The 285,190-nt window shown below is 48.5% G+C and overlaps 6 protein-coding genes and 1 pseudogene across 10 annotated transcripts; 4 read left to right on the plus strand and 3 right to left on the minus strand.

Moving 5' to 3' along the window:
• Window positions 1-25,659: 25,659 nt before the first annotated feature.
• Window positions 25,660-46,740, minus strand: Ptgs1 (prostaglandin-endoperoxide synthase 1). Its single transcript, XM_051166349.1, has 11 exons — window positions 46,473-46,740; window positions 46,283-46,378; window positions 39,361-39,477; window positions 38,870-39,010; window positions 38,526-38,669; window positions 35,700-35,881; window positions 35,529-35,612; window positions 33,515-33,761; window positions 31,112-31,398; window positions 27,258-27,405; window positions 25,660-26,256 (listed from the first exon to the last, which is right to left on the minus strand). Exons 1-11 carry the CDS (start codon window positions 46,477-46,479, stop codon window positions 25,901-25,903), a joined length of 1,809 nt encoding a protein of 602 aa, XP_051022306.1. The 5' UTR covers window positions 46,480-46,740; the 3' UTR covers window positions 25,660-25,900.
• Window positions 46,741-89,712: 42,972 nt separating this feature from the next.
• On the minus strand, window positions 89,713-139,391 carry Mrrf (mitochondrial ribosome recycling factor). 2 transcript variants are annotated; one of them, XM_051167089.1, is made up of 6 exons: window positions 139,166-139,391; window positions 132,795-132,950; window positions 127,657-127,775; window positions 121,231-121,322; window positions 101,105-101,264; window positions 89,713-89,860 (listed from the first exon to the last, which is right to left on the minus strand). In XM_051167089.1, exons 1-6 carry the CDS (start codon window positions 139,341-139,343, stop codon window positions 89,783-89,785), a joined length of 783 nt encoding a protein of 260 aa, XP_051023046.1. In that variant the 5' UTR covers window positions 139,344-139,391; the 3' UTR covers window positions 89,713-89,782. The 2 variants fall into 2 exon arrangements, with proteins under 2 accessions (XP_051023046.1, XP_051023047.1); XM_051167090.1 differs by lacking the exon at window positions 89,713-89,860 and adding an exon at window positions 107,055-107,137 and having other exon boundaries at window positions 101,119-101,264.
• Window positions 105,085-105,189, plus strand: LOC127207779 (uncharacterized; annotated as a pseudogene).
• A 4,001-nt stretch (window positions 139,392-143,392) lies between the features above and the next one.
• Rbm18 (RNA binding motif protein 18) lies at window positions 143,393-164,114 on the plus strand. Of its 2 annotated transcripts, none has more exons than XM_051167091.1 (6): window positions 143,393-143,557; window positions 146,374-146,502; window positions 154,567-154,693; window positions 158,096-158,182; window positions 159,971-160,056; window positions 162,674-164,114. In XM_051167091.1, exons 2-6 carry the CDS (start codon window positions 146,390-146,392, stop codon window positions 162,831-162,833), a joined length of 573 nt encoding a protein of 190 aa, XP_051023048.1. In that variant the 5' UTR covers window positions 143,393-143,557; window positions 146,374-146,389; the 3' UTR covers window positions 162,834-164,114. The 2 variants fall into 2 exon arrangements, with proteins under 2 accessions (XP_051023048.1, XP_051023049.1); XM_051167092.1 differs by having other exon boundaries at window positions 143,406-143,557; window positions 146,384-146,502.
• A 10,728-nt stretch (window positions 164,115-174,842) lies between these two features.
• Lhx6 (LIM homeobox 6) lies at window positions 174,843-198,126 on the plus strand. Of its 3 annotated transcripts, XM_051166480.1 has the most exons (10): window positions 174,843-175,173; window positions 176,331-176,402; window positions 176,783-176,965; window positions 177,336-177,457; window positions 185,526-185,746; window positions 188,328-188,428; window positions 188,639-188,734; window positions 188,890-189,064; window positions 192,475-192,578; window positions 196,194-198,126. In XM_051166480.1, the coding sequence occupies exons 1-10, from the start codon at window positions 175,090-175,092 to the stop codon at window positions 196,212-196,214; spliced, it is 1,179 nt and encodes a 392-aa protein (XP_051022437.1). In that variant the 5' UTR covers window positions 174,843-175,089; the 3' UTR covers window positions 196,215-198,126. The 3 variants fall into 3 exon arrangements, with proteins under 3 accessions (XP_051022437.1, XP_051022438.1, XP_051022439.1); XM_051166481.1 differs by lacking the exon at window positions 192,475-192,578 and having other exon boundaries at window positions 174,844-175,173; XM_051166482.1 differs by lacking the exons at window positions 174,843-175,173; window positions 192,475-192,578 and adding an exon at window positions 175,356-175,527.
• Window positions 198,127-200,682: 2,556 nt separating this feature from the next.
• Window positions 200,683-230,576, minus strand: Morn5 (MORN repeat containing 5). The gene is made up of 5 exons (XM_051166286.1): window positions 230,510-230,576; window positions 226,592-226,739; window positions 224,394-224,505; window positions 222,899-223,030; window positions 200,683-200,765 (listed from the first exon to the last, which is right to left on the minus strand). The coding sequence occupies exons 1-5, from the start codon at window positions 230,554-230,556 to the stop codon at window positions 200,683-200,685; spliced, it is 522 nt and encodes a 173-aa protein (XP_051022243.1). The 5' UTR covers window positions 230,557-230,576.
• A 152-nt stretch (window positions 230,577-230,728) lies between these two features.
• On the plus strand, window positions 230,729-243,533 carry Ndufa8 (NADH:ubiquinone oxidoreductase subunit A8). Its single transcript, XM_051166575.1, has 4 exons — window positions 230,729-230,896; window positions 234,374-234,537; window positions 240,096-240,261; window positions 243,365-243,533. The coding sequence occupies exons 1-4, from the start codon at window positions 230,846-230,848 to the stop codon at window positions 243,500-243,502; spliced, it is 519 nt and encodes a 172-aa protein (XP_051022532.1). The 5' UTR covers window positions 230,729-230,845; the 3' UTR covers window positions 243,503-243,533.
• The last annotated feature ends 41,657 nt before the right edge of the window (window positions 243,534-285,190 follow it).

Raw genomic sequence — 285,190 nt, forward strand, 5'->3', positions numbered from 1 at the left:
TAAATAGGAATGTCCCCCCCCCCCACCGTGGACTCGTGTGTTTGAATGTTTGCCCCTAAGGAGTGACACTAATCAGAGGTGTGGCCTTGTTGGAGGAAGTGTGACCCTGTCAGGGAGGGGCTTTGAGGTTGTCTGTGCTCATGCTACACCCAGTCTGCTGCACACAGTCATTTCCTGCTGCCTTTGGATCAAGATGTAGAACTCTCAGCTCCTTCTCCAGCACCTTGTCTGCCTGCGTGCCGCCATGCTTCCCACCATGATAATGATGGACTAAACCTCTGAAACTGCAAGTCAGTACCAATTAAATATATTCCTTTATAAGAGTTGACATGGTCATCGTTTCTTTCCCTAAGACAAGTGCTTTTGCTTCTTTTGTCCTAGAGCTTTCAGGTGTGCTATTAAACTACTACTAAGGAACAATTACACAAATTTTCAGATGGCGTTTACTGGACAGTGTAAACATTCCTAGACACTGCCCTTGCCAGTGAAGACACCCCTGTCACATCTCCAGCAGAACTGAAGAAGTTGACTAAGAAGAACGACCCAAAGGAAGTCTTCAATCGTGGTGAAATACAATGGACAGATGTTGGATCATAGGTCACCACAACCAAGGAGTTCTCCTTTATCCAAGTTTTCACTGACTACGATTTTGGTAACCACAGTCATCTCTAGACTGAAATTATTAGGTGAAAAAAAATCCAGAAATGAACAGCTCATACGATATAAACGATGTATCTTAGCAAGTAATGTGATGAAATCTCCTGTTGTCCCGCGCCATCCTGTCCAAACCATGACTCATCCCTCCATCCAGCAGATCCACTCTTGTATACATTTCCCACCCATTAGTCACTCGGCAATGCTCTTGCACTGGTGTGGTATCGCAATGCTTGTACTCAAATAACCCTTATCTTACATAACAGGGGCCCAACACTCAAGAGTCATGTTTGGGATATGCCAAAGAAAAGTTGTAAAGTGCACTCAACCATTACATAGCAGGTCCAAACGTTAGTGCAGATATTATGAGGAAAAAAACATTGAATGCATGAATGGATATATAGCTTTTGAATCCAGGTGTGTCGTTTTTGTTTTGTTCTGTTTTGTTTTGTTTTGTTTTGTTCATTATTTATGGAGCTGAGGACCAAGCCCAGGACCTTGGGATTGTTTGACAAGAGCTCTACCACTGAGCTAAATTCCCAACCCTGTATGTAGCTTTTTTATGCTATTCAGTTTTAGTCCTCCACTGGGGATATTAGAACGTAGTTCAAACAGATAAGAGTGGAGACTATTTAAGATTAAGACCACTATACCACACCAAGGTTTGAGAGACAATTGGGCACCAAAAATAGAGCAGGTTGGCACAGGGTTGACTATATTCATTGGGTCTGGTTCACTCCTTCAACTGCAGCAACGGAAAAGCAATACAGGTCAAGATTCATGGAATATCATGCCCAAGAAGGAAATGTTGGCATAATGTAATGGTAATATATCAATAAAAATCCCTTCCCCCAAAACCTCTAAAAGAATTGGGGTACTTGAACTGGATGGCACTGGGACTTAGGTAGCAGTCTCCTGGGAGCAAAGTTCAGTTTGGATCACAAAGTTTGCTCCAATTAGACTGGTACCATGGTGTGTTTGGCAGCAACACTCACAATAACATATTCCAGGCCGGTCCATTGTGATAAATATTAACTTGGGAGGTTGGGAATCTGATTTTGTGTGTTGCGCCAAGCACACAACTTTATTGAAGAGTTGCCGTTGTACTATAATTAGCCACTAGAGGGCGGCCTTTCACAAGAAGCTGGCTGACCTTGGCACTTGGCCCAGAAATACAATGAAAGGGTATTTGGATGGATGGCAAGCTTTACAAGACTGACTAACTCAGCATCTTACTGGTCAATAACTCGGAGTGAGAAAACATGTGCCCCTTAGGAAAGAACGACCACCATGTTGCTAGCCTTAGCATCTGCCACTTAAACAACAATAGCCAGATGTGTTGTGGGCTCACGCCCGAGGTGGCCCTTGTGAGGACACTGCATCATAGGACAGGATGATGGATAGTTATGGACTTCTAGCTACTTCTTCAACCACAGGGTCTTAGGAGGGAGTTTTGGCTGCCTGCAGTGCCCTATGTTTGTGATAATTACAGGTCCATACTGGACTACCCCATTGAAGCCAGGTGGGCTGGGCATCCCCGTAATACCTGAGTTAGTAGAAAGCATACATGCCCTAGAGCACGAAGGACAGCCATGGCCCCTGGATTTCACGGAAGCTAGGATTTGCTAAGCAATGGCTCCTACTGACCACTAGTTCTGGAAAATGCATCGGGGATGAGAAAGCAGCATTTTTTTTTAATGGTAAGGTTAGGAAATTGCCATGATTTTAATAACTAATGTGTCCCCTCCCCTCTACCCAGGATGTGATGGAAGACAGAGCTTGCAGGCTGTTTCATCTGTTTTCTGTTCTTCTGCCAGATTAGCACAGACTGGGCAATTACAGGAGAACAGAATCTGTGTGTCACAGCTGTAGAGGTTGTGAAGGTCAAAATCAGAACACCAGTGCTCGGTGAAGACTTTGTGCGCTGACAAGAAAAAAGACATCCCACACTCAACTCAATTTTCCTTCTCCTTATGAAGCCACGGATCCCATAACAAGGGCCCCACCCTCATTAACTCGTCTAATCCTAATGTCTCCAAAACGCCCCACCTCCAAATGCCATCAACCTACTGAGCATTAAGTTTTCAATATATGAAATTTTATGGAATCCGTTCAACTCATAACATAAGCTGACTCAGAGCGTCAATTAAAATAAGGCAAAGGTTTGAAATGTCAGCCTGGGTGAAAGGTTGAGACAAATTGTAATCTCTAACTGATGTAACTTTCACAGGTGTGTGTGAGTCAAAGGAAAAAGTAAGCTTAACTTTATGAAAGAGACTTGAAGCTCAATGCCACTCTCAATGATTATTTTTAAAATCGAGTGACAGTGGAGGAAAAGGGAAAGCAGAGAAATCTTATAAGGGAAAAAAGTCACATTTCCATGGATTTGAAAGAATCCAACTCCCGGTTAGATGGGACACTCCTGTGATCACATGGGTTTTCTTTGTCATTGTTTTGTTTACTTTTTTGATATTGTAATTTAATTTAAAATGTCTGTTTCTATGAAGCAAATATTATAGAAATTATCTAGTTGAGAATTATTGTTGGAGATATGGTGGTTCATGTGTGTAATTCCTGCATTAGGAGGCTGGGGAAGGCTTGTCATGCGTTTGAGCCTCAGTGTCAGACTGTGTGGAAGGAAAAACTAGTCCAAAGTGTTGTGGTTTGAGTGTGAAAGGTCCTCCACAGGCTGCTGTGTTTGACTATATGGTGCCCAGCAAGCACTATTTTGGACATCTTGGCCCCCCGTAGGGTCATATAGTCAAATGTTAGTCACCAAGGAGTGGCATCGCTTGTACAAGAGTCGGAGACAAGTGTGACTGAGATGCTGTAGTGTAGTTCCCCATAATCCATGGCTTCTGGTGAAGGTGTGGGAGGGGCAGGGCTCAGTTCTATTTTCGGGGCAGGTCACCCAGCGTTTCACCACGCTCCAGTGCGTGTTCAGACGGCACAAAGTGGGCTTGTTTTGAGTTTTTTGTTGTTGTTGTTATTATTATTTTTGTTTTCATGGTTTTTTTGTTTTACTTTTTACTTCTTTTGGGGAGGGAGGTGACATGCAGGGGCAGACATGGAGGGACTGGGAGGGGATTGTGATCAGGGTGCGTGACTTGAAACTCCCAGAGAATCAGTGGAAATGTGTAGGAAAAGAAAAGAAGAAAAACAGGGTAGGAGGGTTAGGCTTGTTAGGAGGTGTGTCACTGGGGGTGGGCTTTGAAGTTTCAAAAGCCCAAGCCAGTCAGTCTCTCTCTCTCTCTCCCCCTCTCTCTTCTCTCTTTCTCTCTCTCTCTCTCTCTCCCCCTTTTTCTCTCTCTCTCTCCCCTCTCCCCCCTCTCTCTCTCCTCCCCACCTCACCCCCACCCCACCTCTCTCTCCTCTCTCCTCTCCCCTCTCTCTTCTCTCCTCTCCTCTCCCCTTCCCCTGTCTCCACCCTCCCCCTCTCCCCTCTCTCTCTTTCCCCCCTCCCCTCTCCCCTCTCCCTCTCTCCTCCCCACCTCACCCCCACCCCACCACTCTCTCTCCTTCCATGCTGTCATGCCTACCACCACGCTCCCCACCATGATGACGATGATGATGGTGACAATGATGTTCTAAGCCTCTAAAACTGTAAGCCAGCAACCCCTAATCAAATGCTTCCTTTAAAGAGTTGCTGTGCCATGGTGTCTCTTCACGGTGGTAGAGCCCTGACTAAGATATGGTGCTTTTAGGAGGTGGAGTCTTACAGGAGGAGAGCCACTGAGAGGCAGGTTTGGTAGCCTGGCTCCTTCCCAGAAGTAAAGCTCGTGTGATCCAAATGCCTTTCAGGTGCCCACCAGCTCTCAGGACTGTCACACTAGGGACCCGACTTCAGCTTGAATTTCACAAGGGAAAACCCCCATCCAAACCATAGCAGCCGTGTTGCCTGGCATCCATGGTGCTAAGTAAAGCTGGAGCTGGCTGAGCCTGTCCTCTGTCCCTGTCTTAGCAGCTTCCCTGCTAGTCCCTACCTGTCACGCCGCCTCCCTGCTGCTTCTCTGTTCTGTGCGCTGGCTTCGCACACACCAGAATCGTTCTACTTTCCCCCCTTTGCCTCTTATATCTCAGCTAGTATTTATTTATTATTGGCCTCTTTATTGCATTGCTAGGGACCAAACCGAGGACCTCATACGTGCTAAATACATGGTACAACACTAAGCTACACCCTCCAGCCCCTGTTTTTAATTTATTTTTAATCTTATCTGTTGCATCTTTCTTTTAAAATCCCCACGTTTCAATTATCATTAAATGATTTTTATCGAAAAACCAAAGCAAAGAACATCACCATCACCATCACCATCATCATTTTATTTATTCAACACTTTCATAAGTGTGTATAACGTATTTTGATCATATTCAGGCCCCACTCCCCTACCCAGCACCCTCCCTTCTTTGTCTCAGCATGTCCCATAAATATAAATCTTTGTATTTATATCTGAGTGCAGAGCTGCTGGCGTGTGGGTGAGTGGGTGTTGGGTTATTGACTGGGGGGGCATGGGCAACCTATGAGTAGCTACATTTCCCCCAGAAAGATGGCTTCCCTTTCCAGCAGCAATTGGCTGCCAATAGCTCTTCAGCTAGGCTTAGAGCCTCGTGAGCCCCTCCTCCATCTGCGCTAGAACACTGAGGAGCCCTGCCTTGTGCAGGTAAACCGTAGATGCTGTGATCATGCGTGTTATGGTCATGTCATATCCAAGGACAGTGCTTGCACAACTCCCCACCCCCACCCTCTGCCTCTACCGTTCTTTCTGCCACCTCCTCCACCCTGTTCCCTGAGCCTTTGAGAAGGAAGGCATAGTCATTACTTTTCCATTGTTATCACAAATACCATGGCCAAAAGCAGTTCCAGACAGGGAAGGGTCCACCATGGCAGTGTGGAGGCATGTTTGAAAGTGGCAGGTATAGCAAGCTGGGAGCTCGTGCCCTCGACGACCGACAAGCATAACGCAGGAAGAGTCAACTGGAAATAGCATAGGTTTGAATCCTTCAAGCCCACCCCGCAGTGATGCACTTCCTCCAGCAAAGCGGCACCTCCTAAACTTCCCCAAACAGCGCCACCAAGTGGAAACACAGTGTTCAAACAGCCAAACCAATGAGGGAGGGACGTTCCTCATTCAAACTACCACAGTCCCATTTAGAGATGTGTACTCAATGGTGCTACGTTATAAGCCTCCGCATTAACCTTTGCCAAGGTTTTGACACAATGCTGCATGCTGACGGTCTGGCCGGAGGCGTTCTGCTTTTGAAACTCACTCCTTGGCTTGTAGACAGTTGGAACCATGTAACAAAAGTCCTGAAAGACTTCTGGGAACCATCAGAAAAGGAACTCACCTCCCAGGAAGATACTTCACACGGTTCTGACTCACACAGCCAAGTCTGCATATTTTGCTTTATTATAGCAACACTGGCAGGTGATCATGTAGGTACAGTTGGGAGCTGCTAGTCTGCCTACAAATGTAAAATATCCGGGTTCCCTGAGGTTTTTAGGTTATAGATGCACCTTGTCCTTGCCCCTGCTGTTCCTCCATGTAAACCTACAGTTTGTGTCAGTACCCTAAAGAGGGACTTGGGGGTCACCGGGCCTTTTTATCAGTTCCTCTTCTCTGTGAGCCACGTTGGGTAAATCTCAGGGTTCTGCTTTTTTTTTTTTTCCCCCATTGCGTGTCTCTGTGAATGGTGTGTGTTGGGCAGGGTGGCTGCGCCCAGTGCGCCAGTACAGGATCTAGGCTTCTTGTGGAACTCTGAGGACACTGTCTCTAAGCACCATCTTCATCTGTGTCTGAGAGTCTCTGTCTCCAGCTTTCTTCCCGTTAGGTACCACTGCCCTGTAGGCTTAGGAGCTTCTCTAATGTCGGGTTTTAACCTGATTGCATCTGCAAAATCTCTAGATAAGATTACGTTCTGCGGTACTCAGAGTGGGGACTACCACTTGTCTGTCTCTGGAAATACAATCAAAAGCTATCATGGCTGCTTTTGTAGAGTGTGAAGCCTCCCTGTCACCCGCAGACTAGAACCCTGAGCTCACTGAGACTGGACGATATGGCTCCTGCTGAAGTCGGCAACCTCAGCTCTCATCTCCTGTCCTGCCACTCGCATTCCAGGCTCTCATTGTAAGCTCTGGCTTGCTTCCTCACGCCCTAGGGACTTCTCAGTCAGCCTCCCTGAGCACGTCCATTTACCCAGTCTGCTCTTCACCTCGGGCTCAGATGAGCTATCACATCCTCTCAGAGGTCTGCCCCGGCAGTCTTCCATCCCTTCCAGATCCTCCTGCCACCTTCTCGTGCAAAAGCTTCGGTAAAGAGCTGGATCTAAGCACTTACAATACTGTCCTCCTCCGCAGAGTGTGAGCTGCCCAAGTGCGAAGCCTGGATCTGGTTGCTTATTACGCCACCCACCATGGCAGGGCGCCTGGAACACGACGGTCCCTTGGTAAATATTTTCAAAGTGAAAGAATGCTGGGATGGCCATTGAAGATTCAGAACAGATGCGTTGAAGACGTGCAGCAGATCTCAGGCCGCCACCTAAAAACCACCTTTTCGTTTCATTCTCGGCTAGGGATGGCAGGAGCCCGCCACGAAGCTGCCTCTTGGTTTCTCGCCAGCGACACTTGGAAACAGACTCCTTGGGGCTCTGAGCTGGAGACACTCTCAGAGATCATGAAGCAACAAACTTCTGTTGTTTAAGCCATCCATTTTCTCACACTTCTCCTATGGCAACTCTCGGGGACTAATGTGCTAACTTATTCGTGTTTGCATTTTAGGGGAAAAAGAAAGGAGAAATCAAGGCACGGTAGGAAAAGGGACTTAATTATCCCTTTTACTGTTAGAGCCCAGATTGGTTCACACCCCACACTCCCCACCCACCCACCTACCACCACCACCACCACTCATTCCTCCCACCCACTCTCCACCCTTCCACCCACCCACCCACCTGCCACCACCACCCCACCCCCCATGTCCTGTCTTTTGGCTTCTCTCTGAAAAGAGAAAGTGCTTTGTGCAGAATCTGTAAGAATGCTGCATGGAACCCAAGAGTGTGACTATACAGCCTGCCCCTTGTCAAGCAAGAGGTCCCAAGCAAGCTACCTCGCTTTCCCTGACACGCTTTCTCCACCTGTGAAGTGGATGCCAGAAACACCCCACCTTGTAGAGTATCTGAAGGACTCTGTGCACAAAGCATTTAGGAAGCCCAGTGCCTGGCAGGTGGTTGGCATCCCCACCGCAAACATCTGCTACTGAGTGAACCAGATATTTTAGCACAGAGTGGTCACTTGTACTTCAGCTTTTGGAAGCTCGCCTTGTGTGCACTTACAATATCCAAACATGCGAAAGCCAGAAGCTTAGTCACAGAGGCCACCCACTCCTTTTTGTACACATGGATAGCTCTTGATTTCATTTGGTTCATTTGAACAATAACACAGATAACCCTTTCCTGATTCACCGCTATCTTATCAAAACATTCTAAATTATTCTGGGTGATGTTAGATTCGTGGACTTTGGGGCCCTCTGTTCTTCCACAGCTAGCAGCAGGGAAAGCATACCTGCTAGTGTGTGTTGTAAACAAGGCTGTTTAGTTCAAGTGGGTTTCCTCCCTGCTGCACTCTCCGAGAGGAAAGTCTTTTCAGTGTCATCTGTCTCCTGACACTAACCCTTTCTCCTCTTCCGTGCTGCTTCTCATCCCTAGCTCTATCTATAGCGCCAGCGGCACTCCTTACCCAGAGTGTAGAGCTGGAGATCTGCCGAGAGGACCATGCTACTGGGATCTCTCCGACCACACTGTCCTTCAGTCCTTCACCAGGCTTTGATGGAGCAGCGCATGGCCTGTCCCTGCTTATCCCTCGGGGGACTTTTCCCAAATTCTTCTTCAAGCTTAGGAAAGCAACGCACAGCCACAGGAGGATGGAGAGTGCCGACTCCTCTTCCCTGATACTGAGAGAATTCCCAGAACCTCCTTGGTCCAGTCTCAGAGATATGACTCAGTTTCCCCATTGGTAGGTGACCATGTCTGCAGAATAGAGGTGGAAATTTTGGAAAGTGGGGGTGTCTGGTGTGTGTGTGTGTGTGTGTGTGTGTGTGTGTGTCTGCATATGTGTGAATGTGTCTGTATGTGTGTCTGTGTGTCTGCATGTGTGTCTGTGTGTCTGCCTGTGTATCTGTGTGTCTGCATGTGTGTCTGTGTGTCTGCCTGTGTATCTGTGTGTCTGCATGTGTGTCTGTGTGTCTGCATGTGTATCTGTATGTCTGCATGTGTGTCTGTGTGTCTGCATGTGTGTCTGTGTGTCTGCATGTGTGTCTGTGTGTCTGCCTGTGTGTCTGCATGTGTGTCTGTGTGTCTGCATGTATGTCTGTGTGTCTGCATGTATGTCTGTGTGTCTGCATGTGTGTCTGTGTGTCTGCATGTATGTCTGTGTGTCTGCCTGTGTGTCTGTGTGTCTGCCTGTGTGTCTGTGTGTCTGCGTGTCTGCATGTGTGTCTGTGTGTCTGCATGTGTATCTGTGTGTCTGCATGTGTGTCTGTGTGTCTGCCTGTGTTTGCAGTCATCTACAGATCAGCAATGGAAGCATTCATAGACGTCAGTGTTGATTTATAACAAGTTATCAGATTCCCTAGTTCAGGAGACTCTGATGTCAGGGGAGCCTTGCTGTTTGATTTTTCAGTATGGAGTCAGAGTAGCTCTCCATGGTTTATCCACTGGGAAAGCCAGGGCTGGGAGGGGGTGTCTGGGTTTAGTTCCAATAATGGCACCCGGCAGCCCTTTCTAGTAACTGGCTTTTGTTAAATGCTGTCGAGTCCTTTGTCCTCCAAGACACACACACACTTGGTGCTTGGGCCAAGGAGGGAAAATGAAGTCCCAGCTCTCTGGATCCTGGAAATAGCCTCGGGTATTTACATAAACTTTAAAAGCTTGCCGTGCCTTCTGCAGCAGGGATTTACCATCAAGTTTTGGCAGACAAGCAACAGCAGTATAATGTTGGGGATGGGGAGGTCTGGGGCCTCTCTGGCCAACAAATAAGTCCCCTGGGACCGGTGTTTCCATAGAACAACTTCATGGCTCCTGTAGACTGTCCTTTCCCAGTCACAAAGGGGACTTGGACTACTTTTTTACCCTTCTTCTTCTTGCTTTTCAAAATCTGTAAGATATTTAATGCTCAGTTTTCAAAAGCTGAAATATTTTTCACAAAAGATGAGCAGAGACTCTGAAGACTCACCACTCACTGTCCACTCCAGTCAAGAGACAATTGGTCTTGGACAGATACCAAATTTTAAAAAAAGAAAAAGAAAAAGAAAGAAAGGAAAGGAAAGAAACATTAACAGGATCCAATACATCACAAAATGAGTGCATCTCTGGTACTTGTTTGTTCTGTAGCTGTGAAGAGACACCATGACCAAGGCAGCTCCTATAACGAAGAGCATCTAATTGGGGCTTGTTCACAAGTCTGTTCTCATCATGGTGGGCACATGGCCACATGCAGGCAGACATGGTGCCAGAGAACTAGCTGAGCTCTGCATCCTGATCTGCGGGCAGCAAGGCAGTCCCTGGGCCTGGCATGAGTTTTTGAAACTTCAAAGCCCACTCCCACAGTGACACACTCCCTCCAACAAGAAAGGCCACGCCTACTCCGATAAGGCCACACCTCCTAATCTTTTCAAATGGTGTCACTCCCTGGTAACCAAGAACCCACATCTATGAGCCTATGGGGGTCATTTTTATTCAAATCACCACATTCTTTCCATTGCCTACATCAAATCGTAACGCAAAAATGTCAACTTGACACAAGCTAGAATTGTCAAAGAGGAAGGAGCCTCAATTGAGGAAAACTCCTCAATAAAATCAAGGTGTGGGGCATTTTCTTAATTAACAACGAATGGGGACAGCTCAGCCCACTGTGGGTGCTACCATCCCTAAGCTGCTGGTTCTAGGTTCTATAAGAAAGCAGGCTGAAGCTGAGCATGGTGGCACATGCCTTTAATCCCAGCATTCAGAAAGGCAGAGGTAGGTGTACGGCTATGAGTTCGAGGCCAGCCTGGTATACAAAGCAAGTTCAGACAGCCAGTGCTACTCAGAGAAACGCTGTCTTGAGAGAGAGAGAGAGAGAGAGAGAGAGAGAGAGAGAGAGAGAGAGAGAGAGAGAGAATTGTTTGGGGCTGGACATGGCTCAGCAATGGAGAGTTCTTGTTGTTTTTGCGGAACACCAGTGTTGAATTCTCAGTACCCACATGATGGCTCACAGCATCTGTAACTCTAGTCCTAGGGGATCAAACATGCTCTTCTGACCTCTACAGGCCATCAGACACACATGTGGTACACACACAAGCTTACAGACAAAATACTCATACATATAAAATAAGTCTAATTTGAAAGAAAGAAAGAAAGAAAGAAAGAAAGAAAGAAAGAAAGAAAGAGCAATGCCTTTGTGTGTGGCAGCATGGGTGGGAAACACTAGTCTCTTGATCCTTGTATGATCCATAATTTTTCATGAACTATTGATCTCTTCACTCTGGGGTGCTGCTGTTGCCATGAGGCTGCTGCACATCTCTCCATCCCAGAGGTCTCGGTGGGGGCCAGATTTCACCTTTTGGCCTGGGCCCAAGACCATTGGGGACCACTGACAGACCCAAGGCCAGCCTCTCCTGTCAGCCACACTTCACAGCTAAAAGTGCCACAGGCCACACAAACATCCCTCATTCCCAGTACACTCGCGCCCCAGAAGTAGAAACAACTTGCCCACCGTGTGTAATATTCGTAAGGAGTTCTTGCTGTGAGGTTGCAGATTTTTGAGAACTTTTGTCTCTAGGCTTATGAAGGAAATTGATCCATAGTTTAGGCTCGTTTTTTATTTGGGTTGGGTTTTGCTGTTGTTGTTTGTTTTCTTATTGCATCCTTAGTAACTTTGGTGTCAGGCCACCATGCTGTCAGTGCAGGAAGAGTTGCGTAGTTTCCAAAGAGTTTACCTTCCCCTTATATTTGGTAGAACCGTTCAGGGCACAGGTCTTCTGTAATGGCTAAACATAGAGAGCAACCAACAGCCTTGGCACTAGCCTATTTGGCCAAGTGATTTAACAATTGACATATTCCTGGCGCTGGAGGATTTAATGGTGGCATAGGGTGTCTAGTTGGGGCATTGTCTCCCCCCATTATACGATGGCCCCATTTAAATTTCTTTTATATATGTACATATTTTAGGAAGCGTCTATGGTAACAGGTTTGCACATGGCTTTTCAGAGGCTTTTAGCTGTCCCTCCCTATATTCCTCCTTCTTCCTGTCCCCGCATTCCTTCCCCACTTAGTCCTCTTATTCTGGTCCCCCCTTTTCTCTTCGCAGCACTGTACTTTATTTTCCCCTTTCTTGGACGATCCCCCCCTCCCTCTGGTTCCTTACTAGCTACCTAACCTCTGTGGGTACTCCAGGTGAAATAAAACAAGGCCAAAGCTTAAAAGGTAGCACAGTCACACACACAAGAGAACATGAAATATTTGTCTTTTGACGTCTAGGTTAGCTCACTCAGGGTGACCGCTTCTATCACCATCTACTTACTGGCAAATTTCTTGGTTTCAGTTTTCTTAACAGCTGAATAATATTCCATCGGTAAATGTACCACATCGGATCACATCTTAATTATCCGTTGGTCAGCTAACGGCCACCTAGGTTGTTTGCAGTTTCTGGCTGTTGTGAGTAGAACAGCAATGAACACGGATGAGGGAGAGTCTCTGTAGTAAAACAAAGTCCTTTGGGTATATGCCCAAGAATGGTACAGCTGGATCTTGTGGTAAATCAATTTTCAGATTTTTGAGGAACCTCCACACTGACTGCCATAGTGGCCAGACCAGGTCCTCTTCCCCCACATCCTTGACAAAATGTGCTGTCATTTGTTTTATTGATCTTGGCCATTCTGACTCGGGTAAGATGAGATCTCAAAGTAGTTTTAACTTGCATTTCATCCAAATGTCATTGTCACTGCTATTGGTTTCTCCCCTAAACCTGATGGTAAATCCCTGTTGCTGAAGACACAATTTGTTTATGACATCAAATACATATAAATTGAGATGGTGCCCAACTGAAATCCTCACCCCTACTAACTAGTGTTCACTGTACTGGAAGATATTTTTGAGGTTACTGGAGGGGAAAATAAACAATATTACTTAGCTACAAACTCTGTAACCTACAACAGCAACCCGCCTGCAAGACGTGCTGGTGCGGTAACGAAATGAATATTGCAGGAGTAACCAACTATGTTTTGGTTGGACTTAAGCCCTGCTCCATGAGACATAACCCGTACGTGACACTGGAAAAGTGACCAGGAGAAATGATACTAGAAATGCCATAGGCCCTAGGGCAAAACCTACTGTTATTACTCTGCTTAAGGAACACAGCAATAAAATGATTCCTGATGACATATTGGTACACCCATACATGGTAGTTTGGAAGAGAACACCCCCCAAATCAGGGAGAGGCACTATTTAAGAAGGATTAGACAAGCTGGGCAGTGGTGGCGCATGCCTTTAATCCCAGCACTCGGGAGACAGAGGCAGGCGGATCGCTGTGAGTTCGAGGCCAGCCTGGTCTACAAAGTTAGTCCAGGACAGTCAAGGCTACACAGAGAAACCCTGTCCTGAAAAAAAGAAAAAGAAAAAAAAAAAAAAAAAAGAAAGATTAGACAGTGTGGCCTTGTTGCGTGACCTTGTGCAGGAAGTGGCTTTGAGGTTTCAAAAGCCCATGCCAGACCCAATCGCCTCCCTCCTCTCTGTGGCGCTCTCTCTCTCTCTCTCTCTCTCTCTCTCTCTCTCTCTCTCTCTCTCTCTCTCTCTCTCTGTGTGTGTGTGTGTGTGTGTGTTGTCTGTCTGTCTCTGCTGTCGTGTGCGTGTGTCTCTGTCTCTCTCTGTCTCTGTCTGTCTGTCTGTCTGTCTGTCTCTCTCCCTCTCTCCCTCTCTCTCTCTCTCTCTCTCTCTCTCTCTCTCTCTCTCTCTCTCTCTCTCTCTCTCTCCTTGCAGAGCAGGATATAACTCTCAGCTCCTTCTCCAGCACCGTGCCGCCATGCTCCCCACCATGATGACAATGGAATAAGCCTCTGAAACTGTAATCAAGCCCCTAGTTAAATGTGTTCCTCTCCAAGAGTTGCCTTGACCTGTGGTGTCTCTTTCCAGCAATAGAACAGTGACTAAGATAGCACATTTCAAAAAAGCTGCTTCTTGCAGTGGATGGTAATTAACACAGAGACCCACAACTGGACTGTGCACAGAGAGTGGGAGACTTTGGAGCCTTCTGCCCTAAATGGGCGGTCTTTATCAAGCCCCTCCCAGCAAGGTTTAGGGATCTGTGTGAAGAGGAAGAGTGCAAGAGCCAGAGGTGGGGCTGACACAAAGCAAAGCAAAACACCAGTGTCTTCCAAACACAACAGCAGTGATACACATGAGCTCACAGAGGCTGTGACAGCACACACAAGCTCAAATCAGCCAAAGCTCCAGCACATAGAAGGGGCATGGACACAAAGCCCCGCCCCTGTCCTAAGTTTACATGTGATCCCAGCAGGAAAAGAGAGAAGCAGCTTCCTGCAGAGGCATGTTACTGGGTACATCAAAACCACTCCGGGGGAGGAGTGCGCAGGAGCAGTGGGATAACACAAAAGGGACTCCATGCTTACGTGCACATTTTTGCTTTATTTTGTTTTCATATTTGTCTTGGTTACTGTTTTCTCTCTTGGGGGCTGGGAGAGAACATGAAGTCGGGTAAGGAAGAGGGGAGAGAAGAGGGGAGGGCCAGGAAAGGGACAGTTGGACCGTATTAAAATGTCTTATGATTTTGTTCTTTAAAGTTATATTGAGAAAATCAAATGCCAGGCAGGGTGGCACATGGCTGCAACCTCAGCACATGAGAAACAGAACCTGAAGGATCATGAGTTTTAGGCCAATCTCGGCTGCAGAGCAAGAGTGTCAAGAACAATTAGATGACTCAGGTGGGAAAGGTACTTGTCACCAACTCTGACGACCTAAGTTCGATTCCAGACCTGGCAAGATGGAAGAAAAGGAAAGACCTAACTCCTTCAAGTTGTCCTCTGACTTCCACACTCTGTGATATGTGTGCACGCATGTGCACACGCACACACACACACACACACGCACACACACACACGCACACACACACACACACACACTTAAATATCATCTTAGAAATTTTAAAAACAAATCAAACAGCAAGCCACTAACTGTTTAAAACATTTGCAAACCTATACCTTACACCAACAATAAGGACACAATAAGAACTGACCAGAAGCTTCAGAAGGATACAGTATTTAAAAAAGACATAACCTGGCATGGTCACTCCAGCCTCCAGGGGATCCAATACCCTCCTCTGACCCCCTGAGGCACTGAACTCCTACACACATATTTATGCAGATGCACACACATACACAAAATCAAAAATAATAAAGTCAAGGCTGGAGAGATGGCTCAGGGTTAAGAGCACTGTCTGCTTTCAGTTCCCAGCATGCACATGGTGGCTAACAACAATCCAAGGGATATCACGCCTTCTTCTGGCTTCTACAGGCACTGCATGCATGTGGCACACAAACATACATGCAGGCAAAATACCTATATACATTCAAAATACATTTTTAAATCTCAAAGAATAGTGTATAGTTTTAAGATGATAATAAAACAAATTTTCCTTTTTAAAGAGTACACTAACCACGTATTGCCATGATGAAAAGTGTCTAGAATTCTCCACACTGTTGAGGAATGCACCATAGCACAGCCATCTGGGAAAACTATTTAGCAGTCTCCTACAGAATCACACACACACACACACACACACACACACACACACACACACACACACACCTACCACATAATCCAGCAGCTCTCCTCCAAATATTTATTCAGCAGAAACTAAGATATATACCCACAAAGGCCTCGTATCAAATGTTCATAGTTGATGTGTATAAGGTAGCCCAAACAAGAAAAAACCTAACCGTCCATCAACAAGTACAGGAATAAACAAATTACTGTATGTTTACACAATGGAACACTGCCCAGGGTTTTAAAAGAACACACTGCTGATAAACAGAGCATGGGTAATTTCATAAGACGTGATGTTGGGTAAGAGAAATAAGAAACAAAAGCATGTTCAGCATGCAGTGTCACCCATACGAAGGTTAAGAAGAAGCTGATTGGTCCATGTGTCTAGTAACCAGTAGGAACAGCCCCTGTGGGTCAAACACGGTTTATGCGGAGCAGGAGAGATTTGTGTAATTTACTGTGTGTAAGATAGACGGCAACTATTCAAATGGTTTGTTGAATTGTCTACTTGGCAAGATCCTTGTGCTACAAGCCTGTGAAACTCACCTGTTTTCTGTGATTCTGCAGGCAAGGTCATGCTCACCACTGGCCAGGACCTTGTCAGCTTTTGCTCTGCTCCAAGCCCATTCCATGGTGAGATTTTTCTGCTCCCTCCCTTGTCTGCTAGAAATTTGGTGTTTGGATGGGCAGCCATTTTGAATGGCTGCTACAAGCATACAAGAGTATGTAAAAAAAAAAAAAAAAAAAAAAAACTATTCCTTAAAACAATTACTTAAGCTGGGCACCATGGCGCATGCCTGTAATCCCAGCACTCTGGGAGGCAGAGGCAGGTGGATCGCTGTGAGGTCAAGACCAGCTGGGTCTACAAACAAAGTCCGGGACATCCAAGGCAACGCAGAGAAACCCCTGTCTCAAAAATCCAAAACATTACTTGAAGAACATATTTTTCCAAATCTTCAGGGCCCTCACCTCTGGACTTCGGTCTGGCTGTGTGACAAGAATGGTTAGATTCCAAAGAATAAGCAAAATGCTACTCGTGAAGGATGCTCACCCAAAGAGACCCACAGGGCCAGGTTATCTCAGACGCCCATGGGCTCAGTGTTTCTGGTCCACCGAGATATGCTCAAGAACAGAGGGGAGAGAGAAAGATAAAGATCCTTGAACCTAATTTCTTTCTTGCTTCTTTGTTGCATATAGCTGGTGCTTGCTACTTTATGGGTTCTTCCTTTCCCCCACAGTTTCTACCCCGACCCTGGTTTCACCCTCTAATACTGGATACAAGAGAAAGAAGGATAAAAGACAGAGACAGAGACAAGGAGATCTGATCTAATTTCTTTGTTTCTTCTTTGAGCACGATTACTAACAAACTGCAACCAAGCCCCCACGAATGACCAACAACCACCAACCCTGCCTATCAGGGCACTAGCACGTATGTGCCCTTTGGAAAGTTCTCAGAATTCCAAATGCCACACAATCGCAGAAACTATCTGTAGCTGGCAAAACCAGGCCTCTGCTACAGCAGGAGGCAAATCATCGTCAGCTGCTGCAGACAGTCTGAAGCAGCTACAGATCCCCACACCTGGGATTAAAACACAAACACATTCTTATAATATTTCTGTGTTTTTAAAGAAGCCAAAAGTCCAAAATTGTTACTACAACATATTTTCCAAAATACTAAAATAAAATGAAACAACAAAATTATAAATACCTACAAAATGGAATGCTAATCCACTAAAACAGCCTTACAAAAGTAAATTATATATATGTGTATGTATGTATGTATATATAGTATACAAGCATAAATTATACATAGATAAATAATAATAAATTGGTACAATGTAACATTATAATGTGCTTGGTGATGGATGAAGGAAGATGCATCAAAAGAGATTTGCCTTAGTTGCATGAAACCAGGAAAAAACTGCCTTGATTACATCACAGCCACACTTCCATCACATGAGTACGTCCCTGTATTCGCCTTTTCTCTGTCTTTCTTTTTATTATTTAATTTTTATCTATTTTAGTGGCCACTGCACTGACTCTTTCATTTCTATAATCATGATGAAAGTCAGTCTTTGTGACTGTGGCACCCGGAAGCCCAAATTCTTTTTTTTTTTTAATTTTTTATTAATTTATTCATATTACATCTCAATGGTTATCCCCTCCCTTGTATCCTCCCATTCCTCCCTCCCTCCCATTTTCTCCTTACTCCCCTCCCCTATGACTGTGACTGAGGGGGACTTCCTCTCCCTGTATATGCTCATAGGGTATCAAGTCTCTTCTTAAACAGAGAATTTTCAATGCACAGCAGGCCTCTACCACTAGCCAGGGCCTCTCTCAGGCCCCTGATGGGAGGGGGCAGCACACAAGGATTCCCTCTGTTTCTTATTCCACTGCCCTGAGCATCACCCCGCAGTTTACACATGCACCTGACAGCATCTTCCGTCTCATTATCTGGGACTGTGACGGCAAAATACTTCCCTCTCAACCCAGCATCCCAGATCCTGGAAAATTCCTAGGGCATACGTCATTTGAGTCTGTGCTCCATTTTTTTTTTTTTTTTAATCCTACTTGACCTTTCGTGTGGATTGGAAGGAATATTCTTTCATAATGGAGTAATGTGGGCTTAGAAGTCAGCCAGGCCTGCGTCATCTATGTTTATCCTGGGGAAGGTCTCAGAGAGTGGTCATCCTTTAACAGAGGGTGGAAACAACAGTTGGCATGGAGGTCTGGGCCAGACCCTGCCAGTTACAAGCTTTGTGGCCTCACATGTGCCTTTTCTCTCTGGGTCCCATTTATTTCACCTAGGAGTGGAAGAACCCCATAGAACCACTTGCCCAAAGCTCAAGGTGTGTGCCCAGCAAGGCTACCACAATTGTCTTGGCATGCAGGGAGTGCTCAGAACACAGTCAAGCAGAACGGTTAATAGTCACCAGGGGCTGGAAGGACAGAAAACGGGGAGTGACTGCTTAGTGGATACCGGCTTCCTTATGGGATAATAAAAACGTCCTGGGGCTGGAAATCGATGATGGTTGCACAGTATACTAAATTAACACACCACTTCACACTGTAAAGTGATCAAAATGGGGGAGTGGGGATATGATTCGGGGGATAGAACATTTGCTGGCACGCATAAGGCCCCTGGGTTTGGTCCCTACAACTCAGAAACAAGATTAAAGCAGTCAGTTTATATTACATGGATTTTACCACAATAAAAGATGCGCAACTGCCTTATCTGCATTTTATACCCCACGGGGTGAGGAGTAGGAGAAAGTATGTAGGACCAGTCAGGAATTCTTCCTATGAGAGCAGGAACTGAGAAGCAAGGCAAAAGTGTACTGTGGAATTGGGGCAGGGGGGGTCGGGGCACAGAGCCTGGGTCAGTGGGTATCACTGGGGGTGGGGGGACAGAGCCTGGGTCAGTGGGTGTCACTCGTGGTGTGCTGGAAAGGGAGCAAGAGCTGAGCAGAAGGATAAGAAAACAAAAGGCATCACTCTCCCGACTCCAGGGAGCCAGCTGTGAACCTTGTCATGGCCATCATGGTGTGCAGAGTGCAAGTCACAGATCAGGAAGGAGATAGCAGGCCTGGAAAAAATGAGTCACGGGAAAGGAAAGAAACAAACGTCACTCACCCACCGAGGGAAGCACAAAACCGCAAGGCGGCATGATATGGAGCCCAGAGCTCCAGCTGAGGCCTGCGGCAGAACTCTCTGGAAGTGAGCTAACATTTCCAGCACCGGTCACATCTCAGCTCTGTCTGTCCTCCCATTCCCCACTGTAGTTCTCTGCTCCTGGATGGCCTGGGTAAGACTCACATGGGACCAGCCCACACTTGGGAATATAAGTGCTGCCCATCAAACAGCCATGACCCCTTGCCACTTCAGAGATGTCTGACTTTTGAACAGTCTGTGTGTGTGTGTGTGTGTGTGTGTGTGTGTGTGTGTGTGTGTGTGTGTGTGTACATTCATCTGTGCCTCATGATGCTCACATGGAGTCAGAGGACAACCCTAAGGGTGGTCCTCACCGTCCACCTTGTTTGAGATGAGGTTTTTGTTGGTGAGCACTGTGCCCCTCAAGCTCATCCACCTGAGAGTATCTACAGGTCCTTCTGTTTCCATCTCCACCTCCCATCTCACCACAGACTCGTGAAAGTACACCGCCCGTACCTGGCTTCACATGGGATCTGAGGATCCGAACTTAGGTCCTAACCCTTGCATTTTGGAACCATCTCCCCAGCCCCAAGTTGCTTGACTTTTCCAAAACTCCTTATGAAACAGAAAAGCCCTGCTTAGCATGCTGTCAGGAAGGGTCTGTGTGGCAGGCAGCGAAGCACAGCCACAGAGCAGGCTCCTGATAAACACAGTCTCTTTCCCCGCCGAAGAATCCATTTTCTCTTTCCGTCAGCCCACAAAGCAAGAGAAGATGTGGAGGTGAACATTGAATAAAGGAAGGATTCATCTTGTAGGATAGGTGAGTGTTTTTTTAAAAATGTCATTTAAAATTAATGGCTTTATTCATAACAGTCCTGGGATGGAAACAGCATAACAGCCTTCAGCAGGTGATTACATACATGCACCATTACATATGTACACAGAAAACAGAGACCCATGAGAAAAAGAAGCCAGGCACATGCAAGAAGAACATACCATGTGGCAGCATTCGAATGAAATCAATAAGTGGTCAAAACTAACCACAAAGACAGAAGTCAGAAGAGCAGTTAGCTGTGACGTAGGAGCACAGAAGAAAGCTGGAAAGCTGAAAACTCACTACGTCTTGATGTCCTTGGTGCTTACATGTGTAAAAATGTATGTATGCATGTAGGCATGTATGTAGGCTCAGTGTGTTATATGTTATACTACAATGGCCAGGGGTGGGAAGCGGAGACCTGCCATGGAAATCCGCAAGGCTATCCTACCAGGTTGCCCCAAAACCCAAAATACCAAGCCTGTAGTTGTGCAAATGACTCACATGCGCATTTAACAAAAGGCATAAAGATGGAGAGGCAAAGAAATATTCAACCAAGCCTGGGGATGGAATCAACTTCAAATAAAACCAGAAGAATGGGTAGTTGAGAGGGTAGAGAGAAAATATCCCTTTGCATTCCCAAAACTAAACACGCTTGACTTTAGTTTTTCTTTTTCTTTCTTTCTTTCTTTCTTTCTTTCTTTCTTTCTTTTTTAATGTTGCTTATGCCTGGGGAGATGGTTCAATAAGGAAGAGGGTTTACTGAGAAAGCAGGGTGACCTGTGTCCCATCTCCAAATCGCATGAAGGAGAAAACAGGCTCCTCAAAGTTGTGCTCTGACCTCCACATGAATACTTTCAGCATGTACACACACACACACACACACACACACAGATACACACACACACCACCAGTAGCAAGGTTTAATATATAGATTTATTTTGTGTATGTATTTATATTTGTGAGAGTGTGTGAGAGCATTCACAGACCACAGTATGGGTGTGGAGGTTAGATGACAACCTCGGGTGTTGGCCCTCATTTCCACCTTGTTTTTGAGGCAGGGTACCTCTTGTTAGCCACTGCTACACATTGGCTGGCCCTTGAAGTTCCAGGGAAGTGGGGTGGTCTCATGTCTCCACATCCAGGAGTGCTGGGACTACAGATATGTACCAGGCTGTGTAGGCATGCTTTTTAATCTACTTTGCTGGGGTTTCTTATAGCTCTACCTCCATTTCAACCCCCCAACACTAGGTAGGAGAGAAAGAAGATTACAAGGGGAGAGGAGCATAGACCTATTTAGACTTAGTTCCTTGGGGCAATTCCAATCTTCATAGTCAGGATACCCAGCAGTCAAGCAATCCAGAAAACAGCAAACAGTAAACACAGTAAATGCATAAGCAGCAGCAGCAGCATTAGACAGTAGCAGGAAGAGCAGCATCAGCCTTCTTCCTTTGAGGGCTACTGCCCCTCTCCGGGCTCTGACATTTATACCCTCTCAGAGTCCTCAGAATTAAGCCATCTGCATCTGGAAAAGATCATGCCCCTCTCAGAGCACAATATAATCATAGTCAGCAGCTGTGGGCAAACTAAAGCAGCCCTGAATCCTACACCTGGGATCAAAACAAAAACAAGTTCACGTAACATAACTGAGTTTTTAAAGAAACCAAAACTTCCACTACAAGTCTGTCTGGATTTTACATGGATCCTGAACACCTGAACTCTGACCATCAGGCTTGCATAGCAGGCATTTTACCCACTAAGCCATTTCCCTGTCCCAAGTTCTAATTGTTCTTACTGGTCCTCACTTCCAACTGTTTTACTGAATCTATTTTTATAGGAAGAGTGTAGTTAAGTAGGAAAGTGAGCATATCTAATATGTTGATATTTTCCATAAGCATGATTAGTAGATGGGCTACGAGAACTTCACAGTCCTCTGGGCTGTGCTCACAGCTCCACTGAGCTGTCACTGGTCACCTGCAGTACCCTCTAATGGCCTCTGTAGTGTTCTAGAACTGGAAACAGTATCCAGACCTTTGGATACTTTTTTCATCGTGGGCAACTTCCTACATCATGACTCCCTCCTCTCCAAGACCCAACCAGTCAGAAAGTTCACTTCCTCGCTGTCTCTTAGAGCTGTAGTACAAACATACAAACCAGTGGCCAGAAGTCAAACATGAAATAAACGTAACCGTAATAGAGGAAGTGAGATGCAGACACCACACAGCACCCATTTTCTGGTGAGGATAAATGGTGGTAACCGCCAGCTCTCGGGGGGGGGGGGATGGGAGGATGAGAGGGTGGGGGGAACAAGGGATTGCGGATGGAGGGATGAAGGGGTAGGGGGAATGAAGGGATGGAGTTGGGGAATGAGGGGGTGTGGGCAGTAGCAAAGTTTTGGCAACACGGATGTGATCTGAGATGCCTGCGTCCTATGGCATCTCTGAGGCACCTTCTCCAGGTCAGCAGCGGATAATGCTCCCAGGGTGGTTCTGGTCCTGCCAATGTCTCTGTGAGCTATATGGGCCCTATAATAAATCCTTTCCTTGTCTGTCCTGAGAGCCCTGAATGAATTGACCACTATAACAGGACTCCCCCAAAGGAAGCAAACCCATCGAGGTACAATTGGTATATAATACATACACAGGGAGGAGACTCTGCATGTGGGGACGTTAGCTCACACACTGCTGGCATTAGCCAGCTTGAAATCTAGATGCAGGAGAGAGACTCACGAAGAAGGTGCTTTGCAGGCCATGAAACACTTTCTTTCTTTCTTTCTTTCTTTCTTTCTTTTTTTTTTTTTTTTCTTCAGAATAAGTCAGGTTTTTTGTTTTTTTTTCCTGAAAGCCTCACAACTGACTAGAACAGGTCCGCTTACATCACCAAGAGTAACAATGTTTGTTAAACATGGCTGATACTAGATATGGAATGCACATACAGATTATCTCCATAGACCCAAGTAACCTAAAGGTCCCTGCAGGCCCCATCATGTCCACCAACCCAAAGTCCCAGGGGTGAATGCTCAGAGTCTGACCTTTTGCTTTGATTGAGACTTCTTGTTTAAACAAGAAAAAAAGTTTTATCCAGGCCAGAGAAATGAGTCAGTCTCCAAGCTTGAGTACTTGAGTTCAGTGCCTGGTGAACTGACACAATGAAAGGAGGCAACTGACGCTCACAAGTTGTGGGTCCACACGCATGCACACAGTAAGTAAGTGTGAATTGCTTTGTGTATGCATACTTGAATACTAAGCAAGTCAAGGAGGTCACACTCAAGAGAGCAGCCCCCTCGTAACCCACCCCACCATGGCCTAACCTAGCTGGCACTATCACTTTGTTGGACTGTAATCACAAAATCCTTCTAGTCCACTCTTCTGCCCAACCCACCAGAGACTACTCTTTCCAAAGCAGTAATCTGATTGTGCCTCCCTATCAAAGTCTCCCCATTACAGACCCAAGTGAGCCATCTACAGCCATCTCAAGCCTACAGCCATCTCAAGCCTACAGCCATCTCAAGACTACAGCCATCTCAAGACTGCAGCCATCTCAAGACTACAGCCATCTCAAGACTACAGCCATCTCAAGACTACAGCCATCTCAAGACTAGACTACAGCCATTGCAGTTGGGTTGCAGGCAACAGAAACCAACTTTTTTTTTTAAGATTTATTTTTTACTTATACAGTTTTCTGCCCACAAGTGTGTCTCCATGCCAGAAGAAGACGCTAGATCTCACTGTAGATGATTGTGAGCCACCATGTGGTTGCTGGGAATTGAACTCAGGACCTTTGGAAGAACAGACAGTGCTCTTAACCTCTGAGCCATCTCTCCATCCCCGGACACCAACTTTGATAAAAAGCGAAGAGAGAAAAAAATAGTATACAAGGAAAAGCTGAGGATTTTTGTTTGGTTGGTTGGGTTTGTTCATTGGTTGGTTGGTTTTTCGAGACAGGGTTTCTTTGTGTAGCCCTGGGTGTCCTGGAACTCGCTCTGTAGGCTGGTCTTGAACTCACAGAGATCCACCAGCCTATGACTCCCAGGTGACAGCGTTAAAGGAGTGCACTACTACACTGGCTTAAAAGTCAATATCTTGAGATCAGGAAATGGGACTGCCAAGGATCACCAAAGCAGGAGCCAAGAGATAACTAACTGAGAACCCAGCTTCAGGGGTGAGCCAGTCAGCATGTTTATCTACATGGAACACAGTCCCCTGGCCAACTTTAAAAGTCAGGGTTTCCAACTGCCTGGCTTAGATTCACACACTACCCTTGGCCAGAATACACTCTTTATATAATTATCAAACCTGATCTCAGGCCAGGCACGTAGCACACTCGGGAGGCAGAAGCAGGCAGATTTCTATGAATTCCAGGCCAGTCTGATCTACAGAGCAAGTTCTAGGCCATCCAGGACTATACAATCAGGTCCTGGAGAGAGAGTGTATGTGAGAGAGAGAAAGAAATAGAGAGAGAAGCTGATAATAAGAAAAGAGTCAGAAATGACATGCCAGTGTGGATAGGGGAAATCTCACAGGGCCAAGATAAAGAAATACAGGCAATTAATGATGGCAGTATATCCACTCACTGCCATGTCTCCATCATAATACCCAGTGAACTAACAGCCCTTAGAGAAATAAGCACCAGTCATGAGCAAGTGAGAGTGCATAAAACAGAAGCTACCCCAAGCTTCTGATGCTGACCTTGGGGCAGAGCCAAACCAGAAAGAAGCTGGCTTCTAAGCCTGGTTCTGGGTCATGTGGGACTGGCATGTCATTCGGCCATTCTGGAGTTCTATTGAGGACTATGCCACCCACATCACACTGTCACAATGACAATAAAGTGAGAATTTAGGTGTGCAGAGTTAGCACCGAGTGGTGTGCTGTCCTTGGCTCTCCTGTCTCCTCCAGAAGAAGGTATCAGTGTAATCAGCTAGCAGGAACTGGGTGCTACATCTCTATGGTTTGGGAGTTAGATACAGGCGTGCACACAAAGGTAAGCGCCTGGGATGCCCCTGGCAAGTCTCATGCCAAGCCTCTGGCACACCTGGCCTGTGGGCGGTAGGAAACCCTCATCATTGTTTATTTGCCAATGAGACCTAAAGAGATACGTAAGAGGCAACTTTAGAAAGAGAATTTTATTAGCTTCATGAGAAACAGCTGCCAACGGCCAAGACTTATATGGGTACAGAGCTGTGGTGGCTTCCAACCAAGACTGTGGAAGAGTCCACATGTTGCTGCCACGTCTTTGGAAAGGGTCTAAGTGTGGCTCCCAGGAACACCACCTTGCTTCCTTGCCCTTTGGTGTAGACACAGGCTTGGCCAAGGCAGTCCTTGTTGGACATTGGGTTCTTTTGTTCTGTGTCCGTTTCACTGAACAGGAAAATGAACCAATTCCACATTCTAGACATTCAGGTGAGGACTGTTTTGGCCCGTGTTATGGATCATTGACCAAGAACAGGACTTTCTGAGTCACCAACCAGATAGTCAACATTCTAGGGAGGCCCCCAGATTATAGAAGGAAAATTAATAACCCCTTTAACTTTCAAGGGATTTTTTTAAGGAGCTCTACATTCTAAAGTTGGTTGATTGGTTGGTTGGTTGAGACAGGGTTTTACTATGTGCCATGGCTGGCCTAGAACTCACTATGTAAACCAGGCTGGCCTCACACTTAGAGATCCAACTACCTTGACCTCCAAAGTCTTGAGAGTAAGGTGTGTGCAACCACACCCTGCCCTATTATATAAAGTTGACCTTCTGTGTTGCCAATGAGGAGCCAAGCCAAATAAAATCACTCCTAACTTTCTGAGTTAAAAGAGAATTCAGCGTCCTTGAATGGCAAACCCACAAGATTCTAGACAAAGATGAGGTCCAAAGTTATAAATGTCAGTGGCAACTCCCACAATGCCAAGCCAGGAAGCCAGCATCGAAGACCATCTTGTCTACCTCAGGAGCAAAGCTCCTCCCTCCAGAAGGCTGCTTCCCTGCACCCTCAGAGCTCAGAGGATGGTCTCTCTAAAACAGACCCATCATCTCCAGGGTAATGTGGCACACGGAAGGAAACATAGGGGCAGGTCTTGGTGTTGAGGCAGATCAGCTTCTTCAGTGAGGCAGTATTGACAAGGTTGAAGCCCATGTCACCACCGAATGTGCTGGGCTTCCAGTACTCTGGGGAACAGATGGGGTTCCCTAGAAGGCCCTTGAGGGAAAAGGGAGCCCCAATCTCTATCATGCTTTCCCCAAAGATGGAATTGGGCTGGCACTTTTCTAGGAGCAGCCCAGGGTAGAACTCCACAGCATCGATGTCACCATACAGCTCCTCCAACTCAGCAGCCATCTCGTTCTCTCCTGCAGAGCGAAAAGCTACGGTCAGAGTCATTGTTTTGTTAATGTCCACCCGGAGGACGGAACCTTCTAGATTCAGTTTTTCTCTGGGGATGACAGGGACTTCAGAAGAACAATTTGGACAACCTGTGTCCTAAAATTTGGCCTCTCTGGCTTCGGGGAATAGTCAGGAAAAAAAGAACAAAATAGACCCTTCACCTTGGACTATATGGTGACAAAAGACGCTAGAGATCTAGATCTGTCCCCACGCAGCTTGTGACCTCAACCCACGCACCCTATTCTCTGGACTTAATTCTTGCACCATCACAACATGGAGAAAACGCCATGTCTTGATCCCCTCAAGTAAGATCCCAAGGCCATACCTATGCCCAGGTCCTCTTGAGTCAAGGGTGTGTGTGTGTGAGAGAGAGAGTGTGTGTGTGAGTGTGTGTGTGTGTGTGTGTGTGTGTGTGTGTGTGTGTGTGTGTGATATTTTTTGTTTTGTTTTGTCAAGAGTGGTTAAGCCATGGGCCTCGTGTATGCTGGGCAAGCTCTCAAACACTGAACCACACTGCGCCAACCAGATACTTTTATCATCTTTCTAAGTTAAGTACTTAGGAATCACTAGACAGGATACAACCTAAGCCTTCAGCATCTGAGATCCTAATTCATTACTAACCTTCCTTTACCACCTAGCACACGCCCCTCACACCAGCACATGTCTATGTCCTCCCAGACAGGCGCTTCCTTTTCCACCCCTGTGCCTTTCTGCTATTCCCCCTTGCTATCCCTGAAGTACTCCTCCCTCTATTTTCCATGTGGAAAATTCCTGTTTATCCTTCAAACCCACCTGGATGGTCATCTCTGGATGAGTGAGCTACTGTCACATTCACTGTTTTCCATTTCAATGCTGTCTTAGAATACAGCGCTGGCCACCTGCATTGTCCCCCTTTCTCCTTGTCATCTCCCTCACTTTTTGGACATGCCTCGAGGGCAGAGACTGTGCGGAGGAAGCAGCTGCCTACCTGTGAGCTCCTGGAAAGAGCTGTAAGGCTTCATGCCAAATCGTTTTCGGTATTCATTAAAGGGCTGCAGGCGCATCTCTCGGGACTCTTTGATGATATCCACGGCCACGTGCAGAACGTGGTGGTCAAAGTTCCTACCCCCGCCAATCTGCAAGAGATCCGCACACCGTCAGTCTGAGAGCCAGGCCAGACTCTTCTACCATCCTGTGTAAGGGCCTAAGAGAAGAACGCCAAGGCTCCAGTTCAGAGGACAGAGAGTGTGGTGCAACCCAGTGATGGTGATGCTGCCACCTGGCTCCAGCCCCTGCCCTGTCATTGTCACCCTGAGGCCCACAGTGTCCCTGCTTCCTCAACACTGAAGTATGCAACGCTCCACTCTGTAGTAAGTCAAACTCCTTGAAGTCACACCAACAAGTAGTGCTCATCTTTATTGAAGGGGGGGGGGGGCAGTCGAGGTGAAAAAGAAGATGCCAGAGCCCAGGGGCTTGTTGGCCAGCATCCTCAGCTACGAGGCAAGCTCCAGGCCAAGCAAGAGAGCCTGTCTGAAGAATGAGGTGGACAGCTACTGAGGAGTGACCCAGAGCTGACCCCCACTTCACTCTCTCTCTCACACACATACACAGTACCCCACAAAAAGTCATAATAATTAAGGGGCATCAGTTTAAAGGAAGCTCTCCACTTCTCCTGAAATAACCATGTTAATGCTTAAGAAGGAGATCTGTTTTAATAGAGCAAGTATAATTAAGCAGGAAAGAAAAACATAGCTGAATTGAAATCATACGGCTCAGAGCAAAGCAAATTTGGAACAGCATGCAGAGAGGTTCCAACGTCAGCTCTACCCATTCCCAGCTGTGTGGCTGGAACTGTGCCCCCTACCCCACCCAAGGATGCACTGGAGTCTAACCTGCAGCACCAGCAAATGTAAAGGCACTTGAAAATATAACAACCTCACCCTGTTGGTGCCTTTGCTTTACCTGCTTGCCATCACCTACAGCAATTACAATCTGATATCGTTTAATGGAAAATTCCAGAAACAAACAATTCCTGGGGTTTAAATTGCACGCTATTCTGAGTAGTGTGATGAAATCTAATGAGGACTCTCTCAATCCTGCCCAGGATGTGAATCATCCTTCTGTCCAGCATATCCACACCGCACAAGCTCCCTGGCTTGTCAATCACATGGCATCTGTTAGTTATCAGGTCAACTGTCATGATATCTGAGTCGTGTGCCCAGGTAACCCTTATGCAGTAAACTATGGCATATACCTGTGTCATCCATCTTACCCATGTCCTTACACAGACACAACCCACATCATCCCAACAAGGATGAGTATAGCACACCACTGAGAGAGAAAGATCACAGAATATATCTTATTACAGAAAATTGTTGTGAATATTCAATTTTACTGTTATTACTGTCTCTTTCTGTACCTAATTTATGTTAAATTTCACCACAGTTTGCATGTATAGGGGAGTATATGGTTGAGTACTCTACCATTTCAAACATACATTTGGGGGGCCTTAGAATATATTCCCTATGGATAAGAGAACTATATAAGTCTTCATGGGTATACATAATAAATAAATAATAAATAAAGTCATGCTTGATGAGGGAAGATCCTAATCCCAAAAGTGATGCCTTGTTTATTACTGTTTGGAGTTTTGAGACAGGGTCTCATATAACCCAGGCTGCCTGGACCTCACCATGGAGCTAGAATGACATTGAACTCCTGATCCTCCTACTGCCACCTCCAGAGTGCTGGGATTACAGGACGGTGCCTCCGTGCCCAGCCCAGCAGTCCCTTTTAAATGATACTAGAGACTCAGATAAGATTCCATGTGACAAGGTGATCGAAGTAGACAGTTGAGTGACACTTCTATAAGCCAAGAAATACCACACTGGGAGCTCAGTGTGGAAGGCACGGGACAGATTTCTCCCTAGAGCCCTCAGAGAGAGTGTGGCGGTGCTGCCACCTAACACTGGAGGACTAAGCCACCACTCCAAGCTCTTTGTTGGAAACCTCAACTAAGTTCGTATTTCCTCACATGCAAAAATGAGGAGGGTGGGAGCATCCAGCTGATATGGTTGTGGAAAAATAACGGAGCTGAAGGATGCAAATCAGTTGTCATAGTGCCAGTCGCATGGCAACAACCCCAGACGTTGGCCACGCAGGCTGATCACTAGAGAAAGGCCTGCTTTGTCCGGTCCCTGTTCCTTTTTAACTTCCTGAGACCAACACCTGGATCTTCTGACCATCTCAAAACCCAGACTTTTCACGCACTTTACAGTCGCCTAGCCTCCTCCCTCACACAAAGCCGACTACCTCCTCCCACACCTGTGTCTCCACAGAGAGCAGAGGGACAACAGAAATCTGTCAACATACAAGGCTGGCAGCAAATGCTACCTGCCGTCAAACAAGGTTGAGGGGCAAGGACGGCAGGGAAGCAGAAGGTGGGAATGAAGGGTCCTGGGGTCCTGGTGAACAAAGGGGAGCTTTCAGCTGCAGGGAAGCGGGGATTTCAGAGGGAGTTGACTAGGGATCCCAAGAAAATGTATTCATTTGCCAGGGCCATGACAGAGATGCCTTAACAAGGAGAAGTGGATCCCTTCACAGTCTGAAGGGCAGAGTGCCTGACGCTTGGTTCCTTCCAAAGCGAGTCACTTTGGCCTGTGGGTGGCCACCTTCTCCCTGTGTCTGCAGGAGGTTCAGTTCCCGGGAGAGTCTGTCTTAATCTCCTTGTCTTACAAGCACACTAATCAAGTTGGATCAGGGCCCACCTCAATTTCCTATTTAGTCTTAACTGTCTCTTTGAAGATACCACCAAATGTTATTCTGAGCTCTTGAGGGTTAGGACCATAGCATATTAATTTGGGGGAAAGACGATTCAGCTGATAGGAAACATAGGATTCAAAAAGCATTTCATACTTTCATGTATGCATATCCTAATAGGGTCCTCCTGTCCTTCAGATGCCGTGTCCTCTGGCCCTTTGTGCATGCTGTCTTCTCTGCCTAGAACACGGTCACCTCCTATCACCAGACCCACCCTCTCCATGGGAAGTGTCCACCCATCTTTACTCTCTCTGCTTTGCTATCACCCTACCACCCAACTCTGGGCCACAGAGTTGGCAGAGCGTTGTGGCTTTCTGTACTATGGTCCTGTACTAACTTAGAATTCTGAGGACATTAGAAAGCACCTTTCGTGGTCCCTTACATGCAACAAGCACCCGAATGCTGCTGGCTGTCATAGGACTGTTTCCCTTCTGTGGTGTAGGTGCCAAAGGCACATGGTCCAAGAACTGCGTCCACCTTGTTCATCACCGTATCCCAGACACCTGGAGTAATGCCTGTGCTATGAGTTGAGCCCAAAAAGTATCCCATAGGTTCTGTATTTTAGGTACTTGTTTCCCCCCTAATTGTAGCACTCCTCAAAAGGTGAGGCAAAGCTGAAGCAAATAGGTTACTGGAAGCCAGCCTTTTGAGAGTTACAGCTCAGCCCCCTGGTTCCCATCACGTTGTCTCCTGCTCTGCTGTGATGTGACTAGCCTCTGCCTTGAGCCCCTGCTGCCACAGACAGGGTCACGTTGTCACGGCCTCCTCGCTGTGACAGACTGTAATCCCCCTGAAACTGTGAGCCAAACCCTTCCTCCTTTAAGTGGTTTCTATCAGGTATCTGAGACATAGTAACAGGAAATTAACTAACATACCCTGGTATTGTCACCCGTAGGAAAGAATCCATATGGGGATATTTACAACCACCTGCAGAAGTGACACAGATAAGGAAAGTGGGGTTTGGACCAAATCTGCTGGATCCCAGAGCCCCATCCCTGATGACTCCGTCCCTCCGAAGCTTACCCGGCCAGCCCTCTGACGAGAGAAGGCGTCCACCAGTGCCTCAACACCATAGTCCACCAGCATGGAGGTGTTAAACAAAAACTGCTCATAGCTATACTCCTGTGAGCCCACTTTGAAGGAGTCGGGCATGAGTGGGTGCCAGTGATACAGATGGTTGAACTCAATGGCGATGCGATTGCGGTACTGGAACTGGGCTCGGAAGAGCAGCTCCGGGTCAAACTTGAGCTGCAGGAAATAGCCACTCAAGTGCTGCACATATTCCTCAATGACTATTTTGATGGTTTCTCCTATGGGAGGAAGATAGGAGACGGGGTCAGCTGAGGTCAGTGCATGGGAAATGGCCCAGCTCGTGAAGAGTGCATGCTCTCCTGCCCTTGCTGTTGCCCATGTTCACTTCTGCTTTGCATCTTTGTAAGAGGATGTGAAAACAGAACTGTCCCAGCCTTGACTGAGACACCCCAGACAAGGGCACTGCTGATCCAAAGAACAGCCTTGGATACAATCAAGGAGTTACACAAGAACTGGGTTCCAGGGCATAGAGAGAGATGGCTAAGAGGTTAAGAGCACTGGTTGCTCTTCCTGGGGACCCAGGTTCAACTCCCAGCACCCACATAGTGGCTCCTTATCATCTATAACTCCAATTCAAATGGATCCAATGCCTTCTTCTGGCTTTCATCGGCACCAGGCAAGCACATGAAACCGCCGAAATATATAAAATAATTTTTTTTTAAAGAATTATTTTTTCCAACCCTGGTGATGCAGCCTCCTTCCTACGGATCATGACAAGGGTCTGGTAGCACAAGCCTGTAAATCCAGAACTTGGCGGGAGAGAGGGCATTGGGGCAGGAGGGTTGCAAAGTTGATGCCGGGATGGCTTCAACGAAAAGACTTTGTCTCAAAAAAAATTTTTTAAGCCAAGAAACTCTGAAAATATAAAAGCAAGGTGCTGCATTAATGAGGAATGTCATTTCACTGAAACCCTCAGTGAGGGAGGATGGCATCAGAGAGGCCCTGACAGCTGGGAGCCCGGCCCTGGGCATTTGTTTAAATGTACTATATTTCTCATGTGTTGCTACAAACATCAGAATTTCATGAGCAGAGGTCTTCCTTTAATCCCTTAGGAGCCAGCTATACACAAAGCAAACAGCCAAGAAAGAAATATGTTGAGCATTCCAGGACAATATGAAAACTAGCCAGCTGGGCAGGTTTTTAAAAACTGGTATCAGGACCAATCAGCCAACAGACACACTGGATTTTTAGTAAGCTAACCGGGAGCCACGGGATTTGGGCTTAGCCGACTTGGGCTTAAATCCTAGATTCTCGGTATGTAAGCATCGGAGCTTGCGTCGAGCCACTAGTCTCACCTGTAAACTGCAGGCTCTATGAATGTCCATGCAGTTTCCATATGCCTGTGTATCAGGTCACGTGAGCAGTACACAACAGAGGCATTTATGCTGCTGGCATAGGACTGGCAACCTCAGCCATGTTGACACCAGTTGGCCAGTGTGACCTTTGCTTATAGTGTCTTCCCCAGCCAGGGTGCTGGGCAACCTCCAGCCACCCACCTGGCCTCTCTGGTGAAGGTCTGTGAGGTACACTACACTTCAGAAAAATAGGACTGACCACCTTTGGGCTATTCTTATCTTCAGTGCCTGACTCTCTATAATTGGGACCATCCATGCCCAGTTGTGCCCAGAGGTGGTGACTCAGACAGAGCGTGGTCAGGACAGAGGTGTCAGGGTCCAAGCTTCCAGGCAGGAAACCGTCTGACATTTTTGGCTAAGGATCCACCCCCTTAGGGAGACACAAAAATATCTTGTCCCTGAGTCACCTAGAATCTCCCAAACTCTACAAAAGCTATAGAGAGGGAGAAATGGGGGGAAAGGATTCTGAGGATGAGTTAGGCTGGGGTTTGATGCTGGTATGCTGGGGATCTTAATGCCAAACTGGGTATAGCACAACGGGGAAACTGGGTACAGCACAACGGAGAAACAAATTGGGATCTGAGGTGGCAAATCAAACATACTCAGAGCCTTCCCCTTAGGACTCATAGCAAACCCTTCTATCAATACATACAGGATCTGAGGCCCGGGTCCTAAGGTCTCAGGCACCAGCGACTGTTTCTCTCATCCCCCTCCAGCCGAGCCCCTCCCCTTCTCTTCTCTTCTCTTCTCTTCTCTTCTCTTCTCTTCTCTTCTCTTCTCTTCTCTTCTCTTCTCTCTCTCTCTCTCTCTCTCTCTCTCTCTCTCTCTCTCTCTCTCTCTCCACTCTTAATTTGCTTTTATTTTAATTTGTTTACTGAGTATGAGTGGCCAAACGTGGCTTGGGGCTCAGTCTGTGACTCCCCAGGTTCCAGGGTCTTACCCTGCCCACCTGCCTCCCTGCTTCTCAGGGTGTGCTCACCTATAAGGATGAGGCGAGTGGTCTGGAAGAGCTGCTCATCATCCCAAGTGGGGTGCTCCTCCTTCAACAGGTCGCACACTCGGTTGTGCTCCCGCAGCCAGATCGTGGAGATAAGCATCAGTCCCGGGAGCAACCCGAACACCTCCTGGCCCACGACCATTTGCTTTGTGGGCGGGACACCCGGTGGGTAGCGCATCAACACGGGCGCCTGCTCCACGGAAGGTGGGTACACTTCTCCATCCAGCACCTGCGGGATGAGGCCGCCTGGCAACCTGGGGCCAGGCGGAGCAGCCCCAGCTGACTCCAGCCCTCCTCCAAGATCCCTCTCCCTAGCTCTCCACATCCGGTTCCCGCGCTCCAGCTTTCCTACCTAAAGCCTGGTCCACCTACCTACTGCTCCCTAAGTGCCTGCCCGAAGCCAACTCTTGCCCTTAGACATCCTTTTAGGTACATGGCAGTCAGCGCTTTCCCAGCCGCCCTCTATTCTCAGCAGAAATCAGAAGCCTACATACAACACGCCCCCAGTAGCGGTGCCAGGCTCTTGTCTGGAATCACCCATACAGTATCTCCCCTCCTCTCACGCGGATATTCTTTATAAATCGCTGGGTCCTCCTGCCTCTGAGCCTTCTCACTGATAAACCCTCAGAAGGGCCAGTGACCTTGACCCCTTCTTGGCTTTCTCAGTTCCTTGGGAACTCTAACTTCCTGGGGGGCGGTCCCAGCCTCCAGGCCCTCTAATGATACCAAGTGACTGGTGGCAGTTATCACAAGAGTAGCCAGGTAGGTTGCATGTGTCATTCTTGGCTCTGAAGATGCCCCAACAAATTTTTGCTCCATAATCCAGTATGGTAGCTGCTGACCCCTGATGGACTTGTGGCCTCTGAACACTCCAAATTTGACTAGACTGAAGACCTCTATTTCATTTAGTTTAGATTGTGCTTTATTTAACTTTAAATTTTCCTTTATAAGATTTATTTTTGTATGTATGTATGTATGCCTTCTGTATGAGCATGCCCACAGAAGCCAGAAGAGGGCATCAGACCCCTTAGAGCTCTTAAAATAGTTGAGAGCCTCTATGTGGGTGCTAGAATTAAGCCCAGGTCCCCGGGGGGGGGGGGGGGCATCAAGTACTCTTAACTGCTCAACCATTTCTCCAACCCTTTAATTTTAAACTTTAAAGCTGATGTTTCAGCCATTGGGCATATGAGTCTACTTATTTAATTATAAATTTTGTGAAACCTAGAGAGAGAGAGAGCAGCTACCTCCAATGAAAACCTTTTAAACTCTTGTTACATTTGTTTATTTATGTGTGTGGAGGCAAGAGGCCCCTGGTGCCAAAGCAAACCTGTGGAGGTCAGGAGACAACTTGTGGGAATCAGTTCTCTCCTTTCCCTCGGGCTTGGTTGGGAAGTGCCATGACCAGCTGAGCCATCTTACAGGCCCAAGGAACACGTGCTATTAAAATCCATCTTCTCTGTTTTTCACTTTTGTTAATGAGGCCATTAGGAAAATTGAATTACACATGAGGCTCACATCACTGTTGGACAGCTCTGGTTTACACAAGAAACCTTGCTACAGCCTGAATCCTGGCAGTGACCCCTGATGGGCCATGCCTAAGATGACCACTGCTCTGTCACCTGTACAAGGTCCATTATGGTCACACACACACACATACACACACACACACATACACACAGTGGGACGCTAAGTAAATGAAAGCATCTCAGGAGGCCATGGGAGGCCAGGCCCAATCTTAGTCTGCTTTTGCCATCTTAGCTCCTCCCAGCCTTTCCTCTCTGTCCTCCTGGGCACCTTTTCTCTCTGTCCTCCTGGGCACCCCTTTCCTCTCTGTCCTCCTGGGCACCCCTTTCCTCTCTGTCCTCCTGGGCACCCCTTTCCTCTCTGTCCTCCTTCACTCTGGTTGTTCTCCAATTCCCCTACCCAGCCATCTTTGTAAGAAGAAAGTGGGGGGGGGGGGAGGCTTCCCACTGTCCCATCCCCAAGCTAGCACTACCTGGTACTTGAGTTTCCCGTCCTTGAAGAGCCGCAGGTGATACTGACGTTCCAGATTATCTCCATAAATGTGGCCAAGGTCTACCTGAGGGACAAAGAAAGGTCCCCTCGGATCACCCGGATTCTGATGGCAGCCTGCACGCGGTACGCGAGGTTGCCCCTGAGCACTCACCCCATGGCCCAAGGCCTTGGTGAAGCCAGGACCCATCTTCCCAGAGGTCTTGAAGAACTGGTGGGTGAAGTGTTGTGCGAAGAAGGCAAACATCATGTTGGTCCCCTGGGGGGCAGGAATGAACTTCCTTCTCAGCAGCAGTCGCTGGGCCAGAAGCTGAACATCTGGCAACTGTTTCTTCCCTGGTTGAGGACGTAGGAAAGAGCAGTAGATACCCGGGTCTTCCTCCTCCTGTCTTCCTGCCCTGGGGATCGCTGGGGCTCCCAGAAGATCCCCAGGCAAACTAGCCCAAGCAGGAAGAGCCAGAGCATCCTCCCCAAGGCCAACCCTCCCTCCCCACAGGTAGTCTGTAACCTGCTCTACCAAAAGGAAGACCTTGAAGTATCTGGCAAGGAAATGGCCTCTGGGGTTTGGAATTTCTTCTTAAATCCCCTGCAGGTGGACAGCTGTAATCGCAGCACTGGGGAGGCTGAGGCAAGAGCACCTCCAGTTACAGGCTTGCCTGGCTTACACAGAGACGCTGACTCTTGAAATCATTAACAGTGAGATAGATGGCTCAGCAGGTAAAACTCCTGGCACAGAAACCTGATCACCTGAGCTCAAGCCCCCAAACCCACCTAAAGGTGACAGGAAGAAAATCAACTCCACAAGGGTGTCTTTTGAACTACACACACACACACACACACACACACACACACACACACACACACGCACTGTGACACATGCACACCCACACACATTAATAATTCCTTAATTTTAAATTAAAGAAAAACTCCATTAGAAAGTGAAAAGTGGAACTATGTAGTGTGTAGTGGCACACGGACTTAATCCCAGCACTCAGGAAAAGAGGCAGATAGAGCTCTGTGAGTTGAATGCCAGCCTGGTCTACATGAAGTTCCAGGCCACCCAGGGCTTCATAATGAGATCCTTTCTCAAAAAGTGCGGGCGGGGCTAAGTGAAGTAGGCCTAAATAAACTGTGGACAGTGTTAAAACTACAGCGTGGTTCGCCATCTCTTCCTCTAAACTCTTGTGTATACCGTCATCTTTCCTGTGATAAAAACAACAAAAGTTGGCGTCTAGGGAGATGGCTCAGTGGTTAAAAGTTAAAAGCACCGGCTGCTTTCCCAGAGGAGCTGGTTTGACCCCCATCCCCTGCATGGCAGCTCACAACTACCTATAACTCCAGTTCCAGGGAGTCTAATGCCCTTTTCTCACATGCACATAGTGCAAGAAATGCAGGCAAAACATTAACACAAATAAAATACAAATAAATCTATTTTAGGAATTAAATATCAGAGACCTCATTGCCCTGGAGCAAAATAACCTGTATTTACAACTGGCAGTGCCATTTGGCACAATGTGAACAGAGATAAGCTATGTCCTCTATGAGCCTTCATCTATAAAACAAGACTATGGTATTTGGCACAGTGGACCCGAGGGCCAGCGTGAGAGGATGTAAACACACCGGGGAACAAGTGTCTGCAAACTAGCAAGCTACACAGTAAATACTTTTGGTGTGAGGCTGTGTGGCCTTTCTCAGATCCGTGCTGTTTTGCTCTCCTAGCATGCACAAATGTGGCTGTGTCCCCAGTAAAACTTCAGCTACAAAATCAAAGGCTGCGATACACCTGTTTTAAACAATGTCACCCTTCCTACAGTGAGATAAAGACAAGTCATCATGAAGCAAGAGTCTGCCATGACATTACAAAGGAGAAGGTGTTCCTTAATTATGTCCACATCAGAGGAGCTGTTGCCTACTGCCCTCACAGAAAAAAAAAAAACAGGACTTCCTGTGGCCTAGTAAAGGTTTCCCTTCACCATACCATATGTTAAGTCCTGCGTTGAAGACTTGGAGTCAATACATGTGGGTTGACATGGTCAACTGGACCCCTTAGGCAGGAATCACCCCAGAAGAAAACAGAGGGAGCAATGTCTACCTTATACTTTAGAATCATCATTGGGGAGGACTGATTCCTAAAGTGTTGGAAGGAGTCAGCTATCATCTCTGTGGCATTGGCCATACTTTGGGAATAGAAGCTAAACACGTGAATGAAAACCATCAGTGTAGCATCCTGGTGACAAAAGCAGGGACGTCAGTACACACTCAAGCTACAGAGGCTACAAAAAAAAAAACCACCACAAGGCTGTACAGGACTTGTGTCCAACAGCGACACCTTGTGGCAGCAACTGAAGCAACACCAGCCCCAGCCTGTCCTTGTCTATGGTGAATATGGTTGGTTCTGAACTGGGTAACCGTAAAGGTTAGTTTGGGGGTAGAGTGAGAAGTAGGCCCAGAAAGGGGCTAAATGGGTCCTGGGCAACTGAAGGGGGCAAAAAGCGATACTCTTTGCTCTCAATCTTCGTGGAGCCTGGGAAACTGCAGTGGTAAAGCATAAAGCTGTTAGGACTCAGACCATTGCACCCTGTTTCTTCTGTCTTCCATTTCAGCCTCAAGTGACCACTCAACAGAAACCTCATCGTCAGCAGACAAGGACAAAGTAGCCAGGTATCCTGGGGTACCATGGAAACTGCAGTCAGCCTCTGCCTCTGCCCCTCAAATAGCCCAGGTGTGCCTCAAACCTGAGATCCTCCTGCCTCAGTCCTGGGATTAACGGACGGCCACATTAACGCATGCAGGCAGCTCTGCTCTGACTTTGTCACCTCAGGCAAGACCCTCAGCTGCCTTTTCTGTCCTCTTCCCTGTCCTAGACATGTCAACTGTCTTGCCTTGCTCTACCGTCTTTGAAATGGGTCAGCAATGAGTTTTCTGCCTGCCTTTGCCTAAAGAAGAGAAGAGAGGCCAATTCCTTTTGTCAGCCCTTTACCTTTGGTCCCCATGGGTGTGGGGCAGTCTTTGGGTACGGAGGGCAGAACACGAGTATAGTAGCTGACATTGGAGAAGGACTCCCAGCTGATGTAGTCATGTGCGAGGTTGTAGGTTGGAGGGCTGGGGATAAGGTTGGACCGTACTGCAGAGCAAAAATAATGCTGACAGGCTGTTCCCATCCCAGGCACACCCCACATCCCTGCCTCCTCCTGTGGGGGGGGAGGGGCCTTGTTTTGTCTGGCAATCATAATTTCTCCACCCACTGGTTTTTTGTTTTGTTTTGTTTTGTTTTTTATCGAATGCTAAGTTCCCCGGGGTTAGAGGGGGCCAGGCCACACCCACCTGTGAGCACCAGGCGCATGAGTACTTCTCGGATGAAGGTGGAATTCACAAACTTCCAGAACCACTGGCCGTGTGTCAGCAGGAAATGGGTGAACGAGGGGCTGGGCCGCAGGGAACTGCGCAGCCACGTCCAGATCTCAGCTGCAGGGATGGTGGGAGCCGCTGAGTCCCTCCCTTCCGACAAGACCATAGCTACCCATGGTGCAAGGATTAGGGACCAAGCAGGAAATCTAAAGGAAGCACCCTTAGGAGTGATGACACATGAAAGAACCAGGACCCAAAAATAGGACAGAGAACGGGGAGCATGGAGAAAAACTGCCACAGAGCGGGAGTGGACCAAGGAGCGAGCTCACAAGGAAGCCAGGTTTGTGCAGGACCAAAGCCGGACAGAGAGGGAAAAGTTGCCATGGCCAGAGAAGAAGGCAGGTGCGTTCAGGGTGTAGAGAAGAGGCAGGGGAGCAGGAGAGAAGGGGGCTGGAGGCCTAGCTCACGGATGGTACAGTTGGGGCCCGAGTAGCCCGTGCGAGTACAGTCACACTGGTAGTGGTCGAGGCCGAAGCGGACACAGACACCTTGGTTCTGACACGGGTAGTAACAACAGGGGTTGACTGTGGGTGAGAAACAGGCATTAGAGACACCCTCAGGTAGCCTCCAGACCCCGCCCCCCAACCCCTGGAGAAAGGGCTTGGAGGCAGCTCTCTTCTAAATGACCTCTGGGTTCCTTCCCCCCAACCCCTCCCCTGCCTCGCCCATGCAGGGAGGTCAGGAGAACACTCTTGCTCCCTCCCTGCTGTCACTAAAGGGGTCAGGGGCTGAGCCAAGCTGATGGCGCTGTCTCGCCAGGCCACACCTGATAAGATAATGTGCTGAGGGGCTCTGAAAGCTTCACTTCCTGCCTGGTCAGAGTCTGCAGGCAAGGGAGTGTGTGTGAGTTTCAGAAAGGAGATTGAGTCGGGGTGCAGGATGAGCCCCCATGTGGTGAGCACCTAGATACTAGGAAAACAGGCTCTGCCACTAGCCTTCCATTTCTGCAGAAGGGAGCGGACACCAGGTTCCATCGTGGCCGTTTTGCAGATGGGGAAACAGAGGCCAGAGAAGGTCACTAGGAAATGGTTATATCAGGCCAACTGTCTCTTCACTTCCTTTCCACCCCTCCACCAAAGACTCAGCAATCAATTCCAGGAAAAAGGTTCTTCAGAATCAGGAATAATGTACAAGTGGCAGAGGAGGGGAGGACCCCAAGATCTCAGCTGCCCTGAAAAACCCAGACCTGACCGAAGTGAAGATGGGGTCTATAATCTAAGAGGAAGTCGATAATTATCTTGAGGAAGTCAAGTGCAGAGAAAACACAAGAAGCCTGCCTGGGAAGAAATCTCCTGAGACAGTGATGGTTCATGAACTCTGCATCCACCTTCCTTCCTCTCTGCTCTCGCCTCACCTCATAAAACCCCAACAAGAAAGCCCCTCTCTGTGTCCAAGCCCCAACTTTCTGACTGCCACCTCCTTCTCTATCCCTGTGGCAGCAATAACTCTTCAGCAATCATTAAACAGTCACTCAATTCATCCAGGCCCGGCCCCTCCCTCACACACTGCTCAGCTGGGGAAACTGAGGCTCAAGGAGAGAGAGAGAGAGAGGCTTAGCCAAAAACAGAGCCTGGCAGACCCAGGACTCCTGGCAGGAGGGGCCTTCCTATGGCTTTCCCAGAAATGCCAAGATTCTTTCTGCGAACACTGCTCTCTCTGCGCACAGAGCCAAAAGCACGGGGAGGGGAGGGGAGGGGGGGCAGACACTTTGACACTGCGTGTGAGTGATAATTAGAGGCCGGGAGAGTGGTAGAAAGTCACAGTACCCCGGGAACTGACCAGTCATCAAAGAAGCCAGCCTCCGAAGGCCCAGCCTGCAGCAGAGCCTGGCCCTGCAGCCTGTGTCCTCACCTCCCAGCAGAGGCCCACTTTAGCTATGCAGCACCCTCCCACCTCCAGAGGCCCCAAGAACCACCATCACCACAAGCATACCAGCAGAAGTCATATGGGGGGGGGCGTGCAAATAGTTTTGCTTGAGCCCTGGTGACTTTGAACAACCCCCACAATGACATGTTTGTGATCGCTAGCAGAAGTTTAGAATAGAGAGGCCAAGAGGAAGAAGGCTGGACAGAAGAAAAGCCTTATCAAGCTGCCCCAGGCAGACCTGGAAAGCAAGACCCATGCATGAGAGCTGGCAGGACCCCAGCCCTCCATATCCCCGAATGCCTCCCAGCTTCTCACAGTCTCAGAAAGGTCAAAGGGGCCTGGATCCACTTTCAGCCTGCCAGGGCTGGCACTCATCTGATCACCTATTATTGCTCAAGTGCAGTTCAGGTGCCATGAACCTAGCCCCCAACTCTAGCCTGCAGCTCTCTCATACCAGTGAAATACTCTTCCTAGTCCATTTTCCTACTTCTTCCTCTGCAAGGCTCTTCCGAGGTCCTGAAGTTCAAAGCAGCTGCAGCAGCCCTCCCTCATCCCCGACCCTTACTCTGTTTTTCCTTCACACATCTTCCAGCCCTGCCAGGAATCCTGCTGAGCCCCCTGCCCAAGGCTCCCCAAGTCCCTCCTCTTCACTCCTTTCTCTCCTGCTGTCTCAGCTCCACCAGGACGGAAGGCCACACCTTCCCAGACAGCCACCTTCACCTTGGGCTGGGCTCGCAGGGGCTTGGCCCAAGGGCTTTCAGGGAACCACTGGTGGCTGAAGCTTAACAACTGTCTGTGTGTGTGTGAGTGTGTGTGTGTGTGTGTGTGTGTGTGTGTGTGTGTGTGTGTGTGTATGTGTAACTAATAAAGCAGCAGTGATGACACTAGCCGTTCCTGGCTGGCCAGAGAGATGCTTTGATCTTCCCAGCAGCCCCCTGAGGCTAGCTGCCAGAACCTCCTGATGTCACCAGGCCAGAGACTTGCTGCCCCACTGTGCCCCCGCCCCAAGCCAAAAGAGGGCCCTCCCTCCCAACCAGAGCAGCTCTCCCTCCTTCCTCCCCACTCTCTTTCCATAAACACCAGCTGCTCCAGGACAGGAAAAAAGGCCAGTCTCTTGGGCAGGAACCACAGCCACTGGAGCTCCAGGGTATGAAAGTGAGAGGACAGGAGACCACCGGGTGGCCATGCTGACTGTGGCCGCAGGGATGAGGAAACCATGACTGTCACTGACCTCACATCCCCAGGGTGTATTTGTCTTCCAGCACCCAGCAGGAAGGCAGACAGACAAGCCTCCCACTACACAATGAGGAACTCCAGCAAGGCCCGAATTTGAGCCTCCTTCTCTCTCCCTGTCTGACTCCTTCTGTGATGTCTGGGACTGCATTTAGGGGGAGGATGCCGAGCATTCAGCAGTCACACTGATCCAAAGGCTAAGGATGTTGCTGTTTCTTTTTTTTTTTTTTTTTTTTTTTTTTTTTTGGTTTTGGTTTTTTTTTTGTTTTTCGAGACAGGGTTTCTCTGTAGCCTTGGCCATCCTGGACTCACTTTGTAGACCAGGCTGGCCTCGAACTTACAGCAATCCGCCTACCTCTGCCTCCCGAGTGCTGGGATTAAAGGCGTGTGCCACCACGCCCGGCCTGTTGCTGTTTCTTTAAGGTGAACTTTGCAAATCCCAAGTGACTGTGAGAGCCTGCTGTCAACCACCTCCTGCCATAACCAGACCTCCAGCTATTCAACAGGAAGCTTGTCCTTTCAGTCTGACTTCACCCCTGCATGAACCCCATGCCAACTCACTCCTCTGCCCAGCAGAGGGGCCCTCCCCACAGAGACCACCCATCTTTCTTGATGGAATTGAGCCATCAGGGGCTGAAGAAATGGCTCAGAGGTCTCCCAAAGGTCCTGAGTTCAATTCCTAGCAACCACATGGTGGGTGGCTGACAACCATCTGTAATGAGATCTGGTGCCCTCTTCTGGCACGCAGGCATACATGCAGGCAAAACACTGTATACATAATAAATAAATAAATTTTAAAATATAAAAAAAAAATTTTTTTAAAGGAACTATCAGAGGAGAGGATTGGGAGGTGCAGGCACCCAGTCAAATTTACTTCAGTGACCCACACTCAAGCACCAGTCAACCACCGGGGAAAAATAGAGGAAAGACTCAGCAACAATGAGGCCCCTGGCTGTATCCATGCACAAGTGCCTTCCATCTTTAGGGCATTGGTTTCCTGTCTCCCTCATAAGCTGGTAGAGCGAGTATCTCAAAGGTACTCCTGGCCTGTCTGTACTGTAAAGAGGGCCAAGCTGTCCCTCCAGGCTTTCCCCATAATTCCCTTGCCCTCAGTACAGAACTTTGCAACTGTTCTCACCCACAAAACACTATAGACAGCCACTGTGCCTGTAAAACACATGGACCTGAGGGCCAAAGCAGCCAAGCTGCACTCACACAGATAACCCCCAACCTGGATTTCCCGGCTCTAAAATCCACACGTGGATTTGAATAAGATGTCCTCCAGCCCAAACGTTGGGGATCTGGACTCACAGCCAAGCAGGGCAGGGAACAGGTACAGCCAAGGACACCAAGTTCTCCAGGATGTGGCCACAGCATCAGGCAGAAGCGGCAGCAGCCAAACCCCCTAAGAATAATATTTACAGAAGCACCAAGGGGCTTGGCATCAAAGAGGAAAGCAAGCCCGAGTAGCCAGCCCTGGGTCCTCCCCAACACCATGCCTGTAGGCAGATCCAGGCCAGACACCTCCATGGCAGGCCCAAGCAGCAGCATGTAGCTGGAAAGGAAGGTCCCTCTAGGTGTACAAACCTAGCTGGGGCTGGAGATAGGAGCAGTCAAGGAAGACAGAGAGGGGCTTTGGTGTGTACTCAAGTCTCACAACATGTGCAGGAGTCAGCCTGGCCTCCGGCTTCTAAGCCTGGCTCACAGCTGTACTTGCCAGGTCATGCCCTCTCCATAGCTAGGCATGGGGCACACAAATGGGTCAGGCATGATGGCAAATGCCCTTAATCCCAGTACTAGGAAGAAAGAGGCAAGTGGATCTCTGTGAGTTCAAGGCCAGCTGAACTCTATAGTGAGTTCCAGGACAGGCAGAGCTACACAAAGAAACTCTGTTACATACAGAGAGAGAGAGAGAGAGAGAGAGAGAGAGAGAGAGAGAGAGAGAGAGAGAGAGAGAGAGAGAGAGAAAGAAGAAGAAGAAGAAGAAGAAGAAGAAGAAGAAGAAGAAGAAGAAGAAGAAGAAGAAAAGAAAAGACAAGCGTCTGAACACTGTGGGTCCCCAGCACAGTCTTGAGCTCGATAGGGTGCCATGTCACCCCCCATCAGGAGGCAGAAGCCATCTTCCTTCAAAGCAGCCTTTAGTTTTGGGTTCCAAGCAGACACCCAAGCAGTTTGGGCCCCAGTTTACTACAGACCCGGAAGCAGGCACCCACCTGCCTGCCCTGTCCTTAACCCTTGCAGGAGCATCCCAACAGGCCTTTTAGCCTCCAGGATCACCCCTCATCTGCCCCTTCTCATTCTCACATTCCAGGTGACCCTGTAGTCACAAGCCCTGCTTGCTATCCAACACCTGCCTGTTGTGCCACTCCCTATGGCACCTCAGCCCGGGACACTGCGTCCTACAAGAAAAGCCCCCACGGGACTCCAGCAGAAAGTCAGACTCTCTCCCACCACCTTCAAGATCTAGTTGACATAAATACCACCTACTCCAAGAAGTCCACACGCCTCACCCCACCCCCGCCCCCAGATTCCTCACACAGGGCCAGACATCCTTAAGCCATGGCCCTCACTACCCTATGTAGCAATCTGCTGGCGTCTGTCTGTCCCCACCTTCAGACTGTGAACTCCAGTGTCACCTTGCTCCACCAAAGGCTGGCATGGAAGCCCTTGGAAAGCAGAAGAGAAAAAGTCCACTACAGCACATGCAATATGAATATAAGCAGAAGAGGCACCATGGTTCCCACCATGTGCAGCTCAACCACCAGGGCATACCCATTCCTTGGATAAAACGGGGGACACCATGCCAAACCCAGGGCCCAGAAAGGATGAACTTGAACACAGTGGATTTCCTAGCAGAGCCTTGCCCTCCAAGATGAACTCTACCCCTCCCCCATAAGAGTCACAGCAAGGAAGGCAGGTGAGTGAACACCAGGTCCTCGAGGGCCCAGATGGGGTTGGTTGGGTCACATGACAGCTGGACTCATCCTAAAACTGGAAGCACAGGTCAATGGCCAGCCTTAGCTCTACTACCAGCTCACTGTCTCCAATAAGTGGCCCCACTTCCTCAGCCTCTCAAAGTTCTGTTCTATTAAATGGATCTAACACATCCTTCCCTCAAGGCTGCTGTGAGTGACAAAGGTGGGGGGGGGGGGGCAAGCAGCCCACAGTGGATCTTGGTAAGTTGTCAGTGCTGGATCAGAAATGCTTCTCTTCCAAAATCCAGACTTTTTGCTCAACAGTCTCCATGCTAGCACAGGTCTCCCCAATTCTTCTCACTCAAACTCCCTCCTCCAGGAAGCCTGCTGTGATTCTCAGTCATTCCCATGTAGCTCTTCTGTCCCCTGAGCCCCAAGTCCCTGCAGCATCCAGGAACAAGCCAGGATGACTCCCACTCCCTCACCACCCGCCGCCAACCTTTCTTGGTCCCATTTTACAGATGGGCATCCAGACTGCAAAGAAAGGAAAGAACAGTGCGGGGGGGGGGGGGTTGAGGAAGAGGGGATGGGTGGCTACAATCCTTTTCTTTCCTGGAACCTGGCTTTCCCCCATCACACTCCTGATGAAACCAGAAGGGTCTCGGGAACCATTGCAGATATTGGGAGTGTCTGGATTAAGCTAGTCCTGAGTTCAAATCCTGAGCCCACCGCGCATTATGTGACTTGGGGGTGTTATCTCACCCTGCTGAGCCTCAGTTTCCTCCTCAGTGTGTGTCCACCCCGCTATTCCCAGATTAGCTTGTGTCCCACAGTCTCTACCTTTGCGGTGGGGCGGAGGGGGTGGGGGAGAGGACAGAGGAGAGGTTGAGCCGCAGGATCTGGCTCCACAAAGGTTAGAGGCTAAAGAAAAAGAACTCGCTTTCCAGCCTGCCTTGCCCTTGGCGCCTGCTGCTTCCTCCCCCAAGAAGCCCCCACAGGAAACCGCTGGGTTCTGGGGGGCAGGGGTATAGAGGCTGCTTGGAAAGTCGGAGCCAAGAGCAGGTGAGAAGTTAAAGAACCCGACCCTGCTCTCGTTGCTGGCTCTGGAGCTGGTCGCCTGTGTGTCAGAGAGACCGCAGGTAGGCCCTAACCAAGCCACACCCCTGGAGTTCCCCAGGGAGCTCTTATCTCATCAACTCAACACCCTACTCCCGGCACTACAGCACTTCAGCACTACGAACAGAAAGAGGAAGCAGAGCCCTCTGGAAGACGGAGATGGACCAAGCTCACGGAGCAGGACCAGCGAGCCACCTACCCTGTGAGGGCACCCCAGGATCGGCGAGCAGAACCGGGGGCTGCGGTGGCAGCAGCAAGAGCAGCAGCAGCGGGAACTGGAGCGAGAGACTCCTTCCTGCAGAGAAAGACAAGTTGAGCCTGGCGGTCAAGGCTCCGCCTGCAGGCCACCGGGTTCCGGGTCGCGTCGGGGCACTGGGGTCTGGACTCACGGCTCATGGCTCTGAGGGATGATGGACGTGAACAGCCAACAGCCGGCTCCTGGCCTCCTCGGGTGCAACTCCAGCACTGCCCCAGCAAGGACGGGTCCCCTCCCACGGCTCCACCCCCACTCCTCCCTCTAGTTGTCACCTCGACACCCGACCGCCTGCAGACTTCTTCCGCTCCAGCCTTGGCCAAGCGTTTTATTAATTACTGCATGGGGGCCGTTAAGCCTCCACTCAAGATCCTTGAAGCGAACGAGCTTTTTAAAGTCTCAGAAATGCATCCATTTGGCACACAGTAAACTGAGGCTCGCTGAGGATGGGCTTAGGGACAGACCAAATGCTGGAAGAGGTTGAGGAGGAGGAGGAGGAAGAGGAGGAGGAGGAGGAGGAGGAGGAGGAGGAGGAGGAGGAGGAGGAGGAAGGATGTCAGAAGCCTTACAGTCTGGCCCAGCCTGCACACTGGGTCCCGCATAGAAAACACACTTGTCACTCTGCAAGCCAATACGAGGGCTTACTTCCCACAGCCTGGGCTCTGCATGTTGAGCAGTTTCTCCTCTGTCAGACAAGAAGAGCTGTAGTCTACATTCTGATAACACAGCCTGCAAGCTGGGTCACCTCAGATGAAGCACACACTTATCCTTGCTGGTCCTCAGATACGTATCTATAAAGTGAGCACGTAAAACCACCCTAGGTAAATACACGGATCTCCTGTGGCTCTGTGAGCAGAGGACCAGGGGTGGCCATGTGCCATCCTCCCAGCCGTCCTAAGCATTTGGCTCTTTTTTTTTTTTTAAACATCTGGGGACACAAAGCCTAGAAGAAGCAGAGAAGAGGTGCAAAACCACGGGGTCTCTTTCCCTTGGCAAACGCTCTCCCTCCGTTTTCCCAGCACACCCAAGCCATCCTCTCCACACCCAGTGACAAGGCTTGGCGGAAGGGCTTCATTCACTCTGGCGTTGGCTCTCAGGCATCTCTGGGCACAGGAAAGGAACCACACCGGGTAAGAAAGGTGGGGCTCACCAGGGTGCCCCTCCTGCTTCCGAGGCAGAGCTGTTCCCATGCTCCACTGGGACAAGAGCCAGCTGCTCTAGGGAGACCGAACAAGCCAGGACAGACCAGGGGAGGAACTGGAGCCCCAGGATACTGAGGCCAGCTTCAGCCTCCTGGCATCTCCAGTTGCAGGGCCCCTCTTGTAGCCACCCAGTCCGGCAAAGAGACATGAGTCAAGTGGCTGTCAGCAAAATGATGCGGTCCAGGAGGAAAGTTGAGATTCCTTCCTTTGCCCACACAAAAGAGGACCTTCTGGTGATGGAGAAATGAAAGAAGAGCTACTCCCAGGTCCACCCTCAGCTTGGCGCTTGACCCAGGGAGCCACACCTGTACCTCCCACCCAGACCTCCGTCCTATACTGGAAACAACCAATGCTAACTAGCTCAGCCATGGCACTGCGGGGGAGGAGACCTAGCCTGGGAATCAAGAAAACTGAGCTGAAGTGCCCCTTCTTGGCTACGATCACAGACAAGCCTCTAGGGCCTGCTTCCCGCTTGAACACCAGGATAATCAGACCAGGCAGCTAGTGAGGGTGGGTCCTATGCCAGTAGGAAGCAAATGAGCCCCTGCTGTAGCCACACTCGGCTGCTGCTGATCGTGCCATCAGGAGATGGATGCTGTCAAGGAGGGATGCACTGGGAGGATGGAGTTGAGGAAGGGTGGATGCAGCAGAGATCAAGAGACGCATTCAGGATGCGGATACGGGCCTCCAGGGTCCAAGCCTGACCAAGAGGGCGGAGTAGAGGAGAAAGTAGTCAAGAGAACTGTGGTTGAGGTGCCTGCTCCTACCGGTTGACCCTGGAGTGTGGGATAGAGAAGCAGAGAACATTTAGATGACAGTTGCTCTCCCTGCCCCCCACCATGCAGGTGAATACTGAGGTTGGGGGCTGGAGGGACAACAAGGTTAGCAGTCACCCTTGTTCTGCTAGAAGGCTTGCAACCCAGAGTCACTTTTCTCCGTTTTCCTGCTCCCAAGTATGGACCTTGTAGAGGGCGGCTGATCCTCGCCGTGGAGATTTCCTCTTCTGCTCCAGGTCAGGTGCCATGCTACCTTTTGTCCTCTACAGCAGGAAGCTCTGTGCCCTCCCTGCTCACAGTGGTGCTCTGAGCTCCTTAAACCCAAGCACGGGGTCTAGTTGACTGAAAACGTCTCAAGAGGCTGGTTGTTTGTGCAGGATGAGCACTAATGTAAATAATCCAGGAAAGGGGCTGCAAGGATGGCTGGGCAGCCCTCTTGCACAGGGCTTGAGCTAGGTTCCCAGAACCCACATGGTGGCCCACAACTGCCTCTAACTCCAATCCCAGAGGAGTTGCCACCCTCTTCTGTCTTCTATGGGCACCAGCCACACCGATGGTGTCTATGTGGGGTGTGTGTGTGTGTGTGTGTGTGTGTGCATGTGTGTATATGTATGTGTATTTGTGTGTGTAATCAAAACACTTATACAACATAAAGTAAAAATAATCTAAGATAAAAATGTTTACTAATAATAAAGGAAAAAACTCATGTGGCTGAGGAGACCAAAGCCAGGCTCATCAAGGTGCCTGCTAGGCCGTCCATCTGCTGAGGAAACCTCAAAAGGGTCAGCACCTGCTTCAGCTTCCCACTGAGCCCACTGGTAGCCATGGTAGCAAGAACCCGCTTCCCTACCCCACCCCTAGCCAGCGAGTGAGGAGGTGTTCCTCTCTCTGAGCGCCCCAAGCCCTGCCTCATACCAGTCCCATGGCCTCCTGCCTACTTAGCTCACATCTAGATGTTACTGGGGAGGTCCCAGCCAGCACTTAGAAATCCGAAGCTGACTCTCACCTGAGTCACTCACGAGCTCAGCCCCACCTGCCCCATCTCGCAGGTAATTTACAGAACAGGAAAGTTCTGCAATCAGTCTCAGATCTCTTCAAATCTCAGTCCTACATCCTGGCTGGTCTCCACTCTCACCACAGCCTTCCACCTTCAGCTGCCCTTTGTGGGCCTCAGTTTCCCCATCCTAAAGATGGGGTTACTAATTCCATTTCTCCAAGATCTATCTATGTCTTGGAGAACAGCAAGAGTTGGTCCATGTGGGCATCTAGCCTTCACCAGGAGCTCAGCATCGGCTCTTCGCTGCCCTTTCTTTTCCTTCCCTATCTGAGCAGGATTGGCATCATGGAAAATTCTGTTCCCCCCTCCCTACCCTGTACCTGCTCAGTGCCAGGTTTTCATTAAGTATTGGAGATAATGAAAATAACATTTCTTATGTATCTACTATATGTGTGTATGTATGTGTATCTGTGTATGTGTGTGTATGCATGCATGTATGTGTGTGTATACATGTATGTGTGTGTGTGTGTGTGTGTGTGTGTGTGTATGTCTCTTCCCCAATAGCCCTGTGGATCCAACATTATCATCTCCATTTATAGAAAAAGAGAGCTGCGGTCCAGAATTGTAGTGGTTTGCTCAAGTTTACACTAAGAGGCAACAAATCCTGCAGGGCGGTGGGTAGCTGTAGCTGAAAGGGGGAAGGGAGAGGGGCGCATCTTATAAGGGCACACAACCCAGTGCACCTGAGAAGCCAAGGACTGGAAACCACAAAATCCACTTGGCTTTCTCGCTTAATCCTCAAAACAGCTCGGAGAGGAAGGTTCAGCGATACAGAAGGAGAGGCAGAGGCCCAAGGAGCCCTCTAAGCCTTGCACCGGGGAAGGAGGGAGAGGAGGGATTACAGACGCTGCTGGAGTGCTTTGTCAGCCACAGGCAGGATGCTGAGAGCTTTCAAGCATCGTCTCTTTTGTAATTCACAACAGCCCTGTGATATAGAATTGGTTCTTCTTCCTATAAGCAGGAAAGCGAGCTGACCTGCTAGAAGCTACGGGCTATAGGAGACGATAGAGCTGGGACTGGAGGCCTAGTCTGTTGGGTTTCAATTTACTGGTTTAATGCCCTGCCTCACCCTATCACAGCTTCTCCCGAACTCCCAGCCCTGAGTCTTCAAGACAAACACCCCAGTCCTGCCAGGGATGGGCACCAGGCTGGTGCATGGAGAGTTCCCTGCTCCTCTGGGGAGTTTCCATGGCAAAGTCCTCTGCCAGACAGATCTTACAAACTGACTAGCACAGGATAGCCCAGTGGTCCTCTACCAGTGTCCTCCTCAGCCTACTCCTACAACCCGAGTAATCAGATATCACTTCCTGGGATCATGGGGGCTCAGTCTTCTGTGACAGAAGAGGTGGCTGTGACTGTAAAATGTCACCCTGCCCCACCCCATCACATTTGAAAAGAGGAGACATTGTCACAGCCTTTTTCTGATCTTGAGTCACCCTTGTAACTCTGCTGAGACCCTTCCATAGCTCCCATGGCCCTCAGACCTCCAGCCCTATCACTGCCTAAAGAGACATGGAATGGAGACCCAGAAGATCTGGTTTCTTCTAACTAGAGCCCTTGACATCCCTGTGCAACATTGTGTAAGTCACTTTCCCTCTTGGGTTTTGTCTCCCTACTTGGTAAAGAGGTCTTTTGCAATAGAGCTGCTGAGCATGACGAACAGGAGTCCCCGGAGTCAGACCCGCCTGGGTCCAGAGCTTGGCTTCCACAGTCTAGCTGTGTGATACTGAGTGGCTCACCTGAGGTCTCCGAGCCTAGTTTCCTCATTGGCCAATGAAGACAATAATAACCATTGTGAGGGACCCAGGATCACTTGGACCAATGCATAGCCCCCAGGAGGCATTTGGGAAATGACCGGTGCTAGTGTCATAATTATAAGTAATATTTATGAATCCAATCAGTCAGTGTGGTCCTAGATCGTGGATATGTCCTGAGAACTTTAGAGTGAATGATGGCAGGCATGTGCTAGCAGCTTCCTGTGTCAGGATTACATTTAGATGCATATGGCAAAACAAAACAAACCCACACGTGGGAGGATTAGTCAAAAGAGAGGATGGAAGATTTTCTTTCTCAAATGCCAGGAAGTACCAAGGTAGAGATTCCAATCCTGTGCAGTCATGTCATGAGTGGGCTCTTCCGTCAGTCCTTCTGTTGGCTCTCTCTCTCTCTCTCTCTCTCTCTCTCTCTCTCTCTCTCTCTCTCTCTCTCTCTCTCTCTCTCTCCCTCTCTCTCTCTCTCTCTCTCTCTCTCTCTCTCTCTCTCTCTCTCATACACACACACACACACACACACACACACACACACACACACCAGGTCCTGAGATACTCGCACTGACTCCCATGTATTTCTCTTCTGCCAACTGTGTCCCATGACCTCCCTTGACTGCAAAGGAGCTTGGGAAATGGAGTTTTGTAATAGGCAAGCAAAGGGCAGTAAGTGTGGAGTGGGAATGGGCTGGCTGGCTTCTGTGTTTCTGGTGTGGGCTGACTCCTGGAGAGTGTGGGCACAATTAGATGTTACAATTCTGAGGTGAGCAACCTTTCCCAGCCAAGAGAAGAGGTCCAGAAATAGCAGGACTACAGTGAGGCACAGCCAGGAGCCAGGAGCCAGGAGCTTCCATAGAAAGTCCAATTCAGCTGCCTACAGGTAGCAGACAGATTCCAATGTCTCCACTGTGCCTTGTGCCCTGTGCCCTGTGCCCTGTGCCCTGTGCCCTGTGCCCTGTGGCCTCTTATAAAATGGACCGATCTCGTAAGAAGCAGCCATGCCCCAAGGCAAGAACACCTCATCTTTGGCAAACTTGCACACAGTGGCTTAGAAACTTAGAGGGCAGGAATTCATACTTCAAACAACTCCTCAGTTCTCAGGCCAGAGCTGCGCAAGTCCACAGTCTGGAGCCTTTCAGATACAAGTGGCCTGACTCACCCCAGGCAGGGAAACGCGCCCCAGCTTTAATGCTTTGTTAATCGCTCGGTGCCACTTAGCCATATACAGCGTGGAAACTTTCTCGTTTACGTCAGCAGCAACCCTTCAACACAGTGGTGGGGCTTCACCTACAACCAGGAGGCCCCTGGAGAAGCTGAGATTGCTTCCAGTGTAAGAGACAGACATTTAAGATCACTTTGGCAAAGAAGTTGAAAATCGGGGTACCTGTATGGCTACATCCAAATTTATATTCCTCTCCTATCTCTCTCCCAGGCCTTGAGTAGCTCCAGGCTCACACTGTCCCCACATCCCAACCCTATATAATAGGGTAACGCCATCCTCCTAACAGCCCCCAAGGAAGGGTCCTGAGACTCTTGATTGCTCTGCCTCAGCTCCAGTGGCCACTTTTGAGCCAACTGCTGTCACCAGGAAGATGGAATGTTCTGATTGTTCTGGCTGACGAGTCTTAAAGACTGTGCCCCTGCATGACAGAATGGGAGCAGGGTGTTTCCACAGGAAACCAGAGTGCAGCATTCAAAGGAGTGAAGCCAGGTTTGCTGGGGCAGCAGTGGCTTGGACAGTAAAGAAATTGTCCAGCCAGCATGAGGAGCTGGGTTCAGGTCCCGCAGGACCCATGTAGAGAGCCTGGGGCTACAGTCTTTGCCTATAATTGAAGCATTTGGCAGACAGAGATAGGAGAATCCCTGGTGCTAGCTAGCCAGCCAGGCTAACTTAATCCACGAGCTCCAGACTCAGGGAGAGACTCTGACTCAAAAAAAAAAGGGGGGGGGGGCGGGTAGAAAGCAATTGAGGATGATACCCAGTGTCAAACTCAAACCCAGGCTTCACTCACACAGGCACACGCGTATACACACACACACACACACACACACACACACACGTACATGCGCAATCTTGTAATTAATTAAGCTAGATTAAAAGAGAAAGGAAGAGGGGCAGGTAGGAGCAACTGAGGTTCCTCTCTCCCTCTAAGTAACAAGGAAGAAGGCTTTGCCTGCAGCCCTGGAGCTGGAAGGTGAACAGCCTTCACTCTTGGGCCTGGATGGAAAGGCAGGCCATGTCGGAGAGAGCCCAGCCTACTACACATCCAGAGCCTTTTCTGCTCTGCCCTCTAGAGACTGAGGAGGGTTTGGGGGGGGGGGGGCAGCCAGGCTGTGCTCTCTTGTACCTGCTGCTATGGCTGGAGTGGAAAAGGCTGCTCACATCTGCAGAGTAGCCAAGGCCCACAGGGACCACTAGACACTGCCCAGACACAGTGAGAACTGGGGTTCCTTTTTTTTTTTTTTTTTTTTTTGGCTTCTTAGTCTCCTTAATGAAAAACAGACACACAAAGGAAGGCTCAAGTTTTATTAGAGCGGAAGAGAGAAACAACACGGCAGGTAAGCTGTAGATCTGGGTAGCTGCCAGGAGAAAGGAAATGGAGGAGAGGGGCCCGGGGAGGGAGGGGAGGGGGGATGCCTTTTACCACGCTTCGAAAAACCAATGAAAAAGCCCCCTGTCTGGGAAAGCATGCTTAGCTTTTGGTCAGTACCTAAGAAATAAGGAAAAAGTTACACATTGAGTTAGGGCTCAGATGAGTGGGCAGGCTGTGGCAGGGCTCAGCTGTGGCGCCTGGTGGAAGCTCTGCAAGGAGCTGCCTTGAAGGCAGGGCTTCTGGGAAAGGAAAGTATATTATCTCATTAAGATAATTCATCAAATTCTCTCCTTAGCATGTCTCCTCCAGATGACTCAGATTCCCAGAGATCGGACTCTTAGCCAAGTGATTGACAAGCCCAGCTGAATTAACTCTTAAAAGAAAGAGAAAATCCTGTGGTATCCTTTGAGTCTCCAAACTTGGCCAGAAGTGGAACTTAGATTCTATTTTTGCCCCCCAGGAGGAAGTAGCTTCCCATTATGGGCATCAACCTCTACCTTTTCATATGGTAATTTAAATCCTAAGGACAATGTTGATATCACCAGGGAAACAGAGGTGGAGTCCAAAGCTTCAATAGCATCCTGGGTTGTTAGAACTCCCTCTGAAGAGTAAACCTAAAGCCATTTAAGAACCAGACCAGTGGGCCGGGCAGTGGTGGCACACGCCTTTAAGCCCAGCACTTGGGAGGCAGAGGCAGGTGGATCTCTGTGAGTTCAAGGCCAGCCTGGGATATAGAGGGAGTTCCAGGACAGCCAGAGCTTTTATACAGAGAAACCCTGCCTCAAACCCCCCCCCCCCCCCCGCAAAAAAAGAACTAGACCAGAGGCCAAAGCCCTCAACACTAGTAGCATTTCTTGCCTCCAGCCAGCACAGGATCGAAAACATTTCAGGCTTCTAGTTGGGACATGAACCCCTCTCTCTAACTGCATGCCCTGTTTAAACCTCCTGTCCACATCAACACCATGAAACACCTTGACCAAAACAAGCTGGGGGGGACAGGAACTCAAAGAGGGTGGGAACCTGGAGGCAGGGGCTGGTGCAGAAGCCGTGGAGGGATGCTGCTCACTGGCTTGCTCCCCAAGGCTTGCTCGGTCTGCTTTCTTATAGAGGGCAGGACCACCAGCCTAGGGATGGCCACACCCACAATGGGCTGGGCCCTCCCCCCATATCACTAAATAAGAAAATGTCTTATAGGTGTGACTACGGTCTGATCTTATGGAGACATTTTCTCAGCTGAGGCTCCTTCCTCTCTGATGATTCTAGGGTGTGTCAAGTTGACATAAAACTGGCCAGCACAGTCTCTAACCTTAATTTTTAGAGGTGGCAGCTGAGCCTTATAGAGACAAAGTCACTTGTGCAAGTCACGCCGTCATAGAATGGCAAGTCCGGGGCTCAACCCAAGCCTGGAATGACTCCCAGATTCATAGTCCCTTTTGAATAGTTTATTCACAGGTGCTACTGATGTTTTTGAGGAACTGGCCTGCACAGGGCAGAAAGCTAATGATGATCTCAGTTGTGGCACCAGCTCAAACTCACCCCCTGAAGGCCCAACTTCAACCCCAACTTCCTCTCCCACCACCCTGAGCATGTTGGGGTCCTTCCCGTGGACCCAATGCCTGCGGCACAGAAAGCTTTTAATAGGCACGTGTTGAGTCACTGAACTACTCCAGTCTTAATGTACTCTGACACAAATCCCAACAGGATCATTTACTAGCTGGATGTCATTGAGTAACTTACTTGGCCTCTCTGGGCCTCGGTTTCCACATCTATAAAATGGAGGCGATGCCAGTACCATCCTCTTAAGGCTGTTACGATGTTTAAGGGCGTTTTTTAAAGCGTTTAAGATGCTGTCCTGGTATTCAATAAGCATTAGGTAAATTAGCAAGAGTGAATGAAAGTTGTGTGTGTGTGTGTGTGTGTGTGTGTGTGTGTCTGTGTGTGGTGTTCTCACTACACCCTTTACCCACACTCTTGTATTTGATCTTTCGAGAGCCTCTCCCATGGCCCTGAAAGCAACTCTATACATCATGAGCCTAGCAGGGCTCTGCAGGTTGTTCCAGCCTCTCAGCATTTCCCACCCCCTGCAAATGGATGGACACTCTTTAAGCCAGAAATGAACAAGCGTGTGAAGGCACTGCAGAGCCCCAACCTTTCCAAGCATTCTGACCCACAGTTGTGGGGAGCCATGATCCCCTCCATCCAACCAGACTCTCTCTCCGGCCATGCAGTGTGTGTGTGGGGAGGGGGGGGGTATGTGTGTGTGTGTATGTGTGTGTGTGCTTGTGTCTGTTTCTGTGCATGTGTGTGCATGTGTGTATGTGTACATGTGTGTGTGTGTTTCTGGGCATTCAATGTGTGTGTGTGTGTCTGTATGCCTGTGTGTCCGTATCTATTTCTGTGCATGTGTGTGTGTGTGTGTGTGTGTGTGTTTCTGGGCATTCATATGTTTGTGTGTGTGTGTGAGTGTGTCTGTATGCCTGTGCCTGTGTGTGTGTCTGTGTCTATTTCTGTGCATGTGTGTGTACGGTGTGTGAGTGTGTCTGTGTGTGTGCGCATGTGTGTGTCTATGTGTGTGTGCAGAAGTGAGTCACTGAGGTTTGACCACAGGAAAAAAAGTAGGTGGGAAATGAATGCTGAACATGGTCAACCACACGCCCATACCACCAACTCTCAAAGAATGAGACAGGCTGGATATGTGAGCACCCCAAGACCTGAAAACCTTGGAGCCCTCCCCCAACTTCACAACTCTGCTCCATTCCACACATCCCATAAATGCTCAGTTGGCATCCTGAGCCAGCTGCCAGAGAGGCCTTTGAGACCACCAGCAGTCCTCTCAAGGAGCCGGCAGGACAATGGGTGTGCATCCAGAACCGAAGGCAAAGCAAGAAGTATCCGGCAGGAAGGTCCTGGAAGGATCTCAACTCCCAGTGCTCAAGGTCATAAATCAGCACACGCCGCACTGGGCGGGGTGGTTCCCACCTCTCATCCTCTCCTCTCTCCTGCTGTCCTTGCGTCCACATGGTGTCCAGTCCAATCCCCTCTGATGCTCACCTTCTATCTCCGTCCAAATTTACCCCTTTTTCCTCTGCCTCTTCACCCCCCTGCCCATCCAAGGCTTTACGGTCTCTTTTCACTCTGTTGCCACTGAAGGCCAGGCCTACCTGGGCTTCCATCACACAGTGTGGCCTTGGCACTGACGTTAAAATTCCTTGGGTCACAGTTCCTCTACAAGACAGTGAAAGTGTCTGGGAGGGATTTAATGTAATAGTGGGTGAGAAAATGCTAAGCACACAGTAGGTGCTCAATTAGTACTACATTTTGCCCAAGGGCTAAGTGGTTGAGAGGAGGCCTTCTGACCTCTGACCTCTGCTTTTCCCCTTCAGGCTTTAAAAAGTCTTCCAAGGCCTGGTGTGGTGCTGCAGAGGCAGAGGTAGGCGGGTCTCGGAGTTCCAGGACAGCCAAGGCTACACAGAGAAACCCTGTCTCAAAACTTCAAACAAACAAAAACAAACAAAAAAGTCTTCATACTGGTAATTCAATGTGTGTGCAAGTGTGTATATGTGTGTGTGTGTGTGCGTGCGTGCACTCATGAGTACAAGCATGTATATGTTACATGTGTGAGGGTGTGAAAGTTTGTGCATGCATATGTTCCTGGAAGTGTGTGCAAGCATGTGCACATGTATCTGTGTGTGAATAGGTATGTGTCTGAATGTGCATGTGCATCTCTGGTGTATGCACACATGTCTCTGTGTATATACATACTTGTTGTATGTGTGCCTATAGGTCCACAGTATGTATACATGCATATGTGTGTGCACCTATGCGGGTGAGGATGGGTATGTATATTGTAGTGTGTTTGGGTCTGCTTGGTTTTGGCTGTGTGTATACGTATATATAAGTGGGTGGGTGTGAATGTCTATATATGCTCTTGTGTTTGCTCATGTGATTGTTTCTGTGCACACATGCATGTGTGAGTGTGCACTTTTATGTGTATGAGGTATATGCACAAGCTTTTGAGGGTACATGTGTACAAAAGCATACCCACTCACATGTGTGTATCAGCATTTTCTAATGTGTACATGTTTGACTGTGTGGGGTTTTGTGTGCATATATGTATGCAAATGATTATGTATACGTGTGTGTGTCTGTGAATGTATGTATGTGTGCAAATGTATATGTATGCTTGTCTATATGTAATTCCTGTGTGAATTTGTGTGTTTGTGTGCATCTATCCAAGTATGTGTGCATGTGTTTGTTTTGTTTGCCTATGTGAGGGTAAGTGTATGCACATGTACACACATATATATTCATATTTATGTATGTGATCTGTGTGTGCATATGTGTGTACGTTTGAATATGTACAAGATGTTACATATATGTTTTATGCTTGTGTGTGAACATGCATGTGCAGACCTATGCATGTTTATGGACACATCTGATCACATGTATGTATTCATATATGCGTTTTGTGCCTCTGTGTGTATTGTATTGGAAGAGAATGTGTTCATGTCTACACATGCATTCACATTTAGTGTGTCTTCATGTGTGTGTAAGCACGTATTTGTGATTGTGTGCATATGCTCATGTGTGTGAACCTATATTTTTGTGTGTTTGTGCATTTGTACATAAATGTTTACCTGTGTACTCATGTGCTTATGTGCTTGTGTGTGTTTTTATGTACTTATGTGTGTCCATACCTGTGTGTACATGGGATATTTCATCTCTGTGCATGTGCACATATGTGCAAACATTTGTCTATCCATGTGTACACATGGATGGGTGTGTACACAACTTTTCATGGGTGTGCTGAGTGCATGTGTGTGTCTGCATGTGTGATCTGAACAAATACTAGAAGGCAATTTCTCTTTACTTTCCAATACCATGGCATTCTCCACCTGAGACTGCCTGCCTGGCATCTTCACTGCTCCACAGATGAGTTTACTGGGGCAAATGGCTGCCAAGAAGGGTTTGTTTTTTCAGGAGAATGAAGGGAGAGTGATAGCAAACAGTGAAATGAGGGGAGCATTCCTCCCCAAAGAGGCTTCTGGAGGACAGAGGGAAACTATTCGGTACTGGCACCTTGCAAGGTGAAGTCTGCCTCCAACTGCAGGAGCCACGTGTCTGACACAGACAGACAGACAGACACACACACACACACACACATACACACACACACTTGTTTCACTGCCCCCCTCCTCTCGCTCCTCCCTCCCCTTCCTCCTCCTCTTCCTCTCCTCCTCCTCCTTCTTCATCTTTTGGTTTTTCCTGACAGGCTTTCTCTGTGTAGCCTTGGCTGTCCTGGACTTGCTTTTGTAGACCAGGCTACCCTTGAATTCACAGTGAGCAATGCCCCTGCCTCTGCCTCTGCTGGGATTAAAGGCACGCGCCACCACACCCCCCTCCTTCCCTCTTTTCTTGTCATTATCTCTCCCACTGTGCTCTCTCCCCCTTATCGTGTCTGTGGCTAGCCTTTCCTCTTCGTCTCTGCCTTGAACTCCACCTCTCTGGCTGTCTCTATGTTGCCCTGTGTGTCTCTCTCACTCACGGTCTAACTCTATCTCCTTGCCGGTGTTTCTGGCAGGACCTGTTTCATGTTCCACACCTCCCTGGGGAGTATTCTCATCAAAGACGCCTCCTTCCTTCCACCACCAACCTCCACCCATCCTCACTCCTTCCCTCCTCCTGCCCACCCTCGACACAGGAAGAAGTCTATTTGCCGCTTTGGTGGGTGGTTGTCATCCAGCACTATTTTAGCCCCTCCCCCAGTTCTAGTTTAGCCCCTCCCCCAGTCCCAGGGGGAGCTCAGACACTAGAAGGCATACCCCTGGCCCAAGGCAGAGGAGGAAGCCAAGCTGGGGGGCTAACCGGCTAAAGCAGAATCTATCACACTGAATTCAGAATCCAGCCACGGAGCCCTGGCTCACAGCTCCCTGCCCAGCCAGGTACAGCCCCCAAGGCCGCCCCAGGCAGAGTAGAAGGCCCTGGGCCAAGGCTGCATTCCTTCGGTCCCACCCACCACCAGCCTCCTGGGCAGTCCAGTTCCAACAGAAATCTGTGTTCCCTAGAAGAGCAAGAGCAGGGCCAGGGCAGAGGCAGGACCGACCCTTCATACTCCTCCTTCCCAAAAGTGAGGCGGCCTTCCCAAAAGTGAGGCGCCATGCCACCCACGCGCTGCCACCACACCAATGCTCTCAAGACGCCCCCTTGACAATTGAGTTCCTGGCTTCTGCCGGCGCGCCTAGGCCTTCCTCGGAACTCTAGGATATCTGAAAATAGAAAAGGAGAAGAGCAGGCTGTGGTCTATGGGATGGACAGAAGAGACGCGGGGTGGCAGAGCGGGGTTTGGGGAAGTGGGGGTGCTGAGCAAGGCCGAAGCCTGTGGACAGAACTCCAGGCTCCTCCCACCAGCTCTGCATCCACCTCTACCTCTACTCAGCATATTAGGAGACTGAGCCCACGCCCAACCCCCCCCCCCGCCCCCAAAAGCAGCTAAACAGGCACAAGCTGCAAAGCTGAGCCCAGCACCCCTGGCCCCCAGAACTTTCCTGGTAGAGTCTGTTTGAGGCCTTGATTTCTGCTCACCTGTCAGGGTGGAGGAGTTGGGAGAGCGTGGAGGTCCAATTCAGGTGGTCCATTCTCAACCCTGGAGTGCCTATTCTCTCAGAGCCCGAGTTCAGCCTATGCCTGGAAACCCTGAATCCCAGCTTCCTCCCTCTGCCCAGGGCCGACTTCCTACCCCCTTTTCAGGCCCTGTCTCCCCACCCACGCCTGGCTTTAACAGAGATGGGGAGACATGTGAAGGGAGATGTGCCCTGGCCTCCCAAATGGCAGTGTGCAGACCCCCAAAACAGCTTTTAGCAGATAGATGGGGCTACCCTGTGTGCTGCTTCCCCCCTTCTGCTCCCTGTGGCAAATGGGAAGGCTATCCCATCTGCTGGCTACCCTCCCCGCCTCCACTCCTATGGCAGATGGGAGGTGGGGAGGGGGCTACCCTGTGTGCTGGCTCCTCCCCCTCCAGTGGCAGATGGGGGGCTACTCTGTGTGTTCCTGGTCCCTCCCCAGCACACAGCCTAGGAAGGTCCTAGGGCGTATGAAACCGGAATAGAATTTTCTAAGCTCCAGAAGCAGAGGTAGATCACTTCCTGTGCCGAGCCCCCTTTCAAGAGCCCATTCGGGAGCCAGAGTCCTGCCTGGCTCTTCCAGCATGCCCATGGGAGAGTCACCTGTGTGCTTTTCTGACCTGGAGGCAATCAGGCACACGAGGATGTAAGTGAGAAGGAAGATGGTGGGCAGCTTTGGCCCTGATGCTGGGTCAGAGCTCAGAGCTAAGGCAGTGCAATACTTGCTTTCCACTAGCCTCCTGCCTTAAAATCCTTTCTCTGGATCTAACCTGGTTTTTAAGCTTCACTCGGCAGTGGGGAATTAAAAATTAACTTACTAACTGGCTGCCTAATGCTTGCTTCCTCTGAGCTGAGCACCCAGGATAGGAGACACCGAGTTCCACCCTAACGTTCTTCCCAGAGAGAGCAGAATGTGAGAAGACCCAAAGGGCTGGGGAAGGGGGCATGAGGGCTGGGAGTGGGGAGGGCATGAGGGCTGAGCGTGGGGCATGTGGAAAGCAGATGGTAACTGTGATAATTGCTAAGGCTGAGAGTGCATACACGCCACACCACATTCTAGATACATAGTTATGGACTTGGCCTCATCCTAGGCTTCTGGGAAGTTCTCTGGACTAGAAACTCTCACAGACGTGACTTAGGGTGGGATAGCCACACTTGCATTGTCTTGGGGTGGCAGGGCTGGTCGTGGGAGAGGCCAAGTATACGGCCTAAGGCGTGGAGTTTGGGATCAGGCTACATTCAACAGCCTGCAGACAGAGATTAAGTGAGGGGACACTAACTGGCCCATCGGCAGTGCCACACTACATCAGCGCTGAACATGGAGGGGCAGGTGAACTTGACCTCCTGGCTACACTCCATGCATAAAGCCAAATGCAAGCTCAGGGTACAGCACAGCCAGGGAGAGAGAGAGAGAGAGAGAGAGAGAGAGAGAGAGAGAGAGAGAGAGAGAGAGAGACAGACAGACAGACAGACAGAAACAGAGGGAGAGGGAGAGAGAGAGAGAGAGACAGACAGACAGACAGACAGACAGACAGACAGAAACAGAGGGAGAGGGAGAGAGAGAGACAGACAGACAGACAGACAGAGGGGGAGACAGAGACAGAGACAGTAATGAAAGTGGAAGTGATGCCGTTGGACAACTCCCCTCCCCCGGGGCTCTGTCTTTTTCACAAGCACTCACCCCGGAACCAATCACAACCCCAATACACTAGGTCCTGGAGGAGTTCCGTGAGTCACTCTAGAAAATTCTCAAACCTGAGAACAATTCAAGGAACCTCTGGACTTACAAGGTGAGGTGTCACAAGTGAGGGTGCCCCCCCAGCAGGCTGCCTCTAACCTTGAGAGGACCCCAACTCAGCACAACTTGTTAGAATTTCTTCTCGCCCTAAAAATAACCCCCTGAAGGAGGCACCGCCATTAGCTCGACTTTCCAGAGTAGGACCCTAAGCTGAGCAACCCGACCGAGGCCACTGGGCCATCTAATGACCAATGAGCTCTGAAAGTGGGAGCCAGGCACTGAAACACAGGCCTGAACCATTGTGGGGCACAACCAGGGCTGGCTGTGGGGAGAGCAGGGAAGGTGGGGCCAGAGCTGAGAGCTGAGCGGCCTTGGAGGCAGATAGCAGGAGATGCATTCCCCCTCTGACTAATGAGTGTGGGGTTCCAAGAAAATAGCCACACCATCCCCCAGTGTTTCCACAAGGCGGTACATTTGATTTGCGCTGAGGGAGCACAGCCATACCAAATCAAATAGAGAATGCGGAGACCACATCCAGTGTGGGTGCTGCAGGGTTTTCACTCCCCAGTGCAAAGGGATCCTGTGCGGCAGAGTTCCTCCCTCACATCCTTACGTGGCAGGGGCTCATTTAAAATGTCACAGTTGATCATCACAGTGTGATTCTGAGCACCTACCACACATATTTTGACTTTAAGAAGTGCTGACCAGAGAGACCGCCTCCAGAACCCACAGGATGAGGCTCACAACCAGTCGAAGCTCCTGTCTTAAGGGATCTGACGCCCTCTTTTGGCTTCCCTGGGCATTGAGAATACGGACAGGTATACAGGCAAAAGACTCACACCCATAACAAACAAAAATTCAAATTAAGGAAAGAAGGACTCTGAAGTTTCTGAGTTTCTGCCAAATAGTTCTTTACATTTGTTTTTAAATGAAGTTGGTCTTGGATTAAAAAAAGAAGAAGAAGACCAACGCCTGGATTTAAAAAAAAGATAGTTTCTTTTACATTTCCCACAGGGACAGGCTGAATTTGAAATGCAGAGAGAGCAAGAAACCGATTAACGACGTCCAAGATTCTGCACAGACAACCAGGGTGCTGGGTCCCCAGGCCTAGGAAATACAGGATCGCAAAGGCCTCTAGAGTCGCTAAGGGCAGGATTACGCAGCGCCCCCCTGCACAGGACAGCTCTCTAGAGTGACCACCAGGTGGCAGCATAGGCCACTTTTTTTACCTCGACTAGGACAAGGCAGGCTGGAGAAAAAGAGGTTGGCTTCCTGCGGGTCATTCTGGATGGTCTGTCTGACCCACTACGGCGGAACTGGGATGGGACCAGAACGCACAGGGCCCAAAGGGCCCCATGGAGAAGGCACGAGACGTGGGCTCCCATGCTACCTAGCCAGGGCAGGTCTCCTACTTTGTGAGGCTTGTTAGAGAATTTACATTTGGTTTTTTCGTTTGTTTGTTTGTCTTTCTTTTTTTAATTTATTATAATTTATTCGCATTACATCTCGATTGTTATCCAGTCTCTCTTATCTTCCCGTTCCCACTCTCCGTCCCTCTTCTGCCCTATTCCCCTCCCCTAGATGGGGAGTGGGGGAGGGAGTCCTAGCTCACTGTCTGGCCACAGCCTATTAGGTCTCATCAGGATAGCCTGCATCCCCTTCCTCTGTGTGCTGAAAGGCCATTTTGCCAAGGGGCAGTAACCAAATCATGGGCACCAGAGTGTATGCCAGAGAGTCAGCTGAAGTCCCCCACCCCCTCCGCCCCCCCCCCCCCCACCCCCCACCCCCACGTGAGAATTTACATTTTTATCCCCAAGAACTGTGGCCTCGAAAGAGACTTTGAGGCAACATGTTTGTTTTAAACCAAGTCCTGAGTCACCACCACCCACGCCAACCCCCCAACTCTTGCCGTGGTGTAAAACTGAGACCAGACTTCTACTACCCCTCTATGGTTGGAGTGGAGTCGGGGAGCCCTCGTGAGCAGCCTGTGAAAGCCCCTCCCTTGCTATCCTTTGCCTTTCTCACTCCAGTGCTTTCCCCATTCACTCTACCACCACCCATCCTCAGTGTTACCATAGAAACTCCCCTTGGTTGAAACTGCTTGGAAGCTTCCTCACAAAGGCATTCCTGTCCCCTCCCAGGCACTGTCCTGTCATGCCCTGGCCCTGCAGCAGACACTAAGCCCCTGGAACGAGAGGATCCTGAATGTCCAGGGCAGGGGACCATGTGTGGTTGCCTGACAGCAGCATGCCCAGCCTCCCCCCAGGCGGAAGCTGGCAGAAAGCTCACAGAGGCCAATGTGACCTGCAATGTGCAGCTTCTGAGCTGAGACCACAGCTGATGCATAGGACTGACCGGTAAACTCATCACAGGCCACATGCAGGAAACCTCCCCTGGCTGTCCGTGTATTCACTGAGCATTTATTAGCTACAGGGCACAGTTCCAGGCCCTGTGATCAGCAGTGAGGAAGACACAGGGTGGGGACTGAATTCCAGACAAATGTCCAGGGATAAGCCAGGAAGGCTGTCCCTTCTTTACTCAAGGACACTTTCTGCTCAGGGAGCTGCAGACCCCAGGAGGGCTGTGTCCTCTTACAGTGGGACTCCCTCACACTCACACAAGGTGCTTGCTCTACCTGCAGGCACTCCCCCTGTGCCCCTGCAGGGTAAATGTGCCAGGCTGCTTAGAGATGAGGAGAGGAAAAGCTGGAGGCAAGGGATTAGCACAATGGAACTCCCTCACACTCACACAAGGTGCTTGCTCTACCTGCAGACACTCCCCCTGTGCCCCTGCAGGGTAAATGTGCCAGGCTGCTTAGAGATGAGGAGAGGAGAAGCTGGAGGCAAGGGATTAGCACAATGGAACTCCCTCACAGTCACACAAGGTGCTTGCTCTACCTGCAGGCATTCCCCCCTGTGCCCCTGCAGGGTAAATGTGCCAGGCTGCTTAGAGATGAGGAGAGGAGAAGCTGGAGGCAAGGGATTAGCACAATGGAACTCCCTCACACTCACACAAGGTGCTTGCTCTACCTGCAGACACTCCCCCTGTGCCCCTGCAGGGTAAATGTGCCAGGCTGCTTAGAGATGAGGAGAGGAGAAGCTGGAGGCAAGGGATTAGCACAATGGAACTCCCTCACAGTCACACAAGGTGCTTGCTCTACCTGCAGGCATTCCCCCCTGTGCCCCTGTAGGGCAAATGTGCCAGGCTGCTTACAGATGAGGAGAGAAGCTGGAGGCAAGGGATTAGCACCAAGGCCAGCTCACATAGACAATGGTGCATGGACAAACTGCAGCCAGACACTCAGAAAAGGTACCACAGAGGCCCTTTAGTAATACACTCCAAAAAGACAATAGGAGCCAGGGAGATGGATCAGGCAAAGGCACTTGTCACCAAGCCTGACCACCTGAGTTCAATCCCCCAAATCCACATAGTGGAAGGAGAAAGGCAACGTCTGCAAATTGCCTTCTGCTTGAACACACGGTGGGGGATAAAAATATTTTGGGGAAAAAAATCAAAGAAATACATTTTCAAACTATGTTCTTCAAAGCTAGGGCTCTGCAAGGGTGTCTGGGGGTGGCACACAGCACCACTGGTGAACAGGGAAAGGCATCGGCCCCTTTCCACCTTCCACCCTTTGCTGGTCACATATCCTGGGCTTCTCTTGTTTGAAGAAGAATCCTTCAAGCTAAGGAAAGGCCAGAGGCTTGCCCAAGGCCACACAGCAAAACATAGCAAAGCCCCCCCCCAATCAGACACATGAGGTCAGAGGTCAGAGGTCAGCCTGGAGCGCCCATGCGAGGCCAGAGACAGTAGAACACAGGTAGGATAGGAAGCCACAGAAACTGAAGCTTGGAGCTGTGCGCAGTGGCACATGCCTGTAATCCCAGCACTAGGGAGGCAGAGGCAGGTGGATCGCTCTGAGTTCGAGGCCAGCTGGGTCTACAGAGTCTACAACTGCCAAGGCTACACAGGGAAACCCTGTCTCAAAACAAAAAACAAAAAACAAAAACAAAAACAAACTAAAAAAGAAAGAAAGAGAAAAGAAAAGAAGGAAACTGAAGCATGAGACCGAAAAAGGGTAAAGTTGTCCTGACTTGGGGTCTGGAGGTCAGGGGTGAAGATTCAAGGTCACATTTACTGTCAGAGGTCAAAGAGGCACTCCAGTAGAGACGCCATCTTCCAGTTGGCTTTTGCTGAGCGGCTTCTATATGTGGGCCCTCAGCTGCTTGGGGCGCAAGATAAACATTGATAGAAGAAATAGCCGCTAGCCATCCCAGCTGAAGAAAGGACTGCCTGTAGGTGGGCTGGTTCCTATGGGGGTGGTCAGGGAGGGCCTCCCTGAGGAGGTGACATTTGAGCCCCAGTCTGACTGAACCTGGGCCAGCTGCTCAGCTCCTATCCTGAGAGCCTGCAGATCCACTCTGAAAGGAGAAGCTGCCAGAGGGGCAGGAAGTCTGGCCCGCTGTAACCGTATCCCCAGGAAGGAGGAAGCCTGGACCATGCTTTCAGCAGCCCTATTCATCAAGGCCCAGCTCTAACCCCAGGCAGTACCCTAGGCTCCCAGCCTGGGGAGGAGGCAGCAAGGGTGGGAGGGAGGGAGGGGGGCAGGGAGAGAGCCCTGGATTCCCTTGCAGACAATAAATGCTTCCAGGTTCCCGGGAGCATTCCTTGGGTCACTGGCGCATCTGATCTCAATTACCCCCGGTGTAGGGTTCCGGATGGGGGCAGGGTTAGAGAGGAGGCAGCTCCTCCAGGATCTGAGTCTCTAGGCCCAGGCAGCCAAGGCACTTCAGGACAGGTCCCCAACATTTCAACAGGCAGCAGGAAGGACGCACCCAGAAAGAGAGGTCGAGGTCCAACTGTGGGTGGGTGGAGGTCAGGGCTTTACTTCACAGCCATTTTGCTGTGTGACCTTCGGCCATTCACTCGACCTCTCTGGGCCCCTGACTCTTCCTGCCTAACCGCAAAAAGTATGGGAATTCAGGGAGTTACGAGGTGCAGCTGGCTAACCTTCATAGGACTCATGCTAATTCGATCCACTACAACCCACAAGCAAAGAGGTGGCTGTCCCAGGCACACACAGAGAGATGGCCTCTGGGACTGTCAAACGTCCGAGCTAACAAAACTTTTGTGACTGGCAACCTTAAGGCAGCAGACTCTTCTCCTGGGCCTCAGTTTCTCCATCCATCACAGTGCTCGCAGGCAAAACTCTGCCCAGAGGAGGCTCCTTTACGCTCCAATATGGGAAGCAAATTTTCTTCTCAGCTGGTTAAAACTCTACTCCGAGGGTGGGCCGAGGAGCGAGTGGACTTGAGGGCGTTAAGGGCATCTCAGGTCTGACCCTGAGTTCAGGGGAAATTCAGGAAGACAGCAGATAGGGATTCGAACCCAGATTCCCCCGGCTTCAGGGCAGAACGGATGCCGGGGTCAGCAGAGCGCGAGCTACAGGCACCTTGGCCTCCGCCAGGGAACAATGTGCCGCTTCCTGCCCGCCCCGCGGCCGCCGGGAAACGCGCAAGGCTCGGGTCCCCCGCGGCACACGAGGTCGTGCCCCGGGAGATCGCAGGGGGCAGCCTCCGCCGCCTGCCAGGCAGTGCGCAGGGGTGACCCGGGGAGGCCTGGTGGCTGCTGGCGCACACTCGTGTGTGCACAGCACCGTGGCCTGCTGCTTCAGCAGCGAGCCAGGCCCCTGAGGCTCTTGCTCTAGGGAGCTAGTGAGGAAGAAAACAAGCATGAGGACCTTAGTTCGAACTCCCAGCGGTTGCATAAAAAGTCTGATCCAGGTGCCTGCGCCTCAGTAACCTGTGTTGGAGAACAGAGACAGGCGGATCACAGTTCACTGAAGTGTTCCCTGGCCTCGCAGGACTGCATGGGCACCCAGCATTGCACCACAAAACCACACAGAACACACTCAAAATGAATGATGCCTTACATTAAAGTTACATTACATTTTATAGGGGGCAAAAAGGAGGGGATTTCGAGATGGGGCTGGGGGTTTGGTTGGTTGGTTGGTTGGTTGGTTGGTTGGTTGGTTGGTTTTGCCTTTTCGGGTTTCTCTGTGTAGCCTTGGCTGTCCTAGACTTCCTTTTAGACCAGGCTGGCCTCGAACTCACAGCGATCTGCCTGCCTCTGCCTCCCGAGTGCTGGGATTAAAGGTGGGCAGCACCACACCTGGCTGACAAGGTGGTTATTAGTAATTTAACTTTACGGTGGGCAATATCTAGCAGTGATGTACAGAGCAAGCATCACTAATAAACCGGCGGATTTCAAAAGCAGATACAACATGGACGCTATGCCGTTGTTTATGTGCATGCTCCCATACAGCCACGTACTTCTAAGCACTACACACGTAGAATGTGTGTGTGTTTGTACCATACCACAGCCAGGGCCACGCCTGCTCCTTGAGTGACTGTCATCACCCTGTGTAGGTTTATCTACGTCAGAGATCTTAAGTGTGTGTTCCCTAATTTTAGAAGTTACATGTCCATTTCAGGCATCTCAAGACACCATCGTACATGAATTCACATGTCTTGTGTTGTGATCTTCATGTGAAATGTATGGGTCATAAGCCCTTTGAGGACGTAATTGACACACACACACACACACACACACACACACACACACACACACGCAAACTCACTCCTTGTGCCTTGCATAGATGAGCTTCCTGCCTATTTTTCACACACTCCCAAAGCTTTGATACACCCCATGTGCACATTTCATGGGGGTTCTGACTGTGTGCTGGACCCGACCGAGCTCAGTGGATTCTGACAGTCAGTCCTCAGGACATGCCTGTGCCATAAGAACTCCCAGTCATCAGGGCAGAGCAAGGTCACACTACAGTCAGGATGCCAGCTTGGATGTGAATCTAGCCTTGCCATTACCTAACCTCTGAGGCTGTCTGTTTCCCCATCCGTCATAAGCACACACTACAGCACAAGGCATCTGCATGTCTGGCAAGTGACTGCTGCAAGAGGGGCTGGGTGGTGGTGGTAAAAAGGTTGACTGTCACCAGGGAGACAAATCTCTGGGCGTGTTTGTGAGGGGGCTTATGGGTTAACGGCGTCAACTGAGGCAGGTGAAATGTGGACAGCGCCACCCCATGGCTGGGGAAGGACTGTGTAAAGAGGGGACCTTGAAAGGCACGGCGTGGCTCTCTGCAACCTGACTGTGGACCATGTGAGCAGCTGTCCTTGTGGCTTGCTGCCATGCCTTCCTGCTGTGGCTGACTGTAGCTCCAGACTGTGAGATAAAATAATAAGACAGTAACATGGACATCATAAAAGAAAAGGGTATCCTTTACGTGTATTTATCTGTGTGAGAGTGTATGTGACGGGGCATGCTACATGCATGTGGAGATCAGAGGCCAGCCCCTGGGGGTCAGTTCTATCTATCTATCTATCCACCATGCTGGTTCCAGGGATCACACCCAGGTTGTACGTCTTGGCAGCCTGCACTCTAACCCACTGAGCCACCTCGCAGGCCCCGACCCTTCTTATGTAGAGTTTTTACTTACTTCTATAGAGTGTTTTAGTCAGAAACAACGCACGTGACAAATACATCCATGTCCACGCAACTGTCAGTGGGACAGGCAAGCCTTGATCCCAAATCTGCATCACCATAGCTCAGGGTTCTGAAGTACTCCACACTCCTAGACTAAGCTTATGACCCCAGATGACACAGGTGAGCACACACACCACACACACACACTCTCATATACTCACACGCACATTCACACACACTCTCATATACACACATACCACACGCATACTTTCTCTCACATAAACCCACTTACACACACACCCACACACCAAAGACTCTCACGTACACACACTCACACACTTTTACACTCTTTCACACACACTCACACTTTCACACATGCACACTCATACCCACGCCCACACACACACCAGATACACACTCTCTCTCTTTCTCTCTCTCTCTCTCTCTCTCTCTCTCACACACACACACACACACACTCCAGGCAGTCTACACTCACACTTTGAACATGCACCCCATGGCACTCCGGTGCCTATCATGGAGATATGACTCATCCAACAACTATATAACCAATACTTTGCACCTCCAGGCGCCCCACTGGAGCTGAGGGACTTGATCCATGACACTTAAAAGCCAGCACACACCACTGCAAACACACACCATTCGGCCTACAGAGGCACCCATATCTCAGATGTAAAGAGCACGGAATATTCAGCACAAGTTTGTGACCCTCCCACGTGCAAAGAGATCAACTAGCTGCACACTGTCCACACACCCCACTTCTGGGTCGTTTACACCTGTCTTCACACCTGCGCCCCGCGTACAGTGTGCACAGGGCCCATGCTGTCTCACCTTCTGCATCATGCCACCTGTACCCTGCTAGTGTATACTCTCCTTAATACAACCCGAGGGCCAACACCACACATAGGCAGCGAGGGTGATCTGGGGTGCCCGTTTCCATGTCTCTATTGATACCCAAAACAGTTCTTCTGGATGGGTCTAGCATGGAAACGGGGGTCCATAAAGCAGAGGGTAGGCCCCACCCCCTCCCATCCCCCCCTCCCACCCCCTCCCATCCCCCCACCCCCTCCCACCCCCCCAGCCCCCACCCCGGCGGCCCATCGCAGAAGAGGGAAGGTGGCCGCTGGCTTCACGGTTGATGACCAGGAAATTATAGTCGACACAAAACCAAAGCAGCCTTTTCGCAGGCCAGGTAATCAGGCCTCTCGCAGATTTGGCCTGACAGTTTAAATGTTCTAATTCCGCTGCCAGGATGGGTTTCGCCCCCCCCCCCCCCCCCCCCTTTTACCCCCACCCCCACCTCACCCCCGCTCCAGTCTCAGTCCAGCCCCAGCCTGCTGCTGTAATTAGATCCACGGTTTCATTCCCCTGAGATTAGACAGGTCCCCTCCGGCTGGCTGGAGGACGTCCACAGCTGCGAGGGAGCCATCCCCTGCATGCTCGCATTTACCTGATTACGGGAGTTTACTTTATAGCAATTGCTCCAGAGCCCCGGGCCTCCTCCCTTGCCCCACTTCTGCCCCCTAGGTCCCAGAGGCCTCAACCAAACCCGGACAAGTAGATACTGCCTGACAAACTGACTCCATGTTACCGAGGCCTACAATCCTGGAGGCTCCACACAGACCCGGTCCCTTTACAAAAATGCCCTTAAATTTGGGAAAGGGAAGAAAACTATTTCAAGAGTCTTCTCTTGGGGTACATAGGAGATCCCGAAGGAGAATCTTCCTTCCAAAGTTGTGTTTCATTTATTCATTCAACAAACACACACTCGGTTCCTGAGTTGAAACATTTTGCTGGATGAGGGAATCCATTCATTGCACATGAGTTGTGCGCCAGAAAAGACTGCACACAGGGCCACTGCCCTCTGGGAGATCCATCTGGAGGGGAACCCTGTGGATTTTCACAGTCCTTGCCGTGTGTTAGGGGAAAGCCATCCAACCTACAGGGTCAAGGGGAGAAACGGGATGGGGAGGCCCACTCCCAATGGCAGACGCAGACAACATGGCAGCCTGCAGAAAGAAGGCCGGTGTATGGAAGGAACTGAGATGAAGAAGCTTAGTAAGGGGACTAAAGATAGAGCTTGGGGTGCAGAGGACAAAGTGAGACCTGAGGCAGGAAGCCAGGCCCTGGCAGCCAGGCTATGTCACCTGCATCTATCCTGAGGACACAGAAGCCGTGAGAGAATTTTGAACAAGGAAAGGTCTCACTCGCTGTGTGCCAGGCAGGTGTCAGTTTCCCTCACACCAGCCCCATGAGGTCGGCACCCCAGGGCCACGATCCCATCTTCTCTACAGTGTTGAAATTCAGACATTTCAGTGAGCACCAGGCATCTGATGTTAAAACTGCCCCGAAGTAAGAAAGGCTATTTGGGCATCTTTTCTCACGATGTGATGTCCATACTCATGTTTGGTTGAGATATGAGTTTACTCATGACTGGTGCCCAGGCCCAGAGGGCAAACAAATAGGCTCTCTCTCTGTCTGTCTCTCTTCCCCCCTTCTCTCGCTCTCTGTCTGTCTGTCTGTCTGTCTGTCTGTCTGTCTGTCTGTCTCTCTCTCTCTCTCTCTCTCTCTCTTTTCTTTTTTGTTTTTTTCTGTTTTTTGAGACAGGGTTTCTCTGTGTAGCCCTGGCTGTCCTGAACTCACTTTGTAGACCAGGATACTCCATCTCCCAGATGCTGGGAATTGCAGACATGAGCCACTGTGCCCACTTTTATTAGAGCTTGGAATTGAACTCAGGGCCTCATATATGCTACGCAAGCACTTTACCAACTGAGCCACATCTCAGTCCTCTACTGGCCATTACAAGTTGAAGGGCTCAAATCTAGCAAACTTCTCTGGCTATGGGACGGGCCCTGTAGATGGGAAATCCTTGGTATAAGGCTGAGGAGTCTGTCACAGGGTAAGTTCACTGCCTCCTCCAGGACACACACTGGAGCAGAGTCTGCCGCTGGAGCCACAGCCTGAGCACAGTGCACACTGTCTTCTGGCTTTTGATACCATGAAACAGGCTCTGGGCCAAGGGTACAGATCCCACACCAGCGCCAGCTCTGCACCCAGTCTTACCTCACAGCTGGAGGGCACAGGTGTCTGCACCCAGTTCCACCTCACAGCTGGAGGGCACAGGTGTCTGCACCCAGCCTCACCTCACAGCTGGAGGGCACAGGTGTGTACACCCAGCCCCACTTCACAGCTGGAGGGCACAGCTGGAGGGCACAGCTGGAGGGCACAGGTGTCTGCACCCAGCCCCACCTCACAACTGGAGGGCACAGGTGTCAGAAGGAGGTGCAATCTACATGGCTGATGTCCTACAGCAAGAGGACAGGACAGCGGAGGATGTCACCAGGACTTTGGGGTCGGGGAGCAGCAAGATGGAGCACCAGTTGGGGTAGAAAAATAGACCTCCTTAAAAGCACATCAGGGTCAGAGTGGAGTGCAGGTCACCAGGCAGCATAGCCACTATCCTCAGGCCCTAGTGACAGCCCAGTCCATCTCTCTCCCTCCCTGGCTCCTCAGGAAAGCCATCCTGGATTCCTTTGAGTCAGGCTCAACTTTCTATGCATCCAGACCCCTGCCCCCCAGCCCGTGACACCCTCTTTACTCCCCTCACTCCAAGGTGTTTCTGAGGCACAGCTTCTTTCCCCCAGAGATGTCAGATCCTGTCTTTGGACAACAGTGTCACGAGGGGGACTGAGCACCCAGTTCTCAAACTAGCTAAGGGAAGCTTTGAATCCCAGATAGGACACTTTCTAGCTGTGTGACCCACAACAAGTTTTCCCTTTCTCTGAGCCTCAGCTTGCCCTTCTGAAGGTAAAGCTGGTCTGAGGAACAGACAAGGCCCCTACCTGGCGTGGCTGGTGCTGCTGCAAGCACCCTCAGCTGCCTGGAGCTCTGCTGGCCCCTAGTGAGGTCCTTGGGCATTGGCTCCTTTCCCTGAAGCAGACAGAACTCAACTGAAATCAAGCAAGCGAAGGCATCTAGCCTGCTGTCCAGCCTGCACAGTGGGGCCCTGTGCCATCTCCTACCTGACAGCTCCTCTTGGGATTCCCAGATGCAGCTGGACTGGGCATCCGTGCCCCTGCTCCAGGGACTCCTTCATCCACACACACTCTCTCTCATGCCAGTCTCTCTCCATGCCCGTGTCTGCATGCTTAAATTCTGCAGCTCACTACTGACTCCATCGCTTATTCCTAGCAAGTGCTTTATTGAATGTTTACTTTGTGCTCCGACCTGAAGGTGGTAGAGACACCATCGCCCTAGTCTGCTTGCTGAATGGTGCGGATCTTGAGCTCTCCCGGGCCCGTCCTCAAGGCTGAGGAGGGCAAGTCTGCCATGGCTCTGTCCACTTCACGTGTTCCACCTGGTTCTGTCGTGACCAGAATGATGACCAATCTGATCGTATCTCTGATGATGTCTCGTGTGTCCACATGCCTTTTTTCTGGGCCTCAGACTCTTGACTCTCTGCATCATATCTCTAATGAATGAGCGATGGTTGCCCCCCCTCACTCCCCCACCCCCATCCCGCTGTCCTTGCCTGGGAGGTGGAGGTCACTATAGGAATGTTCTGGAGAAGTCAGAAAACAGCCTATTTTGCTCCTCTCTCTGGGAGTCAGAGCTCTATCCAGGTCAGGCCCAGGGGCTCAGACCACCCTGTTTCACTCAGAGGCTAGCTCCAGCAATGGCAACTGACACTGCCGAGAGCAAAGGAACAGGCGCATCCTGGCAAAGGGGCCTCGCTAGATAGAGCTAGGAAGAAACCGAGGGAGAAATGTGCACGGATGCATGCCAGAGGCCAGAAGGCCCAGGAAAAGCAGAAGGCAAGGGATCTAGGTGTGGAGCTGGAGTCGGCAGTGGTCCCCAGGGGCAGCCAGAACAGCAAAGAGTCCCCAGACCACAGCAGAAGGCTCTGGCTTCAATACTGTATGACCTTTTGCTAGCCTTTCCCCTCTCTGGACCTCGATAGTTCTGCTGGTTTAAATATAGACTCCTAGGTGTCCACATGCCCAGTCTAGGGACAGAAAGGACCCGATGTGATCCATTCATGCTCTATGGCTTGGTGGTCACTCCATCTACTTCAGGGCTCCATTGTGACCAGGATGAGGACAATAGGTGAGGTGACATCCCCGTAAGGTCCCTGATGGTGTGTGCATTTGCACTTCTATCTCTAGGTTCCAGAACCCTGTTTTCAGTGCCGTGTCTACATTGATAGTAGGAGCTTTTCAGAGGTTGCCAGAAGGAAGTGAGGTGGGACACATGCAGACCTGAGTCCTGGGCACCCTCAGCTTTGGGGCTGTCGGTGGGTGGGCGAGTGTAAAGTGGGCAGCTGGGTCCCCTCTCTTCTCCTCCTCCTGCAGCCTCCATCCCTGTGTTGACTTCAGCCAGGATCCATGACAGCCACTGGGAGCACCTGCAGACAGACACTGGTGAGGGGGCGCAAGTCCACTTAGATACTCTGTTCAGTTCTGGGGATGGTGACTCTAGCTCCCATGGCTGGCTTGCTACCTACTGACCTCAGGCCCACCATGGGCTGAGCAAGCAGAGGTGGGCTGAGGGGCCCAGGGCCCAGGGCCAAGGTACAGACAGAGCTTCAGAAGGTGCGGAAAACCCCTACTCATGAAGGGGTCCTGTGAGCCAATCCTAGGGAAACAAGCAGAGTCTCCAAACATCCATTGAGGATGGATTTGGAGCCTCCTGAAGCCCAATTCTTAGGATATTCTCTTCCTCCATCACAAAGGAGCGGTGGGGTGGCGGGGGGGGGGGGGGGGGGGGAAGCAGAAAGAAACCCTGAGAACAGTTATGAGACAGGTTTCAACTCTGCCAACTGCCTTAGGCTGGCTGCCTTCACCAGTTGCTGATTGCTCTCAGACCCACAGCATAAGCTCCCACACGAAATAATGATGCTGTAATGATAATAACACCAGCACCACGGGCTCTCATCTGGTCAGAGCCACCACGTAACAGGAATGCTCGGGGCGACCCACCAGCTAGCGGTTAAAACAGTAAAACCCACATTGTTAAGGAACCTCCACCGAATCATCTCTAGCACCCCCGACATGAGCCCGGATGCAGGTACTGAGGCGCCACTGTCCATTTTGGGCCCGGGCAGAGAGAGTCTCCACTCTGAGCATGTCCGTGACTCAGGTAACCTGGAGAACTTCGTGCAGAATGGGAGCCCTGTGCCCGCGTAAGGCTAGACCCAAGCCCCCTCCACTACCACCCACTGCTCCTCGAAACCCCTCTCTCAAAGCCTGAGCAATCAGGGCTGCAGCCTCCAAGGGCTGGAGCTTGTGCCCGCCTCCTCTCAGCCCCTCCCTCTCGCTGCAAACCCAGCTCATTTGCATGTGGATCGCGCCTGCCACCATGGGTGCTGGGGTCAATTGAAACTCAAGAAAAGAGAAGAAATTTATGCAAAACTGTTGATTGCATTTGTATGTAATGAAATCATCCAATATTCATCTGACTATAGAATCTAATCTGAGAAGAGAACTGAAGGACATGAGTGTCACTGCAAAAGCGTAATGAGCCACTGTAGTGATTAAAAAAGCTCTTGAGCCTTCTGAAAAATCCAGGCAGAAATAGCGTCTAATCAACTCTGAATATAGGAGGCGAGATTGGGCTGGCGCGCTGCGCACGGCCCGCCCGGGCGCTGGGGGTGCGCGGTAAACCCTGGCGGTCGCGGTCTGTGGGTGCCAAGCGCTTGGCCACAATCAGCTGAGGCCTCAGCGCACAAAGCAATCCGCCTCCCGTCACGCAGAAAGAACCCAGTCACAGCTGTTGCGAAGAGGTGTTCTCTGACAAAACCCCTCTCTTCTCTAAGCGCCGGGCTTTGTCTTCCTGAACTTGGGCACTATCTTATGGCTTTACCTGGGGAATGTCGGTCTCGTCCATCAGCCTTGTGAGGTCAGCAACCGTGTGGTGACTGGTTTACCTCTGGAACTTGCGGAGGCAGCCTCCGAGGAGATTCAAGCATGGATCAACCCCACCTCATCGAGCGGCCAAATGCGTTAAAGCCGTTTGTTCATTCAGCAGATTCTTGCCAAATGGATAGGATAGTGTGTGAGAGGCTTCGTTCCTGGCACTGAACAGGCTGTGGGGACTGAGAGAGTTCCTGCCCATCGGTCGTTGTGGTGGGGGACAGTCCAGGAGCACAGGACAGCTGTCAGTGGGCACTGGTGTAACAAACTGGAATCTGAGTCTGGAGCAGAGACACAGAAGAGGCTGCTGAGGCACTTTACCTCCTCTGGGGTCTAGCTCCAAGGTGGCAAGAAAGGAGCGAAGTACGGCAGCTTCTCAGCTCCGAGTGATTTATATAGTACCCGCCTCTCCCAAATTCGACGGCTTTCCGGAGCCTGCTCTCCTGGCTCACGTAAACTAAGGGCTCCCAGACTCCCCACCGCGCCTTTTGCGCGCTAATCCCTGGAGTTTTCTCCTCTCTTATTCTCTATCTTTCTGTCTCCCTAGCTCATCTGGGGAAGGCCACACAAGGCTATCCCATGCAGCTGTGGTCACTTGGGTCTGGAGCATTCTGGGTAAAAGGAGTAGATTATGTAATGTCTCTGGAGGGAGGGGGCGGGCCTGCGCAAGGAAACCCAGCTGGAGCGGGGAGTGGCCTGGACACCTGTCCCAGCCAGGGTTTCTGTTAAAACCTTGACAGCAGGGAGGGTCATGGTTTGCATTTTGGAGAGTTGGTCAAACAGAAAAAGATGAGTTAAGGGGGCTCTTAGCTCTGCAGGGACGGAGATGGGCCAAGAGGGGCTGGTCACTGGAGGCTTTGAGGAGGGCCAAGACTGTCCTAAGAGGGTTGGTCAGATGGTTAGGGATGGAGCAGAGGGAAGCAAGCTGGTCGGTAGGAGCCAGCTGCAGGCGCCCACAGTTCAGCTATGATCAAGACACCATGTTGCCTATTATTAAGGTGGTTCCAAGTTGGAATCAATTGGTTCTGAGAACCCAGGAGAAGCTGATGAAACTACTATATACTTTTTTTTTTTTTAACCCCAAGCAGGGCATCTGACATCAAAGGGCCTTTGTGAGTCACTTGTGTACTTTAAGCCTTAAATTCACTAAAAATCTAAGTGGACGAGCTTTGGGTCCTTTTCTTGTTTCCCAAAGCCTGTGGTTTTGATGCCCTATGATGACACAGAGACATTTCTGGACCCAGTGCCTTAAAAATCCCAGCGTGGAAGCAGGGCGTGGTGATGCATGCCTTTAATCCCAATACTTGAGAGGCAGAGGCAGGCAGATCTCTGTGAGTTCGAGGCCAGCCTGGTCTACAAAGTGAGTCCAGGATAGCCAAGGCTACACAGAGAAATCCTGGCTAAAAGAAGAAGAAGAAGAAGAAGGAGGAGGAGGAGGAGGAGGAGGAGGAGGAGGAGGAGGAGGAGGAGGAGGAGGAGAAGAAACCATAAAAACAAAACAAAACAAAAAAACCAAACCAAAACAAACAAACAAAAAGCCCAGTGTGGAGTCAGGCAAACTGAGTAGAGACAGGGCGCAATCACAAATGTGGACTCAAGTCTCAGTTTGGCCACTCACTTTTGGTCTTGATGGGCAGTTCACAGACATGTGTACACACACTCATGTAAGCGCGCGTGCACACACACACACACACACACACACACACACACACACACATACACCTCTGCACCTCACTATCACCCTCTGTACAGCAGGGGAGTGCCCTAAAACTGGTGGTGCACTCCTTTAATCCAAGCAGAAAGAAAGCCTTGCTCAGTTGAAAGCAAGAAGAGATCACAGGGGAATCATGGGAAGGGGGATTTCCCGGATGTGGACCATTTAGATTAGACCTAAAGGAGAGCCAGGAGAGTTCTCTCTCTCTCTCTCTCTCTCTCTCTCTCTCTCTCTCTCTCTCTCTCTCTCTCTCTCTCTCTCCCCCCTCCCTCTCTCCTTCTCTCTGTCCTTCTCTTTCCTCTCTCCCTCCCTTCCTCCTTTCTCTTTTCTGAAAAACAGCTTAACAGTCAAGACTGATAGAAAGGGTGAGATGCTCAGCCCGTGGTTGCTGCCAAACCTGACAACCTGAGCCACATCCCCAAAAGCCTCCTAGTGAAAGGAAAGAATCGACTTCCAGATCCTGTGTTCTGACTTCCACATGTGCACGTGACATGTGCACACACTCACACACTAAGTGAATAAATAAACATTAAAAAAAAAGGAAGAAGAAGAAAGCCTGAGAACGATGGTGGAATGGAGGCCACGCCTACCTAAAATCTCAGTATTTAGGAGGCTGAGACAGATGGACTAAGGACCTGGGCTATAGAGGGGAAACTTATCTATAAACAAACAAATAAAATCCTTGGTGCCAGGACCAATGACACACACACACTCAGAAGATAGAGGCAGGCAGATCTGTATGAGTTCAAGGCTAACCTGGTCTACAGAATGATTCCCGGGGCTATTTACTAAGACTCCGACTCAAAGTAAGACAAAATAAAACAAAATGGAGGCTTGAGAGAAAAGCTCAGCCATTAAGAGCCCTGGCTGCTCTTCCAGGGGACCTGGTTCAATTTTCAGCACCTTCTGTAAATCCAGTCCTAGGGGATCTGATGCCCTCTTCTGGCCTCCAAGGGCACTGCTCCCATGCGGCACACACACACATACTTGCAGCCAAATCACCCATTTAATAAAAGATCAATAAGCAAACAAACTAAGACAAGAAAACAATATCTGGAATACACAGTAACAACCACCCCTGTCTTCACAGCATGTATGTACACACAAATATCTACACGCTGTGAAGACATTGGGGTGCCACTCCGCAGTGGCAATCACCACCACACTTTACTAAGTATCTCTCACAACCCACTCTCCTTTTCATTTTCTTTCTTTCTTTTTCCTGTTTTTTTTTTTTTTTTTTTTTTTTTTTTTTGAGACAGGCTTTCTCTGTGTCACCCTGGCTATCCTGGACTCACTTTGTAGACCAGGCTGTCCTAGAATTCAGAGATCCACCTGCCTCCGCCTCCCAAATCCTGGGATTAAAGGTGTGCGCTACCATGCCCAGCTTTTCTATTCATTTTCTAAAAAAAAAAAAAAAGGGGGGGAGGAGCAACCATTTTAGGAGTAGTTGCTATGTGTGACACTGGTTTACACAAATGTATGTATGTATGTATGTATGTATGTATGCATGTATGTATGTATGTATGTATGTATGTAATGACCAGGCTTGCTTCCTTTTAAGCCCTTTGTGCTTAGAAGCTCATTTTAGCTAAAACCTACCACCTTGGCTCAAGGCCAGGAGGGGCTTGAACCCAGGCCAGGAGTATTCAGGTGTCCTCTGGAAGTGAAGGAGTGTGGGGACAGGCCCTCAGAAAGCCTACTTCTTTGCTGTCCCTGGGGAAGGCTTTGCTGCTCTTTGTATTCATTGTCTCTTTAATGACCTGCTGAAGTCAAGTACCCATTGTTTTCTGGGCTGGGGCAGCCTCCCCGCTTTCCTTCCCTGCCTTCCTCTGGCAGATGGCCTTATCTAGTCCTGCAGCCTGCCAGACCCAGCTACTGCAGCTTCCTCCAGCCACACCCCTCCAGGACCCAGGCTCCTGCACAGGGCCCTGAGGCCTCCAACCAGCCTCTGCCCCACTTTTCTTTATAAAAAGCTGATCTTCCCCCTCCTCCCTCTGTCTTTGGGCTCTGCCACCTCTCTGTCTGTCTGTCTCAGAATCCTAGCTCCTGTCGTCTATGTAAGCGTCTTCCGTGGTAACACATGATGCTTCCGTCTCATTGTCACACCCTCCACCGTCTCTCCTCTCGCTGCCTGCCTCTACCTGGAAATATCCAAGCTTGCGCACATGTAAGCCTCTGCCTCATAGCTCCATGTTTGTCTCTGTCCCCTTCCCATGTGCAGCTCTGTCTTTTCTATCCCTCCTGTCCTCTCTGACTCGCCTCCCCGCACCCATCCCTCCGTTCTTTCCTCCCTTGCTCCACTCTAAACCCCTCTTGATTGACTATTATCCCGTTTCCGACCCTGGCCTCACCACTACTGCACACTCACCCACGGGGGTCCCCGAGACACCACATGGGTCAAACCGCCTCCGCGTGCGCCTTTTCTCCCTGGTTACCTCTCTAGCTTCCTGTGGATGCCTGTCAGCTTCAGAGACAGCAGCAGCGGGAGTGGGCGTGAGGGCCTCTAGCTCCCAGACTCTGAGATTCGGGCATCTGCAGAGTTAAAAATAGACAAACAAATAGAAACCAGCAGAAGTTAAAAATAAATAAATAAATAAAGGCCAGAGAGATGGCTCGGCGAGCAAAGGCACCTGCAGCCAAGCCTGACGAAAACCCAAAACCCACATGGTAGGGGAGAGCTGACTCTTGAAAGTTGTCCTCTGACCCCGACATATGTGCCCATGCATGCACACATAAAAGAACGTGATTTAAAATAAATCATAAATAAGTGGGGACTACTGAGTGTGCAAGTCTTCATTTTTTTTTTAAACAAAAGGACTTAAAAAAAAAAAAAAAAGAAGAAAAAGAAGAAAAGAAATATCAGCTTCTCACTGCACAATAGAATGCTTAACACCAAAGACGGAAGAGCAAGGACCTGACATTTTAAGTTAAATTTGGACAAAGTCCATGAATGTAATTTTATGAGGTCATTTGTTCTGTTGCCTTTAAGTCACTTATTTTGCCTTAGACAGGTGAAGTCAACAGGGCTCCCTGACAGCACCTTCTTCCTGGTACCCATAGGAAAGCCGAGTGAACTTTAATAATTAATAGTAGAAAGTACAAATTGAGCTGCGTGTGGTGGTGCACGCCTTTAGTTCCAGCACTCGGGAGGCAGAGGCAGGCAGATCACTGTGAGTTCAAGGCCAGCCTGGTCTATAAAGTGTGTCCAGGACAGCTAGGGCTCTACGGAAAAGCCCTGTCTCGAAAAACAAAAAGCAAGCAAGCAAACAAACAAAATGAAAGTACAAACTGGACCAGGACCTAGAAGCTCTCACTTACCTAGCACTTCACAGAGCCCTTTCCAGCCTCCCCACCCTTCCCCCCACCCCACCACCCCCAACCCCGTCTTGATATCTCAGTTAACTTACAGAGGTGCCTGCCTAGGAGTCACTGTCCTCTGTGTCCTTGGCCAAGTAAATGGACCCCTGTGCTTCTATCCTCAGTCACAAAGTAACAAGTAGCCCCTAAGTTGCCAGGTGGATAGTCAAGTCCAGTTCTTGTCAGCCACTCTGACTATCTGGGAGGATGGGTGGGGGAGCTATTGTCGTTGAGAACCGGAGCCTGGAGAGGAGAGAAGACATCTATGGTCATCAGGGAGCCCCACAACAGAGAATGAGCCAGTTTGGGGAGGTGCTAGTGTACTGGAAATCTTAGACAGGGGGGCTTGGAATCTCACCCAGGATGCCTTGGAACACAGGGGTCAAGAGGCAGGCACAGGATTAGAGTGAAGACATTTCTCTTTCTGCAGGCTGTATTCCAAGACCAGGAACTAGCACTCTTGTCCAGGATGAGGAGTACTCCCAGCAGGAGCAAAGCGAGGCCTGCTAATGGGCATTGCTGGATACAGGGGCCAGCCACAAGGAGCCTGTGCAGGGAGAAGGATGGTAGATGCCAGTATTGGGGACACTACGCATTATCTTCCAGAGTAGCCCGGAAACCCTTGTGGAGGCTTAGCTGATGAGACTGAAGGTTCTGGGTGGACATATTCAAAGGATTATCAGAGACTCTGGGTGTCTTCAAGTCCTAGCAGACCCTTGGAAGCAGACATATTGTTTCCTCCAGCCCTGCTTTGTACCAAACACAGTTCTGAACAGAGATGCACACCTTGGAAGGAACACAGAGATTCTCGCAGGAGGCTCCTCCAAGCTTAGGCACAGTTGCCTCATGGGTGGAGTCAAGTGTTCAGAGTCCCACCCTGTGGTGACCTGCCTGGGACGTCTGTCACACCTTCTCCCTGGGCAGGGTGCCACACGCCTTTAGTCCCAGCACTCAGGAGGCAGAGGCAGGTGGATCTCTGTGAGTTTGAGGCCAGCCTGGTTTACAAAGCGAGTCCAGGACAGCCAGGGCTGTTAAGTAGAGAAACCCTGTCTCGAAAAGAACCTCTCAAGGATGTGCCTTGAACAGAGAGAAGTGGCAGGAGGCGACTTACTGGATAGAGAATGAAGGGTGGTAAATGGTTTGGGACCTGGGTCGGTGGTGGTGCCTGTCATGTGAGGACCCAGAGAAGAGTCAGGGCTGCCGAGTCTGAGGCTGTGAGATGCTGAGGAGGCAAATGCAAGCCTAGAAAGCAGAAGGAACAGAGGCACTGTGTTGAGAGGAACGTGGAACCACGGGGAACCATGAAGTCTGGGAAAGCTTTGCCCTTCGGTTGGGACAGGTATTAAGGTAGAACACTCTAGGCTGAGGGAAGAGCTGGGACTTGGAAGAAAGCTGTCTGCCATCTGAGGAAGGGTAATAGAGCATCTAAGTGGTGGTTGTACCAGGGTGGTTGTGGGAGTTACACATCTCTTCAGGGTCTGAAAAAGATAGACCAGCCAGAAGTCAACAGACACAAGGCTGAAGAGTCTAATTCACTGGACAATGTGGCGTGGGGGTGTTGAAAGGGTTCTGGGCTGCTAGGCATGGTGGATCACGCCTTTAATCTCAGCACTCGGAAAGCAGAGGCAGGCAGATCACTGTGAGTTAAAGGCCAGTCTGGTCTACAAAGCAAGTCAAGGACAGCCAGGACTATACAGAGAAACCCTGTCTCGAAAGACAAAAAAAGAGCACCATTATTAGCCGGGCAGTGGTGGTGCATGCCTTTAATCCTAGCACTCGGGAGGCAGAGGCAGGTGGATCTCTGTAAATTTGAGGCCAGCCTGGTCTACAAAGTGAGTCCAGGACAGCCAAGGCTACACAGAGAAACCCTGTCTTGAAAAACAAAACACAACAAACAAACAACAACAAACCCCCATTATTTCCTTCTCCTCCTCCCCCTTCTATTCTCCTCCTCCCCATCCTCACCCATCCCCTTTCTGATTTATGTATTTTTATCCGCATTGGTGTTTTGCCTGTATGTATTTGTCAACTCACCTAAAGCTGCATTACACAGTCGTGAGCTGCCACGTGGGTGCTCTGGAAGAACAGCCACTGCTCTTGACTACTGAGCCGTCTCTCTCCAGCTCCTCTCTGCCTCTTTCCCTCCCCACCCCACCCCCGCCCCACCTTTCCTTTTTTCCTCTGTGTAGCCCTGGCTGTCCTAGAACTTGCTTTGTAGACCAGGCTGGCCTAGAACTCAGAGGTCAGAAGGTGTGTGCTACCACCACACAGCTGGAGAGATGGCTCAGAGGTTAGGGGCACTGACTACTCCTCCAGAGGTCCTGAGTTCAACTCCTAGCAACCACATGGTGGCTCACAAACATCGGTAATGTGATCTGATGCCTTCTTCTGGCCTATGGGTGTATATGCAGACAGAGAGAGCACTATATTCACAATAATAGATCTTTTTTGTTTGTTTGTTTGTTTGTTTATCGAGACAGGGTTTCTCTGTGTAGCCCTGGCTGTCCTGGACAATAAATAAATCTTTTTTTTTTTTTTTTAAACAAACATTTCTACACTTCATTTTCCGGGTGCATATAAATGTTGCCCTCAGCATGGAGATTGCTCCTTAGCTGTGCATCATGGAAGCTGAGCTCACATAGGGCAGGGCAAGCATCAGTCAGCGGCCTCAGGAGCATGGACCTTCACGGCAAGCAGTTGGGCTAAAGAGGAAGTGCACTCTGCAAACCAAATGGCATATTGCAAGGCCAGCACCTGTGCCGCCATTGCTTCTATATCACTGTTGACTACATGGCTGTCATGCTTCTTCCCTCAGGTTCTCCAACATGTTCTAGAGACGCTGCCAACATATGGGGTGTGGCCTCCTTGGGTGTTTACAGGAGCCAGGGCCTATGGATGATGTCTTAGGTGGTCTTTCATCGGCTGCTTTATTCAGCAAGGTGCCTCTCTTCCATCATCGTCCACACCTAGCCTAGGACAGCACCACAGGCATTTGGAATAACTGCCAGTGAAGCCGGGTGGTGGCGGCAGCTGCGCACACCTTTAATCCCAGCACTCGGGAGGCAGAGGCAGGTGGATCATTGTGAGTTCGAGGCCAGCCTGGTCTACAAAGTGAGTTCAGGACAGAGAAACCCAGTCTTGAAAAACCAAACCAAACCAAACCAAACCAAAAACAAAAAAACCAAACTAAAACAAAACAACAACAAAAACGTGCTTCAAAGTTAGAGCTGGGTTTGAAACTCCACTCTAGGGCTCGCTAAGCTGTGTGACTGTGGTTGCATAAACACAGGTGAAAGCAGTACTACAGGTCTAGCTTGGAGCCTAGATCACAGTGGACGTTCAATAAGCCTGCAGCTGCAGCTCCAGGGCAGAGTGGGATTTCCCAGATCATCTGAGAATAGGAGTCTTTTGTTTTGAAATACAATTTCAGTAATTATTTCTCTTCTATGTGAGCATGTGTGTATCAAGGTACACACATGGAGGTCAGAGGACAACGCGAGAGAGTCAGCTCTCTCCTTCCACTATGTAAGTAGGTCCCCAGGATTTACCTCAGCCAGACTTGGCGGTAAGTGCTCTTACTCACTGAGCTGTTGCACCCATTTTTTTTTTTTTAAGATGGGATTGCCCAGGCTGGCCTCAAACTCAAGGTGATTCTCTTGCCTTAGCCTCCCAAGTGTGAGGTTATACTCATTAAATCTGGTGAATAGTGATCTTTTTATCATTATCATAAAAAAAAAAACCCACCAAAAAACAAAAAAACAAAAAAACTTTAGGTAGTCCTTTAATACACTGGATTACTAAAAACAAACCACGGTTTAACAGTCTATAAGTAACAGTAGTGCAGGAATAGGGCGGCAACTGTCTGTATACTTGACAAATGGCCACAGCAACTTTAGGGTAAGACAAATAAACCAGAAGATGAACACAACAGCTCTCCTCTTTCTACACTCTTCATTTTAAATGGGGCTAAGATTAGAGAGTTGTGAGAAATTGTAAAAATTTGTGTGGAGGGGACATATGTGAGTGTGCAGGTGCATGTGTGTGCGTGTGTGAAATGTAAGTGTGCAGGTGCATTTGTGTGTGTGACACATGTAAGCATATGGGTGCATTAGTGGCTGTGTGTGAAATGTGAGTGTACAGGAATATTTGTGTGTGTGCGTGCATGAGAAATGTGAGTATACAGGTGCATTGGGGGGACACATGTAAGTGTACAGGTAATCTGTGTGTAACACATGTGAGTACATGGGTGCATTTGTTGGGGAGGGACACATGAGTATATAGATGCATTTGTGTGGGTGGACACATGTGAGTGTACAGTTGCATCTGTGTGGGAGGACACATGTGAGTGTACAGTTGCATCTGTGTGGGAGGACACATGTGAGTGTACAGGTGAACTTGTGTATGGAACACACATCAGCGTACGGGTGCATTTGTATGTGTGTGGGGAGACAGATGCGAGTGTGCAGGTGTATTTGTATATGTGTGGGAGGGTACACATGTGAGTTTATGAGTGCATGCAGCCAAGTGAGCACCTGCGGAAGGCGCCATCTTGTCTCCTTATTCTCTTGAGACAGGCTCTCTCACTGAATTGGATGCTCGTTGTTTTCGCTTCAGTGGGGGTGAGGAACAAGTGAGCGGCTGAGAGCTGCCAGTCTCAGCCCACCCAGGGCTGGGTTACAGGCACCTGCTTCCATGTCTGGCTTTTTATGTGGGAGTCGAGTCAAACCCAGGTCCTCGTGAGCACAGTAAGCACCGTTACCAGCCAGACCATCTTCCCAGTCCTGAGAAAGTTTATTTTTAAATTTTTATGTTTTTAATTTATATTTTTATGAGATCTGTGTACTTATGCACAAACATATGCACCAAAAGAAAGTTTTCATTCTTTTCTTTCCTTCCTTCTATCTTTTTTTCCTTTGATTTTTCAAGACAAAGTTTCTGTGTAGCCCTGGCTGTCTTGGAACTCACTCTATAGACCTGACTGGCCTTGAACTCAGAGATCCGCCTGACTCTGCCTCCCAAGTGCTAGGATTAAAGTCATACACCACTATGCCTGGCCAAAACAAAAAACAAAAAACAAAAAACCAAAAACAACTTTGTAAATGAGTGCTTTATCTGCAGAAGAGGGCACCAGATCACATTATGGATGGTTGTGGGCCTCCATGTGATTGCTGGGAATTGAACTTAGGACCTCTGGAAGCGTAGGCAGCGCTCTTAACCACTGAGCCATCTCTCTAGCCCCAAAAGAAAGATTTTTAAACATTCTAAGATGGAGTTTTTCATGAGACTTTGAGGGCCATTGAACTGAACTTAGGGAGTGGTTGATTTTGCTGCTGTGAGACCGTCCATGCTTCGCTAGCTCTTCTTAAGACAGAGACTGTCAAGGGAGACCAGGATGAAGCATACCCAATCAGGTAGTCGCCTTCTGGTCCCTTCCACCAACACATCCCTAACACACAGGGCAGCAGACCCTCTTTGATAAATGTCGGCTGAAATAGAGCAATCAGCTGAAAACCATTTGCTGAGCCGTCTCACCGCCCTGGGCTCAGGGCTTTCCTTTATTCATTTATCATGATATATGGCTCTGGCCAACATACACACAGGAGAGAAATTGTTGACATGTGGAACCCAAGTACTGAAAATCTTTCATCCCTCCCCACCCCCGTCTGTTCACCAAATAAGTTTTGTTTATTTAAAGACTACAGAGGATTTGGCTGTTAAGAACCAAATGCCTTTGGAGTGGAGTTACAACATAATTTATCATTTCCTCTGTTTATTAAAAAATCCTGCATCTTTGAGCAGCACATTTGCAGTGAGAATTCTGGCCACTCACAGAACTGAACCCTGGCAAAACCTCTGCCACATGGCTCAGGCTGCTCTCCTGGGCTAACTTCTCCTTGATCTCTGGTTTAGAGGGTAGGTAGGTGGGGGTAGGAGGGCATCCTTGGTCCTTTCATCCTTGGCCTAATCCTAACCTTGAATCCTCACTGGCTATTTCATAGCACGTTTTACCAATGCGGGCAGAGGCAGCAGCAGGAGGCTAGTTACCTAGCACAGGCCACCTTGGCCCGGCTTCCCCACCTAGGACTGGAACAAACTTTCCAGCTTGAGGCGCTGTTGAAGGTGACTCTGCTCAGTGTAGCGGCCCCGCTCAAAGCCAGGGGTCACAACTCCTTTGGGTTCTAGCACCCAGCCAACAGCTGATGCCCACCAGACCCTGATGACACAGCAGGTGGCTTGGCTTCTTCAGGTTAGCCAGCTGGAGTGCTAGGGGTGTGGCCACACAGGGTGCCATGGAGAGGATCCACACTTGCTGGTATCTTGCCCCGTCCTGCTCATCTGCGGACCGTGCTTTCTAAGAAGCTGGTAAGCCTACCTCCCAAGTCCTGAGCAGCACCCCGGTTAATTAACCAGACCAAAGGAGGGGACTGGGAGCTAGGTTTGTGCGCTCCAGACTTGGAACTGTCACCAGAAGAGGAGCACTTTTCCAGGTCGAGTGCAGAACCCTAGACAATAGGGGGTTGTCTCAGGATTGACTCAGTACGGGACCCCTGGTTGACATGCACTGGAGTGTGTGTGTGTGTGGGGGGGGAGGGCAGGAGTGCACTGGGGGCGGGGAATGGCCCTTTCACCCCAGGCCTCAGTGGGAAGAGGTGGCTCTGGAACCCCGCCTACAACTTTTATCTTTGCTTTGCTGCTGAGTGGCGCTGCTTGAGAAACTTGACACCTTGTAAAATGAGGCTGATGACCAATGGAAATGGTCCGGAGCCAGGCGTGGTGGCGCATGCCCAGCACCTGGGAGGCAGAGGCAAGCAGATCTCTGTGAGTTTAAAGTCAGCCTGGACTACAAAGTGAGTTCCAGGACAGCCAGGGCTATGTAGAGAGACCCTGTCATCAGGAAAAAATAATAATAAACAAATAAGAAAATGCTCTATCACTTCCCTACTCCATTGTCTGAGAAGAGTCAGTTCCTAGCACTGTCGTTCTGTTTCCATATTTGTAGGTGTAGGTGGCATATATCTGTCTGGCTTCCTGTGAAGATTACATACAATTTCTAACACATAACTTTCTTATAATTGAATGAAAAAAAATGATTGCAGGAGACGGAAAAAAAAGACAAACTAACCTAACTTGGCACTGAATGCCACACTACAATGGTGAGCTGTTCAGTGGACGAAGGTGCTCGACACAACACCGAGAGTCTGAGTTCTATCCCCAGGTCCCGCACACTCAAAGAGCTGACTCCTGGGAGTTGTCCAACCTCTACATGAATGCTATGGTGTGCGCCTTCATATGTGCACACCGACACATGTGTAACGCATGCACATGCTCTCATACATACAACAATGAAAAAAAAAAAAAGATGGGCCACGACAAAGCACCTGTCTATCAGGAAGACAGGCCCTGGGGAAACCACAGCTCACTTCCAAATAAATGCTGAGAGATGAGAGCGGAGTGACAGAAAGGGAAGGGCATTTGGTAAGCAGCCACCAATTTACTCCCAACATAAGTACACAGACAGCTTCAAGGTTATTCTGTGCCATTCTCTCTGGTAATTCTGTCAAGAAACAGATGAGCAAAAAAGAAAAGTGGAGGTTTAAATAAGAGGAGCCAAGGCCAAAATGGGGCCTAAATCTGGAGGCAGAGAGACTGCCCAGAGGGTACCACTGATGCCACAGTAAACAGGGCAGGAGTGGGAGCCCAGGCTGCGTGGAGCAGCATGTGGGGTGACCAGCCAAAGCCTGCTCTTGGTGGCTTCATAAACAAGCTCTGGGGCTCTTCCATCCGAGCACTCCATCTTTCCTCTGCGCCTGCTTCATCAGCAGCAGTCGGAGTGAAGGCCCACATTAGTCCAAACGAGTGTACCTGAGGGCAGGGCCTCATTTACTGTCTGAAAGGAGCTGCTAAGCCTCACAGCGGCCCAGCCCTGTGGTGACATCACACAGTCAGGGTCACTGGCAACAGCGAACATTCTCTCTGAGGGCCTTCACATCAGAGATTGGGGCAGTACAAGGCTGGGCAGGGAAACAAGGAAGAGATTTGCAAATCTGAGCACCCCAACAGGAGGCTGGGCCTCCCGTGGAGAAGCAGCAGGGACAGTCTCCAATGGCCGATGATGGTAGTGGAGGCACCAGCTTGGCACCTAAGGGATGAAACTGGACTCTGATGTGCGGCTGTGGCTGCTGACGTTCATCCGAGGAGCTCTTTGGTCTTTGCTGCCAAATGCCGGTCCAGCTCTGCCATCGTGTCGTCGGCCATTTGGCTGATCTGCAAGAACAAAAATTGAACTTTGATGACTGGAGTAGGGGGACAGATGTTCCTGAAACATGCAGAAGTTTCTGGGAAATACTGATAGTGACAAGGTTCACATTGACTGAGGCTATCCTAGCTCTGCACTAGGAAATGTACATGGACATTGCTACTGATTCTCTCTCCCTCTCCCCCCCTCTTGTTTTTTTGAGTCAACAGTTTCTCTGTGTAGCCCTGGCTGTCCTGGACTCACTTTATAGATCAGGCTGGCCTCTGTCCCCACGTGCTGGGATTCAAGGCCTGCGCCGCCATGCCTGGCTTGTTACTGGTTCTTAACAGCAGTCCCTCAGAACAGCTCTGACTATTCCCCTTCTACAGATAAGAAAAATAAGACAGACCACTTATTCCGGGTGCAGTCAGGAAGTCATAACATCGGACTTTAATATACGGCAATTTGAGTCTACAAGCCAACATAAAACTACTATAAAGCACTATAAAGTAATAAGCCCCCAGAGCAGTGGTCCTCAACCTTCCCAATGCTGCGGCCCTTTAATACAGCTCCTCATGTTGTGCTGACTACCCCCCACCATAAAATTATTTTTGTCACCACTTCATAACTGTAATTTTGCTACTGTTATGCACTGCAATATAAATATCTGATGTGCAGGCTATCTGACATGTGACCTCTGTGAAAGGATCGTTCAAGCCCACAAAAGAGTCATCTGGACCCACAGGCTTCTAGAATGTCTTACCCCTCGGCTATTCTGTTTCAGAAAGCCTTTAGATGAACGGATATAAAGAATAGTAAGATCTTAGAGCTAAAAAGAAGAAAAAAAAGAAAGAAAGAAAAAGAAATGCGCATCTGATCAGCAAACACAGAAAATTCAGGAGACACAAAAGATGCAAATTAAAACAAGACACACCTTCAGCTATCACTGCTAACAAAACTTGATGTTACTGTTTCTAATTACAATATTCAGAACCAGCAAGCTACAGTGAATGAGCGCCTCCCGCATCACAGTAGGAAAGCAAACTGATGCAAATGCCTCAACTGGGAAATTATCATGCGGACATGATCTGAACATATTCTTTTTATGTTATATTACATAAAATATTGTATAAATGTTATAGATATTATTTTATGTATGGGTGTTTTGGCTCTCTGTGTGTTTGTGCATCATGTGTGTACTGGAGTCCGAGAAGGCCAGAAGAGCATGTAAGATGCCTGGAACTGGAGTCACAGATGGTTGTGAGCCACCATGTAGGTGCCGGGAATCAAGCCTGGGTCCTGTAGACCAGCCAGTACCCAACCACTCAGCTAGCTCTCCAGCCCCAAGCTGGTATTGTTTTACATTCTTTTCTATGCTTTTCTATGTATTTGTCTATCGACATGTATGATTCCCTGGAACTAGAGCTATGGGTGGTGAAGAGCCACCATGTGGCTGCTGGGAGCCGAACCCGGGCAGAGCAACAGGTGCTCTTCATCATGAGCCAACTCCCCAGCCTCCAAATTCTTAAGGTCTAGGTATAAAGATGTTTTGTTGGCTTTAACAAAGGGAAGTTGAAAACTCTATCTGCGTGTGCACATGGCTGCATGGTTTATGTGCACTATATCAAGTGTAGGTGTGAGGAGGCGGAAAGAGGCGGGCCTGAAGTGGGTGATGGGAACTGAGCCTGGGTCCTCTGTGAGGGCAGGGCACACTCTTAACTGAAACCAACTCTCCAGCCCCCACCCCCTGGCTTAATTTTTAATAATGAAAAAAAAAAATCAGAAAATCTAAAGTTATAGGATGGGGAAGCAGATGGACACATAGAGGCATTACAATGGCCGGGTCAAATTCTCAAGGAGAAAAAATACATCTGACTACGACTCAAGCATGGGTCACATTTGTATAATAAAAAATGTGCAAAATAAAAATAAGAAAAAGTGCTTCACGATATTCTTAACATCTTACAGACATGTTCATGCTGTCCTTCAATTAAAGAAAAAAACAGTTTAAAATAAAAACTTCTGTTTACGTATCTGTAGACGAAAACTAATCTATAAAATATTTCAACAAAACTAAGACACATGCCAAAACCTTTTAATCTTCATTAAACTTTTTTTCATAATATATTCCTTTTCCTCCCTCAATTTCTCTCAGATTTTTCTTTTTTCTTTTTCTTGTTTTTTCAGACAGGGTCTCTCTGTGTAGCCTTGGCTGTCCTGGACTTGCTTTGTAGACCAGGCTGGCCTCGAACTCACAGTGATCTATCTGCCTGCCTCTGCCTCCCGAGTGCTGGGATTAAAGGCATGCACCACCACACCTGGCCCTTCCGCAGACTTTTCTTATCTTCATGGTTTTTCTCCCTCCCTCTTTCCCTCCCCCTCCCCTGTCTCTCTCCCTCCCTCCCTCTCCCTCTCTCTCTCTCAAAAAAAAAAAAAAAAAAAAAGGAAAAAATTGGAGTCTGTTTATTCCTGGACACATGGCATGCCCTATAGTGTGGCTGATATGCCCAGAGACACTTTACTTGAGAAAACCAACTTTGCCGTTTCCAGAAGGTATCAACTGAAAATAGCTTCTTGGTTAGGGGCAGGGCTGTGTGTCCACTCCCCCTTCTCTATGCTGGGCTCTGTCGGCTGTGAACCTGTGCAGGTCCTGTGCTTGCTGTCAGTCTCTGTGAATTCATTTGTATATCAGTCCTGTTGTATTGGAAGGCACTGTTTCCTTGGAATCATCCCCCACCCCTGGCTTCTTAACAAACATTGTGCCTCCTCTTCCACATAGATCCCTGAGCCTTGAGGGGAAGGATTTGATAGTAACAATCCGTTAAGGGCTGAGTCTTCAACATCTCATTTGACCAGTTGTGGGTCTCTGTGTTAATTATCACCTATTGCAAAAATAAGCTTTTCTGATGGGGCTAAGCTGTAGGTTAAGCTCTGTTCTGTAAGTATAGCAGTATGCCATTAGGGGTCATTTTATTCCTAGGTTCCTTTAGCAGAATAATAACAGTAGGCTTTTCTCTAGGTATATGACCTGCCTAGTCTCAGTTTCTTGAACAATTCATCAGTATCATGGATGGGTTCCATTGCACGGAACAGGCCTTCAATCCAAAAATAAAGAAATAGGCAAACAAGCAAATAAAGGGAGTGGCTTGGTTACTCCTACAATGTTTGTGACATTACTACATCAATATATCTTACAAGCAGGCCTCTGTTGTAGGTCACAAGGTTTGTAGCTGGGCACCAGCTGGATTTACACATGCCTTAGGACGTAAGTAAGTTGTCTTCAGCAATAGAGCCTTACCACCAGGTTATAGAGAGTCATCAATAGTCTTAGCAAGTCTTTGTGATTTTTTTTTTCCTTCTTTTTCTGTCTTAGGGAGGTGGTCTATGGGACCATTTTGGTCAACAACTCAACAAGACATAGCCCATTCTTGGCAGTGGAGGTTTTTACCTAGGGGCATAAAATGTCTTCTTGGTATACCAGGGACATAAGATGTCTAGTTGGGGCGGTTTCTTCCATTACATGGTGACTCCATTTAAATTCCTTTCATATATGTATATAACATGCCAAAATCTTAATATTCTATCTTTTAGTGATGGGAAGATGAATAATGTGCTATTCAGGTCTGTACTGGTCATATCCCACCTAAGACAGAGCACATACCATGTTCTCAGGAAGTTTTTCTGCAAAAGTATGCATGCCTTTCTAAGAATGAAACATGATTTAGTACGTGTTGCAGGCTCCCTTCAAACTTTAAATGAGGTTGAAATGAAGGCAGGCGCTTTGGCAGGAAGCACCAAGGGCTAGCACAGTGTGCAGATCTGTATGCTCAGCAGCACGGCAGCTGCTTGACATCTTTATTTGCCGACCACAGGCCTTGGCCAGGAATTAGGAACTAAATCCGTGGTTTGAAAGAGCAGAAACTAAAAAGGTCTTGCAGCAATTGGTCCCAGGCAGGAACGTCGCCAAGCTCTCACCATACTAAAATCTACACATTTTTCAGCTGGAAAAAGCACAGCTCCTGGGGCTGCCAGATACTCTGGAAGAGTGGCCGGGCTCAGCATGGCAGCTGGTTTCCTCCTCAGCAGCTGCCCTGCGTAGGCCAGGAGCAGCGCCTAGCAGCGCAGCAGCACTGCAGGCTGGAATGAGAGCTAACAGTCTAACAATACAGGAAAACATGAGCCATGGCATCCGTCTGAGCGTGTGTCCTCACCCATCAAATGAGGGTGCCATTCCTTCTCCGCAGCTGACAGGTAAGTAAAAGGACCACATAAGCACACTACACTCTGGTTATCTTATGCAAATGCTGGCTGCTGTCACTGTGACTTTACTACCACTCTGACTTCACGCTAGTCCATCAATGAAAGTATTTACTAACTCTTTTTTTTTTTTTTTTAAACCAGCTAATAGGTACAAAGGGCCCTTGGGAACAGGTCACCTGCAGGCTCACCATTTTCATCTTTATCGGACTTTGTAAAACACTGATGACTAATGACACCACCAGCAGCAGCTCCTACTGGCTGACAATCCACATGACCCATGAAACGCTGTTGTGTCCCTTAGCATATTTTCACCTAGCTAGTGCGTAAGAATTTCTACTGTATGAAATGTTTCTGTTTCTGTTAACTCGTTTGTTGAAATCTGACCATCTCACATAATTTCTATAAAAAAGACAGTTATTGTCCCCATTCTACAGAAAACTAAGCCAAGTAACTTGGGCAGGATTGCTTTGTCCATTCTGCTCTGCCCACTAACTTTTTATGTGACATGATGTGTCCAAAACTTCACTCCTGGTGGCTGGTTTGACAAGCCTGCTCCACACTACCCAGCCTCCTCCCTCCTCATCCCATCCACCAAGTGCTAGGGCCACTGAAGGAGTCAGTTCCATGTCCTTTAAAATCACAAGATCAGGAACCAGAGTGGACGAACAGAGTGAAAATGATCAAGAACCATCATATACTAGTCTCAGCTAAGCACGCGTGTCTTCTGGTCCTCCTGTGCTCCTGTGGGATGCGCACAGACCACCCCAGCTTACAGATGAGCAAAGCCATTTGTTCACTTACACAGCTGCCAAGGAAAGAGCTACGGTCTGAATGCCTGACTCCAAAGCAAGAACCATCTTTACTCTCACGTCTCGCTTTATATTATATCACTTATCACCAACCCCACCAGAACTACCACCACCATCAATGTAAAAGAGAGGGATGGAGAAGCAGGAGACAGGAGCACAGAGTGAGCTCTGCACAGGCCTGCACACAGCCACCCTTTCTGAGGATGGCCTTACCAGGTCTAGCCCCTGCCTGCCTCCTGGCTGCCTCCTGCCTGCAGGGCCCTCCCCTCCGTCAGCCCCACCAGCACCAGGCTTCAGTTCAGAGAGTGCTGCTTCTCAGAAGAAGACAGCAGTGAAAGGATCTTGGCCAGAGTCACTGGTGGTTTCTGCCAAATGCTTTAATGTTGAGCAGGCCCATTTGTGGCAGACTGAAGCGAAGGTACCACAGCAGGCTGGCAGATGTCAGACCTGAGCACGGACATCTCTGGTCCCGCAGCAGTGCTGGGCTAGGCTAGGGGCTGAGGGAGTCCAGTCAGATACAATGACTGAGACAGAACCTGCATCCTGACCATGTCAATCTTAGACACCAGAGATGAAAGAAATGTTGTTATAAGAATATTTCAAGAGAATCTGACCTCCAAAGAATTTTAAAAATGATTTCAGAAGAAAGGGTCAATTTCATAAGCTACAAGGCTGTTCAGAGTCGCATCACTGAAACGACTACCTCTAATAGTTGATAATTAAAGTTACTGATCTTTGTATGCCTAAGTATCTTTAAAACATTTTTATTAGACTTACTAATTTTGTTTTATGTGTATTCTGCGTGCACATATATGTGTGGGCACCACACACATGCCTGGTGGCCACAGAGGTCAGACCCCCTAGAACCAGAGTTTAGATGATGTTTGAACCTGAGCCCTCTGTAAGCACAAGCAGTCCTTGTAACCACTCAACTACTTCTCCAGCCACAAGTTTTCTTTCTAAAAATGTAATTGTAATGTTACTGTATAGTCCACTGTTTAAAAAATAATAAATTCAGCCGGGCGTGGTGGCGTATGCGTTTAATTCCAGCACTTGGGAAGCAGAGGCAGGCAGATGTCTGAGTTCCAGGACAGCCAAGGAAAACCCTGCCTTACATACACAAAAAGTAAGTAAGTAAATAATTATATTTATTTATTTATTTATTTTGGGTTTTTGAGACAGGCTTTCTCTGTGTAGCCCTGGCTGTCCTGGACTGGCTTTGTAGACCAGGCTGGCCTTGAACTCACAGAGATCCGCCTGCCTCTGCCTCCCAAGCGCTGGGATTAAAGGCTTGTGCTACCACCGCCCAGCAATAAATAATTCTAAAAATTGTCCATGTTAATAAAATATTTTCCTAACTTCTATATAAATTCCAATAATGGAAGTCCAATGGACATAAAAAATATTTTCAGAAACTTGGTTCCTAGTTTTCTATTATTATACATAACACACTAATGACACACACAACCCCTTAACTGATTAAAGTTGACAATTTCTTTTAGATACATTCCAAAGTCACAAATCAGAAATAAAAGGTTTTGGGCAGCTGTCATAGCATCCTCTATGAAGGCTATAAAGATTTATATTAATAAGAACAAACAAATGAATTATGAAAGAGGATAGAAAGTTAATGTTTTGTTCAGTTCTGATCTTGTTACAGTGGTGGTGAAATACATAAAAATAAATTCAACAGTAAAATGTAAAGTCCACGTGAAGCATGACAGGTACAGATGGCCTCAGAGCACACTGGATAGGTATCTGTCTGCACGTCTATGCCCCACAGGAGTACCTGCTGCCCAGGGGGGCTGGGAGAGGGTATCAATCCTTCAGGGCTGGACTTACACATGGTAGTGAGTCTCCACATGGCTGCTGGGAACAGAATCTCTAGGAAAGCAGCCAGTGCTCTCACCTGCTCAGCCACATCTCCAGCTCCCAGAAGGGCTATTCTAACAGTACAGAAGTGCAGTGAGACATACAGACTTTTAGTCTGGTTAATCTTAGTGTGTGATTTTTTTATAATAAAGTTTATTTTAAAAATAAATATATTAAAAACCTTTCTCTAGAGTTGTAAGCTCACATTGCAATTTTGAGTTCAGCTAGGTATGGTGGCACACACCTGTAATCCTTATACTTGGGAGACTAAGACAGAAGGACTCGGATGAATCTGAGACCACCTGGGCTACATAAGACGTGCCAGGCCAGCTAGTGTTACATAGCAAGGCACTGTCTCATAAGAACAGAAACTCAGCTCAAATGTTAGAACCTACCAAAAGATAGGCTAAGCTGGGCGCGGTGGTGTGCACCTCTAGTGCCTGCCCTCCTCAGACACATAAAGGAAACCATGCACATGTGTTTGAGACACTGACACTCTACAAACTCGAGTGATTTTGGAAAGATATATTAAGAACCTTTAAAAAAAAATGCATTTCTGGGGTTGGAGTAGAGTGCTTACAAGGCATATGTAGGGCTCTCATGTCAAACCCCAGCTCCAGGGAGAAAACAAATAAGCCAGCCAGTGCATTTCTCTATTCCGTAAGCTAGACCTGGGGTGCTCCACCCGGGGAAGATAGTCACTGAAACCTCACTAATGTAAGTTTTAGAAAATTTAAACAAGATTTTTAAAAATAAAAATATCTAAAAGCAGAGCTTCTAAAAGACAATTTTCCATAGTGCAAGATGAATTATTTAGCAGCTGTGAGAAGTTGCCATTTGTAAATTTTTTTCAAACACATAAACAACTAGTCCCCTTAATAACAAATGAAAAGTTAAACCTGGAGTCAAACGTTTACATATATTGTACGACTCAATACTGTTTAGAACTATGTGTTGAAGAAAAGGAAAGGGCTATTTCAAAAGGCTGAGTGCCTCTCCACATTGTGCATTTATGGGATGATTCTCCTGCAGACTGTTAAACAGTCTTTATAATGGCCAGATAGTACTTTAAACTGCTGATGAAGGAACAATCACCCAGCAGCTTTAATTATATAAAGCAAAGCAAAAACAAACCAACCAACCAATGGCAAAAACTTCTTTGGCGCTGTCCAAATAGAGAAAGAACATGATGCCCTGGGCTGCCTCCAACTGCTTTCCACCCCAACCTCAGCCACACGACTGACTGCAAGCGAGGCTACTAACAAGGCAGGAGTAACAGGGAAATGATGGCTCTCCGCCAGACTTTCACACTGGAGAGGCTGCTGCGCTGTGCAGGGTGGGATTTCCCAGCCCGCAGGAGCGCCCCGAGATGCTGACGATGGTCACCTACTCGGCTGAGATGTCGTGGCTGTCTTCATTCTGTCTCACAGTAACCAGGCACCAGTTCAGTATCAGAAGAACAAAGTATTTTCACTTGGAAAGAATAACAGACGGTAGGACGCACTGGAGGGAAAGTACAGTCTGAAAAGGGTGGAAGCCAGCGCAGTGAGGAAAGGCTTCTGGCAAGGTCAAGTGTGTTTTAACAAGAGCACTGATTATCTGATCAGTCTTCCTTCTTCAATGAGCATGCACTCTGCACTCTGCGGCAGACTCCAACTTGCTGAATGAGGGGAGCCTGGCAGCTCAGGATGCCCAAAGCCTACTATCAGAAAGCACACAAAAGCCACGTGTCCATTGCAGAGATGACCTCTCCTCCCTCCCCCACTCCCGCACCCCCGCCCCCCCCCCGACTCCTGCCGTCTTCAGTGTACTAAGGAGGAGCAGGCTCTCTTTGGAGAGACAGCCTTCTCTATGAATGTCCCTCTGAGTGAACCAGGAGGGTAGAAAGACAGCAGGGGGGACTTGAGAATCTAACCGCTAGGCGTCCTAATGGCACCCACCGTCTAGCATCCTAGGAGCCCTTTCAGGCAGATAGGACTAAAACCTTTACAGGAAAAAACAGATCCAAGGGTCAAGTAAGCTCTCCACGGTCACAGAACAGCAGCTGCACACACACGTTTCTGGTCCTTCTTTCACACTTTTGCAGAAGTATCAGGGAGACATTTAAACAACACGCTTCAAAGCTGGAGAGGTGGCTTAGCCTGCAGTTCAGAGCACTTACTGCTCTTCCAGATGATCCAAGTTCAGTTCCCAGCACCCACGTCAGACGCTTTAGGCCCTGTAACTCCACCTCCAGGGACTCTGACACTCTCTTCTGGACTTTGCAGACACGTGCACTCACTGTATATCTCCCACATAAATGCACATGCATACATAATATTAAAAATCTTTAAAAACATGATTTCTAGGTGGTATACTGAATCAGGAAATATAAGAGCAACAGCCAGAAGTCAAAATTCCCTTAGGTGACTGCTGGCTGACCTACAACCAAAATGCTAGCTGCTCCATTGTGAGGGCAGTGGCCCCTCCCCTGCCTCCAGCAGCTCCCTGCCCTGCTGGCTTCTGCTCATGCCTCATCCGACCCCATTTTGTTTTCAACTTTCCTAACAGGATGCTTTCATTGTGCACACAGCAGCCTTGGGGCCTATCCAACACTTGGTATGACACTAAACATTACTCATTTCATCTTCTAAATCCTGATCAATTCCCCTTCCTCCCCCACCCCATTCTCCACCTGGTCACACAGTAACTTTTTGTAAGCATACATGTGCTCTCTTTGTCTGAAAAAAATGAGATCTTTCAAGACAGTTACTGCATGAGAATTGCCTGGGACGCAGTTTAAAATTCCCAGGTACCATTCCAGCTTCACTGACTGAGAATTTGGGAGCAGGTCTCAGATACAGGGGTGGGGATGGGGAGGTACAAGTACACACGTGTGTGCGCAAGTGTGAAGACCACGCGTTTCTTTTCTTTTACCCATCAGCCACTATCCACCTTGGGTTTCAGGCCAGGGCCTCTCATTGAACCCAGAATGTGAGGCCAGTGAGCCCCAGGGTTCCCACCTCTGCACCCCTCCTGGCTTCCTGCTGGGCTTACAGACGAGGACTTCCATGACCAGCTTTTCATGTGGGTTCTGAGGGATCAAACCCAAGATCTTGTTCTTGCACAGCAAACATGTCACTGACTGAATCACTTCCCTAAATCCCGGACACCTGCATTTCTCCTGAGGGTAAAGTATAATCAAATATTCACACATGCCCCACAGACCTCTATGAGGTAAGTATAGACTTCTTGGCAACAATGCCATCTGGCTTGGCCTGAAAAACAAGCTTAGGCATTGGGAAGGGGCAAGAGCAGGCCTTACAGTGAGTCAGGTGCTTGGATTCATAGTCCTGGCGCCTGCTGTTGTCAAGAAAGGACACTTGTTGACTCTGGAAGATTGAGAGATGTATAAAACAAACTTGAGCCCAATGTGTGGTCTGAAATTGAGCTCACAAGCCCAGCCTAGAAGAGCTACACCCCAGGTGGCTCAGAGAAACGAGATGAGCAATGATGTGGGTGCCCTGACGCTTCCAGTGCGGGTCTCTAGTTATGCAGCGTAACCGTGGCTGCCAGTAACTGACGGACGCACAGCCAACATGGAGCCGCTCTGCACATGCTCACAATTCCTCACCCTGGTACCTAAGACCATTCATGACCTGTGGGCCCAAGGGGAAATGTTCTTCTGAATCAGCACACCTCTGTGCGTGCTGGGCTACCTGGCTCCGGGCCTTTCACCCGCTCCCTCCAGCAGAAGGAGTGCTCGGCAGAGAGAACACAGCTGCTCTCTCTCCGGCAGCCGGGAAGCTAGACAGCAAAGCATGTAGCTCTAGGATCAGTTTGCCTAGGTCTGGATCCCACTTCTACCACTATGAGCAAGAGAGCATGCACAGGTCCCCCAGCTTCCCTGACCCGGCCTCCTCATGCCCTCTTTCAGCTCTGTTGTGCGGCTGCTCCAGCGGTGGGGGCTGAGCCTGGAGCCTTGTGAATGCTAGGCCCTCGGCTGAGCCTGGAGCCTTGTGAATGCTAGGCCCTCGGCTGAGCCTGGAGCCTTGTGAATGCTAGGCCCTTGGCTGAGCCTGGAGCCTTGTGAATGCTGGGCCCTCAGCTGTACCTGCAGCCTCCTGTAGTGAGGAGGGTACAGTGTTCAGCCCAGAGCCCAGCACACAGTCAGAGGTCACAGCATCTTGTCTGCTTCTGTGGGTCCTTCCAGGGTCTACCATAGGGCTAGACTTAAGAGACTTGGTGTTGATCATGTGACTTCAATGACCAGAGCATTCTGTTTCGCTCCTTGCTTCAGACACAGAATCCTTGGATGACATACATAAATGCTACATCTGTTGCCAACTGTACCTGCTTCTCTATGAGTCTAATGGTGTCCTCCGAGGTTTTGTCCTTTGATTTCTTCAGTTTATTCATTGCATTAGTACGAACCTTCCGTAAATTTTCTTTGGCCTTGTTGGTGTTCTGCTTGGCCAGTTTTACCAGCATTTCTCTGTGTTCCCTGGTTACTCTGAAAAAGAGACACACACATACATATAAAAGTTCAACAAAATTACTCTGTTTAGTAAGACACTGACCTCCAGCCAAGAATTACACACTACTCTGTTAGCTCAACAGACTATGGCTCCAACCCGTCAGCTGATGACCTTCACCCTCCGACAGATGCCAATGGACATGCTTAGTCCTAGTGAGTCATCTAGTAAGAGCAAGTAAGAGACATTAAGGAACCAGCAAGGTACTTACAAGATCCAGACACATCCTCTCCTCAAAATCCCCAGCGGTCTAGTGGGAATCTAATGCGTGGGTGGAAACTAACTAAGATGAGCATGTGACTCAGTTAGCAATGACCCTGACACATTATGAAGATGATGATGATGGTGTAGGGTTTCTCTGTGTGGCCTGGCTATCCCGGAACTCACTCTGTAGACAGGCTGGCCTTGAACTGGGGTCCGCCTGCCTCTGCCACTCAAGTCTTGGGATAAAGGTGTGCCACACCCAGATAAATGTCAGTTTTGTTATCAGCATCTTCATCATGACAAGTGTAAACCATAAAGAAAGGCATTTTATCGCACACAGCATCACTAGTTCACATTGAATCATGATGACAACCGAGCGGCACAGCCCAGCCTTCCATTCTCCGTCCTGTAAACACTGAGTCCCAGAAGCCGAGGGAACGGAGTAGAACGCACACAACAGAGCTTCATCCTGCTCCTAAGGAAATTAGCTGCAGAGAGGCAGAAAGACATTTATCAGAGTATGAGGTGACCGACGTGGGAGAAGATAAGAGGCCACAGAGAAACTCAGCTCAGCTCAGCAGGCCTGTCCCAGAGAAATGACATCTAACTGTGGCAGCTCATAGGTCCACTCAGCACCGCTCTGGGTCTCTTGACACAGACACACGCTCTTTACCCTGAGGTTAGGCTACAAACTTACATGACCTAAGGAAATGTGTGTAAAATGCTGTGTGTCAGCTCAGGGCAGGAGCTTTCAGAGGCAGCATGAGTTCCCTGGATCACAGAAAAGCTGAGGCAGAGCTTCCATCAGCTCGGGTCCAGGACAGCTGCAAAGACCAGCACCTCCCACGGAGCTTGAGACATACAGGTCTACTGTTGCGTGCCCGGTGAGGCGTGGGAGATCGCTTGTTCCCGCAGCGTCCTCCACACTATCCTCACTAATACACCTCATAGATCCGAAGAGTAAGTTCACCTTTCTAGTGCTGGCAGGGCTAGAGGGATTTCCAAGAAAGAACATGTACAAAAGCTATGAGGTGCAATGTTGTAGAAAATATAAATTGCTAATAATGTTTATTATTAACACCTGTAATTACTGGAGCAGTATTATCTAACCCACTGACATAATCAATAAAAGACAGATACCTGACAGATTTTAGATAAGTCTTAATTTACCTGGGGCTGGGCAGATATTAACCCCCTAAACTGCCTTGTGACCACCCAGCCCCACATCCCGTGCGCTTGTCCTAATCATCCCTATCTGGCTCCTTCCCATGCAGTATCCCCGTAAGTACTTGCACATGCTTTCCATCTGGGCTGCTTCTCTCCATGCTAATCCAGAGTAAATTCCTCCTGACCACGTGGTTCCCTGCATGCTAACTCCTGGCAGTTGGCTTCCTTCCTCTCCTCTCCTCTCCTACCCTGCTCTGCCCCCTCCCCATGATCCTTCCGTCCTCAAAGCCTGTGAACTTGAGCTCCACTTCTCACTGCTGCCCTGCCCAGGTATGTTTAAAAGGTATGCCTTTTATTTAGCCAACCAGGGATAATTTTGGAGGCAAGGTTACACAGCAACATTTTCGGTATGAGATAGTTTGCTTGTAGGAGACAGCAAGTAGACCTCGGGGAGCAAAATAAGAAACAACCAAATACAAAGCTATAGTGCAAGGAAACCATGTTTCACTTGAGGAACCAGAAAGAGCAGATAAGAACAAGAAAAGGAGTAGCAAGAGGCCAGGCTGGAAGGCCATACCCCGACGGGCTTACTAGATCATGAGCTGTCCTAGTTAATGCTATTACTGCTGTGATCAAACACCCTGACAAAAGCAACCTGGGGAGGAAAGGGTTTATTGGGCTCATCCTTCACCATCACTGTTCATCACTGAAGGGAGTGAGGAGGAACCCAAGCAGGGCAGGAACCTGGAGGCAGGAGCTGATGCAGAGGCCATGGAGGGGGGCTGCTTACGGGCTTGCTCCTCACACCCTGTTTCAGCATGCTTTCTTATAGAACCCAGGGCCATTAGCCCAGGATGGCCCACCCACAATGGGCTAGGCCTCCCCCATCAATCACTATGTAAGAATATGCCCCACAGGCTTGCCTACAGCCCGATTTTATGGAGGCATCCTCTCTCTCTAGTGACTGTAGCTTGTGTGAAGGCAACATAACACTGGCCACCACGAACTCTATTTTTATAGGTAAAGAAAATGAGGCCCATCCAAGTGCAGTATCTTTGTGGCTGTTCGGGGTTCTTTGAGTCAGGTCTCACGATGTCACCCAGTCTCACCTAGAAATTCTGATCCTCCTGCTTCAGTCTCCCGAGTGCTCTGATTATGGGCATGCACTGCCAGCCCCAGCCAACATGTGGCACATTATGGGAAGTCACCCCTGGCTTGTCTCAAAAGCCACAGACTGGACTTATTATAACAAAACGCAGCCAGGCATGGTGGTGCACACCTTTAATCCCAGCACTTGGGAGGCAGAGGCAGGTGGATTGCTGTGAGTTCGAGGCCAGCCTGGTCTACAAAGCAAGTTTAGGACAGCCAATGCTTCACCGAGAAACCTTGTCTCGAAAAACCAAAACACAAAACAAAACAAAACCAAAAACCAAAAGCCAAAACAAAAACGCTCTGCCCTGAAGTGGCATCATTGGCAATGCTTCTTGACTCTCAGAGCAACAATCCTGAGGAAGCTGAGGAGGCGCAGTGAAGTCCCATGTTCTGGGGACAGCACTGGTGACTCAGTGCCAGAATCCTCCCATGCTCTGGACACATGGTCAGTGTGTGTAGTGAGGGTGTAAGCTGAGTATGCCATGGCACTGCATACTGTTTTCTCCCACCACAAAAAGAATTTCAAGCAGCCAGCTGAATTAGTGACCTCACTAAGCCCTGCAAAACCCTCCTCTCAACCTAAGAGCCCCATTCTTCCGAAAGAAGAAACTGAGTCTCAGGGATGTTAAGTGACTGGCCCATGGGCTTGAGTTACAGGACTGGGATTCAAACCTCAATCTTTCTGGCCTGTATCCTTGTAATCTATTTCAAATAAATCATAAACTTTTGCTTCCAGGCAGAAAGCTTTCAAAGTTGTAATATGAAGCTTGGGACTGAACAGGACAAAACCACCAAGCCAGGAGTTTAGGGATTTGGATCTGATCTTGTTACTTTTATGGTTTTTAATTCACTGAACAAAAATCATGCTGACATGTTTAGGTCTCTTTTTTGTTTTGCCAAAGCATATGTCAGTATAAGGAAGGAACAGAAAAATTAAAACTTGATCCACTGATTCAAAAATATAATCCTGTTGAAATACTAGGAGGGGCAGAAAAGAAAGGAAGCTAAGACTAGAAGAAACGTCTTAAAGTTCTCCAAAAAGACCTTCTTGAAGTACTTCAATCTTGTGTTTCATACATAATTTGCAATAGGTATCCTACTGTTGAGAAACCTTTAAGAAAGAAAGCTATTTTTTCACTGCTTTGTTTATATTTCAAATGAAAGAAAAAAAAAAAAACACACACACACACATTACAAGCAAAACAAAACAAAAAAAACCCATAAGACTCCTCAATAAACGCTCAAGAAAAATAGGCTATATAAAAAAATGAGATCATTGCTTCTCGGCCTTTTGGCTAAGATCAAGTGTAGTATCTGTTCTTATCAGTTTAATATCTGATATATCCTCTGAGGACAATATAAAGAGACTTGATACCCTATGACCATATACAAGGGGAGGAGGTCCCCCTCAGTCACAGTCATAGGGGAGGGGAATAAGGGAAAAGTGGGAGGGAGGGAGGAATGGGAGGATACAAGGGATGGGATAACAACTGAGATGTAATATGAATAAATTAATAAAATATATTTTTAAAAAATGAGATCACTATATGTAATGTGGCCTTAATACAGTACAGTATTTTAGACAAATGTTCTATTACCACCATTAATATTGGTTTCTAAGTGTAGCAGTGTGTAACTATTACTGACATTGTAAAAAACCATTTGTTTTAGGACTCAAGTACACAGTCAATTGTCAAAAAATGTATAAGGAAAAGGAGTAAGAATGGGGGAAGGTAAGAGGAGCTGGGGATTCTGGGTAGGAAGAGCCAACAGAAGAAGGGCAGACACACGGGTACTCAGCTTGGCCTGTGAGTAAATACAAGAGCAGACAGACCTATTTCATTACCGTCAGCAAGAAGACAGTTGTCCTTGAGAAAAAACTACTTCATCTGTGAGACTCAGTTTCCTTACATCAAGGAAGATGAAAAAAGACACTCAGAGAGCAACTCAGAGCATCAGGTACAACAAACATGAGGCAGCAAAGAGGCAGCAGCAGACAGTAGCCTCAGTACATGGGAGTGCTTATGGATGTCTTAATCAAACACATTTAATTTTTTCCTCATGAAGCAACAAGGGCACATCTGTTTTAGAAAAAGAAACATACCACATTATATTATGGAAATATCCTAATCCCTTTCCAGTCCAATGATCAATGCATCTGATCATCTGCAGCTCACGTTCATGGGCTCTGGGAAGTGTACTCATGGTTGTATTCCAGGAGCCTGATGGCCATTCTAAACTGGTGCACATTTGCCTCTTACACAACGGCTGAGCCCCTTACGCTCCAGGCCAGACCCTGGGCTGGCTGACACACACTGCAGAAGAGGGGTGCCTGCTCCTTTCCCAGAGACTGAAGGAAGGCACTATGGCTGGAATGGAGAGAGCAGGAGGTCAAGACTCTCCAAAGTGAGGAGGCCAGAAGGGCTGACAGGTGCTAAGCCACACAAGCCCTCCAGTGTCACAGTGAGTCAGCTGTGCAATGGGCTGTTACTCAGCCTCACGAGGACCGTGAGATCCTGATACACATACACGTGGACAAGCCCAAGTGAAAAGCCTAACTCAAAGGGACACCAGGGTATGACTCCATCTATATAAGGCTCCTCAAGCAGAAGGGGCAGATAGGAGAACGGCTGCCAAGGATGGTTTGTGTACAGGTAACTCTTCGATACATACAGGTTCAGTTTTACAGATGAAATGCACTGACACTTAAAATGACAAATCATTTTTAAAAGTTAATGTGTATTTTATCACAGTTTTTTTTTTTTTTTTTTTTTTTTTTTTTTTGAGACAGGGTTTCCCTGTGCAGTCCTGACTGTCTTAGAACTCACTCTGTAGACCAGGCTAGCCCCCTCGAACACAGAGATCTGTCTGCCTCTGCCTCCCATGTGCTGGGACTAAAGGTGTACGCCACCACAGCCCAGCTCATGATTTTGTTTTGTTTTGTATTTTTAGGGGAGGAATCCTAGCAGATTGTAGGACTCCTACAAACAACATGAAACAACACAAAAGGGGCTCAGGAGGCAAAGGAAACCCAACTAGACCAGAATTTTGTGTGGCCAGCAATGTGCATGGAGTGTCTGAGAAGAGGAGTCTGCGCAGAAGCTGCTAGACAGACAGAGCGCAGGCTCGAGAGCCTCCCTGCAGCAGCGTCTTGGCTGGGTGATAAAGACAGCAGCCTTTTCCGCGAGGGTCACAGAGCCTTCCAGCACCAGTCAGGGGTTTTGGCTGAGCCAGCAGGGTCATACTTTGTTTGCACAAACTCCGCCAGGCAGGTCGTCCAGTAACATCCTGGATGGGGGCCTTCCTGCAGAATTCCTTGAGCATGTTCCTATGAACAACAAGCAGAGGGCATGCCCTGCTGGTAACCAACACACGGAGAAACGCACTGGCTGAAACAATGCTTCCCATTGTTTCTACTGAATGGGACATGTGTACAAAGTTATTCACCACCAGGGAAATCCCTGTGGAGTTTGGGTCATTATAGCAAAACCCACTTATGATGTCCTTGGTCACTTAAAAGATGGCATTAAACACAGAAAGATGTGCTTTTCAGCCAAGAAGTGGAATCCTAGAGCCCCTTGCTGGCTTCAGAACTTTGAATATGACATTCGGCCTCAGCAAACTCAGTCTCTCATGTTTAGAATGAGAGCATGCGATTACTAAGAGGAAGATGCGAGGACTAAGTGAAATGATGGGTGGCAAGGGCTTGGCCCACTGCCAGCACATGTGCACTGCAGGAGCGCTACCCAGGGTGGCTACACTAACTATTCTAACCACAGGATCTCCAAGTCTCAGGGACAATAGGATGTGAGCGGTGAGGGAGGAAACACTTGAAAAGGATTTGGTCCCTTCAAGCTTTGGGCATGAAGTGGATGGAGAGCAGCAAAGGTAAGAAGGACAGAGGGCCGAGCCGGTGGTACAGCCGCAATCGTTACCTGGAGGCGAAGGTGGGAGAACTGCCAAGGTCAAGGCCTTCCTGGACTACAGAGTGAGTTTAAGGCCTGTCTGGGCAACTTTGTGAGATCCTGTCTCAAAACAAAAAGCAGAAAGAGGGCTGGGATATAGCTCAATGGCAGGGCACCAGTCTAGCATGTGGGAGGTCCTGGGTTCAAGATTCGCTACTACCAAGATAAAAACAGGAAGCAAGGGCGGCAGGAGGCAGTGGGGCTGCAGAGGCCATGACTTCTGCGCTAACAGGAGAGGTAGTGCCTCAGAAGGCAGCTGCATTTCAGGGAACAGCATATCAAAACACATCTCTGACAATTCCAGAGAAAGTGCTTGCCACCCCCTCCCCGGGCAGCTGGGAGACTGCTCCCCCCTCATCCCCCAGCAGGAGCTGCAATCAGCAGCAGACATGCCCTGCTTCATTGTTTGCTGGAAGGAGCGACTCAATGCTTTGGGGCTAAGCCCTGAAGGAAATGGGCTTGTTTGTGTAGCCCAGCCGCGTTTCCTATGCTTCTAAGTACCCTACCCCACCCCTCCCACTAACCCGTCATGCTACACTAAGGCCTCTTAGAGACATGAGACCAAAGAGAAGCATACAAGTGGGAAAGGGTCCTAGCACCTATGCTAACAGAGAGAAAGGAGATGAGGTCAGCGGTCCCAGCTCCAGCTCGCAGCTGAATGGTCTCCTTTAAGCCACTCATCTTCTCAGTCAGCCAGGAAGGACTGGAACCCAAGCCCTGCACTAAGTGGACAAAACTCTTGCTGAAGCTCACACACATACACAAATGCAAATATCACATAGAGATACACAGCACACAGACTCCACACCACACAGAGACACACATGCACACACACACCACACACATATACAGAGACACATACATACACAGACCTTCATATAGAGACACACACACTCACACACATACACAGACACATACATATTCAGACACACACACACTCGCACACACACACAAATGAGCACAGGGTTGGTGGGTGAGACCCAACCTTTGACCTCTGCTCTGCCACAGACAGTCTGAGCAGCCAGGGACGCTGCCTTTTCCTGTCTGAGCTGCAGCCATCATCCATGGACCACTTGAGGCAGGGTTTGAGGCCAGATCTCTCATGTCTAAGTTGTCTCAGTTTCCCCGCCTGTCAAACATGTCTAAGTCTATGTATGAACTGGACTATTTGAGAGCAGTAAGTCAACAGATGTGATGGTACATAGTGATGTACCCATAAACAGTATTCACTGCTACTTTCTCGTCTGTTAACACAGGACTGGGGTAGGTAGGTTAAGACGTTGCCTTCTGGGCATTAACATGACTCAGCTGCTAAGTGCACTTACTGCCAAGTCTGACGACCTGAGTGGGATTCCTGGAACCACAGACAATGGGAGGAGAGACCCAACTCCGTTTTCCTCTGAACTCCACACACGTGCTGTAGCACACACACCATAAGCATCGTACGTGGTTTTAAAACTTTGTCTTCCACGAAGAGCAGATGATAGATGCTAATTAAGGAAAAGCATATGTAGGCACTAAACTACTTTAAGTTGCCAATAGCATGAAGAATAAATGATGGAGGGCTAGGGTACAGACTAGTGGTAGAGCAGGACAAAGCCCTCGTCTCCATACCCAGCACCAAAAGGGGAAAGAACCCAAAAAGTGTGATCTTCTACTGAAGAAAAGCATAGCTCAGTGGCTATGGGTTTAGGCTCTGGAGAAAGGTGGCCCATTCCTTCACCTACTGACTGTGACACTAGGCACAGAGAACCAAAGACCTTCCTTCTTCTGTGACTGGGTTGGGTTTTTTTTGTTTTGTTTTTTTTTTTTTGTTGTTGTTTGTTTGTTTGTTTGTTTTCCATGTATAAAACAGGGACATAACATAAGGACCCCAAGGACTATCATGAACGTATTAGGTAACACACAGCAGTAGCCAGAAGAGCAGGGTCCACATAGTGGATGCTCGCACTGACTGATACCACAAACACTGGTCCCGTTATTACACACTTACTACACGTTAAGCTCTGTTCCTGGGGGCTAGGGATATACAGATGAATAAAATGGACAAAATTCTTCCCCTTTCTTCTCAAAGCACACACATTCTAGCAAAGGAGAGACAGGCAGTAAATGAATAAATAAATGTACAAAATGACATAAGTATATAAAGAAAATAAAGCAAGACAAAGAGATATGGAGGACCCTGCTATCTGTGGTATGGTGACATTCTGCTTAACTGGATCTGCCTCACCACCTGACTCTAACATCTTTTCTGCTTCGGTAATGATAACATCTGCAGAGCTCTTACCACGCTCTAAGCTGATGCATGCAGTATGTATGTACTGAGTGAATGTCACAATACTCCAGTGACATTAGTGTATGGCCTGGTGTTACAGATTCTAAAGCAGAGACTCAGATGAAGCCACAGGCCTAAGGTCTGCTGGAAATCTACACCTGGACCCTGAGCCCAGTATGGCCTGAATCCTGAATTTCAGGGGTTCTGCTAAGTTCCTCACTGTTGTTGGTTAGTCAAATCTAGCAGCTATGCTTACAAGTGTACCCTACGCTAAGATCTGCTTATATATGTAACAGGAAGAGACAGTTCGCTGCACTTGACTGAACAATGAAAGGCCCCATAGGGAACGGTGGACAGAGGAGGGTGGCAGAGACGGCAGGGAGAGCACCAGCAATTGCTAAGGTACAGTTTGAGGCCACTAAGCCCAAGTCAGATCAGCAGGCTTTCTTCTCTTGCCTTGCTTTTTCTTTCAAGATTACCACCATCTCTATATGTGTGGGCTGTGTACTGAAGTGGCCTTACCAATACTTCCTGGAATGTGCCAATCAAACACACTATCCTGTAACAAGATCCATAAAGTGAGGCCAGAACTAAATGAAACAACAGATCACATAGTTAGAACATGAACTCCAGAGGTGGATGTGTGTGAGTCTGAAAAATGGCTCTTCCTCTTACTAACCTGTGATCTTGGGCAAGTTATTTAAATTTTCTAGCCCCAGTTTCCTCGTTTGCACTATAGTCACGTCAAAAGTATATTTCTTGGTAGCTGGAAGTAAATGAGACAACTATGAAAAGACATGTGCAAAATAATAAAACAGAGCAACCTGCAGTAGTGCAGACATTTAATCCCATTTACATAGCTAAGTGCCAGTGCTCCCTGACTTATGATGGGGATATGTCCCGAAGAGCTCATTATAAACTAAAATTAGCCTAATTTGAAAGTGCCTTAGTTCACATACCTAGCCTTCCAGGCCATGCAACTTGGCAATACAGCAGCCTTTACTTGTGATCATGTGGCTAGCTAGGAGCCGTGACTCACCATCTGTACCAGGGTCACTGTAAAGCTACTGTGCTACTGTACTGTGTATTGCTAGTCCAGGGAAAATACTCAAAATCTCTCTCTCTCTCTCACACACACACACACACACAAACATACACACACACAGACATACACACACACACACACAGGGTCAATTCTCAGTTGTTAAGTTCTTTCCCCTTTCCCACTGGTGTCAGCCCTGCACTGCAACTGAACAGCCTGTTGACTCCTGCCCCCTCTCTCCTTCATCCGTCACAGGATTCTCCCAATCCTTCTTCACGCGAGTAAATGCTGAGATTATTCTGTCTTATACACAAAGAAAGGGGCTCAGAGAGTTGGAATATACTGCCCAAGGACACAGTGCTTTTTAAATTTGGTTTTCTTAGGGCTGTCCTTCAGTTCTGCCGTGGCTCTCCCTGGCTGCATAGCAAGTTCCCTGCTCACTGCACGCAGCTGGGACCATCCTGCCCACCTCGGCCAGTCTGCTGTCATGGGCAAGTTTCCTGCAGAAACCATGTATGTCTGTGTATGGGGAATATGGACATTGCCTGAGGGAAAGGTAGCTGAGACTTCTTGCTGTCTTGGAAACTCTGTGGTCTGGTTCTGGGAGGAATTCTCCTTTGATTACTTCCGTAGGAAGACGGAAGCCGGCAAGGAATCAGATCTACCACCCAGCATCCAGAGGGTCAGGGAGCTAATGACGGCAAGCATCCAGTAAGAAGCCTTGGGGACACAGGTTGCTGGGTGGGGAGGACAGCTGGGCTCTCTACCTTTACCAGAGACGTAAAGCCAAGCTCTCCCCAACTTTTCTACTTGGATATACTTTCCAAGGGGTCTTGTTCACTGTAATTCATAGTCAAAGAATAAACCAAGTGCATATTAACAATCACACTACAGTGCTCCAGAGCAACTTAGATTCCAAGACAATTACAGCATAAGGACTCAACTCCCCCCAGCCCTAGCAGCAGAGGGGGGAAGCCATAGTTAGGAGGCCGGGGGAGGGGCTAGTGTGGAGGAGGGAAGAAAGCACTAAGGACTAGAAGAGAATCAGTGGGCGGATCAAAGTAGCCTGGATTTTACTCCCAGATATCCAGGAGTTACATACCAAAGGAAGAAAAGAACGCTGTGTCTAAGACTGCTTAACCACGAGAATGAGTCAAACACTGAAAAACAAGGAGTTAACTGAGAACCCAGGCCCCAAAGAAGAAGTCCACTTATAATACCTGAGTCCTCCTCAAACAACTGACAATCTCATTTCACTGATGAGGAGGCTAAATTCAAAAGTTACACACTTACCTAGGGTCAGGCCTGGGCTGAGCACAGTTGCCCACAGCTCCTAGCTCCCAAACTGTCAGACCCTCCACTACACTTGGCTGAGATCATTCCCAAACAGACTCCCTCACTATTCCCAGCCAATAACCAACCATTCGCAGGCCTCCTCCAGGGGTAGCCTCTGCCCAGGGTCACCCAGTAGCCATACTATGTAAGTGTCCTTTCTAACCTTCATCCTATCCTTTTGTTCAGACCTGCTGTCATCTCTGGGCTGTCTCCTTCTCCCCACTGTCTCTCACAGGTCTCACTGCACAACTCCCACACATCTAATCCTGTCTTGGTGTCTGTTTCTTGGAGAATCCAAGCTGACATATTCCCATGGGGTACCACATTCAGCTAGCATGTGCAGATCTCTGCTCACTCCCCATTCCAGATCCCTGAGGGCCTTTACCCTTGGTTTCCTCTGCTCAGGGCTACACACAGCTACACTAAGCTCCCCCACATGCTTCAGTTGCCTGCTGTGTGATCACCTCTGGAGACAGCCATGAGGGCCCTCCCTACTCAGTCCCCATCCTCATCAGCTCCATTCATGGCATCCTGCTCCTTCCCTGCCTCACTTTTATGTAGGAGAAAGAGCACAACCACTCTCATTCATAACCCCCCTCTCATTCTGTATGTGTCACTGACCATCTCCTCTGCTGACGTTCCATATGGCAAATGGCTTTGTCTAACCTGCTCTCTACTTTATCCTTGGTGTGCACACCATGCCTGCATATAGAACGCACTCAGCAAGTATCTACTGAATAAGCTAATGACTGTCCAGGATGTTTTTGATTTATGAGGAAAAGCCTGAAACAAAACAAAAAAACCCAACCCCTTCTACACTCTTATAAAAGTAAATGGTGGTTGGTATCAAAGGAGGAAACGTGGGTGGGTGCAATAGGGAGATGGGAAATAAAAACTATTTTATATCTTGAATGAAATGGTAATTACAGGTACATATACATTTACCCAAACTCACCATCATGTTCATTTGAATTTTTTAAGATGAACTCACCATCATACACACTTGATTTTCATTTATCTACTTATTTTGAGATATGATCTTACTATGGAGCCTGGCTGTCCTGGAGTTCACAATGTAAACCATGCTATCCTTGAACTAACATAGATCTACCTGCCTCTGCCCTCTGAGTGTGTGACTAAAGGTGTGCACCACCAGCCCAGCATTATATACACTTGAAATATCTCACTAAACTTAAGAGACACCTCTAAGCAGAGTGAAAGATTCCTGAAGAACTGTACCTCAGACTGGCCAACTGAAACATGGCATACGAACCCACTGTCTCATGGTGTATCCTGATTTGAGCTTTGGAAATTATGGTTTGTTTGGCTTTTTTTGTTTGTCTTGTTTTTGTTTTTTGTTTTTTGAGACAGTGTTTCTCTGTGTGTATCCCTGGCTGTCCTGGACTCACTCTGTAGATCAGGCTGGCCTTGAACTTACAGGGACCCACCTGTCTCTGCCTCCGAGTGCTGGGAAAAAAGGTGTGTAGCACCACGCCCAGCTTGTTTGTTTTTTTTAAGATTAACATGGTTTTATTTTATGGGTATGAGTGCTTTTCCTGCATGCATGTCCATGCCTGGTGTCAATAGAAGCCATAAAAGAACATCAGATCACTTACAACTGGAGTTACAGACAGTTGTTAGCGATCATGTGGGTGCTAGAAGTTCAATCTGGGCCCACTGCAAAAGCACAAAGTGCGCTTAACCATTGAGCCATCTCTCTAGGCCCTGGAAATAGTTTCTTCTACACAGTTTGGGTTACTATTGTGGTGGTGTGAATGAAAATGGCCCTCACAGGCTCATATGCTTGAATGCTTTTGTAAAAGTATCTTTTATTTGCTTGTTTTAATTGTTGTCTCAGGATTACTGTCTCTGTCTCTGCCTCTGTCTCAGAGGCTGAAAAAGTTCTAGGCCTAGGATAGATTGTATGGAGGCTAGAAGCTTCCAGGCCTAGGCCTAGGATACCAGATAGACATAGTAATCCTCTGAGACAACAATTAAAGCAAGCAAATAAAAGATACTTTTATATATGGCGCCCAATGTGGGAAGCCAAAAATGTTGTTTTAATTGACAGTCCCTGATTCTTCTATTTTACCAATAAAGACTCAAGAACCAGATGTTGTGGTGAAAAACCTGCTAGCTCAGAAAGGCAGAGAAAGCACCCAGCTGACCTTCCTACTCAGCTCACATCCCAATGGAAAAGCCCCCAAAGGCTCACTAGCTCAGCTGACTGCCCAGGAAGAAAAGACCAAATACCCAAGGCCAAAGTCTTGCTAGCTCAAAGCCCCAAAAGCCAAAGGCCAAAGAGGAGAGGAGCTCTAAGAGCCAAGCGGAAATCCCAGACTAAAGACGCACCAAAGCCCAAAGACCCCAAGACCTCTTCTACTTCTCCACAGTCTTAAATACCCCTCAACTCAAAGTCCTGCCTACTCTTTTTTTTTTAAGATTTATTTATTATTTATACAATATTCTGCCCACACATGTGCCTGCCCACCACAAGAAGGCACCAGATCTCATTACAGGTGGTTGTGAGCCACTATGTGGCTGCTGGGAATTGAACTCAGGACCTTTGGAAGAGCAGCCGGTGCTTTTAAACCTTTGAGCCATCTCTCCAGCCCCCCTTTCCTACTCTTTACTCCCTGTCAGCTGGTTTCTTGCTCCACCTCTTGACCTAGGGTTAACTTTATTAAATCTTGTGTACACATAGCTCTTGGATTAAAGCTGTGTGTAAGGCTGGCTGAACCACACCTAATCACCTGTTTATAATAAACAGAAAGTTCTTGGATTAAAGGTGTGTTACGGCTCAACCACAAGAAACAGATTTGCAGCTCAATCTCGGGGATCACAACAGAATAAAAGACAGGTTTCTACAGTTCACAACCTCAGGGATCGCAATGGGATCAAAGATCCTGTAACATGCCCTGTGCCTGTGTGGTGGACTGTTTAGGAAGGATTAGGAGGTATGGCCATGCTGAAGTAGCTGTACCTCTGAGGGTGGATTTTTACCCAAACCGGTATTTCTCTGCATGCAAATCACGGTGTCTCAGCTAACACTCCAACAATCATACCCACCTGACGCCACACTGCCCACCTTGATGACCAAACTTCTGAAAGTGTGAGCAAGCAACTCCCTAATTAAATGTTTTCTTTTATAAGTTGCCTTGGTCATGCATCTCTTTACAGTAATAAACTAGTAACTAAGACAATTATGTTACTGCAATTTAAAATATCAATCACTGGGCCATTTACTATGAAAATAAGCAAATGTAAAACAGAGAGCACACTCACAAGTCTACAGAATCAAGAATACAAATCTGATGTGAAATGACCCCAAATTTGGATCCTCTTTTACTCTGCTTGAACTACCTAATGAACCTGAGCAAACTCTCAAAGGTTTACAGTGATTACGCATAAAAACCAGGCAACAGCAGAATGAAATGAAGCAAATAGGGAACACATATTGTCACCTTGCTTACTGTGAGCCATTCTGTGCAGTGAGCCAGAGGTGGCACCAAATGCTACAGAGGTTTCTACACGGATGACAACATGTTTGGGGCTGTGGAACAATGGAGGGGTCACCCAGGTATGCTGTAGATGGTTGCGGAGCCGTGAAACGTCCATATCTCTAAGCAACTTAGCACTGTACCATGATGCTGCAAACACACAATCAAGCAGCAAAGGCAACACTCAGGCCTACCCTCCATAGTCACATCTTTTTCCCAAGTCCCAACTCCCCTACCTCATCTGTTCTCAGCAGGATGTGGAGTTAAGGCTTTATAAGTTAAAGGAACTACAACGCAGCTAAGAGTCTGGAAAGAGAGCTCAGCAGTTAAAAGCACTGGTCCCTCTTGCAGAGGACTCAGGCTGGCTAATCAGCACCCACATGGTGTCTCACAGTCATCACAGCTCCAGCTCCAGGGGCTCTGACACCCTCTTCTGACCTTCATGGGCACCAGGCACACACAAGGTGTACACGCATGCATGCAGGAAAAACACTCAATTAAACTAAATAAATCTAAAAGAGTTACCAAAAGAAAAACAATTTAATGTAAGATATGTGACATTTGGGAAGCAGTGCTGAAGACTCTTTAAGAAGGATAAGGAAGCCGGGCAGTGGTGGCGCATGCCTTTGATCCCAGCACTCAAGAGGCAGAGGCAGGTGGATCTCTGAGTTCAAGGCCAGCCTGGTCTACAGAGCAAGTTCCAAGACAGCCAGGGTTACACAAAGTAACCTTTTCTCAAAAAACAAAAACAACAACAAAAACCCAAAAAACAAAAGAATAAACCAGGTGTGGTGCTGCACATAAGATCGAATATTCAGAATCATTTTTAACCAGGAAGTCTAGGGTTAGCCTAGGCTACATGAGACCTTGCCTGGAAAAAAGTAAGGAATTCTCATAGAAAACATGGATACAATTACTTCATTTAGGGAGAAAACAGTACAAGAGCTATTTTCTGAAGAACAGGATAGGGTATTTTTTTCTTTTTAACCAGAAGAGACAGCAGGATGAATTCCTACAGCCACCAAGCATGGTGTCACACACCTTTAACCTGACTCGAGAGTCAGAGTCAGATGGGGTTCTATGAATTCAAGGCCAACCTGGTCTATATAGGATAGGGAGCTCCAGACAGTCAACACTACTACACAGTAAGACCCTGTTTCAAAACAAACAAACGAACAAACAAACAAACAACCCTGGCCACAGAGCTGATCTTTGGCAGCAAAAAGAGGAAAGGACTAAGCAGCTTCCTGGCCTGACCTCCCGAACCAAAGAGACCTCTCTTCCAGCTCCTCCTCCTGGATCAGAGAGCCGAGAACTCGGTGAGATCATTTGCAAAGAACTAAGGCTGACAGGAGCCCGATGGCATGCGGTGAAGCTCAGGGTGGCTGCAGGTAGAGGACAGCTGCGCTGGACAAGAGCAAAGCTGCCAATGATGCTGAGGCCCAAGGGTCACAAATGGCCAGAAACGGCAGCTCCTCCTAGAACTAAGCTTGAAATTTGATAAAATAAACAGAAATGGGTCTTAGTGATTTACTCTTCTGACTCTCTTGTACTTTCCAAACCTGCTTTGGGTGTGTGCGTGTGAGTGTGCCTTACACATGCTGAGACCCAGGGCCAGCACTTTAGTTTTCAGAGAGGTAAAAAGAGCTGCTACTGTCATGTAGCCAAAAAGAAGAGCTGGATGCCAACTCAGCAGGCTTTAAACCTAAGCACAGTACTCCGGTGTGTTTCCCCTGTGTGTCAGGCACCTGACGGCTCCCACTGCACTCACCCTTGCCCACTCCTTAATGCTCACTGTTCATTGAAGTAACAGCGTATGCAGTTTCTTTACTGTCTCTCTTACCCTCATGAGATCTCTGCCTATCATTGTGTACCTTTCACCTACTTTACAGATAATAAACACAGAAAGCTCCTAGAGCCATATGGGAGTCACTGCCAAAACCTAGTGGAAACTTTGGTCCTTTTACTTTAAAATCAACTCTTATCCCTTCACACGACACAGCCTCCATAATAAAGAACAGACCATTCATTTTTTATCTGGAAAACTACCAAACACATAATTCAGTAAGGGGCCTCATGACCCTACCACCTTGTCAAAGAGAAGAAAGTATATAAAAAATGAGGTTTGCAGGAGCAGAGGGTTTTGGTCTGTCAACTTTCTCTTGGATTACATCCATTAGCCAAGATAAAATAATGTAAGAACTAATGTAACGAATCTCCGTGTCTTTGAAAATACAAGTTAGACACCCTGACCCTTCAAACTTACGCCCGACACACCAAGGGCAACTGCTAACTCCAGCGGGGATGCAGATCCGTGTGTTATGTCAGTTTGATCTTTCCAATAAAACTGTGACAAGCGTTTGCACTGCTCTGAAGAGAACCCGAGTCAACAGTGAACACAGATTCATAGCATTGCAGAATCTGAGGACTGTGGGGGAACCTGGCAGACCTGAAGACCGCCCTCTTATGTGGAGCAGTGGGAAGCCAAGGCTCAGCCAAATGGAGTGGCTTCTAAGTCTGCAGACAGAAGATTAAGAACCAGAGAATGAAGACATTGACCACTATCTATTTCTCTTGGTTTTTTGTTTTGTTTTGTTTTTGTTGAGACAGGGTTTCTCGGTGTAGCCCTAGCTAGCTGTCTTGGAACATAAGGTCTATGTGTCTCTAGCAGAGGCTGGTATAGACACATGCTCAAGGCAACCATGTACCAGAACTGAACTCAAGTCTTTGTGGATGTTACACACAATGTTATACTGCCCAAGCCACTCTGAGAAGAGCAGAGTGTTAATTCAGTTTTATATAGTATAAAGAACACAGCTATTTTCTGGGCAAAACAAAAAAAAGTTCCTGAAGGAAGTTCTTCGTTCCCTCAGGGTTATGACTGGTTCTCATGGCTGAGTGTGGTGGCACAAATCTGTAACTCATGCTACTCCAAAGGCTGAGGCAGGATGGTCTCAAATACCTGCCACCTAGCAAGGCCTCATCATCATAGAAAGAAAGAAAGAAAGAAAGAAAGAAAGAAAGAAAGAAAGAAAGAAAGAAAGAAAGAAAGAAAGAGAAGGAAAGAAAGGTCTTGATGCCATCATACTTTGTAACCAAGGAAACCTGAGCCATAGAGCTCCCAGTTAGTAAAAACTAAGGCCTCATAGGCAATAGTTTACCTCTTAGAGCTGATGATATGACAAATGAAGCAATTTCCACAAAGAAATACAGCATGGCAGGTGACACAAAAGGAGTCCCAGTCCTCCCACTTCCCTTCTAGTTACTTGGAAGACAACATTCAAATGGCCCCAGATTTCTCTAACTTTTCTAAAGACTTTTTTTAAATGTATGTGTAGGTGTGCATGTGTGCATGCGTTCATGTGCACTATATATGTGCAAGTGCTCAAGAGGCCTGCTCTGGTTCGAGTGAGAATGCTCCCCATTTGGTGCATATGTTTGAATACTTGGTCCCTGGTTGATGGCGCTGTGAAAGGATTTAGAGGTGAGGCCTTGTTAGAGGAGGAGTGGGGTTGGCTTTGAAGCTTTAGAAGGACTCTTGCCAGCATTCACTCTTTCTGTTGTGAGCTGTCAGCTGCTATTCCAGTGTCATGCGTTCCTGCCTGCCTGCCTGCCTGCCACCATACTTCCTGCTTTGATGGTGATAAATGTCTATCCATCTAGAACTCCCAGCCCTAAATAAACTCATGTATAGGCTGCCTTGGTCATGGTGCTTTATCACAGCAACAGTAACAAAGACAATGCCAGAAGGAACTAGAGATACAGCTGTAAGCTAATGTGGGTGCTGGGAACTGAAGCCAGGCCCTCTGTAAGATTGGGCGGTGGCCTCACCCACTGAGCCATCTTGCCAGCCGTCCTGTCTCTCTCCCCTGCTGATTCTTCGTAGACATTACCATCACTGGACACTACACAGAGACTCTGTTATAGCTGCTCAACTGTCACGTGAGCTTCCGAGGAACAAGCAGTTTTGCTGTTCTGTTTACTGCTATACCCCAACAATTAGTTAGTACCTAGTAAGTATTTATGGAATGGCCAAACAAAAGTGATCCAACATGAGACACTGTGTAGGCTTAGTTCTTCTGATGTGTAACCATGGCTCACGGTTCACCGGGACCGCCATAACTTTGACTGTTCTTTTCATGTCTTCTCTGTCTTCTGAATTCCATATGTTAAGCAGCGATGAGAGAGACACTCACAAAGGACTATCAGGTTAATCCTTTACATCAGCCCATCCAGTGGCTTCTCATTACCGTTAGAAGAAATCCCAGTTCCTGCCATGGCCTGTGCCACCTCCACACCAGTACCAGTCCGACCCCTGCTCTCACTAACCTCTCCCTGAGCTTCAGACGCTTCTTTTACTCAAATATGCCACCATCCCGTCAGGTCTTTCGAAGAAGAGTTTCATTATGTAGACCAGGCCAGCCTTGAGCTTGTGATCTTCCTGACCCCACTACTCAAGCATTAACTTAAAAACATTTTTTAAAAATGTATTGTTCGGGGAGGGGTTGCTGCTACAGCGCACGTGTGGAGGCCAGAGGACACCGCCATAGAGTCAGCTCTCTCTTTCCACCTTTGTGTGGGCTCAGGGATTGAACTCAGACTGCCAGGCTTCTGTCAGGCAAGGATTTTTTTTTTTTACTCACTAAGCCATCTCATCAGCCCTGTCCTCGCTTTTTAAATTTAGGAGCAAAGATCTATTTTTATTCATTTAAAACTCCATTAAAAAAACAAAACAAAAAACCGTGACTCTGGGCCTATGCCTTCAATTCTTCAATTACCTAAGACTAATGTAAAAATAATTCAACAGGGAATATGGGGTTAGAGTTGACAAGTGTCAAGTTGCTTTGTGATCTGAGGCCTTTGTGCTTGCCACTCCCCCTTCTTGGAATGTTTATTCCAGGCTGATGATTTGGCCTCATCATCAGGCTCTCGCAGAAACGTTAGCTCCTTACAGAATCCCCCCCCCCCCCCAAACCCTGCCCTTTCCGCTCTCTCTCCTATCAATCACTCTCATTTGGGTACTAGTGGCTTTATTCCATTGGACCTGCAATGACTGTGTGCTAATAACCTGTCCTAACCTCCCAGCCAGACTGGGTGAAGACAAGGTGTTCCGAAAGCTCTAGACCATCTCACACACACAGGCATTCGGGAAGCAAGTCTGCACCAGCAAACTGAAGTCAGCCAGGGGGAAAGAAGCAGGTAGGTGAGGCACGCCACGGGCCTGAGAGTGTTGCCAGGTACTGGTTTCCATCCAAGGACAACTACCGCAGGTCACTGAAATACATGGACTTCAGCCAAACTTACTTAGGAATGGGCACTCGAATTAATGTTCCTTCCACTTCTGGGTTCAGATTCATTCCACTTTCTCTTATAGCCTTGATAGCTGCAGCTGTACACTGAAAACCAGATCAAAAGGTAAACAGAATTAGTAAATAATTATTACCAGATGCAAGCCCTCTGTCGATAACTGGCAACCCATCTTGGCAGAACATGGAAACATTTAGTTCTGTTACCAGTAAGATCAGGAAGTTACACTGGTGTAGAGTGCTTTGATCAAGCTGAATAGCAAACTATGTCCACTCCTGGTACCAGTGTATTGCGGAAGGAAAAAAAGAAAGAAGAAAAAAGAAAAAGAAAACAGCTCTGCTTCTTTGAAAAGATTTCAATGGTTTGAGGCAACACAGATCAAAACCACAATACATCCTCAAGGGAGGAGGGCTGGTCTCTGCAAAGATCGGTGCAAAGACAGATGAAAGATTTCATACGTTAAAAATTTCAGTTGACATTTTACACTCAAAATATACCAGTGCCGATTTGGAATGAGTAAATAAATTTAACTCATTCACATCCACACTCATACCAAACTCACTCTTACTTTGGACTTGAGCAGTGGCCCTCCACTGGCGTGCACAGCAGGAAAAACAGAACGGGGGAAGAGCGAAAGCATGGGTCTTGGGGTCAGAAAAACTTCAGTTGACATCCAGCTCTGGGACCATGCACCCTTAGCACTGACACTGACCATTCAAAGTCTGGGATGATGTGGTACCCAAGCATCACTAAGCCGGTGAGAGAGCGTAAGCCTGGCACAGTTAACAGGTGGGAGCATTCGTATATGAACAAGCCATGTCCATGTACTGAACTCATGCAAAGTCCTCAAATTTATGGCAGAGTTAATGTAACATCACACTGACACTGCTGTCCTCCTAGCATCCTTCAGAAACTTCTCTCAGGCTCACTCACTGGCACAGACTCCCTGATTCCAGCCTCTCCTTGGGACATGTGCTGATTGCACCTTGTATCAATCCTAAAGGTGACAGGGAGTGAGTGGGTGGAAGAGATTTCCACTGGATGACAAGGAATTCAAGAACAAGGCTCTACACGCTCAAAAGGCCCTCAGGTCTTTCCACAGCTGATCCATGCCACTTGAATCCAAAGGCCAACTCCTGCCCTTGAGTTCCTCCTCAACTTTTACGTCGGAAAGGCATGGAGGCTGGTACACACCTATTTTACTTTTCCAAGCATTTCATTGTTAGTGTTTTACAGGAAGTATCTAAAACACTTCCTGTTCCATCCTTAAATGACCTTAATCCTATACCTCTATGAGGTCAAACTGGCAAACCAGAACACCCACACACAGATGTGTGGAATCTGAATGTGTGCATATAAGTATGGTCAATGATAAAAACAGTGAACTTTTAAAACGGTGCCTCAGACTGTAGGGGTAGGGGTCTGTGACATAACCAAGCACTACCTGCTTATTATGAACAAGGGGCCTACAGAGGAATGTCAAATCCTTTAGAATAGATAATATTCCTTCACAGCCCAAGAAATATGCAATATAGAGACAACCTATCACACTTCAGTTACTCTCAGGCCAAACTGCATTTAGTCATCTATACTCTTCATAAACCCTCAAGCTCAATGTATGCAGAAGTTATTTCGTGAGGAAATGACTAGACTACGAACAATATATATCAAAGTGGAGCTGAGGAGATGACTCAGTGGTTAAGAGCACTGGTTGCTTTTACAGAGAAGCCAAGTTTGGTTCTCAGCAGCCATGTGGCAGCTTACAACCATCTGCAGCTCCAATTCCAGCGAACCCATCACCGTCTTCTGGCCTGAGGGCACGGCATGCACATAGTGCGCATAGAAGCAGACAAAACACTCACACACAGAAAGTAAGATGAAAACAAGTTAACCGGGCAAAGAAATAAAGTTTGTTATCTCTTTGCAGAGTAGAGCTGCCCTTAATAAAACCGTTCATTCTTAGGGTTATGAGTGAAGGGAGAGTCCCCACTTTATAGAGGAAGCTTTATCTCCATCTCCCAGCTCTCTACAGCTTTTTACCACATAACCCATAAAACACAGCTGTGGCACCCCTCCCAGCACAAAGCTCCCTTTCTGTCTGGCCCAGGCAGCTCCATGTAGCCTCCCCCTGCAGGTCCAAGTACTCAGTGCTAACATGGAGCTAGGCAGGAAGTGTGGCTCAGTGTCTCCGCCTTCACGGGAGAAGGCATCTGCCAGTGAAGTGCAGGGCAAGGGTGCAGCAAAGGCGTGATGAGCGAGTTCCATTGTAATCCTGTTTCAACCCACTAGAATTTCCTGACTTTACTTCAAAAACCTGTTTTACAGTTTAGTTCTTGCATGTCTTCATACTCAGGGGAAAATGTTACCTGAGATTTCTTATACAGAAACCCACTGAAAATTACTCTCACTTATCCTAGGTATGTATATTTTGGTTTGATGTGGTAGGACATGGTCCTCAGGAAAACTATAGTCATTTCCCTAACAGTGTATTTAAACTATTCATAGGTCAAATAGAACAAGACAAACATGCATAGATAATTTCCATCCCTTACCTTAGCCTTTATTCCATCACTGGACAGGGACACTCACTGGTATCACAAGGCAGACTTTGCTCTTAATACTAACCAGCTGGTTATGGCTGCTGGAATACTGAGAACTGAGAAAGACCAGGAACAAGCATTGAGGGTTCCACTATCAAATGGCAATGCCTGCCCTTGCTATTCTTTTTTTTTTTTTTTTGAGACAGGGTCTCTCTGTGTATCCTTGGCTGTCCTAGACTTGCTTTGTAGATCAGGTTGGCTTCAAACTCACAGTGATCCGCAAGCCTCTGCCTCCCGAGTGCTGGGATTAAAGGCGTGCGCCATCATGCCCAGCTTGCCCTTGCTATTCTTAAGCTTGTTCTGCAGGATGGTCAGGGAATGGCAAAATGTCTGCTAATGCCGTATCAATGACTGGTTTTCTTTACACCTCCATGAGTCCCTAAAATAAAGGTACATGAAAACAGACCTCTAGTATCTCTTAAGCATCAATGAGTTCACAGCCCCCACATGGAGCCTACTCACTTGAAGGACTCGAAAGACATTGGTGAATTAACGGGAGGACAGTGAAAGGAGCACAAGTCTCTGTGTCAAGCAGAGCTATGTTCAACAGTGTGAAGCTGGGGGAGAGCGTGTCCTTCTCTGAGCTGCTGCCTCACCTACAAAACACAACAGTTGTGTTGACCTTACTGTTGACGGTGTGAAAGAAGCTGTAAGGAAGCGACTGCCAGCGCAGCAGAGATGTGCTGCACGTCAGTTCTTTTCCACCCACAGAAAATAATGGAGACCACCGAGATTTGTGGTTGCTGTTCTTTGCTTTATTCAAAGGATGCTATGTTTTTATTCCCTTCTTTTCTCTGCCATCATTAACTGTAGCTTCAGGCATGTTTAGGGAAGACAGCAACTGTGTGCACCATTTATCAAGCAGAATCTGCTAAACAAATGCAACACTTTTTTGCCTTCAATGCATTTGAAAGATTATACATGTAAATCTGCATTGTGTCACAACAACATGACACAGAAATGTTCAGGTTTGGAAAGAAAGCCAACTGCACGTGAAACAGAAAGGAATTCTATAAACACAGGGAGGATTAGCTCAGCATTTTGAAGCTATGAAACTCGGTACTCTACGGGCAACTTCTAAGCTGGAGGAAGGAAATGATTAGTTAGAGCTGTTTGTTTAATGTATACACCAGATGAGATAAAGAATTCAAAGGACAACGTAGCTCCCACTTCCTCAGCATGTCTGTATGTGGACCCCTCTAGCGAGACGCTAGTAAGGCTTTTCCCAAAACCCAGGGAACTGCACACTGGAGAAATGACACAGATACGTTAGCTGAAAGATGAAAAAATACTCCATCTTCCTAAGAAAAAATTAAGCAGTTAATACCTCCTCCTGCCTTGTAAGAGATGCTCTGGTGGCCAATGAGGTGCTACTTCTGTGAATATCATTTGCTATTTAATAACAGAAGTGGCTGGCTCTGAAAAGCAATCTGCCTGATGAGGTTTTCAAGCTGTGTAATTAGGAGGCTATTCCCTAAATTGGCCTACTGTGCCCATGGGGTTAGATGAACAGGGCAGAGAGGCCTCAGTGGTTCAGAGGAGGCCGAGGAGGGGAGAAGCTGACAGTTCTTTCATCCATTTCTAGGCTCCTCACTCACGCCATGAATGAGTGCTTCTCTTCCATAAACCTAGTAACACCCACCCACCAATTTAAGGACAGTGTGTGGGCCAGGCACTGTGACGTGGACACGATGAACATATGTGACTCTTCTACGATACATGGCTCTTCTACTGAAAGCTTACAATCTAGTGAAAAAGTGACAGCTACATTGTAATTCAAAACATGAGTAGTGACTAGCCAGGCAAAACTGCTCCAAGCCACAGGAGCAGAACCTACAAGGGCCCAGAGGGTGGAAAAGACTTGATGTGTCTTAAGGCCAGTATGTGTAGAGCAGCGCACCAGGACACGAAACTGCACACAGAACTGCAAAGACTGGACGCAGGCCAAGGCCAGATCACCCAAAGCCCTTCAGCCACAGTAAAGATTTGGGGCTTTTGTTTCTTAAAATTTGTTCGAATTATGAAAATGCTACAATCCGATATATACTTTGAAACATTAAAGTTCACTTAGGCTGCAGGAGGAAGAATGCAGGAAGGCAGTGGTTAGTAACAGGAACTCCAGCAGTGGCCCGTCAGCCGCAGGCTTCTCCTGATTGGAAACGGTTTGTTCTGCTCCTACTGTTAAGCTAGTTTGTCAGATCCAACACACAGCCTGCCATGGACAACACCACTGAAACAGAGACCAGAACAGGAAGGTGAGGTGATGGAGGCCCAGCAAGAAAGTACCCTGCCAAAGGACAATGCTAGCTGGAGGCAGAGATAGGACTAGATTTGAGGCTTTCCAGGTTTCTCAACTGCAGCCTCAAGGTTAGCTGCACCCCATCCTCCAGTCTCTAAAGCCAGGGTCAGCATGTGTTGCTCTGTCTATTTTGAAGGAAGGTGAACTCCTGGAGGGTCTTCTCCAAATTCTTTTAGTCACAAAATGAAGGCTCATGCTATACCTGACCCACTAAAATGTTTTTTGTTTTTCTGTTGTTGTTTTTTGGTTTTTCGAGACAGAGTTTCTCTGTGTAGCCTTGGCTGTCCAAGACTTGCTTTGTAGACCAGGCTGGCCTCAAACTCACAGGGATCTGCCTGCCTCTGCCTCCCAAGTGCTGGGATTAAAGGCGTGCACCACCATGCCCGGCTCCACTAAAATGTTTTATTTGTCTGAAGGGTTTTCTGTTTATTTTGAGACAGTCTCATATGTAGCCTTAAACTCCTGATCCTCCTGCCTCTGCCTCCCAAGAGCTGAGATAACAGACACATGTCAGCATTCCTGGCTGTGCCACATTTTTAAAAGAGAAAATGAATTAGTTCAAAACTTTAGAGAACAAAACATACTTTGTACGACACTCAGGGCTATTAGTTTATTTTGAAATAAAAATTAGAGCATCTGCTAATATTAATTACCAGGCCTATACTTCTGCTTGGCAATTTTCAGCAAGAACTGGGCAGAGGTGCCCTAGAGATCGGCCACATGATGATTTCCAGCGAGGTGGTCTCAATGACAACGCCCCATTCATACACTTGAATGTTTGGCTCCCATTTGGTGGAGCTGTTTGAGGATTACCATGTGTGGCCTGCTGGAGGAGGTTTGTCACTGGGGGTTAATTTTGGGGTTTCCAAAGCTCCTAACTATTCTCCAGCTCCATGCCTGCCTGCCTGCCTGCTGCCAAGCTTTCCTCCATTTTGGTCATTGACTAACTCTCTGGAACGGTGAGCTTAAATTAAACACTTTCTTTTATAAGCTGCCGTGGTCATGGTGTTTTGTGATGGCAACAGAAAAGTAACTAAGACACTAGGTTATCTGAGCCTTACACCCTCAAGAGCCATCACTACCTTGCCATTATTGTTTTTCATATAATTTACTTGGTCACTATAACATTTGAGTTTAACAGGTAAGAAATATAGAGATAAGAGAACTTTTCATATCATAAATTTTCTTTAATACACTTTCCCCCAAACTAAAGGGAACATTTCCTTCTGATCTGATCAAATCTTTCTTTTCTTTTCTTTCTTTCTTTTCTTTTTCTTTTTGTTGTTGTTGTTGTTGTTTTGTGTTTTTCTGTTTTTGGTTTTTCAAGACAGGGTTTCTCTGTGTTATATTGGCTGTCCTGGACTCGCTTTGTAGACCAGGCCGGCCTTGAACTCACAGTGATCTGCTTGCCTCTGCCTCCCAAGTGCTGGGATTAAAGGCCACTACCACACCCAGCTTTCTGATCAAATTTTTATTCCAAAAGAAACTCTGAAGACAGACCCTTAAAATAATAGGGTAACTTACCTCTGGGAAGCTGGCCATGTTCACCAAAATCAACTGTGGCGATTTCATGGAGATCTGGCCAATCTGATTAAGAGCAAGCTTCCCATCAGCAGTTACCACAGTAACATGATCAAGGGATCCTAAAGAAAAAGTAATAAGATTTTAGAATTCTAAAGGTCCTTAGAAGCCCACATCTCTTTATCTAATTCAGATTCAACAAACATACAGGAACCCCTTGCTGATATGACAAGGTTATTCATAGGAGCAGTTTCAGGCAATGGAGAGAGTGTGCAATGCCAGCAGAACCCTGTTGGAATTCCTTACTAGCACTAAGGAGAGTCACTGTTCTGGTTTGCCTGGACTTAAAGCGTTCCTAATGCATAGGACAGTTCATCACTGATGGAAGTCAGTACAAGAACTCAGGCAGGGCGGGAACCTGGAGCAGGAGAATGCAGAAGCAATGGAGGGGTGCTGCGTACTGGCTTGCTCCTTGCGGCTTGCTTAGCCTGCTTGCTTACTTGCTTGCTTGTTTTTTCTTTTCTTTTCTTTTTGACTTTTTGAGACAGGATTTCTTTGTGTAGCCCTGGCACTCACTCTGTAATCCAGGCTGACGTTGGCCTCCAACTCAGAGATCTGCCTGCCTCTGCCTCCCAAGTGCTGGGATTAAAGGCATACACAGCCACGACCAGTCCCAACCTGCTTTCTTATAGCATCCAAGACCACCAGCCCAGGGGTGGTACCACTCACAATGGGCTGGGCCCTCACCCATCAATCACTAATTAAGAAAATGGCCTATAGGCTTGCCTACAGCTGGATTTTTTTTTTAAGATTTGTTTATTTATTTATTATGCATACACTGCTCTGCCTGCTTGTACCCCTGAAGGCTAGAAGAGAGTGTTAGATCTCATTATAGGTGGTTGTGAACCACCATGTGGTTGCTGGGAATTGAACTCAGGACCTCTGGAAGAACAGTCAGTGCTCTTAACCGCTGAGCCATCTCTCCAGCCCCATACATGGGGCTTAGAGAAGCCCCATGGATCTTACAGAAGCATTTTCTCCATTGAGGCTCCCTCCTCTCAGATGGCTCTAGCTAAGGTGAAGCTGACATAAAGCTATCTAGCACAGAGCTGAAACTATAAGGTACTGATTCTCCTTTTAGCAGCTCTGCCACTTAGTAGCTAGAACAGCACTACGAAGTAAAGCATTTACCCTGTCTCTGTGTGCCTTGGTTTCCAACTCAGCTTAAAAGAGTAGCTGCTTACAGAATCAGTGATGACTATAGCTAAACAGGAGTGGCCAGGCATATAAGGTACCAAGAACAAGTACAGAGAAGTCGCCTCTTACTGTCCCTCTTAGTTCTTCCCACCTTCCCGCCCTGTGATGCTATTATTCCTACCATCACTTTACAGAGGAGAAAAGGAGACTTGAGAAAGATAAATGGACCAAGATCACAGAGTTGACAAGTGAAAAAACAATCAAGAGCCAAGAGTCAAACTCAAGTGTGCTCAAGTGTGACTTCAAGCAAAGTTCTTTTCTACTGCGCACAAAATCACGAGCCTTTACTCTTGCGCACGCGCGCGCGCGCGCGCGCGCACACACACACACACACACACACAGACAGATCCTGATTCTGTGGTAATGTTTTTAATTCACCACACAATTCTAGCACATAGCCAGTTACAACAACTTCCTTCTGTCACCTTGCCTTTGGTCCTGAGACCCTCTTCAGAAATAAGTCTATTCAAAACAAAACAAAATAAAAGGTATTAACACCTCATTATTACCTGGATCTGATCTTTTTCCAGACCTGAATTCTGTAAAATCCTGAGCAAAATTTTCATTAGTCAGAAAAGATAAATAAATCCCCAGCTCTGGCTGGGTTATTATTTAAAGTCCCTGATTTCCTATGCAAATGAAGCTAGCAGAAAACCCTTACCACTCACAGTAGGAACCACTCGTGGATGGCTCATTCTGGGATACAAAGAGAAACAGGGCGGGAGATGGGGGAGGTATTGTGGTAATATATCATAGGATTAATGCAGTACCACACTATGGCCCAAAGATCTGAATATTCAGCCAGATTCAGTATCATCATAAGATGACAGTTGTTGACACCACTGGCTTTAACCTGCAAAAAGTATATGCAGTATAATGATTTTAAAAAAAGAAAGAAAGAAAGAAAATTACCATGATTCTAAAAACCCAAAGACCTAATACCAACTCACTGCTCCCAGATTCTAAGCCCCTTCTGAGCCTCCACTTCTAATCTTTAAATGAGACAAAAGCTGTACTTAAAGGGCTTTCGTGAGGATAGGCTCGAAAGTATATTGAAAAGCATTTATAACTATGATGCAATAATGCTGCTATTATTTTTTGGAACTTTTGTGTTTTAATCAAACTAATATCCTTACATGTAATTTTCCTTCTATTAGGGACATTTCTTTTGAGATTGTAAGTTATTTAGTTCACCATAGCTGAAAACCAAGAATAAACTTAACTAAAAAAGTATAGATGTCTGCTTTAGGAATTACAGAGCAGTGGTCGAAGGGCCTGAAAAACACAGGGCTGGGAGTATCTACCATGCTCAGACCAGTTAGTTTTTAAACAGCCACCTCACCCAGAGTGACCTCCAGAATCAGCCACTGAGTGGTAGGAATCAGGTGATTGAATCACCTTATACATTTTTAAGTTGGCTCATCTTTTAAAATTAACTATAATCACTTAGAAATCTACGTTCAGGTTTCCATACATCAATAGGCCAAGCTGAAGACAACTGGTATCTTAATAGCACTGAATCTCTTGACCCATAGGATTTTAGATTCACTATAATTTTTCTCAGCATTTCTTGAATAGATCGTATTTGAAGCTGTGCAACTGGCTCACTCCCATGGTCTTAGTATTTGGTTAGCTGAGCTAGGACAATTGTTATAAAATTCTAGTATATAACTTTTTTCTTTCTGAGGTCTCACTATGTAGCTTTGGCTGGCCTGGAACTCACTATGTAGACCACTACATACAATACACTTCTTTAGTCAGATGATCTTGCTTCCTCTTTCAAGTGTCTCTGCAGTGGTGCCTAGCCTCAGGAACCTTGCCTGACTCCTCAGGTGTCTTCCTGACCCTTCTTACGAGCCAAACATCCTAAGCAGGTTTCACTAAGAATGATGGCAGCCTTAAGTTACTGGTGCATCCAATAAGAATGCTTCATGTTAATGCTTCGTAATTATCTTGTGATTATTACTGCCACCATTTTACACATGAGGAAACTGAGGCCTACAGATTGATTTGCCCACCATCAGAAGATCTCCTAATCACATAACTTGCATCCAAGCACGAGCGTGGTCATCTCCAGCCATGGTCTGCTGGGCCATGTGGTTTTATACACACTGGTTCACCTGTCTGCCCTTTCATAGAGGGTCTAAGTTCCTAAACATTAGGGACACGAGTCTCCCTCTCCACATCCACATCTCTTAACGTAAGAGGCACAAAGTGTGTGCTCAGTACTGCTGTGGCAAACAAACAAATGGATAGATAAAGGATGAAGGGAAAGGGGCAAGAAGGAGAGAACAAGCCTGCATCTTAAACGTCAGCTGTCTCTGAGACAGACATGGGGCAGATGGAAGTGAAGAGGAAAAGCGTTGCTGCTTCAGGTGGCTGAGAGAAGCTGTGAGAGAAGCTGCCTGGCAGAGACACTGGCTAAGTTTAGCTTATTTAATCCAGTTTCTTTACAGCCTCAAATTCTACACAAACATTACCCAAACTTAACCAAAGAAAGGAAAGAAGAAATGCCAAGGGGAGGCTGCTGGCGATGGGCCTTAGCTCAGCCTCCCTGACAGACGGGCTGTGAGAGTCCCTGCCACACAGTCCCCACATGAGCATCTCAGTGTGCAGTTGTGGTGGTGCCTGTCCCCTCAATCCATATCGACATAATGCATCAAATCCTTTCCCCTCGATCTGTCCCCAGTGAGAATCTCCCTCAAGCTCACTCCTGCCCCTCATTTTCGCAGAGGTTAACATTTAACAAATTACACTCCCACCCTCTTTGCAAGCCCATCATCTTTTTAAGTTCAACAAGAGTGGAACTGGCTGGCTCATTTTAGGTATCACGTTTCTCCCTGGGCTTCTCTCAAGCTGCTCTCTGGTTTCGGCTGCAGAATGTTAACAGGCCAGAAAGCACAGGGGAGACAGAGCACTTTATCAGTTTCATACCTAAAATAATAAGCAAGCTTAAAATAAACAGTTGGGAGAGATTGAATGGCACGCTTTACTGTCAGCAAAGGCAGAAACACCCCAGTACAAAGGTTAACAAATGCCAGGAACTGCCTTCCAGTCTCATGCCAGATCGCATCTCTGAACGCAACATGGTTCTGGCCGTTTTTATAATGAACTGAGTAGTTTCCACAAACAAGTTCATGAAATATCTTCTATTTTCTTTATGAACTTCCCAATCACAACCTGAGTGGGAGAGGTTGGAGCTCCTGCAGGTTCCTTCAGAGGGGGTCCCAGGCTTAACTAAAGGATGATGACAATTTGCAAGAGGCCAATTTAACAGCAATTGGATTTTTCCTGCCCACTTGCACCATTAGCTGACAACCCACTTCTCCATCACATCTGCAAACAGTTCTCCTAGACAGTTCTGACATTTCCCACTTAGAAAAGCCACTTTCAGGAAGCTATTAACCTAAACGGAATCTTCCTGGTCAAGCTCATGGGCACAGAAAGGCCTCAGGTGGGCAAGTCTGTAGACTTTGGTTTTCAGTACAGGCTAGAACTACCAAGTAGAACAAGTCGGAAAAAGCAGGTTAAGGACAGAGAACTATGAGCTTAGAGTGTAATTCCACACGAGCGCTGATCACCAGAGGTTTTGCTCACCCCTGAGCTGTTCTCTGTGGGCCAAGCACCATGCTACCCCACAGAAGACAGCTGCTTAATGGAGACACGCAGCACGACTCCAGTGCCGTGATGCACGGATGCACATGAACTCAGTTACCTCCTACTGCCCAAAGCCAACAGCAGGAACTGGACAAGGAAACTCATCAGTTATGGAAAAGTAACTGCTCATAGACACGTTGGGCATGCCAAAGCTGGGACTGACACAGTGACAGGGCCATTTTCTTTCCCAATGTGACAGTCCCTGAGCCGTGGGGCCCGCCACTAACCTGGTGCAGTCCTTATGTTGAGGGTCTTATTGAAATTATCTTTGAGTGCTTCCATCACAGATTTCATTTCTTCATCCACCTCTTCCAAGTCGATTACATCCTCAACCAAGGCGGCATTGATATTCACCCTGGCCTGGGACTGTCCTTTCCCTTTAGCTAAAAGTCAGTGAACAAAAGAACAGAAGCACACACACAGATAATAAGCATGGGCTTTAAAAAAAAAAAAAGTGCCTACTGTGTCAAGTGCTAGAATTTTATATAAACCATCTCTGTCCTACACAGGAGTTCACATGTACTAAGTGCCAGCCAGCTCCCAGGTCTGCCAAATCCTTGAACATTAGCAAGGGCACAGGCTTTATGACAGACACTCTGGGTTCACCCTGCTGTAGTGCACACTGGCTCTATGATCTCGGGCCAGTTACTCAATTTTTGTACAAGAGGACTAATAAAGTCCATGCTATAAAGCTGATTCCAGAATACAAATGACGTCACTCACATACCCAAAAGAGTAATACCAAGGAATCCAGAAGTAAATTAAGACCCTATTTTTTCAGAAAAATGAAAGACAAAAAAGGTAAAGTGACTTGCCTAATGTCACAGGTCAGGAAATGGCCAAGTCAAGATTTGGTCCCAAATCTGTCTAATTTTAAGCACATGAACTTTCCATAAAACCATCTCCACAAATCTAATGGAGAGAAAGGAAATGTATTAATTCAGTTTCAAGCATACTGAGACAAGGTTGTGCTCAGCACCGTATAGCTGATCTGGGCAAAATGAACCACAGAGACATTAACTACCGCCCGCCAGAGCGCACTGACTTATACTTTAGAAAATCAACAGTGCTGGAGGGCGGATGGAATCTGATTTCATGTCTAAACCATAGGGAGTTTTTCACATACATTCGGTACTGTGCATGTGACATAAACACTCTAGCATTTCTACATGGGGGGTGGGTGGGAAAGAAGAAGGAGGAAATACTTCAATAGTATCTGTGTAATGTTTGTTCACTAAATGTTTAACAAAACATTATTAAAATTCATTCAGCAATTTTTATTATCTACAGCTAGCTCGACTGTGCTGGGTTCCACACCCTAATTTGCAATGCAATTTCAAATATATTCTTCCATTTGATATTCAAGACAGTTCTCTAAGGTAGGAAAATGAGAACTCTGAGATGCACAGCATTTAAATATTTTTCACAAAGTAACCAACGAATAAGAAGCAATGTGACTTTTTTCCAAAGATCTGTTCAAGTCACCATCCTGCTTGAAGCCTCAACTGCTTGTGAATAAACAAGCTAAGGGCTTAGAATTTTTGAAGCTGATTTTTAAAAAATGTCAATTCAGAAGCACTCATTAAAAGAAGGACAATAGAAGCAAATCCATATCTGAACAAATTGTGAATAAAGAAAACCAAAGACATACAGATCATTTTAAAAAGCTGGAGAGAAAAGACAGATTTATTCATAAGGGATCAAAATTACATGTTGAACAAAGAGGCCAGATACAAATATACATTACTACAGTAAAAAAGCCACAGAGTAGAATATATCCTGAATGGTTTGATAGCAAACAAAGCAATTCATGCCGACATCTGACTAACAATGGGGCACGGGGAAGGGTGGCACTCACTCCATGTGGGTGCTGAGAGTACTCCACACCAGGACCAGTGTGTTCTACCACCGAGCTACATCCCCAGCCTCTGGTTTCTGAGACAATGTCATGCTATGTGTGTCTGTCTGTCTGCCTCAGCCTCCCAAGAGCTAACATTGCAGGCAGGCACCCCCCCACACACACCAGTTCTTGATTGTGGGGAAATGAGAGTCTTGGTTACAATGGTGACTCCAGTTTGTGAAAATTAACAAGTTGTGGCTTTATTACTACAAAAAGGTTAAAAGAAAAAAGTTAAGGGTAACTAGCCAAGTAAAGACAGATGGTGTACACACATAGCTTGCAAATCAGCAGGGATGAAACAGGAATAAAGAATCCTGATTAACTTAATAAAAAAGAAGGAAAAGAAACCACAAAAAAGTATGAAACAAAATTAAAATGTAAATACTCAACAAATAAGATAAACAGAAATGAACCAAAATGACTAGCTAAAATCTCAAGGCTCTCAGTACAACTTTAAACTAACCATACAGAATATATAAGAAAATTTATAAATACATGTGAAATCACAGGGTTAAGGGTTAGGAAAAATGTTTATAAACCTGGAAATGTTAATGAATGTAAAGTTAGTTTTATTAATAACAAGAAAATATTTTAACAATTTGAATAATACATTCTAACAATGTATTATTAGAAATGAGGGCTACTTCAAATAGTATCAAAAGATATGTAACAATTCAGGATTTATACATACATACATACATATATTTACTTACACACACACACACACACACACACACACACACACACACACACACAAAGTAGCCACAAAATGGAAAAGGAGAAACTGTTCATTCTAAAACCACACCAGGAGATTTTAACACATCCTTCTTGGTAACTGCTAAGCAGAACAAATAAAAAGTTAAGTACGTGGAACTGTGATTCTAAGCATAGGCTACCTTAATGCCATTCACTCAGGAAAACTATATCTGTGAATTCAAGGCAAGCTTTGCCTACATAGTGAGTTCCAGGCCAGCCAGAGTTACATATTAAGACCTTGTCTCACTAAAATATTATTATCAACAAAATAAGAGACTGACAACATTAAAAGATTACTTAAAGTTTGTAAATTTCTGGGGAAATGATTATGATATGGAAGATGTAAACATATGCTAAGGAAAAAAAGAACATAAGATTTATCAAAACAGTGAAAATTTTCATCAAAAAGCTATTAGGCACAATTTTAGACCAACAGCTTTGAAAACGGAAAAGAAATTCTAAAGTAGACAATATAAGCAGTCTCATAATTATTAAAGAGACTGAATCTATAATCTATATGTACACACCAGATTCAGATGAATTTAAAGGCAGGCTGTAGTACCAAAGAGGCAAGGAACTAACTAGCCCTGACTTTAAACCATCCAATCAAGAGAGATGTACTGACCTCACACCATGAGGCTAAGATAAACAACAAGACCTAAAAAGGACAGTGACAGAGGTAAGCCCTCAGTATGTGGTATTACGTTCAGGCTAATCCTATGCATGCAAACACAGGCTGAAGAGCCTCATACTTAATCCTACAAACAAACTTGATAAATCCCACAGTGAAGACACAGATTATATATCGAGCAAGATATATACAAATTATTATTATAAGAACAAGCAGGGTTCTTATCAAAAATGCAAAAATGGTTTAACACCAGAAAAGCTACTAATGTTGAGTTATTATATGAATAGATTAAAGTCAGGGAGTGCAGGGGATTCAGCACAGAGTAGAGCACATGCTTAGTATGCACCAAGCCCTGAGCTCAAGCCCCAGTACTGCAAAAAGTAAAGGGGCTGGGGAGGTAGAACCATCTCAATAAACATGATGTATCATTTGATTAGAATTGAGTGCCTTTTTTAAAAGCACAAGGATTATATCTACTTAAAAGAGATTATGAAAACTACAAAAGAAACATTCTTTATGTCAACATATAAGAAATGGTCTATCTAAAGTCAAGAATAAAAGAAGAATGCCCATTTCCACCAATCACACTTGCTCAAATTAGAATAGCGTTCCTAGGCAGCACAGAGGGAGGCAGTTAAGGGAGATGGGGACCCATGGGCATGCATACAGACCAAAACACACGGACAAGACTGCTTATACTTCAACGATACTGTTAGTTTAAGTCCAAATTGGAAGCAACCCAGATGCCACTACGGGATACATACATAAACTGCAGCAACATATTTAGGACACTATAAAAGTCAAAACACACAGCAGCTGTTGTAGGTGAAACAGGCAAATCTGTTACCCCACAGAGCCAGACACTGAGTTCAAAAAGGACAAAACTAAAGCCAATCTCTTGGGGAAGCTAGGGTACAGATGACATTTGCTTCTTCTTTTAAAATAACTTTTGTTACTGTTTTTGTTTGCTTGTTATTTTGTGGTTGCTGTTTTGAGACAGTGTCCCACTGTGTAACTGTGCTGGCCTGAAATTTGCTACACAGCCCATGGTAGCCTTAAACTTGCAGTGATCCCCCTGCCAGGATCACAGGCATGTGGCACCATGGCATGTTCCACTTTATTTCTTTAAATTTTATTTTACTGTTTTATGCATTTAAGTGTCTGGCTGCATGTATATGTGTGTGCCACATGTGCCTGGTGTCCAGGGAAGCCAGAAGAGGGTGTTGGATCTTCTGGAATTGTAGTCACAGATGGTTGTGAGCCTCCATGTGGGTGCTAGGAATCAAACCCAGGTCCTCTGGAAGAGCAGCCAGTGCTCTTAACTGCTGAGCCATCTCTCCAGTCCCCCTACATATTATTCCTTAATCTGGGAAATGGAAACATAGTTGTGTACATGTTCTAAATATCCATTGGGCTAACCAGTTAACAATTAGGTGTATACTTTTCTGTATATGTTATGCCTTAAAATAAATTAGGAGTGTATAATAAAATGATACAATAATGATATCATTTTCTAGAAAATACTGGCTTGTGACTATACATTTCACATAGAAAGGGCAAGAAAAAAATGTGTGTGACAGATAAAGATCTGCAGTAGAGTTTTCAAGGCTTTATGACTGATTTAAGGGAGTAAAGGCAATTTGGTGCAGAAGCAAAGCAGTTCAACAAAAGACATATACGTAAGGAAATGTGACACACAACATAGGAGTTAGCACCAACTGGATGACAGAGTGCCAGCAACACAGCTTATAGCCCATATGGAAAAGAAACCTAAACTGAGCTTCAGTTTCTGTTTTTTGAGGAAAAAAAAAAAATCTTACTCTCCAAACCAGGGTGCCCTGGAATTCACTATGAAGCCCAGGGTCACACTGAATCAGAAGTAATCCTCCTGCCTCAGCCTCTCCAGCACTAGGATGACAGGTGTGAGCAACCACAGCCAGCTTTACAGTTAAGATTATTAACTCACACCACATTCAAAAATAAATTCCCCTGGGATAGAAAAGAGTTCTTGAAAAGGCTATGAACTGTGACCACAGTCAAAGACATGGCCTCCTAGCACTAACAATAAGGGATCTTATCCCTACAGCAGAAAGACCCCAGTAGATCTAAGAGAACGCCAACACCAGCTCTCTGAGGAAGCATCCAAAGACGAGGAACGCTTCTGCTTGCAGACCGTGCTGAGTCTAGAAGACTGTGACGCCACAGCCTCAGAAGCCCCATTCCTGTTCTTTCTCTCTGGATGAGGCCACGGGCAATTTTCCCCCCAAACAATTGTACCTCAGCCTCTAAGCCTCTATATTTGCAAATGTTAAAAATCTATATTCATTAAATAACTGTAAGGGTTTCATCACTGGAAAAATATAATTGTTTTCAATGGATAATGGTAAGGATTGGATTAGAAAATTTAAAAAATAACATACAAATCAAACACTAACTTAACAGAATATAAGTCTTGTATGTATTAATTTTCTTTCATCGATCTGTTAAGCCTCTTTTCAACAAAAATCAGGTCTGGATCTGTGTAAAAGCAAAAAAGGAAAGTCAACGGGGAAATATTTAGCAGCATACTTCTAGCACCATCCTCAAGAGGGCCTGCCTGACACACCACTGCAAACAGCAGGTCTGCCTGATCATTTTCTGTCTTTCATCTATCTGACAAAGCTTTTGAAAACACAGTATATAAACAGCCCTGGAGAGTGTTCCACAACCACACAGAAACAACTGATCTTCATCAGATCCAATAGGGCAGACAGGTAACAAACAATAATCAATTTTATAACTGATTAATTAATGACTGCAGTTCTAAGTCTGTCTAAGTAAAATAATAGTGTACATGAGTGCATGTAACAGGGGACCTGACCCAGACTCAGGCCAAGGAAGACATCCCGGAGGAAGTGGCATTTAAGCTAAGACCTGCGGTACATCAAAATCTCATTCTTGGATGACATAAGTCATTAAGATCATCCATCTAAACCCATGGCTTTAATGCCCCGTTTACCCAAAACCCTTCTGGCTTTAATTATACCCCCAATCTGACTCTTCCTAAAAGACGAGAATAGGCCGATTCTTGCCATGAGCACTCTGGTTTGCTTGGTACTTTTACCTCTACTTCTGCACTTAAATGAAATAAATTAGGCATTTTCTGAGCTACCAACAAAATAAATGAGGTCTAATAGTAACAAAACAAGCCCTGGGTCTTGTGAACATCTGAGACATCATTTCCTTACATGGATGAGGAAAGAAACTCAGAACAACTCCGCGATCTCTGCCGCTTATGAGAAAGGGGTGAGACCGGGAAGGAGATCAGCTACCTTTGGCCTTCTTGGTTGCGAAATGACGAACTGGTACCCCTGGATGGGCAGAGTAGTGTCTGTGGTCAGGCTGGCTTCCGCTAATGGTCTTCACGGAGATTTCCGAAACAGGTCTGGTCAAAGTAGTAAGGTAACTGCGGAAGGCAGGGTGCAGCAGCCGGAAGCACTTCCCTGCCATGATGGAAGACAATCCTCAGAAACAGCCACTGAAGAGTCAGGAAAGAAAAAAAAAATGGTCTTATTAAAGGAGATGGTGGAGGCAAATGCCTTTAATCCCAGCACTGAGGAGGCAGAGGCAGGCGGATCTCTGGGTTCAAGGCCAGCCTGGTCTACAGAGTGAGTTCCAAGTCAGCCAGCCAAAGTTATACAGAGAAACCCTGTCTCAGAAAAAAAGGAAAGGAAAAAAAAAAAAAAAAACCTCAGTAAAAGAAAACCCACAGCAACTTCCAAAACTAACTCATGCCAGCTACCGATGAACTCCTCCAAGTAAGCAGGAACTTGGCCCTGAGTATACATGACCCCTAGGCCACCTCCCAGCAGCCTCAGGGAGAACTGTTACCTTCATTTTACAGGGTGAAGAAACTGAGGCCCAGGGGCCTTAGTGACCCAATAGTCTGTGGCCTTCTTTCAGTTCATCTAAATGCCTGAAAGCAAACGTGCCGCAGCCTAAATCTGTAACGATGCTAATTAAGCCCTCGTATGAGCAGAGGCACAAAATCCTGATAAAGCTTGAAGAGGAAGGGCAGAGCACTAGAGGGGATTTTTAAGTAAGAAAAACATTTTAATAGGCATAAAATGACTAGAAAATTTACATGGCAGCATTTAATTAAAATTTTCTTTGGTTCCTTATGCACTGATTACCAATTAGAAGGCACTTTAATTTGAGTCTGAAGCATGACTGAGGCTTGAGGTCTTCTACGGTCTAGAACTGGGAGACGCCACCATCCCCCGAGCTAACACGGCTTCTACACACTTCTCAGGTCTCTGACCACACACAGATGCTATCGCTTCCTCTGAGACAGAACACAGTCCTAGCCAACAAATATCACACTAGGAGCTTCTGCCAAGAATCTGCCTGTTACTTAGCTAAAAATTAAGAACAATTAGTAGCAAGTGTCTGGAAGCACTATCTTTGAAAATCACATCTCATTTTAAAAAAACAAAAAACAAAGCAAACAAACAAAACCCTGCTGAAATGTTGATGCAGCCTAACGGCATGCACAAGAGCAGACGGCCTGCAGAAGGACCATGAAGCTGATCCCAGCTCCACATTGACCAAAAGCCCCTGAGAATCTCTGCATCTGCATCTTCTCATCTGTAAAATGGGACTGAGACTTATTCCTTCAAGTAGGGAATAACAAGGCGAGGCAGGCATACCCTACCTTTTCAAGACATGTGACTGTTAATATTATTACTTCTTTTTAATGGGAAGATGAGCTTGACATAATGCCATGGGTGGTGAGGCATGCCTGTAATCCTAGCAAGTTAGGAGGTGCAGGCAGAAGGAATAGGAGGGATGTAAGGTCGTCCTGTGTCAACATATCCTGTGTTAACAAAACAGAACAAAAGCAAGCAAAAAAATAAATACTGTTAAGGCAAACAATTTCTATTGATGGAATTTTTAATAGCAAGTTATGCCAAATATCTGCAATGAGTATGTGAAGTCTATACAAACTCAGCCCTGTGCAGATTGCTTTATCAGCTCACTTACTGTTAATAATGCCACAGATAAAGCAGTACAGTCCCCAGTTTGTAGATGCTGAAACTGAGGCTCAGAGAGATTAACTCACTGTCCAAGAATAGGAACTAACCGTCTGGTTTACAAAGCAAGTCCGGGACAGCCAGGACTACAGAGAAAGCCTGGCTCAGGAAAACAAACAAAACAAAACAAAGAAAACTGTTCACAAAAGTTTGGCTCTGAGTGATAATTCAAATCGAAGTTTCTACCTAATATAGCCAATGCCCAACTCACATTTATATCCAAATATGAATGCATAATAATGTGTGGCTTGGGTTGTTTTAATTGACATGGCCTCAGTCTGGCTGCAGTGTGCATGACAGGTTCCCGGGAGTTCCTGCCTGGGTCATAATACCAATCCACAAAGCAACAGGAAACTAAAATGGGTTAGAAATAAACAACCTTTGACAGAAAATGCAGCACCAAAAAGCACACCCAATGCACGCGGACCGAAAGACAGTTCTATAAATAACCACACTGCTGGAATGCTTGAGGCATACGTCTCACTGCACAGAAGCCAGGAAACGTCCCAGTGCGAGTTCACTAACACAGGCCATTGGGTCTTTAGCCTTATGAACATCAAGTCAGGTCAGCACACATGAAGGAGTAAAACCGAAGAGGAAACTTCTTATGAGAGTTCAAGTATGTTCGAATAACACTGACCCCACACACACAAGCGACTATTTCCCCACTTACTACATGTGTGACGTTGAGGAGGTTAGTTACGGCTGTTGGCACTCCATGGACTGTTCTAGTAGACGAATCTACCTACTAGTAATCCACGTGTTTACTACCTTGTACTTAGTAGGGCACAAGAATACAGATATCATACAAATGTGGTGTGTACAGTAATGAACTTCCGGAAAGATTAAATCCTTGCCCAATGTCAACATGCTGGCCTGAGAGTTGGGCTCCACGCCTCTGACAGCAGGTCCTGGGATCTACTCCTCAACACTGCTTCCAGTATGCCCTGGGTTTCCAGTTATTTGCTTGGAATAGGGTAGGTATGCTCCCTTTCAAATTCAGTGTCACGTGAAGAAAGGTACTTGAAATAGCTGACTCGATGCAGCATCCAAATGCCTTGGCACAAGCCAAAGGAGGAATGCTAAAGATTTAACAAGTGGACAAATGGCATCACCTAAAGACTAGAAGACTCCACCTCCCCCATCCGCATCACACCATCTCAGGAATTCATACCCACCCATACTCAGAAAGCAGGTACCACAACCCTACCAAGGATGGGAACTGCAGCAAGTACTTTATCCTAGCCATTAACTGAAGGAATCGGATGAGGTTTCTAGCCTTCCCAACTACAAGTTCTCCAAGAGTCTGGGAAACGCAATGGAATGTGGTCACCACCTATGCGACCTGCCATCTTTGGTGGAACCAAACATCACCAAACAGACCCTTACCATGGAAGATCTTTCTAAGGTTGAACCCTTAGACACTTTAAAAAAAAATATATATATATATAAAGGCCAAGATCCAGGATAAGGAAGGAATTCCTCCTGACCAGAAGAGGCTGATCCTTGCTGGTAAGCAGCTGCTGCACTTTGACTTTAACACTCAAAAGGAGTCCACCCTTCAACCTGTGTTGAGACTTTTCTGGTAGTGCTGAGAAAGGGACAAAGTGTTACAATCACTCCCAAGGAAATGACAAAACTAGTTGTCTTCGTCCACAGTGTCCTTCTGATGAATGTGGTACTGGAGTTCATGGCTAGCAGCTTTGACAGACATTGCTGTGCAAGTGTTGTCTGACAGCTACAGCAAATCAGAAGACAAAGTAGTTGTGTATGAGTTGATATAGAGAGGAACGGGGGAAAAGGAAAAAGAAAGAAAAAGCACCAAACTTTGAGATGGCCTAAGCAAAGAGTTCTGTTTCTAGCACTTCCTAAGTATGTGATCTCACTCTGTACAATCTGACGCGCCATTGAAATGACAACTGTTTGCCCACAGGACGACAGAATGACGATTTAAAAAAAAAAAAAAAAAAAAAAAAAAAAAAAAACCCAGGTGTTCAACTCAGGCCCGGGTGGAATTTAAACTGCATCACTTGGGAGCCGCGTGACCTTGGTAAAGATAGCGCTAAGTTTTTGTTTCTTCATCACCGATAATAACTATTCCCGTCAGGTGACGTCCTAAATATCAGGAACTATTTACCAAGCTCCCTGGCAAGGCTCTAAACGCCGGCTAAGTGACACAAGCCCCGCCCTACCCTTGTGAGCGTAGAGGGACCAGAAGTCCCGCCCCCGGCCTTAAGGTCGAGCCGAACTCTGCCGAACCAGTCACGGATGGTAGCCCCACGAGGTCCCCTCCCCACCCCCCGAGGTCCTTGAAAAACTGTCACTGGCACCTGGATCCCGCCTGCTCCTGGAGACAACATTCCCCCCCCCCACCCCCCGCATCTCTTCCCACCCTGAAGGCCACTCACCACCTATAGCCGGGACTACAGTGAAACACACACGCGACACCGGAGGCGGCGGGGCGGCGTCATGACGTCACGGGGTGGTGCGGCGGCGCAGGCGTAGCACGTCACCGGCAGCCGGGCGGCGAGAGGTGTTTCGACCGAGGTATCCTCACGTCCCTCGCTCGGACCCCAGCATCGGAAGCTTCTTTTGGGGCATGAGCTGAGGGCACACCTCTGAGGCTAGCGGGTGAGTACACGAAGCTCAGCGCCATCCTGACCGCGGGGCCTTGGTGGTGACTGCCCTCTCCGGTAGGCTTCTAGGCCCCGCCCCGGATTGTCCAGTTCCTGGCCCGGAAATAACAATCCCATTAGGGACTTTTCGCTGCCAGGGATCGGGAAAGCCTGATTCCTGCCCTGACCCCGGGGTTAGCGTGTAGGAATAAGCGACCCTAGGCCCCTCCTGAATTCTAGGCTTGATACAGCTCAGCTGGGAGGAATAGATAGAGAGGCATTTTGTGAACTGTTACTCCAAGGAGTTGTCGCCTTTGCAAACCCCAAAAGATTTGATGGTCGCATACTATCTCGTTAGACTTTACTGTTTCTCACATGTCCACGTGCTGAGCTGTCACCTGTATAGTCTTGTTTAAAATAACCACGTGATACAGGAATCATTATCTCCAGCTTTGGAAAAGAAGAGAATTTGCTTTGTTTCATTCATTCTCTCAGAAAACAGCACCCACTCTGAGCCATGCAGTCCACTGTAGGCTGGGCATAGAACCGTGATCACAGCGGCAAGGTCCTGTGCTGTAGTAGTTTTTATTATTTTGGAGACACAGGCAGAAAGTAAATAGCCCATTGTAGTCATAGTATATGGGAAGGGGAAAAGTGACGAGGTCAGAGAACGGTGAGGAAGATTCCTAAGGGAGAGACTGTTATTAAAGGCACAGTAGTTGGGAAAGTCAAATTTGAGTCCAGATCTCTCTAGCCCTACGTCTTGTATTCTTCCTGTTGAAACATGGACGCTTTGGCACTTTTAAGTATCTTTTGATGTCACCGTTGCTTTTAAACATGAAAACAGGAATTCTAGCGTTCAAATCTAACTCCACTCACCCTATAGTGCGATCCTCTCATCGCCCTTCTCAGTGTTGTTTACGGTATCTCCCTAGCTGTCGTTAATTACTTCAATCTTTTGCTTATTTTTTTTTTTTTTATTTAGTTCTGTTCCCCTTTCAAAAATTTCTGACAAAAGGGATTATTTCCTACAGGGCCAAGCTCTGAGGCACTTCTAGATGTAGAAGACATGTTTTCTAGCAGGAGCACTTCTAGATGTAGAAGACATGTTTTCTAGCAGGAGGTCTGAAGCCTGGCACAGCACAACCTGTTATCATCCCTTGATCATCTTATATATTTATTAAAAATTTATTTTTATCTATCAACTCATTTTTTATCTTCTCAGCAACCTTAACTACTAAGCAAAACAAGGTTTATCTTTATGAATTTTTTTTTAGATTTCTTTACTCTATGTGCACAAGCCCTTTTTTTTTTTTTTTTTTTGCCTGTATCTATGTATATGCACCACATGTGTGCAGTAACTGCAAAAGTTAGAAGAAGCTGTCTCATTTCCTGGAACTGAAGTTAGGGGTGGTTGTGAGCCACCAAGTGGGTGCTAGGAACTGAACCCCTGGGTCCTCTACAAGAGCAACATGTGCTTTTAACTGCTGAGTCATCTCTCCTGCCCCTCAGAGTTTATTACAAAACATGAAGAAACTGGGCCAGAAGGATGGTTTAGCCATTGAAGGTGCTTCCCATCCAAGCCTGACATCCTGGGTTCAATCCCTGGGACCTAAGTGAAAATGGAAGGAGAGGACCAACTCTTGAGAGTTGTCTTATGGTCTCTACCTGTGCTACATGGCATAAACTGCACCCCACCACCCCCACCCTCTGATAATAAGGTCAATAAATAAGAACGAGGAAACTATAAAGTACCAATGAAAATTACCTCCAGTGAAAATGGAACAACTTAAACCCAAATCTTTTTTAGTTTTTTGAGATAAAGTTTCTCTTGTAGCCCTGGGTATCCTGGTCTCGCTTTGTAGACCAGGCTGGTCTTGAACTCACAGAGATCTGCCTGCCTCTGCCTCCTGAGTGCTGGCATTAAAGGCGTGCGCCAGCACCATGCCTGGCTGGCACCAGGCTTTTTGCTCTTTGCATTGTTGCCTCCATCACAGCCCTCGTTCTCCTTGTCTGTGAGATGAGCTCCTGCAGGAAGGAAGACGAGTGCTAGTTGATCGGTCTTGAACAGCTACAGGAGCATGGTTCTAAAGGCTGTAGGGGTATAACTTGGCAGAGACACTTACCTTTATGAGGTACTGTCCTTGGGAGGGAACGAAGGTGAAGAGAAGTCAAGTGACTTGCTGAAAATCACACTAAGAAGGCAGTCTCTTGTTTCCGCCAAGACAGTAAACTTGGTGATCAATAACTGATAGATATCGGCTACTTAGTGTTGTTAAGCACAGTAACGTTCTTATGTGCCGAGTCTTCACAACTAGCCTATAAGGCAAACGCTATTGCCTTTAAGTTTATATTTGAGGAAAGTGAGGCCTGTAAAGTTCAGATAGTTACCGAGGTTACACAACCTGCTTTCAGATCCAGCTCTAACTCCGGACCTTGTGCTCACAGCTTTGTGCCGGGTCCTCCCCTGTTGTGTATCTCCAGGAAGAGCAGGAGCATAAGCTAGACTTCCTGCACATTCCCTTCAGCGCCACCAGGACTGTCTCCTTTTTCCCTGCAGCATTATGTGCTGATAGAGCCTTTGGCCTCCTGAGTCAGGAAGACTTAAAACTCGCCACAGAACCGTACTTCTCTATCCTAAAAGGCGACTCTGGCTGCCAGGCGGGCTGTTCCAAGGGAACTGGCCCAGGGCTCCTGCTGGGGAGTAGCAGGCCTCTAGAGGACTGCCCAGAGAGCATGCCCTCCTTAGACAGCTGCTTGGATTGCATGTCAAGTCTTATGTTCACACAAGGTTGTTTCACTCTCCTGCCTGAATGTTCACATTGCCTTTAGTATTTCTTAGAGATTGATGGAAGCAGAAACCAAAACTCTTCCCCTGGAGAACGCATCCATCCTTTCAGAGGGCTCTCTACAGGAAGGACACCGACTATGGATTGGCAACCTGGATCCCAAAATCACAGAGTAAGTCCAGGTTGCTTAGTTGGTGTGCGCAGAGGCTCGGTGTCTGCTGCGGGTGCTCAAGAGCCATTCCACGGCACCTTGATCCCTTCAGTTGTTTGGGGTTTTCACCCAAGGGGACACGATGCTATTCTTGGCCGTTTCCACGCTTTAGATCTCCACTCAGACAAGGAGGGGGCAGCGGAAACCACTCTGGGGAGCACCCCCTACAGCTTGGGGTTTAGATGATGGAGAAGAGTAGATGAAGACATTAAGAGCCCGGGCTGACTCACACACCCATCCTCAGTCATCCGAGAGGATGTTAATGAATACAGTGCACAGCCCAGTGTTGCCATGGCCACAGCAACGTCACATGAAGACAACGCATCTTCAGCATCCCTGCCACTTACACGGACACCGAATGAGAGCCACGCTCATGTGATTCGAGCCTCTGCAGGGTTAGGAGCTAAACTCTCTTTTGTGGTGTAAAATTATAGCTCTTCTTTCCTAATCCCAATCCTTGAATATATACCTCATCTCATGCTAGCCTCCCATAAGCAGCTTCCTCTCTTCTTGCCTCTGTGCTTACTTAGCTCTACTCTAGGACTGACCCCAGGACTGCTGGTTTGTTCCAAGCTGGCTTTGAGTACTGACTCCATGGAGGTCAGTCTACTTACCCTTTGCTATTCTGCCACCAACCAACACCTTCCCCACATCAGAGAAGTGGTGAAAAGAAAAAAACCTATTCATTCTCTGCCACTATAATGGCCCTGAAGGAAAAGTCAGGACTATTATGTTCAATTAGTAACATGATCTTGGGCAAAGTGATTCTGCCTCTAGACTCTCATGTCCATTATTGTAGGGAAGAGAGTGGATGGTACAGAGGTCCCCAAGTGATCTCGACCCATGGAGCCTGCTTAGGAAGTGCCAAAAGAAGAGTGGCAGTTGACGAAAGGCTTCCAGGACCTCTTCTCCCTCCTTGGTCAAAGTATCTCTGGAGTCCTATTTTACACAAGGCTTCCTTCAGATTCACTTATCACAGGGCTCCTCTTGTTTAAACTGCTCAGCATAGTGTGGGGCACACACCAGACACTCCAGTCATTTTATGAATGACTGAAAACCAAAGGCACTCAGGTGATCTCTAAGACCTCTTCCCACTCTCTTTCTTTCTTTCTTCATATACATTGGTGTTTTGCCTGCATGTGTGTTTATGTCAGGGTGTCAGATCCCCTGGAACTGGAGTTAAAGACAGTTGTGAGCTCCTGTATAGGTACTTGGAATTGAACCCAGGTCCTCTGGAAGAGCAGCCAGTGCTCCTAACTGCTGAGCCATCTCTCCAGCCCCATCCCCCACCCCACTCTCACTTTCTATGGTTCTGGGGGTGCTTACAGCAGTCAGTCAAGTGGGGCCCATATGCCTATTCTCAAAGATCTGGAGACTACTTCTTATTCCTCCATTCTGAGAGACAAAATATGCCTCCGGTTGGTTCTAGAATGACTCCCGTAAACACTGGGTACAGAATTGAACAATTGCAAAGAGTTCCACCCTTTGTTGAATAGGAAGAAAGAGCCATATGTCAAATCCAAAGTATGTCCTTTGTTGGTGTTGGTTGGTGGCAGAATAGCAAAGGGTAAGTAGACTGACCTCCATGGAGTCAGTGCTCAAAGCCAGCTTGGAACAAACCAGCAGTCCTGGGGTCAGTCCTAGAGTAGAGCTAAGTAAACACAAAGGCAAGAAGAGAGGAAGCTGCTTATGGGAGGCTAGCATGAGATGAGGTATATATTCAAGGATTGGGATTAGGAAAGAAGAGCTATAATTTTACACCACAAAAGAGAGTTTAGCTCCTAACCCTGCAGAGGCTCGAATCACATGAGCGTGGCTCTCATTCGGTGTCCGTGTAAGTGGCAGGGATGCTGAAGATGCGTTGTCTTCATGTGATGTTGCTGTGGCCATGGCAACACTGGGCTGTGCACTGTATCCATTAACATCCTCTCGGATGACTGAGGATGAGTGTGTGAGTCAGCCCGGGCTCTTAATGTCTTCATCTACTCTTCTCCATCATCTAAACCCCAAGCTGTAGGGGGTGCTCCCCAGAGTGGTTTCCACTGCCCCCTCCTTGTCTGAGTGGAAATCTAAAGCGTGGAAGCAGAGTTGGTTGGCTGTGGTGGTCGTAGTTCTCCGTAACGAGAGACTTCTGTGCTGCGCATGCCCTGATGCTTGTCAGAGGCTTCACAAGGGCATCTGCCGCGGGCTATGTCAGACTGAGGGCAGGAACATATTCCGGACTCACATCTTTCGCAGGAGTATGGATTAAGACCTCCCCGTTGATGTTTCAGTCAGATGCAGACATGAAGTGGCAACTGTAGGTCAGGGCTTGCTGGCTGGGAGTGCAGTGCTCCACCTGGAGTATCCCCATGTCTGTATTGCCAAAGCACTGTTCTCTGACTTCCTTACCTTGCAGGGATTTGTCTCTCAAACAAACAGATGTGGTACATGATTTATTTTCAGAATCGTAGCTGCCAGTCAAAGCTTACGGCTCATCACATGAAAGCTCAGCATCACTTTGCTAAATTTCATGAGTCTCATGGAAACGTTATTTCTTTCAAGTTGCCCACGTACATGAACTTTCAGATGCTGCTTCTCAAAGGGTAGAAAATAGTTAGTGAACCTGGTTAAGTGATTAACATGCAGTCCTCCCAGCATTGAGGGGGTGAACACGTGGTACTTACATTGTCAATTGAATCCAAATCTTCTAATGACTCGAAAGGGCAGTTTACAAAACATCTTCTAGTTTTCGTAATTGAGCTTACCCAACCAAAAGCTGCTGCCACTTCCTGCTACTTTCTCTTCTACAGACCCTTACTCCTTTCCTGGGCCTGTATCCCAGCTCTTTAACACGTATTCTTAATCTCTTACAGAAGTTGATTGGAATGTTTCTCCTTTAGAAATGTTCCCTTCCTTTTAGGAAACTGTCAGAAATAGTTACAAGGGATCTAATATAATCATAGGGAGTATTTTTTGGTTTTGTTGTTTTATACATAACAGGTATTTTGGCTGCACGTATGTCAGGTACACCACGTGTACGCCTAGTGCCCTCAGAGATCAGAAGAGAGCATCAGATCCCCTGGCAGAACTAGAGTTCCAGATGGTTGTGAGCCACCATGTGGATGCTGGGAATGGAATCCAGGGTCTCTGGAGGAGCATCCATGCTCTGAACCTCTCTGAGCAATCTCTCTAACCCTGATGGTAGTTTTTGGTTTTTGTTGTTGTTTTGGTGTTTGTTTGTTTGTTTGTTTTTTCGAGACGGTTTCTCTGTGTAGCCTTGGCTGTCCTGGAATTCTCTTTGCAGACCAGGCTGGCCTCGAACTCACAGAGATCCACCTGCCTCTGCCTCCCAAGTGCTGGGATTAAAGGCGTGCGCTGCTGCCACCACCACCCAACCCGATGGTGGTTTTTAAACAGCGTTTGGACAATGCAGTCTGTCATTCATTTTCCCCCGACTTTTATTTTGTGATTAGTTCTGGTCATTCTGTGTTTATCTGCATCTTTTAGTTACTAATCTGAGTTTTTTTCAAGCTGTACTAAAACATTCTTCAGTCCTTTCAAGAGTATGAGAGTCTAGTGCTCAGACGCTCTGCCCTTTGTGCTCACGGTGATTCCCAAAACTCCTGGATCCAGCTCCTCTAGGCTAGATACAGTGAGCCCATGTGAATAATTACAACACAAGCACTCCCAAATACTGCTGTAGTGTAAAGTAGAGCTTTTGTGAACATAGAGTGATTGTCTTGTCAGTCTTACTGTTTCCCGACTGTGCTGCATGCCAGAAGCAGCCATGGACGAGGTACCTGTTGAGAGAGTGATGAGCACTTGTTCCTACAGCGTAGTCAAGCCTAGGTCCATGTTCTCTGCACTGTGCTCTACTTTCTCAGCTTCACTGTGCCTCGTGTTTCTGTAAGGTTCAGCTGTTCAGCTACACGACGGGGCTGTTTTCTCTGACTGTAGCACTGCGTGAAGTCCCCTTCTTCCACCTCACAGCAGCCTGGGTGAGTGGAACAGATTCGCCCTTTTTGGTAGGAAAAGGAAAGTTACGCAAGTTGGCTCAGTTTACAAAGCAGTCTCTGATGGCGCTGGCTTCCTCCGGCCTAGTTCGGTGCACCTTCACTCAGATAGTCTGTAGTCGGAGTAACTGAACAGTCATGACCTAAAGCATCCTGTTTTGAATTTAAACATGTGGAAACTTCTAAATTGCTGTGGGACCCAGACTATAAGCTTAGGACAGCCCCGTTAAACATCACCAGTGCTTTCTGCACGGAAGCCAAGTTAGTGTCTCAGAGGTTGATTGCCGTTCTGTACTTAGTGCTAGCTTTCTTACTCAAATCTTAAATGTGCTCTGTAAAATAAGTAAGTAACCCTTGCATTGTATGTAAGTGCCAGAGACTGTCAGTAGAAATTCCAATAGTGCCTTCTAAGCAGAGGAAAAGTCATGAATGCATGTAAGTCAGGTAAGAGAGAGAGCTCCATAGAACCAGAACCAGAAGGACCTTTTGGCTTCAGGCGAGAATGACTACTAAATGGCAGTGAAGCGGGTAGTTGACAGTAGAATACTGTCAGGTAAAGATGGAGCCTTCAAGATGTATTTAGACAAGTTGAATTTCCTGTGGAAGAGCCCCACAGGGATGTTAACAAGAACCTGCTACCAGGACAGTAATGTTCTAGTGGGGGATTCAGCTGCACACATACAAGGTGGGTTCGAAGGGCCAAGGCTGGGGTGCAGGGTAGTCAGGGGATAGTCACCTATGAGCGCTGTCACAGAGATGGGACAGTGAAATTACAATGGTGGGTGGGTCTGAGCTGTGAGAAACAGGAGTAAAGAAGAGTGGCGAGTAAGGATGATTCTGAGGGGGTTGCTAGTTTTGTTTTGTAACACTGGGGCTCAAATTCATAGCCTCGGGCCCCGGAGAGTTCTTGCCTGGGAATTAATTCAAGTCCCCACTGACCCTGGGGTAGTTTGTGGTGAGGAAATCAGTTTGCGGCACAGTGAGTAACTTAAAGCTAAGAGGTGGGGAACCTGCCAGGTACAGGTGACCTTCTGCTGCTGACTTTGAGGGGCTTACCTGGATAAACCAGAGCTCACAGGAAATGGATGCATGAGCCAGGAACAGCCGTTTGTTTACCTCTCTCAGCCCGTTCCATAGTCTTTCCTTCATAGTCTGTGGTTTGCATGAAGTGGCATTTGCTGTTTGCTTACATTTGAAACAGTAAAGCATTTACTAAGGGGTATGGCACAGGGCAAAAATATTCTCCTTGTAATAGTTTCTATTGACGGGCTAGAGAGATGGTCAGAGGTTAAGGGCACTGGCTGCTCTTCCAGAGGTCCTATGTTCAATTCCCAGCAACCACATGATGGCTCACAACCATCTCTAATGTGTTCTGATGCCCTCTTCTGGCCTGCCAGTGTACACACAGGCAGAGCACTGTAATCATAATAATAAATAATAAATTATAAAATAATAATAATTTCTATTGACTATAAAGAAATTTTTCTCTAAAAACTATATACTTAAAAAAAAAAATCTAGAGGCCATTTCATTGGCTCTTCGTTGCCTCTCCATTTCCTGTAACCTCAAATCAGAATTTCCTGAACACACATTCCTCATGGCCTGCCCTACTCTCTGTTCTCTTCCAACAGCTCAGACTTTACCTTTCTCATTGCATGGTGTTCACTCACACTAATACTGCATTCAAATGGCTGTGTTTCTGGAGCTTTTCTACACTCTTGCTCTTTGCCCCTGTGTGTGTGTATGTGTGTGTGTGTGTGTGTGTGTGTGTGTGTGTGTGTGTGTGTGTTTATCTTCTCTAACTAGCATTGAGGGCCTAGAAGAGAGTTGTATTCATCTAGGGGTCTTGATGCCTAGTTGGCCCTTAGCACATAGTAGGTGTCTGTTTTAGCGTTTGTGCAGGAGATTGCTTCTATGGCACCAGACAGGAAGGCTATTTTGATGACTCATTAGGAGAAGAAAGCACTGATTGGGTTACAGAAGTGATTCTCTCCCAGAGGCAGCAGGGTGCATGTTTCATTAAGGGCCGAGCCTGCTGGTGAGGACTGAGCTCCCATACTCCAGCAGCAGATGAGAGTACTTGCAGATGTGAAAGCAAGAGGCTGCAGGCTTCTTTCACTATCAGAGCCTGCAGTCTCCGTCTCCAGGAAGCAGAGCAGTAAACATTTCATTCCTTTTGTTTCAGTGTTCCGATAATTTCAAGAAATTATCAAACAAGAGAAGAAATCCTAGAGAAGTTGAAAGACACAGGCCTAAGCAGATGTTCCTGGGTTCTTAAGGTCACACATCTCAGGCAGCGTGTGTTTGTTAGCTTTACAATGAATAATCTGTTGGCATTTTTTTCCTGAGTAAATTAAAATTCATTTCCTAGGAAATGCCAATCGTGTTACCTTCCTGCTATTTAGCAGAGCGCAGCTAATGAGAAGATAGTAGTGCCGTAGCAGCCTTAAGTTTTGTTTTGTTATAAATGGGTTTGACCCACCATTCTGTGGCATTGGCATGGTGTGAAGGCTTGAATGGGTGTTGTAAGAGCAGGTGTAGCTATGGATTAGAGCCCATGGGGGAGACTCAGCCTTGCTGTAAGCCTGTTCAGACAATCAAGAACAGAGGTTTGTATTAGAGGGGTCTCCCGTTCCCCCCGGCCCCCAAAGAGTCCTGCATTCTCACTAGGTAACTGAGGACCAGATTACTATCCACAGTGGAATTTGGGAGCCTTTCATCGTATCCCAGTATTAGACCTGTATTGTATCTTTCTTCAGTGGCATCAGACAGCTGACTAAATATAAGAGACTTGCTTATTGACACATGTTAGTGTCAGATTTAGTGCAGTGTGTAATGTGTTTCCTATCTCTGCTTCCCAAAGGAGACCTTGCTCAAGAGTAAAATCTTGGTGAGTTTCTCCTAGAAAACAATATGACTATAACTGTGCCTGTGAGGACTTTGCTGACTCCCCGCGGGGCAGAATTCCGAGTAGTAACACATTTAGCATGTGGACTGATACCTTTTTAGTATCAAGGGGACAGCATTGTTTAGAGAAAGCCTTGACTCCGTTTGAATAGTTGAGAGGATGCCAGGAGGAAGGCCAGAGGAAAAGGAAATGGGAGAGCTGTTGGTTTGTCTCACCCTTACATCGGATGACAGGAAGTCAGAATGGAGAGCGACCACAGCAACCTGCTCAGGCCACATCTGTCTGAATGACTCAAAGGTCGTATGGGAACCAACTGAGTGTTAGGAGCGGGGAGGATAAGAAAGGGATGCGCGGGCGGCAGGCTGTAGTGTGGTGAGCCTCTGCTGGGAGTCAGTTCCTTCCCTGGCTGTGTTTAATGTGACTGTGCCCCACAGGATACGCTGTAGTACTGAAGCTGAGGGGGGCTGATCACAGAGCTGGCCAGTGTCCCCCACGTGGTGAGACCAGCCTCGGTCATGTTTGGCTTCCATGTTGTCCTAATTTCCAGTTGCGTTTTAAGCTTTGTGGAAATGCCACTAGCTGTAGTTTGGGCTTTAGCAGAGTCAGTCTCAGGTACAATTTGTGTTTAATGACTAGCTACAAAATCTAATACCGAGGTGTTTTAGGACTGGCTTTTATTTGTGTGAATAGGGATGGTTTTGCAACTCTGTTTATTTTTGAGACAGGGTAGGTTTGAGGATGTGTGTGTGTGTGTGTTTCTGATGAAGTTGCAGATACTCACAAATGCTATTTCATTGCCAAGAAATTAAAAGGTAAATAAATCAACACTATTTTTAAAAGCTTTTCTCCAAAAGAAAAACAAGCGGTCCTTGTGGGCCAGACAGCTGCCCGCTAGCTGTGGTTTTGTTGTTTGGTGTTTTGCGCTGGACAGATGCACAGACATGATGGTCCTAGTTCCCGTTCTGAATAGAGGCAAGCAGCCCTGTTTCCAAATAAACTAACAGCAGTTTGCAGAGAACATTTTTTTGCTGAGGTGAATTTTCTCCCTTTTGTAATCTCACATTTGAGGCTGAGCGGCCAACAGCATTCCCGAGTGAACTCTGTGCTCTTCTGTCTCCACAGATACCACCTCCTCAAGCTCCTCCAGAAGTTTGGCAAGGTGAAGCAGTTTGACTTCCTCTTCCATAAGTCGGGTGCTTTGGAGGGCCAGCCCCGAGGGTACTGTTTTGTTAACTTTGAAACAAAGCAGGTAATTGAGCTCCCTCCCCCTCATAGTCTGCACTCTGTCCATGTCATAGGCAGGAGTCGTGTGTGCTTATCCTCGGTGTGCCTCACACTGAACTAAAGGATATGCTTCTTCCACCAGTGGATCTAGGGAGTGCAGCTTGCACAGATGTCCTCTCCCTGGCTGGGCTGGAGGGCTAAGGTGATGGGCTTTTACTGACCACATGATTTGGGATGCACATGTTGAGCCTGTGGACACTGCCCTTCCTAACTTGTTTTGTTGGCTGCTTCAGTGGCAGGCCAACAAAATCTCTTTTTCTTTCAGTTGATTCTATAGAGGCCTTGTTTCTGACAGAACACTCACAAATGATCATTTCATGTTTATCTTTTAAACATATACCCTTCTGGAGATAGGGAATGGTTCAGTCAGTAAAGTGTCCAAAGGGTAAGTGGGAGGACCTGAGTTCCGGTCCCAGTACCCACATAAGGCCAGGCATGGTGGCACACATCTGTAATCTCAGTGCTTCAGGGAGGGACAGGCCATTCCCCTGAGCTAGCTGGCCAGCCAGTGTAAGCAGCCCTTGAATTACAGGTTCAGTGAGACCCTGCCACAAAAACCAAGGTGCTGAGCACTCAACAGTGACCTGACTGCTACATGTGCACATGCATGTAACCACTCGTGTTACACATATGCATACACATATGCTGGGAATTAACTGCTTCTGCCCCTTCTGTGCTATGCTGGGATTAAAGCTGTGCTCCATCTTGAGCCCAGAGTCATAGATACTAGCTAGGTCACCCTGGTGAGCTAACCCTGCTCGGTAGCACATGTTGCTCTTCAGTGATCTGTATCTGAAATTGGTACAGTACACAATTGACTTAGAGGACAGTTAAAAAGTAATCATCAGATGACGGTGACATACCTGTAATCCCAGTATTCACGAGGTGAGTATAGGTGGGGATCTCTGAATTTGAGGCCAGCCTGGTCTTATACAGTTAAGTTCCAGTGCAGCCAAGGCTACACAGTGAGGCTCTGTTTCAAAAATCACAATTTCTGGTGACTGCATGACATTATATGGACTTATGTTACCTGATCCCGAATTGTTAGTTATTTGAATCACCACCAGTGATTGGTTATATAAACTTAGAGTCAGAATCATTATAGCTATAACTACATGTATTCACTGCATTTAAGGAAATGGAATGAATGGCATCACCAAAAGGCACCGTTTTAGCCATGCGTGGTGGCGCACGACTTTAATCCCAGCACTTAGGAGGGGGCAGAGGTAAGTGGATCTCTGATTTTGAGGCCAGCCTCGTCTATAGAGTTCTAGGATAGCCAGGAATACACAGAGAAACCTTGTCTCAAAAAACAAAACAAAAGCTGGGTAGTGGTGGCGCATGTCATTAATCCCAGCACTAGGGAGGCAGAGGCAGGTGGATCTCTGTGAGTTTGAGGCCAACTTGGTCTACAAAGCGAGTCTAGGATAGTCAAGGCTACACAGTGAACCCCTGTCTCGAAAAACCAAAAAGAAAAAAAAAAGAAAAAGAAAACAAAAGGCAAAGGCATATTTTTTTTTTTAATGTAGTTGCCACAGCTGCCATGATTGTACATGCCTGAAATTCCAGTACTTGGGAGACTAAGTCAAGAAGATTGAGCATTGGGGGGCAACCTGGACTGCACAATACGGAAAAGAAATGTAGTTGCCAGAGTACCCACCAGAGATGATGCATCAGAGAGTTCTAAGATTGCACAAGAGCATCATTTATCCTCACCAATGCTGAGGATTTTTTATTTCCTCTAATTTTTGCAGATATAGGCAACAAATAATATGTTGTTAGTTTAATTGTCCACTTCTTTGGAAGCAATTAAAGGATGTTCATACAATAACCATTTTTCAATGATTTTCCTTGATAGAGTGATGAGGATTCTTGCAGACAGCTAAATTCAGAAGCCGTGTTAGGGATGCATGTTCATTTAAAAACCCTGGGCTAGAGCTGGAGAGCACTGGCTGCTCTTCCAGGGGACTTGGGTTCAATTTCCAACACTCACATGACAGCTCACATTGTCTGTAACTCCAGTTCCAAAGGATACAGCACCCTCACACAAACATAGATACAAGCAAAACACCACTGCACGTGAAATAAAAATAAATAAAAAAGTAAAAGCCCTGGACTAGTAGTCATAAAACATACTTTATCTTCCTGTATCTGTTATCTAACTTTGAACAAGTCTCTTTTGCCCTCAGGTTTATCTAAAAATGGGGTAAAGGAAGAGGTTCTCTTTCACAAGCTGGGAGGCCACGAGGCTATGGAAGTATGCATACTGTGGCGAGGCTCACATTTAGTGTCAAGGGCGGGAACTTTGAAGCATGTGCAGAGATGGAAATTGTCCTTTTAGAATAGTGTCCCTTGTAAGCTTCTGCTGCTCCTGATACTATGGAGCTCAGAGCACTGTGGACATTCTGAGCCCCAAGTGAAACACCCATGTCTCCTGTCTAGCACTGTGCGCTTCAGTGGCGAATTCTTGTGGCTGATACACAGTGGATATTAGTAAGTGTTTAGAATGGTCTGCCTCTCAAAGAGCGAGACTCACTGCTGGCACCAGTGTATGTGTCTGTGTGTGTGTGTGTGTGTGTGTGTGTTACTCCTCAGTCTCTGCGCTCCCTGTTGATACAGGACTCCTCACCCATACTAGATGCGCATTACACTTGGCCGAATGCCTCATGGGTACCAGTGGGCCAGAGGGTTGTCAGGATGGGGAACACAGCCAGGTTTGCGAGAGTGACTTTTATCCAGCTTTAGGGATTCTTTTTAACCTTGTTGCTGCTAGATCTGATCAGGAAAGGGTCAGGAGAGTTTGTGCTCTGCAAACCAGGTGTGTAGATGAACGCACACAGATTCCTTGCTCAGTCTCTTAGATTAGCCCCTGCTTTTTCCAGCCTGATTCCTTTCACACTTACATCCGTGAAGCTGTAACCCATAGCCCAGGATATGGCTCTGGAGCTCCTGAGGGGAGCACAGGTTTGTGATGTGGTGCTCTGCACACCCTAAAGCAGGAGTGCAGAAGGATAGCCCCTGAGAGGGCAGTGCTGCCGCTAACACTCAGGAAGTGCCTCCTCTGTGCTCCCTGCTTTTCATGCCCTCTGAATACTCACAGCCACCCCTGAGGAACAAGTAATAGTGACCACATTTTACAGCTGACAAATGCAGCTGCCAAACACTGTACTGCCAACAAATAACAGGATTTGAAATTAGGTTTCACTTTTAAAACTTCAGATGTTGCTGAAGTTATAAGCCATTGCCAAGTTACCAAAAGCAATTTGGTCAGAAACCCAGCCACTGAAACTTGCTGAGGCCCTATGAGAATCCAGGCAGCTAATAAGCATTTGAATTTCTGAAGAACTCATGTCCCTCTCTTGGACAGGAAGCAGAACAAGCCATCCAGTGTCTCAATGGCAAGCTGGCACTGTCTAAGAAACTGGTTGTACGATGGGCCCATGCTCAAGTCAAGGTAAGTCTACGGGAGACACAGCAAAACGCCTCCTCCTGAGTCTCTGAGGACAAGCTCTGACCTCTGCATTGCATCGAGCCTCTTGGTCTGCAGGAGCCGCCCTTTGTTCTCTTGTGCTGCTGTTTACTGTGTGTCTTGCCAGACTTTGCTTTTGAAAAGCATCTCAGGAGGGAGCGAATTCCTTCATTGTTTCTCTACACATGCTCACAGATCCTGCTTTGATTGATTTTTGCATGTGGCTGATGTGTACACTCAGACCTCTGTCGCTGTCTGTCTATCTGTTTGTTTTTATGGAAGATGTTCTTGGGAGGGGAAAATTAGTTGCTGTGGACATTAATAGACTCTAAGGAGAGTTTGAGTGTGTTCATTATTATAAATGCTTGAGAAATGGGAAGTTTCTCTGTTTAAAACAAGGCAGTCTCCCTCCTTCGGGAGTTGGGAGCGAGACTGTGGATTTGTGGGACTTAGCAGGGTCTATATGCTTTGGGCCCAGAGAAATGGACCACTTCCCTGTGCATCTTATAATCTTATAAGTTGGTCTCTTGGGGAAAAGCCAGGCAGTGGTGGCACACACCTTTAATCCCAGCACTTGGGAAGCAGAGGGAGGGGGATCTCTGTGAATTTGAGGAAGACCTAGTTTACAGAGCAAGTTCCAGGACAGCCTGGGCTACACAGAGAAACTGCCTTGAAAAACCAAACAAAAACAAAACAGGCGGGGGAGAGAAAAGAAAAAGGTAAGGTATTGTGTTGCAGCTGGCACAGCGGTGGTGAGTGTGTGGACCGTAGCAGTCCCAAGAGACAACTCTTGCTCTGGTGGATCTGGACAAACCTGCCAGCAGAAGATGTGCTGCTGTCAGAGCTGCAGTTTCTGCTCATAGCTAGATGAACCCAGATTGTTATCTGAGGCACACTGCTCACTTCTCAGCACACTTCCCCAAAGGGAATCAGTAACCTGACATCCAAATGGAGTATTCCTGCTGAAAAGCAGATTGCAGAAGCTATGAGGCCTGTGAGCCCAGATCTTGATGGTGAACACACTTGCTGTCTAAGACACAGAATTGCCAACTGCTTTCACTCACATTTACACTAAGTCTCATTTGCCAAACTGGCTGGTGTTTTCTTGTCCTGCATCTCATTGAAGAGGCAAGCAGGAGAAGCCCCCGTCATCCTGCCTGTCCTCTGAAGCCTCTGCCTCGTGGCTCCTTTTTGACCAGAGGCTCCTGATTGCTCTTAATATCGCACTTACTTTTCCCAACAAGTGTGTAATTACCTGACATCAAATTAAGCTCCCTTCCTATGTAATGTTTTCTGCATCCGCCACTGAACATTGTTACTGTTCCTCTGCTCCTCTCAGGCCCATTAAGAGTTGAGTATTGTGCTCTGTACTTCACAGAATCTACCAGAATTTTAAAGTGTTTTGAATAAAACAAATATTGTAAGAGGCATTATATGGCAGTTTAAGAATGTAAGAGGGCAGCCCTGCTGTGCATATGTACCATCTGTGCATTTGAACAGTGAAATTCTTAGCCGGGAAATTCTTCCTCTCCCCAGTGAAGAGGACTAGTGACTAGATAGAGGCCCTTTCTTGACTTCTTTTCCTAAACTGACAGCTTTTAGGACAAAACTGTGTGCATTTTTGCATTAATATTAAATATAAAACAGGCCTAAGATTGTCTGGAAATATATTTGTGATAAACTGGGTAGGATTAGCACGTTTTCAACCCATGCGGCACAGTCAGGTCTGGTTTTTGCCCAGGTGAACTAATTTACCCTTTTTCTCCCTTTCAGAGATATGATCATAACAAGAATGATAAGATCCTGCCCATCAGTCTTGAGCCGTCCTCAAGCACTGAACCTGCCCAGTCTAACCTCAGGTAGGTGGCCCCTGGAGGACTGTCATTCAGCAGTTCAACCGTTCCTTCTTCCACTTCTTCATGTACAGCAGAGTGCATCTACAGGCTCTTAGTCTAGACTAGAATTCCTGCTTTGTTGTGTTGAAGGATGTGTTCAGTATAGAGTCCCTCTTTTTCCACACTCCCCCACCGCTGTCACGTACCACCATGTATAGAATTCATTCTCAAAAAAAAGAGCAGGTTTAATTGTCACACACCAGGCCTTGAGCTAGTGCTGGGGCTACCGGGATAGATCACACCCTTACTCTGAAAATAGGCGTTCTTCTGAGGCCTCAGTCCCTGTGTTCTCATCACATGCTGGCCCCTCCCTGGCTATGGGTTCCCTTATGTTTGCAAACGTTTAATTCTATGTACCCTTGCAGCAACTAGAATAGTTTTGTTCCAGTTTGTAAGGATTGTCAGTTGCTTCTTTGGAGTTAATTCAAAACAGGAGCACTAGGAGTTGAGTAGGGAAAAAGAAGTTCAGTGGGATTTTAAGCAGAAGCAGTTCTGTGTGCGTGTGGTGTTTGGGGGTTTTGCTGTTTTTGTTTTTTCTTTCTGTGCATTGTAGCTCAGGGAAAAAATTTAACAATAACAATAGTCAGGATCTATTGAGCTTTCTATAAGCAAGAACTATGCTAAGTACTTTACTTAGAGTATACCCTTTAATGCCATAAAAAGTACTTCACATATGGGAAAACTGAAGCTTAGAAAAGTGAAATATAACTGCTGAAACTGTGCTGGTAGTTGGTAACAGAACCAGAATTTAAAAACAAACTTCAAAATTGCCCCAGGTTAGAAATAAAGATACGTATTAAAGCCTTTTCAGGAGAGCGGAAGAAGGCATGTGAGGGAACAGCTGGAGGTCGGGAACCAGCACGTACACTCTGTTGTAAGATTACCAACTCTGTGACACCTGTGTGGATGGAGCACCAGACAGGAAGGACACATGTCCTCCTTATATGTGATGTGCACTGGGCTGCGCAGCCTTAAAAGCAAGGGAAGGAGACAGTCTCGAAACATTTCTTCAGCGTCACTGAGAGATCATAGCCGTGAGCCATCTTCCCCATAAAATCTGACACTCCTTGACCACAGGTCAGTCTCTTAGAGATCGTCATAGCTCGCCCGTGCTGCTCGCTGACCTCACACTCCATGGACTCCATGTTACAGTGAACATCGGTTTACCTTCTCTGCCTCTGCACTTGCAGCTTGTTTACCAGATAGCCTGGTGTTTGCCACCTACTTTTTAGTCCAGAGAATCTTGGCCTTTATTTTTCTATTTACAACTATGCCTCAGTAGATGAGGTTGTTTCCCTGTGACTCATGCAGATTGAAGTCTGGCTGTCTCATTAATGGAAGAAAGACCAAAATGCATCAGGATTTGATTGTAGTGTAGGCTGCTTCTACTGATGGCATGTATTCAACGGATTGCATGTATTTATGGGATCCATGTTTGAACACATGCATGCAGGGAAACCATCTTCCTCCTCCCACGTTTGTTCCCTTCTTGTTGACTTAGTTTTTAATTTGTTTCCCACAAAAACGTATGGGAATATTCAGCCGCCCTGTGCCCTTTGTGGATCTCTAGAAGACCATGTGGACATTCCTTACAAGCCATAGACCTTTGAGAGCATTAAATATGAAAAATGGGGAATCTGAGGCAACACATTACGGCCTGAGTGCTTTGCATTCTGGTCCAGGTACTGCAGCGACCCCAGTCAGAAGCAAGCGCCTCACGGCTTATGCAGCATCCCTCACTTCATCCTTTTTGTAGCTGTAGAGCTATGCAGCTCTTTCTGTCATGGGGAGGAAAAAGCAAAGGCTTTTTCAGCAAAGAAACTGGTTGAATCCTAGTCCTGCAGGTTGTTAGCATTGTGAGCCCTGAGCACATTTCTTTGCATTTGTCCCACACAGCCCTGCAGTTAACCCTTCTTAGGTTTTTATAAGGACCAAAAGCAGTAAAGTCCTGAGCATGGTGGGTGTCTGGCTCAGTGTAACATACTTGGCTGTAGAGATGGCTCAGAGGTGAAGACACTAGCTGTTCTTCCAGCAGCCACATGGCGGGCCACAGCCATCGGACCCGGGGGCACCAGGCACAGACATAGCTGCAGGCAAAACGTACACATAAAGTTCAAGTTGTTTTGCTTTTAAAGAGAGAAAAAGAGACTTAATAAGAATTCTAGAATTATTTTTTAATATTATTCAGTGGTCAAAAAGATGTGGTGGTGTATTAGATATTAATGACATGGGCTTTTGAGCCCATATCTCAACTCTCCATAGCCATTTAACATTTGTGGAAAAAAAGAAATATAACCTACCTTTTAACACCATTGTCAGTCCTGTCTTTCTGTCTCCTTTCTGACGAGCACTAAGACACTGCCTAGAGTCCGTGTCTGAGGACTGACTATTCACGAGCATGTGAGCTGTGCCCAGGTTATATTATAAAAGCAGAACTGGTTCTCAGGCTTTGTCTTCTTGGTTCCTGTTTATAATTTTATGTTGTGTTGCTTCCTCGATCCCCATCAGCATGAGAAGGGGAAGCTACAAGCGCTTTTGAGCATACCTAGTTACCTCTCACCCTCTGCTGTGCTCTCTCCAGTGTCACTGCAAAGATAAAGGCCATTGAAGCAAAGCTGAAAATGATGGCAGAGCATCCCGATGCAGAGTACCCGGCAGCGCCTGTGTATTCCTACTTCAAGCCACCTGATAAAAAAAGGACTACTCCTTACTCTAGAACAGCCTGGAAGTCTCGGAGATGATGGTTGTGAATTACCAGAGCAGCGAAAGCAAATGTCTCCATGTCTGAAGTCCTTCGCCTTTGTACTTTGTAGATGTGAATGGTACTACAACGGAGCACAGTCTCTTGTTAGGGCTGGTCACATGACACTTGGGGTATTCATATGGATGTGTCTTCCCTGAACTGTCTGGAATTGAGCACCATCCAGAATAAATAGGAATGTGTCCAAACTGTGATGTGAACGCTGAGATGCTCTAGTTGGCTGCTTTGTTTGGATTTGTACTCCATGAACACAGTGTGCCAGAGAGAAAAACAAGCATACAAAGTCATTATTTAAATCAGGAAGCTAAATTTATTAACATCCACCAAAAACTTTTGGCATTTTTACGTATACACATCTTTTCAACATAAGCAAAAAGAAAGGGCGAGGGTGGGAAGTGAGATATAGTTTTAGAACTGTTTGGGAATTTACTGTGGAAATCCTTCAGTCGGACGAAAGAGAATTCTTGGCAAAAAGCAACTGATCCCTTGAGTGAATGTTGTAGCAATCTGTTTAAGAATTATGCTTATTATTTCCAAATCTCAATTAGGAAAACATGGTGTATGTCTTCAAATTGTTGATGTGAACAAAGTGTAGAATCAACATTTAGCAATTTACACTACAACACATACTCTTCTTGGAAATCCAGGTTTTATCCTCTGGCAATCATGGTTTTGAATCTGAGTAACCTCACCTTCTGTAATACCAAAATGTTATTACCAACCTGGATTTTAATACACTTACTGCATGAGATTGTTTTATAGCATGAGGTGTTCCAGTTAGAATCGTATCATGATCAATCTAGGTAGAAAAACAAAATTTCTTTGAAAACCTAAAGTTTACTGTATTGCTCACTCTCAAGCATTACTTTCTAAAAGTCCTATGGGGTTGTAAGAAGTGGCTGAGTGACCTCGTGCAGTTGAAAACGACAGTGCAGTGGGCACCGGAAGTCAGGAAGGCCAGTGCTCTGGCACCAAGACCGTAACACCGTAACCACATTGTTGTGTCGTTTCGGAAGACTGCACGGCTTTAAAGTGAGCCTTATTCTGTCAGCATGCTTCTCTTCTCTCCAGATAACTGTCTCTAGCATCGGGACATGCACAAACGGACAGCCTTGGGACGTGTGTCTTCAGCCTCGTGTTGATTGTTTTGGTGCCAGGCAGGCTTGACAGACTGTTTCACTAGCAGCACCGTTCTTCACTGGGCAAAGCACTGTCACTGCAGGTGCCACCCGTGATGACTTGGATTGTAGAAACTCAAGTCTCCCTGGGGTTAGGACACCTGACCTCTGAAGTTTCAAAGTCCACGGAACTGCTTCAGAGGAACCCTTACCACTTTTCCCAAGGCCAGTCTTTTTTAGCTAACTTTAGATACTGAGTACGTTGCGAATTTAGTAGTCGTGTGTATATGATACAGGAAACTCTCCTTCCACTTGGGAGCTCGTTCAGGGAAGTGGGAACACTGGCTCCCATTTGTCTGGTGACTTCTCAGAATATAGAATTCACCGTTTCATCCTTAAGTTCTCAAAGGGTTGTGGTGGAATAGAACTCCATGCCAATAGCCTTCTATTTTTAATAGGAACCTAGAGAATACTTAGGGTTATCTAGAGTTGTTTCTTTAGAAACTAGAGCTATTTATTTGTATTTAAACAATGTCTATGATTTGTACCGATTCTTACCCTCTCTGTGAATAAACTCAAGATGGTATCTGTGTGGTCTTATCGTCTTTTATCCACGCCCTGCATCAGAGCTCTGGTAGACTGCTTTCCGCTCAGATCGGCCAGTGTGTCCAGGTGATGTGCTTTCAGTGTCTTCTCTCCAGAAGGTTCCACGGACCAAGTCGCTGCACACTTTTGCCTGCCTAGCCTTGCCATTAGAGGTGAGGACAGAGCCTGGGTGGTCTCGTGGCACAGGTGCCTGGAGGGAAAGTGGGAGGCTGGAGTCCCTGCACGTGTCCCGTGTTCCTTCTCTCTAAGCAGAAGTTTTAAAAGAATGAATGCGTACATTGCAAATATGCCAAAAGGGTCTGAAGAGAGACTTCAGAGTGCAAGGGTTAACCTGGGCTACTAAGAGGTGCTCTGTACTGTGAAATTATTCTTTGTTTTGCTGTTTTGTCAAAATCATCTCACTTTCAGTTTTGGCTTGTTTGAGTGGAGAGTTGATGGAAATACTGAGTGTGAGGTGGGAGTGGAGACTAAGATCATGACCACACTCTAACCTCCTGACTTCCTCTACGTGGGGAAAGGGTCACCTGAGAGGATTCACAAAGCACGTTGTAAATCGGGAAAGCCAAGCATTCTATGACGCTTGTCTCTTACGAAGATGAGCAGCTAATTTCCAAATCCATACATACATCTCTGATTTTTATACTAGTGTATAAAATAACAAGGTACTCTTGCCTTTTAAGTTAGATGTTAAAACACTTCCTGTGTGTAATCACTGTGTTCCTAAAATATTTGAACCCCAGCAAGTTTGCCCTTGATTTCTTTTTTCTTTCTTTCTTTCTTTCTTTCTTTTTTCTTTTTTTTTTCCTCCTTCTTGCTCTTATCTAGTCCCTCTTCCAAACACATCTTGAATACGATGACTCCTCACCCAACATTGCTGTTTTTGCTTGGGTCACAGCTATTGTCATGCCTCGCTGATCGTCCCACACACACATACACACACAAAGGATTTGAACTGAAAGGGTTGAACCCAGGAGTTTGCCTGTGCTAAACAAGTGCTCTATCTTTGAGCTACATACCCAGCCCTTTTAGTGGCTTTTCATTTTAATAAAGCATCTCATGCTGTAACCCAGGCTGGCCTTGAACTTGTGTCTCAGGCCTCAAACAGCTGGCCTAACAAATCTTGTCACCTGACCCAATGAGCCTTTATTAAAAATTCATCTTGAGGCCGGGTGTGGTGGTACACGCCTTTAATCCCAGCACTCGGGAGACAGAGGCAGGTGGATCGCTGTGAATTCGAGGCCAGCCTGGTCTACAAAACAAGTCCAGGACAGCCAGGGCTACACAGAGAAACCCTGTCACAACAAAAACAAAAACAAAAATTCATTTTGAATTGTCATTCTCAAACTACATACAATAGCATGTATCTGTTGTCTTAGCTGTGTGAGAGGCAGAAGTAGAACCATTTAAGTCCAGAAAATCATGGAGAGCCTCTATACCATAGCAAGATGTTTAAAAGTTCAAACAAAGGAACAAATAAAAGGCTTTTCACCACATCTATAATAAAATCCAAACATCTAAATGGTCCCAAATGACTTGTGCTTAACTACCTGTCCACCCTATGGCCTCTTCTCCCCTTGGCCACTGTGCTCAGCCATAGTGGTCTCCCTGTTGCTTTGGGTACAGGGACGCAGCTCCCCAAGAGGTTCCATTGGCCACTGCCGTTGCCTGGGATACTCCTGGGCCCACACCATCTGCTCTTTCTCTGCTTACATGTCAGTGATTAAGAGGCTGGCCATGGCCTCTCGTTAAAATTACATCCCTGCCACTCTCCAGTTCCTGTCTTCCTATTTTCTAAACAGAACTTACCACTACCCAACATTCTGCATAATTTGATATCTGTCCTTTGTTTAAAATATAATGTCGACTTCAAGAGACAACTCTGCAACTGCCGTGTCACCAGGCTGTTAGACAGCGCCTGTCACGTAACATATGCTCAGTGAGTTTGCTGATTGAGGCACTAGGATCCTGGTGACTTGAGAGTCTCTTCAACTCTCGAGTCCATCCCACCTCGCCTCTTTGCTGTCCAGGTGGGAAGTAGGGAAAGCCAGAGGCATGATGTGGCTTAGGCAGGATTACACAGATGTTATGGTGTCGGTGTGTCCCTCAAGGGTTCACGTGGTGAAGCCGAACCCAAACTCGCTGTAAAGGATCAAGAGGTTGGACAGACAAGCCAGGTCTGGTGGCGTGTGCCTTTGATCCCAAGATGCAGAGACAGGTGGCTCTCTGGTCTACAAAGTTCTAAGCCAGTCAGAACTACATAGTGAGACCTTGTCTCAAAAAAAAAAAAAAAAAAAAAAAGGAAGATGAAAGAGGAGGAGGAGGAAGGGAAAGTGGAAGACGCATGTACATAGACTTTGTCCCTGTGACTCATCTCGTATACCTAGTCATCACTAGATACCATCCCTTGACCTCCAATGCACCTCCAGGACTGTGAGCTGAAGTCAGCCTCTTCCTTTATCTATAAGGCAGCCTACCTCATGTACTTCATTATTGTAAGACAAACGCAGCACAGTAGAAGAGCTCTGGGTAGAATCTACAAACGTCAGGCCTACCAACATCTCCCCAGGTAGGCGGTCCTTCAGCAGAGTGGCACACGCTACCCCTTTCTGTGCAGCTTGTGGGTGTTAACATGGCTGAGGGGAAAAGTCAAAGGCTATTGTCTTGTGACACATGAGAATCGAATTTCAGGGTCCAAGGAAGTTTTAATTAGAACACAGATGTCCTCAGGAACTCACATAATATCCCAAAGCCATTTTTCACTGTAACAATATTTGAGTAGTTACAAAAAAACAAAAAGCAAAAACAAAACAAAACAAAACACATGGTCCCTCCAAGCCTGAAGTATATTCCTACGGCTCTAAACTGCCCTGAAAATGCCTTTCTGCCAAGGAAACATACTCACTCCCCTACCATAGACACCACCATGGTGTCTACAGAAATACAGAACACAGGTGACGTAATGATGTGCAGTGGGTATCATTCCCTTCCCTTCTTCCCTCTCTGTTCTGTGTACGGATGTTTTGCCTGCATGTCTGTGCACCGTGTGCACTCAGTGCCCTCAGAGGCCAGGGGGGAGCATCAAGTCTCCTAGAACTGGAGTTAGAAGAGTTGTGAGCTGCCATGTGGATGCTGGGAACTGAACCCCGGTCTTGTGGAAGAGCAGCCATCTCTCCAGTCTCCTGTTGCTAGTTTCTTATTTGCCTCTGGAAGAGGGACTTGTCTATACCCATCCCAGTGTCCCAGTGTCACTGTACTTCAAAGGATTGTAACCTCTTCATTGTCCACACGAGGAAGTCAGGCCATATGAGCACTGGCATCCGGGCCTGAGTTCATTTTTCCAGTCCCAGCCAGAACCCTTTTCAGCTCATGTGGCAGAAATCAACGTGGTATGAATTTTATTGGCTCGTGCAGCTCAGAAGTTCAGGTGTTCAGATGATACATTCAGAAGTCGGCCTCTGGATTGTGTTTTCCTCTTGATTGGATCCACTCTCAGGCCAGCTCTCCCTGGTGGTCTCTGGAGAGGAGAGAGATTTGAATCTTGCATTTAAAAAAAAAAGAGAGACCTATGGGAATCTATCCCAGGACACTGGAGTTTTACCTTCTTCCCTCCTCATTAAAAGTCCAGCTTCTACTGCGACCATTGATTACACAGGATGACATTTTATTTTTCATGTGCCCTATGACTTTCCTGAGGTAGAAACATCGTGAAATCGGTAGCCTTTTTCCTCCCTAAAAGCTCTGCTATTTGAGAAGCTGTTCCTGCCCCTCCCCCCAGCCAAGGAACCATATCCCACAGCCATAGACTATGTCTGCTGTACAGTATCAGGAAGGCTGATGGAGTCTGGTCATAGTGCACGATCGCACACTGTGATAAAGGCGAGACCCCCTAACACAGGTAGGGGCAGAGGCAAGGGAATAGTGCTTTCCCAGAAATCAACTGTGCTAAGCCAAGGACTTAAAAGTGCATTTTCAGGGGTAGGGGGCTGGGGGTGGGGGTGGAGGGGTGGTGGAGACAGAGAGAACAAATAATCAGCATAAGAGCACCTGGGATTTAACTGCTATGGAAGTAAGCTATGTCCAAGCACATGTATGTGTAGAATAAACTAGATTTGTATGCTTTTACAGTCTGCCCCAGTGTGCTGTCCCCTAGCCACAGGAGACTCAATACTCCAAAAGAGAATCTCTCACATCCACCAGCCACTGTCACCACCCTGCCAGAATCCCTGTACAAGACGTTCCTTCTACCTAGAAAGCAATGCTGAAGGCAATGCTTGCGTATCTGGCCATTTGTCTAACATGCCTTTCTACAAATCCCTAAAGGTTGACCCAAAGCGGTTTCCATCTTTCTCCTTTTTAAATTCTCAGTTCAGCATTCATTACCAGATGATCTTCTTTATCATTTAAAAATGCTCATCACCGAAGGGAAGATGAGCCTCCTCGTAGCTCCCAAAAAGCAGGCAAGGCCACTCTTCCCATGTTGGGAAATCTTGGCAGCTCCTGCGACTTTGTGTCTGTCCCCAGTTCCAGCCTCAATTCCTGAACACACACCCCTGTCCCCATACCCTGACCAAGACTGAGCTTATTATACCTCCCTACCTGTCCCGAATTGCCCAGCCTGATAGAGAAAATAATTGGAAATTAAAAATCCCAGAGTTATCTTTGTCGTTTCCCACTACATAGTAAAGTTATATATGAAGCCACTAGACTCATATATTCAATAAAAATATATACAGATATTTAATGGTTCTATAGGATCATATCTACTGCATAAGATTATAATATATGATTGTATCATCTAACACTACACATGCCTTTAATATGAAAAACCAATTTAGGAATGGGTGTGCTGTATGTAGTTTTAAGTATATAATATGTGGCTGGACACGGTAATAAACCATATATTTCTTCATTATATTTCTTCCCATCCTCTTTGTTCCCACAGCTGCCTCTCCCCTGCTCAGGGCTCACTCCCCACTCTCAAGTCTGTCCTCACATCCACGGCCTATCATCTCTCCAAATCCCCAGTTTGACTGCATAAAGGTCTTCATGCATAAAGGTTTTTGGTGGCTCCTCACAGTTTGTTTGGAGGCTGATGTTCCTTAGCATGCCACGCAAGTCTTGTTCCCAGTGGAGTGATGTTTAAGTTTGAAACGATGGAGTATGTCAGGTTGACTGTGCACAGTGTGATCAGTGCAGAATTCTCCACTGATGCAGTGTCTTTTGTTTTAATTTGTTGTTTTTGTGGGGGTTTGTTGTTGTTGTTTGTTTTTGGAGACAGGGTTTCTCTGTGTAACCTTGGCTGTCCTAGGCTTGCTTTGTAGACCAGGATGGCCTCGAACTCACAGAGCTCCACCTGCCTCTGCCTCCCTAGTGCTGAGATTAGAGGCGTTCATCACTGTGCCCCACCCCCACCCCGCGCCAGTGTCTTCCTTGTATCCATGCATTCTGAGTGATGACAAGGGTTTTGGGTGAGGAAGCTCTTACCGGATGTTGGACCAGTGTCAATTTGTTTGCTATTATTGTTGTTGTTGTTACATTTATTTTCTCACTTTGTCTGTACATGTTGTGTATTTGTGGGGGCACACATGGGACATGACATATGTGTGGCATGTCAGAAGGCAGCATGAAGATATCAGTTCACTCTTTGCACCATGTGGATGCCGGGAATTGAACTCAGGCATCAGGTTTGGCAACCAGTCACTTAACCCACCAAGCCACCTCGACAGCCCCAGCATGAAGTTCTTAACTTGAAGATACATCTTAGATTCCTGGAATATTCCAATACTTTTAAGTGAAGTTTCTGCTGGTGCACGTCTTGTGATGGGGAAGCTAAGGCCCCTTAGAGTGTCTCAGATGCTATCGTGCCCCACAACTAGTGTGTAACAATTAGGTTATCATCTCAAACGACCAGAATCCTCGGCTCCATTCTGTACAGATCTGCAGGGACAGCAGAGCTGCCCATTTGTAGACCCAGACTTTGAAGATGAATCCAAACTTGCCGTCATTCTCCCTGCCACCCCTGAGCTCCCACCTACCTTCTCTCCTAAACATGACCAGTACACACTGTCTGGGTCCTCAGCTTTTACACTGACAAAACCCTCCCTTGGTCTCTGCCTGCCTCAGCAGCTCATCCTTCCTTACCTCCCTGAAAGGTCACCTCCTGGGTGATGCCTTTCCTTGTGCTCCCCTGGGGAACCAAGCTAAGCACCCCTCCTCCCAGGGCACTCCTTGTAATACGCACCAAACCACATTGCACCCTAGCTTTTCTCTCAGTAAGCACGTGGGTCCTTTGTGGCAGAGACCAGGTCAGCTTCCTCTGTGTTTCCTGGTCCTCACTGGAAACAAGAACGAAGCAACAGCTTCATAAATATCTGCCAACCTGAATTTACTTAGTGGGTCCTCAAACTGGGAGAGTTGGAGTGACTGTACCTATAGACACTTTCAATATACTTTGAGGTCTAAAGCACTTACATAGATGAGTTCATTCAATCTTCTGAAGTTGATAGTGTTCCCACAGTTGAGGAAACTGAGGTTCAGTTTTCTCAAGTTCACCCAGCCAGGAAGTGCCTGGACCAGGATTCCACCTCATGTCTCTCTGAGTTCAAAGATCCCAGATCATCTGATTAAAACAACGTGCACTTTTTTTTTTTTTTTTTTTTTACCACCAAAGGCACTGTAACTAGGAGAGATAAGTTGTTGGCTGAGGGTCATTCAGTTTGTATCCCACTTGGTGTCCCTTTCCTGAACAGGAAATGTCCAGCAAGGTGACAAGGTGAGACTAGGGTCCCAGACAGGAGAGGAGTGTGGTACCTCTGTCCCTTCCCATTTACTCCCTCCCTGTGTGTCACAACCTGAATGTTTAAATTTTGTATTTAGTATTTACTCTGAAATGGCTTTCATCTGATTTCCCCCTTGCTCACCAATTTAGCTGTCAAAGTAAATAAATGCGAAGCTGAGTCTCCAGTCTCTCCAGCTCACATTACCTTCCTAGAATTACTCCCGGCGGGGAGGAACCACTGCTGGGGGCCTCCCACAGAATTATCCGGTTACTAATGAAGCCCCTTTTCAAGCCCAAGCCTTAGAGGATGCCTGCCGGAGTCTCAGGTGGGGGAAGGATGGCAAAACCCACCTCAGAGAACCAGATGACCAGATCCTCTTAGTGACCAATGGGAGCTGAAATGATGACATTATGGATGCCTGGTACTAAACATGGCCACGGAATGGACATTTGTAAAAATATTCGTGTTTAATGTGTGGTTAATTGTCACCCCTGAGGGGTAAGCCCCCACCTGCAAGTTGGCAAACCAGAGTTCTGACAGGCAAGGTGACTTGCCCACAGTCTCCTGTAGGAGGAGGGTGGCCATCCTGTCAGAGCGGACTAAACGAGTTGTTCTAAGTTTGACAGTCTGGTTTCATTGTGCAGCAGGAGCCGAGACTTATGGGAAGGAAAATTTCTTGTCCAAAGTGATTTCATTTACTTCTTTGAAGTTGGGTATGCTCTGTGCTAGAATACTAGGTCTGTAGCTTCCTTGGCTAAATTGTTCAGGAGAGTTGCTGATTATTTGGATCACACCCTGCCTATTCCAGAAAGAATTTGAAGTAGTACCCAGTAAAATAAACACCACAAAATCTGGTGGGTCTTTGCCACAGTGACCCCCAATGTTTATTGGCTGGTTACTGTGTGGCAGGCATTTTGAGTCATTAACATAGAAGGTGGACTCTGTTTTCATGCCCACCTCATAGGTGAGGAAACTGAGGCCGAAGAAGCAAAATACATGTCAGCCTTAATAATAAAGGGCAGTGTTAAGATTAGTGCCGAGGCAAGCTGCCCTCAGTCCCTGGACTTCAGTGCTGACAAGTTCAATGCCTCTTATGCTAGTTTTGATTTTTTTTTTCCTCTGAAGATTTAATCAGAATCCAGGTGCGGAACTGCATACAGATAAGAGTTTCTGCTCAGAGTTCCAAAACTCAGTTTATATTCCAGTAAACAAGGGCACTATGTCATTTTTGTAGAGTTGCTAGGAGGATTGAGCGGGTGGCGCACTCGGAGCAAAGCTCTGTCACATAAATGGGAGTAATCATTGTCATGACTCTGGGAGCATGTGCTTCCAACTCCTCCTGGGGCAGTGGCGCCACCTGTTTGCTCAGCCACTGGACCTTTGCCCGCATTTCTCTACCTGGACCGATGTCTTCTGGCACCCAGAGTATGTAAATCCCAACTGCCATTTCGTTTTTGTCTGGCCTTCCCTTACCTAAGAAGACTGTGTACTGGCCTCTGGACTCTCTATGCCATTCAGAGGAGAAGAGAGAAAAGTGAGGAGAGGAGGGAAGGGGAGGGGAAGGGAGGGGAGGGGAGGGAAGAGGAGGGGAGGGGAGAGGAGGGGAGGGGAGGGGAGACACAGACACAGTACTGTTGTTATTTCATCATTGCCCATGAGCCAGAAGTCATCCAGGGCTTTTGGCAAAATATGGAAAGTGTGTGTGTGTGTGTGTGTGTGTGTGTGTGTGTGTGTGTGTGTGTGTGTGTGTGTGTGCTCACCATGAGTGATCATAGTCGTGGGTATAGCCTAGAAATCAGGGTCAAAATCTCTGTAGGCAGTTATTAGTCATGCGGCACTATGATGGGTGTGATCTCTCTAAACCTCAGGTTAAAATGGGTACCAATAGGGAATGCCGCCTCACAGAGGAAAATGAGATAATGACTGTAAAATGCTTAGCATTTTAATGTCTGGCTCAGACTAAAGCATCCAAGAATAGTAGTGTGTGTGTGTGTGTGTGTGTGTGTGTGTGTGTGTACATATGTGTGCATGTACATACTTCACTTGCTTCCCCAGTGTAATCTCTTTAGTAGAAAAGACTGGCTCAGACCCCTTTTCTTTAAAGGTCTGTGCCCAAGAGCAATAAAATACTGGACTGCAAGGGCCGATGCCATTAGCTGGCACTGTGTTCTGCCTGCTTCTATCCCTAAGGGTTGGGAGGTGGGTTTTCAGTACTGTGCTGGTGTCTAGCCAATGTTGTCTGCGTGTGTTTCTGGCTATGCCTATTTGCGCAGTTGGAGACTGACAGCTGGAATGCTCTTCTTTGCAAAGGTGTGTGTTGCGTCCTCGTAAGGTGCCTGACTCACCACCTGTAGGAGATGCCTCATAACAGACAAGAGGTTACAAGGGGGGGCTGGAGCTCTGTGGGAGCCTGGACTTTCCTGAGTATGGCTGTGTGTACACGTGTACAGCATCTGTAAATGAAGGCAATTACAGAGGTGGTGGTCTGTGGGATGGGTGGGCTGTTGTGCTATGCAGGACTGGATCTAAAGCTGAGTGTGCAGAGTTTTTTTGTTTTTTGTTTTTTTGGGTTTTTTGTTTTGTTTTGTTTTGTTTTTTAGAAGAAGGTGCATTTTTATACACTTCTCTAGCACAGTTTGTGGGGGAGGAAGAAGGCTGAGTAGCTATAAGCGTCCATTTGTGTTTGTCAGCATAAGGACCTCTGAGTTTGAGGGTTCTGTGTTTGTGGGCTGTGCCTCCTATCAAAATGTCTGGGTCTCTGCCTTTCCCTCACTCTCGTCATCCTCAGAGCCCTAAAGAAGAAGGTAGAAAGCGAAGCTAAGTCAATCTTGAAGTCAAGGTGGATGTCCCAAGCAATTCCTTCCGAAAGAATCCAGGGGAACTACCTTCCCACTGCCACTAGCAGTCTGCCCTGACCCCAATTGTATTCAGCACTTAGAAGCTGGTACACGCTCTGTTATCGAGCAGAGATAATCTTTGCCAGGAGTGTGAGGGGTGTGTAGACATCTGGGTCCTAGTGGGGGGTTGGTGTGAACAGGTTACCATTTGCGCCCATATGTACACGAGCGTGCCAGGCTCAGAATGTGGCTTCACATGGAATCCAGTCCTGCCGATGGGCTGACCACGGATTCCTCTCGCACTTACGAAACGCTGTGTGAGGGCAGTGGGTGCCCTTGAGGGAGGGGCGGTAGTAGGAAAGGTTGCGTACCAGCGAGTGGCTTTGTATGTTAGCATGCTCCGAGAGTCTCTCTGTAGCGCCGAGTTTCTGTGTGTCTCTCAGTGTGTATGTCTCTGAGTCTCTGCCTCCTTGTGAGTGTCTCGTTCTTCTTAGCGGGGAGGGGATTGGTCACGCATGACTCATCTTGAACGGAGCGGGGCTCCAGCGGCAGGGCGGTCGTCGCCGCAGCTGGAAGGGGAGGAGGACGAAGAGGAGGGAGAGGAGGAGGAAGAGGAGGAGGAGGAAGAGGAGGCGGCGGCAGCCGCAGAGGCAGCTGCAGAGACCTCTCCAAGTTTGTCCGGACCTTCTTCGGAGGCAGTGGCGCCTACAGCTAGGGAGGCCCGGACTGCTCTCAGGCCGGGGGCGGGGGCTGGGGCTGGGGCTGGGCCCCGGGCGGAGGAGCCGGAGCCTCGGTTCTCCCGCTCTCGCTGCAGCCTCTGCCCCCAGGGCGTCCGAGGCCCGGCTTTGCGCTGCTCTTCGCGCAGCGCACCCACCGAGCCCTCCGCTCCTGGGCCCATGTACTGGAAGCATGAGAGCGCCGCTCCGGCGCTGCCTGAGGGCTGCCGATTGCCGGCGGAGGGTGGCCCCGCCACTGACCAGGTGAGCGAGCCGGGGAGTCGGTGAGCCTCCGCGATCCCGGGGCCAGCGGGAGCCGGGATTCAGCTGGGCCCGGACCCGTGGCGGGCGGCAGTAAGGAGGAGGGGTGCTGGGTGAGCCTGGGAGTGTGTGTCTGCAAGTGTGTGAGCGCGCGAGCGGGCGGGTGGGGGTGGGGGGTCGCGGAAAGCGGGAACACATTATGCAAATGTTGGAGGAATTTCTCAAAAAGCGATTTAGCAAAGACATAGGCGAATCAAGAGGAGGCGAGGCCAGTATTGTCCGTCTGAATAGGCGCTGATAGCGCCGATGCGCCACGGGTTGTGCCGGCGCAAAGCTGAGGATCTCGATGCGGGGCCGGTCCCGGGCGCTCCAAGAGTCTGGAGGGTTCTCTTTCCTCCTCCAAGAGGCCTCTCTTTTCTCTTTTTGGCCTCATTTCACTCGCTGTTCTTGCCCTCTTTGGTTTGGGGCTTCCCTTGGACTGGCCCTCCAAACGCGTTTGAATCGGTGTCAATACCCCCGCTTCAATTTCCCGGCGCGTGTCGGGCGGGCGGGCTGATGCTCCCCGTGCTCTGGGTTTTATTTTGCTCAACCACCACCACTACCACCACCACCCCTATCTCCTTTTTATTTTCTTTCTTTCTCTCTTTTCTTCTTTTTGCATTTTGTGCCGAGAGTAGGGGAAGGGAGGGGGGTGGAGGGAGAAAAAATTCGATTTTTAATTACTACCATTAAAAAATCAAATTTGCAATTCTTTGGGCGGCCTGATGGATCTCACTGATTGACAGTTGGAATTGACACTCTGGCTACCTCTTATCTTGGGCATTCACGACAATTTCTAATTGCAGGTAGTTTGTGTGTGTGCGCGTGGTTTTTTTCCCCCTCAGAGGCTTGGATTGCAAAGGAACTAAGCGATTACTTCAAGAGCCACGGGTTAAGTGCAGGGAGAGGGGGAGAGAGAGGGAAAAAAACCCAATCCAAATTCAAATTGCTTCATTAGAGAGACACCGCTTTTGTGGGGAAGGGCTTTAAATGCCCACTACAAAGTTAGGACTCATTGTTCGGCGCCGGTTTATATAACAGGCGCGGGGAGGCGCTGGGCTCTGACAGCTCCGAGCCAGTTCAGCAGCCGCCGCCGCCTGCATTCCCTCCCCCTCCCCCAGGTGATGGCCCAGCCAGGGTCCGGCTGCAAAGCGACCACCCGCTGTCTTGAAGGGACTGCGCCGCCTGCCATGGTGAGTCCTTTCTGCTCGGCTTTCTGCCCTGAGTACCCCCAACAGCACAGGCCAGGGCTTCTTGCTCAGCTTTCCCACTACCAACCTCTACCCTTGCGCGGGAGAACTGCCTGTAAGAACCGCCTCTCGCAGAGCCTTGCTTTTTCTGGCTTGGAATGTGAACTTTGGCTACTTCCGGCACCAAGGATGCTGTGTGTTAAAAGTTGGGGGCCGTCCCTTCTTCTCCAATAGGTCCTTTCATTCTTGTCCTCCAGCCTAGGGCGCGACATTCCCAGCACATTTCGTTGTCAGTTGGTGCGCAGGGAAACCAGATTTGTCTTTGCTGCAGCAACTCTTGAGTACCGGGCTAAGCGCTTCGCCATTCCTCTCTCCCATTTCAGGCTCAGTCTGACGCCGAGGCCCTGGCAGGCGCTCTGGACAAGGACGAAGGTCGAGCCTCCCCTTGTACTCCCAGTACACCGTCTGTCTGCTCGCCGCCGTCTGCTGCCTCTTCGGTGCCGTCTGCAGGCAAGAATATCTGTTCCAGTTGCGGTCTCGAGATCCTGGACCGGTATCTGCTCAAGGTGAGTCAGGGTAGGTGTTGCCTGCATGTCCGCGGGTGTGGGTTGCGTCCCGGAGAACCGTAGGGAAGCAATGCCCTTGGCAGGTCCATTTTATTCGGGCTCCTAGTTCAACCGCTGACCCATCGCACAGCTTTGGGCAAGTGTGTGAGGGCCCCCTTTTGCCCCGAGTTCCATCAAAAAAAAAAAAAAATGCAAAGAGTGTATTTCAATTTCCCTGTGCTTCTGTATTATAGAAGAAAACTAGGGAAGCCACGCGCCCCTTCTGAGCTTCAGTGTCTCTTCCTGCAAATGAGTTTGGGAAGAGTGGCGGGGGGGGGGGGCGTGAAAGAGGCCCGCGTTGAGCCGACCCCTACCTCCGCCCCCTCCCCAGGTCAACAACCTCATCTGGCACGTGCGGTGCCTCGAGTGCTCCGTTTGTCGCACATCGCTGAGGCAGCAGAATAGCTGTTACATCAAGAACAAGGAGATCTACTGCAAGATGGACTACTTCAGGTAGGCTGCGGCCGTCGGGCCAGCAAATGCTGGTGCACGCAGGCCTTGCACATGCGTGCCTAAGACATTTGTGCGGCCTACGGTCTCCTGACTCCAGAGCTCTGCGGTCCCGAGTGCACTACGTGGCTCGGCGCTCTGGCCCAGCCTCCTGCTCCGCGCGTCTTTCACAGAAGGCTCTAGGCGGAGCGCCAGTGCCAGCACGAGTTCGGGCGGGCGATCTGCCTGCGGTCTGACTGGCCCTGTCCACGGGTCTGGCTCCATCTCTGGTCTGTTCTGAGTCTCAGGCTCCAGTTGTGATCTGTAGAGCTTTGACGTCCGAGGTTTTGGCACGGGTCGGTTCGGATCCTAGCCGCCATCCCGCTGCATCTCTAGTGAGCTCAGCTCCAACTTGAACTCCAGTTGTGGCACGGCACGGCTTGTCCTGGGAGGGATCCTAAGCTAAGCTCAGGACTCTCATTCTCAATTCTGGGCTCAGATCTGCTCCAGCCCCAAGCGCCAACGCCACATCCGATTTCGGCCTTAGCCCAGATCCTAGCGCTTAGCCTAAACACCAGCATTGATCTCTGCCTCCGCCTCATGCTGTGGCCGCCTTTTAAATCTGGCGTCATGCCTCGGTTCCAGGCTCCTGTTCCCGCCACCGCGGGGAGCCATCGTTTCTGCCCAGGTTTAGATCCTAGCTTTGGGTCTGCAGGACCCGCTCTTGGAGCGCTATGTTGCGTTCCACTGAGCTACACTCCGAGTCGCGGCGTGTAAAGCGTAGTCCCCTGCAGCTCAGGATCCATCTTTGCTGGTTTCATGGTTCCGCCTGGCCCTGGCCACTCAACATCTTGCCGGCACCTAGCTTCTAGCCGCGCAGCAGGCGCCTGCTGACCCGGTCATGGGGTCGAGGTCACAGCAGAGCCCAGGGGAGCTGTGAAGGATCTGCCAGATCTAGGCGGAAAGCCGAGAGTCTGCTGGAGAACGGTGTGGTATTGGTTCTTGCAAGAAGCGTTGCGTTCTTCCCAATGCTTTCTCCGGAAGTGGAGAAAGCTGCCCCGTGGTGTACAGTCTCCCTACACAGACAGACAGACAGGCAGGCAGGCAGGCAGGCAGGCAGGCAGACAACTGCACGGACGGACACACACACACACACACACACACACACACACACACACACACACTTCTTCAGGAGAAGAAGTCCTGAGTCAGTCTTCCGGAGAAGACCTCAGCCCCAGAAAGCTCGTGAGTCAGAGAATACAGTGGGTATCGACCCTCAACCTCTTTGAACCTCCAGGGACCTAGGAAGAAGTTGGTAGGTGTGAGTGCAGTTCTCTGAGAAACCTGGAGAAGCATGGTTAGAAAGCAGGCTCTCCCTGTCATGGGGATGCTGTGCTCTGCCTGCCGGTCCTGGGACTCTGTGAGCAAGCAGCCTGAGTGTCTATATGGTCTGGAATCTGCAGTGGCAATGGAGACGTGCCATGGGGCAGGGTCGGGGCATATGGACAGTGGGCATGTTCCTTTATAGAAAGACATGTCTTTCTATTCACGTGTGAGTGTTGATAACACAGGTCTTACATGTGACTGCTGAAACTTTGTGGGTTGCATGTGTGTGATTTTTCCAGGTGCTCTTGACATGCCTGGATCAAGATGTGGGAGGGCAGGTTGGGGTGAGAGGATTCTAACGTTATTCTCCACCTCCGCCTTCTTCTGAGGTGGTGAAGGGTGTGGTGTGAAGATGTGCCTTTGGGCTGGCAACTGCTGTGCACGAACATAGACAAAGGGAGGTTATGCCTGTGTAGTGTGTAGCCAAGAGTATGTGGTCTCCTCCCACCGTCTCATCTGACAGTTTTATTGGTTTAGTTTAGGCAGGAAATGGGTATTACAGACATTTGCTACTCACCTTCTACTCTAGGCCTAACTTCCACTAGGGACTGGGAGACACTGTTTGGGGGGGGGGTCCTTTTGCAGGTGTCAGCTACCAGGGAGCTCAACACAGTGATACACACACACACACACACACACAGGTCCTTTCTTCTGGCTTTTTTTGATGATAAAAGCCCAGGCAGCTTCATCATGTGTTCAAATTCCTTTCCATCTCCCTCCATGCTGGACTGAGACTCCTGGAATGCTATGCTTTACCAGGCCTTGAAGGACTAGTCAAAACTAGGCACTTGATTCCATCATTTAGAGCCTTCAATAGTTTCCCACCCCACTGCACTCCTGTGGTGGACAGCATGTGCAGCCAGCCTGAGAAGAGGCAGGAGACAGAGTTAATTATGACCTTGGGCAAGTCACAGCATCTCTGCCCTGGATGTTTCTCTCCCAAGACAGTCTCTCTGAACTGCCAAAGAGGCCCCCAAAAGGAAGCAGTCTCCATCAAGGCTCATAAAAGGCAGTGAATATGGATGCTTGGGTTATCACTGTTCTGATCATTGAGAGGGTGGGTACCAGGCACGAACCTGTGATGGCATTTCCCCAGGCATCCTGGAGAGCTGGACCTGGCTGTCCAGCTGGGCCATTTCTGGGAAGAGGTCCAGACTGATGACCCTCTTCTCAAAGACAGGAGATCTAGAAAGTTGAGTGAATAACAGTTCACTTTGTCCAATGTGAAGGTAAAAAATTTGAATTTTGTGAATGTTCGGGTCCCTTCTCTCTGTACCCGGTCTCCAAGCAGGCATAAGTCATCTCTGGCAGCCTCGCCGCTGGTGACAAAAATAATAAAACCAAAGAAAGGGAAAGAGAGAGCCTGCAGAACGTCAGGCGAGGACTATTGTCTGTCTGCCTGAGCAGCAACACAGACTCTTCCCAGGGAGGGCTGAATAGTGGTGTGTGGGAGGCAGAGTTCCCACTCAAGGGCTGTGGCTTAGAGAAGGCACCTATGCTTCTCCCGGCCTCCGCTTCCTGAAACAGGGGTCAAGGGTCTGACAGGGGTGTGCACTGAAGTACTCTGCCAAAGGGAAGCAAGGTCTTCCAATGGGGTGGAAGAGAGAGGTGAGAGGAGACGGCCAGGACTCCAAGGAGTGGACACTTTGGCCTCTCAGGGGCTTCTAACCTCTGACCTTGCCCCTACAAAAGGGTGTTACCTCAGATTCTACCCCCCCCCTTCTGCTCTAACCTTATCTTGTAGATTTCCCCCTATTTCCCCCCCCACACCCCACCCCATTGGTCAAGTAAGTGTTGGTAGCTCAGAAGTTAAAAGATTGGAAGAAACTCCAAGTTCAGCAGGGAAGGAAAGTTGCAAAGCATGGGAGAAAGTGGGGGTGGGGGTCAGGTGCTACTCCTGGCTTATTTGCACTTGTGGGAGAAGGGCCACTGGTTCCCCCATTATGTACCCTTGGCCAGATTTCTGGACATTTTGCCTCTGGTTTTCCAACTCAGGCTCCAAACAGGGAACTCACCAGCCATTATGAGTTGAACTTGATTTTCTGTCTGCCCCTACTCTTGGCAAGTCATGGCAGAAACATAAAATCACTGATTGGGAAGGAGGGTTTATTTTAATTTCTTTACTTTCTCGATAGGATCATTTTCCCCATGACACCCCCTCCCCACCAAGAACTGAAGAATATTTTGGTGTGTGTGTGTGTGTGTGTGTGTGTGTGTGTGTGTGTGTGTATGCTCCTTTTTGGAGCATTCGGCGTTTTTCCATTGCCAGCAGCAGCCACATCCCAAGGCAGTCCTTTTAGCCCCTTGAATCTGCCTACCTGTAGCTATTGCCTGGTAGCCTTCTGGCAGTGCCCTCAAAGCTCTCTTGGCCATCTAGAGCACTGTGCCCATTGTGTAGTAGAGAAGACCTGTGTGCCAGGTGGGGGAAGCCCAGGGTCACCCAGAGATTGAGAGCACCGAGTGAGGCTATCAAACTCTTTATCTGTTGTATCCTGTATCTGATTTAATCACGTGATTAACCCTGGATGATCCTGTCAGTGTCCCCATGTTATGGGAGGGGAACCTGAAGCCCTGAAGGACAAGGTCGATGGGCCAATGAGTGGTAATGCTCAGGTAAGCCAGCATGGCCACCTGGCTCCACAACCTCCTCCTCTAAAGTCCCACTTGGCTTCTTTTACAAGTCATGATGCCTCTTGCCATCTTGCCACTCTTTTTGCAACTGTAAGGCATATGGGATGACAAAGACTCGGCTGTTCCTATGGTTCTCGCCCAGTTTTCCTGATTCACACAGAGAGAGCCCACTAGATGCTCTGATGTGTCACTCTCCTTGTGTAGCTCCAGGGGCACTAGGACAGAAGAAATCTCTTCAGAAGTCTGTAAACTAGCAACTTCCCTAAGATGGGGAACCGGGTCCCTATTCCTTTTCTCTTTGACCGTGGAGTGGGGAACAAAGAGTTTTAGGGATAGGGTTGGAGGCCTCACAGCTCCAGGACTAGCTAAAGTTTCTGTTTCCTGCTTGGCTCACAACAGGAGAGCCGGCATAAGCCCTCCAGCCTTCTCTGGCAGTCCACCTTGAGTCCGAGCTCTGTCTCTGGGCTTTAGCCTTTCCTCAGAGCTAGGGTCCCAGGGGAGGCTGAGAGCCTGGAAACTAGCGCCCCCCCCCCACCATGTGCAGAGAGGCCCAGCAGCAACCAGCTGTTGGGGGGGGCAGCGATGTTGGGGGAATGGAGCGGAGAGCTGGAAAAGAGGGAGCCTCAGGCCAGGACCTGCAGACAGGCTTAGGCTGCTGCTTAACCTCTTAATTGCTGGTTCTGCACCCCTTTTCTTTTTAAGGGTTTTGTGTAGACAGGAAGTGGGGGGGGGGACTAGGAAGGGCTTCAGTTCCAGTGTTGTTTGCCTCAAGAAATCTATGACTCTCTATCTTGAGTGTCTAAAACCCAAAATAAGTGAACTCTAGTTTCTTTCATCTTAAATGTAGGAGACCCCACCCTGAACTTCGTTTCCCTATGTAGAACGGAGCAATTTAGCTGGCAGCGGCAGTGGCAGGCCAGGATGTGGGGAGGATTCCAAGGGGCTCACTTCTAGAGGCTGTTTCACCCAACAAACAATTATGAGCATCTTCAATAAGCCTGACCTGATCAATGGTGCAGTTCCGACTACAAAACCCGATATCCGGGTTTCTACTCTCCACTGTTGGTCTGTCTCCCTTTAACACTTCCTAGTATTCGCGGCATCGGGTACCTTTCGGTCCTCAAAAGTGCATTGCCCCTGCGTCTATGTCTCCGCCTCGTGGTATGCGCGTGCTGGGACCCAGATGCAGACGCGGCACAAAATCCAGATTCCACAGCGTGAGTGAGGGTGACAGTAGAATGGTCCACCAATGCCTTTGGCAGTTTCTTCACAGCTCCCAAGCATCCCTTTCTTGAAGTTTCGTTGTCTCCTCCGATGACGCTGTTTTTCGCTGCTCCCGGAATGGAGCGCGGCGGGAGCCTCTCAGCTTGTCTGGACAGTTTGTCGGTTTGTTAGCCCTGGATGATAGCTTTCTTTCGCTCTTTGTAAACTGCCAGTCCTGAGGACACTGTTATATACACGGGTAATGACACTGCCACCTTTTCTCCAAGGATCTAGTTCGAGGAGGATGATTTCATTGACTGGGCCAATACAACTTAAGGCAAATAGAGATGGTGTGCAGAGGGGAAGAAAGTTGCTGGTTACTGGCAGCACTTACTTAGGAGCTAGAGGATGGGAGCTCTGTGCAGGTAGGAAGAGCAGTCATTCTCAGGGAGGCTGGGACTGTGGGACCCCACCATGGAGTCAAGTATGGAGACTGAATGTTCAAGGGTGCAGCATGGAAGCCAAAGGCTGCTGCTCTGAAAGCCAACCCTTCCCTTCTCAGCCTGTCCTTCATCTCCCAAGCTGAACTTCTCAGAATCCAGGCCAGGAGTGGGCCAGCATTAGACTAGGTCCCTACTGTCCTCCAGTGGGATGTGGTGTCCTCGGCTCCATTCTAGATGCTCTCAAGCATGTTCTAGGCCCTTCAGCACTTCCGGGGGACCCCAGGTCCCACCACACACTCTGTATTGTCTGGAATAAGTCATTTGCTGTTTTTGGCTCCGGGTGTGGGGAAAAAAAAAAAAAAAAACGAGTTTCTGAGTCTGTACCTCACTAGTTTCAGCAAAGATGATGAGGTGCAATGAAAGTATTGATCTGGGGGCCATAATGGGAAGCCAAGGCTCTGGGAAGGGCTGGATGCTTGGTTACCCCAACATACCAAAGAACAAAAAATGGAAAGCTGGCCTCCCATGGGCAGCTAGAAACTGGTTCCTTTGGGGTTACTACCACCAGGGCTGGGGTGTTGGTACAGGGGTTGGTACAGGGGTATCATCTCCATTTTCTGAAGGAGTAGGAACAGAGACCACAGACTGGTCTGAACTCTCACAGAGGGAAGCCATGATTTCTGAGGCCATGAAAAGCATCTACTTGGGTGGGGGAGAGTGACAAGGCAAAGGGTTGAAGCTCAGTTTGAGAAAAGCTGGGTCCCTGGGCTCTTCTTCTATCAGATAGGAGAGAGTGACATTGTGGAGTTTGTGTGAGAGCCTGAGCTGACTGAATGTGCTGCATTCCAACACACAGACCACACACACACACACACACACACACACACACACACACACACGGAAGCAATAGCTTGCAAAGGCTCAGGGTGAGGGTGGGGGTGGGAAAATGCTGTATGTAGAGAGGAAAAAAAGCCTGAAAATGAGCTTCCACTGTGGCCTGGGACTCCGGTGGGAGATACTAAGGATTAGGAAAGAGATGGGTCTGAGGAGGATGTGGTCTGTTGGGTTTTGTAAATCTGAAGCATCTTGGATAGCGTGGCCCCACCAAAGACTATAAGCAGGTCAGGGAACAAGATTCTAAGTGCATGCTGAAATTTTTGCTGCAAACTGCACTGTCAGTGATACATTGACAAACCAACACCGGACAGCAGGAGGCAAAGGCAGATGGGCCAGGGCTGTGAGAGGAGCCTGATGGCAACTAGGCCTGGAAGGGTAGCAGTAGCAAGGGAGAGAAAGTGAAAGGCAAGAGTGTAAGGTTCTGATAACCTGTGCTGGATGGCTGGGTGCGTGGTGGCTGTACTTCCTGAACAGAGTGTGTGCCAGAGGAAACAGACTTAAGGGTTAGGACAGTCGCTGGTGAGTCAGCCACGTGAGAGCAAAGTTCCTTTGGTGCTCAGGGCCTGACCTGAGCATAAGGCAAACTAGGCTCTGCTGCTTCCTGGAGGGGCTCCCAGTCTAGTGACCTAGGCTGTGGCTGCCTGACAGCCCCTTACAGAAAGGAGAGAAAGAAGAGGAAGAGACAGAAACACAGGCAGAATGGAAAAAGAGGCATAAGAAACTGGGGACATTCAATCTAGGCTCCCTTCCTTCCATCCATCCATCCTTCCTTCCCTCCCTCTTTTCTTCCTTCCTTCCTTCCTTCTTTTCTTCTTTCTTTCCTTCCTTCCACCCTTCCATCCTTCCTTCCTTCCTTCCTGCCTTCCATTTAGTATTAGGCTGTCATAGGCACCAGAGTCAGGACCAAGCTGCTTGGGTCCTTGGTTGACAGGCACTAAAATAGTGGCAGTCACTGCTGTGGTCATCTTTGCAGCTCAGATCAAGGAAAGTAGAAAGTCAGAGCAATTCAATGATCTGTGTGAGGTCACAAAACCAGTGAGCGTGTGTGGAGGTTTATTCTAAGGAAAGCTGGGGCTGCAGCTTTACCTTTGGAGGTGGGTCTGTTGGGGTCCCTATCCTTGTGATGTGTGATGGAGCCAAACTTATTCTTGGTCCTATATTCCCAATTTCCTCCTCTGTAAAATGAGAAATGAGATAAACTCTGTGGAGCGATAGAATCCTACAAGGCAGGCGATGTTCAAGTTTTCCCGTTAGTAGTACTGTTGTGTTTTCCTAAAACTCGTGGTGTATTCTAACGAACGAGTATACAAATGGTAAGCGATTGTTGTAGAATATTTGAAAAACCTAGTAAAGCAAGAAAAAAATTAAAATCTCGCTCCCAATCATCTTCTTGGAGGGACTTGGATGCACAGGAGTAATGGATTCAAGTGTGGGGCAATGTGGGGGCGTGGGTGCCAGGTGAACTCTGGGTAATGCATGCCCTGAGCGATAGAACAGGAGAAAGACACTCCTTGTTCCTTTTTGTTCTGCAGCCGATTTGGAACCAAGTGCGCCCGGTGCGGCAGACAAATCTACGCCAGTGACTGGGTGCGGCGGGCGCGCGGCAATGCCTACCACCTAGCCTGCTTCGCCTGTTTCTCCTGCAAGCGCCAGCTGTCCACCGGTGAGGAATTCGGCCTGGTTGAGGAGAAGGTGCTGTGCCGCATCCACTACGACACCATGATCGAGAACCTCAAGAGGGCCGCCGAGAACGGTACCCGCCCTTCCCAACACCAAGCCTCAAGCCTCAGTCCTTCCTCCACCCTCCCTAGCACCTCTGTGCGTGGTGCGCTGAGCGGTCGGGGTGGGGGGGGGGACACTTTAGGGCAGCTGTGGTGGGGGTGGGGGCTACACATGGAGCATGCGCTCTGGCTCCGTCATCATTTGTGTGGACCACCAAGTCACTACCGATTCCTGCAAGGTTCTCACAACTCTCAGATAGCCCACAAGCTCATTGCCTGAGGGGTAACCCCCCTACCACACCTCACCCGCCAGGGCAGTCCTGTAGCCCGCATTCTTCCCACTTCCTTATGAAGCACATCAAGCCAGAGGCTAAAGGCGGGTCATCCTGGATCAGGGGTCCTGAATATCAAAGTTTAAAAGGGACCAGTCTCCGAGTCAACCAATGAGGTTTCTTTTTTCTCTTTGGGCCTCTTCCTGTCCTACATCTGTGTAAGATATCTAGACGTTGGATTAGAATATTTCTTGAATCTCCTCTGGCTCTGACATGATTTTCCCAAGACAGTTATCCCAGGGTCAGGGTGAAAGTCTTCCAGCATGGGGGGGGGGGTGGAGTGGGGGGGTGCCATATAGGGAAAATGGGGAGATCCTAAAAGGGAGTGGAGCTGTGGGCACAGGAAGCAACCCTTTCCATGGCTCTGCTGTCATGATCTATAGATAGTGCTAACTTGCCTGGAACTTGGCTGGATGTATAAATTCTTACGACACTTTTAATTAGGAAAGAGGAAGAAGTTATCTGTGTCGTGCGCCTTGCCAGAGGTTACATCTAGTAGGTCTGCTTGGGGGTGGGGTGAAGAGGGGTGAAGCTCAGTGAATTAACTCTCACAATGCAGCATACCATACCATATCATCTCCTCCCTGTGCTCCAAAATCCCCTTTAACAGCCAGGAGGCTCCTGGCATGTGGCTGTGTCTGAGTTCTATCTGTCCGTCTAAAAAAAAAACTAGGCACGCCAACCCTTATCCTGACTGCTTTTCTTGGAATATTACTATTGCACAGCTCCTCTGGTGGTGGGGGTGGGGGTGGGGATGGATCACCCTACCTCAGTTTCTAGGCATCAATAGGAGGGCTAGTCAGGGACCAAAAGGGTGTTACTGGCAATGGGCCACCCCGAAGTCCTCACTTTCTCCTGCTAGGATCAGTAGTTAAGCGGGGAGCAACTGGACTTGGGCCACAGGGAAGTTGCGTGTATTCCTTGGCAAGTCAGCAGTGGGGCTGGAGTGGGAACTCAGGAGGCCGACTTCCACTGCAGGCTCCCTTCACTCCGGGACCCCCCAGGGCCACCCTTAGCCGTGAAGGGCAACTTGAATACTTGGGGCTTCAGGTCGCTGACCATCAGTATTAGCTACTGCTGTTCCTTTAAACAAAAACACCACACACACACACACACACACACACACACACACACACACACATTCATTATAGAAAAACAAGGAGAAGTGGTTTTAAAAAATCTTGAGATTGTTCCAAATGCCATAATCTCCCTGTTTACATTTCCATTTTCCCCTTTGTACATGTAGTTTTTCCTTCTGCATAGTTTTTCCCCCTAATTAAAACATTACAACACATTGTGAGCAGTGGTTATCCCTGAGTAGTGGCGTCACTGGCGACTTTCCTCCTTTTTTATGCTTGTCAGAATTTTGGGCGTTTAATAAAAACAGTGTAACTTTTTTTTTTTTTTTAAGATAGGGTTTCTCTTTGTAGCCTTGGTTGTCCTGGACTCACTTTGTAGACCAGGCTGGCCTCAAACTCACAGTGATCCCCCTGCCCCCTGCCTCTGCCTCCCAAGTGCTGGGATTAAAGGCTGCACCACTGCCTGGCTTTTGAATTCAGAAAAAGCCGGAAGAGCTAAAAATGGCAATATATTTGCTGCTTTACAGTCAGAGTTGCCAAAGTGCTACAAAACAGAAGGACAATATCTAAGATATATCCAAGTTAATAAATTACACTTTGGAGAAGGTAAAATGTAATTGTTTTAAATACTTCAAAAGTTGCCAGGCATATGCCTTTTGTCCCAGCACTACGGAGACAGAGGCAGATGGTTCTCTGAGTTCAAGGCCAGCCTGGTCCGGAGTGAGTTCCAGGACAGCCAGAGCAACACAGAGAAACACTATCTCAAAAAAAAAAAAAAAAAAAAAAAAGGAAGAAAGGAAAGTTACTAAAATACTAAAAGTAAAAAGTCACCACAATCACACTCCTTGAAGGTAAGCCATGTAACTAGAGCGAGCTACATCCATTTCCCTTCCGGCGGCTTTTCCCTCCAATTTAGCTAGGACAGACATTAGGGTCAGGCAGGTTCCAGATCTGAGACAAGGGATTTGAGCTTCCCAGTCAGGAGCTTTTTTTTTCTCTCTGAGCCTTAGTTTCCTCTCTTATAAAGTGGGTGGTAGTACCCAGAGGAAGCTCTGGGCTGGGGGACTAGGGCCCTGGAATCCCCGCTCCCTGCCACCTCGCTCCTGACCCTTCCAGGGACAAGCTCCCCCCCACCCCGTCCTTTCCAGGCTGCCACTAGAAGAGATGGGGACGCGTGGTCAGCCGCTTCTGTCGCCCCCCAGGGAACGGTCTCACGTTGGAGGGGGCAGTGCCCTCGGAACAGGACAGTCAGCCCAAACCGGCCAAGCGTGCGAGGACGTCCTTCACAGCAGAGCAGTTGCAGGTACCCCTGCCCCTACCCTCCCTCCTCCCCAAGCACCGAGATATGTGGGCGGGGCCTCGGAATGGGCGGGGCTGTGCGGGACTTTTGACTCCACCCCCTCCTGCTGGGACCTGCGGGAGGCAGCACCCAGGCTGAAGCTGCCTGGGGCGTGGCCTCGGGCCCCAAGCCTCTGATTGGGCGGAGGTCTCAGGGACCTTGTGCGCCCCGCAGGTTATGCAGGCACAGTTCGCGCAGGACAACAATCCCGATGCGCAGACGCTGCAGAAGCTAGCGGACATGACCGGCCTCAGCCGTAGAGTCATCCAGGTGGGGCTCCGGGGTCTCGGCCTTTAGGTCTGGGGCGGGTCTCGGGGCAGGGTTGCGGGTGCATGTGGCCGCCCCTCTCCGTTGTGGCCTCAGGTTTCCTGGAGGCAAGGAAACCTTTTTCTTGATTACTGAGACTGCGGAGGCTGTCGTTCCAGGTGTGGTTTCAAAACTGCCGAGCTCGTCATAAAAAGCATACACCGCAGCACCCAGTCCCGCCCTCGGGGGCGCCCCCGTCCCGCCTTCCCTCCGCCCTGTCCGACGACATCCACTACTCTCCGTTCAGCAGCCCAGAGCGGGCGCGAATGGTCACCCTGCACGGCTACATCGAGAGTAAGTGATGGTGATTCTGGGGGCGCCAGGCCTGCGGGGAATGCCCCTGGGCTTTGTGGGCATGAGTCTCAAGGAACCAGCAAGGTGGATGAAGATGTGAGGGCGGGGTCAGTTTCCCTTCCTCCCCCAGAGAGTCAGGCCCTTGGTAGAGGGAACATACAGTAAATTTTCAAGCAGCCAGTGTGTACCTGCGTGGGATGAAGGGTAGGGACCAAAGGCCCTACATTCTGATGGGCAAGACAGCCTAGGACGAAACTCAGGTGTGCGTATGGTTTTCATGGTGATGATTCCTAATAGGAAAGATGCTGGGTGAGATTGTCCAGAAATGCTGGGACCCGCCTCGGGGCAAGCACGGGGACGATTTTCTGAGGCACATGCATAGAGTGGGGGAACTGAAAGAGGGCAAACCCTGGCTCAGAAGGCATTCTGACATGGGGGAACAGAGGCCAGAGTGGCATGACCACTTAGGGCTGTGATGCCTTTCAAAAAGTCACAGAATTGCCTTCTGTTTCCTTATCTGTGAACTACACTAGTGACAATGCCTTTCAAAGGATGTTGAGAATTGATTGACAAGGGCATCCAGCCTCTGAGTACCTCCTGTGTCCTTAGCACTGAGATACAAGAGTCAACAACTAGGTCAGAATTGAACTGCTGCTGGGAGACTCACTCACATTCCAATGGAGAGACAAATTCCTCTGTTTCAGTCTGTCTGTCTATCCCGTTCTTCCCTCCCTTCCTCCCTCCTGCCCAGAGTCCATGTGGGCATGATAGTAAGTGCTATGGCCCCAGTAGGGACAGTGAGCAGGAGGATGGATGGCTCATCATTGCGGGTGAGATGATCTTAAAGCTGGAGCCTGGATGAGTGAAGGCTCGGCCTGCATTCTGAGGGATGAGAAGCCAGTGACTCTGTAACTGACCAGTGCTTAGTTCAGAGTCTCTTTCCCTTGGGGTTCTGCAAACCTGGATATGACCAAAAAAGGGGGGGCATACACACTCATACTTTTCCAAACAATCATCTGTGGCTCCAACTAAAGAGGGAAAGCAGGGGACCAAATTGTTGCTTACGGAGTGTCTGCCTTGTGCCAGAGATGATGCCACCGGAATCTCTAAGCATCACGCAGACCAGGAAATCAAAGGGTCCACTGTAAGTTGCAGGGGCTCTAAATGATTGAGTGTGGGTTGTGGTGCTATTGGCAGGGATCAAATTCCAGCCCTTGCAACTTCCTAGCTTGGTGACATTGGGCAAATTTCTTAGCTTCCTAGATCACCATCCAGGGCAATGAGAGCAGCCACAAGGCAGTATTGTGAGCCATCAACGAGATGACTGATTTGAAGGTTCCATTTAGCTGGTACAGGCTAAGGATTAGCTGCTTTGGGATGTGCTGTGGGTTTGTTTGGCAGAGCAAGGAGCAGGGTCCTGTCAGCTGCACCGGCTGCCAGCTGGAACTGTCTCTATGCAGTTCCATTTCTGAACCTTCTGCTCATCGGGAGGGACATTTTCTCCCTTTTGTTTATAAACAATGACTTAATGTTCAGCCTGAATAGAACCTATTAAATCCTGACTGAAGGTGCCAAGGACTAGGGACTCTGGTTACCAGGGATCTTGGCAGCTAGCTAATACTTGGTATGGAGTTGGTAATGGGTCTAGGTGACTTCTGTTGGGTCTGGAATAAGGAATCCGTTCATATATTCTGCTGATCAAGCCTGGATCTGCCTTTGCTGCTAGATCCTTTCTTCTTCCTCCAGAGTCAGAACATACCTCTGCTGGGTGACTAAAGGGACAATGCAGCAGTTTGCTTTACAGTTAACTAAAGGCATGGAGTCTTGGATTTCCTGAAATGCTAAAGCTGTAACCTCAGTACAGGGTTTAGAAGTAGACCGCTGGGGGTGGGGGTGGGGGGTGGAAGTGTGGCCTTCTACTTGGCAGTCAGCTAAATTCAGTGTTTAGAATCTGATTTAAAATAATTTTAAAAAAATCTTTGGAACTAGACTCCAGAAAATGTGCAGACAGTTATCTGAGTAATTTAAAGCTGTTCAGAGATTTCTTGAACACCCAGGGAGTTAAGAATGCTCAATTAAATACAATTGCCTTACCCTGCAGAAGAAAGAATGACTTGTCCCAACTTACTTGTCACTTGCAAGTGTCTGTCTAGGCTCTCTCTGTGGGCAAGAAGGGCAGTCTAGAGCAGAGACAGGCAAACGAAACGCTTTGCTATAGTGGAGAAGAAGCTGACGTGTGAGAGATTTGGATCGGAACCGATGATGAACTGTCCTCAACAGAGTTTTTGGGTTTTGTTTTGGTTGGTTGGTTTTGTTTGTTTTGTTTTGTTTCTGTTTGTGTTTGTTTGGTTGGTCGGTTTGGTTTTGGTTTTGGTTTTGGTTTTTCCAGACAAGGTCCTAGCACTCTAGACAAGTGTCCTAGCATTCACTCTATAGACCAGGCTGGCCTGGAAATCAGAGATCCACCTGCCTCTGCCTCTGGAGTGCTGAGATTAAAGGCCTGTGCCACCACTGCCCAGCTTTCCTGGGCAGTTTTAGTTGTTGGTATAGGGAACAGAAGTTCATTCAACAAATCTTTAAAGCGTGACTTGCAGGGGCTTGGAGAGATGGCTCAATGCTTAAGAGAGATGGCTGCTCTTTAAGAGGACAGGGCTCAGTACCCAGCACCCACATAGCAGCTCCCAACTGTCTCCAGTGCCAAGGGATCCAGTGTCTTCTTCTGCTCTCTATGGGCACAAGTAAGTGGTGCACAGACATACATGAAGGCCAAGCACTCATACTCCTAAAATAAAATTTAAGTTAAAAAAGAGTGCCTTGTATGTCCCATACCTCACCCCAAGTACTAGAAAACCAGAAAGGCTTGGGGGGGGGGGACTGTCTGTCATAGAACCTGCATTATAATTGATGATGAGACGCTATTGAGTAAACAGTGAAATTACATGTAAGTCAGGTGATTAGGGCTAATCAAGAAAAAAAATGAAGCGCAGGAGGAGGACGGGGCTGTTTGTTGGGATGTAGTTATAGGCAGGGTGGTGACACATAAGAACAGGATGTCCTAGGAGACAGTTCATAAACTGTCTTGGTGATGCTCTGAGACCAAAATGTGTGGATGAGGATCTGCCTAGGTGGACACATCCTTGTTTGCAGGAGGGGCCTCTATACATATTCATATAGAAGTGTTGATTTACCAGTGAGCTGGGCCAAAACGCCGCCCCCTCCCCGATAGAGCCCTTCACACGTACAGCACTGCAGCCAGCTCAACTGAGACCTTTCCCAGAGCCATCCAGGTGGCAAGCAGCAGAGAAAGAGCTCTGAGTTAGTGACTAGGCTTCAGCTTGTAGAGCATACAACAGGTGGGGATCCTGTGCGGAGCCTGGGCAATGGGCTCCAAGGCATCCTCTCGTCCACAGGTCAGGTACAGTGCGGGCAGGTGCACTGCCGACTGCCTTACACCGCGCCCCCTGTCCACCTCAAAGCCGATATGGATGGGCCGCTCTCCAACCGGGGTGAGAAGGTAAATGGAGCCTGGCTGTGTCTGGTGGGTCAGAGCCTTCCTGCTGGGAATGGGTTTCTGGCAGCATTCCCTATTACTGAGTGGCAACCATGCCATGCTGTGGCACATCACTCAGGCCCCCAGTGTACCCCCAAGGCAGTCATCAGAGCAGCTAGCTGTGTGGTTCATGTGCCTGAATTCTCTGCAGTCCTCTTTGTAGCCCAGTGTCGTCCCCCCCCCCACCTCTTTGCAGTGAGGCTTTCTTATTTATTCATGCTTTGAGGTTGAGGGGCTGGTTTCTCGCCCACACCAGTCGACTTCCCATCTTTTTCTTCATTTATTTCTGTCTGTAACTATCAGCATTAAGTGTCTAGGGCTGGTAGGTCCCAGGAAGAGCAGATCATGTGACCCAGGGTCAACTGGAAGGGCCTTCTCTGTGGACACAAATCTGTGGATGCTCCAGGCATTATTAACGAGTATCCTGAAGGGTGCATAGATGTTACCTGGTCTGGTGGCTTTGTTAATCTTGTCCACATGACAGTTGAAAGTAGCTGAGTCTGCCTTAGGTGTAACCAGGAGTGGGTAGGAACCTCATCGCTTCCGTTCCGAAATACCACATAGTCCTCAGAGCTGTTACTCCCAAGCAGCTTTGTTTCAGATGTGAAAAAAAAAAAAAAAAAAAAAAAAACAGAGGCTCATACAGTGATTCAGGCACAGATCCTGGGTGAGGAGAGTGTGGTAGGAAATGAAGCCATAGGGATGCTAGGTGGGGCATTTGGACTTTCCCGAGGCAGGGACATGGTGGTGGTCCTCGGTGGAGCTGAGTGGGGTGATCACATGGGAAGCAGGGAGTCTGAGGGGCCATGGCTCTCAGCAGCCCTTCACTCCAGCAGAGTCCCAGAGGCAGCTTGTGGAAGTAGAGCTCTCCAAGCCAGGGGAAATGAGGAACAACAGAAGCCAGTGAGAGTAAAACTCTGGCTCTTGTAATTCTGGTCGGCTGCCCTGGGAAGAGGACATGCCTTCAGCACAGGCCTTCTACCACTGTTTGCTTGTTCTTTCTTTTCTTTCTTTCTTTCTTTCTTTCCTTTCTTCTTTCTTTTCTTTCTCTTTCTTTCTTTCTTTCCTTTCTTTCTCTCTTTCTTCTTTTAGATGTATTTATTTATTATGTGTGTTCTGCTTGCGTGTACACCTGCACACAAGAAGAGGGCATCAGATCTTATTCTAGATGGTCATGAGCCACCATGTGGTTGCTGGGAATTGAACTCAGGACCTTTGGAAGAGCAGCCAGTGCTCTTAACTTCTGAGCCATCTCTCCAGCCCCTGCCATTGCTTTCTGAAACCTGCTCTGTGCAAGCAGGGCCTGCTAGGTCATGGGTACCATGGAGCAAGGGCTGGAGGTTGGAGGTCCAGGTAGCCCAGTGGGACAGTATGGAAACATTGCATGAGAGTCTAGTGAGCAAGCTCCAAGAAGACGCCCTCTGAGCTGCTCATTCACGGTGAGAGCTGCTGCTGCTGAGTGCCTTCTCGGTTTGAGGCTTTCATTTTGCACACACCGGTTGACACCCCCAGCCACCTTTGGTATGGACGTGACCTTTTCATTGGAAAAACCGGGAAATAAATTCAGAGAGGTGGCACTATTTGTCCTGGGAGAACCACGTATTGGAATCTGAAGTTTAGCCATTGCTGCTTTTGTGTGACACTTTACAGTTTATACTGAACTCTGACCTCATCTTCCTCAGCCTCCCAGAAGGGGGTTATAATGCTCTCCATTTCAAGTCCATAGAAACTGGGGCTGAAGGCAAGCTCATAGGAAGTGTGGCAGAGCTGATGGGGAACCTAGCACTGTTGACTTAAGGCTGGAGAACATTTGGTGCTGAGGAGGGAGAGTACATAACCTCTGTCTCTAAGGGCTCTGTGGTTGGGACCAGGTTTTGGGAAGTTATCCTATAAGATGATGGAGCAGATATAATGAGGGATGACCTTGACTCTGGAGGATTCAGAAGAGGGAGGGACAAGTAAGGGGAGAGACAGGGAAGAGAAGGATATCCACGTCAAAAGAACAGCAGGTGCGAAGGCATGGAGGAGACAGAGGAGGGGAGTGGGGAGTGGGGACTGGCAAAGGCCATGCCACAGAAGGCCTTGTCCAGGAAGTGAAGAGTTTGAGTCCAGGGGGAGCCTTGGGCACAGGGTTGGGCTCTGAGGAGAGCCTTTGTTTCTCAGATGCTGAGCTGAGCAGAGCCGTGGTTGAGTCTGGTTCAGCCTGAAAAATGAGCCAGGCTGGGTGATGGCAGCTTTGGCTCTGGGTTCTTGGCTTCCAGGTTTGTCTGTTGAGCCAGAACGTCTCTTGTTGGTCTGTGTCCCCAGCTTTACAGCAGGAGCTGTGGTACAGTCTGTGTCCTTCCCTCATGACCCACTACCCTGTACTGCTAGGCATGCTTGCCAGGTCCTAGGCACCTCTGCCAGCCACATCTGCTTACATCTGCATGTGAATGAGGCCTGCCGGGTCACTAGTGTGGGGTGGGACAGGCAGCAGAGAAAGATATTAGTTTTCTTCCAGGGCCTTCTGGGAAACCTGTGAGGAGACTCAAAATCCCCTTGGTGCTGGTCCACTCATCTAGACGAGTGCCAGTCTGGCTAGCGCTGATGCTGGGGCAAGGTGGAGCTTCCTATCTCCATGACAACAACATTTGGCCCACAGACCTGTTACGTGTTTCCAGAACTACATTTCTTCCTGGTCATATACGCTGTTCTTCCTGGTCATATACGCTGTTCCCACAGCTCTAGCACCGAAAAGGGTCTTAGAAATCAGGGCTAAGCTGGCCCCAGTCAGGTGGAAAGAATACAGCCCTCGGCGGAGAAGGGTCTGATCAGAGTCATGGTTTTATAAGAGCTCACAGCCAGGTGCCCTTCAGACCCAAAGGGAAACTATATCCAGGGTAGAATGTAGTATGAACTTCTGGAGTCAGGTGACCCAGAGTTCCCAGATCTGCCACCTCCTCCACCTAAGTAAGACCTTCAAGTATGATTAGCTTCCTGCAACTCCAGTTTCTCTCTCTGCTAAGTAAATAGTCTCCGTCCTCCTGTGATGCTGGAGAAACGGGAAGCAATGTGTGTCAGGAGCCCAACACCAGTGCCTGGTGCACAGGAGGTACTCAGTAGCTGGTGCTTATCAGCATCTTCTTAGTGGTCCTCTGTATATGGGGGATATGGATGCCTGAAACTGTGACTGGGACTGAACGCCACACACATAGGCCCATGGTAAAGCATAATTCATACCTGGGCACAGTTAGAGAGCAATCAGTGGCAAATGAGGAAACAGATCAGTTGCAGTGCGCTGTAGTAACCACGGCATAAACGTTCACGGGGTCCGGAGTGCAGTCCCTGGTGGGTCTCTGCTGCTGTCTTCTCCTGGGAGATTTTTGCCATCTCTATTTACACATGAGGACATAGGCTCAGAGAAGGGAAGTGAGCCGCCAAAGGTTTCTCAGCAAGGAAAGTGAGAGCTGGGACTTAAGCCCAGATCCTAGCTCTGATCCTACCATTGCTCTCCAGGCCTCAAGGTCCCCCAGGGCGAGGATGGGGTTGGGGAGGGGGGGAGGCACCAGCTCAGCCACCTCCATTGCCCTTCTCTTGCAGGTCATCCTTTTTCAGTACTGACGCTGCCGGCACTTGCACATCTGTCCATGGGCACCGCACAGCTGCCCCTCAGCCGCTGAGATTCAGCATCCAGCTGTGGCCAGGGATCCACCACCTCTGCATACACCCTCACCCGCTGCCATCCTACTTTCTGCCAGTGGCCCCCTCGACCCAGGCCCGGTCTTTCCCTCTCCTGCTGAAAGCCAGAGCCCACCAGGAGCAGCAAAGTCCATCTCTGGGAAGGCAGGCTCCCTGAAATGTGACATCGGGCGTGAAAGCAAGCAGCCTGTCTTTCCTCATCAAATGGGAGTCATCCTTAACGTCAGCCGATCACAGCAGCAATGGCTAACTCAATCCAACTCACCAACAGCCTCCTACTGCACAGGTTTTCTTCTCCCCCCACATTGGCCTTTATTTGCTACTTCCTTGGAACCATCTCCGAATTCTGAATAGTCAACAACCCCCAACGTTATATACTCTGTTGCTTTTGTCTGGAAAACTCTACAGTGTTTGTGGGATGTCCCCAAAGGAAAGCTGTGTTCTGACTTTATCATTTCCATCTGTCTGGTTATGTCAAGTTAACTCAGAAAAAGAAGAGACACTGACCAACCCTGAGAGGCCTGACAGGGCAGAGATGGAGTCCTGCCCAGATGAAGAGGCAGACAGACAGGCAGGGATGGGTGCCAAAGACCCCCCGTTGGCTTGGAGGAGAGGGACTGGGTATGCTGGACTTGGAGAGGTGATGACCGTTTCATGGAGAGAAAAGAGGAAACTTGGGGGGGGAGGGGCTCCCCCACCTAATTACCCAGCAGGAGCCATGGCAAGGATGGCATCTGATCTGCATGGTGACACCGCTGAATGTTTGGGTGGGCTAGCATTTGGGACCCTTGTTGGCTACTTTTCAGTCCTGAGAGGAGGGCCTGAGCCAGTCTTTCTCTGGGGGTGGGGTGGGACTGCTCACGAGGACCAAAAGGAACAGAGCCCAGTGAAATGGCAGCCAGCATATTAGTTCTGACTCGTCCCCAAAGGAAGAGAGGTGCCCATGGCTGATTCCAGCTGGCACCTCTGCAATTTCCCCACCAACTCTGCACAGACCCAGCTCCACCCATTCCTGAGAGCAGAGGCCAACTCCAAATAAAGGTCTCAGGTTACACAGGTCCCAGACTTATGCTTTCAGGGGATGCCCATTTGTTCCAGGCTTATCCTGTAATTCTAGAACTACTTGGTGGCCAGATGCTCTTCTCAGTAGAGGCTGCCTAGCAGCATGTTTTAGCCAAAGTCCTCCTCCTTGATTTGAGAAGACTCCAGGACAGGGCAGGCAAGTTCATAGAATGTATGGAGTTGCTGTCCCTGCTTCACCCATGGCAGACATCACTAATCGATCACAGCACTCTGTCACATCGGAGCCTGGATAAGGTTTCAGAATTCCCATGCTTGAAGTTGGCACTTATGAGAACCACTGTTCTATTTGTTATGGGACCTGGAGGAGGGTTAGGTATGGTTGATGACCCAGAAGGGAACTTGCATCTTTTCCCTTCCAAAAATTGTCAACTGACTGAGGACAAATGAAAGCACCTTCCAGAATGCTGTGAGTGTAATTCAGTTAAGAACTCTAATACCCTGTGCCAGGCACTGACTCAAGTAGGAGGAACATGGCCTGATTCCTGGCTTTGGGGAACCCAGATCTTTCCTTTGATTTTTGCTCCTAATGATCAAAACCCCAACGGCAACCATGTGGGAAGTGGCCAGCTGAGCCTGGGTCACAGAGCACCCACTCTGCCTTGAGCCTTCCTCCAGGGCCTGTTTCTTGTGTGGATCACGTGGCAGTAGCATGTTGCAGTTCAAACGTCTCCACTACCCTGTCAGAACAGCCTGGGAATGTACAGGCCATCAAGGCTATTTATTTAAACAGACACACACACACACACACACTCACACATGCACACAAACATGTGCACTCACACACACACAAAGGGGGGAACACACAAATGGAAAAATTGTAAGCACTTTTTTTTGTAAAACCAATGTCTGTTTTGTTACATACCTTTCATGTTGTGCTTTGTAAATGTCTTATTTGTGTAATAAATAAAGTTAATGCAGTAGAAGTGCTGGCGCTTAAACCCAGAACACGATGGGGTTCCATTTCTCTCTTGCTCTTCTGTTAAGGGCTTAGGTCCCTGGCTTAGGTGTAAGCTGCCACATGGTGCAGTCCTAGAACACTGGTGCCACATTCCAGGCAGTGGCTATCTAAGGCACAGTAATGAGCTTCTAGTCTAATGCTGTGTTGTCCCTATGTGCCGACTGCTTGGTGGGAAGTCAGGCTGGTCTCTGACCTCTCTTATGCTGAATACCAACTTTCTGCTGTGTCCTGTGCTGCTCTGCAAACTGAGAGTCCTGCCTTGCATCAAAGAAACCCTATCTGCCAGTGCTGCCAACAGACATTCCTCTAGCATGTTGGGGGACTGAGGGGAGGCATGTGAGCTGGATCCAATTCAATAAGATACAGAGACTAGGTAAGATGGGGGAGGGCGTTGGGGGAGGACAGAGAAGAAGACACAGGGACCCATTGGGGGAAGAATCCAATATGATGGCTCCAGCTTTAGCACAGGACTGATTCTTATGGTGGCTTTGTCAGGTTTCAGGGTGACCACATATGCTAGACAGTGGTCTGGTGCCTCTCTGATTAGTCCTCTGTAAAATCTTTTGTTCAAGGCAAAGCCTTGGGTGTGGAAAGTAGAGCTGCCTGTAGGGTATGACGTCATTCCCACCTCCCATAGCCCTGGGCATGTTGCTTGTAAACACTGCAGGAAAGCAAGCTCATGAGTGTGCCTGTGTGTGTGTGTGTGTGTGTGTGTGTGTGTGTGTGTGCTTGCACACATGTGTGTGCGTATGCTGGGTGTACATAGAGGCCCTTACTTTCCTCAGTAGCTCTCCTCCTTGTTTTTTGAGACAGTCTCTCAGTGAACATGGAGCTCACCAATTTGGCTAGTGCAGCTAGCCAGTGGGGCCCAGGGAACCCCCTGTCTCCATCTCCACCCTGGAATGACAGGTACACACTGCTGTGCCTGGCTTTCTCCCCAGGTGTTAGGGATCTAAGGCTAAGGTCCTCGTGTTCGTGTGACCAGCACTGAGCCATCTTCCCAGCGCCTTCGTTCTTGTTCTTGTTTTTGTTCTTTTTTATCTTTCATCCTTAACTTTGTTTCTGCCTCTCCCTCTATTCTATATTTTACATTCTATTTGTATATGATAGAGACTATTCACTTAGTTGCGTGCATACATGAATATGTATGTGTATTTCTTTGCTAAATGTACCTTCTGTTTTGAACACCCAGTTTCAGAAGCACCAGCGGAGCTCCACCTCATTGGTACAGTGCAGCTAGTTAGGGGGACCTACCCCTCCCCCACCTTCGGCTGATGGGCTCTCCCTGAATCCTCAATTCCTAGTTTGAGGTTTTAGGTGTTTTTCTCCCCTCTGTAGATCTCAACGGATTCCTCCCTAGCTTGACCCCTCTCTTCTCTCCACAGGGTAGCTCAGGGAAACCAGTGATCATAACTTGGGGTCTAAGGAGGAAGGTTGGGTAGCCTCCATGGACAAGTAGTTATGCAAAGATACAGGATGCTTGAGGCCCAAGAGAGGCCCTGGGACATCCAACCATTCCCTCTTCTGAATTTAGCCAACAAATGTGATCTCTGGTGGTGATTATATGCACAGCGAACAGACTTATTTTTATTTCTATTTCTGATATTGGGCCTTATTCTGTAACCTTGGCTGGGCCTTGAGCTTGTGGTCCTTCTGCCCTACTCTTCCAAGTGCTAGGATTACAGTGGCACCAACTGCTCTTTAAAGTCAACACTGATTGCCTGCCAGGTGTCAGCTTCTTGAACTATCTCATTTGACTCGCTGCCATGCTGTTGTTTTAAGTGTCATTGTAATGGCTTTATAGCTGTGGATGCTGAGGCTGAGGGAATTGGCTTGCCCAAAGTTGCCTGGTGGGTGGCAGTGATAGAGCTGAGATCTGAACTCCATGTAGACAACAAAGCACCTTGCAGATCCAGTGCCCAGAGGGAAGGTGCCAGTGGGGAGCTGCTGAGACCTAGTGAGTCACCCAGCAAGTCACTTCCAAGCCAGATTCCCATCTGCAGAAGGAGGCTTTCACTCCCTCAGTTGCTCATTCAGTTAGAAATACATGTCATAAGATAAGGGTTCTTGAGCTTTCCCATGCATAAGAAGCAATTGGGGATGCAATTGCTAAGCCCCGTTTCCAAATATGCTGACTTGCAAGTCTGGCCTGGGCCCAGGACAGCCTAGGTGATACTGAAGCAGGTGACATGGGGGCATCTTCAAAGAAATTCATCTAAAGCACTCTCCCTTGGGGTAATTCGGTGCAGAAAACCTTTATTCTGAAATCAAGAGCTACATCCAGTTTCCTAGGCCAGCTGAGGGCAGAGGGAACTCCCTGGTGAGATGCCGAGGCTGGGCTGCATGCAGCTAAGGCTTCTCCGGTGGTGGTGATGCGGGTTTGGCCCAGCCCTTGCGGCAGGTCCTGACGATCCACTCATGCTCGTCATCGTCTGCAGGGAGAGAAGCCAGTTACTCCTGGTACTCATGAGGCCCCTCCGAGCCCTGGGGGCCCCCCAGGGGGTGATCTTGGGACCTTCAGTGCCTTCCAGCACAGACTGCTGGCCTCGATGTTTGAGCCAGAATGGTTGAAGCCAACCTTTAACTTTGATGGCATCCCTCAGCCAAGTGCCTAGGCGTGGGGAAACTGACCACTGAGTTAAAGAGCCTATGGTTTAAGAATGGAGCCGATGAAGACAGCCTGAGAGTGTTTGGCCACCTTGAGTTGCTTTGATCCTGACAGGCAGAGTAATAGCCTTACACTCAGGCATCCACCTGCTGACCTACCAAACAAGCAGCAGCTCCAATGCACGAGGCCAGACCTTGGCAGAAGTACTAGGAGACACGGAGGGAGACCCCTGATGTCATACTCTCAGAGGCCCAAATACATTCCTCTCCCTCCTGCACTCCATCGTCATGACCTCCACACACAGTGCAGATGAAAAGAGGCTCACTAGAGATCTGACCACTTGTGCCCAGCCTCTGGGTTAGCATGTGGGAGAGCCTGGGAGGATATGAGGCCATGGCTGCTGCTTTTCCAAGCCTCACACTTGAGTGAGCCCCAATCTTCAGTTCATTGTGTAGCATCTTCAGTATGGGACCCTCTGTGGGTTTTTTTTTCCCTTCCTTCCCTCTTTCCCCTCTCCACACACATCCGACCCCTCCTCAAGCACAACAGGGACCCACTCTAACGTCAGGGCATGCACCCCTAAAAATGCGTGCAGCTCTATAAAATATGCCCTCTTGTTTTGTGTGCAAATCTGTTTTTAATTTACGAAAATGGCATTGTGCTGTGAGCCGCATTGTGTGGGACTTCTTTTTCTCTGTGGTATGGTTCACTTTGCCCGCTCTTTGCCTGTTACCGATGATGCCTCGTGTTTCATAGCTGGCTGCACTCACAATGGACTCTGTACTTCCAGTGTTGCTTCTAACAGAGTTCTGGGGCTCCTGCCTTTTTGGATACATGGGAGAACTTGCCTGGCGTTTGTTCCAAGAGCAGCACCATGGGAGCCGCACTGATTTCACTCAGCCATGCTCCAACCCTAATGCCTTCCTTCCTGCCCTCTCTTGTCTCCTGGTCTTTCTGTGCGAACCCATGTGGACCCTCCCCCCATTTTCTTCAGGTGACAAGTGCTGGAAACTAGGCACCAAAGGGACTCACTAGGGCATGGCAGAAGGCTAGTAAAAGCCTCCCCCAGCCTCTGTGCAGGGACCCTGGCTAGAGGCGCCCTCTTATGAAAAGCACCAGACCCACATTGGGAAGAGCTTTGTGGATAGCTGAATGTGCCACACAAGCCCTGCATCTCACTGGGTCTCTGTGACAATCTGGCGTGTGTTGGGAAGATCACACTTACTTCACAGAACTTGTCATAGGTCTCCTAGGTCTCTGGTCCGTAGAATCTCAGCAAGGTCTTCAGGAGCTGCAGCCTAATGTCTCATCCCAGGGCAAAACCGATGATGCAAGGCCAAGGTTGCCTCAAGAACAGCTAGCCCCCTACCTGCCCTCATTATTTCTTTGCACGAGACTCAGGGGGGAAAAAAAAAAGCTTGCTGGTGAGCATGCTCTGGCCTCAGGAGACTGACCTAAGCAGCCAGTGGACCTCAGTTTCCCCTAGTAGGCTGCCCGGTTGTCCTAGCTGAGGCTGGCAACCCAAGTGTGTGTGGTGGTGGCGGCGGGGGGGGGGGGGGGGGGTGGCTACGCCGATGTGTCAGCACACAAGGAGTTAACCGCTGGTGGAGCCCACTTTCGCCACACTGTGAGCAGCCTGGTTGATAATTACAGTTCTGAAGTCTCTAGGCTATTGGAATCAGTGCAGCTGCAGCCTCTTCAGCGGTAACCCCTGAAACCAGACAAACTGGGTGTATTGTGCAGAACCAGTGCTCGGGCCCCTCCCTGATCGTTACAAATTGACAGCAATGGACTTAACAGCCCTCTTTAACCACCCTGTTCACTCTCTACCTGGCTGCACAGCCACCAATTTGAATCACAGATGCCTTCCCTCGGGCAGCTGCTCCTCCCCACCCTCCCTCCACCTCCTCGGTGCCTCCTCCTCAGCTCCTCCGCTGGCCCTGCCACGCCAGGGTGAGGCTGCCGCGGAGCACATTTCATCAATATTTAAAATGGAATTAAACCTGTAGCTTTGATTAATGCCTCCTGGAGCCGGGGAGTAGTGATTACTATTTTGCAAATTGCGATTGTTGGAATATGTTAATATGATTGTCTGAGAACATCTTCACCTTCTCGGGCAATTTTCCTCCTTTTTTGGCAAGAGGGGGAGGAGGAGGGGAAGAAAGCAAAATAAAAAAATAAAAAATAAAAAATAACCCCCCCCCACGAACTCTTTAATCAATTGTAAATGATCAGCCTTGGCAGAGTTGTGGGTGGTGAGAGAGGAGGTGGGAGTGGGAGGGGCAGAGGGGAGGACTGCTGTGTCCCTGCATTTAGCATCGTCCTAAGTTTTTTGCTTCTCATTGGCCTGGTAATGCCACTCTGGGACACTATCCTAAGGAAGTAATCTAGTTATCTCCATGGTGTTTAGAATCAAGAGAACAGAAAATGACGGTGCATTTCTGACGTACGGAATGGTTACTTTGTTTGTCTAGTCGTCATTCAACAAATGATTTCTAAATACTGTACGCGCCAGCAACCTCCTGGCCCGGGAGGAGGGCGGTGGCTCACAGTAAGCCCCGGGGAGGGGATAGCTAGCAGTCAGCGAGAATGGTAGTTGTGAAGTCTGTGTGGCAACTCAGGGGAAATGCTTTTGATGAGATAATAAACCAGAATAAATGAGATGATGCAAAAAACAACAACAAAACAACCCCCCCCCCCCGCCCAACAACAACAACAGTCATCCACGGATATTTTTATAGTTAGGGTGCTCTGTGTAAATTTGAGGCTCGAAGAAAAATTAAAGGTGATAAAGTGAATCGTGGCAGCTTAGCAGTGTAACGAGAGGTTTTCCTTCCTGTTGTTGGTGTTTCCCAAATCTTTCTTCGTTTATGTGTATTGATTGCAGAAGAATTTAAAAATAATCCTTGGCTTTTTTATCCTGCCTTCAGTGTAATGTCTTGGTGTTTTTCGTGTGGCTTGCTCATTGAAATACAAGATTTCTAGGTTCCTAAAATACTGCTTTTTTACTTCTATAAAGTAAAAAATAAAATAAAATAAATTTAAACCCCTCCCCAGAAAAAAAAAACTAGTATAAAAATATTGGCAAAAAAAAAAAAAAAGAAAAAGAGAAAAAATGTCCTGCCATGTGCAGAGTGACTGCCTCCCAAAGGATGGAAGATGAAAACACAAACAAAAGAATAACTTTGCGGTGGAGAAACCTGGCCTCAGCCAGGTGTTCAAGGCTCAGTATACCAAGTAGCCTGTTCCCTTGCTATGTTTGCATGAGAAAGGCCCTTCTCCTTTGTGGTCTTCTTCCTGGAACCTACAAACCCAGTCCATTCTGAGAGAAACGTCTCAAGGTGCTGAACCAGGGTACATACTACAAAGAGCTGACCAGTGCTCCTTAAGACTGTCACCCCAAACAAGGGAAGCTGCACCTGGGGTGTAGCCTAGTGGTAGGAGCACGAAGCCCAGTTCCTAGCGCTGAAACCCAACCCAAAATGTGAGAAATCCTTGCCAGGCATGGTGGCACATGTCTTTGTCCCCAGCACTTAGGCAGCGGAGGTAAGTGCATCTCAGTGAGACTGAGTCTAGCCCTGGGCTCTTGGTGAGCTCTGCACTAGCCAGGGCTACATAATGAGATCTTGTCTCAAAACAAACAAACAAACACAACACACTAAGTAAAAAAAAAAAAAAAAAAGAAAAAGAAAAAGAAAAAGCGGGAACATCTCACACCTAAAAAGAGCCTGTGAAGACACAACTACATATCAAATGATGTCTTGAAGGATCCTGGAACAGAAAGTGAATGCTAGGGAAGAAAATGGGAATTTGAATACGCCCTAGGCTTTAGTTAAATTAACTCCCCAACATTAATACCAATACAAATGCACCATTTCACCAAGTGTACCACACAACGGTAACTATGAATAAGAGGAAGTGGGCATGGGGCGTACTGAGAAACACTGATTTTTGTGACTGTTGTTGCTCTAAGACAAATTGTGTTTTAAATGTATGAAAACCCAGTGTGCTCCTTACAGATCAGACATCATGCTCTCCGCTCTCCAAGGGAAGCCAAAGCTCTCCACACAGCCAGCTGTCTAAGCAAAAGCATTCACTGCTTTTGTCTCCCATGGCCCCTCAAACCATACTTCTTTAATCCTTTCTTAGACAATGCCTTCCCTCCCCCATTAAAGCAGCGGTTCTCAGCCTGTGGGTCTCAATCCCTTTGGGGGTTATGTATCAGACATCCTGCATATCAGATATTTATATTACGATTCATAGCAGCAGCAAAATTACAGTTATGAAGTAGCAATGAAAATAATTTTATGTTTGGAGGTCATCATGACATGAGGAACCCTATTAAAAGGTCACAGTTACAAGAATAAATTAATTTTTAAAAATTTAAAAAAAAAGAATTAAAATCAAAGATCACAAGCCCATTGACTTAGTAAGTACCCTTGAGATATTAAAGCTATACTACTGTCTCATTGGTAAATTGTGATGATGATAATAAAAATAATTATGAGACCAAAAAAAAAAAAAAAAAAAAAAAAGTCACAGCATTGGGAAGGTTGGGAGCCACTGGCTGAGAGATAAGTTCTCAGTGAGAGACCACTCCACCCAGCATACATAGGTAGCCAGGAAATGCTTTGCCAGGTGGATCTGAATATGCCTTTTTCATTCTGATTTGCCCCAGAAGTCTGAAGGCAGAGAATGAGGAAATTCCTGGCTAGCTTGGGCTACACAGACCTTCTATAAGAACAGACCAGGTACAGCTGAGTGGTAGAGCACCTGTCTTATGTGCTCAAGGAGAACTTAAATTCTGCCTTCAGCAAAAAAAAAAAAAAAAAAAATCAAGAAAGGCCTAAATGAGCTAATATCAAACTGTGGTATACTTTAAAACATTGAAATTTAATTATTCCTTTTAATGCAAACAACAGTTAATGTAAGTGTGATGCTTTGAGATTTCTTTCAGAAAAAGTCTAAGTTTCTATAGTAGTGAAAGCTGTGGGGTTGGCAAAGGGCCTATGGATGTACTTGTCCGGAGAGAAAGGTCTCGCCATCTGTGGAGATAGGGCTCTCCTGCCTCACAGGCCCTGCCTGGATGAAAGTCTTCCCTGATGAGGAAGTGAAGGTTAGGGCTGCTTCAGACAGAGTGGATCAGCCATCTCATCAGGGCCTAGCACCGATCCAGCACATTTAAAGAACGTAATAACTATATGGTGAACTAATGAATAAAGAAATGTAAACTTGGGGACATAAAAGTAATATATTGACTCTGTGGGACTGAGATCAAAAGAAAAAACTATCCTCCTCCTTGGGCAAGCTTCTCAGAGGGTAGGGAGGCATGCCAAGTGCAGGTCCAGGAGTGCCAGCTGCTGCCGCCTTTGTGTCCTGGGGCAGTAGGTTGGGCACCTTAGCACCTGGCCTGGGATCTTACCTGAGGTCTAACCACTTGCAGGAGGCTCCAAGCCTGGCTGGCCCATGGCTTGCCTCACAGCAAAGATGGAGAAAGGCCAGCCTGCATAGATCAGATCTGGGCCAGGCCTGCCAAGCTGTGCCCAGGCCACAGAAGGTGACAGTGGGTCAGTCTTCAGGTCAGCATGACACTGAGGGAACAAGAGGACTGTGCAAGTAAACAGTCACTGCCCAGGTGGCCAGCAGGAAGGGAGGCAGTACGGGAGTACACTGGCTAGGAGTGTGGCCATTGAGGGCTAGAGCGATGGCTCAGTGGGTGAAGTGCTTGGTACACAAGTGTAAAAACTTGTGTCAGACACCTAGCTCCTGTATAAGAGCTGGCCATGACGGTGTGTGTCTGTGCCTTCATTGCAGATGGGGTAGACAGGTAGAACCCCAGGCTTGTTGGCTATGCAATTTAGATGAAACTAGCTTGCCAGCTCCAGGCTCAGTGAGAGACCCATTCTCAAAATTAATAAGGTTAAAAGCAATAGGTCACTGAAGTTGATCTCTGGCCTCAATATGTGCAACACAAAGAAAGCACACACACACACACACACACACACACACACACACACACACACACACACACAAAACATACACATAGTGTGGCTTTGGGGCTCTGTGCCGCTACTTTGGGCAAGAGGTTATCACCTCCTTGGGTCAGTTTCTCCATCTACAAATGTTCCTGCCAGGCAGCTTTGCCATGAAGTCACTTTTAGAAACATGCTTAGAACAGCTCTTGGTGCACAGGAAATGCCAAAGACCCAGAGAGGAGCCAGAAGTTAGTATTCCCCACAAGGTGGGATTTCTGGATCCAGACAAACTGGGGGGGGGGGGGGTGGGGGGGGATGGGGGGAGGGAAGAGGGACCACCCGCGTGCTGCGTAACCAGCTCTTCCTCATCTAGAACCAGGATCCCATCTGTCTTTGAGCTGCACCAGACCTCTATAGGAGGCATGGGAGGCCTGGCTGGGAAGAAGGGTACTTCCTGAGTCCCTAGGAAGTAAAAGCAAGGGCTGCCATTCTGATGGGCCTTTAATTCCCAAACAGGATGAGTGCAAGGGAGTGTTCCTTAAGGGACTCACCAGTGTGCCCGTGGGATTTCTGGGTTCCTGTCAGAGATGGGGTGGGGGAGCCCCAGGGAGGAGCTCCTTATACGGGATGGGCACCGTGAGGATCAAGAGGCACAGCTCAGCTAATGGGTTCTGTTCAAAGCCAGGAAAACAGGCCAGGCAGGTGAGCCATGGTGGGCAAACAGACAGGTTGGAGTCACTGGGTACCCACAAGCTGGGCTCTTGGCACACCTTTGGGCTAGGCAACCCTGTGGCCACCACTCCTGTGCAGATCCCACTAGTATGAGGGGAGGGGTGTGGACTGACAAAGTGAAGAGACTCAGAATGAACAAAGCAGGGAGGGGAAGAGGCTCCCAGCCCAGCCCAGAGCCTAAGGGGGCTGTGCCGTGTGTGTGTGTGTGTGTGTGTGTGTGTGTGTGTGTGTATTCATCCTCCCATAAGAATAGCTTAGGAGGTATAATAATTTCCTCCTTTGCTCTATTGGGGCAGAGGGGGAGAGCTCAGTGAAGCTGCTAGTTTGTGTATGGGCACAAATGCCCATTTCCACCCAGTTGTTCCCAATGTACAGCTGTGTGCCTGTGAGTGTGCCATTGGTTATGTTTGAGTGCGCAGTGCACTCACTGTAATGCCCAGAACTCTGCTGTGTGTGTGACACACTGCGTGGGGATGGCTAAGTGTGGCGGTGGGTGTGTGTCTGAAGTCTAACTGTGGGTTATCACAAGTAGCAGGAAGAGGCACTGCCAGCCTGAGGAGCCAATCTTGTCATCCTAAAGGCCAGGCTGGCATCAGGCCAGGGCCAGGCCAGGCTCCCAGAGGAAGGAAACTTCTGCCATGGGGCAGTACCCCTTACCCCTGGGGTCAATGCAAACAGGGGTCCAGGCTGGGAAATACACATCAAGTCAGACTTTAAGCCCATGCAGGTGTCCACGCCATAGCTCTGCCCCACCTTCAGCACAAATGCACAAATGCCCTGGCATTCTTGTCACAACTCCCAACAAAAAAGGTGGCTTTGAACTTTTCTGGCAGTGGTGGCCTAAGGCAAAGGCCTCAGCACTGTCAATATTGACTAAGAAGTCTGCCCAGGCAGAGCATGCTGCAGGCAGATGAAGGGCTTTAGGCTGCTCTTGTCTCTCTCTGTAGTGGAATACCACCTTCTTGGGAGTGGATTAGGAGGAGCCATGCCACCCCCTGGGAAGCAGAGCTGCAGAACCCAGCACCCACAAGCTTGCCAAGGCCCATTCAGATGGGAAAAAATAAAATGGTAAGACTGAAAATAAAATAACTATTACAATTAATGCATTCAAACTTGATTAGTTATTAATTGTAGAAAGCAAAACAACTTTATTATCCTTGAAATCTATTTTCAGGCTCTGTTTTTTTTTTTCACTTCACTAGAATTCTCTGCTATATATACCCCTCCCAAGAAATCACAGCCAGTGTAACAGAATTGCAGTCACATAACGGCCCAAGTAAAGCTGGAGAGACCTCATAGCAAATTGATTTTGTATTTTGTTTTAATATATTGAATGGTGATGATAGTGGTAAGGGTTAGGGTGCACTGGGAGCTATCACTGGGAAAGGACAGGTTAAGAATTTTAGGAAGCACTTCTGGGGTCAGGTTCGGGGCACAGCAGGCATGCTGCATGCCCAACCTTAGTGAACCTCATGAATGCTTCTGAAAGCACAGCTGGGTGCTGCCTGTGGTGGGAGTTGTGGGTGCTCCAGTCACTGGGTAAGGGAGAAGGTGCCCAGAGTCAAAAGGAACCTCAGAAGTCCTTTAGGAAGACCCTAGGCCTTAGGGACACCTCACTGGGTGCCACACAGCCAGTGTTTGACATTGTTGGAACAAAGAACAGAACCGTTGCTGAGGTGGCAATACACATGTGATTTGTGCTTGTGGGTGATGCTAATCTAGAGCCACCATCTGTGCCCCTTCAGCAATGGAGGCTGCTGGCCTGGCATCCCTACCACTCCAGAGGAAATGTATGCTCAATAGTGGGGTGCGAAACCCCGAACTGTTGGTGCCGACACTATTCTTGGTGCTTCCCGACCCTTCCTGTTTGTTCTTACTATTTGAGGGCTGATAATTGGATTTGTGTTTGTTAGCCACATTCAGGCTGCCTGCCACAGTAATAAGACAATTCAGAGAAACTGAGTGCCATAGCCAAAGTCACTCTGTCAGCCTGATTTCATAGTGTCTCTTCATTTGCCCTGGTCCCTGGCTGTACGTGGATGACGGAAACCAGTATACACTTGGCATACGCCAAAGGCTGGATTAGGCTGGGGTAGTGGGAACATCCAGGAAGGATGGGACGTACTCTTCAACACTGGCTTTTGTAGGTCACCTGCCATCTCTGGATCACAGGGAGGGGAGCGAGGCTCAGAGAGCTGGAGCCTCACCCCAGGTTCATAGCGGTGCAGGGACAGAGCCCCTCCTGTCTTCCTCCATAGCTGCAGCCTGTGGCTGTGTGTCATTTCCCAAGAAGTCCTTCTGCAGCTCCTGACTGACTGTTCGCTGTCTTGGGGATCAAAGCCAAACCCCGGAACCACTCACTCTTTTCACTCTTCCCCTGCTTGAACGCACAGCTCAGAACCACTTGGACACACCCATCAAAGCCCTTCCTATGTCACTGCAGTGGGAAGCCGCCTTGAACTCCTACCCCAGCCTCTAACACACAAACAAGTCACAGAGCTCCATCTCTTGGGGACCTGGTGCTCTGTGCTCCCACCCTATTGTTCCTTCTCTTACATTGAACAAACCCCATCTCTTCATCTTTAAGGCCAACCTTACACCTCATCTTCTGGGCCATTATTCTCAACCACACGGGTATATATCCAGCACACTACGATCCCAGCTCTGGGTACCAGAGAAATGAGGGCATTCCTGGTTTTGGAAGAAAGAATCTCATACTTAATATTTTAAATTAAATGTGAACATGGGCATCACAGGCCACGTGGAAGCATGTTGGACTGCTTTCCATGTGTCATTTGTGCTTTATTTGAGCACTTGGGCTATCCTGAAGGCCCCATGCTTCCTGTGCCCGCTGTGTTGTCAGTACTTGTCTCTACTCTGCACTGACTTGGGGTGTTGGGGAGAGCTCTGTGTCCTATGAAACCCTCATGTACACTGGGGCTCAGTGAGGGCCTGAGTCTGGAGTATCCGGGGGTCTCTAGGTGGATAAAAAAGGACGGAGATAAGGGGCCCATGTTCCCAGACCAAATACTAAGGAGAGATCTGGAAGCTGCAGACCACTGGTTCAGTTTTGAACATAGCATCAAAGGCAGGTGGGTGGAGGCCAAAAAACAGCCTGCCAAGGGGAGCCTGGGTCATTGGGTGTGTGGTATGAAGGGACACACTTGCTTTCAACTTTTATCCTTGGTACAAATAATCACCATTGTGGTGATCGCTGGCATGCACTGTGCCATGGGCAGAGCCACACACTGTTCCCATTAGACTGCCTGTATCAGCCTCATACTTGCTACATGTCTACAAAATAAGTCCTCTACCATTCCCAATTCTCACGTAAGGACTCTGGATGTAGGGTGGGGAAGCTACCTGCTCAGAGTTGCCCAGCTTGTAAATTGCAGCTCCAAGAGCTGACTGTGGGTCCAGCTGTCCTCAAGCCTGGGTCATTAGCCTGCTCTGCTTCTTTTGGGCCTGAGTTAGGGAATGGGCTTCAGCTGTGTGCCTGGACTTCCAGAGCAGAACTGAGGAAGAGAAGTAAGGCTTCTGCCGTTGGGCTATGGCCTTGCACTTACTTCTACTAAAGGAGACAAAGAAAACCATGCTGGCCAGGCTGGTTCCAGCTGCGGAAAGGGAAGCTGCTGTGGCCTCTGGATGCCTCCAGGAGGCTGCCATGGGGGCAGGGAGGCATTGTTACCAGTGTCCGAGAGGCCTGCAGCTGGAAGGGGGATTTCCAAGTCCTTTGAAGTGATGAGGTGACAGTGGGCAATTCTGCAAGTCAGGAAAGAGACAGCAGCAGGGCTGTTGTTACCAAGCATGGGTCTTGACAGGGACCCATGGATGGCTTCCCGATGGCCAATCTTACGCTTTTTAGGCTAGTTTCTCCTGGCAGGTTCAACAGTAACTTTCTGGGGAGAGGGTCCATAGCTTTACCTATAGTATTGGAGAGATCTGGGTTCAAATGCTGGCTCTTCCCTTTAACGGAGGCAATCATTAGCAAGTAACACACTCCCTGAGCCTCAGTTTCCCCATGTGTCAAGCAAAGGTTGGGGATGGGGTAAGCCACTGGCACAGTGGAGGTTGCAGCGTTCCTATGCCTTCTGCTGAGGCAGATACCCACGTCTGCAGGGAGGGACGTGTGATCTGTGGGGGCATTTTATCTGGCAGGCACAGGAGTGATATTATCCCTCCACAAAGCCCTCATTACAGCGCTGCCGACAATACCACAGACAAAGCAGGGATGCCCCTGCATGCCAGCCTCCAGGTGATTATAACATTTGGGTAAATTGCCTTTTGTCTTGCTAGAGAGCTAGCAGTGGGAGGGGCTGTGCGGGAGCCTCACTGGCCATCTTACAGAAAACCCCAGGGAGGCTCCATGGAGAGGTAGCATGGGTTTGGGGCAGGAGCTGTGTGATTGGCAGTGGGGAAATCACGGTTCTAGCCCTGGCTGGACCATGGCTGGCGATGTGGGGGTCACGCATGGGATGGGCCCTCTTAGGGGAAGCAGCTGCTTCAAGATGAGAGGAGTCTCAACTGTCCCTAGCACTGGAGGAATCGCTTTCTGAGCCAGATTTTGAGCACAACGCAAACAGAGGGCCCGTCTAAGTAGAAGTAGCCATCTGTAGTTCAGACTGTTTTTGTCTCTCTGGTGCTGGGAAGGCCTTTGGTCCTTTCACTAGCAATCCCCATCTTCTCACTCAGAGCCAGCCCAAACGCCATGGTTATTTAGCTTTGGAGCCAGCTAGACATGGGTCTTGCTTCCAGCTCCGCTGACCTTGAACCAGGGATTTCGCCTCACCTGAGTCTCACCATCTACAAAGCAGGAAACGGTCGGGAGAGCCACAGAGCTACTTATCAAGGCTGCTGGTGTCATCTGAGGTGGGTACCCGGGCCTGAGACAGCAGGGGCGCTCAGTCACACCATCACAAAAGCATCCCACGTGGGTCCCCTCCTGTTGGACAGTTAGGATGTTTACAGATTTCAACTGTTCAAACTCCAGAAGACTAAAGTTCCACCTTCAGGTATGCAGTCTGCAGTGGGCATTTTCTCAAGTTGGCAGGGGCGACTTGCCCAGGCCCTGTGAACAGTCCTGGCAGCGTGGAAGGAGGAGAAGGCAGATGAATCTGAGCATGACTCCTGTGTATGCTGAACTTCCTGGGGGAAACTCTTTAACCTCACTGAGCGTTAGTTTGCCAATACAGTAGGGAGGAGAACCGCCCTCCTACAAGATGGTAGATTTTCAATCAGCTCGCATCACTATCTTCATCTCCATCTTCCTCCCAAAGGCTCCAGACCACACAAGCCGAGCCACAACCCTTCTTCCCACTGCCCACGGACCAAGCGTACATTCAAATGAGGTTCGTGGTCTTAATTTTGAATTCTGTCTGGGACCCAGAGGTTTAAGAGTGAAAATGGTCCTCACTGGCCTGTGATATTTTTAAGAAAGCAAGGCCATTGTTTCTGATTGAAGGAAAGTCGGTGCTATTTTGAAGAGTAGCGCGATTAAGCGGTGGCGTTCTCTTTCACCATTTGGGAATTAGATGCCGTTTGAGAGATTTGTGAGCTCCAGGACATTTGCCAGATGTGCTTGATTCTACATTTCACATAACAAAGGGGATAATGTTGGCGGGAATCTTGACGGCACTGCTGATGATCGGGATATTCTTTGAGGATGGTACCGAGACCTTTCAGGGGAGGATTTCAGCTTTTACATAAACTAATTTGGGATGCTCACTCTCTGTCTCGCACAAAGCAAATTTAGTTCATTGTTAGCTGTATCTGCTAAAATGGTTACGAGGGGTTTTTTTTCCCTTGAATATTAATAATGTGCCTTTCATTGGAGATGCTCGCATGGGGTGTCATTAATTGGGGGGAGGGAGTAAGGATTAGTGGCACAGTTCTCTCGAAAGTGGTTCCTACTAGTGCTGTGGAGGCAAGCAATAGCTACATGAAAGAGATACAGGAACAAAATGCCAATGTGGCTTTGGCCTATCCTTCCCGAGAAGGGTGAAGGCATCATGTGTGGATGGGGCAGCCTTAGTTAGTCTCTTGATTTTTCATCGTATTAAAGGTAATTATCCCGAATATCTTCAAATGCTCCCATATTGGATCACAGTGTATAAAGGACCTCTTTTCAAAATAAGGTTATGTTTAATTTGGGAGGCTGTGGTGGTTTTGTCTTAAGACTCAAGAGTGGGCCTTTTCATCCGTTTAGGAACTGCACTGAGCTCCAGGTGGGTGCCAGTGACTGTGTTTGCTAGAGGAACAATTATGAATCAGGCGTGTCCCTGTCTAAAGAGGAGACTGATGAGCACAAAATGAATTAGTGCACAAACTGGCAAGAAGAAAAGAATAGCGTAACAAAATAACTGAGGCAATTAACTTATAGAGAAAGAAAGTCTGTTTCACTCATGTTGTAAAAGGTTCCAGTTCAAGATTAGCAGCCTGGTTGCTTTGGGCCTCTGTTGAGGCTGTGAAGTTGCAAGCATGCCAGAAAGCCAAGCAGAGAAACTGGCATGGAGGTCTCACAGGCCCTTTAAATGGCATGCTCCCAATGACCTAAGGACCTCCCTATGGCTCCACCTCCTGAGAACATCTGGGACACAACCCTTCTACATGTGTGCGCATCTACATGAGGCATGATGTTCACATTTGAACCACAGGAAACAGGCTTTGGGTTTGGGTCTAACTTTGTCAAAAGCTGTGTGACTAACCAGAAGCAAATTCTGTTCTTAAAGGCTTATTTTTATTTATTGTTTATTTATTTATTTTTATTTTATGTGTATGAGTATTTTGCCTGCCTGATATCTGTGTTCCGTGTATGTACCTGTTGCTCACGCAAGCCAGTGTTGGATTCCCTGGAACTGGAGTTACAGAAAGGGCTGTAAGCCACCACGTGGGGCTGGGAATTGGACACAGGTCCTCTGCATGAGCTGCAAATGATTTTAGCCACTGAGCCATCTCTCCAGTATGCCATAAGGAAGCTGTTAGTCTGCCAGACCCTAGGTATCACATTACAGACTACAGGTCCTACAAGTTATCCACTTAGAGCAGATGTGAGGAGACTGTCCCAAGCACAGGCCCTGGCCAGGCTCCTCCCCAGTGAGCACTCTTTCCCAGCCTTGTCACCCTGAGTGCTGCCTGTACAGGTGAAGCCATTCTTCAGCGGTATCAGGCAGACATCTAGGCCTTTTGCTCTTTGCTAAGCACCGAGAGATAGGAGACCAGCGGCACGTGGAGGGAAGAAGGAAAGGCTGTCCGCAGATGCTCACCGATGGATGGCTGATGGGTGGACTTGAACATGGTGTAGAACACACAGGAGGGTGCGAGGTGAGCCAGGAGTGCTGAGTGCTGTGAATGAGGAGCTCTGGACCCTCAGCTCTCAGCAGCATTTCCTTTCCCAAGCTGAACCCAGGAGGCAGCAAGATTAGCATAGCCAATCACACTCCTTCCCTAGGGACTTCCTCACTCCTCAGCACCCAGAGAAAACAAAACAAGCCCCAGGGCCCACCTTCCTCCTCCCTCTTGCAGACTGAGTCAGTAATCATCTCCCTGATGGCTGCCTCAGGAGACCATCCCTCAGCACATGGCTGGGCCAGGTGCTGGGCTGTGAAGTCATGCATGTAAGCTCCCTTCTCCCCACAGCTCCTCCAGAGGGGTGCTGTCGCCATACCCATTGTATGGATGAGGAAACTGAGGCTCTTAGAGGAAAAGTGAGTTTTCCACGATCACACAGCCTATCTGTGGGGGGATATCAGCCCAGGGGTTCCAAGCCCTGAGTTCTGAATCACTACACCACCTCTCCCAGACCTCATGCCTCCCATTGGACAAAAGGTCCTAGACAAGAGCCTGTTTTGTTGCATTTGCTATGCTTAGAGGGGTATACAATAACTTCATCCAGTGGCTGTTGCTTACAGCTTATTGTCTCAAAACAGAAATCTCCAGGAAAGAATGGAAAGATCACTGATGGGGGAAGTGGAACAATTGTACTGTTGTCATCTGACACTCTGAGACCTGACGTTCTAATCTCAGGACATCCCCATTCCGAATGCCGACAGACATGCATGGGGAGGTTTTCATGAGGCTCAGGGCACAGGAGAAGGTTTTAAGGTGGACAGAAGTGACCGATGCCAGGAGGTTACACAGAAGGGACCTGAGTAGTGTGTGCCTCACCCAGGAGCTCAAGCCAACCAAACCCAAGCTCTGCAGATCAGCTATGGCCCAGGAGCCACCTATGAAGGCAGGAAAGATGGTCTGAAACCTTGGCACTACATAGAAATATAGTAGATTGTTTTTATTCAAAGTAGCAAATTGTCTGTCTATTGCATACAGGGAGTTGAACTTTGAGTTTTTGTGTAAGACTATGTGAGACATGTGAGGAAGTGCTCCACCTGTCTGTTTTTCCTTTTACAAAGACTTGATCAGATTGCAGTGCCTGTGAGGTGCTAAGAACAGTGATGAGTTGGGCATCGTCACATAGATCCCGACCTCATGAGCTCCCTAGTAAAGGAGCTCAGTAAAGGAGCTCACGTCGATGTCCCAGGCTAAGCCTTGCTTCAGAAGCTTATGAGGCCACGGAGGAGAGGGAAGCCAGGAAAGGCTGCCTCCAGCAGTCCTTGGAGAGAGTTATGAGATCAGCCTAGTGCGTGCCAGCCAGCACGTAACAATGAGCACAGTGGAAAATGCTGAACATTGCATGTGCAGAGTACACGCATGCACACAGGCTTGTGTTATGTGTCCGGCCATGAGGAAAAACACTCCTGATGTGCTCACGGGCATGTGCCTTTCCTGTTGCTGTGATAAAACACCCTGACAAAAGCTTCTTATGGGAGAGAGAAAGAAAGCATTTGGCCCACAGTTCTGGCTTATAGTTCCGGGAAGCCAAGGTGGCAGGAGCTTGAGAGAACTGGTCACTTGCATTAGACCATACCAAGTCAAGAGCAGAGAACGGTGAATGAATGCATCTGTGGCAGTGCTCAGCTTGCTTCCTCCACTTATACATGGTCCTGCCTAGGATGGTGCCACCCACAGTAGAAAGGTCTTCTTATCTCAACCTGATCTAGACTACTCCACAGATACTCTCTTCCTAGGTGATTCTGAACTGTGTCAAGTTGATACTTAAAACTAACCAGCACAGGTGGGGAGCCAGACTCAAGAGAGCCCAGGCTGCCTGCCTGACCTGCTATACTGGAGGCTTTCAAACCCAGTTTAATAAAAGCAAGAATGTATTTAAATTGTTGCTAAAAAGCCAGTGCAGGCTTGCATGTTGGTAAAGCTAGCTACTCAGAAGGCTGAAACAGGAGGTTTGTGTGAGCCCAGGAGTTCAAGGCTAGCCTGAGCAACATAGCAAGACTTTGTCTCAAAAGCAAAGTTAATTTTCACAGTAATCCATCAATGCAGGTGCCACAGTCCTCAGTTAAGAAAGGTATCTCTTAGGGCTGGTGAGATGGCTCAGTGGTTACAACCACTGCATGTTTTCCCAGAGGACCTGGGTTCCATCCCCATCACCCTCAGTGGCTATCTGCAACTACAGCTCCAGGGGATCTATTGCGCTCTTCTGGCCTCTGTGTGCACAGACATGCAAACAGTGCACAGATGTACTGTGCCGGCAACACACCGTGCACATTAAAAAAGAGAAGAAAGGTATTTCTAAAGTCCATGTCCAGACAATGTGGCTCTTCATGTATGTTCATGGTTCAGCAACAGCTGGGGCCTCCCAGTGAAGCCTGGAGCTTGCTTCAGAGACAGGGAAGGAGCCAAGGCAAAACAAACAAAAACCAACCAAAAACAAACAAACAAACAACACCCGCCCCCAAACCAACCAACCAACCAAACAAACACAACTCCACATTCTTTACTAGTGCCCTAGGCCATCACTTCCTTCAAAGTAAGTGTCCATAGAGGAACCAATTTCAAATTGAGCAGGAAATACTTTTCCTGCTGGCTAGCCTAGATAGTTCCAGAGGGTGCTGGGCAGGCTGCAGGGGGAGGGAGGACAAGCCAGACCCTGCATGTCACAACACTGACCTCCCTGGGCAATGTGCCCTTTGGTGCAATAGTGGTATGAAGGCTATGGGGAAACCCAACTGCTATCTGATTGGATAAGAGGCCTGCTGGAATTCATACCTTATACTGTAAACCAGATCAAAAGTGACGCCTGAGAGGCTCCTGAAGCCTGGGCAGTGCCCAGGGGTAAGGGGTGAAGGGGTGGGGGTTGTCGGTGACAGACAACATACAACACACAACACTACACGGAGGGTGAGGAGGACTGTGGCCTACAGCTGTTGTTTCACTAAATGGTCACGCTGTCAAACTGCATCAAAATATTTATGTTTATACTCACATATGTGTGCTGCTCTCAGCTTTGGTCAGAGAAGCTTCTTTAAAGACTGAGTAGTGGTTAAAGCATAGACTCATAACTGGTCCCTGTGCTGGGTATATGTAACTCTGAGAGCCCAGCTGTAGGTGGGTTGGCAATACCAACCTTCAGCCTCAAGAAACTGTGTGTGAGGTGGATGGCCACATCAGGACCACAGGCCAGCAGCTCAGGCCCCAGGCTGCAAACCGGGAGCACGTTTTTGGGGGTTATTGTTTTGTTTTTTTCAAGATAGAGTTTCTCTGTGTAACAGCCCTGGCTGTCCTCAAACTCTCTTTGTAGACCAGGCTGGCCTTGAACTCACTGAGGTCCACCTGCCTCTGCCTCCTAAGGGTTGGGATTAAAAACGAGCGCCACTTTGAATGTAGGGAGAGGGGCCCCATGAAGACAAGGTGGACAATAGCACATGTCATTCCTCATGTGGGGAGGAGGGTCAGGGTAATGGCTAGTTGGCCAGAGAGATTCCTCCTTTAGTGGTTTTCTGGACACTCCAAACTTTATCTGTCTTATATCAGGACCAAAATATTCTTTGGTTCTGTTTCTTTTTCTTTTCTTTTCTTTTTCTTTTCAAAAAATTTTATTTTATGTGCATTGGTATGAAGGTGTCAGAATCCCTGGAACTGGAGTAACAGACAGTGTGAGCTGCCATGTGGGTGCTGGGGATTGAACCCGGGTCCTTTGGAAAAGCAGACAGTGCTTTTAACCACTGAGCCATCTCACCAGCCCCTTTGGTTCTGTTTCTCTCCATTACAGACTCTTAAGGTAAGATGGACACTTGGGATTATCCAGCCCAACCATTTCATTTACAGACAAAGAAAACAGCCCCAGAGGGAAGGTTCCATCATTCAGAGGCCTGGGGCTAGAACTTTAATGCAGGTTTTGTGGGCTACCAGCCTGCGCCTCCCAGGTCCTGTCAGTTGCCTACCCCTACCCACCATCTTACCCTGCTATGCTTCTCTCTTATGTTGGTTTCAAAGATGCACTGTGAAGCTTCCCTGGCCTGCCTGCCTCTGGGTTTGGTTAGGACCACTTTCTTCCCTGTCTTTCCTGCTCCCTGCGAGAAGATTCTGCTATCATGCACACAGCCCAGATCCAGACCCACAGCGAGTGTCCGTAAATACCTGCCAAGCAAACCATTGGTTCTATCCTCCAAGTGCCCCCAAAGTTTAAGTACATCACTGAGAATGGCTTCCTCTAGAACTTTCTGGTACCCTGATCATGACATGTATTTTCATGCTTTTGTGTCTTTACACATTTGCTCTGCCTGGAATGCTCTCCTCTGACTGGCTCATGTAACCGCTATATAACCATTGCTTGCTTGTTTATAAAAACCCAAGTCACATCTGGCCAGGCTGGCCTCACACTTGCTGTCTACATGAGAACCATGCCCTCCTGGTGCTACCGCCACCTTGCAAGTGCTGGGATTACAGGTGTGTGCCACCACACCTGGCTTATGCATACTGTGCATAAGTCTACCACCTGAACCACACCCCGGCCATTCATTCTTTAAGACCCATTACCTCTGTGAGCCCTTTTCTCTACTTCAATCTATTTCCCTCTCCTCCGTCTCCCACTTAGCCACTAATTCTGCCCACTAGGGTCCATATCCCATCATCTTGCATTTGTGTACTTCTGTGTCTATCTTGAACATTAGGGTATGAGTCTTCACTGGACCAGGATGCCACTCTGGGGAGACAGGACTGGAACGCAACTCAAACCTTAAAAGCTTCAGATGAATCACATGCACTCCCACCATAACTTTCCAGAGATTTAACTGATACACTGTGCTCCAGAATGTTCCAGAAGATACGTTATGCAGACCCATTTCTGCAAAACGTTCTCACTGCCCCACTTCCCAGTGAACTTCATAGTCAAACACATTTAAGACATGAAAGAAATACAGGCACCCCTCCCCCCATCCCCAGTAAAGGTTCACAGCTCTCGTTCATTCTTTGCTCTACCTGGGTCACATAGCCTTACTTTTCTTTGTCACCCTCAGGCCTCATGCACAGCAGACAAGCACTCACTACCTCTGAGCTACACCAGCCCAGCTTCATACCTACTGTGTGCTAGGCCTGGGTTTGGTGCTGAGGTATGCCTGGGCAGGGTGTCGGGCTTTAGGGAGACTTTTTGCCCTATAGCTTTGATCTTTACTGGTTTAGAGGTCTCAGTTCTCTGGGGGTCAGAGGGGTGGGGTGGGGGTGGGGGAGGGTCCTGTCAGGTGATGCAATGGTGGTTCCAAGGAGCTTAGCACAGAGGAGAGCACTAGACAGGCTGCAGTGACTGCTCCTGGCTTCTGGACTAACTGGGTTGCTGTTATAAAGTCAGGCAAAAGAACCACTATGGGAAACCCAGGCATTCCTCCCCACACGCCTTAACACTTTCACTGCTGGTAGAAACTTAAAAACAGAGCCAACCAACTGCACAGCCAGATTGGTTCTGTTCAGACTTTTTGGCAGGACTCACATTCAGGCCCCTTGTAAATGACAGTTTAGGTCACCTTGCCAGATTTCAAACAAACAAAAAAGTAGGCCAGAGGGAGCATAAAGCTGGAGGCTAATAGGATGTTATGTGAAAGCAGAAGAAAGAGTTTACAAGTGTTATCTTCAGCCTCATGGCCGGGCAAGGATGCAGCAATGGCAGCTCCCGCGCCCCACCCCCCCCTCACCCCCGTGCAGGTTTATTTGTGCCCATAGCCTTGGTCTTTCTGTGCATTCCCCTAGCTCTGCATGCTCTTCTCCCCCCCCCCCCCCCCCCCCCCCCGTCGTGTTCATAGAAGGACAGCTGACAGTAGCAGTGACTGGCTAGTTACAGGTTCTTCAGGCAGGACCGATTAGAAATTATTAGCTGAACATGGTTGCAGGGTGGGTGGGCTTTTATCTCTGTGGAGGGGATGAGATGTCAGGTTCTTTGTATTTCTAGGAAGGACACTTCAACTCATTGACAGCATGTGCTAGCCTTGTGTTTGGAGATGAGGCACAGATCTGGGACACAGAGGACATACCGATACTGGGAAGTTCTGGCATCTGTAGACAAAGTGCACCTGCCCCGGGAGCACTATGAGGGGTGGCTGGGCCAGGCAGGAGGCACTGCTGTTCAGTCCGCTCTGTGTGGGGTGGGGGTGGGGGTGTGACAGCAGAGGCACAGTGCGCTCTGCCAGCCGGTGCTCTGATTCCATCTCTTTTGCTTGCTAGTGTTGCTCAGCATTGGCATTTCACATCCAGTGTCGGTGTGCTCTGTGCATTCAGAAAGAGCATTGCTGCACTCCCCAGAGAGCCCACTGGGTGCTGCCCCTCAGGCCAGCGGCGGCCCAGGGGTGCCCTGCACTGCGGCTCCTTAGTGCTTCCACTCAGTTCCTGTGACCCCACTGCCGCCCTGGGCCCTGGGCCTGGAGGTGCAGCTGCTTCAGATGTGACTGACTTTCTTGGCTGGCCTCTTGGAACTTTCTCAGTGCTGGCCATATAGCCCAGGCCCTGACAGCCGCTTCTTCTGATTTTCTTGACCAGTCCTGACTGATGACATAGAGTTTCTTCTCACATGGACCTGATGGCCATTAAGCAACCACTGACAGAATTGGGTATTCAACTACAGTTGACATAAAAGTGGGTGAGACATTAGCATGTGATAGGCCCTTTGGGAAACAGCCCTGTTGAGCACGTGCTGAGGTAGCTTTCTGAAGCTAATGTCATCCTGAGACACAGTGCCTACAGAAGAAGGGACATCACCAGGGAAATGTGGGCCTGAGTCCCTGGATCTAAGTAGTCAGCACGTTCCTTTCAGAGAAGTTCTGGATTCCAGCCGTAGGATCACCAGATAGTTGCCTCAGCTCTCATGCCAGCCTTACAGGCAACATTCTGACATCCCCACTGACTGAGGCAAGGGTATGCTGTCCACTGCCACGGCGCCATTGTTCCACTTGGAACTTCCTCCCCACAGAGAGGTTTCTCCACAGAGACTGTAAATTCCTTTAAATTATATGCAGCTCTCACTCTTGTTCTGTGTCTCTGTCTCTGTGTGTGTGTGTGCATGCGTGTGTGCACAAACATGCCTGTACATTGTGGACAAGTCTCTGAGGAGGCCCATAGCTGTTATTACCTTGAAGGGCCTGCGACTCCAGGAAAACAACTGTGACCCCACACATCATAGAAACATCCACATTCTTGTTTGTCCATTGTGCCTGGGAGTCAGGTCACTGTGGGGTCTCATCAGCCTTGGGATTCCCTCACTCAGATGAAGTTCTGCATCTGCCAGCTAGCTGAGAGCAGCCAGGCTTCCTGGACTACAGGGAACGACTCCTCTCTGGCCAGGCCTATGCTTCTCCTCTGACAAGCTTCCTCCCCATGTCCAAGGTCAATTTCTAGGTGCCAGCTGAGATGCCATGTCCTTCTCTAAAACCTCTGATACCTTGGTTCTGGACTAGGGGCCCTAAGCCACTCCCTTAAGGTGCCCCCACCTTTCCCCTCCAGGGCCATGCCTTTCATTGGTGGCCTGCTCCAGGATGCAGTCAACTATTTGCAGTCTTCACGTCAGAGCATCAGCTCCAGTGGGAAGGGGCCAGGGGCCAGCTTCTCTCTGCTCTACCCAGCACCAAGCATGGCGTCTAGAACACACTAGGAGGCCACTAATGCGAGGTGAAGGGATCCATACAAAAGGCCGTGCCTTACTCTCTCAGCAGCACACTTAAGTGCTGTCACAGTTAAGCTATGAGTGCCCTTGCTCCCAAGCTGTGGCAGCAAACAGACTTGCCAGCCATGAGTTCAAGGAGACATCCAGATAACCCACACTTGTCTCTTTCTTACTAGATGCACAAGCAGGTGCACACATGTGTTTAGTCATCCCTGCAGGGGAAGAGAAAAAGTGTCCGTGGTGTCAGCATACACCTACCGGCATTTCTCAGAAAGCGGTTCCGGTAATCCTTGATGATCCTGGTGACAGGGTCATAGAAGCCGTCTCCACAGTCATAGCAGCCTGGAGGGATAGTTCTGGGTGGGTCCATGTTGGAGAGTTGAGAGATACCTTGAGGAGGCACAAAGGACAATCAGTACATCATATGGCCACTCGCAAACCCAGTGCTCAAATGTCACCCCTGGCTGATGTGTGGCTGGTACCACTGTGGAGCCAAACACTCCCTTAGCAGGGCCAAGAGCAAAGTCAGCAAGAACAAATCCCAGGGAGCTTTTGGCAAAGAGGCTGTGGGAAAGGCCTCGGGAGCTGGACCGTTGCCTTCCCTGCCTTCACCCTCACCCATTTCTTGGGCCATCACGACAAAGTTCTGAGGTCAGAGAAACCCTGAGGCAGACCAAGCCCTGCATCTGGACATTTTCCAAAATGGCCATGGTGGTATCATTCACTGTTTCTTGTGTGCTAGACATTTGGTGCCTCCAGTCTCAGGTAATCCCCAGAGCAGCCCCATCTTACAGAGAAAAGAACTCAGGTCGAGTAACAGGCCCAGTGCTAGGAAGTTAGGAAGCAGCCTGGCCCTGGGAGCTGGGGGCTAAGTGGGTCTGAGTCTGATTCCTAAGTCAGGGCTGCTGAAATCCCAGGAGGGAAAGAAAATCATATAGACATTTTAGAGCTTAGCATGTCCTGGCTGGAGTAATGGAGGATGCTGGGATTTTCCATTGTTATCTCTTTTTAATTGCAAAATTCTGGCTTTCTCTTTCTCTGAGCAGAAAGCTGAATGGTCCCCATGCCGTGTTTACAGGTCTGTATCCTGCAAAAGCAAATACTCTAATCTTGTCTAATTATGCACTTGACCCTGACTCTAGACAAATCACGTGTGTATGGGCAGTGATTACTGAACGCCTTCTCCATGCCAGTGGCCTTGAAGCCATTCACAGTGCCTCAACCTCAGGCTAGTGGCCATCTTAGGGCAGTGTGGAGAAGTCAAGGTCACCCTTAGCCATCTCAGTTTCCAACTTGGTGATGCAGGGAAGGGGGGTGTGGTCACGTAGGGCACCCTGGACAGTAAAAGAAACAAGATAGGGACTAGAGGAAGCCTCGGCCAGGACCCAGCCCACAGAGCACGGCTTCCATCAGCCTCTCTGCCTGTTTTCCCACCCTCTTGCTAGTGCTTACATATTTTTAGCATGGCAGCTGTATGTACCTAACATGCATGTAAAGCACTTATCTAGGTTCAGACTCCCTTATTGCTGATGGGCTCATAAGGCAGAAAACCCTGCTGCCCTGATTCAGAAGGGGAAAGCTGAGGCACAGAGAGGCAGAGTCTCTTGGTCTCATTCTCCGGGCCAGCCTGGTGGGGCTGGCTTCTGTGGCTCTCCTGGGTTGGCTGCATCTGTCTTCCCCTTGAGATGGTTCCGTGAGGACCAGGGACTCATCTCTAACACCACTGGTCTCCCACTCAGTGTAGGTGTGCTACCTGAGGGCTTCAGGCCGTGGCAGATCTCCGTGTAGAACCTCCGGTCGTAGCTGTCGCAGTAGTGCCAGTGTTTGTCCTCATACTCCAGCCCATCCGTGAAGGTGTACTGGCCCTGGGAGAAAAGAAGCAGCCGGGCACCAGAGGAAGCCCAAGCCAAAGCCCTTCTGGTTGTTGCCAAGGCAACAGTTGGCTTCTCACTGCCACAGGAAAGAAGTGAGTGGCCCTGTCATGGTGGCCCTGGTTGTGAGGATTAGAGGAGACAGAGACAGCACCAAACCCTGTGCTTGACACAGAAAGCATGGCGGCTTTGCACTGTGCTGGGCAGGCAACCTACTCTCTTGGCTCTCTCAGGCTCCTTTGTTTATAGGATTAGGATGATACTGCCCATCTATAAAAGGGGTGTCTGGGGATTTGGTGAGATAGATACATGCCAAGCTATGCTGGGAGACGTGTGTGTGTGTGTGTGTGTGTGTGTGTGTGTGTGTGTGTGTGTGTGTGTGGGTATGTGTGTGGTGTGTATGTGTGTGGTGTGTGTGTGGTGTGTGGTGTGTATGTGTGTGTGTGGTATGTGTATGTGGTGTGTGTGGTGTGTGTGGTGTGTGGTAGGTGGTGTGTGTGGGGTTTGTGGTGTATGTGGTGTGTGTGTCTGTATCTGTGTGTGTGTGTGTTTCCCAAAGAGATTAGCATCTGAGACAATGGACTGAGTACAGAGATCACTTTCACGCATGCACTGTCTGTTCTGTTCAAGGCCCTATCAGAACCCAGGGCAAAGGAGGGACCTCTGTGCTCTCAGCTGTGCTGGCATACCCATTTCCTCCTGGCCCTGGGCATCGGCACGGCTGGCCTCTGCCTGGCACTCACCCCACCACCTCTCTAGGTTCTCAGCCTTTCAGTTTGGACATGAACTACAGTCCTGGCTTCTCCTGGGTCTCCAGCTTACAGAGGACAGACTGTGCTCCAGCTTCCATTAGCTCAGGAGCCAGTCTCTTTCTGTGTATCTGCCGGTGCCCTTCTCTGAGTCCTTAACACACACAGGAGAAGCATTCACACATGTTGTTATTTTTCTCTTACTATTATCGTAGCTACAAAGGTCAGAGCCAGGAGCCACAGGCTCTTGTTCGGGCACGTGCTTTCTGTTCTTGTTGTTTCAGTGCTAGAGGGAGACTCAGGATGTAGGAACTGCAGCCGCTGAGCATCAGGAAGCATGGCTGGAAACTCCCACCGTACTATTTGTTCACTGTGTGACCTTGGGCAAGTCACATCCCTTTCCTGAGGCTTAGGTTCCATGAGCTATAAAAGAAAAAGCACTAGCCTTTTTTTAGGTCATGAGTCAGGCCCGGCACACTCTCAGGGAAGCTCACGAGAGTGGAGTCATTTTCCCATAGAAAAAACATAGTTTCATATCCACAGGGGCTTTTCTTGTGTGTGTAAGTCAGGAGGTTCCACTGACCCCAAGTTCTGCTCGTGCCCTATAAACCCCAGGATCAGGACCTATGGATTAGATAGCTTAGGAGATGTGGTGATAGATAGGAAACGGTGATACTTATTGAGTGCCCACTGTGTGTTAGGAAATGGCTCAAAAGTTGAGCACGTCTGCAGGAATCTGTGTGTGTGTTCCCACCCTCCCTTTTGTAAAAGAACTTCCCTGGAGTCACCCACTGTGAGCGTCCTTACAAGAGAGAGGTAGACAGGTGAGAGGATGAGATGGCAGGAGCAGGGGAGAAGAAGCAACTGGGTGCTGTAAGCAGAGTATGGAGTGACTGCTCGTCAGGAGCCAAGGCATGCAGGCAGCTTCCAGACACTAGGGGGAAAGGAGAGGAGACGGATTCTCTCCCTGGAGTGTCCCTGCTGACCCTGTTTAGACTCCCAGTCCCAGAACCATAAGATGGTGAGTGGAGGCGGATTTGAGATGCTGAACTGGGGTGTAACCCGTCATGGCAGCACTGGGTAGGCAAGGTGATTGTCTCCAGTTTAAGCATGAGGAGCATGAATTTTAGAGAGGTAGAGACAGTGGCCAAAAGATCAGACAGTAAGCAAAACAGCAGGGTGGAGGAGAGCCTAGACTCCTGGGAGAATGACAAGTGGGGGAAGGAGAGAGTGGAAAGCGGTGAGCAATAATGGGAGAGGAGGGTCAGGTGCTACAGCAGGCAGCGGGGCTCTTCCTGCCTGGGGACCTTCCCCAAACCCCAGCTGCTCACCTTCACCACCAATCCCTTCTCCCAGATGGCATCGAATCGGCTACCGCTGGGGAAGAACAGGGTCCCTTCTCCGTGGAACATGCCGTCCTTCATCTCCCCCACGTATCTTGTGGCAGTAGGGAGAATGTATTCTGCATTGCCCTCCATCCTGGAAGGACATGGGAAGCCACTGAGTTCGGCATGGCAGCCGGGGGGCAGAGAGAAAAATGTTCATGCGTTCACTCTCTACGTCTTCAGAGGTCATTGCCCCTCAAAATTCTGTCAGAGTTTTTCTGGTGCTCTGTTTCCATCAAAACTTCAAAAACAAAACAAAACAAAACAAAAAACAAACAACAACAAATGGGGTATGGTGGCGCACACCTTTAATCCCAGCACTTGGAAGGCAGAGGCAGGCAGATCGCCGTGAGTTCGAGGCCAGCCTGGTCTACAAAGTGAGTCTAGGGCTGGAGAGATGGCTCAGTGGTTAAGAGCACCGCCTGCTCTTCCAAAGGACAAGGGTTCAATCCCCAGCAACCATATGGCAGCTCACAACTGTCTGTAACTCCAAGATCTGACACCCTAACACCAACGCACATACACACACACAAAAAAAATTAAAAAGTGAGCCTAAGAGAGCCAAGCCTACACAGAGAAACCCTGTCTTGAAAAAAAACGGGGGTGGGGGGGGGACTAAAAAGGAAAATTTTTTTTTGTTTAAGATGGGGCAATTTTTGGTCTGCTATTCTCCCCTCCCTAAAGCCTGTCCTGTAGATTATACGGTTCACTGAAATGCCTCCTCGCTACAGCAAAGCCACAAAGTAGACACTGTGAGAGACCAGCAGCTAGGGAGCAGATTCTGTGTCTCCTGGGTCCACTGTGACCAGCCTGGCCCTGCCCACGAAGCCGCACCGGTCTTGCTTTTTAAAAAGTCCTTGTTCTGTCAAATGTTACTTTGGGCAAGCTACATAAACCACTCTGCATCCTACCTTACTTCTCTCGTGTGTCAAATGGGAATCACTGTGAGGAGGAGATAATACACAGCGCCTGCTACAAAATGTGGATGGTCTTTCTTCTTTCCCTGTGTTCTGAAACAGAATTATCTAGAACTCAACTGTGCAGTGCTCCCAAAACCAATCATGATCAAGAGGTCAGAGATGAGCCGGGCGTGGTGGTGTACGCCTTTAATCCCACCACTCGGGAGGCAGAGGCAGGCGGATCGCTGTGAGTTCGAGGCCAGCCTGGTCTACAAAGCAAGTCCAGGACAGCCAAGGCTACACAGAGAAACCCTGTCTCAAAAAACAAAACAAAACAAACAAAAAAAAAGAGGTCAGAGATGCCATACATTATATCTTTATTTACTTATTTGTTTGTTTTGGAGACAGGGACTCACTCTCTAGCTCATGCTGACCTGGAGCCCATGGCAATCCTCCTGCCTTAGCCTCTCAAATGTTGGGATTATAGGTATAAGCTGCCAAACCAGGTTTTTCATTTTTATATTTAGATATTGTACAAGCAAGTCATGAATTTAATGTTTTGTTAAGATAGCTGTATGAGTGCTAGGCACAGTGGCACACGTCTGTAATCCCAGCACTCAAGGAGGCAGACAGAGGCAGGCAGATCTCTGTGAGTTCGAGGCCAGCCTGGTCTACAAAGTGACTTCCAGGACAGTTAAGACTACACAGAAACCGTGATTCAGGAAAAAAAAAAAAAAAGACAGCTTTATGAAGCATAGTTGACATGCAAAACTATATACATACTTACAGTGTACAATTTGTAAATTTTGATACATATCATGGAAACCATTATCACAGTCAATATAATTAGTATATTCACCACCCCTTGATCCTGGACCCTCTTTCTTTAATCTTTCTTGTTTGTTCCTCCCATTCCTCATCCCTAAGCAAATACTGATCAATTTTTCTGTCACCATGAATTAATTTACATTTTCCATGATTTTATATAAAGAGTATCATATAATACGATCTACTTTTTTGGCAGGGATTGCTGATTCCTTTCATTGAATATGATTCTTTTCAGGTCCTCTTGTGTCATTGTTATGTGAACCAGCACTGCTGTGTACTATTCCAGTGAATGGGTATATCACACTTTTTCATCTACTCACATGTTGTAGATGTTTTGGTTGATTCCAGTTTTCAGTTATTACAAAGTTTCAGTTATATAAAGCTGTTAGGAACACTCAGAAACAAGCTTTTGTATGGAAATATATTTTCATTTATACCAGGTTAATATCTAGGAGTGAAATGTCTGTCTTACTTTTAAAGAAACTGCCACACTTTTTTTTTTCCACCCCAGACAGGGTCTCTCTGTCTTGGCTGTCCTGGACTAACTTTGTAGACAAGGTTGGCCTCGAACTCACGTCAATCTGCCTGCCTCTGCCTCCCGAGTGCTGGGATTAAAGGCATGCACCACCACTGCCCAGTTCTGCCAAGCTTTTTAAAAGCACTTGTCCAATTTTATTTTCCCACCAGCAATGGGGAGTCTACATAAACCAAACATCAAGTATTAACTTACCCTACATAACAAGCACAGCCCATCATAAAGACACATGTGGGTTCTCCAATTTCTTCGACTAAAGTGCCCCAATCATTCATCTACACCTGACAAAACTTTTGCTGTAGCAAGGGCTTGTGGGAAGAAATGATGTGGTTTAGGCACAAAACTGGGTAGAAAATCTTGAATCTCTCACTTTTTTAGCTGCATATTCCAAATAGTGAGCACGCCATTTTGCCTAAGTCCAACCATTTATTTGCAAGAGCAGCCTGAACTGACTGTCACGATGGGGTTACACACACCATCGTTGCCACTTCCTGACAAGTCAGACAAGATCTCTTTCCTCCTCTATCCTTGAAGTTCAGATCATGCCATCTACCTTGAAATGTTGACTGAAGGTTGCGGATAGCATCCCATAAATATTCCTACCGCTCTCTCTAGGAATCTATCCCTGTGCTTGGCTAGACCATTGCTCCTGCTTCCTCAAACTCAAAGCACGCCACAGTCCCTCTAGCATGTGCACACAGACCCTCCCGAATCAGGCTCATCGTCTCCTCATGGTGTGCTTTACAACCTGAACAACTATCACTCATCTGTCAATTTGTACCCCCCCCCCCCTTCCACCTCTGAAAAATGTTTACGCCATTTTCTTCATTTGGTGCTTCTGGCGAGGCAAAGTGGCCACCTCCACATGTGCTCTGTCTCTCTTGACCACAGGGCTGGCCTTGATTACTTGTCACAACTGTGTTGTGCTTACCTGTCCCACTGTGTTCACATGAGCTTTTTGAGGGAAGGGATTATGACCAGGGTCAAAGTCAAGAGCTGGACATTGTGAACAATCAGCATTTGCTGAATAGCATTTTCTATTTTCCTTTGTGTGCATAATTTTTAAAATATTTATTTATTTTTTTAATTTTATTTTATTTTGAGAGACCAGGTCTCTCTGTGTAGAGCCCTGGCTGTCCTGGAACTCACTTCGTAGACCAGGCCGGCCTTGAACTCACAGAGATCGCCTGCCTCTGCCTCCCAAGTGCTAGGATTAAAGGCATGCACCACCATACTCTGCTATTTTTATTTATTTATTTATTTAATGTCTGTGTTTGCTCTCATGTATGTATGTGCACCACGTGTGTGCCTGGTGCCCACAGAGGGCAGAACAGCTTTGGCTACAGATGGTCCTGAGCCACCATGTGTGTGATGGAAACACACGTGTGAGCACACACACACACACACACACACACACACACACACACACAAACACACACACACACAGAGGAGTCCCATCTATGTGGCTTAGTAGATAGGTGTGCTTGAGGACACCTTGAGTTAAGTTTTTGAACGCGCTTGGCACAAGGTCCTTGGAAGAGGCCAAAGGGCAGCTGTCTCCCCAGCCCCAGAGAGTGGGCACACGGACGAATGGGTCCTTACCTCCCGTTTACGTACGACCCGATAAATTTGCTCCCCGTATACTGCATGTCAGCTAGTGCCCAGCAATTAAGACGCCAACTTCAGGGCCATCCGTGTAACTATGACAACCAGAAGATGTGGGCGGAGCCTCAGATGGAGCCCCGCCCTGTGCTCCCGCTTGACTTCCTGGAACGGTGTACGCTTGGTCTTTCCCGGCGGCCGCAGAACAGTGCGCTTGCGCGACGCTGAAGACGCCTGCGCAGTTGGTGCTGAGCGGTCTGGGAGATCCAAAGGGGAATTGAAGGAGACGGGCGACACGGCCGAGGGCACCTGGTCAGGGTCGCGGCTGCCGCCGTCATGCCGGGGATAGTGGAGCTGCCCACTCTGGAGGAGCTGAAAGTGGAGGAGGTGAGGCTCACCCTGAGGGCAGGCGGGAGGCCCGGGGCTGCAGCTGCCGAGTGGGCCCCGGCTGGGTCCCGGCCTCCGCGACCTGCAGGACCACATCCCGCCGTGGCTCTAGACACCCACACACACAACCTCCTCCCCGTGCCCCCCGCGACCCGCCTCTCCTCCTGGGGATCGGGGTGATACGTCCTATTAGTATCACCTAGCTCCTTGCTGTACCTCCCCGCGAGGCAAGTATGCCTCCCCAAGTGCTCACCTTCCAACAGGTCTGTCAAAATCTGCTTGCAGAGCAGGCCTGGGAGCCGCGGAAGCTTACGGTGCGTGTTGGACAGTGAGTCTGGCATGGGCCAGGGAGTTTGATAATTGGACACATGTAAAGCATTTACTTCAAGAGACTTTTAAATATTCGCTACGTGCACATGCAAGTAAGCGACAGTGCCCTGCTTTTATAGTTAATAGTTTTATAAGGAGACAGGTAAAGCACAGTGCATAGCGCTGTGAAAAGTGGCGTAAAGGTGATGTGTTATTGTATTGCAGACATTATCAAGCCATTTCTAAAGGCCAGGCTGCTAATTACCCGCAACACACGGTAGGGTCGGCTAGAAATGTTCTTCCCTTGTAGACCAGAAGTAGGCCCCAAGAGTAGAAGTGATTTGTCCAAGGTCACATAGGCAGTGTGTGATAGTTGTAATGGGAACCCAGATCTGTCCTGAAACCTAGGCTGTAGAAGCCCTGAGCCAAAGTGCAATAGTGTGACGAAGGAGGCGTGAGCCATGTGTGTTGAGGTGGAAGCTGAGAGCGATTTGATGTCAGCCTAGTGTTCTCTGTGCTGAGCCTTTAGAGAAGTTTGGCTTTATCCTCTGAGAGGCTGGGAAAGGATGGATGTATTAAGGCAGAAGGACTTGTCATGACAGGACAAGTAGAAAAAAAAACAAACAAACAAACTGGCAAGGCTAAGTTATATGCCGGGAATTGCACAGCAGCCACTGTGCTAAGTGTTTTCCTCATACGACTTCATGTACTCTCCTAGAAACCTGTGAGGATGGCAGCTGTTGCTGTCCTCAGATGAAGAAACTCGTAGCTGTACTCTTGGGCTTTATATGAAAGTGACATTTATTAAGAGGTGACAAGAAGGCTATTCCCGCGAGCCAGTCTTTTATTTTTGTCCCACCACGAAACTGGCTAAACGTGAGTTGACATATTTTGTTACATTTTTAAATTTGACTCAGCAAACATTTCATGCAAGAGCTTTTCTAATAAATATATCTTTAACTGGGCATGGTGGCACGTGCCTTTAATCCCAGCAGGAGGCAGAGGCAGGTGGATCATTGTGAGTTTGAGGCCAGCCTGGTCTACAAAGTGAGTCCAGGACAGCCAAGACTACACAGAGAAACCCTGTCTTGAAAAAACCAAAAAAGAAAAAAAAATCTTGAAAGTTTGCACAATTGGTGTATATATATATATAACTAGTTTATAATAATGGATATATTGATTATGTAATGGGTATATATAATTATGTAAATAACTAAAGATTATGAGAGATAGATAAGCCTTGGTGATGTGATGTTGGATCAGACTTCTGGGCCTTTGGCTTGGGTCACTCTGAGTAGCACAAGGGTGTTTGACTTGCAAGATGAGGTGACCCTGGCTGTACAGTTCTCTCTGAGGATATAAAGGGGATAGAGAAAGCGCGTCAGCCGTGAGGCCTGAAGGTTGGCGTTGCTAATGGGTAGAGATGGAGAGAAAAAAACATTAGCTAGATGCAGGAAGTGAGCAAGATAAGGTCATGGGGGAAGTCAAGGGCCAAAAGTGCATTCTAGAACCAGTGAGTTAGGTTGAGAGAGCAGCACAGGCTCCTTTGTGAAGTCGGGTGGGAAGGGTGGGGAGATAGTTTGGGCCCAGAGAGCTGTGAACAGCAGATAGGAAGCAAACGAGATGATGAGGCTTTGCGTCTTCTGGGAGCTGGTTTCTGACCTGTTGTAAGAGCAGAAGGGAACAAGAGCTGTCTGTTTAGGAAGGTCCCCTCAGCAGCTCTGTGGACACTAGGTGCAAGAGCAAGAAATGTAGGAAGACTCGCTCCAGTGGCTCTTACAGTAACCCTGGTAACCGGCAGCTGCGCTTAGTGGAGCCAAAACTTAAGTACCTCATCCGGAGTGAGTCCTACTCAGTATGGGCTATGAACGGGCACAAAGGTTAAAGAATCTAGGTCAGGTTTGCAATATGGCAACAGACCCAGGGAGGCCAAGAGCAGCAGTGGCTTTGCGGGGAGGTAAAATCCATTCTGCACTTCGTTGACTGAGGAGCCATGTCACACCCCCATTGGAAGAACATTCAGAAGCTTTGGATTAAAAATTCCGTGGGTGTGAGCCAGGTGTGATGGCACAAATGCCTTTAGTCCCAGCACTCAGGAGATCTCTGTGAGTTTGAGGCCGGCCTGGTCTACAAAGAGAGTTCCAGGACAGCCAGGTCTATTACACAGAGGGAAATGCACCCAAGAAATTTTTTTTCTAGGTCAGGACTATCACGCAGCCCCGCCCAGATGCCAGCCGTAAATACCCTGCTCTTTAAAGTCTAGGCTGAGGAAGTTGCCCATGGCCCAGCTGGTCATCAGTGTTCGCCTGCAGGCTGTAGTAGAGCTGTAAGAAATATTAGAAGAGAAACAGAGGAGCCAAAAGGAAAATGAAAAGTGAGAATAAAGATGAGTTCTCCCAGATACCAGAACGCTGTGCTGCAAGTAATTGAAAAATAACGGCTTTGGCATAGGCTGAGACTGTAGGGCAGGGAGCTGGGGCCTGGACTCTGCAGCTCTGTGCTTGAGCTTCCTACAACTGCACTGGGATGCTTCTCAAGAAAGTGCTGGAAGGCAAGCAAGGGAGTCTGGCATGGTCACAGTGCTGGAGTTAGCATCAACATGGGCAGATTCCAGGACCTTATTCTTAGTAATAATTTGCCAAGCTTTTAGCTCTTCCCTTTTCTTTCTTTTTAATTTTTTTGGTTTTTCTAGACAGGGTTTCTTTGTGTAGCCTTGACTGTCCTGGACTCACTTTGTAGACCAGGCTGGCCTCGAACTCACAGTCATCCACCTGCCTCTGCCTCCCAAGCACTGGGAGTAAAGGCGTGAGCCACTATGCCTGGCCTTTTCCCTTTTCTTGCTCTGTGATGCCCCAGCTCGCTGGGAGTTTTGGGTGTCCTTGTATGATTCATTTCATTCCTGGAGAGGAACTGTAGCAACATCGACAGAGCTGTTTTTAGCAAGGGTCGGTAGGGTCGTCATCTTCATCTCTAAGAGAAAATGGGTATGGTTTTGTCAGTTTAGGAAGACACATGGGAGAGCTGGGGTACCTCAAGCACTCAGTTGTAAAGACTAACGACAACCCACGACAGTAGTACTGCCTCTGTGTCCCTCTGTTCCAGCCAGCTCAGGGTGATGAGGCAGAGGTACATGGCGTAATGTGTGACTCCCTTTTCGTTGCTTTCCAGGTGAAAGTCAGTTCAGCCGTGCTTAAAGCTGCCGCCCATCATTACGGGGCTCAGTGCGATAAGGCTAATAAGGAGTTCATGCTGTGCCGCTGGGAAGAGAAGGACCCAAGGCGCTGTCTGAAGGAGGGCAAGCTGGTCAATGGGTGTGCACTGGACTTCTTCAGGTAAGAGGCACTTGAAGGCAGTGCCTGTGTGAGTTAAACATCAAGGAATTCTGAAAGCAGCTTAAATGAGGAAGTGACTTCCAGCCAATTGTTAAAAGTGTTCAGGTTTTGAAATCAGAGAGACCAAAATCAATTGTTTTTGTTATTGTTGTTTTGGATTTGTTTTTATAAGGCATGCTCTGTAACCTCCACGAATGGCAGTTTTCATCTGTGAAGTAGTGTCTGTCCTCTGCAGTATTGCGGTAGATATTTGAAAAGGTGTGTACCACCATCTCAGCGCAATGCTTGTTGGCAGACAGTGGTCAGCTGTGACGGTTAGGAAGGTATGGAGTTTGACGGTCAGGTAGGCTGCTGTGCGCACTAAGCACAAGCCTGTGGAGGCAGGAGGCTCAACAAGAGCAGCCATGGCCATGTAGGGAGTTTGAAGCCTGCTTGGGCTACCTGAGATGCTCTCTCAAAGGAAGTTTGGTTTGATGCAGCCAGCCTAACTCACTGTGTGGGCCTAGAACACACAGCCCTGCGTCACCTGCTAAGGTCTGGACCTACAGTGTGCACGCCCTCACTCAGCCTTATAGAAATTCCTTTATACTTTTATTATAACAAAAAGGACAGAACCTGTCTCAGAGAGCTAGCTGCTTAACCATGAAATCCAGAAATAGTCATGGTGCCAGGCAGAGCTGGATTCAAGGGTCTAAGTGACAGCAGAACTGTGTGATTCTTTTTTCCTCTTCTCTGCACAGCCTCTTGGCTCAGCGTTTTTCTGTTGACCCACTTTAAGCTGCCCACCTCATGCCCCGCTAGTGTAGGCAGAGTCCACACACTGAGCCGATTAGCAGTACTGTCTGGACTTGGGATGCTTAGTTTGAGCCTTGGGAGGTAAGTATTCTAATCGGTCAGGCCTGAAGTGAGCTGTAGTCAGCACCACATCCAAGCTGCATCACTGCGAGACAGGGAGGAAAAGCAGAGGGCTGTCAGTAAAGCAAGGGACTGACTGCTGTCTGTGCAAAGATGCCACCACAGTGATGGCAGAGGGAAGAGCGAAATGCCGCAGCAGTGGCTGCCATCCTTCCTTCTCCCCGGGCTGTCGCTGTGCGCATGCAAAGAAACTGGTGGTTACAAGTCTAGTGCGTATATATATATTTTTTATCTGATTTACACTTGAAATTATTGGATACACTCCTTTGAACTTTAATGATTTTTAATGAGTTCATAGTAGTTGACTAGTAGAGGGGCCAATTGTAATGCCTCCGGCCAGCTCTTGTTAGGGAACATCCATCTGTACTGTTTAGTCTGCCTGCCTGCCTTCCTTCCTTCCTTCCTTCCCTCCCACAAGGTAGCCTGGCTGGCCTGCAACCTGCTATGTAGACCAGGGTGGCCTTGAACTCACAGAGATATGCCTGCCTCTGCCTTCCAAGTGCTGGGATTAAAGTCATATGCAGCTACATCTAGCTTTTTTACCCCATAATTAATTCTTTGGTATACATTTTCCAGCAGTGGTTCTCTGTGTGTGTGGGGTGTGTGTGTGTGTGTGTTTAAGGCTTTGATCATTATTTTTGGCTTCTGAACTTTTATTGCTGTATTTAACAAAAAAATAATGGAAAAAAAAAAGCCAGTTTCAGGAATTAAACTCAGGGTGTCAGGCTTGTGGGCAAATAGTTGTGTTTTGTTTGTTTTGTTTTGTTTTTTGGTTTTTTGTTTGTTTGTTTTTAGGTTAGGTCAATTTATCCTGCCCTCAGCACTTAAATGGTGTGCATGTTATTTAAATATTTAATAAATAGGAGATGGTGTTTTGTGATGCATGAATTTATGTCAGTTTGACTGCTAGCAGGTTTGACTAATATTTCTTTACTTATTTGAGGGGATAAAAATGATTTTTAAAGAGAATACTGGCAAAGCAGTTTTCCTGAGATGCAGAGATGGAATATTTTAGGTGGGAAATGAAACCTCTTGGTCCTAAGCTCTACACACACACACACACACACACACACACACACACACACACACACACACACACACACACACACACACACACACACACACACACACACACACACAAAGAAGCACTCAGTGCTAGAGCTGACCACTGAGCATGAGAGTGGGGTCTGCAGGCCTGGTGAGCAGAAGCCAGGGCGGATCTTTCCTTGCAGTGCTCGGCTGTGCAGGCAGGCTCTCCCGCTGCAGTGCTGGGCTGTGCGGGCAGGCTCTCCCGCTGCAGTGCTGGGCTGTGCGGGCAGGCTCTCCCGCTGCAGTGCTGGGCTGTGCGGGCAGGCTCTCCCGCTGCAGTGCTGGGCTGTGCGGGCAGGCTCTCCCGCTGCAGTGCTGGGCTGTGCGGGCAGACTCTCCCGCTGCAGTGCTGGGCTGTGAGGGCAGGCTCTCCCGCTGCAGTGCTGGGCTGTTGCGGGCAGACTCTCCCGCTGCAGTGCTGGGGCTGTGCGGGCAGACTCTCCCGCTGCAGTGCTGGGCTGTGGCGGGCAGGCTCTCCCGCTGCAGTGCTGGGCTGTGCGGGCAGTCTCCCCGCTGCAGTTGCTGGGCTGTGTGCGGGCAGGCTCTCCCGCTGCAGTGCTGGGCTGTGCGGGCAGGCCTCTCCCGCTGCAGTGCTGGGCTGTGCGGCAGACTCTCCCGCTGCAGTGCTGGGCTGTGCGGGCAGACTCTCCCGCTGCAGTGCTGGGCTGTGCGGGCAGGCTCTCCCGCTGCAGTGCTGGGCTGTGCGGGCAGGCTCTCCCGCTGCAGTGCTGGGCTGTGCGGGCAGGCTCTCCCGCTGCAGTGCTGGGCTGTGCGGGCAGGCTCTCCGCTGCAGAGCTGGCTGGGCAGTCGCTGCAGGCTGTGCGGTGCAGGCTCTCCCGCTGCAGTGCTGGGCTGTGCGGGCAGACTCTCCCGCTGCAGTGCTGGCTGTGCGGGCAGGCTCTCCCGCTTGCAGTGCTGGCTGTGCGGGCAGGCTCTCCCGCTGCAGTGCTGGGCTGTGCGGCAGACTCTCCCGCTGCAGTGCTGGGCTGTGCGGCAGACTCTCCCGCTGCAGTGCTGGGCTGTGCGGGCAGGCTCTCCCGCTGCAGTGCTGGGCTGTGCGGGCAGACTCTCCCGCTGCAGTGTTGGGCTGTGCGGGCAGACTCTCCTGCTGCAGTGCTGGGCTGTGAGGGCAGGCTCTCCCGCTGCAGTGCTGGGCTGTGACTCCTCTTCTTCCACAGAGTGTGGAGAACACAGTAGAGGAGGAGAGGGTGACGGTCACACTGGTGAGTCCTGGGAGGGAAGCTGAGGAGCAGTGGGGCAGGCATGGGAAGTAGACTTTGGATGTGTGATTAGATCCTCTGGAAGTCTTCCTGAGACATATTGAAGAGGGCCATTCATTGAAGATCCTTGGGTTCTAGAATAAAACAGGAAGCAATTTCAGTCTTTAGTCTATTGGTAGAAAAGTAGTCTGAATTTTTTCCACTGCCTTAAATTTAGCCTTTACTTGTAGATTTCTAGGACCCTCTGGACAAGAAGAACATTATGACGGGTGGATCTGAGCCCAGGGGTCCTGTTCAAACTAAGGCACCAGCCAAGGACAGTACGCGTAAACTTCGAACCCCTACCCAGATCTAGCCAAGGGACATTCTCTTCCATTGAGTGGAGAGTGGAGTCTGACTTTCACACAAACTCTGGTGCCCCATATTTGACCACGCCCCTTGATGAAGAGGCCTGGTGGCACTCAGAGGAAGGATAGCAGGCTACCAAGAAGAGACTTGATACCCTATGAGCATATACAGGGGGAGGAGGTCCCCCTCAGGAGCAGTCATAGGGGAGGGGAGTAAGGGGAAAAGCAGGAGGGAGGGAGGAATGGGAGGATACAAGGGATGGGATAACAATTGAGATGTAATATGAATAAATTAATAAAATATTTTTTAAAATTTAGCCTTTACATAAAACTGTGTTATAGTTTGCACTTGCCTAGCAAGCATAAGGCCCTGGGTTCATTTGGGCCTCAGCTGGGGGAAGGCAGGCGTACATAAAGTAGTGCTATTTTATTCTTCCTTGAACTTGTATTTATTTAATTCCTAACATGTTTGAATGGAAGGAAAGGGGAATTTTGCTTCGCCATTTTCTCTTCTCTTCTCTCCACCCTTCCTCTCTCAAGATTGGGGGAAGTAGGATCTCATGTAGCCCAGGCTAGCTTCAGATTTACTCTGTAGCTAAGGTTATTTCTGAACTCCTGGCCCTCCTGTCTCCACCTCCCACATAGTGGGATTATGGTCCTGTGCCCCACACCCAGTCTCCTTAGTCATGTGGGGTGTTTTTTGGGGGGGTCTGTTTTTGTGTCTGTGAACATGTATGTGCCTGTATGTGCACATGTACCCACATTCATATGGAAGCTTGAGGTTGACATCAGGAATCTTTCTTCTTTGAGGCAGGGTCGCTCACTCAGACATAAGCTTAGCAACATGGCCGGCCTCAGCGGCCAGCTTGATTTGGGATCTCATCCTCATCTCACCACACTGCTTCCGGATGGGATTATAGTAGGCTGCAGGGCAACTTGGCACTGTACGTTGTCCTGGAATCCCCATTCCAGTGCTGTTACTTGCGTGGCGAGTGCTTTAGCCACTAGCTGTCTCCCCAGCTTCCTCCAGCTGTTTGCTGCCCTGCTTCCTAGCAGCACCCAGCTCTTCTTCACAGAGAGGACTGCCTCTGGCAGGAGCACTGTGGGACGAAAGCCGGAGCTCTTAGGCTGGTGTGTTCACTTTTGAAGGTGTGTCCCCTCTGGCGTCCATCAGCATGCCAGCTCTGAGGGCTCCTTTCTCTGCCAAGTTGCTCAGGCTGAGGTGGAAGAAGGGACAGGCTCCTGAGGAGCTCTCTTAAGTAAAAACAGGTATCTCAGGCTGTAGTCTTTTATTCTTGCTGGATAAAGAAAGGCTTGTTCCTCAGAAGTCTTTCTGTGTTTTACTTTTTACTTACTAGTTCTTCAGGTTTTTTTTTTTCTTTTTCTTTTTTTTTTTTTTTTAATTACAAAACATATAGAAAATTAGGTTTTACCCGCTGGTGGTGGTGCATGCCTTTAATCCCAGCACTCGGGAGGCAGAGGCAGGAGGATCGCTGTGAGTTTGAGTCCAGCCTAGTGTAAAAAGTGAGTCCAGGACAGCCAAGTCTATCTATGCAGAGAAATGAAAAAGCAAAAAAATAAAAAAATTAAAAAAAAAATTTTTTTTTTTTCATATATGTGCCACATTTTCATTACCCAGTGCTCTGTTGATGGACATCTAGGGCGATTCCATGTGCTTGCTTCTGTGACTGGAGCAGCAGCAGACAGAAATGATCTGCTCTCTGGGTCCGCTACAGAGTCCTCTGGGGCAGGCTAGGAGTGGTGTAGATGGGTCGCATGATGCTCCTGGTTTACCTTTTTGAGGATCTTCTTTGTACACTTGCTTTCACAGTTGCACTAGTTTACATTCCAGCAGTGAAAAGGCCCCTTCCCACAGCCTCAGCATCTTGAGGTGGCGCGTGGCCTAAGCCTGTTAGTTTGACATCTGTGCCTATGGCTATCTCTCTTTTGTGACGAGCTGTCCCTAACCTCCAGCCCTCCTTTCCAGGCAGATAAAGCGTCACTGCGCGGAGCCTTTCACAGAGTATTGGACTTGCCTTGATTATTCCAACCTGCAGATGTTCCGTCACTGCCGCAAACAGCAGGCCAAGTTCGACGACTGTGTGCTGGACAAGCTGGGCTGGGTGCGGCCTGACCTCGGGGAGCTGTCTAAGGTAAGGCTCCTCCGGGGCCTTGCTCTGACCTGGGGTGGGGTTGGATAGAGGAGGCAGGCCATGACAAAGGCAGGAGGTGGTCTGAAAGGGGTCCCTCTGAGGATGGAGAGGATTTACCAGACAGACAAAGGAACTTGGCACGTGTTAGCTAACAGGGAGCAGAGTTGCTTAACATGTTAGTGAGGTCCCGTCAGGCGAATTCACTGGGCCGATAGGGTCAGGCTGTGCCAGACTCTTGGAACACTAAGAATTGAAAAGTCCCTGCCCGTAGTGAGAAGCCTGCCCTCCCTTCCTCCTGTGCTAGTGAGTTTGCTGACAACTCAGCTGTGGGTTGAAGTGTCAGCGGAAGCCTGTACTGCTATCTGTACTCTTGTGCTCTTTGTGACTGTGCACTGGCGCAGTAGCATCTGAATGTCATCCCCCACCCCCCGCCCTCCCAACCCCCCTCACCCCTGCCAACCCACCCTCCTGCCCTCCCTGCTGGTACCTTCCTGGAGAATCCTTGCCGAGCTGCTTGTTTCTGGGAGGGGGGTGCGTCTACTGGGCTTTGAAGACAGTTCATTCTGTGAAAGTGAAGAGTTTAGAGCCAAAGCTGTCTTCACTGTAGGGGTGATCTGTTTGGGAGAGGAAGACGCATCCTTGCAACTTAAGGGCCTGTAGGGCCTCCCGCCTGCTCCCTCACTGAGTGCTCCCCCTGAAGAAGCCCTGCCCACATGGCCTGCTGGCTCCTGCGGCTGTAGCTCAGGTTCTTCACTCCCACTCCACAGAGCCAGAGGCAGAGCTTGGAGAGAAGGACGAGATGGGATGGACACAGTAGTTCTGAATCTTGCTTCCATACCATCCTGTGTAATCTCAAACTATCTAACTTCCTGCTGGCCCTGTCTGCCAGTACAGCTCAGGATGCTGGCTGTCCTGTAAGCTGTGCCCGAGAGCCTGTGTGAGGCCCTGCGAGGTACCAGCGGGCTGTTCATCTTAGTGCCCTTCCTTTGGGGCCAGCATCCATGAATAGCTTCACAAATAGACTGATAGCCTAGCTGTTTCTTCTTCTTCTTTCTCTTCTTCTCCTCCTCCTCCTCTTCCTCCTCCTCCTTCTCCTCCTCCTTCTTCTTTTAATGTGGCATACTTAGTTTTACTTCAGACACATTCTTTTATTAAACTGAGGAAATTATTTTAAATAGTGGCCAACTCAAAGTGGGAAAGTAGCAGGACTTCCACACTTAACCATAAAACTGCCTTTTCTTGTTTCTACCTTACCACAGGGGAAGCAGCGAGCCAGGCTATCAAGGCAGTGTATTTATTCCTGAGTCTTTATATTAACATTTTTTTTTTCAAATCTCCCCACCCCAAAGTTACCATTTTGGTTGCCTCAAAAGTGTATTACTTGACATGTATAATCAATTTTAGGTGTACTCAACCCATTATTTAGTCTCTTTCTAGAAAGGTCATAACCAGGCAAGAGAAGCTTAAAGTGCAGCTTCACTGTCCTCTGATTCTGTCCGGCCCGCTCACCTCTGCCTCTGCAGAGCAAGCCAGGCCCCAGCCCAGATGCCACGCCCTCCCTAGGCAGAGTTACCTCCTGCTCACACTCAGCAACTGACCACAGAGAGAGCAAGTTAGGGGCCTCGGCATAGGCATCTTAGTTCTAGGAATGGCTCTGAGGCGTTCTCGTCCCTTCTCTTTTGGAGCATGATACAGAAGAGGAAGTTGCTTTTTTCTTCCCTCCATCAGTTGTTCTTTCATGGGGGTCCCTGGTTACTTTATGTTCAAGAAACATTTTTTCAAAAACAAGGAGTAACGGTTTTCTAGATTGATTTTATAAATATCTTGAGTGAGGCATTTGGAACTACTCTGTCATGTAGCAGGCACCCTGAGTGACCCAGTTAGAACAAGGGACAGGAACCTGCGCTAGAGGCTTGGCTTTCATCTCCAGCTAGGCAGCACCTGGGAGCTCTGGCACAGACACATGTGGACCTGGCCTCTCATGTGTGCAGACGGCTTAGAGCTGAGACCACTAGAGTGAAAGCCAGAAAGTGCTTAGTGACTGGCCCACTTGTAAGTGCCTGCTTCCTTAACTCTCAAAGGGATAAATTCTGAGCTAGAGATACTGCAAAGTAGCACAGCATTTACCTAGCTTGTACAAGGATCAGAGTTTAGTGCTCAGATCCACAGCAAAATTCAAAAATTAAAAACCAATTCTGGTCACTTCCCAGCTGAGATTTTGGTGGCCATCATGGGGGCGGGGGGCAGGGTTGAGTGGGGTGGTGGTAGTTGTAGACACTTTCCATCCTTTCTCAGCTGCAGTTTGGAACCTACCATCTCTTTGGCTGTTGGCTCAGCTCTTCCTGCCTCCCAGCCTGCATGTAGTGACTGGTTGCTCTCCTTTCACAGTGGCACCTGTTGCCAAGTACCACTGCACAGCACTGTATAGTGACTCACCTAGCCCTGTGCCCTAGCTATGTGGGGCATTTATAAACACAGAGCTGACAGACCTGGCTTTGTGTCCTAGCAGGGTAGCCTTAGTGGCCCTCCGCAGCGTCAGCTGGTGGGAGCTGGTAAATAGTGAGTAGGAAAGCATCTCAGCATGAGCGCTGTAACGCCAGAGCTTGTCAAGGTGCAGTCTGCTGCTGCGCTGGCTCCTCTACATGTTCCCTCTGTCCTCGTTGTCTCTGCTCTCTTGCACTGTCTTCTGCCTTAATCTTCCTGGCTGGTTCCTGATTCTCCTCAGAAATAGCCCAGGGTCCAGCCTTCAGTGTGTGTGATTTATGCAGGATCCACCCTTCTCTGTTGTCATTGGGCAGCACAGTAGAAATCTTACTTGATGGCTCAGTCTTGCTCACTCGCCAGTGAGTGAGCTCAGAGGACAGCGTGTGTCTTCTCCCTGCTGTATCCTCAACTCCTAGCACGCAGAGTGACAGAAAGTAGGCTTTCAGAAGTTTACCCAGGGGTTAACTGAGGATAGGGCATCTCGCCAGGGTTTGAGACTGAGGAGTAGTAGATGCAGCAGTAACAGAGAGAGGAAGCCCCCCCAGCCCCCCAGTGGGCTCAGGGTCTCTACTGCTACAGAGTCCCTTTGAACCTCAACTCCTTTCTTTGCCCTTTCTAGGTCACCAAAGTGAAAACCGAGCGCCCTTTACCAGAGAACCCTTACCACTCAAGACCGCGGCCAGAGCCCAACCCTGTGATAGAAGGGGATCTGAAACCTGCCAAACATGGCAGCCGCTTTTTTTTCTGGTCCGTGTAAGGATGTGTCCACGGCCCACACTCAGTCCTACGCCCAGACAACAGACAGCTGACGAAAACATCGCTCTCGTGTTCTTTCCTGGATCACAGACATTAACAAAAATGTTAATTTATGTGACTTGGCAGTTATTCTATACATTTCCTGCCCATTAAAAATTTTCAAGGAAACAGTTGTGTTTTATTATACTCTGTGTAACCTTTTAGCCTTTAAAGATGACTTCCCCTTGTTCTTTCTTGCACTCCTGACTGCCTTACTCGCTTTGCCCTAAGGAGTGCTAGTGTAGCAGGAGAGACACACTCCCACACGGAAGGATGACCGACCGACGGAGGCTCTTCTGCCTGAAACAGCTTCTCAGCGGTGCCTGCTGTGCAGCTAGAAGCCTCAGATCTCTCTTCTTATTCAGCTTTCCAAGCAGATTTCTATAAAGTTATTCCAGAGAAACATCCAGGGCAGAGGAAAGAAAGGCTTGAGCCTGTGACTCAGGCACGGGAGGGGCTGCTGGCTGCATCTGAGGCAGTGTTGCTTGAAGTTCCTTAAAGAAGCTAACTTCCACCATTTCCCCTCGCTAGCCCATCGTCCGGGTGTTGTAACCCAGATGTTTTTCCTGATAGACAAGGGAGGTGGAGGCTGAACTCCCAGCTCCAAAGCCAGGAAGTTGGAGGTCTGAGTGTCAATTCCAACCTTGGGTGTGTTCCTTAACCTCTTGTGAGGGGTTGAGTTTGAGGACAAACCAAAGGACACAGGCTTATCTACCTCCTGGGCAGGTTAGGGCCCTGGTGTTTATAGAGCTCTGGTTCAAAGCACTGTCCCCCCAAGTCCCTTTGCCCCATCCAGGTCCCTTTGGTTTACTCTGCCATTTCCTTCACAGCTGACTGGGGCGCTGCCCTTTCTGCTTGGGTAAGTCATCGGAGCCCTGTGGGCTTTGGGCTTCTCCTCAGAGCTGTGAAAAGAAGAGAGTGGGACAGTTGTCTCCTTCAGTTCATTACTCTCAGTGGGGAGAGTGAGGCATTAAGACAGATAAGGGCAGGGCTGCTGTCCAAAGGATGTGAGTTCAAAGGAAAGCACTGAGGGTTGGCCATACCTCCCACCCCATGCTCACCCCACCACTGGGGGCCTTTGCAGTGAAGCTCACACTTGGGCCACCCAACTTTCTTACTTTCCAACTCTTGAATGAGCTCTTGAGCTTTTATTTATTTATTTATTTGGTTTTTTTTGAGACAGGGATTCTCTTGTAGTCCCAAGTGCTGGGATTAAAGGTGGGTGCCACCATGCCCAGCTGCTCTTGAGTTTTCAAAATAGCTGAGGCTGAGTCCGTTAACATCTTGGTGGCTAAGTAATTGGAAATAAGCAGGGCATGGTCACAGATTGAAATGTATATGGTATACTGCCTGCCACATTTTATATCCTCAGTCCCCTCTGGGGACAGGAAGCTGGGTTCTGCACAAGTAACAGCACTCGCTGAGCATAGTGCTGCGCTCTTGCCCACTCTATTCAGAGCCATCTGTAAGGGACACAGTTGACTGGAGAATGCGTTGCCCTACCACAGTGCTCAAGCTTGGTTTCCAGCACCCACTTCAGGTGGCGCCCAAGCATCTGTAACACCCAGGGACCCCAGTACTTCTGGACTCCAGGTGCTCACACATGTGGCATGCTTATGATTTAAAATAGAATTTTTAAGGAAAAAAAAAGTGTCAGCCAGCCCATCTCATTGATAAAAGAACTAATGCTCAGGAGGGAGTAGAGAGGACCTTGCCCCACTCGAGAAGTACACACAGGGTAAAGGCTTTCTCATTCTGGTGGCCATACTCATCCATTAAAGCCATTAGTGGGTCATAGCCTTGGAGACACAATTGCACCATCTAAATACAGCTATCCCACCCCTCAGAGTGATTTCACTGCTCTGTGGTGTGGACCGATAGGGTTTGAAAACTCCCTCATGAGCTGAGGGTGGTGGCGCACACCTATAATCCCAGCACTTGGGAAGCAGAGGCAGATGGTCTTGGTCTACAAAATGAGTCCAGGACAGCCAAGGCTACCGAGAGAAACCCTGTCTTGAGCACCCATGCACACACACACCCCACACACACCCACTCCCACCCCTCACCAAAAGAAAAGAGAAGAAAACTCCCTGATGTAAAACCAAGATGGAAGGCTCTGGGCTGATTTTGTATATGAAGAGACCAGTGAGCAGGTCACACTTTAGCTGAGTGGTGTCTACACTGAGATTTGAATCCAGTTGCAGCTGATAACAAAGTCTGTAACCATAACGTAAGTCAGTGTGTATGCACCTCGGGGAAGATTAAGCTCAGTAGATTTATAAGAAGCTTTTGAGCAGACTGCCAACTCCTTATTGGATGACAAAGGCATAAACCATTTGTGGGCTGCAGGAATCTGACTGATGTAGCTTGCTTCAGTTGATCTGTGCTGTACCAATCACACCCCGGATGCTAATCCACCTTTGTAGTGTAGCCTTGGCTGTCCCGTACTCGCTTTGTAGACTCATTAGTGATCCACCTGCCTCTGCCTCCCAAGTGCTGGGATTAAAGGCGTGCACCACCACGCCCAGCCCAGCCTGAACTGTTAATGTCTCCAAATTCAATTCTAGGATGTTTTAACTTTTACCCAAGTTGGACCGCAGCTGTGTCTTCCACCCTCCCTCCCCACCTTGCTTTGAATTCCTTGAACAAAGGAACCAGCTTTTGGCTTTCCTGTGCTCCTCTTGTCGGGATCACACGGCACTATAGCCTTCTAGGACAGAAGGGCCTAGGTAGCTAAAGATAATAACTTCTTACAACAAATGCATGTCTCAGTGTCAGTAGGTAAAAAGGTCACACAGCAGTTTGAAAGCAGCTGGCGTGACGGGCCTTGAGCAGGACTTCAAATAACAAGCTCACTCGGCTTAAGGGTAGTGAGACTAATTCCTCACACTCGCAGAGGAAGCATATCTGCCACCCCCCACCCCCGCCAATCCCGTTCCTGTCTTCCCTATCTGAGTCCACACTGTCTCCATCCTCCCAGTGTCCTTCCGCTCATCCCTCTTGCTCTCACAAGCCAACACGAAGGCCCTGTTGAGGTTCTTCTGTGGCATCTCCCGTTGGCTTCCTCTTTATCTAACTGTCCTCGCCCCAGGCTGCTTTGTTTCCCTTGACTGCGTTATTAAAACAACTTCTTAACTTCGGTCCACTCCATCTCCCAATCTGCTGTGCGTGTGCTTCTGCTCCTCAAAACCTTTAGTGACTCCCGAACACCTGCTGGGAAAGCCTAACTGCTGGCGTTCGTTCGGACACTCCATAATCTAGCTTTAGCCTAGCCCATTTCCCCACGATGAACCCTGCACTCTGTAAAAGGACAATCCCAGATTGCTTTCCTTTTTTTTTTTTTCCCTTGATGCAGCGGGTCAAAGCCAGGGCTTCCTGCATGCTGATTAAGCTTTCCCACCAAGCTTATTCCCAGTCCCATTTTTACTTATCGTGTTTGAGACGTGATCTCAACTAACTTGTTCAGGCTGGCATCGAACTCACTGTAGTCCGAGCTTGCCTTGAACTTGGTGACATTCCTGTCTCAGCTTCTCTGATAACTGGGATCACAGACATGCCGGTGCCCAGATGGTTTCCAACATTTAAGTCTACATGTCGGCTATCTCGACAGGAAACCATCCTTCTCCCTCCTCTGCCTCTTGAACCTCTAGCCATCTCTCGAGGAAGACACTAGTCCTGTCTTCCCCAGGAAGCATCGTCTTCCTACATCCGGACCCATTGTTCCTGTGGCACAGTGTATAGCGTGATAGCTGAGCACAGAGCTCTGGAATTCCGTTGTACGGGTGGGAATACAGACTGTACCACTGAGAGGCTGTGTGACCCTGTGCGAGGCCCTCAGCATCACTGGACTTCAGCTTCTTCACCTATTAATAAGGAGTGAGAAGCACAGAGATGGTACCCCACTGTCTGTTGTGACCATGAGTATTTGCTGAACTACACACTAAAATGCAGCCTGCAGGGTTGACAAGTGGCAGCAACATCCTAACACATCCTCTGGGCATGTGTCACCAGTCTTGCAGCACTGGGTATGTCTTACTCCCTCCCCACCTCCTGAACTGCAAGGGCTAGGTGTCTGTCCTGATGCCCATTGCATGACAGACATATCAGAAATAGCTAACTGACCACTACATTTATCTTTCCAAAGCTCAGCCCACCCCCTGCAACAAACAAAAATTCTTTCCATGTAGAAAGGTGCTTAGCTCATTCGTATTAAATTGTTTCCTTATAGCTGGGCGATGGTGGCACATGCCTTTAATCCCAGCACTTGGGAGGCAGAGGCAGGTGGATCTCTGTGAGTTCGAGGCCAGCCTGGACTACAGAGTGAGTTCCAGAACAGCCAGAGCTGTTATCCAGAGAAGCCCTGTCTCAAAAAACAAACAAACAGAAACAAAAAAATTGTTTCCTTATAGGTACCAAATCCTGGGTGAAATGCTCTGAGTGTAACCAAGGTTGCATTCTTAGGCCATGAAACAGGCTGTCAAGTCCTTGAGCTTTAAAAGGTTGTTTATATAACTGAGTCTGGTGTCTCGTGCATGTAATCTCAGTGTCATGAAAACTGAGGCAGGAGGATCACCGCAAGGTTCACGTGTGTCTGTGCTGCAGGCCTTATTTCAAAATACAACATCAATAAAAAAGCAAACAAACTAAATAACAAAAGTTCCTTCTATCATATGGGAAAAAAAATCTCAGTTTGGAGCTGTGATGTTCTCATGGGTCTTAAGCATTTATAATAGAAATTCCAAGTTTTATATTTATTTATTTTGGTGATAATGAAGAGCTAGGTGTGTTGGCGTGTGCCTTGCATTAGTTACTTTACTATTGCTGTGATAAAACACCACGACCAAGGCAACTCATAGAAAGAACAGTTTATTTGGGCTCACAGTTTCAGGGGCTTAGAGTCCGTCACAGTGGAGAGTCATGGCAGCAAGTGGAAGCGAGGTGGCAGAAGCATTAAGCAGTGTAATAACCATACCGAAGCTTTGACATTGGGCAACATTGAGGCTTTTCTCCATCAAGGAAATTAGTCTGTCGCTTATTAATTCAGCCTTGGGCGAGTTCTAAGGACAAGGCAGGAGACAGACAGGTCCTCTGCCAAACTATCATGGGAAGAATGCTGTCTACCCAGCTGCTGATAAAGTCCTTGCATCCCTCTGAAACATCTTGACCCGGGCCTCTGTAGTCCTCTTTGTTCTCGGCACTGCTACCTTCCAGAAGCCTCCTATGATGGCCTGTTAAGTTCTGCTTACAGTATTCAACCACTTTTCTAGTCCAAAGTTGGAAAGTCTTTCACATTCCTCCAACAAAGAGCATGCTCAGGGTCTTCAACAGGGCACTCTGGGGTGCCCGCGTCTGTATTAGTTACTTTCCCACTGCCGGGATAGAACACCGTGACCAAGGAAGCTTGGGGAAGGAAGATTTTCCACTGTGGTGGAGAGGCATGGCAAGCAGCAGGAATGTGAGCGAGAGTGAACTGGGGAAGTGGCCTGAGGGTTTAAACTCTCAAAGCCCCGCCCCCAGTGACAGACTTCTCCCAGCAGGCCTGCACCTCCTCAGCACCTCTCCACACAGCGTCACCCACTGGGGCTCAAGTGTTCAAAAGCCTGAGCCCGTGGGGAAACATTTCTCATTCAAGCCACCACCCACCTGTAATCCCAGAATTTAGGGGTTGGGCACAGGAAGTGTACTCATAGACAATCAAGGCCATCCTCAGCTGCAAGACAAGTTCAAGGCCAGGTTAGGCTAGATGAAGCTCTCTCTCAAAAAAAAAAAAAAAAAAAAAAAAAAAAGTTACTGAAATGTGCAAACATGTGGAATTTGCGTCACATCCACGAAGTGGTAGATCTGAGAAGCCATGCTGGGTGCCTCGTTCCCACGGTCACACTCCTGCCCTTTGGGGTCGTCTGGCTTCAAGCCCGGGGTTCACATTAAAAGCACCTTTTCCTCATCTATTCCGCCCTCCGCTGTGCTACATGAGTCTAGGCTGTTCTAAACCTCTAGGGGTTCATGAATGCACCCCACACCCCCAAGATAGTCTATCTCTTACCTTTGCCCGTTTACCCCTCTCTACCTTCTACAAAACACCCCTTTTTGGAATATTGATATCTGTATCCACCCCCTGAGATTCGGCTGTACTTGGTCTAGAGTATGGCTTGGACGTACGAACTGTGATTAAATGATGCCATGCTTGCTCATTTATCTTCATATATGCCCCGTTGACGGCAGTAGAGTTGCAGCAGAATTCTGGGAATACATTAATTATTCCCCAAACCACTGCTTTACAGTCTGCTGGTTGCCGTGTAGTCACTGGCAACAGACACGACAGGCAGGGCTCCAGCTTCTATGCTGGAGGCGATGCACAGGTAAACACGGAGACAAGATGGCTCGAGGTTATGATAGTTGCAGAGGGGGAGCTACAAGATAAAGTTGATGGTGGGGAGGTTTTTGGGGAGGCCAGGGGAGATAGTGTTTGAGAAAGAGCTGGTAGAAAGCCCCCACCGCAGTCTAAGGGAGCAGCAGGAAACAGCCTCTGAGGCAGGAACTAAAAGTTCCTCTGGCCGGGCGTGGTGGCACAAGCCTTTAATCCCAGCACTCGGGAGGCAGAGGCAGGTGGATCGCTGTGAGTTCGAAGCCAGCCTGGTCTACAAAGTGAGTCCAGGACAGCCAAGGCTACACAGAGAAACCCTGTCTCAAAAAAAAAAAAAAAAAAAAAAAAAAAAAAAAAGTTCCTCTGATCGAGGTGTGGCTTGGCGTGCGAGACGCTGGTACGTGAATGTGCATTCAGCTTACTGGCTTGCGCTTTTATACCGACAGACATTGCCTGTCATGGGTGTCTCCATAGTCTGCTGGACAGAGGCGACATGCAGTGTGTGCCTGCTAGTGCCCCCGGAGTCAGACTGAAAACCTTCTGCCTCAGCCCTCCCCGCGGCACCCCGACATCCACTGGTGCCTTTCCATTCGCTGCAGCCTCTCTGCCCAAAATGTCTCTCGGGGATGATCCCATCAGGAGTCAGCTCAAGCCATGTCCTCTCTGTAAAACTCCACCTTCCTTCTCTTCAGGAACACCTTGCACATGCTGCGTCCTCCTGCTCTGGAGCCAGAAAGCCACCTTGCTCCTGTTGGTCTGCCCCTTCAGTGTCTGGCAGCTGGAGACACATCTGTTGAGTGAATGCTCTACAGCCAAAACTTCCTCCAAGGATGGAGCCTCGATCATCAAGAAACAGGTGCCATTCTGCAGGATATACACAGGGAAAGGCCAGGCATTGTAACTTAATAATTGGTATCACTGAAGAAGAGGGAACTCTTTTTTTTTTTTTTTTTTTTTTTTTTGTCAAAGCCTAGAAATCCCCATGGCAGTCTCAGGAGACATGCCATCTGTGAACCGAAAGAAGGATACATAAAAGGTCAAAGTAGGCTATGGTAATAAGAAATATAATTGCCTGCCAGTATTCCCTTTAATTTGAGGGTTGAATGCAAATGAAGCAGACATGGCCTTTCCGAAAGGCTCATTTTAATCAGTTCTGTTGCTCTGCTGGAAGGGTTGATGTTTAAAGGAAAAGGATTATAACACTCCTTTCTCTTGCCATCCAGAATGGGGGGCATTATATGATATGACGGCTTGATTTAAAGACACTGTTTATCTAATCGTCTGTTGGACATACAGCTCATGCTACTGTGGTGGCTCCCAAGGGATCTGAGAGTCCCAGGAGTGAACGCAGTCGAAGAACTCTCGGGAAAATTCTTTAATGCCTGACCTACCATATCAGAGTGACAGGCAAGGAGGCGAAGAGGACACTGAGGCAAGGGACTGTTGCCCATTCCCTCTCTAACTTTAGAACACGGTCCTAACAAAGCTACTTTTATCTCTAAGTCTGCTTCTTCACCTACAGAATGAAAGACTGGCAGAAGCAAGCATCTGGGATATTTTTTTTTTTTTTTTTCATATCAAGAATGACCACGTCACAAGTGATTTGGAACTGGGAAAGGGAACTGGGGTTTCAAAGGCTTAAGCAAGCATGGGAGGCAGGGTATGAGGAAGAGGAAGGGTACGGGAAAGGTTAGCCAAAGCTAAGGATATATGAAAAGGCATTATGGAAACCCATTTCTGTGTGAGCCAACTAAAACATCCACCTTTTTAAAGAATAAAATTGAGTGGAAGTACTCAGCATGGATGGGCAGTGCTTCTCCCCAGAAGACATGGGGCTAGCAAACGAAAATCGTAGTCCCAAATGTGGGATACCCCCATGTGAGTATTGGCCAAGGAAGTCCCAGAGCACCACACTCCGATATAGTTCATTACCTAATACCACTCTTGGCTGCCCCCCCCCCCCCAAGAACTACACAGTAAGACCCAATTGCTGAAGACACAACACACTCCGGTTGTAGCATGTTGAGAAATCCAGTTGGACCTGACCTAGAAAGTTCCTCTTTGACGGTTAGCTTCTAAAGTGCCAAAGGATGGTGGAAAAATGTCAGCAACTGACTTACATGGTGATGAACCCTGTGCGCCATCTTACCAACCTGCCAGGCAAGATGTGCCTGCTGATGTAACAGTGGCATGGCTGTTACAGAGGTAACCAACTGTTTCCTGATTGTACTTGAGGCCTGCTCCACAGGAAAGAATTCACGTCTCATACTATAAGTGTGGTCAAAAGCTATGATTCGGGGGGTCTTAGGCGGGGGAGGGGAAGCTATTTCCTTGTTAACCAGACATGTCTGTCCAACTGCCTTCTAAATATTTATGCTGAAATCTGTAGATCAGTGTTGCTCTAAACTTTGGTTTGGAGAAGCTTCTTTATTTTTGTGTGTAGTGAGCAGCAGTCAAGGCAGAGATTTGTAAATGGCTACGTGCAGAGACTGTTGCGTTCTTAGCTCTACATGAGATATTTATGTCAACCTCTACAAGAGCTGGAGAACAGGGCGGACTGTGGTGAAATGCTGCCTTCTGGTGGTAAGAGGGCTGTTGCACACACGGGCCCAGAACAGCTCTGGCTTTCTGCACAAGATCAAGCCAGTCAGTAGTTCCAATGTGGGGCTGGAGAGATGGCTCAGAGGTTAAGAGCACTGACTGCTCTTCCAGAGGTCCTGAGTTCAATTCCCAGCAACCACATGGTGGCTCACAACCATCTATAATGTGGTCTGATGCCCTTTTCTGGCCTGTAGGTGTACATACAGGCAGAACACTGTATACAGAATAATAAATAAATAAATAGTGTGGAGGGGGAGGAGCTCATGAGAATCCACACCCAGCTGGAGGAGGGGACAAGAGAGACATGAAGGCAGAAGATAGAGGAGGAGATGTGCCTGGAGGTTCCAAGGTGTCCAAGAGGAGTGGAGGGAGGGTGTGACCAAGATACATTGTATATAGGTGTACAGTGAGTAAATAAAATATTTTCAAAAGGAGTTTCATGTAGCATGTTTTGTCTTTCAGCTAACCTGTTAGAGCTAACTGTGGGGTTCTAATGATTTTTCTCAGATCTAATCACTTGGGTGATTCATTTTGGAAATTTAAATAAGATAAGAAAGACATTTTGGGCTGGGAGTGGTGGTGCACACCTTTAATCCCAGCACTCAGGAGGCAGAGGCATGTGGATCTCTGTGAGTTCGAGGCCTGCCTGGTCTACAAAGTAAGTCCAGGGCAGCCAAGGCTGTACAGAGAAACCCTGTCTTGAAAAAAAAAACAAACAAAAAAAAAAAAAAAAAAAAGAAAAGAAAAGAAAGAAAGAAAAAGAAAAGAAAGAAAGACAGTTGGGTGGCCATTTTATTTTTTTGTGTGTGCACATGTGTGTCCATAGGGAGGCCAGAAGACAACTTTGGATGTCATCCTCAGGAACACCATCCACTTCCTCTGAGATAAGGACATTCATTGGCCTGGAGCTCACTAATCAGGCTAACCAGCAAGATTCGTGCGTGTGTCACCTTGTCTTAGCTCAACAGAGCCGGCATTACAGGCACATGTCACCATGGCCGGCGTGGCCGAGCCAGCCCACCTTTAATCTCAGCACTTCAGAGGGAGAGGCAGGTTGATCGCTGTGAATTCAAGGCCAGCATGTTCTACAGAGTTAGTTCCAGGACAGTCAGAGCTACATAATAGAAAAGCCCTGTCCCACAAAACCAAAGGCCCAAAACTAAAAGAAAGAAACAAACAAACAACCTGAAAACACAAAATATCTGCATGCTGCCATGCCTGGCGTTTTTACATGGATTCTGGAGATTAATTTCAGGTCCTCCAGCTGTGCTATCCGAGCATCTCCCCAACCCTGCGCTTTGTTTAAAAAGAGCACCTGCCCTGGCATTGGAAGGACAAGCTGTGGCAGGATATCTAACATTCCAATATCCATTTCCCTCACTGAGATTTCGTGGAAGTTTGTTCTTGTTTGAGGTTGGGTTGGTTTAGAGCATTACTAGAAAGCTTTCTTTCTTTCCTCTTTAAAATAAAGGTCTTATTTGGGGTGGCGGGAGGAACAGGAAAACACAAGTGAGGGGGAAAACAATTGAGATGTAATCTGAATAAATTACTTAAATAAAAATTTAAAAAAGGTTTTGTTTTTGAAATTTCATGCGTGTATTTGTACATATGAATGTACGTACACATGCATGTGGGTGGTGATGGAGGCCAGAAAAGGGTGACAGATCCCTGTGAAGTCTCTGCCTTGTGAGCTACCTAAAATGTGGGAGCTGGGAACCGCACTCGGCTCCTGCGAAAGAGCAGCAAGTGCTCTTAACTACTGAGCCACCCACCGTTCCCGCAAGGATGCTTTGGGCCATAAAAACCAACAGAGGAACTTCTTGGCAATCACCCCCTGCTTGAACGCCTTCTCAGAGAAAAGCTGAGTTAGAGAAATCCTTTGGCCTCTTGGCTTCTGCACAGGTGAGCCTGGAGGCTGACACTGTGCATTGGGAGGACGTGAGGCACAGCACATTGGGGCTGCTAGAGATCTAGGCACAAGGAGCCAGCAAGGCAGGTATGGGATCAAGAATGTGAACGAGATCATGTGTAGGAGATAAATGTGACAGAGAGACATCCATCCGCAAAGGCTGCAGGCGAGAAGTCCGCAGCTCAGAGTGTTCAGCTAACGAGCAGCGTGCGAGCCGTCTAACTAGCAGCGTGCGAGCCGTCTAACTAGCAGTCAGAACAATGCTTGTTAAAGCCACATGATGCCGTTTTATTTGTTCAGCAAAACCGTAAAAACATGATTGCCTTAGTTTGGGTTTCATTGCTCTGAAGAGACACCATGACCAAGGCAACTCTTATAAAGGAAAACATTTCACTGGGGCTGGTTTACAGTTCAGAGGTTTAGCCAGTATAGCCACGGTGAGAAACAAGGCAGCACACAGGCCAACATGATGCCGGAGAAGGAGCTAAGATTTCTACACCTAGATTTGTTGGCAGTAAGAAAAGATGGTAAAGCACACTGGGCGGAGTTTGAACATATATATCACACATATATACACACACACATATATTTTACCTTAAAGCCCACTTCCACAGTGACACGTTTCCTCCAACAAGGCCACACCTACTCCAACAAGGCTGCACCTTCCTGATAGTGCCAATCCCTATGGCTAAGCATCCAAACACAGGAGTCTATGGGGGCCACACCTATTCAAACCACCACACTGATAGCATCACATATTGACCCAGATAATAAGTCGTAAATGGAGATATTGAGGCATTGTGTCCAGAAGGCGCAGCTATCAAAATACAAAGTAGGCATATAATTCCACATTCCGAAATGCTGACTGATGTGAGCATGGAGATGCGCTAAACGGGATTCGATGGAATATTATTGTTTATAGGAACAAGAGGGGACCAACTAAAGGCCCACCAATAGCAGAACAGCACTCTGACCTGCAGTGGCTCTGTTCAATGCCAGCCTGCATGTCCCTGAGAAGCTCCAAAGCGACTCTGTGTTGGCACAGGAGCTGTCTCTGGCATTTAGGCCTTGTCTGCATTCATTACACGGTGATTGGCTGTGCTGTTTGCCTGTCTTTATTCAGTTGAGTTTCTTCTGTCAGGGGCTGTGTATATTCTATCTCTGACTTCACGCTCCACTCTTGACTTGTGGGTTGTGGGTTGGTGAAGGAGAGACGAGGAGGAGGGACCAGCTGGACAGCAGGCAAATAGAGAAGGAGGCGACTCACCCAAGATCGCACAACTCTAAGCTTATTTAGCAAACACGATCCAAATGGCAGTTTTCCTGGTGAGTAATGAGATGGTTTTATGTCCTCTGTGAGCCTTGAGAAACATTTCTCGGAGGTGCCGCTGCCTCCTCTGCAGAACAAGGACAACAACAATGGTGCTTTCCTTCTGGGTGGCTCTGTTAATTCAGCAACAAGAGGATGGCACACTGCCTGGTACCAAGCACATGTGTAACAAATGCGCCCTCATAGAGGTGACAGGTGCACCCCGAAGTGGGGTGAAGAAACTACCTACAAGAGCAGCAGAGTGGAGACTCTTGAGGGGATGGGACACAGGGTTCACAGAACACAATGCTGCAGCCACAGGCCGCCTGAAGAGCGAGGGCCCCCAGCACTGTGCTCCCCGTGAGTCAGGGCTGGGCTAATTGGCGGACAATGGCGTTAATGAAAAGGCCATGTTTCTTGACAAAAGCACCCACCCAGCTCCCGAGCCTGGACACAGCTTGAACCACTTGTGCAGCTCCCTTCTTTTGCGGAGGATCCAATCTGGTGTTGGAACTGGGGACACCGCCGCTGTCTAATGCTGGGTGTAGCCTCCAACTCACTCACTGGTAAGTTCAGGCTCAGGAGGACCGGAATGGCAGCACCAGAGTGACCGATAAAGTCCCATTGTTTTACAGTGAGGGAACTGAGCCCCATAGGTGGAAGAGGGTCTCTATTCATAGTTAAATTAGGATTGAACCTAGATTCTGTCTCCCTCCCCCTGGACAATGTGGGCTGTGACTAGATAATCTTGTGCATGGCAAGGGCAGGGGTGGAGGGGGCGACAGAGAGGGAAGGCTTGGAGGCAGGGGAACCCTAGCAGTGAAGACTAGAGAAGGGGGTTGTGGAGCCACTGCGGAAATAATAATAACAATGTTTTGGTGATGGTCACAATCGCTGACATTTATTAGGTACTGGCCTTTTGGCCAGGGACTGAGCCCAGTGGCTAACACATCTTGTCTATTTGTCCCTCACAGTGACACCTAATGGAGGGTACTGCTGTTGCTACCTGACTTTGCAGGTAAGAGAAACTAAAGCTCAACCAGGCCACATCATTGTTCCAGGCCACATGCAACCCCGTGCGCTGGATCGCACCTACTCTGTTTCCGTTTCTGTTGTTGTGATGAAACACCCTGGCGAAAACAACTTAGGAGAGGAAGGATTTCTCCAAGTTTATAATCCCGCATTGCAGCCTGGGCAGGCCAGTGGCAGGAGTTTGCATGACACCCACGGTCATGCAGAGAGAAATGCATGCATGCTTGTACGAATACACTCAGCTCAGCCTGTCCACTCTTAAACAGCTCAGGGGATGCTGCTGCCCACAGTGGGCTGAGTTGCCCACAGGCCAACCCAGTGTGGACAATCCTCATCAAGACTGTTTCCCTAGGAGATTCTGGGTTGGATTGAGTTACCAACTAAAACTAACCATCAATTTTGTTTGATGCTTAAGCTTTAAGTCTGACTCAGTCTTAACATAGAGCATACATGGATGATCACGTGGACATGGTTAGTAACAGTAGCCTTGAATAATGGCTTGACAAATCCCATTATTTAGAGCTAACTGGAACTGTCTGAATGACCACAAAAAGGCCAGTTTCCAGAACGTGTTACCTGTGCCTACTGTGGTTAGCTGCTCTTGCTCTTCCTGTTTCTGTCCTCTGATGGCCACACCAGAACTGCTAGGTGAGGATGTGTCCCCCGATCTTCAGATGGGAAGCGGAGGCTCAGAGAAGAAGTAAGGCAGCTCATCCAAAGGAATGCAGCCTGGCTGGTGGCAGAGTGGGACATCAGACTCTAAGAGATAAGCGTAAAGGATGGCCTGGCCAGGTCTCAGGAGGTGGGGAGGGATGGGGCAGGACCAAGCACAGGGCAGCAGCCCCTTCCTGGCTTCCTGACAGCGCTATTGTTTGAAGCCGGGTTCTTGGACATCCAGGAAATGGGCGACATCACTTTCAACAAAGGAGAGGAAACTGCCTGAATGTTTCAACTCCACCTCCCAAGCCGGCCCTGGGGCTGGAGATGGGAGCTGGGCCAAAGCAGCTTGACCTGCCACTTGGCCAGGCCACGCAGCCCCCACCCTGTGTCTGCACTGCGCTCTCTGCTAGCCAGTTCCAGACTCTTACAGTTTTGATCGTCAGGCCTTCCTGCTCTAGAAGCATCCACAAAGCTCCATCAATTCCCTTTTCTCTGAGAGCTGTGGCCCTCCTGTCTTGCTGGGAGAACAGGGCCTTCTTTCCCCTAAGCCCCATGGCTGGACAATACTGCCCCATTCATTCTAGATGCCAGGCCACGTCCCTACAGGTTCCCCAGCTGTGCGGAGGCAGGACACACCAGTCAGGCCTCTTCAGGCTCTTCTGGGCTCCTATTAGCTCTGTGCTGTGAGCACCTTTCCTGAGGGAATTAAAAAAAAAAAAAAAAAAAAGAGGGATCCTAGCTACAATTGAGGGTAAAGCAGATATCAAAGATGGCTTCTCTAGGGGCTGTAGAGTCAGAGAGACCTGGGTTCAAATCCAGGCTCTATCTCTTACTAGCTATGTGACCTTGAGAAATCACTTTACCTCTCAGCTTTTGTTTCCTTTCCTGTGAAATGTGGGTTGTAAAAAAGCTACTTGGCTGAGCTATAGGGATTAAACAGGGTTGCAGGGGCACAAGAATCGTAGCAGCGTCCAGTTTCTTTTTTCCACACCTGGGCAAGAACTGGGGGGGCGGGGGGAGACGGAGAACCAGACATGAAGGGGTCCTGATTCAGAGACCTAAGGGTCTGGTGGAAGATGAAGGCAAATCGCGTTTACAGAGTGGGTAGGAAGCAGGACCCATCACACGGCTGCCGAGGTCTGGGTCTGCCACTTGCCTCACTTGCAGGTCCCCATTGTCCACAGCTGCAGCCACCGAGAGCTTGGCTGGATCTACAGTAGTCCCCACGACCCAGGCTGGGAACTGTATTCTTAGAGACAGGCTCCTGCAGGCCCAGTGATGGCAGGTCCTGCCTTTCTTCCTTTGGACAAAGTATGTCCTGTTCTGACTTGAGGGTCTTCCCACTGAAGGTCCTGGGATGTGAGAGGCCCCATCCCTGCTTTCTGGATCTAACCTAGTACTAGAGATCCAGGAAATAAAAGGGTGGCCGGGTCACCTGTTGGCTGGTAATACATGTTGCCCCTCCTGGGCAGCCCTTTTCCTGGCCATGCCAGCATCTCTGGTCATGCATAGCTGGTGGTCTTGGGTCTTCTCCTCTACCTCTCTGACTTTAACTTCTTTTTCTCCTTCTCCTTCTCCTTCTTCTTCCGGACTGATAGTGAGCCATCCACTTGTTGTAACCGAGATAGGAAAACCTTGAAGCCCGATGAAAGCAAGAGTTTGTCCTACACCCTTCCATTGCACAGAATATTAACAGAGCACGTGAGACGTGGAATTTATTGCCCGAGACTCTACAGAGACGCAGCAAGGGAGCATGGCAAGCGTGAGAAAATGAGGTGCAGAGAGAGAGGAAGAGATCGTCTCTACCCAAGACCTTGAAAGGTGTGGGTGACTTATAGGGAACTAGAACTTGGTCTCTCAAGCTCCAGAGTATCTCAAGCCTGACTTGAGGAGCCAGGAGAGGGAGGTCAGGCAGAGAGGGGCCGGGGGACCGCTAAGAGGCTTCCCCATATTCCCGCCCCCCCCTCCCCCGCCGCCCGCCCCTCCGCCTCCCACCTTCGGGAACGAATCTCCAGGAAGCCCAGCGGGTGTCCGGGTCCCAGCGCTGATTGCTGGAGATGGCACGAGGGCCCGACGGTTGCCATGGCGACTTCCTGAATCACAGAGCCAGTTCCCGCTGAGGCTCTGGAAAGTCAGACATACCTGGGCGGCCCCTGAGGCCCGCTAGGTATCTCTGAGAGAAAGAAAGATTGGTGAAGATGTGGCTTGCCTGTTCACGGGGAGTAGGCACGCGCGCGTGTGAGCCACAGTGGCTACAGGAGTACAGCTGGGGCGCACTTTTAGAGACACACGAGGCTGGGCGGAAAGCTCCCCAGACCGCACAGGTTGAGAACAAGAGAGCACAGGGGGCCGCTAGAGAGCAGGCCAGGGGCGTGCCAAACACCCGGAGGAAGTTGGCAGAGCCTGGGATCATGCCCGGTTTTGCACGCCCGCTAAAGAACTTGACCCTGAACCTAGAGGTATTGGGGAACCAGGGGAGGGGTTTAAATCAGGAGATGGCCTGTTAGACATGAGATCCCTCATAAAGGATGAGTCAAAAGGGCGAGCCTGAAGGAAGGGGTATCAGTGTAAATGGTGGTCTTCCAGCCTCGTACAGCCTTGTTTCTATTAGTGTTTGCCCTTCTAAATACAGCTCCTTTGTAATACCCGTGTCTTTTCTATCTTCTCTTCCAAGATGCGAGCTCACAACAGCATAGGCGCCGATAGCCTCTTTCACTGAGGTACTTACGAAGCTCCAAGAAGACATTTGGATATCAGTGCCTAATAGGCGTTCCCTGGGTGAATGGATGATGCCTGCGTGAGGGTAGTGACCAGCAGGGGAAAGGGAAGAGATGCAGAGACGTGTACACAGGCCTCAGTCAGAAGGGAGATGCGAGTCCGAGGCCTCCAAGGACTCCTGAGCTGGTGGTTTGGGCCCCACTCAGAGGGGACGTCCGGTATCCCAGCAGGATGAAAATGGAGGGCTGGAGAGAGTGACTGAGGCAGAGACCATAGGCTGTTCCTCCTGGACCTGAGTGCATTGGGAGGGCCACAAAGCGTGACTTCAGTGAGCATAGGGGAGCTTCCCTGACCCTTCTGCAGCAGAGGTCTGTGGCATCCTCCAATAGAAATTCAGCATAGGCCTCAGGCAGCAAGCACTGGGTCTGCTTACATATTCTAGCAAGGGCTAGGGGTGTAGCTCATTGATGGAGCATGAACATGGTCTTCTGCATAAATGGAAATAGATATATACATATATATTCCAATATATATTTATGAGTCAGATGATGCCAGATTAGTAACATATTTTACTTCATCCCACATGGCCACATGATCACCTCAACACGTGATCACCTCAACACGTTATCACCTCAACACGTTATCACCTCAACACGTTATCAACGGAATCACCCAGGCTCTATTTCACCTGCCTCCTTCAGAGTAGAGTTGTGTGTGTGTACTGTATAGCACTTCTCAGTTTCTAGGAGTCACAGGCCAGGTCCTGGAAGCCACATGATCTGTGCTGCTGTATCGGAGAACACAGGCTTGCTCTGGAGGCTCTGGGTGGGGCTGAGTGGGCTGAGGGGTGCCAAAGACACCGGCCTGATTGGGGCGTAGGCAGGTCCTATGAAGCCCTCAATCCCCTGGCGTGTTGCTTTCTTTGGCTCAGTCCTCATGTATCTGCTTGTGTAGCACATTTCTATTGAACCTTTGCTGTGTACGAGGCGATGTGCTAGGCGCTGGGGCTACAATACAGGAAGTGTGTGTTATTCATGTGTGTGTGTGTGTGTGTGTGTGTGTGTGTGTGTGTGGTGTTGTACACAGGTGTGCATGCCTATGTGTGTATGTGTGAGTGCTATCAGGTCCTCCGTTCCTCTCTGCCTTGTTTTTTTGTTTGTTTGTTTGTTTGTTTGTTTTGTTGTTGTTAATTTAGCTCTTGACAGTTTTGTACATGTGCCCAATTGCATTCTGGTTACTCCCTGCCCCCACTCACTCTCCCATCTCCCTGCACCTCCACCCCATTTTCCCTCCTGTTGCTTTCCCGGACTCATGACTTTTGGTTTTATTCCATGACCCATTTAGAATAGCCAGGGTTAGCCGAGTGTGGTGGCGCACCCCTTTAATCCCAGCACTCGGGAGGCAGAGGCAGGTGTATCACTGTGAGTTCAAGGCCAGCCTGGTCTACAAAGCAGGTCCAGGACAGCTAAGGCTACACAGAGAAACCTTGTCTCAAAAAAACAGAAACAAAAACAAAAAACAAAAAACAAAAACAAACAAACAACAATAACAAAGAATAGCCAGGACTACCTGGGGTGAGGTCATGTGTTCAGGTCCTGACTCCTCTTCTTCCTAGCAGGTGACCTTGGGAGAGGTGACCTGACCTTCTAGGCTTCAAACTGTACCTTGGTAAATGGGCAAGCTAGCCTGCCTCCCGTTGGGGCACATTGATGGGCACGAAAGCACATGGTGCATTGGAAAGGGTGGCACAAGGCTTTGAGGAAAGAGCCATTTTCTAGGAAGTACAGGCTGTAAGTTTTACACCGAGAGCGTGACTCCTGACCTCCAGCAAGCAGAGACCTGGCAGGGCTCCCTTGTGAGTGGACATTGGGATGTGTGTCAGGGGTCTCTGGTTCAGGGGTGTCTTCCTTTAGGTTTTCCTTCATCTTATTGTACCAAACGGATTGAACAGCTTTTCTTCACGCACAGAGAGATGTAATGACACACTCCAGCCAGGAAGTAGCCATGCAGCTTTTAACCTTAGCTTCCTTGTTCAGAGCCCTCACTTCTGTCTTCTGTCCAGCACGTGTGGGTGACAATCTGTCCCAGAGGTCTCGGGCTGGGGTCAGCATCGTGCATCCAGGGATACTGGCAGGGGCAGGGAGGCTGCTGGCCAAGCGAGGCCGGATTCCCAAGTTGAAGACTGTTCCTCTGGGCTTCCGGACTCTGCCTCCCACTGCAGCCCCTTCCCTGGGCCACCTCCCTTCCTGGCCCGGTGCTGGGGGTGACCATCGGGTGGAGTAGCATCCGGGGTAGAACTGTGAAGAGTGTCTGGGCAGACTCTTGATGGCCTGTCATCTGGCTGCCAGCACATCCTCAAATTCTTTGTCTCTTCAAGTGGAGACTGTTGGGGGTGGGGACAGAGACAAAGCAGAAGAAATGGGAGGTTGAGGCAGTATATATGGGGTTCTGCGCACTTTCATAGCTGGCTGCTCCAGTTGTTGGGTACCGGGTAGCTGTGTGTGTGTGTGTGTGTGTGTGTGTGTGTGTGTGTGTGTGTGTGGTGTTTGGGAGAGTCAGGTCCTGCTCTGCAGCGTTGAGGACAGACAGAAGGGTTTATATGACTCTAAACCCTGCCTCTGATCCTCACTGGCAGGAGCCTCTCCAGCCAGTCTCTTTCTGGTTTCTTGTCCCAGGCCTCTGTGTCTCCATCCAGGCAATGGGCCTGCAGATCTGACGTGGGATCCATGTAAAACTACAGATCAGAATATTTGGCCCTGGCATTCCAGAGAGACCTGGGGCTCTCTCTCAATAGTGTAGTGGGGGTGGGGTGGGGCGTGTCTAAATCACCTTCTGAAGGAAGAAGTGAGCGACTGAGAAAGTGTTCTCCAAAAAACCTGGGAGGGGTGGAGGAAGCCAGGTGGGCAGCGCTGGCAAGGGGTTGACAAGGAGGTGAGGACAACAGAGCAATGATGTGCCTTGACAGGAGCAGCCTACCTCTACACATGGTTCCCGTTGGATTTCTTGGACTCAAAGGTCCCCTTCTCCTTGGCAATCCCAAAGCTTAGGTTCCTGTCACAGCCACAGCTTGGCAGCTACAACCACCAGATCACCTTTCCATAAGCATGTCTGCACCTGGGCTTGTGTGGACAGACTTAGTCATGGCACATGAACACGGCTACCCACAGGCACAGGGCCCTGTTGATATCAATGTCACACGTCAACTTGTAGAATTACGGACGTTCTAGAGAAGGCTGAAAGGCCACCAAGCACAGGACCCCCTCATGCAAGCATTCCCCTTTGTGGGGAGTCCAGGACCCGGCTCAGTTTTCTCAGATTCCCTTGGGTTGTCAGAGGCCTACAGTAGCCCAAAAGGCTGTCTTGAGTGAGGCTGTGGGGATGAAGGATCCTCTTCAGGTCCCTGACACCCTTTCTAAAAAAAAAGAAAGAAAGAAAGAAAGAAAGAACTAGCTGGCCTGGCAGCATTCCCTAGCTCCCAGAGCCTCAGCAACAAACGCTGTAGCCATTTTTATTGTCTCTGAAGCTGCTCTAGTGCAACCGGCTAGTGTGGGTAAACTGAGGCTTGGAATGGGGAGCAGGAATAGCCGTAGGGCAAGCCTGGGGGTCAGAGGCAGATTCAAAGGCGTGCTTGTGGGTTTCCCAAAGGCATGCTGTCAGGGAAGCCTGCGCAAGCCCGCTTCCCCCTTCATCCCATCACCCAAGGGCTCCCAGGCACAAAGCCACTTGGCGGCGCTCGAGAGGGCGCGCGTTGGAGCGCGCGCGACGGCCCGCGCCTTCGGCCAAGATGTTCCCTCTTGGCATGATTGACAGGCTCGAGTGCCGAGAAACAAAATTGTTTATGCGCTAATGAATAAGGCCCTGATTGCAAGATCCTGTTTGGAAAATTATAGTGCGGCGGCGGCGGCGGCGGCCGCGGCGGCCCAATTACAGCCCGCGCTGCATATTCATTTCGTCTCTCCTTTGCATGGAGATGAACGGGCGGCCCCGAGCCCTGCAAAGGCAACGCCAAATTTAGTCCCAGGTTCCGCACTCCTCCGCGCCATTGTCTGCCCGGACCACCTGCCTCCTGCCGGCCTGATTGCCCGCAAGGGCGCGGAGAGGGAGGCCAAGAAAGTTCTCCCGACTCCCTCCTCCGGGCACCGCGCACCCCCCACCACAACACACACTCCCATCGGGCTCTCAGCCCTTCCCCTGTCCTAGACTTTCCTGATGTCTTGTCCCTCTCCTCCTTTCTTCCTCCGTGTACCACACACTTTCTGACTCTTTCCAGCACTTGGACTCCGTGTGTGCCTCACTTAGGTATATAGGACGCGAACTCTGGCTGGGATGTAGCTCCATGGTAGAGCCCAAACTTCGCATGCACTAGACCATGGGGGCTGGTCCTGGCACCAAAAGGATGAGTGTGGAACACGTCAAAGAATGTCAAGCATCTCTCCTCCTTCTTCCAGCTGCAGAAATTCCCTGGGTTCCCGGATTTCTGGGCCATAGAAAAGAGCAGGGGCCGTGGAGGGTGGGGGGAGGGGGATGGCTTTTTCACTGCTCTGCCTCATGAGGCGCATGCCGAGACTTCAGAGGTCCCTCCCTGCCTGGTGCCTCCTTGTGTAGTCAGCTTCACCCTTTCAGCATAAGGCACCCTTCCCGACGCAGCTAACCTAGCCTTCTCTCTCTCTCTCTCTCTCTCTCTCTCTCTCTCTCTCTCTCTCTCTCTCTCTCTCTCTCCTCTCTCTCTCTCTCTCTCTCTCTCACAGGCAGAAGCAGCTCCCTCTCAGGAGCACCCTGCTTCCAAGCATGTTTCCATTCAGCTACTAGCATAGTATATATAATACCCTCATGTCCTTTCTCTAGGTCTGACCTGAGAGGCTCCAGGGCTGGCTGAGCAACCAAGCGTCCTGGAATAGGGCTCAGGGCTGAGAAAACCAATGAAGCCTTTGTCATGTGGGCACATGAGCACCCACCATCTGTACTGCTGGGTATTGGGCTGGGCTGGGTGTGAGACTGGGAAACAATGCCTTGAGCCTCCAGCCTTTATTGGCCCCATCAACCAGGTCAGCCTGGACTCTAGTCAGTGACAACTGCTTCTTCTTCCTCTTCCTCTTCTTTTTTTTTTTTTTTTTCTGCTGGGAATTGAACTCAGGATCTCTGGAAGAGCAGGAAGTGCTCATAACAGCTGACCCATCTCTCCAGCCCCACCCACCCCCACCTCAAACTGGTCCATCTTAAGGTCATTGCTCTGATCGACAGGTGCCTGAGACCTGGAAGTAGTCAGTAAGGCTCCATCAGATGTGTCCAACTTTTATATTTATTTATCTATTTTTTTGGAGGTAATCTTTTGCTCAGACTGGCTCATACTCCTTATGTTGCTGAGGATGGCCTTGAACCGCAACCCTTCCTGTGGAAAGCTGGTATGGTATGTGTCACCATGCTCACACCATACCCGGTAAACAATCTACCAACTGAGCCACACTCTCAGGCTCCGCCCCCTTAAAAATAACATTTTTAATGTGTGTTTGTGTGTGCCTTCATGAGTTTAAGTTCAACACGCGTGTGCAGCTGCTCAAAGGAGGCCAGAGGGCACCCAATCCATCGGAACTGGAGACACAGGCAGTCTTTGAGCCACCTGGCGCTGGTGTTGAGAATGGAACCTAAACCCAGGTCCTCTGAGAGAGCAGACAGCGCTTTTGACTGCTGAGCCATCTCTCCTTTTGACATCGTTTCTGACACTGACATTGTCTGTCCTTTTGACACTGCCATATAACACAGTCATCAACAAAGTTCATGCACAAAATCACAGAACTGAGCTACAGAATAAAAAACCAATGTGGCTGCTGTGCGGTGCGAGCGTCACTGGACATCAGTCAACTCTGGAATGGCTCCTTCGGGTGAGAAAAAAAAAAAGTAGCAACCACCTCCTCCACAAGCCCTTTCATAATGTTTTAAAGACGTTTATAATTTTGTGTCTCTCTTGGTCACACGCAGCCTGCGGGCTAGAGTTGGACACACTTGAAAATGAAGCCGGCACAGCCTCTCGTTGCCATCCTGCCTAGAAGTCTACAAAATGACCAGTGTTATTCTCCTTCCTGGTGGTGGGATTTGGAGGCACTGATGTGAGCAAAAATGGACAACGCAAAGACCTCAACCAGGACACACACAAAGTAACACACACACACACAGTCTACACACCCACACACACCCACACACACACACCTGATTCTCCTCAAAAGACCTCAATACGGAGACACAAAGACTAGCCTTCCCAGGGCCGTGAGTGGGGCAGCACTGCCCTCTGGTGGTTTTTCTGGAGTTCTGCTGTGATCAGACGGGCTTTGGCTCCCCAGAACTACAGAGGTCCCTGAGGTACCCAGATCCAGAGAACTAGGGCTCCTGAGATAGAGTTCCGAGGGGACCAGGTATTTAAGTGCCTGGAGACTATATCTGTTCCTCTCATTCCAATTCTTTGCTGCCACTCCCTCAGGCACAGGACTTGCTCTTAGCCAGCCCCACTCAGCGGAAGGGCTCCCATCCCAGAGAAGCTTGGTGAGTTGAGGACCTGAGCCCCAGCTTTATTGAGAAGCAGCTGGGTCTCAAGAGGGCCAATGGCATCAATGAATTAATGCAAACGTGGCTGTATAGGTAAGTAGGCTGTTCAAAGCTAGGGCGTGGTTGGATAGAGTGGGTCACTGGAGGTGTGCTGGCCACCATGGAGCGAGCAGCCTTCTCCCTCCATACCCTCTCGTCAGGATGGTTCAGCTCTGCCGCGGGCCTACAGCAATGGAGGCAGCTGACCGTAGACTGAAACCATGTGCCCAAAGGGCTTTGTAGTTTTCAGGTAATTTGTTACAGTGATTTAAGAAGAACAAGAAGAAGAAGAAGAAGAAGAAGAAGAAGAAGAAGAGAAGAAAAAGAAAGAAAGAAAGAAAGGCAACTAATATAGGTTGTGTCTGGAAGGCAGGTGATGTCAGGCCTAGAAAACTCTAGAAATGTGCTGACAGGCTGCTGAAGACAATGAGAAGTCACTTAGGTTGGGCTTCTGGGAGGCCTGAAGATGGACGGTGCTCATCCCATCCTGTGCATCAGAGAGGAGACTTCACTGTAAGCCTGAGCATGTGAATCTGTCTCACCAAATGTCCCAAATCAAAGACACTGACAGCTTTCGTGTTCTTGGTCTGAAAGTTCAATGTAACACCTGCCTGCCCGGCAACCCAGCTTCCAGTGTAAGTAAGAACAGTAGGCCATAGGCTTAGGAAACACCTAGAGGCAGGACAACAGAGAAGGACCAACCAGGAAGGAAAGAGGACAGGAGGCCAAGGACACAGAGGGCTCCAAAAAAGCCATGTCAAGAATAAGCGAGTGAGAGGACATGAGAGTTGGGGATCTGAGTCCTGAAACAGCAACTCTAAGCTGGCCCATCTTCCCAGTTTACCTGCCTAAGGGGGACAGCCTTGGAGGAGGAAATTTGGGCGACTTTTGTCTTTGGGGACATTTCAGAGCAGGAAACAGGAAAGAGATTGGACCCTAGGGCAGAAGTTGAAGTGATTTAAGGAGCCCAACACAGAGATGGCAGAACAGTCTGGGCTGACAGACTGCAGTTTACCCTATGACCACTAGAGGGCAGCAAAGACAGGTTCTGCCTTGGCCCGAGTTTCTTTAAATAAGGACTAGGTGGGTGGGTATTCAGATCTTGCCTTCACTAGCAGTGTGTCTTTGGGCTGCCTGGGCCCTTTTTTTTTTTTTTTTCCCCTTCCCCTGAAAGGTGAAAGGTGAAGCACTTGGACACAACGAACCAATCTGAAGCCTTCATTCTGCAGCTCATCTCTTCACTCAGCTCAGCCAGACAGCCCCACAGTCAAAGGCACAGATAGTGTGGACAAGAACAGAGCATGGGCCCGTGCAAGCCTGGTGAAAAAAGACCAGACAGTCCTATGAGTTCTGGGTAAACCTATGGGTGACAGCAGTCTCCGAAGGTGCCTCTGGCTCCCTTACACAGGAGTGCTGGGGAAACGCCCTCCAGTGCTAGCATTCTCTGTGACAAGTCCATATTCCTGCCCTCTATGAGCCTCGGGGCTTATCTGAACAAACCAAGAATTTATTTTGCCAGCATCCTCAGGTGTCTGAGGTACCCAGCCCTATCCTTGGGGACCTCCCAGAGCTTTCTGTGTGTCCTCTGATGCCTGCTGAGGACAGTGGCATTGCCAAGGGTCAGGATGGGTGGTCCTTACCACGGCCTTGTGGTCAGATCTTCAGAGACGCTGTTGTGCCGGGGGCTTCTAGTGGCCTCACTAGAGATGGAGGGAAGGAACGGGCTCTCCTTGGTTGATCACTACTGATGACAGTGAAGTCACTCGAGCCAGCGTCTCCTCATGGGGAGACAATGCCTGGAGGGTGATGTTCTCCTCACCGAAGCTAAACTGGGTAGTTGGCTAGTACCAGCTTTCCTGCTGTGTGACCTTGAACTGGTGGATAGTCCTCTCTAGCCTCTGCAAGGAAACATGTAGAGGATTCTGAACAGCATCTCTGGATAGCCTTAGGACTGGTACGCAGAGGGCTGACCCTGACCCAATCCTTTTCTTACAACACACTGGGGTTCCTGATGTGGGAGTGATGCAACATTTTGGTTTGAAGGGCTAATCTAACGACTGTAATCACAAGAGTGTGGCCACTCCTTCCCAAGTGGCCTCAGGCAAGTACCTGCCTGTCCCATAGCAGACACTTTCACCTATGACCAGGCCACACCTCTGACTAACCCCACCGTCCTCTAGGATCCAGGTTGAGTTGGACGTCATACCCTGTGTCCCTGAGAGTTGCTCTAAGCTTGTCCCTGCAGGACCCCGGCTGGAGAAGGGAGCTGGTGGGTACAGGCCCTTGTGAGTCCCTGCCTCGGGACTCATCCAAGCTTTGAAAAGCACTCTGAGGGCTTAGGCAGCCGAGGTGTGGTGGGTGCTCTTCGGCCATCTAACAGCTCACTTGCTCACTCTCTGTTCGCACAGAAGCTTCTGCCCCGCAAGTCTACTGCTCTGGTGCCTGAGCCTAAGATGCTGGAGCCAGTTTGAGCTGCTCCACACACAGGAAGGAAGCGGTGCAGCCTTAGTCCATGGCCAAGGAGTTGGTGACTTCTCAGACCGGACACTCCTCTTATGGCCATGCTGGTCCTGCTCACATTCTTGCACCTGGCCCTGTGCACACGTGGGGTACGCCTTCCCCATCTGAGGCTCTGCACACCAGGAGTCCTTGGAGAATAGATGTTGCAGGCTTGACATGGGAGCGACGGAGCAGCCTCATGCTGCGCATGCTCCCCAGGCTCACTGGAGCATCCTCATGCTGCGCATGCTCCCCAGGCTCACTGGAGCATCCTCATGCTGCGCATGCTCCCGGGCTCACTGGGTCACCTTCGAGCAGTCCTCTCTCTGTCTGTGTCCTTCAGGCTCTGCAGGCTCCGGAGTCTGTGGGCAGCAGTCTTGCTTTCTCTGGTGCCTGTGCTTTCTCTGCTGCTCACTGGTGCCACCTGCCACATGCAGTGGGTGCTGAGTTTGTGCCCGGATATGCCTGCAAGGCCTGGGCTTCACCACAACCACCGTGTACTCTGGCTGTGTGCCACAGAAAGATGTGTGTGCTGACCTGAGTGCAGGAGAGCCCTTTGGGCTAAGACACACACACACACACACACACACACACACACACACACACACACGGGGAGGGAGATGGGGGGCGGGCTCATGCATACAGCTGTACCCCCAGGGTGTAAGTGTAGTCAGAGACACATAGTGTTTGAAAGCTGGTATATGTATAAGGGAAGGTACATGTGGTCAGAAGCCTGGTCACCGATGGGAAATCAAAATTATACATTCATGTATACATGTATGTATGTATGTATGTATGTATGTATGTAATTATACCTGTATCCCATTTGTCCATCCTTATACATGAGTACAGGTGCCCAGGAACACCGATGCTGAGAGGTGCTTACAGGAACATTCAGGAACCAGGAAAACCTAATTTATTGGCTCTGCCCACAAAATCCTTCCTCAGGCCACTCCCGTAGGCCTCCCTGGTGTGGAGTAGACAGGGAACTTTACCTTCCTCGGTCCCATAACAGCAGAAGGTGTCTTGTTCTCGCCCACCAGCTTGGGTAATGTGTATGTCTTCAGGGCCTGAGGCTGTGTCATGCATAAAAGATGCCAGAGAAGACAGAAGGGTGAAGGGCTGATTCTTCCCCCGAGCAGTCAGTGGAGCAAGCTGGGTGGTCAGGGTTAAGGCTAGCCAAGGAATCCCATACCACAGATAGAGCTGTGCAGCTCAAAGGCTGAGTCCTCTCTGCCTGACCTCTTGAGAGGACTCAAATGCAGAGCTTATGGGTACAGCCCCCTGCAGGCTATGGACAGACCCAGGTGAAAAGCATCATGGGTAGGATCACAGGCTTGCCCAGGGCTGAACTCTCTATGGCCCATGAGGGCCAGCTGTTACCCACAGGGAAGCTATCCAGCCCTGCACTTCCCTGCTGACTCCTTGAACCCAGTCAGGGCAAGCTGTGGCCTTTGAGAGTAAGAGGACCCCAGTCAGACCCTGATCAGAGTGAGTGGGAAGGAACCTGGACCGCAGCCAGGCAACTGGCACGTATTTCAGTGGGTTTTTTAGATTACCCACAAAGTTATATAACCATTACCACCATCTAGTTTCAGTGTTTGGCTTCTTGCATAAAGAATTGTGTTTGCAGAGTCTGCGTTCCCACTCTGTAAATAGGAAACTGTGGTCCAGATAGGTGGAGTAATGACTCCAATCAAACAGAAGCCCTAGGCAGGCTCCTAGGCCCCCCCACCTTTTTTTCCTCACATTCAAGTGTTTTGAGTCTCAGATTTTCATTTTTTAATTTGTGAGATATGTCTACGTGTTGGTATCTACCAATCAGAGCAGGTGCTTAAGGCCAGCAGAGGGCGTCAGATGGCCTGGGAGCTGGAGTTACAAGCAATTGTGAGCCTCCTGGCTGGGTGATGCAAACAAACTGGGGTCCTCTGCGAAAGTGCTGAAAGCTTTTAACTGTGGCACCAGCTCTTCAGCCCCAGAACTCAGTTAAGAGTGTTAGCCAGAGCAGAGCGTGGTGGCGCACGCCTTTAATCCCAGAACACAGGGAGGCAGAGGCAGGCAGATCTCTGTGAGTTCAAGGCCAGCCTGGTCTACAAACCGAATCCAGGACAGCCAGAGAAACCCTGTCTCAAAAACAGTAAACAAAACAAAACAAAACAAAAGAGTGTTAACCTGGGATTGTGGGGCTGGGAGTTGGGGACCAGAGAAGAGCTCTCGGTCCATGCAAAGGGGTGGCCATTGTTCAATCCCTATTACTACAATACTGTGTGTGTGTGTGTGTGTGTGTGTGTGTGTGTGTGTGTACTTCCCACGTGTGTGTAAAGGCCAGAGGTTGACAACAGTGTCCTCCACGATCATCCTTCACCTTAGCTTTTCAGACAGGGTTTCTCACTGAACCTGGCTGTCTAGCAAACCTCAGGGTCCCACCTGTCTCTGTGCACACCCCACTCCCCACAGACACTGCGACACCTGACGTTTCCATGGACACTGGGGATCAAACTCGGGCGCTTGTGCTCATGCGTCAGACACTTGACTCACTAAGCCACTTCCCTGGCCCTGTAGCTTTGTCGCGGGGAGGGAACGTGAAGTGAGCGCTCTCATGCTGCTCCTAGCCAACATGAGATACGACCAATAGCTAACAAGGCTTCTCCTGGACTTAGAGTGTCTTAAAATTTATTGACTATGCACATATGAGTGCACATGCATAATGTATGTGTGTGTGGGGGGGGGGAGTGTGAATGTAACAGTGCAAGCACGGCGGTGAGAGGACAATCCTGTGGGTTCAGTTCTCTCCTTCCACCTTTACCTGAGTTCCAGAGCTCGAACTCAGATCACCGGGCCTGCACTGCAAGCACCTTTTCCTGCTGAGCCATCTCACTGGCCCCAGAGCTGTCTAAAAATGCGCTCTGTGGGGGTTTTCTCATGCACTCTTCATGACAGACCCAAAACAAGGCCTTTTCTATCTTCACTGGGCACCTGAAGGAACCAGAGCACAGAGAGGCGAAGCCACTCAGCCAAGAACACACAGCAAGCTAGCGACAGAGCTGGCATTGGAACAGCAGTCTGATTTCGGAGTCCTTGCTCTTATGTAACCACTGAGTTGCACCGCCTCCTCTCAGCTCACGGAGGACAGCAGGAGTGCAGGACTAATGGGAAGGTCACAAGTGTTGGCAACTCAACTCAGTTTTTTGTTTTTTTGTTTTTTGTTTTTTTTTGGGGGGGGCACCATTTAGACTGTAGGCCCTGAGCCTTTGCAGCTTCTTTTAACACAAGTCCCCTCACCTCTGGCTTCCTCCTCAGCCTCACTGCCCTTCTATCTACTTCCTTGAGGAATTTTTTTTAAAAAACAGGAGTAAAGAGAGCCTGTGGCAGAGCGCGGGGTGCAGCTGAGGGCCATGTTACAGCCGACAGCCCCGTGGCCCAGGGGTGGTCCCCTGTACTTAGCAGGATACTGCACTAGTCTCTTCCCCTCCATAACTCTCCATTGCAGCCTGGGGAGGGGCTTTCTCAAGAGCAAGTGCACATATGACAGTGACATCGCTTTAAGACGCCCATACAGGTGTCCTTGTGTGTGTGCCTTTTCTGTCATTCAGAACAAAACACAAATGTGCTTGCTCCCTTGAACCCCAAGCTATGCTCAAAACGCTGGCACTCTGGAACGCTGGGAAATATTCATGGCTAACATTTGGGTGGGTGGGTGGGGGGTGTCACTGAGGCCACCACCACAGTCCCCGAGCATAGAGACAATTTCACACAGCACCGGGAGGGCCCACGTACTGCCTCACTCAATCTTTAGTCACCTAAGCCAGGGGCCTTTCTCCAGGCAGCCCCTTCTGAACCCAGCTTTAAAGGCCTCTCTCTGTCCTCACTTGGTCTCAGTATATTTGGCTAGTTTGGTGGGGAAGAGAGCAAGCACAGAGGGGCTAGAGAGCTAGGTGGCTTGCTGACCAGGTCTCCTGCACTTCCTCGGCTGCATGTGGATCCTTCTAAGAAAGCACGCTCCTCTAGCACACCCCTGCAATCCCTTGGCCTCTCCCCACACTCATCTCTGCAATCTCCTGGTCTCTCCTCCCCTTGTGCTTATAATCCCCTGGCCTCTTACCACCCCCATATACCTACCCCTACCCTCCAGCTGCCCCCCAGCTACTCCTGCAATCCCCTGGCCTCCCCAAAATTCACCCCTGCAATCCCCTGGCCTCCCCACAAAAACCCACCTCTACAATCCCCTGGCCTCCCTCCCAACCCACTCCTGCAATCCCCTGCCTCCCTGCCCCCCAAACCCACCCCTGCAATCCCTGAGCCTGGAGGAACAATTGCTAATCAATCAGCTTGTGAGAGCGCTGGGAAGTCAAGGAGCCAGTGAGCGTCAATTACTGGCAGCTGGTCTGCTCTGACTGCCCAGCCTCAGAGCCTCTCCCGGTCACCCTTCCCGTTCCAGTTCTTCCTCAGTCCTCTTCCTCAGTCCGTTTCTTCATGTCCTGGTGGAGCACCAGCCCACCTCCTGATCCTTCGCATTATTTCTCTCCTCCCCCTAGCTAGCTAGTCTCAATGTCACCTCTGAGCTGTCATGCACCTCACCCTTTCTTCTACCTGAGAGTCTGTCGCCCATCTCCCCAAGTCAGCTTCCTGCTTCACGAAGCCCTCCAGGCCTTTGGTCTCCTCAAAAGCAGGGTCCCTGCAGTGCGCCCTTGTTTCTCTTCCTGGTTTTCTCAGCAGATCCCCACCCACAGTCTAAACCCCAGTGCTCGTCTCTTTCCTTCCTATTATGACTCACTCAGTGTCCCTAGGCTCCACAGGGCAGCAGTCCTGGCTGTACGGCCACTGCTGCAGCCTCAGCGAAGGAGAGATCAATGAATGAATGAACGAAGGAAGGAAGGAACGAACGAACATTCATCTTAGAATGGGTGGCTCGGAAGAAAAAGTTCCTCGGTACTCTGCTCCCCACAAATCCTCTACCCCAGGTTGCACTCAAGCCATAACTACCAAGAAAACAAATGTGAATGCAGGATTAGGGTGGCTTTAGCAGTGAAACTGCAGTCCAGGTTCCAGGGGCATGGCCCACCAGGGCTGTGGGTTAGGACCTCCTCTGTGTTGCCTGGGGCCCATGCTGCCCCCACAGCCTAGCTCCCTGCTGAAACAGCCATGCCCACCTGGACAAGTTAGCAGATGGAGATGAAATACAAAGTGTCCTGCAAAGGTGAATTGTGAACATGGTTGTTGGTGATTGTTAAGAGTTACTGTAGCCAGCAGGTGAGAATTCTACCACTGCCCGGAGTGGTGGCACACACCTTTAATCCCAGCACTTGGGAGGCAAAGGCAGGTGGATCCCAGTGAGTTCAAGGCCAGCCTGGTCTACAATGCGAGGCCAGAACAGGCAAGGCTACACAGAGAAACCCTGTCTCGAAAAAACAAAAAACAAACAAACAAACAAACAAACAAACAAAAAAGAGTTACTATAGCCGAATGTGTAGTGGCCCATGCCTTTAATCCTAGCATTTGGGAGGCAGAGGCAGGCAGATTGCTGTGAATGCTCCCCCCCAAAAAAGAGTTACTGTTGACACCTGGTTCCCTCTGCATACTGCAGTTTTATTGTTTAGAATATGTTGACATTGGGAGGCGGGCATCCCTCCCAACAGGGCTCCCATGTGGCCCTCCCAGGAGCAAGGCTCTCCTGCTGCCACCCCTGTTCCTGTCTTTTCTGAACGGTTCTCGCCATGACTCAGGCTTCCAGTCATCCTTGACTATCCTTCTGTTCCCTGCCACCTACTGCTGTAGTGACCCCAAGCAGGCCACCGAGGATCAGAGGATCCAACACAGAGGGTCGGGGCTGTTATGAGAAATCTAGATGCCCCAAGCCCATGGGAGTGAAGGAACCAGCCTGGCCCCCTCCTTAAGGACCCCCATTAAGGCCAAAGTCTGGGGAAAGTCGGCCCACCCAGTCCTCCCTTAAGGACCCCCATTAAGGCCAAAGCATGTAAATTTCTGGAGAGTCCAGCTTGATTTAAGGACAGCCAGCTTGTGTAGGGTCCAGCTTGAACCAAGGACAGATCACTGTGTGTGTGTGTGGCAGGGACAAGAGAAACCTTGAAGAGTCCAGCTTGACACAAGGACAGCCAGTTTGTGTTACAGCTTGTGTTTAAAAATTTCTACTACCCCAAAATTGTACTTACCCCTCCCCAACTAAGAAAGTCTCAATGCTAGTCTATTAACCAATCAAGTTTCTCTGCTAAGTCTGCTTCTGTAAAGGGTATAAAAAGCCCATGCTTCTGCTCCTTGGTGTCTCCAGCTTAAAAAATCTTAGCAGACCCCGTTGCGTTGGCTCAATAAATTCCTGTGCATTTTGCATCGACATCAGACTCAGTCTCTCACGGGGGACTCCGGGAGTAGACTAGAGATCTCTCCGGAAGTCTGAGTCTTGCAGGAGGTCCTGCCCTCCTTCTGCAAGTCTCTTGCTTCCTCAACAACTATAACTTGAATTTCAGGTCCTACCAGGCTGCAGACACCCAACTCCTATCCCCACGTTCCTCCTGCCCCTCTCCCTCCACTGATCCCTTAAAGACAACCTCATCCAGTGTTCCGTTAAAAGGGAAACACAGCAGAGCTTCCTTGGTCTCCTCTGTAAATAGAATGTGAATTGTCCACAACAGAACTAGGTCTCTAGTCAGTGACAGCCGCTGTTTGGTAACAGTTTCCTCTAAGATTGAAACACTGCCTCCTTAGGCTCCTTAAGCAGGAAGGTAATAATTCAAAATAGCTTCAGGAAGTCCCTGGAACCAACCAGATTCACACAGGCCCCCTCCCTGCCGGAGGGTGGGGCAAAAGAGAGAACCCAGGGCCTGCCAGACACCCACGCTGGCAGCCTATTTCTGGGGTAAAAGGATGTCTCCAGCGTAACTGGAACTCTTAAACAATTATCAGGGTGCAGATGCAGCTAGGACACGCAGCCTGGCCCAGACAACTTAACCGCCACAGTCCACGTCAGCTGGTCCTGGCTTAGAGGCTGACTGTACCACGACCTGTGAGGGAGGTCTGTAGGAGGCTGACCTGGCGTCAGTGGTGTGTACAGACGGGCAAATGGCCTGCCTCCTGTTGTTGTTGTTGTTGTTGTTTTGAAGCAGGGCAGGAAAGTTCCAGACTGTCTCAGGTTCTAGCTCTTCCTGGGACTGGTGGCCTACTTTCCCTGTTTGTCAGGTGAGGATGGTCTGTGTGGCAACCTCACTGGATGCAAGTATAGATTCAGCAAAGGAGAGCGTGCCACATGCTACGCGGAGCAGCAGGCGTGCGAGAGGCATATTCAGCATTGCTGCCTATGCTGTCGTTCACACATAGGTCTCCACGCAGGAGCTCGTGGCCCTATTGGGAAGCTCCTCTGCTCATGCCGTGGGTAAACCTGAGACCAGCATTGCATGAACCTTGCCTTGGGGATAGGTGTCTGTTTACTGGGATAGGGTACCAACGACAGACCCAAGTGACGGTCCATCTCACTCCAGCCTGGCAAACAAATGAGCTTATTTGGCTTACTTAAAAGGCACTGGCGAGGGATTTCTTGCACAAGCATGGGCAACCCAAACCACCAACATCACTAAAAGGTCTCACCCAGCGTGGATGAGGACTACCGCATAACTGCGTGCATGGAGTCCCCCGCTTCGGTTAACCTTCTACAATCTGCACACTTTAGCACCTCCCAAGACCACAGGACCATGTGCTGCCGAGGCAGAGTCCATACAGCTGGCAGGGAGACCCAGAAGGGAGGGACTGCAATCTCCGGTGAGGGTCTAATGACCCATCTGGAGCCCTTGCTCTGTCAGGGACCATCAGCAGGCCTGATTTTCAGGGTGGCTTGTGAGTAGTCAAAGCTGCTGTGGGAAAATGTAGGACAGCATTCTCCATGATGCGTGTCAGAGGAAGGGGTGTGGAAGCCCACAGGAGGGAGAACATTCTGGTCCAGGCGGGTGTAGAGAAACATTGGCCTTAAAGGGGAGGTGGCAATTGCTCAGGCAGACGTTGGTGAAGGCTCCCGGGAAAGTGGTCTTGTGATGCTTGGGTGGGCAATGTGAGCTGCAGGTCTTGCCTGTACTCCGAGGGCCTAGCCCAGCCTCCACCTTTGGGGTGATATCTTTGGACCCTTGGTGTGCACAATAAGAGCGGAGTTGCTGAAACAAGACTTGGTGCTGTCCCTGTCCCTCAGTTTCCTGGTATTTTGACCAAATACCTAGTGAAAGTGACTTCAAAGCAAGAAAGACTTGGTGCCTGGCCAGCTGGCTTGAGGCAGGTGAACATCATGATGGCTAAAAAGGAAGGAAACGAAGGGACTCTGGCTGGCCCGAGCATGGCAAACATGGCTCTGGCAGACTTGCTCTTCACGCCCACTCCCTCTGCCTTGCTAAGCTGTTAGGTTACAGTGCTGAAGCTAGCCCCCAAGGTCTAGTCCTTTATTTGGCCACTTCCTCCTCTTGAGGCCGACTGCCAAGGTCCAGCTATCAAAGAATTGGAGTCCAGCAACCAAAAGCCCCCTTCAGTTCAACTAGTTAACATGCCCAGTTAAAATTAAATACCTCATCCCCAACATGAATTTCCCCATTTACCTTTATAAACTGCCATTTTCCCCATGGGCCATGTTGTCGCCTCTATCCAGAGGCAGGCCTTTCTCTCCACTCCAGGACAAATAACCTTGCTCCCTTTCCCTTGTGTTCCCCCACCAGCCCCCATCACCCTACACACACAAACACACACACACACACATACACACACACACACACACACACACCCTCTATCTCCTGCCTCCTGTATCTCCTGTCTTTGAATCTTATTCTCTGCCCTTTGTCCCTTTCAGGCAAATAAATCTCCTTTGTGCTGAGAACTTGGTCTTGTGGGTCCTGAGCCGTGATACAGATCCTCTCAGGAAGGAACCAAGGACTAAACATAACCTTCCAAAGCACACCTCTACCAGGAGCCCACTTCCTTCTGCTGGCCTCACTACTTAAAAGTTTTCACCACCTCCCAAAATAGCTAGGACCGAGGCTCCAACATGTGACCCTGCAGGAGACATTTCATATTTAAGCCAAGAAGCCTCGGAAGAGACTCGCCCTCAGGCTGGAGTTAGGAGTGGGATGGGAACAGGGGCACAGAGAAAGTGATAGGGCCTAGGAAGGAGGCACAGGCCTTTTTTGTCACTAGCATCTCCCAAGGAGGAGCAGCCTGTCCAGTACCATCCACACAATTATAGTTTGAATCTGAGATGTTCCCATGGGCCATGCTTTGATCACTTGGTGTCCAGGTGTGGGAGGCTGTGGTGTTTTTAAAAGGTAGGAATCAGCTGTTAGAAGCCCTTGTGATGTACCCTCGTGGCCTCTCTGCTTCTTGACCCAGTGGGATGTGACCAGTTTTCCACCACACGTTTCCAACCCTCATGAACTGAGGCTTTTCACCATGCCGTCCCCACCCACCATGGTGGCCTGAAACAGAGATCATGGGCCAGAATGAACTTCGGTCACAGCTACACAAAAGGAACTGCTACACATACCGCCTACAGGCTGGCAGGTGGGCAGTGCTGAAGGGGGTTCAAATGCCACTACTGAAGGATACGGCCTGTGCTAGCCCTGGAAGTTAGGGCCAATCTGCGGAAGACCTGCCTGCATCCCTAGTTTCGGTGGTTTCCTTTGGAAAGCCGCTTTGAGGTGATGGTAGAATACTGCTGACCTAGCCTATTGTCTCCCAGGCAGGTAGCCCTGTGAGTAGTGGTACTGGAGGAGCCCCCATTCTCATTGTCCGGACCAGACTGACTAACACAGAATCAGGCAGGGGCAAGGCCAGATGAGACTAGACTTGGCCTTTGTTCTAGTTTGGGTTTGTTTCTATTACTGTGATGAAACCCAATGACCAAAAAGCAAGTTGAAGAGGAGAAAAGGGTTTATTTGGCTCACACTGCTATATCATGGTCCATCATCACTGAAGGAAGCCAGGACAGGAACTCAAAACAGGGCAGGAACCTAGAGGCAGAAGCTGATGCAGAGTCTATGGAGGCATGCCGTTCACTGGCTTGCTCCCTGTGGCTTGCTCAGCCTGCTTTCTTATACAACCCAGGGCCACCAGCCCAGGGATAGCCACACCCACAAGGGGCTGAACCCTCCCTCATCAATCACTGATTAAGAAAATGCCCTACAGGCTTGTCCACAGCCCGATCCTATGAAAACATTTTCTCTTTGATTCCTAAGTAGAGTTTTCTGACTCACACAGGGATCAGGTCTTTGCCTGCAGGACAGGGACCAGCGAACAGGTCACCATGACCTGGAAGACTGCAGGCTTCTAGAGTGCCACACGTTCCCTGTGTTTTCACGGAACCCATGCTGGCTCCCTTTTTCATTCTCCTGTGTTATCTTTGCCCTCAAGCTCTTCCTCTCCCTGGTGACCAACTGGTACCCTCATACCTGGGACCATCGTTGTTCCCTTTCACCCAGTTGGTATCAGTTCCCTCAAGGGAGGGAGGAGGCCTTGCCAAGGGCTTGAGGAAGCACAGGCAATGACAGCATCTAGCCCCTGTGCAGGGCTGGGGACAGTGAGTGTCAGCCAGAAGAAGGTGGTCTGGGGAATCCACTGCCTGTCCCTCGTGGTCCACATCTCTCCCTCGCGCCTTTGCTCTGACCATCTCCTTTTCCGGCCTCCCTCCTGCCCAGCTCCTCCTACCCAGCTGACCGGCCTGGAGCCGAACAGGCTTCCCGTGCCTTCTGTGGTTGGGCCCTAGTTCTTCCTTCAGAGTCCAACGCACCGGTAAAAACCAAATATATCACTTAGTGACGGACAGGTTACAACTGGCATGGGCTCTTGCTAAGAACCTGACTGGAACTGAATGGTTTAGTCCTCACCAGCTTTACCAATTTTGAGACAGAAAATGTTCACGGGAGTCACTGACCCCCGTTGCAGGCATCCCCTGGAGGATGTTGCAGCCTGTGGAGTCCTCCCACATGGCTCCGTAGTCCTCTCCACACCCGAGTTCCCCTGACCTCTAATGTTTCTGAGGGAACAAATTCACACTGGTTCTCCTAGTCCACCATGCACACCCTTTCACATCTACACCACTGGGCTCACCTGGGGACAGGACGTTCAGAGCTGGGAAAGTGAAACACAGGGATCCCAGCTTTCCCATGTTGTTGATGGAGATCCAGACCAGAAGAGTGTGGTTCTCCCCTTCCTTGGGGAGTTGGCCACCAGCCCACCAAGGCAGGAGAAACAAGACAAGATGCAGGGCCCAGAAGGCCGGAAGCATGTTGGAGATCAAACACTCTGGGAACCACTTCAGGAGACAGTGCAATGTTACTCAGGGAGAACAAAGGCCATATACCCCTAGGGGGGTTTCCAGGACAGGCATTCATAATTGGTTGGGACCAGGCACTTTAAGGCTGCTTATTTTACATTTGGCAGCATGCTCCTATCATATGAATGGAAACACAGTACCTAATTATCTTATAGGTGCAGGGAGGGGCCATATAACAAATAACTTTTCCAACTGCTCAGCCATTCTCCCAACCTTTTTTTGAAATGGAATACAGAAAGAAGGAGGTGGAGGAGGAAGAGGAGGAGGAGGAAGAAGAAGAAGAAAAGAAAGAGGAGGAGGAAGAGGAAGATGAAAGAAAGAGAAAATCCCCTCTGGGAGCAAAGCAGTAGAGAACCCCATAGCAGCTTCTACTGCTGATGTCCTGATGTCCTGAAACAGAGTAACCCTTCCTTGTACCTACACCAGATTTCCCATTATCCCGATCCCCATGTTGGGCACTACTTGTCAGCATACTTTTGGGGCTACTTTATTGTACCACCCTCCCAACCTTTACTCTATCCTAATCACTCACAGCCCAACACTAGGCAGGAGAGAAAGAAGGTCAGAGGGAAAATGGCACATAGACCTCTTCAGACTATTTCCTGCTCATTAGGGGTGTTAGGTCTCTAGAGCCAAGTTCAATCTTCATTGGCAGAATATCCAGCACCCCAGCAAACCAGCAGTAGAAACACAACAGCAGGAACCAGCAGCAGTGGGGGCAGCAGCAGGTGGATCAGCAGCAGCCACAGGCCCTCTTTGAGCTTTCCTATTTATACCCTCTCTAGAGTCCCCATAATTGAAGTATCTGCAGCTGGCAAAAAACATGCCCCTCCTAAAGCATGAGACAATCATAGTTAAAGGCTGTGGACAAATTGAAGCAGCCTCATGTCCCACACCTGGGATTAAAACAAAATCATATTCACACAAATTATTATTATTATTATTATTATTATTATTATTATTATTATTATTATTATTATTGGTTTTTAAAGACAGGGTCTCTCTGAGTGGCCTTGGATGTCCTGGACTCACTTTGTAGACCAGGCTGGTCTTGACCTCACAGCAATCGGCCTGCTTCTGCCTCCTAGAGTGCTGGGGTTAAAGGTGTGTGCCACCACAACAGCCTCATAATAGGGTTTTTAAAGGCACAAAAATTCTCGCTACAGTATGAGTTTTCCCCTTACAGCACAGCTCCACTGATGTGTTTAGAATCCCTTGCTTCCATGTCTGGGTGAGGCACCTCTTTTGAGTTGCTACAGATGATTGCTCCTTAAAATATTTTCAAGCTTTGGCAGTTCTCCAAGAAAGAACCATGTGTTAGGAGAGTGCATTGGCTTCTAATTTCCCTTGCCCTTTTCAGACAAGTGATTTGAAATTTGATGTTTATTGTCTGCTTTCCCATAGTGTGGAGACAAAAAAGATCCTTGGGGCCAGCTTAAGGTAATTTGTGAGCCCTGGGACCCAGTGAAAGACCCTACTTCAAAAAAAAACTAAGGTGGATATCTGCTGAAGGATGACATCTGCTGAAGGATGACATCTGCTGAAGGATGACATCTGGGGCTGACCTCTAGCTTCTGCATGTGTGCACATAAGCATACACAGGTGCACCAACACACATGGCCATGTTCACCTCTTAAAGAATAATTGTGGGGCTGGGCGTGGTGGTGCACGCCTTTAATCCTAGCACTTGGAAGGCAGAGGCAGGTGGATCGTTGTGAGTTTGAGGCTAGCCTGGTCTACAAAGCAAGTCTAGGACAGACAAGACTACACAGAGAGACACTGTCTCGAAACAAACAAACAAACAAACAAACAAACAAACAAAAAACCAAAACAAAACAACAAGAATAATCATGGATGAGTTTACTACCCACCCTCACCAAGAGGCAAATCATCTTGACTTAACAACTAGAGAAAAGTAATTGAGTTAGAAGACTCACTCCCCCAAAGCCATGATTCCCCTACAATGATGGTCTGTACCCTAAAAAACCTGTGTGGGCCAAAACAACCCCTTCTTCTCTCTCTAACTTATTTTGTTAAGCCCTCCCTTCATCACAAGAATGGGAGAAGTGACTAGTGCACACATGTTCCATTAAGTTGCAAAATTTAAAAGAAAAGGATGGATTTCTAGATGCACACGGCTTACCAAAGTTAAGCCAAGTCAAAGCAAACAATTTCAAAAGCTCTATAATGGGTAATAAAATTGAGGCTGTAGTAAAAATCTCCCAACTAAATACAAGTTCAGTCCCTGATCGGCTTATTGCCCAATTCTAGCAAATCTCTGAAAAACTTACACCAATGTTTCTTAAATTATTCCTCAAAATTGGAAACGAAGAAATGCTTTCAAACTCTTTTTATAAACCAACATTGCCCTAATACAAAAAATTAGACAAAAACACAACAAAAAGAAAACTATAGGTCCATCTTTATGATGAATACAGATACAGAGATTCTCAATGAAGTACTACAGATTTTATGCAAGGACATAAAAAAGGTCACCGTTCACACGCTCTAGCTGGCTTCATTCCAGAGATGCTGGCTTAGCTCAACACACAGCAATCAGATTCAAGGGCCAAAATCAAGTGGTTTTAGCAATAGATTCAGAAAAGGCCACAGACAAAAACCCAATACCCCTCATGGTCAGAGCCCAAAGACAGTAGGAACCGAAGGCACACACCTCAACTGAAGGAAGCATGATGGTAACCTGGAGCCAACATCGCCCTAGACGGAGAAAAACAGGCGAACAGGATGATGGTGGCGCATGTCTATAGTCTCTGCTCTCAGGAAGTGAGGCAAAAGGACGGGCAGTTCGAGGCCAGCCAGGGACACAGAGGACCCTGACTGAAACAAAGACATTCGTCAGTTACTGCATTGAGTACTGCTGTCGTTGAACTGTCCTAAATAAGCCCGTTGTTTGGTTGGTTGGTTGGTTGGTTGGTTTTGGTTTTTCCAGACAAGGTTTCTCTGTGTAGCCTTGGCTGTCCTGGACTTGCTTTGTAGACCAGGCTGGCCTCGAACTCACAGAGATCCGCCTGCCTCTGCCTCCCGGGCGTGCGCCACCACGCCTGGCTCAAACCTGTTTGTTTTTAATGGAACAAATGGACATGAAGTCATGAGCAGACTGAGAGTGATGCCAGAGAATCCGTCTTTGGGGATGAGAGGTGAAGGACTCTAGGCTTTGGCGCTGGCCAGAGAAAAGGAGTTACTGCCAGTACGTAGCTGAAGTCGTGGCCAGCGTGAAGAGGAGAGAGTCCTTGTTTGGGGACTTGTATGTGGTACTAAAGTCAGGTAAGACTGGATGAGGAGGGAAAGCGGTGAGCAGGGGGTGGCTGGGGAAGCCTGGGCTTCGGAGCAGGCAGGAGTAGGCGGGTAATCGCCGAGAAGGGAAAGGAGTGGGTTGAAGATGAATTGGCGCGCCAGAACAGCTCGGCTTCAGGCAGGTCTTGAAGGGAGCTGAAATGGGTGGGCATGTGTTGGGAGTGGTGAGGGCAGAGTGGGGCAGACATATTCTGCAGAGACTGGAAACACCAAAGCCCGGCAAGTCTTGACTCGGTTCTGGAGGAAAGGCTGATGTTGTGGCCACACCACGGGGATGCGGGAGCTGCAGCCTAAGGAGTCTGGGCAGGGATCTAGCAGGTAGGGCATCGCCTGAGCAGTCGGGATAAGGCGGGGGGGGGGGGGGGGGGGGGTGGGGCTTTCTCAAGGTCGGGGTTCTCTTTGTGGGAGGAGGGCTTGCGGAGAACCTGTTGTGAGGTGCCTGGTGAGAGAAGTCCGGGCAGAGGCGTGAGGAGGCCGGAAAGGGCTTTGAAGGGGCTCGCTGCTCACTCCTCGCCCACCTCCTGAGCCCTGGGGTCCGAGGTAAGTAGAAATCAGCAAGGAAGACGGTTCAAGCTGCGTGTGCTCTGCGCAGTGTGGAGGACCTGCTCTGCTTGCGACAAGCTGCAAGACGTCGTCAGGCTGTCAGGGTTCAACAGAGTCCTCTGACGTTAGTGACCACGCCTTCTGTCCTCATCAGCCAATGGGCTTGGAGACTCCACTTCCCCTGGCTCATCTTGACCTAGTTTCCCAGCTCCACCCTGAGAAGTTGGGCGGAGCAAATAGCTTGTGCTCTCGAAAAAGTAAAAAATGCTCCTCCTGGTTGCGGGCCCCTTGATCCAGTCCAAATGCCCCCCAGTAGCCAGATCTCTGTTGGAGTCTGAGGTACACAGGACCCTCGGCACCAGAGACCCCCTCAGCAACCCAGTCCTCGCCCTACACAGTCGCCGCTGGGTGACTCTTGGGTCTTCCAGTTCGAGGTTGGCGCTCAGCTTCTGCCTCCCCAAACCGGATTTCCCTGGGTGTTTTCATTGGTCATGGCCCAGTGCTGTTCTTCCCCGTGTGCCTTCCCCTTCTTCTAACCTTGGGATATATTGATGTGAACGTTTATTAAGTAAAGGTGTGATGCGCTAACAGATGTGTTTATTGGTTGAGTTGCTTGAAGGCAGAATCAAGAGTTCAAAGTTATCCTCGTCTACGCGTCGAATTCAAGGTCTAAAACAAAACAAAACAACAAAAACAAACAAAACAAACAAAAAACAAAAAAAACAAAAACAAGGGACCGGCGAGCTTGCTCAGTGGTTAAGAACATTTACTGCTTTGCAGAGAACTCAGGTTAAGTTCCCAGCACCCACAACC

The sequence above is a fragment of the Acomys russatus genome, chromosome 24 (assembly GCF_903995435.1).
Source record: "Acomys russatus chromosome 24, mAcoRus1.1, whole genome shotgun sequence".
Classification (NCBI taxonomy): Eukaryota; Metazoa; Chordata; class Mammalia; order Rodentia; family Muridae; genus Acomys; species Acomys russatus.

Bases quoted from the DNA above. Each gene is read 5' to 3' on its own strand.
- Rbm18 (XM_051167091.1), top strand. From the start codon at position 146,390: ATGGAAGCAGAAACCAAAACTCTTCCCCTGGAGAACGCATCCATCCTT. The intron at 158,183-159,970 runs GTAAGTCTACGG...TCTCCCTTTCAG, and splicing joins GGGCCCATGCTCAAGTCAAG to AGATATGATCATAACAAGAA. The intron at 160,057-162,673 runs GTAGGTGGCCCC...TGCTCTCTCCAG, and splicing joins CCTGCCCAGTCTAACCTCAG to TGTCACTGCAAAGATAAAGG.
- Lhx6 (XM_051166480.1), top strand. From the start codon at position 175,090: ATGTACTGGAAGCATGAGAGCGCCGCTCCGGCGCTGCCTGAGGGCTGC. The intron at 189,065-192,474 runs GTAAGTGATGGT...TCTCGTCCACAG, and splicing joins CCTGCACGGCTACATCGAGA to GTCAGGTACAGTGCGGGCAG. The intron at 192,579-196,193 runs GTAAATGGAGCC...CTTCTCTTGCAG, and splicing joins TCTCCAACCGGGGTGAGAAG to GTCATCCTTTTTCAGTACTG.
- Ptgs1 (XM_051166349.1), bottom strand. The intron at 38,670-38,869 runs GTGGGTGTGGCC...TTTGCTCTGCAG, and splicing joins CATGCGCCTGGTGCTCACAG to TACGGTCCAACCTTATCCCC. The intron at 26,257-27,257 runs GTAGGCAGCTGC...TTCGCTCTGCAG, and splicing joins CTCTTTCCAGGAGCTCACAG to GAGAGAACGAGATGGCTGCT.
- Morn5 (XM_051166286.1), bottom strand. From the start codon at position 230,556: ATGCAGTATACGGGGAGCAAATTTATCGGGTCGTACGTAAACGGGAG. The intron at 224,506-226,591 runs GTGAGCAGCTGG...CTTTTCTCCCAG, and splicing joins AGAAGGGATTGGTGGTGAAG to GGCCAGTACACCTTCACGGA. The intron at 200,766-222,898 runs GTAGGTGTATGC...CTCTCCCTGCAG, and splicing joins CCGCTTTCTGAGAAATGCCG to ACGATGACGAGCATGAGTGG.
- Mrrf (XM_051167089.1), bottom strand. From the start codon at position 139,343: ATGGCAGGGAAGTGCTTCCGGCTGCTGCACCCTGCCTTCCGCAGTTAC. The intron at 127,776-132,794 runs GTTAGTGGCGGG...CTTTTTCTTTAG, and splicing joins CAACATAAGGACTGCACCAG to GATCCCTTGATCATGTTACT. The intron at 121,323-127,656 runs GTAAGTTACCCT...TCTGGTTTTCAG, and splicing joins ACATGGCCAGCTTCCCAGAG to TGTACAGCTGCAGCTATCAA.
- Ndufa8 (XM_051166575.1), top strand. From the start codon at position 230,846: ATGCCGGGGATAGTGGAGCTGCCCACTCTGGAGGAGCTGAAAGTGGAG. The intron at 234,538-240,095 runs GTAAGAGGCACT...CCTCCTTTCCAG, and splicing joins TGTGCACTGGACTTCTTCAG to GCAGATAAAGCGTCACTGCG. The intron at 240,262-243,364 runs GTAAGGCTCCTC...TGCCCTTTCTAG, and splicing joins ACCTCGGGGAGCTGTCTAAG to GTCACCAAAGTGAAAACCGA.